The 273,168-nt window shown below is 44.4% G+C and overlaps 4 protein-coding genes and 1 long non-coding RNA gene across 25 annotated transcripts; 3 read left to right on the plus strand and 2 right to left on the minus strand.

Moving 5' to 3' along the window:
* Window positions 1-6,683: 6,683 nt before the first annotated feature.
* Window positions 6,684-133,144, plus strand: TEAD3 (TEA domain transcription factor 3). 5 transcript variants are annotated; one of them, XM_053248759.1, is made up of 14 exons: window positions 6,684-7,083; window positions 77,696-77,950; window positions 105,178-105,242; window positions 110,165-110,227; window positions 110,355-110,417; window positions 117,670-117,681; window positions 118,945-119,082; window positions 119,932-119,975; window positions 120,808-120,869; window positions 124,610-124,743; window positions 125,136-125,309; window positions 127,382-127,522; window positions 127,906-128,058; window positions 129,044-133,144. In XM_053248759.1, the coding sequence occupies exons 2-14, from the start codon at window positions 77,815-77,817 to the stop codon at window positions 129,155-129,157; spliced, it is 1,299 nt and encodes a 432-aa protein (XP_053104734.1). In that variant the 5' UTR covers window positions 6,684-7,083; window positions 77,696-77,814; the 3' UTR covers window positions 129,158-133,144. The 5 variants fall into 5 exon arrangements, with proteins under 5 accessions (XP_053104734.1, XP_053104733.1, XP_053104737.1 ...); XM_053248758.1 differs by having other exon boundaries at window positions 6,684-7,079; XM_053248760.1 differs by lacking the exon at window positions 6,684-7,083 and adding an exon at window positions 50,990-51,081.
* Window positions 133,145-141,879: 8,735 nt separating this feature from the next.
* SMPD2 (sphingomyelin phosphodiesterase 2) lies at window positions 141,880-205,080 on the plus strand. Of its 9 annotated transcripts, XM_053243504.1 has the most exons (15): window positions 141,891-142,773; window positions 146,837-146,947; window positions 147,771-147,995; window positions 149,443-149,494; window positions 154,842-154,938; window positions 156,163-156,239; window positions 159,788-159,881; window positions 160,004-160,093; window positions 161,396-161,478; window positions 161,829-161,961; window positions 162,175-162,279; window positions 162,956-163,112; window positions 163,576-163,877; window positions 201,850-201,928; window positions 204,792-205,067. In XM_053243504.1, the coding sequence occupies exons 3-15, from the start codon at window positions 147,983-147,985 to the stop codon at window positions 204,875-204,877; spliced, it is 1,368 nt and encodes a 455-aa protein (XP_053099479.1). In that variant the 5' UTR covers window positions 141,891-142,773; window positions 146,837-146,947; window positions 147,771-147,982; the 3' UTR covers window positions 204,878-205,067. The 9 variants fall into 9 exon arrangements, with proteins under 9 accessions (XP_053099486.1, XP_053099479.1, XP_053099480.1 ...); XM_053243511.1 differs by lacking the exon at window positions 162,175-162,279 and having other exon boundaries at window positions 141,880-142,773; window positions 204,792-205,080; XM_053243505.1 differs by lacking the exon at window positions 146,837-146,947.
* On the minus strand, window positions 164,843-236,716 carry MICAL1 (microtubule associated monooxygenase, calponin and LIM domain containing 1). Of its 3 annotated transcripts, XM_053243496.1 has the most exons (25): window positions 236,580-236,705; window positions 227,034-227,265; window positions 212,849-213,143; window positions 208,396-208,603; window positions 207,192-207,308; window positions 205,736-205,837; window positions 202,540-202,695; window positions 202,075-202,175; window positions 198,437-198,694; window positions 197,680-197,795; window positions 192,829-192,955; window positions 192,334-192,412; window positions 190,160-190,307; window positions 189,258-189,445; window positions 186,522-186,631; window positions 186,223-186,273; window positions 183,867-184,041; window positions 183,486-183,571; window positions 182,066-182,657; window positions 180,984-181,066; window positions 179,545-179,646; window positions 176,942-177,035; window positions 176,743-176,842; window positions 172,611-172,684; window positions 164,843-169,206 (listed from the first exon to the last, which is right to left on the minus strand). In XM_053243496.1, the coding sequence occupies exons 3-25, from the start codon at window positions 213,110-213,112 to the stop codon at window positions 169,043-169,045; spliced, it is 3,495 nt and encodes a 1,164-aa protein (XP_053099471.1). In that variant the 5' UTR covers window positions 213,113-213,143; window positions 227,034-227,265; window positions 236,580-236,705; the 3' UTR covers window positions 164,843-169,042. The 3 variants fall into 3 exon arrangements, with proteins under 3 accessions (XP_053099471.1, XP_053099470.1, XP_053099472.1); XM_053243495.1 differs by lacking the exon at window positions 227,034-227,265 and having other exon boundaries at window positions 236,580-236,716; XM_053243497.1 differs by lacking the exons at window positions 227,034-227,265; window positions 236,580-236,705 and adding an exon at window positions 235,790-236,039.
* Window positions 236,717-236,994: 278 nt separating this feature from the next.
* LOC128322376 (uncharacterized) lies at window positions 236,995-245,955 on the plus strand. Of its 3 annotated transcripts, none has more exons than XR_008305679.1 (6): window positions 236,995-237,132; window positions 237,259-237,334; window positions 239,430-239,598; window positions 241,702-241,843; window positions 243,144-243,211; window positions 245,283-245,955. It is a non-coding gene; the product is annotated as an uncharacterized LOC128322376 (long non-coding RNA). The 3 variants fall into 3 exon arrangements; XR_008305680.1 differs by having other exon boundaries at window positions 239,430-239,481; window positions 245,283-245,953; XR_008305681.1 differs by lacking the exon at window positions 239,430-239,598 and having other exon boundaries at window positions 245,283-245,952.
* On the minus strand, window positions 241,574-266,618 carry LOC128322373 (inositol 1,4,5-triphosphate receptor associated 2-like). Of its 5 annotated transcripts, XM_053243500.1 has the most exons (16): window positions 266,470-266,618; window positions 260,726-260,834; window positions 260,342-260,421; window positions 258,807-258,883; window positions 258,020-258,116; window positions 256,352-256,427; window positions 255,837-255,864; window positions 255,088-255,228; window positions 254,618-254,749; window positions 252,997-253,144; window positions 249,740-249,789; window positions 248,069-248,119; window positions 245,456-245,538; window positions 245,230-245,367; window positions 243,903-244,025; window positions 241,574-241,822 (listed from the first exon to the last, which is right to left on the minus strand). In XM_053243500.1, exons 2-16 carry the CDS (start codon window positions 260,749-260,751, stop codon window positions 241,663-241,665), a joined length of 1,410 nt encoding a protein of 469 aa, XP_053099475.1. In that variant the 5' UTR covers window positions 260,752-260,834; window positions 266,470-266,618; the 3' UTR covers window positions 241,574-241,662. The 5 variants fall into 5 exon arrangements, with proteins under 5 accessions (XP_053099475.1, XP_053099474.1, XP_053099477.1 ...); XM_053243499.1 differs by lacking the exon at window positions 266,470-266,618 and having other exon boundaries at window positions 260,726-260,966; XM_053243502.1 differs by lacking the exons at window positions 243,903-244,025; window positions 266,470-266,618 and having other exon boundaries at window positions 260,726-260,966.
* Window positions 266,619-273,168: the final 6,550 nt, after the last annotated feature.

Below are 273,168 nucleotides of genomic sequence, written 5' to 3' on the forward strand. Positions count from 1 at the left end.
TTCTAGTTGGTCTTCAAGAACAAACATAGAACAAGATGGCTCAGAAGCCATTTTTAACCAGGTCACCAAAAGCATCTTTGAGCCTTTCTTGCATTATTTAGGTCCACATGGGAATATGGACCTAAGGAAGAGAGCTCTCCTAAGGAAAAGAACTGGTCTTGTGGTAGCAAGCATGACTTGTCCCCTTAGCTAAGCAGGGTCTGCCCTGGTTGTATATGAAAGACAGACTAGAAGTGTGAGCACTGTAAGATAGTCCCCTTAGGAGATGGAGCGCTCTGAGAAGAGCATCTAGGTTCCAAGTTCCTTTCCTGGCATCTCCAAGATTGGGCTGAAAGAAATTCCTGCCTGCAACCTTGGAGAAGCCACTGCCAGTCTGTGTAGACAATACTGAGCAAGATGAACCAATAGTCTGATTCAGTATATGGAAGCTTCCTATGTACTGACCATTGTTTGCAAAGTTCATAGTATGAGATATTACTTTGGAGGAGAGCTGGTCTTGTGGTAGCAAGCATGACTTGTCCCCTTAGCTAAGCATGGTCCTCCCTGGTTGCATTTGAATGTAAGACCACATGTGAGCACTGTAAGATATTCCCCTTTGGGAATGAAGCTGCTCTGGGAAGATCATCTAGGTTCCAAGTTCCCTCCCTGGCATCTCCAAGATAAAGCTAAGAGAGATTCCTGCCTGTAACCTTGGAGAAACTGCTGCCAGTCTTTGTAGACAATACTGAGTTAGATGGACCAATGGTCTGACTCAGTATATGGCATTTTCCTATATTTCTAAGTTCCTAATGTTGTTAAGGCTTTACAGATTTAAGAGAATGACCTTTTTGATTGTGTGTGAAAATGTCTAAAGGAACTTGCATTTCCAGCAGACTGAGTTTGAATCTTGATTAGGGCAAAAATGAGCAGTTGCCTCCAAATACATATTCAGCAATAAGTAAGGCTCCGGGCCTACTAGAGGAAGGTGATTGGCTCTGATCATATCACTCATATTAAAAAGTCCATGTAAACTTCTGTGCTTTGGAAAATAGCTCCCAACAAACTCAAAATGGCGAATTTCAACATTTTTTATTTATATTGATGAGAGAGGGGAGCATTTTTTGCACCTAATCATGAAATTTTGCTCCTGTGAACATGGGTGAATTTTTAGTTTTGAAAATGTTTTTGAAGAAATAATTTTGAACTATTTGGGAGAAAATATTGGTATGGATTTTCAGAACTGCCTAGCCTAGCTATTTTTGCCTAGGCTGGATTATACCAGCCATATTATTATTATTTATGGCTTTATTAAGTGCTGATCTTTTCTATGATAATCTGGAAATAACAACTGCAGAGCCTGCCAGTGCAAGAAAAAAATAGTAGTGGACACAAGTAAATTTTATCTCCTTAAGACAGAATAGTACGAAAGCAACAAGTCTAAACCTGCACCTGAAATGTGCCTTTAAAAAGGGCTGATCCAGCTGATAGAAGGGTATTGAGCAAACACTTTAGAAGAAAATATGGAGCGCACCACTGGATCAGACCAACGGTCGTCTACAGGATCCTATTTCCAACAGTGTCAGTCAGATGCTTCTGGAAGCTCAGAAGCAGGGCCTGAAGACAATAGCAGTCACCCACTGTTTGCCTCCCAAGAACTGGCATTCAGAGGCATACTGCTCCTAAATATAGAAATTCAATCCAGCTGTTGTGGCTGTTAGCTGTTGATTGACCCGTGAATTTGTCTAATCCCATTTTTTAAGCTATCCATAAGCCAAACAACACGTTACACTGAGAACTTGTTTTGAGCTGCTGTGTTTGTTCATTGTTATGTAAGCCTTCAAAGGCCAGTAACACCCCATGGGGCTACACTGCTCTATACCTGTTGAGAAGCCCATAATAGAGTTGAAGCCAAATCTGTTCTAAACTTGAACATTATATCCAGGTGTCATCCATCACTTGCATTCTGCGCAGTTTATTTTTTGTTTGTTTGTTAGATTTATACCCCACTCTTCCCAATAGGCTCAGAGCAGCTTACAGCATTTTAAACTTTTAAATTTTAATGTGTTTTATCTATTTTTTTAAATCTCTTTATGAATTTTAATGTTTTATATTATATTTTGTTTTAATGCCGTACAACACCTTGAGATTTTTATACTAGGTGGTATATAAATAAAATAAAATCAATCAATCAATCAATAATCTAACAGTATTAATAAAATAAAATAAAATTATGGATGTATTTAAAATGCCTCTCCCTCAGATCCTAGCACTCCTAGGCCTGGGTGCTGCTGTTGATGATGATGATTGTCCCTTCTGGCCTTGTGGTTTCTTTCTTCCTGTCTTTCCTGCAGCTACCCTTTGCTAAGGTATTGCATTATTATTAATTATTATTGTATTGTATTATTTTTTTAGACAGCACAACCAATGTACAAAGCACTTTACAGTGTAACATAAACAAAAGGCCAAGCCCCTTGCCCAATGAGGCTGCAATCTAAATTTCCATAGTTGGGGGGAAAGCAGAGCGAGCAGAAGAGGTCAGAGTAACAAGCATCAATGAGAGCAAACACCACTGCATATAAGGCCCATTCACATGTTATATTCAACATCTGTACAAGTGTACAGTGTACACAGGTACAGTTATTCACACATTATGTTGAACACAGGTACAGGAGTACACTTCCTTTCTGTACTATACATTTGAGGAGCCTGTAAACGTAAAGTGTGCTGTCGAGTCGGTGTCGACTCCTGGCGACCACAGAGCCCTATGGTTGTCGTTGGTAGAATACAGGAGGAGTTTACCATTGTCTCTTCCTGCGCAGTATGAGATGATGCCTTTCAGCATCTTCCTATATCGCTGCTGCCCAATATAGGTATTTCCCATAGTCTGGGAAACATACCAGTGAGGATTCGAACCGGCAACCTCTGGCTTGCTAGTTCAAATCTGCCTGCCCAGCAAGGGGACTGGAGGCTTAAGGATGCAGGGGTGGCTGGGCGAAGCAGCAATTCTTGGGAGCCTGGGGGTGGGGAGGTGGACAGGAAGTGATGCCCTGTGTCACTCCCTGTTCTCCCCCCACAAGCTCCTGCAAATTGCTGTGCTGCCAGCCACCCCTGTGCCAGTGGTGGGTGGGCAGTACATGGGCCCCCATCATCAGCACACTATCAAGGGCACTTGCCCTGCAATCTGATGCCTCCTGGTGGTGGTGGGGGGGAAGGGATTTCCAACGTCAGAAATCCCCCTTTACTGACATGTACAGTCCTAATCTGTACACTCATACAGCATAATGTCTGAATCAAGCTATAGTTTATTTATGTCATTTTTATCCCACCCTTCTGTCAAGGGACTCAAGGATGCATAAATGGTTCACCCTTTTAAGAATAAAGTTATCTTCATGACAACCCTGTGAGGGAGGCTGGCCCGAGTGTGACTGACCCAAGGTTACTCAGTAAGTGTTATGGCTGAACAGGGATTCCAACCTAGGTCTCCCAGTTCCTAATCTGACAGCCTACCCTCTACCTCATACTTAGGCTTTGTTTCAGTTGAGGATGAGGACTAAGAGGTTAAACCATGGCAGAATATGCTGGTTCTGATAAGAGTTTTTAAGGAGAAGGAGACACAAAGAGAGGTTCACAAGATGTTACAGTGATAGGGGACAGCAAGGGGAACTGGAGGCTTAAGGGAGCAAGAGCTTTAGGGCAGAGGCAACTCTAGGCCCATTCACTCGTTATATTCAGCACTCATACAATGACTGCACAGTACACAAAGGCACACACACACAGTACACAAAGGCACACACACAGTACACAAATTTGTACACAGGTACAGACATTCACATGTTATGCTGAATGCAGGTACAGAAGTACACTTTCTTTTTGTACCATGCATTTGAAAGGCCTGTATGCAGATTCACTTTTTAAATGAACACAGGTACAGCCATTCACACAAACATGTAAATGAGTGTACAGACATCAGTACACTTACACAGCATAATGTCTGAAATGGACTTCTAACAACTAGTTTGGGGGAGCAGAGGGGTGGCAAATAATGCTACTGGGAGAGCAAGGATTTTGCTATATATTAAACACATATACAAATGGTAATTAATTTTGTTAGATAGCTTACCTTATTCATTAAGCATGCTTGATAGTTTCAAACTTATTCAGATAGATTCCTCTTAGAAAATACTGTCTTTGGGGATTAGGCCAAGACTTAGTCTGCTTTCTAGTTAGTTTCCTCTTCCTGTCCAAGACCATGTGACAGGAAAGACAGATTTGGGGACAGAGGTCAGTAGCAGGCCAGCTGAAAACTGCAGGGGGGATGTCCTTGCACTCTACCCCCCGCCCCCCCAGGACACATGGTGTCACCCAGACCCGTTTCTGACCAGGAAGGAGGCTAGGGGCCTGGGAAAGTGATGTGGTCTCTTGCCTTGTACTGCTTGTTCTGGGAGTCCGAATACTGAGTAAATTAGACTTCTTTAAACAATGGAGGCCTTTTAAAATAATTAATTCAAACTAGAGGGTCACAATATACTATGACAGTATTGTCTGACACTTTGCTGTAAAGTTCCAGTCTGGTGGATGAGGGAGTAGGAAATATTTGTGGGTTAGCAGCACCCACTACCTCTTTGAGCTACCCCTGCTTTAGGGCAGATGAAGGTGATGGTGTGGAGGTAAAAGTGATAGGTAGGGATGTAAGACAAAATAGGAGCAGAACAGTGAGGTAGGGGCATCTGGTTTGGTGTTGCAGCTCTTCTGCAAAATATTCAGCTATTTTGATGGGAATGTAGCACTACCTTCAGGCTCAGGGACATAGGTATAAAGGGGTGGGGGAGGTTCACAAATGTCCGGGGGAGGCACTGGCTGGGCAACAGCCCGTTCTTCACTTTCCCACCTCCCCAAGTCACTGGCATGCTGATGGCACCTGATTGGGAGACTTATCTTAGAAAGTCAGTTTCAAAAAAGCTGAGCCCTCTCAAAGAGTTATATATGGTTATATATGTGGAGTGTGTGTGTATATGTAAATAACACCTTTGGAAGTTGTCCAATATTTGATTTTGAATGCACCAGTGCACCTGTGTGGAAGTGTCTGCATGTTTGAGGAGTGTGTGATACTATTAGCACAGGAATGAGAACAGGCATGCCCAAAATGTTTTGTTTTCCACCATATCCTTACACTTCTTCTGCAGCAAAGGCACAATGGACAGAGTAGGGAAGAGAAGAACGTGGAGCCTATCTTCACTTTTGTCCCAGGGCCCACTCCAACTTTGCTAGGCCGCTTATTATCACTTACCCAAGTGTGCATATTTTCCAGAATCCGGGTTTTGTCTCGTTTTAAACAGGATTAAGCACGTGTGAGAAACTGTTTTTTTTAAAAAAAAGTTCTGTTTCACAATACTGTATGTTGATGGTGAACTGATGCCAAGCCCAAAAAGATCAGACTGGCCGCGTTTTGGCTTGAGGCAGAATTCCCTTCTGCACCATTTGCAAAAGGTCTGACTGTAGTCAGTGTAGGTGGCTGGAGGTGATTTTTTCGCTGTTGTCGAATCAGTTTCCTGCAGCCCGCCCCTTGGCAAAGGCTGGAAGAAAATAAGATTTCAAAAGTCTGACCGACTTCCTCTATTGTTGATTTGTGGCTTGGTTGGTTACAATTAAGTGGTTCTGAAAAGGCTGCGTGCGGCGGCCGGGACCCAGGACCTTTAGGAGGCGCTGTAGCGGGAGGCTTTTCGAGAAGGGGTGGAATGTCCGAGCGGAGCCTACTTGGTAGTCGAGCTGGGACCGAGAGGAGCCGCTCCTTCGGCTGTGACGTCAGTAGAAGAGTGCAGAGACTGTGATTCAGGGCAGGCGCTCCTATGGAGAGCCTAGAATGCGCTTCCTTCAGCTCAGGAGTCAGGACTACTCCCAAGCAGCCTGTTCCCCCCACTAAACACAGCCAAGAGACTCCGCTACCCCCTCCTCCCCTTACACTCCTTGCCTGAAGCTAGAGAGACAAGACAATCGCCAGCCACTACCTGTCCAACCTGTTCCAGGCAGGTTAAGCCTGCCCAGGAGGACCTCCATGTTCAGGCATTCCTCCGAGAGGGGCAACCCCCACAATTTAAGCCCATCCCTTTCGAAACAGCTATTATTATCCAAACGGATTTATCTTACTGATTTTCCCCCAGCCAGGACAAAAAGAAAGCGATCACCACCCCTATACCAGATCCTGTGCGTGCGTGTTTGCTGGGAAGCAAATCCGCCTGAATTCAGTGTCCGTGCAGAGGACGGCAGCAGTAGCCTCAGAGGCAAACCTCCATTACCCATTATGTTGATTACGTTGTAATTCTGCCCTTCAACCAAGGAGCGGGGGCCTTGTGTCCCCACACAACAGCCCTGCGAGGTGGATTAAGTGGCTGGCTACGGGTGGCGCAGTGAACTTTGTGGATGGAGCGATGATTCGGCCGCAGGATGCCCCATTCTAAGTAAAACATTCCATCCGCTACTGCACCCCACATGCTCACTCCTTGCCTCCTCGGGGAAGAAAGAACGATGCGATCTCCGAACCCTTTACAAAACTTGGCCAAGTAGCCCAGTGACCCTCTCCCGCGTACACGCTCGCCCCTCCCTCTAGGAAACCCACCCCCAAGTCCTCTCTCCTTCATTAAAAGGAGCTGGTTGGCCCAGCCTTTTCCAGTAAACGTATCCATTTTCTCCCAGCCCCCCGCTCCTGCCTTTCTTTTAACAGAAAAAACTCCCCCAGCGAGCGAGAGAGGGAGAGACCCGTTTCCCCAGCGGAGGAGGCGGTCTCCTCCCCCGGCGATGGTGGAGGAGGCTGTCCCTGCGCCTGAAGGGCGGGGGCTGGCTCCTGCTCTCCTTCCCTCCCTCCTTTCTCTCTCTTCCCAAGTTTCTGCTCCTCCTTCCTCCGCACAAACTTTCCCGTCGCTCTTGCGCTGCTCCCGGCTCGCTCCGCTCCGCGCGCGGCGGATTCCTGAGCCAGCCGCGCCTCCCTCCCCTCTTCCCCGCCGCCTTCCTGCTGCCCTGTCACCCTCTTCCCCCGAACCGAACCAGAGCTTCAGCTGGTCGTGCCAGCCGGACCACCACTCGCCCTTCCCCGGACGGAGCACGGAGTAAGTAAGCAAGCAAATACTTCCACCCCGGCCCTGGAAACTCTTTTTCTTTGGGAGAGGGAGAAAAAGATCCGTCTCTGCTCCCCCCCCTTTCCAACAGTTGTCCTGGACGGGGGGGGGGGGGCACGACACAATTTCCCCGCCCCGTCCCCTCACATATTTTGCCTCCCCCATACCCAAACCGCAGCGTCTCTCTCCCGCCCATATACTTGGTAATGCTAGACGGAGGAGAGCTGACGGCAAACCCCATTCTCTTTTTACCGACAGCCCCTGTACCCGGGTTTCACCCCTTGGCCATGTCTTGTCGCAATTTTCCTTTGGAGAAGGATACTGTATCCAGTCTGTATCCATTGAGACTGCTGGGGCAGCTCCTTCCTTGGAGACAAGTTTCCTTCTGCTGGGGGTGGGGAGGGGGGGGAGTCCAAGGACGTAAAAAATATTCTATAGTTTCCAGTTGGATCCGATCTAGTGGTGCGTTAGAAAATCTTGGTTTCTGCCCCATCTCATCTTTCTTAGTTTTCTAAGTTTTGAAGTTGTTGGCCTAAAACAGATTTGGATTTGATTTTTTTAAACCTAACACTTCGTGGGTCCCAGTTGCTTGTAACTGTACTCATAGCCTGTACTTCTGCCAAGAAAACTTTAGTGTGTGATCCAGACTGTATATATTGATAACTAGAATAGAGCATATATCTCTGTATAAAAAAATAGGTGTTATCTTTCTTATCTCTCAAGCAACCTTGTGTGTGTTGGCTTAAGTTGAGAGGAAGTCTTTTAAAACAGGATTTGTTTTGAGAGGCACAAAAGAGTTCTGTATGTGCTGTATGTTACAACAACTTATATCTAACCCCTAGGAGTGTAGTGTTGACAACTCAAATTGCACAAACTCATTTCCTCAATTAATTACCTATGTGTGTTATATTTTGTGCAATGCTTTATTTCTCACTATTTGGACACAGGCAGACATGTGCTTTTGTAGATTCATTGTCATGTATAAATGATATTGTACTGAACAGAGTTAGATTTTACATGCCTATTTTGGATGGGGGGTGCAGAAGAGATTCAATGAGAGGAGCATAAACAACCTGCTAACATTCAAAACCCAAGATGGGAATGGATAGACCAAGGTGTAAGATGCACCATATATCAGTCATAAGGTGGGGGTGGGGAGGAACTCCAGTTCTGGTTGGTTGGTTATGGGCAGCTGATCCACAGTGTTAATAGATTGACAAAGAAGCTGGGAAGCCAGCAGACCAGAGGGCAAAGAACTAAAAAGAGAGGTCCCAGGAGGGCTTCCTATTGTCTGTCATAAATAAGAGCAGTGGTACTGGTGGCTGCACCAGAGGCAGGACTGTAGAAGGCTCCTTGGCCCTTCCAAGTGCATTGATTAGTTTTCCAAGTAGACAGTGTACTTTATTTCGGAAGCAGGCATTTGCCTGCTCTGTGTGGAGTTGCATCGGAATAAGCTGGGGAGATCTTAATGAGGAAATGGCAAACTTTTCCCGGGTGCTCTGTCTTATTTACAAGGACAAGGCATCACTGAGGGACTTTGCATTTGAGACATTTAAGGGAAAGTAACTCTGTGCTGGAGGCCACTTTCTCATGGTGAGGCCTTGCAGGCAGGTTGCTGTTTGGTCATGGGTTGGATGTACGGCTGATCATGCAGGCCCAGGCATGCAAGAGCTTGCATTGTTCAGGGGAATAGCTGCCTAGAAAACAGCACCTCAGTTGTACTTTATGCTGAGTTAAGTCCAGCCTAACCAAGGCCTGCTTCTTTGGAGAGATTGCCCCTATATTGTCTTCAGGATCCTTTTGGTGACATAACCAAATGGAAGAACTGTAGGGCATGGTTGAATGTAGAATTGGGCTCTTATGTCCTTCAAGGTAAGTGAGAGCCTTAACTTCCTTGGGATATGAAGCAACTTTGTTTTGGATGAAGCTGTGGGTGATTGGCAAGGTTTCAACATGGTGATGGTGATCCAGCAAGGCATAATGGAGAGGAGACCTGGTCTTGTGGTAGTTAGCATGAATTGTCCACTTTGCTAAGCAAGGTCCCCCCCCCCCCATTTGCATCTGGATGGTACATGTGAAGCCCCATCTCCTAAGATGATGGGGTTGTACCTCAGTGGTAGAGCATCTGCTTGCATGCAGAAAGTCCTCCCAGGTTCAATCCCTGGAATCTCTAGGTAGGGTTAGGAAAGACTCCTGCCTGAAACCATGGAGAACTGCTGCCATTCAGTGTAGACAATACTGAGATATTGAGATCAATGGTCTGACTCAGTATAAGGCAGCTTCCTATGTTCATATGCAAACCAGGAGTTGAGAATTCAACACAAACCAAATTTACAGGACTTGGGAAAGGAACTAGGGTATCTTGATGGAAGCTGGGTTTTTTTGCCTGGGGCAAGGGGAGGAGCTGGTCTTGCACTAGCAAGCATGAATTTCCCCTTAGCTAAGTAGGGTCTGCCCTGATTTGCATTTGGATGGATGACTACATGTAAGTGCTGTCTGCTGTAAGATCTTCCCCTTAGGGGATGGGGCCATAGCTCAGTGGCAGAGCATCTGCTTTGCATTCAGAAGGTCTCAGGTTCAATCCCTGGCATCCCTAGATAGGGCTGGAAAACACTCCTGTCTGAAGTCTTGGAGAGCTGCTGCAAGTCAGTGTAGAAGATAATACTGAGCTAGATGGACCAAGGGCCTGATGGTATAAGGCAGCTTCCTATAAAACAGAACCAAAAATTAAAAGCCAAGTGTAATTGCAGACACTCAACTTTGCTACAAACTAGTGTAAACTTTTACACTAATACTCAAATGAGTGCTAAAATAATCACAACAACAGGTCTAGGGCAGTGTTCCCTCTAACAGGGATTCCCAGATCTTATTGACTACAACTCCCATAATCCCCAGCCAAAGGCCATTGCAGCTGGGGATGCTGGGAGTTGTAGAGGGAATAGTGGTCTAGGGCAGGGATCCTCAACGTTGGGCCCTCGGATGTTCTTGGACTTCTGGTCTAGGGGACCTCCTCCAAATGCTTGAAAACAAAACCCCACAAGAAAACGATGTGTTTTCCTTATAGAGAGCTATAACATTTGTGATTGGTGTTGTGTTGTGTTTAAATGATTATGGTTAAAGAATGGCTTTGTGTCATATGTGTTTGTATTGTACATTAAGAAAATAACTACGTTGTCCAGCAAATTTTGGGCAAGATACCAGTCACCCTAAACCTTTTAACTCAGGAGGAGCAAGGTTGAAGTCCACATTTTATGCCTTTTTATTTTCATGTAATAATTTACATTTAATGCCAAACCATTCCAGTGTACTGTCTCTGCAACACCTCTCTCAAACTTTAGAAGTATCTGTATACAACACATAAGACAAGACTATGATTATTGGGTCATAGCTCTACCAGGCCTCCTGATTTATATAATCAGACTGAAGAGCTAGGAAAGGTAGGTCAGTTGGAGGCTTCATAATGATATGCATGCCTGTGGGTTTCTGCTTCTCTAAAATGGTTCCGTACACAGGGGGTTAATACTAGTGCTGAAACTGGTTATTGTGGGAATTTGAAATTCAGCTAACTTCCCACATTAGCAAACTTCAAATCCTATTTCAGACTTATACAAATGATTTTGAATTTTATGGAATTTGTATGCAAGGTTTCAGAAAGAGAACATGAGTTTTGAAGTTGCAAAATGGTTGGATGTGAAACCTAACTTTCACCACATAACTTTTTTATTGCAGATATAGAACATACAAATTGGCTTTCATTTTCAAGATCTCTATATTTTTATTTTAAATTTTTGCATTAATTTAACATATGGTAAAAAGGATGGCTTAAACAATAAAGGAAGCTCTGAAAACTGCCCAACAAATAGGTTAGGATGGCCAGAATTTGTGTATTTAATTACAAGTGATTCTGATCATCCTTTAATTTTAATTTTTAAAAGTAATCGGGAAATTGTAATCATAGTGAAACCCAGAAGAAAAGTAATGTAACATCAGAGAATCACAAGGGAAGTCATGTAATGTCAGAGAATCTCAGAGGAAAACCAGGAAATCGGCTGCTTTGTTTTTTAAACTGTGAGTTTTTAAATGGGCTAAAACCTTTTTTTTAAAAAAATGAATGCACAGGCAGACAGAGAAGGCAGAAGATAGGGGCATTTCGCCAGCTGCGATTGAGAGAACGAGCAAGCAAGTGCAGACTCCTGCCACCAGTTGGCACTTTGGGAAACTCCGATTTCTCTCAAACGAGGGCTTCCTTAGTTTGGATCAGGAACTTGTTCTCCGACCTCTTCTAAAATGACCCATATCAGGCATGTTAGGATGTTTTGGACCTAACATTGCACTGCTGCCACCTCTATTCCTGATTGGCAGGCTGTGTGCTGAAGCTCAGCAAACCCTCCCCTCAGCCTGACTGAGAGGCTTCAGAAAACTAGCACTGAGTATTCTGATTGAAATTAATAGGACAAGTAAATTTGTCTTATTAATTTTAGAAAGACAGCTTATGCCCAACTTAGTGTGGGTGTGATCCAGTGACTGTAGTAGCCTGGCTCCCTAACTTTAACATTTAATTGTGTGTCTTTATGTATATATGTGTGTGCTCACACACTCGATCTTAAATGTTACAGTTATGAGATGAGCTATTCTAGTCCCTGGCGTACATTAAGTTTTTTAAGATTAATGGGTTTTAATCTGGTTTAAATGTTTTCTGAGTTTAATTGTTTTGTTATATGTGTTTGGTTTTAATGTGAATCTCCCTGAGTTGCTTTAGGAAGGGTGAGAAGGGTGCGTGTGTGTGTGTGTGTGTGTGTGAGAGAGAGAGAGAGAGAGAGAGAGAGAGAGAGAGAGAGAGAGAGAGAGAGAGAGATTACTCATAAGCAGTCTTATTGAGATTAATAAAACAACTTGACTCGTCCTATTGATTTCAGTGGGAATACTCATTAGATTTGTATGTGTGTGTGTATACACACAGTCTCTGTGGAGTATCTGAGCTGAAGGTTTGTGACAGAAGGGGTACACTTGTTTAAAAAGCTGGGGGACCCCTGGTCTAACCTAACTAAGGTGCAATGCTAAACACACTTATCAGGAAGTATACCCCATTGGATATAGTATTTATTTCTGAGTAAACGTGCATAGGATTGCACTGTAATAAGTCTGCATAGTACTTCCTTCACAGTCTTCAAAGTGGAGACTTGGACTCTTTCACTGTGCCACGCCCCCTCTTTTTTTGTTTAACATCCAGCATGAATAAAGGTTCTACAGAATTCAAAAGTTCATTCTCAACACTGTGATATTTGGATTGGTCCTAGGAATAAAGGTACTGCCCTACGATTGTTGCTGGATCTTTTTCTACGGGACTGCATTTTTAAAGTTTATACCCAAATTGTGGGGTGTGTTCAAGTGACAGAATTTAGGTGTTTTAAAATTAAAGTTGCAGACATGGTATTTCAGAAGCAAACAACCCCTGTTAATGTAAAAGGTTTGACTTGACTGTCCCAATAGAAACACGTTGCCTGGAATATCTGAAGTTTTCAATTTATAGTACTGCCACCCCATACAGAAAATGTCAGGGCTTTTCTTCTTTCCTCAAGGCCTCTCCCCAGATAAATCAGGAGTGTGAAAACAGTGTTGCAGAGGCTAAGCTTGCTATTTCACTATAGAGGTCCACTGAATGAAAAACCCTGCATCTTTTGTGAAAGTACTGTGAAGCCTGATTCTGTTTGGTCAGAAATAAGTCTCACTACATATTTCTGCAACAGAGCCCTCAAGCCAGATCACAATATATATATATTTTTAACAAGCAATGATATATATAAAACACAGAATAATAAACAGTGCAGAAGCAAGCCACCCAGGATGCCACACTTCCACTTTAATCCACACTGAAGGCATGATGGAACAAGCAAGTTCTAACCAACTGTCTTAAATGTACAGGCTTGTGGTCTCAGCTCCCCGAGATTTAAGAGGATAATAGTCAATACACAAGCACTTTACACTGCCTGTGAATACAAGAGGGTGGTGATTTCCGTTGTTGTCACATAGCAGCTTGTACTGACTTTAGTCTGAGCTGGAAGTAATGGCAGGTGCCACAATCTGATAGCTTTTGTGAAACTAGTTTGACAGCTCTTGGTCCAGTTTCCTTGTGGGACTGGTGCTTGTCTTGCAGAAACCAGCAGCCCTGTTGTCAGTAACTGGCCCTCCTTGTTTGCAGTTTCAGTAGAGACTAGATGTACTATAGAACTGGAATCACCGCCTCACTACTTGTGAGTATGGGGCATACAGAAACTTCAAGGGATCCTTCCCTTCTTGCCCCTACTCTTTCCAGGCTTGTCCCATCAATAGTTTGGTCTGTTACATGAACAGACTTTGAGTGCGATGCATGATATATTGATTCCACCTGGGTGTAGTTCATAGAGTGCCAGTTATTAGCACAGTTTGTAAAAGTCTATGTGCAGCTTTGGTCCTCCAAGTCCACTTGAAATATCTGGTGTTTTGTTGTGACCCTGGAAGTTGGAAGGTGTGGTAATCAGGGTGGATTTGATTTAAATCGGATTTTTTTGATTTAAATCGGATTTTTTTGATTTTTATCCACCCTGCTAGTGATTTAAATCGTGATTTAAATCGTGATTTAAATCAGTTTGATTTAAATCAAATCCACCCTGGTGGCAATGAAAAGCTTTGCAAAGAGAATTGATGGCAAGCAAGTGCCATCTGAAGAAGAGTGCTTTGTTCTGTAAAGGTGCAGATAGACAGTCTCTTCCATGCTTTTTTTTTTTTTTTTAAGAAGAATCAACCCGTGTGTGTTTCCTGTCACACTTCATATTCTTACAATGAAATCTAAATACAAATTCTGCAGCAGCCAGATATGGTCTCTGGAGTATCCCGGAGAGATCACATTGTGCCTGTTCTTAAACCAGTGCCCTGGTTGCCAATACATTTCCTGGCAAAGTACAAAGTGCTGGTTATTACCTTTAAAGCCCTGAACGGCTTAGCTTCGGGTTACCTGAGAGAGCACTTTTCTCTACAACTGGCAATTGACAGAGGAAGTGTGACTCTGTTGGTCCTTCTGGACCTCTCGTCAGCTTTCGATACTATCAACCATAGTATCCTTCTGGAGCGTCTGAGGGGGTTGGGGGTGGGCGGCACTGCTTTGCAGTGTTTCCGCTCCTACCTCTCGGGCAGGTTCCAGATGATGTCCCTTGGAGACTGTTGTTCTTCAAAATCTGAACTTTTGTATGGTGTCCCTCAGGGCTCCGTATTGTCTCTGATGTTGTTTAACATCTACATGAAACCGCTGGGAGAGATCATCAGGAGATTTGGTGCAGGGTGCTATCAGTATGCTGATGACACCCAAATCTATTTCTCCATGTCAGCATCATCGGGAGAGGGCATAACCTCCCTAAATGCCTGCCTGGAATTGGTGATGGGCTGGACGAGGGATAACAAACTGAGACTGAATCCAGATAAGACGGAGGTACTCATTGTGCGGGGTAGGAACTCGAGAAACGATTTTGATCTGCCTGTTCTGGATAGGGTCACACTTCCCCAGAAGGAATAGGTACGCAGTCTAGGGGTGCTTCTGGATCCAAGTCTCTCCTTGGTGTCCCAGGTTGAGACAGTGGCCAGAAATGCCTTCTATCAGCTTCGGCTGATACGCCAGCTGCATCCATTTCTAACTCATTTCTTGAGTTAGACAACCTCAAAACAGTGGTACATCTGCTGGTAACCTCCAGACTGGATTACTGCAATGCGGTCTATGTGGGGCTGCCCTTGTACGTAGTCCGGAAACTACAGTTGGTCCAGGATGTGGCAGCCAGGCAGGTCTCTGGGTCATCTAGGAGAGACCATATTACTCCCGTATTGAAGGAGTTACACTGCCTGCCGATATGTCCGGGCAAAATACAAGGTGTTGGTCATAACCTATAAAGCCCTAAACAGCTTGGGCCCTGGGTTTTTAAGAGAATGGCTTCTTCATAATGAACCCCGCCACCCATTGAGATCATCAGGAGAGGTCCGTCTGCATTTGCCACTGGCTCGTCTGGTAGCTACTCAGGGATGGGCCTTCTCCGTTGCTGCCCCGAGGCTTTGGAATGCGCTCCCTCGTGAAATAAGAGCCTCCCCATCTCTGACATCCTTTAAAAAGTCCTTAAAGACGCATTTCTTCACCCAGGCTTTTAACTGATATTGTTTTGAATGTTGTTTTTAGAATATTGTTTTAAAATTTAAAATTTGTGTTTTAAATTTCTTGCTTTTAAATTGTTTTTGTTTTTGTTTAATGTTTTACTTTTTAATCTTGTTGTAAACCTCCCAGAGACGTAAGTTTTGCGCGGTGTAAAAATATGATAGATAGATAGATAGAAAGATAGATAGATAGATAGATACAAGATCCCCACTGCTCATTAAGATCATCAGGAGAGATCCATCTTCAGGTACCACCGGTTTGTCTGGTGGCAACCTGGGATCAGGCCTTCTCAGTTGTCACCTCTAGGTTGTTGAATGTGCTCCCCATGGATATGAAAGGATTATCTTCCTTGGAAGCATTCAAGAGAGCCTTAAAGACCCTTCTTTTTAACCTGGCTCTTAATGATGTCTAGTTTTTAATTTTAATCTGGTTAAGTTTTTTATTATGTGATTTAGCTTTTAATGTAAACTGTCCTGAGCCTCTTTATATACCAGGGAGTATATAAATTGAGTTGATGATGATGATGATGATGATGATAATATAAATTAGCATGCGTGCAACTGTGTCAACACTCTAGCCCCTGCAAAGTGGTCTGGAAACTGAATAATTGCACAGTTGAGGGCAGCACCACACTGCAGTGGCTGTGCAAAATGCTGGTGTTTCCCACAGGGGTTGTACATGTGACTCTAAACACCTGTGTATGAGTCTGTGAATCCTGTGGTTCCCAGACTCCTGTTTATGATGGTGTAGAGATGCATGTACACATTAATATGACATTCACACTTTACATGCTTGCTGTAAGAAACACTGGTGTTACTCTGAGAAATCCTAATGTGTAGTACTCATCCTGGTAATTATATTTGAAAAGCAGCACTTCTTTCTGATTATAGCCACAGCAAGCCTTAGTTGTGCAACTTCTTCAGTAAAGTATATTGAGACAGTCATAGTAGAACATGCATTTGAAGGCATTGATGATCCAGTAGCTGGCTAATTTCATTACTGTTTTTGTGAGTGAGAGGAAATCTGCTACTTGGGAAATAGATGAGAGGTTTATTTACTGAGTTGTGGTATATATGTGGTTATCAGTTAGGCTGAATGCACTTAGAGTTGCTGCCCAAATCTAGTTGACCATACTCAACAAGACCAGGCTCTTATCTGAACTAATTGATGGAGATTTGTACAATCAATCATTCCTTGTGAAGTGATCTTCATTTTTCTTCAGTCACTATTGGCCTCATAGGACTGAGTTGTATGAAGGAGTTAACACTTTAGTGAGCCTCTGGAACAACATGAGTTCAGCTGGACATCCATCCTTTCCCATATGCTAAACCAGACTTAAATTTATGTTCCCAGTCTGTGATATATCCTTTATATCCCCGCTAACTTGGCAAAGAGTAACCAAGAGTAATTTTTGTAAACCGCCCAGAGAACTTGCGTTTTGGGCGGTATAGAAATTTATTTATTTATTCATTCATTCATTCATTCATTCATTCATTCATCCATCCATCCATCCATCCATTCATTCATTCCTTTTAACGTGGTGATTCTCTTTATTTAGTAGGGGATGAGTAACTGGCCCTATCCATCCCCAGCACAGTACCTCCAGTGACTGTTCCTGGTGTCTATCTTATATTTCTTTTTAGATTGTGAGCTCTTTGGGAACAGGGAGCCATCTTATTTATTTATTATTTCTCTGTGTAAACTGCCCTGAGCCATTTTTGGAAGGTATAGAAATCGAATGAATGAATGAATAAAATATATATTTCAGATTCGTGTGTATCTTCATCAACTCGCAACACGAGCAATGGTGAATGAATTGACTCTTAATCAGGGCTGCTGAGCAGAGACATGCTGGATCAATGGATGCAGGTGTAGGGTTGTCAATGAAATGCGGCGGGGGGGACACCCGGGATCAGCTCCATACATAGGTGGGGAGGCTTACCTAAAAACTGAGAAGCAGGCTCCCTCCTATCTTCTACGTGGAAACCTGCTTCCTTTCAAGCAGCAGCACTGGCACACTTTAAAACATTGCCTTCTTTGTCTGGCATTGCTCCAGAGCGACTTATATTGAGTCAGGCCATTGCTCCATCTAGCTCAGTATTGTTTACACTGACTGACAATGACTCTCCAAGGTTTCAGGCAGGAGTCTTTCCCGGCCTTACCTGGAGATACCAGGGAGTGAATCTGGAACCTTCTGCATGTAGTGCTCTCAACTGAGCTATGCCCCACCCCCTAAGGAGAATATCTTACATGTTCACATGCAGTAAGCCATCCAAATGCAAAACCCAAGTGAGCAATGTATAGCAAAGAGGACAGTTCATGCTTGCTACTGTAAGACTGGCTCTCCACCCCCAGTCTTCACTCCCCAGTATTCTCTGGGATTGTATTCATTGTTTCAGTTGTTCATAGGATTGGGCCTGCTCCTACAAAATCCTTTAAATGTTCCAGATTATGTGATAACGCTCACATGTGGTGTTTGAAAATATTCTCTACCTAGTGCTCTCGGTGATATGAGCCATATGGAGTTTCCATAGCCAAGGTATTTATTTTGGATTTTGAAGGTGGAGCAACATTCAGGAAGGGCTAACTTTTCATACATTCAAGGTTAAATCAACCATTAACCTAGCTGCCAATGGTGAGCAATGATCATTTTCAGGTGATCACATATACCTTCCACTGTATTGGGGACAGAGCTGTGTAGATACTTACTGAATCTACACAGGGCTGTACTGTATGAGATTATACACACACACTCTCTCTCTCTCCTTTTTCTCCCTGTGTTGAAGAGGGCAGCATTGAAAGCTGCATGTGGACTGCCTCTTTTCCTCTTTCTTAGAGCCAGACAGTCTTAAGGCCAGAAGGGAGAATAAGAGAGCCCTGCTTGCTGCTTCTGTATACTGGAAGTATTATAATACCACATATTGCAGCTTCTGTAATTCTGGAAGTATCCCCTTTTTACAGGGAAAGAAAGAGCAGTCACAAACAAGCACCCTCTAAACCAGAGATAGGCAACCTTAGCTCGCCAGCTGTTGCTGAATTACAACTCCCACTATCTACAGCCACAACTTATTGTGAGTAGAGGTGACTGGAGTTGTATTTCAGCAATAGCAGGAGAGTCCAAGTTGCCTATCCCTTCTCTAAACAATCTATATATATAATTCTCTAAGGCATATCCATGGCTAATCCTGTGTGTGGCAACTCTCATGAGAGTTCGTAAGCAGAAGCACCTGATTGGGCAGTGGGGATTTCATGTTCATATGCCGGGGGGGCGGGCGGGGAGAGCCTGTGGCACCATGGTGATTGGGTAGTAGGGATTCCATATGCAGATAGGGAGGAGGAGCCTGTGATGGTTAAGGTCAGTTGGAATGCAACTGTTACTGGTTGGAAGATGTTCTTGCTTGTAGAGGAGAGGAATCTATCTATGTATATAAAAGGATAGTGGGCAGGGGTCTGCGAAGAGAGGGGTTGTAAGGGAGGAAAGAGCCACTTCAGGAGAAGGAGGCTGCCATTGTGTGAATTAGACAAGGGAACAAGATCTGTTAACTCAGGAAGGACGTGGGGGGGGGAGAGGGAGGGGAAGAAAGTCAGAGGAGAAGAGCGAGTGGAGGAGAGAGAAAAAGAAAGGAGGGGAAGAGAGAAAGAAGGAAGGGAAAGGGACAGGCCCAAGACTGTCAGCGGCCTGAGGAGAACGAGTGGCCATGGCGGCGGCAGCAAGGAAGGGCCCAGACAACCACTGCTGCTGTTTGGGGCTACTGAGGCCATTGGCGGAGGGAGGCAGGCAGGCAAGGGACAGGCCTGGACCTGTCAGCGGCCTGAGAGAATGAGTGGCCATGGCGGTGGCAGCAGTGAGGAAGGCCCTGGTCAAACGTTGCTGCTGTCCCTGTGGGAGGAGCAGGCACAAGGCTTGGATGAAGGTGGTGAGGTCTCTGGGGATAGAGGGCTGCAGCTTGGCCAATAGGCACAGCAACGCTGCAGCCGCAACCAAGAGAGGTAAGGGGGATGGAGTAAAGGGAGGGGGTGAAAGCAACAGGATGGAGCAGGGGTGTGGCACAGGTGAGGGTGGAGAGATCTCTGAGGTGAGGGGGGCTATGGCAGTGCGTAAGGGGAGCAATCAAGTACTAACTCGCAGATGCTCCATGTGGGTTAAGTTAGTTATATTTACAATGCTTTGTTACATTGTGGGACAAGTGTAGTTAATTTCAGGAGCTTCATGCCATCTGAAATGCAAAGGGAAATGTGGGGCATGACTCCTGCACCTAAAAGGTACTCCTGTTTGTAGCCTTGCAAGTCTTTGGAGGTTTGCACTTTTGATGTCGTCGGCAGCCACTTGCCCCCTTATTTCATGACAGGAGTTAAGTGTTTGCATTTCCTTTCAGATAAGATTTATATTAATATTGATACACTGCTTTTTTATTGATACATTGCAGAACCTATTCATTAAAGACTTCAAATACCCTGAGACTCAGATGGCATCTGGGGATCTTACGATTTCAAGTGAAACTTGCTAGATCTTGATGTTTGTCTCTTGTCATCGAAGCTGTTCTAGAAACATAGCAAAAATGGGTGATACTGTTGCAGTTCCTAGGCAGGCTAAGCTTCATAAATGGAATATGGCATCATGGGTTTAGTATTCAATTTCTCCATCCTTTGAGAAGAGACGCACCAAATGTGATGTGCTTGCCTCAGTATAGTTCTTTTTGGTGTCCTATTGGTGGCTGTTGAAGTTTGCACTATGTATTTTCCTTGCCATGCAGTGTCCTGTTCACTTACTTGATCATTGTCATATGTTTAGTTGCCTTATTATTTTAAATACAGTATTTATATACCACTTCTGAGCATGAAGGCCTGGACACACAAATAATTCTGTTTGCAAGAATTTGGGCACTCTGATCTTGTGTGCATATTGTCTGGCATTTCAGTTGAACAGGACACTGCCATGTACTGAACTTCTGTACGGCTGCATTGTTATACTGTGTAGCTGAGTGATGGGTTATTGAGAAAAAGAAAGTATTGCTACCTGGAGATCCCAGGCAATTCTGCTGGAATTTATAGCACATGTCAATAGTTAAGGCAATGTGCAAGAAGGGGATTTTTGATTTCTCTCTTTAAAAAAAATAAAATTCAAAGTGGAATTAGGGCAAGGATCTTTCACAAACACCTGGCAGTAATCTAAATCCACCCCCACACAAATGAGTGGTGAAGCTGAACTAGAACAAGGAGAGGTCAGTGCTGAGACTTTTGGATTTCTCTCCTTTAGACAATATGAAGGCTCTGTCAGGAGTCTGATTTTAATCCAGATCTCCAGAATTCTTTACCAGTGCATTAATGATTGAACTAAAAACATTACTGTTTATGTCAGATGTCATTGCTGATTTTAGTCTTCACTAAAATACTCCAGAAGAGGATTGTAGCAATTACAAATGTTAAGTAATTTGTGTGGAAACAAACCACCATTCAATAAAAATTGCAGCTGTAAAAAAGGGCACTCTCAATTAATTGGGCAGTTAGTTTCCTTTAAAAAATATTTTGAGGGTAAATATACAAAAGTGCAAGTGATAGATGCTATCTTAGATGCATTCGTCTTTTTCTCTCACACAGGAGGGAATTGCTCTTCAGAATTGAAAAACAAAGATGTTTTCTTCAAAAAAACCTATTACATGCAAATTTATGTAGATTTAATAAGTCACCATTGACTAAGAGGTCTTCAGTTGGATGACAACAGTATTTAAAACCAAAAGCATTGTAGGCAGTGTTTGAAAGATCTGCCACTGGGAATGTGTGACGAAAGCCATTTTAGCATCTTTGGTAGAATGATGGAAGATAATGCTTAAGAAATTGGAAGATTTGAAATGCAATGTAGTTCAGCTGAATAATGTCCATATCTAGCACCATTGATACTAGCTAAATACATTTAAAAGATGACAGTGTGATTCATCTCTTATCGATCTCTATCATTTAGCAATTGTAGGAACTCCTTTGAGGATCAAGATATAGTTCTTCAACTCAGGAGTGTGACTCACATGGGCCAAGCTCTTCAACCAGTTGCCATTGCAAACATTTTGAGCCCCAAGTCCAATCAGTTTTGATGTGGAAGAAAGTCAGTTATAAGCCTAGTGATTAAAAAAACCTCGTCTTTCATCCCTACCATGTCACCCTTCCACATCTGACTGTTCTTCACCAGCATCAGCTCCACCCAATCAACACCTTGCCCCCTGAGCATTCACAGATTGCAACTCCCCATTATCTACACCCTCTTCCTATGTGCTACTGCTTGGCCTCCAAAATAGCTGCTCTGCCAGCCTAAATATCCCTATCATCTTAGTCAAGTATTCTTTGCCACTGATCAAACTCCCGCCACTTTAAATTAAATCAAAAAGGGAAGAGACTCATTCTGTGCATGTAGGAACAGATGCTGCTCGGTCAAGATTTATTTCCCCTCCAGAGTCCATTACTTTCCCCTTCTGAGTATCACACTTTGCCTACCATTCAATTCAGCCAGCTAGTGTTGAGAGGTCTTTCATTAACACTTCATAGTCTTCTTTGAATTCTAATATCTTTTAAAAATGAGTATTGTCAGCATATGTCATCGCTTCATTTTTCACCCTCTTTCCCCAAACCATTTATTGAGTATAGAGGGGATATGTTACAGATATAGGGGAAACATTAATGTCTACTCCTTCTATGTTGAGATATCAGAACAATTACTCCTGCTTTTTACCTTTCAACAGTTTTTCAAGTTATGAGGACTTCTGCTCTTTCCAGGATTGCTTTCCTTCAGAGCTTCTACCAAGAGTCTTATTCAAACCCGTGCAAATAATTCCCATAGATCTGGTGGAGTATGACTTCCCATTGTAACTGCTCTTTCCACTCTTATGCAAAGCTAATGTAGAATATTTTATTCATTAATTCAGTTTTTATACTGCCTTTCATTAGACATCCCAAGGTGGTTTACAAAAGTTAAAACACAATAAAACTCCATTAAAAATCACATTTAAAACCTTAAAATCAGTTAAACAATAAAAACCATAACACAAAAAAAGATAAAGAGAAACAGAAAGCTGAGAGTCCCGGCAGCCTCTAAGGGGTAAAAGCCTGAACAAATAAAAAGGTATTTTAGTTGTTTTTTAAAAGCAGCCACAGATGTCAAAGAGTGGGCATTCACTGGGAGAGCATTCCAGAGCCTGGGGGCAACAACAGAGAAAGCCCTGTCCGCTTGCACGACAACTTAGCCTCTCTTAATGTCAACACATGGAGCAAAGGCCCCTCTGACAACCTTGTTGGGTGGGTCCAGCAACATCCCTAAGCTGTGCACTTGCTCTTTCAAAGAGAGTACCACCTCATCCAGAGCTGGTTGAATCGCCCTATCTCCATTGGCTTTTCTACTAACCAGCAGCACCTCCATCTTGTCTGGATTTAACCTCTGTGTGCTAGTCCACATCCAGCCCATCACTGCCTCCAGCCCCTGGTTCAGTACATCCACTGATGTGAGAGAATGGTAGAGCTTAGTGTAATCTGCATATAGATGACACTTCAGTCCAAACCTCCTGATGGCCTCTTGCAGCAGTTTTATGTAGATGTTAAACAACATGGGGAACAATACTGAGCCTTGTGGGACCCCAGAAGCCAAGGAGTCAAGAAGAAGTCCCTTAGCACCACTTTCTAGAACCTCCCCACAAGAAAGTACTAGAACTACTCCAATGCACTATCCCTGATCTCTATACCCAAGAGTCAGTCCAGAAGGATACCATTTTCAATGGTATTGAATGCTGCTGAGAGTTCCAGGAGAACCAACAGGGACACACTCACCCTGTCTAGTTTCCAGTTTGTCCCAAATCCAGGGTGAAAGCCAGACTGCAAAGGGTCTAGATAATCCATATCATCCAAGTCCCTTTGCGGCTGCACAGACACCACATGCTCTATCACCTTGCTTAAAAAGAGAAGATTTGAAACAGGCCACTAGTTATCAAGGTTGGTGGAATCAAGGGAGGACTTTTTAAATAGTGGTATTACTACTGCCTGCTTGAGGCTCGATGGCATCTTACCCTCCCTCAATGAAGCATTAATAATTGGCTCCAGCCACCTACCTGAGAATCCATCACAATAGGTCTAGATGGGTGCTGAGGCACATCTCCTGGAACTGCCAAAATCCTGGCATCCAAATCTGATTGAATGCGAGCGACTATCTGCAAATAGTGAATCTTCATTTCTAACAGTTTGAGAGATTATACATCAGAGAACAGTATTTCAGGGTGCCCCCATGACTATTCCAGTGGGTGGTGTAGTTGAGGCACCTTTTAATGCCTATGCCAAACATTTGGATGCATTGGAAATAGGGATACTATATTATGCGGGAAAGCGTTCATATCAAGCAGCTGGGTTTTTAAATCTCTCTTGAAAATGCACCCTTTGTTTAGTTGAGCGGGGATTAATTCTCAGAATCTGGCACTGTACTTTCTAAGAAGTGACTTGTGTTTTCTTCTTCTGTAACATAGGACATGGGATTAGTGGATGTTTACCACAATGAGATTCATGAGCCCCAGGTGGCTTCTGGAGCTCACATTCTCATAGCAGAAGAGATCGATGAATCCAATTATCTAGGAGAAACAGGCAAAGAGGTGTGAAATGGGCTTGGCTTTCGCTTATAATCCTAATACTTAGGATGTTGTCATCTTCATTTAGACATGGGAAGAACCAGTTCTTAGGTTGGCTTCTTCCACCCCATGTCTAAAGAATCTTAGAACATCTTAAAGATTTCAGTCACTTTTGGTTAAGTGTTCTACGTGCCTCAGAGCCAAAACAGCAAATTGTCCCCACCCCCAACCCTCATGAACCATAGAGATAGTAGAGTACCTACTATTAGTTAGATAGTAATTTCTTGAAGGGGAGGTCCACATTTTACATTATGTGCTTGCAAGTGAATGGAACACAACCTTTGGCATTCAGTTGAATGTTGACTTTGTGGTAGGGGACTGAGGAGATAATGAAGGTAGCAATTTAACTAGATTTAGCTTTGCTTCAAGCTTTCCTGTTTTTCCCCCCTGTGGGAATATGTTTTGCTGTACTACTATTTTTCAACATGATTGGTAATTTAGGAACATAGGCACTGTTATCTTTGTATCTGTGTAATTGTTCTATTATGTATGTCTGCATATCAGGTTGGATTGATTTAAATCACCAAGAGAAAACCTCAAATTAAATCACTGATGTAAGTCAAGTTTTCCACTGATACTACTTCGCATATTTCTTAAACAGTGGTGCAAATCTGATCACTAAAACATGTTAGTTTACAACTCGCTGAACCATTTTTGGAAGGGCAGTATAGAAATTGAATAAATAAATAAATAGAGCACTTACAACATCTAGGAAGGTATATTTTGTGTAGTTTGTAAAGATAATTTGATTTTTACATTTAGGAAATAGTGTATAATACCTGGTTTTTAATGTAATTGATACCTTGATTACCTGTGACAGCCCTGCATTGACCCTGCATTGTCTTGTTGCACTGCTTACACTTGACACAGTCTGCTGTGCCCTGAAGCTGCGACAGTTTTATACTGAATCATGCCTCCCCACCACCATTTTTTTATTCACCTCCTTTCCTATATCATATCTCTGTCTTAACTCCTCTGATTTGGTTCAGCCCCAGAAAACAACCACTCTACTATGCAGCCTGTGTCTTTGCACATGAAAAATAGATTTAGAATTTGAAATTCAAACCGAAAGCCTACAAAATTGCAAAAGCAAGAGCTGGCAGTTACTGGACAGACTGGAGTTTATTGAGATGAAACTGAAATTAATTCCCATATTTGACTGGTACATAGGAAACTGCCATATACTGAGTCAGACCATTGGTCTATCTAGCTCAGTATTGTCTTCACAGACTGGCAGCGGCTTCTCCAAGGTTGCAGGCAGGAATCTCTCTCACCAGCCCTATCTTGGAGAAGCCAGGGAGGGAACTTGAAACCTGGTAGGTAACGCTGTGTGTGTGTGTGTGTGTGTGTGTGTGTGAAGAGAGAGAGAGAGAGAGAGAGAGAGAGTCCTTAATTCATTTTTAGGAAAGTGTGAGTATAGTATGCTTGACAAGATTTAATGTTAACCAGGTTTTTACATGAGATGTAGAAATTTACTATTTTATTTACATTTAAATATATATATCATTAAAAATTTAAAGTCCAATTTAAATTTTTAAAAAATCAAATCCACCCTGATATATCTGTATCTGTGTAACATAATTTGCCAATAGAGAGAGGGAAAGTAGGTGACAGTTCTTGAAGTCATTATTAGAGAGTTGCCAAAAGCCACTATTTACTTCAGCTCCCATCTTGAAATGTGGAGATCATACTACAAGGTAGTTGTAACTCCTGTTACAGACTTCAGTATGGGGATACTAACAGAGGACTGCATTACAGGGTTGTCATAAGCTACCTCAGCCCCAAATGCCATTCAATATGTGCATATAATATCTAGGCATAATAACTTTGGATAGTCTTTCCCATTCCCAGTGAGGCAAGCATTTGCAGGACTTTAAAAAATATCTATTCCACACAAGAAGTTCCGGGTTTTGTAAGTATGTGTGCCTTTTTTAAACTTCCACCTCTGAAGTGTTCAAAACTGTCTCCTATGAATAGTTTCTCTTGCCACTTGAATGAGAATTCTGCATGGTGTGAAAAGTAACAAGGAAATCTGGTCTGTTAAAGGAACGATCAATATAAACTTCCTTATGACATTAACAAGAAAAAGAAAACAGCCTGGTAGCTCTTTGGTCCATCCTTGAGACATGCCTTCAAGTCTTGTAACCTCTGGAGAAACCCTCCAGTGGCTTCAGTGTTGTGTTTTGCCTTTTATGATCAATTCTTCACTAATATATGTTCACAGTAATTTGCTCCCCAGTTGAGTTATTTGCTTATTTTAATTTATAACTTGCCCAATCCCCAGGGTGGGCCGCAACTTTATATAAAATCAGATCAATAAATCAGCATGTGCAGCAGTCTGCTTCATCTCATTTGGTCACAGATTGGCTAAGCTAGTTCTGTGACTATGCAATTTGTAGCCAAGAGCAACAGGCTAAAGTTGAGAACACATCTCTTTGTGTAGATGTATGTGACTATTAAGCCACCTAATAATGCAGCAGGGAAGCAACTTGCCTAGGGAGCAAGAGGCTGTCAATGTGAATTCCCGCTGGTATGTTCCCCAGATTATGGGAAACTATATCAGGCAGCAGTGATATTGGAAGGTGCTGAAAGGCGTCGTCTCATACTGTGCGGGAGAAGGCAATGGTAAACCCCTCCTGTATTCTACTAAGAAAACCACATAGCTCTGTGGTTGCCAGGAGTCGACACCAAATCGATGGCACAATCTTTATGTGCCTGTTATAGTTGCCAACATTCCATTGCCCAAATAAGGGATACAGGGGTGGGGGGTGGGCTGAGAGCAGGATGCAGGAGTAATTGGGAGCCTGAGTAGCAATGTTGTCTGAATTAATACTAATGTGCATTAATCATGGCAGCAGGCTGGCAGCACCTGAATAGCAGGAAGTAGGCAGCTGGTGTGTGTGGCGGGGGAAATAACACTAACCCCATGGTGGTTCCACATGCAGCTTCTTGATCACATTCACAAACCAACTGAACACTTGTAAAAACAAAAAGTGTGCACATGCTCGTGCACACACACGCCCTATAGTTTCACACAGCTTCTTGCTCACAAACTGGAACACAGAGCATTTGTTTAAAAAAGGGGAAAGCAAGCCCCACGGTAGTTCCACACCCTCTGAATCGCAAACCAAGTTGAACATGCTGGTGTAAAAAACATATGCAAGCCCCATAATTTCTTGACCTAGAGACTGGAGAGCAGCAGCAGAAGCAGAACTGTCCCTTGAAGAGGGCAAGGCACCACTGAGACAGCAAGTGCACCACACAGTGATGGCAACAGGCAGGCACAGTCCACAGAGCACTCTGCCTCTTTTGAGCTGTACTAGAAGGGTGGGGAAGAGCAGTCTGGCTGTGCACATGCAGAAATGCTTGTGACAGATAGGAAAGCAAGCGGGCAGTCACAGCAGCACTCCCACACAGCATGCTCTGCTGCAGCCAGCACTACCCACTCACCAAACAGCTGATCATCAGGGAATAGCCTGGCTGCCCCTGCAAGAGACATTCTGATTGGCGGCAGCTGGTGTGAGGAGATAGCTAAGCTGGCAGGGACTGGGAGCCACCAAAAATATGTGTGTGGGGGGGGATTGTGTCTCTTATGAGACCAAAACTTTGCTCTTTGAATACAGGGTGCCCTGGCTCTTTCGAGATGATTGGCAACCCTAGAAGTTGCTGTGCTAGAGGATCCAAATGATGGGCTACCATGCCATAAATATGATCATTGTCTACATTTCTTAAAGTACAGTGTGAAATATTCTGGCAAAATTGTCTATTTTTGTTTAAAACTACACTTTATTAGTTTGTACTTAATTGTGTCTCAGTTCTTGTTTTTTAATTAGATCGCAAGGTCATTTTTATTGGAGTGAGATTGTGTTTAAATAAAACAAAGCTACATTTATAATGTAAAACCAGATTTTTGCTGAATTCAGAAGTTTTTCAGAAAAAAAACATCAATCGTTAAGCGATTGGGAAATTAGATTTAATACATAAAGCTTTGGGGTTGAGACCGCTCACAACCTTTTTAATGTGTGCTTTATGTATTAAATCTTTTTTGTGTGTTCTTTCGTTTTGTGATTGTCATGAATGACTTGAACTTTTAAAGAGCAAGGGCAATAATACAAACTCTGTCAATCAGTCCGCAACTCTGATAAACTGTTGATTCATTTCTATTGTTCTGTTTTCTCTTTAGTAAAAAGAGAATGCTCTATTGTTGTTAGTCCTCAGACAGACATGAAGACAGGAGACTGGGGCCGATACTCTAAAGTTATCCATTGGTAGAATTCTAAATTCGTACTAGCATTACAAAATTTAATTCTGATTAACTGTTGCTTTGGAATGTTCACTAGCATATTTAATCCTGTTTAAGCTCCCATGTAGTCATCCTGCTTTGGATCGAGTGTCTTATTCCAGTTGATCTGATCTGGGAGATTAGGATTAAAAGAAACTGGAATAAAGCATTTTTATATCTCAGAGCACCGAAGTGTCTTAAAACGGATTCTGTAATCCAGATTAAGACTGTGTCAACTCTCTCTTCACTTTAGCCTCCGGAGGGTAAAAGGCTCAGCAATTCTCATTTGGGAAGTGTTGTGTATTCTAGAAGTTTGTGAGGAGCTTTTGAGATATGTTATTGTTTCTTGATGACTGTCTCCTCCCATCTCCTCCTAAATTAGATCCAGCTGTTCACAATAGTCACTAACTTCCAGAGGAGATGCTCAGAGAGTTCACAGGCTTAGAATGGCTTCCAGTTAGTGGAGGATGGGCCTTCATTTGCGTGCCAGCTCATCTAACCACTTCTCCCTGCCTCCCAGAAGCAGGAAACTTAGTTTTGCTCATGTTTCTGCAATTTTCCCTCCCCTCCTCCCCTCCCTTAATTTGAAGGAAGAGTTGAGTCCTTTCTGCCCTCCTGTAGTCCAGACTCCTGGTGGATTAGGGCCACAACAAAGAGCCTTTAACTGTGAATTCTTCCCCCTCCCCCTATAGAGAGTATCTAGAAATCAGTAGTGTAAGTTTCTTTGCCAGCTCACCATTGGCTCTCAGCTCAACTCAAGCTCATTGAACTGTCTCAACATTATTCTGTTCTTATGTTTTCCTTCTGGGTGGCAAACAAATGCTGTTTTACAAATCTTGCAGATGTGTGCATTGTAACCTTGGTCACACAAAGGGATGGTGAAAGGCTGATCAAAAGTAATGAACTGTCAGTTCTACTAAATCAAGGGACAGTGGGGATTATGATCTAATTTAGAACTTCTTAGCTCCAGGTTATATAGATTAACACAGGTATGTGAGGATCCTCCCATAAATATGCATTAATGTGGGGTGGGGGACCAAAGTTTCCAGTGCACTCACGCTCTCTGGTCAGTCCAAAAGAGATGCAAGTATAACTACTGTACATAGTTCTCTGTTGTGTTTCTCTGCCAGGGAAATGCACAACAGCACTATGGCAGCTTCCAATCCCAGCAGTAAACGGAATTGAGTAATCTTGCCTCCAATCAGTGTGTTGGTGATGGGAGTGAATAGCAGACGATTCTGAACAATGGAGTCAGTAGCAGGTTCGTGACAACAGCAGCAGGAGGGAAGAGCAGCAATAGTACCATGCAGAACTAGAACAAGAGGTGAATGATCACTCTCTGAATATTTTTCCCAGGACTGGTCAAACTGAGTACTTTGAAGGGTGCCTAAAAGACAATTCAGAGCCAGTGGAGTGTTAGTATAATGTTCTTATATCACAAAGTAAACTGCTGGTTTGTACTAGCTGATACTTCCGGACAGTCTCTGAGAAGCATTTCATCTAGTCTTGAGTTTGGAGAGGTCTGAAGAAGAGTTGCTAGATCTGAATTACAGCCTTCTTGCCAGATGAAAGTGACATGAAACACTCCTGGGCATCATTGCAACCTGAGCTTCAGTTGCTCAGGAAACTGCAAACCTTCACCACCATCTGAGTCTGCACTCATCAATGAGAGAAGTCCATATTGTCACAATCTTCCCTAGGCCATTCGTCCTCTCTGGATGGATCCCGTTGACTTGCCTGTATCAGGTTTCCTACCATTGCCAGACACTGGGTAATCAGAAGACTGTGGGGCATGGGTCAGATGAAGAGATTGCAAACCAGGGCTATTCACTTGATTGCATCGAACTTGGTGTTTCTTCACAACCTCGCCCAGTGGCCTCATAAACATGTTGGACCGGTTATAGTATTGGTAATCTGTGGACCATCTTTTGTCCCACTAGGTTTATGAATTTAATTCTAAAGAGCATTTTAAAAAATGCTCTGCTTTTGAAAGTTGAAATTGGACACCATGGAAATGAACAGATAGCTATGTCAGTCACCCTAGTTAGTGTCTATGAAATTCATTTCAGACTGTGAGGGGGAAATGTGATTGCTTTTGGAATTCCCTTCCTGCATTAGCTTTTTCCAGGTAGACCTATCAGACTCCATACACATTACCATTTTGTTACGCTGTGATGTGAATTGTGTATGAATGAAGTTTGACATAACTTACGGATTTGCTCAATACATTGATTACCCGCACACAGTTTAATTTTCTGTAGGATTATTGTATGTATAGAATGTGGTATATGAAATGTACTTGCATGCAGGCAGAAATTATAACATGGTTGATATCCTCTTAAAGGGTGGGGGGTCAGGTGATGCTGGTATGGAAAAATATGAGTTTCTGTGAGATAGACCCAATGCTATCTGGGTGGATACATTTCTTTTTGCTCATCTGTAGTGTCTAAGAGAAGGAGACTTTTCATATGGGCATAGTTTGGCCACTGTCTTTTTGGACATTTTCCAGTTTTGTGGCCAGCTTATCTATACTTCATTCAGGGTGGGCTTTGGGAGATTTGTTTGCTTAATGCTCTGGTTGGCTTGGATTCCCCCAGGCCCTGGTCATAAAGCATGGATGGAGCCAGCAAAAACCTGCCTCTGAAACAATTATCTAATAGTTGTTTTGTGTTAAGAAGGGTGGAGGGACTGCAGCTCAGAGTAAAGAGGCCTTTACTTTTGTGGAGAATGTATCTTAAAAAGCAATTCTCAAAGTGACTGTTTAGAATATCGTTATCTGTATTTCTGTAAGGGGCATATAACAAGAAGTTCTACACTTACCTGTCCTTAGGCTGATTTCAAGTTCTATAGTGAATGTACATTATCCTGAGGCTACGAAGCAAAAGCAGGTATGAATTGCACAGCTTTAGAGATTCAACTCCTGCTTCTGTCACCCCTGGGTAATGACAAATTAGACTTTGTATGAAATGAAAGGTGAGAGTTGGAGCACACAGCCTGCTCTCTCTCCTGGCAGTAGGCCGAGTTCTAGCATGAACAGTATATGACTTGTCTTATTAACTCTACTACTGCATACATATGACTACACAATTTGTAACCTGTGGTATTGTACCCAGAATAACTGCCACTGGTTTCATATGTATAATTAAGAATGTAGAGGATGATTCACATTTCACATGAAAGCGTGCACTGTAAAAGTGGAGATGTCCCACCCTTTTACTACTCTTGGTAACTACACTGATTGTGAATACAACAGGACAACTAAAGGGCATTAAGAGAGAACGTAATCCTCATTGTGATCTTGAGCATGAGTCCTAAATGGATTTAAAGGACAAATTCTAAGGTCCTCACAAACTTCTACATGGAATCATGTAGGCTTCTGGCCTACATGATTGTTTGTACTGAGAGTGTAGATGAGATGCAGTCTAAGAACATTTAACACACTTTAAGCACCCTTTTGTTTAGGTGGGATGGTTAATGAATGGTTAAAAACTGGACTTTCCCCCTCTTCCAAAGGGGGGGGGGTGGTGATTCTAATTTATGTTGGGGACTGTGAAGACAGTTTAGGTTAATTTACTTAGTGTGAACGATAACATACAGCAGTTCTGTGAGTGTTCCTGTAAACATTCACAGAATGAGGTTTGGAAGAACAACTTAAAAGGTTGGCATAGCAGTTTTAATCCATATTATTGGACTAAGATCAGAGGCTGATATTCTGAATTAATTTGTATGATTAAACCCCTCTAGACCCCGGAGTAATTTAGGTAGCGTAAGGATGTTTAAAGAAGAAAATAGCTCTTGGGCATAGTGTTGTCACCTCTCCACAAAGGCTCCCTGCCAGCTAGTATACTTGCAAAAATAAATTGAGATTTTAAAACTTCCCTTTGTATAACACTGATTGGGGATGGTACAGAAAAGTTGTCAGGCAGGGTAAAACCTACTCTGTGGCAGCTCTGCCTAGGAATTGGTACATTCCTTTTTATTAGCCTACTTTCCTCAACCTGACAGCATGCGTGTGTGTGTCCGTGTCCCATCAACTTTGCAATGCCTGAAACAATTTGGGTACAGCTGCAGGGACACTTCAGTGGCCTAGTCTGTGATGTCATCCACCACAATTCAAGATGATGGACTTTAGTGTTCCCTCTAACAGGGATTCCCAGATGTTGACTACAACTCCCAGAATCCTCAAGCAAAAGCAAATGCAGCTGGGGGATTCTGGGAGTTGTAGTCAACAACATCTGGGAATCCCTGTTAGAGTGAACACTAGTGGACATGTGAACATTTGAGGTGCAAGTGGGCTAATTTGTGGACTGTCTGATTTTAACGAGATTTGGAACAGTTGCAGTGAGTGACACATGGGGACTCCTCAATGGCATAATTTGTGATGTCACAAAATTTTAATGTGTGTTTTCATCTATAATTATTTTTATCTTTTTATGAATTTTAAATGTTTTATATTATGTTTTAATTCTGTACACCGCCTAGAGATTTCTATACTAGGAGGTATTTAAATTCAATAAATAAATAATGAATGCCATCCACCCCAGGTCAAGATGGCGGACACATGAGGGGCAAATGGGAACAGATTTGGACCAACTTTAGTACAGTAGCAGGGACACTTCAGTGGCCTAGTCTGTGATGTCATCCACCCCAATTCAAGATGGCAGACTTGTGAATGTTTGAGGCACGTGGGCCAGTTTGTGAACTGCCTAACTGATTTGGTCCAAATTTAGTCCAGTTGTAAGGATAGTGAAAGGAAAGTAGGAAGATTAGTTCTAACCAGAACTTCTTGTTATCCATGTGCTCTGCAAGAATGGGATAAATCAAGGCAGATCTTTAGCTCTACCTTGCAGATACATGTGGATCTTTTCACACAAAGTCCCAACAACCACAGTTTTGTGTAACCGACTGTGGTTGGGCATTGGAGACTTGACTTTGGTATACTTGGGTGCAAAAAGGGTTAAAATCTGTGCTTTCTAGGTGACCAGGAAATTATCTCCGAGGTCATTTCTGGCCACCATTTTGCTCAAAGAAACCATTTTGTGGCTATTAGGTTTTTTCAAAACACACACACGTACAATTTTTCATGGAAAATTGATGGAATTTGGAGTTGTGGGGGGCATTGCTAGACAGCTGGACACCTGAAATAACATGGTACTTTATTTCACTTATTTCTGTACTTTATTGCCTTTTTTGTCCTGCAGGAACCTAAATCCCCAATTGCCATTGACGTAAGGTCTCATTATCTGCAGTTTTGTTATCCGTGGGAATTGGTGGAAACTGAACCCCCGCAGATAATGAGGTCCACCTGTATATGTGCATGGCAAACTTCAAGGCCCGATGCTATACAAGTTTGTTTGGAAGCAGGTCCCACTAAAGTAAATGGAATTTATTTTACTATAAGAATTTTTATCCTGCCTTTCTGTTTAAGAATTCAAGATGGCTAACAAAGAAACCACACACAGTATATAAATGGGGCGGGAGGGAAACATTACTCAAAGAGAGAGCAGAAAATAATCTCCTGGAAACTACTTGGTGCTCATCTAAACAATGTGTTTTCAAAAGGCAGCAGAAACACAACACTGTGGATCTTGTGAGTTGTCTTTACCTAGGGAGCTCCACACCCTGGGTGCGTCCGTGGAGAAGGCCCTACCCAATGTCCCCATCAGTTGTACCTCCTGTAAAGGCAGGATACTCAAGAGGGTCTCTCCACATGGCTTCGGCTAGCAGGCAGGCTCATATGTGAGCAATGGCAGCTCCCATTGGCCCTAAGTGTGGCTTCCTGAGTAATTGTTTGTTAGGCCTGTGCAAAGCTTCACTCAACAGCACAGGTGGAGCTCCTTTGCAGGAAACTGAGCCCTCTTGAGCCCCAGTGTCATCTTCGAAGATATGCATGGAGCACTGGGAAGTGTAATGCTTCCCAGTGCTTTCCACCTAGTGCTCTGTGGGGAAAGCATGGGAAAGGACTACACTTCCCAGTGCTCCATGCACACTTTCCAAGATGGTGTTGATGGTTGATGGGGCTATGTTTCTCTTAAAGCCCCACCCCCAGCACTGGGAAACATGCAGCACTCACAGAGGTCAGCACAGTGGGAAATGGCTCTCTATCTCTCTGAATGCCTCCCACCCTGCCGCCACCCTGGAAAAACAGTGAAGATAACTGCTTTAGTGTATTCTACCCCTAAACTGTTTAAGGCATTAAAATGATAGCTAGCACCTTGAATTGAACCTTAAAACACATTGGGCAGGAGTGCAGTTGAAGCAACAAAGGCTTAACTTAGTCAAAAGGACCAACCCCACTTGGTAGCCCAGCTGAAGCTTCCAGGCACTTTTCAAAAGTGACTAAAGCATGTGTCACTGTGGCTAGATCTGTTTTCACAAGGAACACACCAGGCTAAATTGAGCAAAAGCACACTTTGCCACATCTGCTACCTGAATATTCAGTGGCAAGGCTGGATCAAGGCGCACTCCCAGTCTCAAACTGTGAACCTGGTTTTTTGAAGAGGGTGCAGCTCTGTCCAAAATGGGGCTAGAATCCTATTTTGTGACTGACATTTCTACTGTCCCAGTTTACTTTCGGATACGTCCACATAAGGATTAAGCATGTTTAGGAGTGGGGCCATGCTTCTTCAGATTTCCAGTTTAGGGTTTATGTGTGGGTGTGAGGGGTTATAAATTAGTATATAATGGAAGAGCCTGAAAAAGATGGTGTCCTATTTTAGTATTGCTTAAAATGTTGCCTCAAGAACTGACTAGGCTTAAATCCGCAAGCTAAATAACTTATTTTGTGTATAAGTGGGAACAGGATAAAATCCACAAGGGGTTAATGAAGTGGCTATAGGAGATGTGCTGTAATGAACAGCAAATTGACCCTTGTGCGGTACTTCTGAAAGCCAGACTGCATGGTTCCAAGTAGCAATTGATGCACCAGACTAGGTTGGGCCAAAGGCACTCCTTACTGCATCTGCCACCTGAATATCTAGTGGCAAGGCTAGGTCAAACAGCACTCCCAAGTTATTACTGCTTGTGATCTCAACACTATTCCTAAGACTGCATTAGCTTTTTTAGCTGCTACATCACACTACCTGCTCATATTCAACTTATGGTTCACTATGATACCTAGATTCTTCTCACATGTACTGCTGCCATGTGAGTCCTGTTAAATCTGCCTTCCCAGAGAGATTGTTTTTGGTGTGAATACTAATTAGATTAGTAATGGCTACACTGAGGGCTTGGAGCAGACCATATGGTTCTTTCTGAAGGGGCCTGATGTATGACTTTCATTTCAGACCCCACATGCTTTTGTAGAATAGGCCTGTACTTGGGTTCAAAAGTGCGATATAAATAAAACACTTTGCTTAGGAGTGTGATACCCCTCCCACACCCCAGCGAGAAGAATTGTAATATAGGATTTTTGAGAAGACTTTCAAAGGGCTTGAGACAGCTAGACTGCAAAATCCTGTGTTGAGTTATGCATGCTGAGTTCCATTGAAGTCAATGGGCTTAACTACATTTAACTGGGTGCAGGATTGCAATAGTCTCAAATGCCACTCAGGTATATGATGGCATCCTGTCACACTGAAACCTCTTACAACCTTGCCCTCAGTCAGATGCCTATGCTAGAAGTAACTGATACATGCTAGCTAACTTATTGAACTTCAATGCTAAATATGTTTCATTTCAATGGAAGTCTGTACCACTGCCCTGTGAGAACTTCCAATATTTGATAGGAACACTGGGCCAGTCCATTTTTCTAGTTGCTTTGCTGTGTATGCAGACTCTTTCTGTCTTCAAGAACAACTCAAGTAGTGTAGTGGCTATGAGTGTAGGGAGGGTAGTTCTGAGTTCAAATCTCAGGTGCTCGTTAAGTGGCCTTACAGAAGCCGTATTATCTAAGCCTGAGGTTACCCTCAACTCTAGAATATGGATTCAATAATTTTGATCACTTAAAGGGGTGATGTATAGATTATTCAGATAATGTACGTGAAGCATTCTGATCACTAAAAACACACACTAATATTATTATATTATTCACTATAAGCTTAGTTTTATGTAGACCTTGTGGCTTTACATGTTAGCCAGTCGAGTGAGATGAGATTATAAAAATCCACAACTGTCTAATAGAATTGGGCTCTTCCATTCAGTTTGCCTGGCACCAGTCATGTATTCAGTATTGCTTATTGCAGCTTGGTTTGAGACTGGTCTGTGTAAGAGAGTTACCATCCAGCTAAAATTGGGCTGCAGTGAATGTAGAAATAAATAAATAATAATTAATAAACAACTTTGTTAGCCACCCCATAACAACCTGTTCTGGGCGGCTCACAACACAGCATTAAAACATAAAATAACACATCATACAGACATCATAACACAACATAACAGACCAAAGGGGTGGGGGGAGAGAAAATACAATGCAAAGCAATTTTAAAACTTTTAAAGTTGGTTTAAAAATCAAAATGGTAATTAAAAGACCTGGATGAACAAAAAGATCTTTACCAGGCATCTAAAAGAACAAAGTGATGAAGCCAGGTGAACCTCACTGAAGAGGCTATTCCATAAATGGGGTGCAACCACCAAAAAGGCCCTCTCCCTCGTAGCCACCCTACTCACTTCGTTTCATGGGGCAGTCAGAGGAGGGCCTCTAAATAAGATCTTAAGGTCCAGGATGGGACATATGGGGCAAGGGACTCTCTCAGGTAACCCACTCCCAAGCCATTTAGGGCTTTAAAGGTTAAAAACAGCACTTTGAATTGGGCCTGGAAAGGGACGGGGAGCCAGTGCAGCTGATGAAGCACTGGTGTAATATGATCAAAAAGTGCAGTCCCAGTTAATAATCCTGTAGCCCTGTTTAGTACCAGCTGCAGTTTCCAGGCCATTTTCAAAGGCAGCCCCACATACAATGCATTGCAGTAATCTAAGCAAGAGGTTACCAGAGCATGAGTAACTCTGGCCAAGCTATCTCTATCTAGGTAAGGTCATAGGGCATATCGGCCAAAGCTGATAAAAGGCGCTCCAAGCCACAGAGGTCAGAGGCCACTTGAGCCTCTAGTGACAGTGCTGGATTGATGAGCACCCCCAGACTCTGAACCTGGTCCTTCAGAGGGAGTGCAACCCCACCTAGAACAGGCTGGACATCATTCACTTGGACAGTGGAACCACCAACCAACAGTACTTCTGTTGTGTCTGGATTGAGTATCAGCTGTTCACTCTCATCCAGTCCATTACTGCATACAGGCACTGTTTCAGTACCACCACTGCCTCATCTGCATCTGATGAAAAAGAGAGAAACAATCAAGTGTCATCTGCATACTGATGACACCTCAGGTCAAATCTCCAAATGACCTCTCCTAGCGGTTCCATGTAGATGTTAAACAGCACAGGGGAAGCATGGAACCCTGCGGAATCCCAAAACATAATTGTCAAGCAATTGAGCAGTAATCCCCCAGCACCACCTTTTGGAAACAGGCTTTGAGGTAGGAGGGGAACCACCTCCAAGCAGTGCCTCCCACTCCCATAGGAACATAGGAAACAGCCATATACTGAGTCAGACCATTGGTCTATCTAGCTCAGTATTGTCTTCACAGACTGGCAGCGGCTTCTCCAAGGTTGTGGGCAGGAATCTCTCTCAGCCCTATCTTGGAGATGCCAGGGAGGGAACTTGAAACCTTCTGCTCTTCCCAGAGCGGCTTCATCCCCTGAGGGGAATATCTTGCAGTGCTCACACATCAAGTCTCCCATTCATATGCAACCAGGGCAGACCCTGCTTAGCTATGGGGACAAGTCATGCTTGCTGCCACAAGACCAGCTCTCCTCTCCATCTTAGCCAGGCTATCCAAAACAATACCATGATAACAAGCATAGGTAGGGCTGTGACTATGCTGTGCTTAAAATATATAACATCAGAATTCTGCATCAAAAAACACTGAGTCCTGTGCCAGTTACAAATTGTGCAAGTTAGGTATTGCTTGGTGTGTTTGGTACTGCTTCTGCTATTAATGGGGAGAGGCAGGCTAGGCTAAGCACTGGCATTCCTGCCCACCCCTCTCCTTGGACTAATGCAATCTTACTCAGCCACCTCTCAAAGATTGTACCAGGCACTGCCTACAAGCTGTGGGTGGTGGTGGTGAGGGGTGGGCATGGATGAATGACAATGAAGCTGAGTTTATTAGAATGATGAACCCATGCCAACCTTTCTGCTATTGACTGGAGTAGTAACATATACACAACCTTGAGCATGGGCAATACACATGAGCTAACTGCAGGGAGAAACTAAGTGCAACGTTTAAAGTTTGCTCTTTCCTGTCTTGTATAGCACTTCTTAAACATGATTTCCTCAACAGAAAAAACATGTTTAGTGGGGATCTGAGATGGATACATTTGGCTCACTGAGACAGCAGTAGTCCTGTAGTCTGAGGCAAACTTTGTCCCTTTTCTTCTGCTCCAGTTCTTTTCTTAATAGGAGATTCCCCCCACCCACCCCAAAAAACCCTTCTATAAAGCACTTTGCAATATTCACTGGAGTTAAGCCAGAAATTTCTTCTATTCAACCTCTTGCCACCTCTTATTTACTGTGAATATGATCATAGTGCTTGTGTGCATTTCCAGTTTGGTCTTACTAACACACAGCTGGTAGTATAGCAACTGTTCCTAGTAGAGAGAACTATCTTATCTTCTAGGACAGTTTCTCCCAACTGAGTTGTTGCGCTGATTTGCTCAGTCAACTCCAAAGCAGGAGTTTAAATTCCCTGCTTTTGTAGCTGACTTGCTCCTTTGGAGCTGTTTGTACCCAGCAGCAACGTATGCTTCTGGGCTGCAAAAGGAAAAAATAAAGATTGCATGGTGGCTTTGCCACTTCAAAAAAGGTGTGCTTGGGGATGGCGGGGGCAGTGTGCTCCAATTATTATTATTTTAATGTAAGTATGCCTCAAAGCGAAAACTTGGGAAATACCACTGTAGGATGCCCCTGTGCACAGTTCCCACAGACCTTGCAATTGCCCTCTGCTCATCACCAGAGAGGGTTGACGCGGAGTAAAGCCCAACCTCGAGTAGATTGTGTAGAGCTACAACATTCCTGGAAATTTGGAAGCCACGGATTAAACACTTTATCTCATCAAGAACATGAGATGCAGTACAGTATGCATATTTTTAAATTGTGTTTTAAATGGTTTAAAGGTTTAAATTTTAAATTGTAATGTGTTAACTTTTTTGTTTTTATTTTTCTGTTGTAAACTGCCCAGAGATTTTCATTCTGGGCAGTATACAAATGTGTTAAATAAATAATTTAAATAACTTGGCCGCTGGCACATAAAACAGTACAGTATAATGTTTTGTTTTTTTAGAATGAACAAATATACTGTCTTCTGTTAAAAAGTTTTTTTATTCCAACAGTGACTGCAAATATACTCAGTGGTGGAGATTGAAGATGGAGCTGCTGCACCGTAAAGGCTGCTATCCTATGCATGCGTACTCATAAGTCCCACTGTACTCAGTGGGACATACTTTTGAGTAAACATTCATAGGGTTGTGCTGCAAATTACCCAAGAATATTTTTGCCAATCAGCATTTAGGAAAAAATATTAAAGCTGAAAGAAGAAGCCATTGGCATTGTAGTAAACAATAAGGGAGCCTATATTATTTGGGCCTTAGCAATCATATGTAAACCTCATATGGTCTATTAGTGTGTGGAAATGGGGTATGTAGAATTATATTATTAGTGTGTGGAAATGGGGGGACCTCATATTTCTAGAGAGGGTGCTCAGAAATTAGCATTCTTACCAAATTCAGGGGTTCCCAACCAGTGGTACTCCTGATATTGCTGAACTCGCATCTTCTCCAGCCACAATAAATTGTAGCTGGGGATGATCAGGAGTACCTCTGGTTGGGAACCCCTGAACTAGTTAAACTGTATGTAGATATGCTAATTTCTGAACTACAATTCCTTTTACCCCACCAGCCACAATAAAGTCATGGGAGCTGTGGTTTAGCAACAGATGGAGTACCACCAGTTGGAAACCCCTCATAACCTCTGATGCATCTTTTGTTCTGAAGTTTTTTGTTTGTGTTTGTGTTTTGGCCTCAGACTTCCAATTTTTCATATTGGGCTGGGGAGGAGCACATTCAAAATAATTTTTCACTTTTTCCCACAGGCCTTCAAAACTCTAGGATTGTGCTGATGAAATATGCTTTATTGAGTACATCCAACCCCTTCTCCCCACTAAGCCACAAGCAGACATGCCACAGGTCTCCTAGGGAGAGGCAGGAAGAAGCTGCTGTGGGCCCTCTAACTGACTAACTTCAGAGGGGGAATGTGTCCTTCTCCACCCATGTTTCTCCTGAATGACTGCAGTGGGAAGAGCAGGGGCATAACCTTTGATTGCTAAATATGCTCATGTTTGTACTTGCCTGCCCACCCACCCACTACTTGCCATCACTTGGCCAGCTGCTTTGAAAAGGGATGAAAAGAAGCAAGACTTCTGAGACAGGAACTTAAATACAGTGCTGGCTGCTACTGCTCTGTAGTGGTAGAGAAGGATCAGGTGATCAACCCCTACACTTGGGGCAACACCCCTCTTGTTTTTAATGAAGACTTGGCCCAGCTCCAGTCTGGAACAAATAGGTATTCTGAGTACATTAGGAGCTGAGCATTTTATGGTAGAACTATCTCAAGTAAACCAGATGGAAGCACTCTGCCCAAGTGAGCCATTGTTGTTGGTCTGTAGCCGAGGAGCAGTGCTCCTTGGAAGTGTTCCAGCTTTTGGGGGAACAAAGGTTACAACTAGTTGTCAAAGAAGAAGTGGGGAGTGTTTGTGGGTCTTTCCCAGGCTAGGTACCTTTTCTTTGATGCAGCTTCACAGCCCTCCTAAGGTTGCCATCTGGTGCTGTGGTATCCCTTGTGTCTCCCAGCCACGTGGCCTTCTAAAGTTTCTTATTCAGATTGCTTCCTGAGCTTTGCGCCAAGCCGGAAAGGACAGGAAGTGATAGAGGAAAGAGAAATTAATCAGAGTTTCTCACAGGGGAGCAAAGGGTTGAAGAAACTGAAGGATGCTGCAGATTTCACCTTCCTAGGCCTTTCAGAGTCCCCTTCCCTTTCCAGCAGGCTCTCTTCCATCTGATATCTGAATAGGAAGGTGAAAATGCAAGGGAGTTCCAGGGAGCTGCAAGGAAAGAGGTATAACAGCTCTTGACCAACTGCTTATGAATGCCACTAACTTCCCCTTGGAACCTTTCTGGTTTCATTTGTTTAATTCTATTCATTTAATGATTTCCAAATACTCTTGTCATCTGAAGGATCCTCTGCACCCTAACGTGCTACATTTTTTGCTGTGCCCAGCATGAATCTGGCAGCAACTGGGGGGAGAGAGAATAGAAACACAGGAAGCTGCCTTATACAGAATCAGACCATTGGTCCATCTTGCTCAGTATTGTCTACACTGACAGGCAGTGGGACTTTCTGCATGTAAAGCAGACACGCTTCCACTGAGTGATGGCCCCATCCCCAATAATAATGGCAATCTTCTGTAGTGACGTCTGCCGCTTCTCTTTTGAGTGCAAAGATGGTTTTCTCCCCAATCCCTTCAGCACAGGCTTGTTAAATATCCTGCAAAAATACAAGACTCTGATAGGTGGAGTCTAGATGCCAACTAACTTTTTGTGTAGGACAAACTGAGGCTAGGTGAGAAGAAGCTGACAATAGTAGCTATGCCCTGGAAGCTACAAGAGGAATCAAACTGCTTGTTAGCATCATTGCTAGAACCCAAACTACTCCCATACAAGTCAGTAAGCAAGAAATCTAGTTCAGCCTTGTAATCATGGGTAGAAAGTGCTAGCAGGGAACAGATCACCACTCTCAGAAGATAAGCTTGTCTCCTATAGGGCAAGCCCTAATCTGCAAGGAATCAAAAGGTCATGAGGTACCAGTATTTTTAAGAGAATCAATAAAGCATGAAGTGATCAGGCTTATGCACCCCAGCATTCCTGGGAGGATGCTGCGGAGCAACTCTTGGATGCAACTGCTGGAGGTAACACAATACCTTATTCTGGTTCTGACTCCCTGTTGTTTGGTGGAATGGACTTGGTAAATATCAATCCCCTTCCACAGAACAAAAGACAGGCTGAAATTGGCTCTCAGTACTGTGGATGTAAGGCACCCAATGGCTCAGCAGGGAAGTAACTTGCCTAGGGAGCAAAAGGTTGCTGATTCAAATCCCCTCTGGTATGTTTCCCGGGAAACACCTATATCGGGCAGTAGCGATATAGGAAGAGGCTGAAAGGCATCACCTCATATTGCGTAGGAGATGGCAATGGTAAATCCCTCCTGTATTCTACCAAAGACAACCACAGGGCTCTGTGATCTCCAGGAATAAGCACCAACTCAATGACACAACTTTATCTTTACCTTTTTACTGTGGGTGTGGGTTCTCAGCAGATCCTGTCTTGTTGCAAAGTGCTTGTTAGGCAGGAGTTGTGTGCTAAAAACAAATAAGACTCTTTACTGTCTTTTTCGGTGGGAATGTGGAGTGTTCTGTGTGTGCCTGAGAGGTGTGCATGTTGATGAGGGCCACATCCAATTCAAGTCACAGGAAAATTTGCATGAATAATTGCCATAGCAAAAATTAGAACATTGAAACATCTTTTTCCAGTGTCTGCCCATTAGCAGAATATGTGTGTGCTGAAAATCTAGGAGCCACTCATTGAACTTACTCGTTTCCTCCTCATAACTTTTGGCATTCTAGTGACTTGGTGTACAACCCTAATTCAACTACATACAACAAATATTTATACGATGAATATTTATATACTGCTTTTCAACAAAAAGTTCCCAAAGCATTTACATAGATATTAATTAATTTAATTAATTAATTAAAATGGCCCCCTGTCCCCAAAGGAATCACAATCTAAAAAATATACATTATAGACACCAGCAATGGCCACTGGAGGGATGCTGTGCTGGGGATGGATAGGGCCAGTTGCTCTCCCCCTGCTAAACAAAGAGAAATCACCACTTTAAAAAGGTGCCTATTTGCTCAGTTAGCAGGGAACTTCACTGGCCTTCTGTCTGTGTGCTTGTCTTTAGATAGGCATGGATGACTACCAGTCTACGCAGGATGATTGGTCTATAGATGAAAGAACTGTTAGGAATCAAAGGTTTACCTAGCCCCAGTTTGACCCGGAAAATTTGCAAGATGATTCTGTGCATAGAAAGATACTTGTGAAGCAGGTGTGGTAACATGTAGGTGGATGGTTAGTTACAGCTAATGAGGAGGGGGGTTTTTGAGCAAAGATCAGTGGTTCCACATGTGTTGTGAAATATGAAGGTGAAAGAAACTGTGGATCCCTTTCATGGGGAAATTTAATTACTCATTTAAAAAAAAATACTGTGTGTTCTTAAGAAAAGGTAAGGTCCTTGAAGTCTGGGGGGAAAGCACAGGCTTTGTCTTTTAGAATAAAGGGCAGGGGTGGAGAAAGTGGATAGAGAGAAACTCTTCTCCCTCTCACATAATACTAGAACCAGGGGTCATCCCATGAAATTGATTGCCAGGAAATCTAGGACCAACAAACAGAAGTACTTTTTCACATAATGCATAATCAACTTGTGGAATTCTCTGCCTTGAGATGTAGTGACAGCCAACAACCTGGCTTTAAGAGGGGTTTGGATAACTTTATGGAGGAGAGGTCTGTCATCGGCTACTAGTTGGAGGGCTAAAGGCCACCTCCAGCCTCCAAGGCAGGATGTCTCTGAGTACCAGTTGCAGGAGAGTAGCAGCAGGAGAGAGGGTATGCCCTCAACTCCTGCCTGTGGCTTCCAGTGGCATCTGGTGGGCCACTGTGCGAAAGAGGATGCTGGACTAGATGGGCCTTGGGCCTGATCCAGCAGGGCTGTTCTTATGTTCTTAGGAGTGCACTATAGGTTTGACTGTAGAATTAAAGTTATAAGACCCAACTTTTTAAAAAAATAATTGTTGGAATGTCCGAGCGGGAAAGTATTGTGTCAAGCCAAACCTTTTCCCTTCTTTTGACCGAAAAGCTTTTTGTAATTGGTAAGGAGAATGCAGTAGATTTTGGTTTTGGAGTTTTTCTGTGCTGTGTGTCTGCATGCAAAAATGTGCATCTGTTTCTTCTTTCTAGTGTATAATGCATGCTTCTTCCCTTGAGTTCCTGCCTTTGTGGTGGTGAGAGCTATCTCTCTTGACCACTTAAACAACAATATTTGGTCACTTGGTAAATGCAGTCCAATTGTAATTGCTGCTCGGAATGTGATAGTATCTGTCAGAGTCCACTGTTATAATCTGTTGTATGACAGATAACGAGCAACATAGCTCCACTCCACTTCCAATGTACACATCATTTGACATGATACAAGCTTTTACATTTTTAGAAAAACAAATCTGCTCTCCCAGCTGGTACAACTTGTATTGAAATTAACAATGGCTGCATTCACAAAACCAGAGGTGAAGAGACCTCTGATTTTATTTTCAGTACATCTGAATGTGGGCAACTGCAGTTCCGCAAAAAAAAAAAATGGATCCACTCATGGCTTCCCTCCCCAGACAGTGATTTGTACCTTTGGTTTGTAGTGAGACGCACCGCCTGGACCTGTGGTTCCATTGTGCCAGCTTTCTGTCTGAACACTGGCAATGCAGTCCGGTTGCTTTGCAACTGGAATTGAGAGAGGGAGCTCCCCCCTCACTCCAGCTGCTATTGGCTGCTGGGGCTGTTCTTCAGTAAAGAAGGAAGCCAAGGCAGCCAGTTCCCTCTCCTCTCTGCAGTCAGCGAGACTGGAGAGAGGAGCTCTCCTGAATGCCTGACAGGAGAGCGGGTGGTCCGGGGGGGACGGGGGGATGACCGTGGATCCATTAGATCCATGGTTCTGCATTTTGTCCAATGGTGGCCAATATGTCAAGGTAACATTTGAAGAAATCCTGCCCTCTAGTTAGTTTTCCTTTGACAGTTAGTTTAACTGGAGATGCTCATTGTCAAAGATGCACAGAGAGCATAAGGCATTGCAGTTCTGGAATGGTGGGACTATTGTATAAAGGAAAAAATTAATTGGAACAATGTTTTTGCTGATCATGTGAGAAAAGCCCTTCCTGAACACGAGAGGCATAATCTTTTAAGCAAGCAAGACATGGCCTATGTAAAGTGCTGTCATCTACAGTAGGAAAAGCAGTTTTGTTTTGTTTTGTTACACCAAGAACCACTTGCTGACGTGCTGCACAATCTAGTGTTGGTGTTTCTAACCTGTTGCATTTGCTGTGCAAGTGAAAGGCAGCTTGAGCTGTGTTGCAGAGATGGGCAGCTGCAGAGGCACTTGCATTTGCTGTTTCCAACTTCCATTGCTTCCAAAAAGTGTCTGTGCACTGTTTTTGGTCATTGAGCAACTGCCCACCTCTGTGACATCTCCAGGGCTACCTTTTCATGTGCACAGCAGCCCCAGCAGGTTGGAAAAGCTGACATTGGATTGTGCAGCGTGTCATCTGAATACAGTTTGTTATCCTTTAGGTCGCCACCAAATGCTCTGTGTAACAGCCATATCTTTACAATGTGGGTAGAAGTTCGTCAACAGGCCTTTCTTGGGAGTACATGTTGGAATGGTAGCACTGCAACTAAAAGTCCCCTATCCTGTTTACCTGCCCATCATACCTTGAGTGGCAAGGGAACCTAATTAAGGGCCCTATCCTGATCTAAGTGGTTGAGTAGGCACATATGTACTGTAACATGTCCTTGTCCCAGACTGTTTAGAGCCTTTAGAGTTAAAACCAGCACTTTAAGTTGGGCACAGGAACAATGGTTAACTAGTGAAGATGGTGTAGTACTGGTTCTGGATGTTCTCTGCACTTTGCCCTAGACAAAGCTCTGGTGACTGCATTCTGGACTTGACAAATCCTAGGCACCAGGGTGTCACAGCACCTAGAGATTTAACCATGGTGCCTAGACTAGAATATTGAGAGGAAGAGAGAACAACACTGAGGCTGGTGTTTGACACGGAAACATACATTTGTTTTTACTATGCTTTTAGCAACATTTCTAACAATGTTTTTACAAGGTATTGTCATCTGTTTTTACTCAATAAATTTGAAGGTCTTAAAGGAGTACTTGGGAGTCACCTTAAACATGCATATTGCATCACCAGCTTATCAGTTTATAAGAGTTTAGTAGTACTATCTTTATTTGTCCCAGACATCCCTGTTTTTGTTCTGTTACTTGTAAAGAAGATAAAGAGAATCCCATTTACCCTCTCCCTGCACAGTGTCTGTCACTAAGTTGGTAATTTTGTAAAGTGTCCATTGTCTGTCTTCTAACTTTTGGGGCTGGCTCCTAGATCCAAAGAAAATTTGTCATGACCTGGTATATACAAACTGGAGAAGAGGTTAAAGACAAATTGCAATGACATTAATTGTGTAGGTGAAGCAGAATAAGGTGAAAGAAAACTAAATTGGAAGGCTACATGGATTTAAAAGGGTGGTCATAAAAAAGATGGAGCAGAATTGTCGTCCTTTCCACTGTTAGTAGGATGAGACAAAAGATAAAATATAGATTCACGTTAAATGTTTTTTGTTGGGCTAAACAGTATTTAATGATAAGAACACAGCCATTTGCTTAAGGAAGTCCCTGGAGGAATCTTCTTAATTGGAGCTTTCTAGGAAGAAGCTGGCCCTGGAACACCTTGGATATGGTGAATCTTTCATCCAGTAATGCATGGATCTTAGTCACGTCACGGCTGGATTACTGTAACACACTCTACGTGTGGCTGCCTTTGAAGAATATCCGGAAGCTGCAGCTAGTGCAAAATACGGCAGCTAGGGTTTTATCTGGAGCTGCCCGATTGGAGCATATCACACCGATTTTGAAAGAGCTGCACTGGCTACCAGTTTGTTTCCGGGTCCAATTCAAGGTGCTGGTTTTGACCTTTAAAGCCCTTAACGGTTTGGGCCCTGGATATCTGAGGGATCACCTGCTCCCAAGGGTTGCTGCCCGCTTGACAAGGTCATCTGAGGGGGCCCTGCTCCGGGTGCCGACAATGAGGGAGGTGGGACAGGGCCTTTTCTGTTGCTTCCCCCAGACTCTGGAATGCTCTCCCGGTGGCTATTCGCTCCTCAGTCTCCATCACAGCTTTTAGAAAGCATGTTAAATCTTGGCTTATTACCAAGGGTTTTATATGATTGTGTCTGCTGCTGCTCTTAGTATTTTGTATTGTTTTTATACTTGTGTGTTAAATTTTTAAATCAGATTTGTCTTGTATTTTTAGCTTAATATTTTAACTTTAGCTTTTTAATTTTTAGCTTTAATATTTTAAATAATTGTGTTTTAAAATTTTGCTGTAAACTGCCTTGGGATTGTTTTAATGAAAGGTGGTATGTGAATCTAACAATAAAATAAATAAATAAATAAATAAATAAATATCTGGAGCACTTTCCAGCTCTGATGCTTGCAGGATCTATTGTAAGATATTCCCCCTCAGGGGATGGAGCCACTCTGGAAAGAGCAGAAGGTCCCAAATTCCCTCCCTCGCATCTCCAAGATAGGGCTGAGAGAGATTCCTGCCTGCAACCTTGGAGAAGTTGCCACCAGTCTGGGTAGACAATACTGAGCTAGATGGACCTATGGTCTGACTTGGTATATGGCAGCTTCCTATGTTCCTAGTGGTTTTCGCTGACTGAAGCACTTGGAAAAACTTGAAGACCTATAGAACGTGTGTCTGTACTAGGGATCTGTACAGGAGGGAGGTAGAATTTAATGTTACAACTAAAGCATAGATGAAGTGGCCTATGCTGCAGGCCAGTCATTGCAAAAGAAGGTAAACAGGAAGAGTTTATAGAGGCAGTTCTGGTGATGAGCTTGGTGTTGATTCTAGAAAGCGAATCCGGAGATTTCCTTATGGGTGATCTCTTTTTGGTATTTGGAAAACGTGCATATTAACTACAATAGGTATTAGTCATGATGTGATTTCCTAGTACAGTATACTCCAGGCTAGAAGTGTAAACTGCTCTGAACCATTTTTGGAAGGGCATTATATAAATCAAATAAATAATAAAGAGAAGGCTTCCTTTTAATGATGAACAAGCAGGCTTTGGTATGACACTTACTTGGCAGTTGTTTCCAACTTTTCCCAAATCATATTTTGAGGTAGAGTTCAAAACTAAGAATTGGAAGACCTGAGTTCAGAATCTTCTGTCTGAGATAGTTGCCAAGTTGTTTCTCTTGCTTTCCACTCACGCTGCTTGAGTGGTTAAATTGTACTCCTGTAATAAGTTCATTAAAGATTGTGGTTCAAATGCTATATGGAAAGATCTAAATTCACTTGGATCTTGGAAGAGAGAAATGTCTAGTGTTTTTCAAGCAATATTTTTTTTGCCAGTGCTTGAAGCAATGCTTGGTGAAGCAAGATTCACATTGAAGCTTTACATGCTGTTACACGGGGCCTTCCCCAGCTGTATTCTGTATCAGATGATTGGCTGAATTCCCAATAGGGCAGATGTTCTAGCTACAAACAGTATGCTACTGACAAACCTGCTGGACCTCTCAGAGGCATACAATATCATCTATGGTATCCTTCTGGGCTGCCTCTCACACATAGGGATTGGAAGTAGTGCATTGGAGTGGTTCCAGTCCTTTCTTGTGGGGAGATTCCAGAAGGTGGTCCTGGGAGACTTCTGCTCGACTCCTTGGCCTCTGGGGTCCCGCAAGGCTCAGTATTGTCCCCCATGCTGTTTAACATCTACATGAAACCGCTGTGAGAGTTCATCAGGAGGTTTGGACTGAAGTGTCATCAATACCCAGAAGACACTCAGCTCTACCCTTCCTGACATCAGATCCTAGGGAAGCAGTGGATGTACTGAATCTGGGGCTGGAAGTGGCAATAGCAATAGCACTTACATTTATATACCGCTCTATAGCTGGAAGCTCTCTAAGCGGTTTACAATGATTTAGCAGATTTAGCATATTGCCCCCAACATTCTGGGTACTCATTTTACCGACCTCGGAAGGATGGAAGGCTGAGTCAACCTTGAGCCCCTGGTCAGGATCGAACTTGTAACCTTCTGGTTACAGGGCGGCAGTTTTACCACTGCGCCACCAGGGGCAATGGGCTAGATGTGGGCTTGCAAACTCAGGCTGAATCGAGACAAGACGGTGCTGTTGGTCAGTAGGAAAGCCAGTTGAGATGGGGTGATTCAACCAGCTCTGGAGGGGTGGTACTCCCCTTGAAAGAGCAAGTGTGCAATTTGAAGGTGTTGCTGGACCTGGCTCTGCTTTTGGATGCTCAGGTGGAGGCGTTGGCCAGGGGTGCCTTTGCACAACTTCGGCTAGTGCGCCAGCTGCGTCCCTTTCTCAAGAAGGCTGATCTGGTCATGGTTACCCATGCCTTAATCACGTCATGGCTGGATTCCTACAATGTGCTCTTTGTGGGGCTGCCTTTGAATATTTGGAAACTTCAGTTGGTGCATAATGCAGATGCCAGTGTTTTATCTGCAACTGCTCACTCATAGCATATTACATCTATTCTGAAAGAGCTGCACTGATTGCCAGTTTGTTTCCGGATCTGATTCAAGGTGCTGGTTAAAGCCCTTGACGGTTTGGGCCCTGGATACCTGAAGACTACCTGCTTTCAAGGGTTTCTGCCTGCCCAACAAGATCGTCAGTGGGGCTTTTGCTCTGTGTGCCGATGTTGAGAGAGACTAGCTTGCTGTTCACATGGGACTGGGCCTTCTCTGTTGTTGCCCCCAGACTCTAGAATGCTCTCCCAGTGAACACTTGCTTTGTGACAGCTGTGGCTGCCTTTAAAAAACAACTAAAGACCATTTTATTTACTCAAGCTTTTACCTCCTAGAGGCTGCCAGGTTTCTCAGCTTTCTTCCTTCTGTTTTTTGTTTTTTGTTTAAATTATTTCTTGGTGCATTGTGGTTTTAATGTTTAATTGATTTTAAGGATTTTAATTTAACTTCTATGGATTTTTATTGTGGATTAGCTTTGGTAAACTGCCTTGAAATGCATTATGAAAGGTGGTATAAAAATTAAAAAATAAGTAAATAAATAAAATGTATGCTTCTTGAGCCACTGCTTGGTACTATCTGCTGTTTTGATTATGTAGAACCTTGGACACAATAAATCTACTAAATTTCTTGCAACCATGGTCCTCGGAGTAAAAACTGCTGGCTTCTCCCCGCCCCCCCCCCCCCTTGTTTCTGGAAAGAGCCGCCTTGGCCAGTGTCTTCATCTGGGAATAATCTGTCTTTACGTTGGCCTACTGACCAGACTGCTCTTGCTCCTTGTGATTTCTGGAGAATGAAGTGTCCGTAAACCTAAGAGCATGCATGAGCTGTGCTACCTCTGTTCTTTTTGCAGGTGCTTTCTCAACCATTTCCTTTTTACCTTCTGTGCCCCACCCCCCCAACATTTCCTCCACATATGTGGAAGGATAAAACACATTAGCACGCAGACAAAACAAGTATTCAGGAACTGGGAGCAAGGGCGGGTGAGCATAGAGGAGTCATGCTCTGTCGGATGCAGCATCATGGAGAATGCCCCCGGCAAACGCTCTCCTTCCCAAAATTAGAAGCACATTCACCAAGGCCTCTGCGTGCCTGCAAATTGTTTCCTCCTGTTGGAGTCCGCAACCTGTTTTCAGGACTCTGCTTTTTCCTTCCTAACTGAAATGCAGGGTGTGAAGGAGAGCTGCTTTCTGAAAACCCTTATTGCTGTTGTGCCATAGCTTTTCTGGCAGGGGGAAATAGGAAACACTTTATACAAATGCACATCCTCCCCATCCTACAATATTTCTGTGCTTCATTTTATAGAACCCTCTAAGACACTGGATGCTGAGAGGCAGTTGCTCTGTTGGATGTGAAACTTGGTGGTTGATTGGCAAATCAGCCCCTTGCAGAGGGGTAAAAAGAGGTATGAAACTGCTGATTTCATTTTTTTAACTGGGTGTGCCTCATTTGTTCATATTGAAATCAGTAAAGTAGGCTGAAAATTGAATGCCAGTAAAGTGGGTGGGGCATTGGACTAGGAGTTGATGTGCAAATCCCTGCTTCAGTCATGCATCCATTGGGTGGCCTTGGTCATGTTGCTGTTTGTCTTAGTTAACCATATGTAAATAGGAATAACGGTGGCATGCCTCACAGGGTTATTGTGTGACTGAATAAAATAATACTTGCAAAACATTTCATGCATTAAAACTCAAAAATATTTTTGGCACACATGATGTTGACTTAAATGCTTGTAACAAGTCTGTAGGCTTGGGTGGTGCAAAAGTTCAGATTAAATTTTAAAGGGATTTGTCTCATAAAAATCTGAGTGGTGAGAACTGCGGATTCAAGCCCTGTACTATGAAATGTTGATTTTACTTTTAGGACTAGTGGTGGGACATATTCTAAGCTAGGTCTGTTCTTGGTTCGTACTGAGAACATTTTATTGACCTCAGAGTTTTCTAGGCTTGCTGCTCTGATGCTGTTGGACGGCTACTTTTGACTTGGTGTGGTGAGGAGTGCATGGGGAGAACTTTCAATAGCATTTTCAAAAGCTCCTGCGGAAAAGAGTGCTTTATTTCAGCACAGTGTTGATAAATGGGCAGGCAGGCTGGCTGACTTGTCGAGCTCATCTTTCCTTGTGCTATTTTTGAAACTTTGCCATTGGTCTTTACTTGCACGGTAATGCTGGTGCCCAGCTGCTTAAGTCCTGCACAGCTACGTTTGTTGTGACTGCTCATATTCTGTAGAATACTTCCAGCAAATCTGCAGATTCTGTGGTGGTTGAGATGATGAACACCTGGCTGTTCCAAACGTGGAAGCATTCTCCTTGAGTTCATTTGTAGAGCAAAGGATCTTTGAGACCTTTCCGTTCAAATTGATTCATTGTCCTTGAAAAGCAGGAGCATTCTAAACCGCTGATACTACCTTAGCTGTGAATAACTAACTCAACCACAATCCCTCTAACTGTAGCCCATTCAATAATATCTCTTGGGGTCAAGGGAATTCCAGCTAAGGTTGTGTCCTCTACTCCTTTTGACTCCATTCCAGGATGAACCACCTCCTGTCTGTAGATGATTGCTTTCTATCTCCTCTGGGTGATTGTGAGCACTGCCAGGCCTTCAGGTGGCTGCATTTGTTCTAGAGAGCTGGGCTGGCAACAGAATTCCGTCAGTCCCCATGTGCTATAAATACTTGAAATACAGGCTCTCTGAGAATTGGACTGTGTGGTGGTGGGGAGCCAGAGGCATTCTCGGGGTCTCTTTGCTTCTTTTGGAACACAGCAAATGATCTGTAACCTGACATGTAACTTTGTTCATTCTGCATTGATCTAGTAAAGGACAGCCCACATTTTCTTTGATGTTCAGCCACTGTGACCTTTTTGAGCCCTTTGAATGACTTTCATTATCTAGTGCTGGCCTGCTCAACTTTGGGCCTCCCAGCTGTTTTTGGACTACAACTCCCATAATCTTCAGCCACTGTGGCCAGTAGCCAGGGATTATGGGAGTTGTAGGCCAACATCTGCAGGAGGTCCAAAGTTGAGCAGGCCTGATCTAGTGTGATCATGTCAAACTCTCAGTTTAATTATTCTATTTGCCACTGTTTTTGTTTAGTTACAAACTTTTGACAGGTGATTGATTTAGGTTCTGAAGAAGAATTTCTCTCTCTCCGTGTGTGTGTGTGTGTGACTGATACAGTAGTGGCAGTATAGTTAAGATGAGGAGCTTCAATGTTCTGCCATTATAAGCCCTGAACATTTTGTTGCTTATAAAATCAAAAGCATCATCCAATCCCCATGAAATTTTGCACACATTTTATATTGCCAAAAAATTGCGTCTCTGGCCAATTTACAATTAAAATAATTTAAAACATTAAAACATCATTTAAAACAATTAAAATCAAAATAATTTAAAACCTACATTAAAAACTAAAACCATAAATCTAATTAAAAGCCTGGGTGAATAAATGTGTCTTCAGTACCTTTTAAAAAGTTGCCAGAGATGGGGAGGCTCTTATTTCAACAGGAAGCGCATTCCAAAGCCCAGGGGCAGCAATGGAGAAGGCCCGTTCCTGAGTAGCCGCCAAACGAGTTGGTGGCAACTGCAGATGAACTTTTCCAGTTGACCTTGGAGGGGGGGGGGGGCTAAGCTGTTTAGGGCTTTATAGATAATAACCAGCACCTTGAATTTTGCCCGGAAACATATCATCCACCAGTGTAGTTCTTTCAACACAGGAGTAATATGGTCTCTCTTAGATGACCCAGAGACCAATCTGGCTGCCACATTCTGGACCAACTGCAGTGACAGCCCCACATATAGCGCATTGCAGTAGTCCAGCCTCTCTCTCTACATATATAAATATACATACACACACACACACACACACACACACACACACACACACACTGAAGCAGTAAAAGCAAACTAATAAAAGACTTGAATCTTTGTCATGTCCCACTGTACAGTGGTGGTGGTGGGCAAAGTAGTTGGGTTTTGCCCTTTTACTCCATTTCAAATGATGCTTTTTTTGCAATCTTAAGTCATCTTTACACTGTACAAATATGGGAGGCCTGTTGATATATTACACTGCACAGTAGTAGGCATTAATGAAAGTTTTCTAGACTTTCACAAAGGGTTATCTTGTTAGTTCTGTAAATTCTCAGACAGTAAGCTGCAGTAATGACTGTTGAAAGGGGGAAAATTGGAGTAGATTCGAACCTGTGATGCCAGGGAGATGATGGGGAGTTGTCCATCAGTACTCATTAGGTTCAGTATGAACCTGAGTTTCTGGGTTGAAGCAAGATAGAGTATATGTTGGTGTATCCATTGTGTTTCTTTTTAGGTTGCGACCTGCCTTGGAACAGGGAATCACTTGCTAATTTTAGTTCATTTTGCTAAATAAATTGCTTTGAGAACTTTGTTTTAAAATGAAAAGCAGTTGATAAATAATAATATTGGATAGACTGTACAGGCTTGCTTTTCTCTGCCACCTCTAGATTGCTCTTCTGAAAGGGTGGTGAATACCAGAGCTTGAATTATAGCAGGCCTAGTCTGCTCCCCTACTGGAAAAGCTGCAGAGAATGGCTGCATTTCTTGGAAATGCTCAGAAGGTTTAGTTACCACTGTACTGAAACTCTGCAGAACAAGGACCTGCAGTCTTGGTTTTCCCCACCCTCTTTTTCTTTTCTTGTCTGGAAGAATAAATTCTGTGCTGGGGGAGGTCACACCCAAGCTGTAAGCTGAAACTTTTTGGCTTTGCAGGTGAGAGGCAGAGCTTTCTGTTTCAGCTCCAAGGCAGCAGCCTCCTGTTGAGGCTTGTTAATGAACTTTTATCCTTTTTAAAAAAAAACACACACACAACCCAATAAAGACTTAGGGGGCAGTGAGGGGAGAAGAAAGACGAGTTCTTCAGAGTGCTGGGCCTCAGAAGAACTTACCCAGGTCCAGTCAGTCTCATGGACCAGCTGTTGGGGCACTAAAATAGAAATCAAGTCCCTGCATGGTTTCTTCTTGCTGCTGCTCCCAGCAATTTCTATCCTTTCAAAACCTCCCTCAGAGAACCATTTGATCACTGCTGATTTGCCTCTGCTCCTTTCTATAATCTGTGTAATTGTTTTTGATTGACATATTCCATTCTGTGGAGAAAGTGTGGACCAGAAGATGACCCAAACCGCAGCAACTCCATTGGGAGAGCAGCTGATTTGGGGAGAGCTGGTCTTGTGGTAACATGCATGGATGACCCTTTGCTAAGCAGGGTCCACCCTGGTTTGCATTTGAATGGGAGACTATGAGCACTGTAAGATAGTCCCCTTAGGGGATGGGGCTGTTCTGGGAAAAGCAACTGCAGGCTTGCATTCAGAAGGTTCCAAATTCCCTCCCAGGCATCTCCAAGATAGGGCTGAGAGCGACTCCTGCCTGCAACCTTGGAGAAGCCTCTTGCCAGTCTGAGTAGACAATACTGTGCTAGATGGACCAATGGTCTGACTTGGTATAAGGGAGCTTTCTACATTTCTATGTCTGTCGATGAAAAGCTCAGAGGCTATTTCTCAAAGGAGAGGCTTAACTGGAGTGGAGGAATCACCTGAGAGAACTCGTTGAAAATTTTCTCCTTGAAAGGAACCCTGAAATTTGTGGGTAGGTGAATAGTTTCACTTTGAGGGAATCTGAAAACCCTGAAATTCAGAGAGAATTTCTACTTCAGGGATATTTCTCCATATCCTCAATCTCTGGAAGTTGCTGATTTCATGTCGAGTGCAATTGCCTTGTATTACTTCAAAAGTTGTCTTTCATGTTTCTTTTGCAGGCATTGCATTTATTTATCATATTTATACAGTATACCAACTGATATCTATATCTCTAGACAGTGTACACAATCCAAATTACAATATAAAAATAAAACAAAAATCACTTTCACAGAATAAAAACAACTTAAAACAATTTACAGAATAAAAACAATGAAAATAATTTCACAGAATAAAAACAATTGAGCAGCTTTTAATTAGATTTAATTAAAAGTCTGAGAAAATAGGTGTGTAGGGAGTCTCTTATTTTGACGGGGAGTGCATTCCAAAGCACTTCCTGTCAAAGCCTGGGCAGCCACAGAGAAGGCCCGGTCCCAAGTCACCACCAGATGAGCCAGTGGCAACCATAACCAGACCTCCCCAGCTGATCTTAATAGGCGGCAGGGTTCATGACAGAGGAGACACTCTCAAGTACCCTGGACCTAAGCTGTTCAGGGCTTTATAATTAATAACTGGTACTTTGCATTTCGCTCAGAAACATATTGGTAGCCAGTGCAATTCTTTAAAAATCGGTGGTGTTGAGATTTGTGTATGTGTATATACATCTTTGTTTTTGCCTCTGATGTATTGTATGTATATCTGTGTATAGGGTTGTGGTAGAATTTAGAATGTTCATGTCAGTCATCGGTTCTATAGATCTTCAATCTTCATTGGTCAGCTTGTGTTTCTTACTGGATGCTTGAGACTGTTTTTCTGTTAGAATGAACTTTCATTCAGAGTAGAACTGTAAATGCTTGCCTAACAAGCAGAAGGTTGCCGGTTCGAATCCCCGCTGGTACTAATCAGGCAGCAGCAATCTAGGAAGATACTGAAAGGCTTCATCTCATACTGCGCGGGAGGAGGCAATGGTAAACCCCTCCTATAGTCTACCAAAGAAAACCACAGGGCTCTGTGGACGCTAGGAGTCGAAATTGACTTGACGGCACACTTTAATAGTTTATTATTTTTATTTATTATTATTTAGTTAGATTTATATGTCATCCTACTCCCATTGGACTCAGGGCAGCTTACAAGCAATAACATACACAACAACACAATTCTATAAAATACATCTTACATAGCGTCATAACCCCAACCCCATACAGTACTCAATCCACATGACGTAGTAACCACCCTGGCTGCCACATTCTGTATCAATTGTAGTACCAGTAGTAGTACAAAGTTGTAGTACCAACTGTAGTACAGTTGTAGTACCAGTTGTAGTACAAAGGCAGCCCTACATAGAGTGCATTGCAGTAATCAAGACTGGAGGTTACCAGCATATGTACTACTGTTTTAAGGTCATTTACTTCCAGAAATGAGCATAGTTGACCTATTAAATAAAGTTGATAAAAAGCGCTCCTGGCCACTGCCTCAAACTGAAAAACCAGATAGAGTTTGGGATCCAGGAGTACTCCCAAGCTACGTACCAGATCTTTCAGGGGGAGTGTAACCCCATCCAGAACATGCAGATCTAAACCATCTGTTGGGTCTTGAACCTCCTCAATCAGTACATCTGTCTTATTTGGATTCAACTTCAGTTTGTTATCCCTCATCCAGGCAGGCTTTTTTTAATGTTTACCAGACCCTCTCTGATAATCTGATTGTTGGATAAAATAAGCTAAGTTGGGTAAGGGTCAAGGGACCAGGTGATAGGATGCAGCTTGTCCACATCCTCAGGAGTCATGATCTGAAAGTAACCCAGTCTGACCACATAAGAGGAATTGTCTGTCCTAATTGTAGAACCCAGTTTGGCCTGAATATGAGAGATTTTATCTGCAAAAAAATGATTAAAACATCACCGTGGGTAACCAATGGTTCCAAATTTGGATTTAAGGGAGAAGAGCCTCATACTAGCCTGCCCTAGAGAACTCTGTTGGATATGATCTTGTGGATGCAATGAAGGCAGAAAATAATTGATCCTTTGCCATGCGTATTGCTAGAGCATAGATATTCAGATGTGCTCTGTGTTGTAACCTGTCGGATTTGAGTTGAGTCTTTCTCCATTTGTGCTCCAGTTGTTTACCTTGATTCTTCAGCTCCCATAATTCTACCAAATTCCACGAGGCTAATTTTCAAGCACGTTGGAGAGGATGCTTAAGAGCAATTGTGTCTACTGCTCTAGTGAGTTCATTATTCCAAGTTTTCACCAGAGCATCAGCAGAGCCAACTTGAAACCCTTCCAAGGTTTCTTGGAATCTTGTTGAATCCAGTAACTGCAGAGGTGGGTTGTGGTTGAAAGTCCTACCTTAACCAGATGGTGGTCTGTCCATGACAATGGGGAATAACAGGAATCCCCATCCACGGAAAACCACCCTGATCAGAGTAAAAGACCAAATTGAGTGTGTGACCAGCATTATGCATTGGTCCAGAGACCACTTGGGATAGGCACATAGTTGTCATGGTTGCTATGAATGCCTGAGCCATTCCTGACAACCCAGTCCCATAGTGAACATTGACATCCCCCAGCAGCAACCGTCTGAGCAACTCCAATGCCCTGTAACCAGGTCTGTCAGCTTAGTTAGGGACTCGGTTGAACAACAGGATGATCTGTGTATCAACAGTAGTCCCTGTCTATCCTTGGTCCCTAGGCTTAGGTGCAGACACTCGATATGGGCCAATTCACTGACAGGGATCCTGGAAAGGGAGACAGGGTTCTTGTAGACCACAGCCATACCACCTCCCTGCCCACATCGTCTCACCTGTTCCACCATAAGGGTATCTTGCTGGGAGAAGCTGGGACCAGAATGGGCCACTAGCTTCCCTCGACCAGGTTTCCATAATGCATAGCAGGTTCATCCAAAATCAAATCATGGATGATCTCTAGTTCATTTTGGACCAACCTGGCATTACAAAGTAGCAAGGTGAGGCTCTGGGTGTCTGATGCTGCTTACCAAGGTCAAAGAGCTGATGGGCCAGCTGGAAGGGGAAACGGCTATTAAGTTTCTGATTTATCTTCCCCTGTAACAGCCTGCTGACCTACCAGATATACCAGAACAGCCTCCTGATATACCAGAACTTTGTCGAGTTGCAACTGATTAGAAGGGATTAAATGGACAGTTTGGTGTGGGAGTATGTATGAGGAACCTACTACTACTTACACCCGAAAGGGTAACTGATGCTGATGGGGTGTGTGTGCGTGCGTGTGTGTGCGCGCACTTAAAACCAAAAAACCAAGGTTCCTCAAATTGTAGCCTGACAAACAGAACTTAATTATTGTGAAGAGCAAGTCCATCAGCAGTCCTCTGCAGACAGGTGATACAATCCCATTATTAACTTATCACTTAATGGCAAAATGAAGTTGGGACTAAACAGAGTATAAATTGATTCACTTACAGACACAGTATTTCCTCTACACTTGTGGATGCCAAGAAGTCTGGGTTTACTTCCAGCATATGCAGTGATGTCAGCGTAAGGCCTGTTTTTGCCTTCTGCTCTCACCCAGGCCAGAAATTCTTGCATGGCACACAGACATTGTCTTCTAGCTGGTCTGATTACTAGAGAGATGGGATGGATTTGCAATGCAGTCTGATTATCTGCCACCCATATCTTGTGACAGTCCAGAGAAGATTTGGAAAGAGCTCTCTGCCTATGTGGTACTACGTCTGTGTGTCTCAGTGTCCAAGATATGAGACCAGAACCACCATGACTTTTCTACCAAATTTTTGCATAATAACTGCATGCTGCAATTTTCTTAAATACATTTTAGAAATGCATGCCCACTATTGGAATTGCATTTCTGTACTCTCCTTTAGGAAAGCATATGCCTAGATGCTGACCTATGCTTTCAAGGGGCTGCAGGCTAAATTTGCCAGAATAATTTGTCATTGGCAAAACCCTTGACAATAGGGATTATAGTTTGTTAAGAGGTAGGTGTTATCCTGCATTCAAATCTATGTTCAGCCCTGAAACTCAGTGTCTCTGAGCCAGTCACTCCTCTCTCTGCCTAACTTACCTCACAGGGTGGTTGTGAGGATAAACATGATGATTTACGCTGCTCTGTGCTCCTTTGAGGAAGAGTGGAATATAAATGTAAATAAATAAAAATATCACTCACCTATCCGTTTATATGGCTCTTGCCCTCTGGTGGTTTTGCTCTGGGCCTTCCTAAAGCCATGGAGCAAGTTCATTGTATAAAAGATGAAAAAAGAGAACATTATAACATTTTTAGCTGAAAAATTTAACAAGACATTTTTAAATATATAAAAATACATAAGAATACCAACCACCTGTCCCCTCACAACTTCCAACCAGATTATCAATCAACATACAGCAGAGAAGGCGAGGTGAACAAAAAATATTCGGACAAATGTCTGATCAAATAACAATGAACAGCTTACAAGTGATGCAAAGCATATCTTTTAGCATGAATCTTGTCACTTTTTGAATGTTAATGCATCATAGATGGTGTAAAAACTGTTTTGGAATGGAATGGAGATGTCAATGTTGCCTTTTCATTTTAGAGTAGTTTAGGCATCACTTAAGAGAACGGTGTTTATCAGGCATGAGTGTGTATTTTGGACAGAGTTTTCTTAGGCAACAGTTATATGGTAATAGAGCATCGAGAGAATGTTTAGCTACTCTCTTCTGATCCCAATCTCACCATACAAAATTGGGGATGAAGCATATCTTAATATATGTGAGTGAACATGCTTTCCCTCCGCATTTTGCTTTCTTTAAATACATTTTCCCCCCTCATAGAGCATTTTATTTTGGGAAGGACCAATGATATATTAGTTCTTCTAAGAAATGTGATTTGCTGCTGCTGCTGCTGCTAAAAACTCTGTGAGACAGTTTGGATCTTGGCAACACATTTACCATTCTAGAATTGGGTGCTTAAAATGTCTGGGAAAGGGTTTTTTCCTCTTTTGGAAAAATAATCCCCCCCCCCCAGTTTTCCCCAACACCTTCAGACGCAGTTTTCCCCAACACCTTGATTTGTCATGATATTTGCATGGAGGCAAGACAGAATATTTTCCACCCCACTTCACTATACCTGTTGTATGAAATCAGGGTTAATTTTGACATACCTTTTACCTGTTGACACTGAATTTTAGATCAGCCCTTTTACATTTGTCATTTCTTTAATCTACCATCTGCCTTGTTATCAGAGCCCTAATGGGAAATAATGGTTCCCCCATTCTTGGTAACATTTTCTTCAATATGCTGTTTGTTTATGGTGCTCTGTATGCAGAAGACCTAAAGAGGAGAATCATCAGTACTGATCCTTTCCTCCTTCAGCATCTTGGTCTTGGCAAAATGTACCCAAATATCCCATTCCTTTTAACTGATAGCTCTACTTTTTGGCTGTTGTAGATACAGTATTTTTGAAAGCATGAGGTGAGTAAGATAATGTGACTCTAGAGGTTCTTGAGGGGTTGTAAGTGTGTTTTGAGAGCTGAATGATTGAGAATTTCCAAGTGAAAATAATGCAAATTGTTTCTGTGCTTTGGGTTTGTTACATTTATATCCCCTGTGTCCTCCAAGGAACTCAAGCCAGGTTTCCCTTGTATGCTGGGAATACATACTACCTTGTATCTTCATAACACTGTGAGGAAGATTAGAGAGTATGACTGATTCAGGGTTACCCACTGAGTAAGCAGAGATTTGAACCAAGATCCTAGTCCAACACTTTAACCAATACAGCAAGGTGGCTTTGGTGTTATGGGCAGGAACACTTTTAATCCGGCAAGAGCCCTGCTCTTTCCCAGGGCCTAGAGAAGAGCAGGAGCTATTCTGGCCTTGCACTGGGCTTTGGGGGCAGTTGAACAGCAGTGAGGCACCTTGCTGTTTTTCAAGTGTTTTCTAAGCTAATGTGATTGGAATGAGCCCCTGGCCCGCATTCTTAGATCAGAGGTTCACACACCCCACCCCCACTCCCATAGTTGTACTGGTTTTAGAGGTACTCCATGCATCTCCAAAGCTGAATGTGATGCCACCCTAGATTTCTCCCCACCCCCTGGGGGAAGGACAGGGTCTCCGCAAACATAAATTTTGACTGTGAAGCCTTGGTTGGGGGGAAACATAATCTGGAATTTCCTAAGATTTTGACTTTACTTTCTTTATTTACACTTCAATATTACGTTGCTGCCAGTCTGATGATGTGGAGAGTGCTTCTTAGTCTTGATGCTGAGTCTTGTCTAATCCCTGAAGATTAACTTGAAGGCCTTTTTAAAATATTGTGCTGTTGTTCAGTGGCATTAATTCTTCTCTTCAAAATGGTCATTTTGATGTGGTTTCAGAAATGCCTGAAGTAAAGTCATGGTATGGGCTTTTGCACAATACACTTTAGTTTGTGATTTAGTTTCTGCATTGTGGTCTAAGCATTTATCCAAAGGGTTTACATTAAAAAAATAAATAATCAGTGGCTTCTTTCAGCTGAATGTGAATAACCCCGTAAGGCTGTAGCCATGAACTGTGACAAACACAACATGTAAACACTTGCACTTTTCTCTGTTGTTCATATGGGCAACGGGAAAAGATATATCTGCCCTTACAATGCATTTTTTCTTTCCAGGGCCAAACTGCCAAATGGCATATTCCAAAACCTCTTTTACATTCTACAGGCTGACCCGTAGCTGGGAGGGTGGGGGACGATGACTAGGGTTCTCCCCCCACCCCATTTTCCTCTGGCTTCCTAAAGCCATTGCAAACATTTTTTCCAGGGCCTTAATTGCAACCCTACCAAGTGCTAGTCTGTGGTGTATTTGGCAGTTGATCCTAAAAGGCAGAACAGGGATGTGCAGAACTGGTCCGACGGTTCATTCATGGGTTCGTGATCAAACTGAAACACACACACCCTGGTTCCATCTGCACCGGAACCGGACCGCTAGGTCCAGTCCGGCAGGTCCACAAACTTTTTTAAAAACAAAATTAAAAATGTTAAAAGGAACTACCTGTAGCCCCTTTGGGGGGCTTGCTGTAGCCGTGGGTGTGTGTGTGTCCACGCGGGTTCCCTCTCCCCCCGCCAGCCTCCCTCATCACCGCCGTGGACGGGAAAATGTAGTCTTTTTGGCCTTTTCGGGCCTCCGTAAAAGCGATCGACCACCATTTTGGCCACCGCTGCACATGCACAAATACCCTCTGTGAGGCCTGGCATGCGAGGCCAAAAGGGCCAAAAAGACTACATTTACCCAGCCGTGGCGGTGATGAGGGAGGCTGGCGAGGGGAGAGGGAATCTGCGCGGACCCCTCCGCGGCTACAGCAAGCCCCCTGAAGGGGCTACAGGTAGTTCCTTTTTGCATTTTTAAAATTAAAAATAAAAAGTTCACGGACCGGTCCCAGACCAGACCAGACCGGGGGGGGGGGTTGATGGTGGCCAGACTGTTCTGGCCCGGTTCCATTCGAGACTGGTCCAGCCTTGAACTGAACCGGGCCAGACGGTTCTGTGCACACCCCTAAGACAGAAGCTATCCACCACTTCAGTGTCTTCATTATCAATTCTGAGGCTGCTTGCTGTACCCATTGTCATTAGTTTCTTCATCTTTACATTTAGTTGTAGTCCCATTTTTTTCACTGTGCTCCTTGACTTTCATTACTAGAGCTTGCAGGTCATCCGCATTCTCAGCTATCAGAGTGGTGTCATCAGCGTAGCACAGGTTATTGATGTTTCTTCCTCCAGCTTTAAAACCACACTCATCTTCTTCCAAGCCAGCTTCTCTCAGTATATGTTCAGCACATAAATTGAATAAAGAAGAACATATACAGCCTTGTCTTACTCCTTTGCTGATCTGGAACCAGTCTGTTTCACCATGTTGCATCTGGACTGTGGCTTCCTGTTGTGTGTATAGATTTCTCATGAGAACAATGAGGTATTCTGGGATGCCCATTTTCCTAAGGATATTCCACAACTTGACATGGTCGACACAATTGAAGGCTTTTCTATAGTCCATGAAGCACATATTGACTTCTTTCTGGTATTCTTTGGCTTTCTCATTTATCCAGCGTGCATTCAGCAATGATGTCTCTTGTTCCTTGGCCTTTTCTGAAACCAGCTTGAACATCCGGCATTTCGCTTTCCACATAGGGCTCCAATCTGCGTTGGATGAACCTCAGCATTATTTTGCTAGCATGTGAAATTAAGGATATTGTGTGATGGTTTGTGCAATCTTTCTTTGGTATGGGTATGTAGACTGACCTCTTCCAATCTGTTGGCCACTGTGTCGTTCTCCAAATTTACTGGCATAGTTTGGTTAGAGCCTTGACTGATTCTTCCTCTGTTGCCTGCCATATTTCTGTAGCTATTCCATCAATTCCTATAGCCCTCTGACTTGGTAATTACCGGAGTGCTGATCTAACTTCATATTCCCATACTAGAGGTTCTTGCAAGTAGGGAATATCTTCTAGAGTATCTTGGATGTTGATGTCCCTTCTGTACAGATTCTCAGTATACTTCTTCCATCTCTGTTTGATCTTCTCTGAATCAGTAACTATCTGTCCTTTGGTATCCCTTAACTTACCAATTCGAGGTTGGAACCTCCCTCTGAGTTCAGAGATCTTTTGGAAAACTTGTATTGTTTTTCCATGTCTATTTCCATCCTCAAGGTCTTTACAGATGTCGTCATTGTAGTACTGCTCCTTGTCTCTTCTAATAACATTCTGAAATTCCCTATTAAGTTCCTTTCTGAATAAATTAGTGAAAGTAAAATTGAGATGTCTGAATGGGTATCTATGCACACAAACCACTTACATGCCTCTACACATGCATGTACCCTCCCAAATGCAAAGGAAAATGCTGCAAAGGAAATAATGCAAAGGAAAATATTGCATTAACAAGGGAAAGACTAAATGCTGTTTGGGGAGTAAAACATTGTGAGACACCTATCCAGCTTAATCACAGGAAGCTTTATACCTTTAAAAAAGTGGGGGGAGGGGGCGGAATAAAGAAACCAAACAGGAAATTGAAGTTGTGTAACATGGCAATGGATGGCAGATTGTATGAATATATTTATATTTATATTTATATTTATATTTATATTTATATTTATATTTATATTTATATTTATATTTATATTTATATTTATATTTATATTTATATTTATATTTATTTATTTTTTTCAAGAGTATTTTAAATTGTTACTCTGGTCAAACTTGTGGCCGCATTTTTTGTGTTCTCCTTCCTTTCAAGAGAAAACTGCTGATGAGTCTAAAGTACAATCAGCAGAAAAAATATTTAGACACATGATCTTCTCTGTTCTAACTTAGAGAGCCTGTCTTCAACCACATGGATGTGTTGTCCATATCTCCTAGAACTAAGTTTTTCCCACCCTGTACTATACATGTTGTAAGAACCTCAGAGAGACCCAGTATAAAAGACAAGGAGATATCTAATTTAGAGAGAGTGTATGTGTGTGTTTGCTTCCATTTTACTTAGAAGGTTTCATCAGAGATCACAGGTGGCTGCCGGTGACCAGTTTTATGGTTCTCAGTAAGCTTAGACTGGAGAGTTTGGTGTCTTAGTGCTAGGATTTCAAGTCAATTTTTTAAAATTGCTATTTGTATCCATATACAGTACTGCGGAAAATAGGAGTAATTTGGAAGATTTGTGGGGAAATCCCTTAATTCATTTAAAAATGCAGTTACTACTACTTTACTGGATGCAAAGAGGTGGTAATAACCCTACTGGTACATGTGGTTTCTTTGATCTTGTCAACCTCGGGAAAGGTCTGTCTCAGGAAGTGGGCAGACCAGCGTTGACAATTTCATGATGCCTTAATCAGAGGGAGTTTATTGGATGGATAGAAAGGAACATTCTTCCAGCTTCAGGATGTCACAGTTAACTCACTTAAGTATTGCAGACAGAATTCACTCTACTATCTGATAACTCCATGAAGGTTTGAAAGAATGGTATGCTAATACAGACGAGACTGTGTTGGTAGCATGAAGCAAGAGCAGTCGGATACAATAGATGTAGGTAATGGGAACTTCAAAAAAACCAACAACGCTTTTTGAGGTTTTATTTTTACACATATATGCTGCTCTTCCTCCAAGAAGCCCAAAGTGCATAGTGATGTTTATCCTCACAACAACCCTATGAGGTAGGTTAGACTGAGAGAGAAGTGACTGGCCCAGAGTCACCCAGAGAGTTTCATGGCTGAACGTAGATTTGAACTCAAGGCTCCCTGATCCTAGTCCAACACTATAACCACACTGGCTTTGTCTCTTAAGTCTTTTAACTGCACAGGTGTGCCTCGCAGTTGGAAAGCGACTCCAGGCCAAATAGCAGACACGAGTGTTGTTCTGAATTCTGTCGCCATGTGCCGCCGCCATGGGGGAGGGGAGGGAAGGACACCCACACCCCCGCAGCCATCTCCGCGGCCGCACGGTGGCTGGAATGGGGGGGGCGTTAAGCAGCAGAGGGAGGGAGGGGAAATAGCCTCGCGGGTATCTCCTCGGCTGCGTGGTGACTGGAAATGGGGGGCGGGGCGGCGATGAGGTAGGAGGCGGCGGTGGACAGTGGCCCCACAAGGGAGTCCAGTGGCAGGGGCGGGCAAAAATGGCAGGGACGGAGGGAGCCCAGCAGGGAGAGAAAGCGTTGCCAAGGGATGGGGAGGGAAAGCTGTTAGTGGCGGGAGGAGAACGGGGACCTCCGGAACAGCGGGGGATGGACTCTTTCTCACCAAGATTGCTCCATTCATATTCACACACACACACACACACACACACCCAAGACTGCTCCATTCTCTTCCTCTCTCTCTCTCGCCAAGACTGCGCCATTCTCTCTCTCTCGCCAAGACTGCTCCATTCTCTCTCTCTCTCTCTCTCTCTCTCTCTCTCTCTCTCTCTCTCTCTCCAAGACTGCTCCATTCTCTCTCTCTCTCTCTCTCTTTCTCTCTCTCTCTTAAGTGTTACTCTGATAATCAGCACCCTAAGAATTGACCTCGGCCCCCATGAACCAAGTCACGGTTGGTTTCGGCCCGCCACGTCTTTTGAGTTGTGCAGGCCTGCTCTACATTCTGCATTGATAAAAACATTTGAAAAATGCCTGCCCAACATCATTAGTTCCTGTCTTCCGTTTTGTAAGGTTTGGGTGGAGCTTTGGATTAATCTCTATTAGACTTTACGTCAGATTCCTGACTTGCCTGCTTGCTAGCACCTTCCCTCCAGGAAATAGAAAATTTTGGACTTAGAAAGGGCTGGGCCGTACAATAACTGCAACTTGCATTGTTGCTATCTGTTGTGAACTGCTATAAGTAGATAAAGACCATGCATCTGCTTAGTTCCAAACTTCTTGTAACCATTATTTACTTGCCACTTAGTTGTGGGTGGGAAGGAGTCCTAGTGCTTGGTGGTGGTGGTGGTGAGCACATGCTTTGCGTGCAGAAGGTCCCAGGATGAATCCCTGGCATCTCCATTTAAAAGGCCTCAGGTAGCAGGTCGGGGAAAGAAAGGCCTTTGCCTGAGACTTTAGAGAGTGTCTCCAACTAGTAGAGACTATACTGAGCTAGGTAGCAATCTTCTCTGGTTTTTCTTTCATCCTTCTTGCACTCTTCCTTCATCTTTTTAGTTTTGAGGGCTTTTCACCTGTTTGGATGTTAGATCATACAGTGATGTAGTGATGTAAATGGTAACCTGATACTGATTAGCCTTAGGGATGTGCCAACCAGGCCAGCCAGTTCCATGCACACCCCTAATTAGCCTGTAATTTTTTAGCTTAAACTTCAGAACTTGGGTGGGGGGAAGGGTAGTTCTAGAGGGCAGGCAAGGGTGAGCAAGTGCCCCCCCAGAAACATCTCCCCCATTTCTCTTTCAGAAATTATAACATGTGGGACACAGCTTGCCCACCCAGAAATGCATTTTGCCCCTTCTGTGCCTCCCTCAGCACCTCCTCCCCCCGGTGCCACCACTGAGAGCGGGTGGGGGGCAGGCCCCAAACCTATGTACTAGTATATATAGCATTTGGCATAATGGAATCCTTGACAAATGATGGTGTAGTAGAATAATTATGTTATACTATGTTGTGTTGTGTGCATAATATTCCTCCCTCTACCCATATGACCCATTCATGATACATTTTATGTGTGTATGGGAAGGAATTCCAGGCTGGTTTATACTAAGTATTTAGAAGGTATTCTCCAGAACTGCTGCTGCTCTGGCTCCTTTCAGTCTACTTCACCAACAGCCTTTCCCAACTAACTGTTCACAAGCCGTGTTTATGTGGCTGATTTAAATGTTCAGATTCCATCAATCAGTGCAGAGCTTTTGAGAGAGCTTTTACCTCACTTGAGACAAATCACTTCCCAGGATTACCTTTCCAATGTTCTGCTACTTTTTATGCCTCTCTTTATAAAAAGTATGTGTTTCCTTTTTTTTTTTACTCATCTAGTATGATTGAGAAATGGAAGGTTGGGCTATGCAAATCAAAGCTTTTATTGCCTCAGTTGTGGTCTTATTATGTTGCTTTTGTAACTGATTAAGAGAAATGGGGTTCTTACATTATAAATAATGAAATAAGTAGAACTATGAAGATAGGAGTGGACTTGGGTATCCCAAAATATCAGGATATCCCAAATAAGTTAAATAACTGCAATCTAGAAAACGGATGAAAGGGACAATATTTGCTTCCCACCAGGAATTGCCAGAAGCAGAAGATCAGGTCAGCCCCTGTATTTCCGAGTACACCTTTCTACTTTTCTCCCTTATAAGTGAATGGATGGTGTTTCACTCACTTATGGCATTCAGTGCTGGTTGTTCAGTGCTGTTAGAATAAATAAGCACTGCACCTGGACACCATTATAATGAGGGCAGAACTTGCCCACCCCTTTCAGTGCATGTCCTGGATTGGCCTCTTCTGAGAGGAATGTTGGTGGGGGCTTCAAAGTGTACTGCAAGGGGTGCCTGTCCACAAAGTGCATAGGACTGCATTGTTATCCTCCTCCAAAGGACCTTGCAACATTCAGGCCCTCTCTCCACTCTCCTCATGAGGACAGGCATTTTGCTAGTTAGTATATACATTCACTAGTATTGCCTGGCCGTGGTTGTGCTGTGCTTCTAGTGTAATGTGTTCTTGTTTTTTCTGAAGGGAGCATGCAAGCATCAAAAGTCCATTGTAACAAGAATTCTGTGTGGAGGAGGTAGGCAATGGGGGACTCTGTATTGCACCTTGCTCTTCTAAGGGAAAAAGTAAAGCTACTGAGTTAGGGAAAAATCAGGCCTCTGACACTGTGACAACCCCAAATTTGGGTCTGAAACAAGGTTTACTCCAGTATATCTATGATCTGAGGGAGGAATGAGCTGCAGAGCTCGCTCTGTGCTACTTGGCTATTATTTTCTAAGAACTGAGTCTGGGATTCTTGATGAACATGGTCCTTAGACCACTATTTGTCTGTGTCATTTTCTCCACTTTCAGTTTACCACACTCCTCCACAGGAATTACAAGTGAAAATTAATAAAAACGTCATAGGTGAAGGGAAGGCAATTGAGCTCTGAGGGACAGTGATGTAGCTGCAAATTCAGAAGCACAGGTGCTCTCCATGACAGTTCCCATGGCCATGCCCCCGCCCCCCAACAGCCAGAGAGGATGAGAGATACCAGCTCTCCATCCCTGCATGTCCCTCCTCCACTACACCCCTGCTAAGGAAGTCTGTCCTCTGAGGCCAGTTTCTACTCCATCCATCAGATTTATTTTATTTTTATTTTTTTAGAGCTGTGAGTTGAAGTGTCTCACTCAGCTTAAAATATTTGGGGAGGGGCATGGAATTGGGCACCATTTACCCCACTCCAAGGATAGGAGGTCTTTGCCTTCAATAGGAACCCTGTATATTTTTGCCTGCCCTCCGCTCTGGCTTCAAGTACTTTGCTAAGCTCAAGATCTATTATACTGTTCTGAGCAGGACCTAAACCAAGCTGGTGTAATTACTGGAGAATTCATTTTTGGGAAATGTGCCTAACCTATTATTGTTGTCTGTCAGATTCTTTTTTAAAATCCTTGCAGATCAAAAGATGGCAGGTGTTTATCATATGATAGAGGAGCTGTGGCTTTTTAGATGTTGTTGAAGGGGTGTGTGTGTGTGTGTGTGTGTGTGTGTGTGTGTGTGTGTTGGAAATAACTGGCAAGACCATGTGTATTTGGGGCAGGTGGCAACAAGGTGCTGGTGGAGATCGGTTAGGAGTAAAGGGCAATTGAGACGTAAAGAGCCGTCGGTTTTGGGTGGTATAGAAATGTGTTAAATAAATAAAAATTGTTATAGCAGCTTTGCAAATACTCTCTGTATTCTAGGCCTGTTCACATTACATTATACATGCATTTGTACACATGTATATGTGTTTATGTGAATGACTCTAAATGCATAAAAAGTAAACCTGAGTACAGGGGCTCTCAAATGCGGGGTGCATATAGGAGGTATACTGTTGTATGTACATTTAACATAATGTGTGAATGACTGTACATGCATACAGATTGGTACGTGAGTGTACTGCTGCACAGATTGTAAGTGCACTGAACATAATTGTGAACAGAACTGCCATTGAACACATTCCTAATTATCTTTGACTTTTGGTGACTTGCTGAGATTTCTAAAATTCGGGAAAACAAAGGCACCTGTTGGGAACTGCTTCATACATCAATATCAATATGAATATTATTTGTTGTACTTTTTTAACCACAACAGATCAGTGGTACAGAGATCCGTTTCAACACCTGTACTTGCTCTGGGAAGCTATTAAAATAGGAACAAATGCACATTTTCCTGAGAGGGAGGTTAATCTCAATAGCGGAGAAATGTGTGAAATGTTCTTTGGATGTGAGTCCTTCAAGTCCTTTCTGTTCAGCAGTTCACGTTCTATGTGCTTGAGAGGAATCTTGTGGGAGCTGTTGCCAGGGCTGCTGCCAGGGGCTGGCATTGTTGGGCACCTGCCACAAAGCCCACCCTGCTGCTGCTCTTCAGTGTTGCTTGCCCATTCAGCTTGTCTTCTCCCTTTCAAGAGAAACAAACAAAAGAGCAGCAATAGAAATGGAAGCCCCAGCAGGTACTGCTGCCAGTTTGCTCTCCACTCCCTGTCCCTGTCCCTCTCTTTGCAACGGTGAGGATTGTGCCCAATAGGGAGTGGACGAGCAGGCAGTGGTCGTGAGGATGGGGTGGGCACCGCAGGGATTCTGCCTGGGGGGCCAGTCGTGTGCTTTTAGTTTCTCTTATGTAGAACAGGATGGTTGAGTCTTGGATGTACTTGTGTCCAGAGGGTGTGTGAGAGAGAACAAATGTGTCTGTCTCTTTGGCTGATCTTCAGCAAAAACAACTGTGCTACCAGAGCTTGAGTCTCGGATAACTTGAGCCACCCTTACTTGATGTATTCACAGGGTTTTCTTGAATAATCTGTGTATACATGCCTGCCTGTTCTTGAACTTTCTGGCAGATCTTGTGCTTCCTGTATGTTCCCTAGAAGCTTAATCCCTGGACAGCGGGGTGTGTGTGTGTGTGTTGGGGGAGGTGGGGAAGAGGGAGACGCACGCACGCGCACACACAGAGCCTATGAATAAGAGTGTGCTGGGAGCCATGTGCGGACAGCAGTCTCCCCTTCATCCCTCCCCTTCTCTTTGGCTAGTTGCTCTAGTTCTGATCTCCTTATTTGGCTACACTGTTCCCAAAGAAGGGGTGGGGTGGTGGGGAGGGAGAGCGAGAAAGAGACTGGATGACATCACAGAGCTCAAAGACCAGCAGAAAAGAACTTGCTTTTTAAAAAAAAATTGCAAAGCACTTGAGCCGGCTGGGTAACGGCAGTTTCTTTAAAAGGAGATGTCTTTTACTGGAGACCTTTGTTGTGCTCTGTCCACGAAGCTTCTCACTGAAGGAGACACCTCTCTGTTCCCAGCTCCTCATGAGCAGCTGGTGGTGCCACTGCTGAACATGTTATTGCAAAACACTCAGCTGCTCTGGGGGAGCGAGGGGGAGAGGGAGGTGAAGCAGCAGGCACTATTTCAAGGCCCACTGACACAACTTATCTAGGGACGGGAGTCTGTGTCTTTGCTTTGCAAAGATTCTCTAGGGATGTACAGGGAAGGCAAGGGGCCAACCAGAAGATCTCCGGTTAATAAGTCATGAATTAAGAGAGGGGTATTTGTTCCTTTCTCTTTCTGTCCCTGTCAGGTTATTGATTTTAAATCACCCAGAAAAAGAACAATTTAAATCACGTTTCAGTTTTGAAATCTATGTTTTCTGCATTCTAACTGACAAGGCATTCAGTTTAGTTTGCAACTAAACAGAGCCTTTATGCATCCTAGGCACATAATCCAAAAGCTTATACCTACTTAGATATCCAAGACAGATTTCCCTGTGGCTCTCTTGGTACACATGCATGGATTCTGAGCAATATCATTCACTTGAAGACTGAGGCTGCAATCTTTTGCATACTTATTTGGAAGCAAGAACCACTGAATGAAGTTGGACTTACTTTTGAGTAAGCATGACATAGTGTTCAGAACTTTTCAGAAAAAAGCAGTGGCCATAAACTGGGTGATGTAGTGTTTCCTCATGACATGAAAGTAAATGTCTATGCTGTTAGATGAGCCACACACATTTATAATTTGGGAGCCGCAGATCTGATGTTGTTGGATGTTATAAAACAAGATCACCCATGTAGGCTATTTGAACTATTCTGTATGCCAGATGGCATCTCCTGGATCCTAGCATCTATGATCCTTTGCTAGTTCGTGGTCCAGTACGAAGCCCATAATAATAAATACAATATGACTATCATTTATACTGTTTAATAATGCTTAGTAATCATGATTCAGATTTTGTCCCCTGTGGGTCTTTTTTAACAGAGAAAAGAAGCCTTTCGCTAAATGTGTCTGACAGATGCTCATGATTAAGTTATAAGATAATCTAAGTGTAGGCTTTAACATGTTTATATTACATTAAAATATAACTCTAATCCAGGGTTTTTAGAGACATTTTTTTAAAAAATCAATCTGATTTAACTTAAAAGAATTTTTTTAACGATTTATTTGTATCCACCCTTTTGTCTCTTGAATGGATGTAACTGTTGAATTTCTCCCTTCAGTGAAGGAAATTGGACATCCACATTTTACTGCAGACCTCAGCTGGAGACTTAAACGGCTGCTACCATCTGCTGACTTGCAGCCCAGATTTTCTTCTGTTGAACTGTAGAGAGCTTTGTGTCAGTCTTTGGTGGGTGTGGGGCTGAATAGGGTGTTCCACCTTCCTGTCCTATGCGCGATACTTGGTGATCAAAATAACAATATCTGCTTAGCCTACTTTGGGATGACAGACAACTCACAGCCTGTACCATCAGTTAGGTCCACAGTAGGAATTGCATCAGCAAGTGGCAGATAACACCATTGACTCCATGTGTCAGTTCATGTGCTTCATTTGGATTTCACATTTATTTGATTATTAAACACTGATTAATGTGTGAATTAACTGCAATGAACATCATTATTTGAGATGATGCAAAGTGTGGTGTGGTTGATCTGGGATAACACGTGTGAACTAGGGGTGTGCATGGAACCGTCCACAGTGATTCGGTTCAAATTCTGAACTGAACTGCCGGTCCGCAAACTGGTTCGTTAGAACCAGCACAGTTTGGTTCATGCTGTCGAACCGGGTCGAACTTGTTCTGCCCAGTTCAAGTGCCTTGCTTGCAAAAGGGAATCCCCTTTACAAGCAAAGGGGATTCCCTAAGTAAAAAGGAGTCCGAGCAGCGGGTGGTGGGGGCAGGAGAGAAAGTGTTTTACTGGCAGTGGTGGCCCTGCCCACACACCCCACCCCAAGTGGCAAGCGGCCCATGGTGTGGGGAGCAGGACTGAAGGAGGGCCCTTTCTCCCACCCCCACCTGCCACTTGAACCCTTTTTTATTTAGGGAATCCCTCTTTCTTGTAAAGGGGAACCCATATCAGATTCCCCTATGTAAGCACAGCCTAATCGGGCCTTGTTTGGCTCAAGCTTGGACCGGCACCCTTTTTGGGGGGTGGGGCAATTCTGGTTTGAGCTCGAACCGGTTTGATTTGACCAGGTTCTTCACACCCCAGTGTGAATTAGTCCCTTTTCTCTGGGCCTGTTTATTTGAATCTGTAAAGTTTCATCCTTCTATAAAGGCATTGTAAAAATGAAAAAATGATATTGCCGGACACTTGCAACTTATGGTGATATTACAGGACAATATTAGTTCCTGTGACTAACTTAAATAATTTCTCAATCTAAAAGGTATTGTAAAAAACTATTTCTTATTACTGGGTTTTTATACGATAGGTAAAACACTACCAACACTTTAGGAGATTTACCTCAGTAGTTACATTCATAACAGAGGATTCAACTGTGATCAATGTGTGGAATGTTTCCTGCTGTTGAAACCAGTTTAAAATCTTTAATATGTTGGAGGTTTCTTAATTTGTTGCCTACGTGAAATGAATTACATTGTTAGTTTAATTATTGTAACAATTATAATTTAGTAATCTCATCATTGGAATGGTAAAGTTAAATTTAGGATATTATTTACACTACAACCTCAAGCCTGTTCAAATGTCCTACTTTCTCCAAAGAAACCCTGATACTGTGGCAGGAGGAGACCAGGTTTAGTAATAGGAATAAAAATTCTGAAGCAGTTAAATTTGTGGCAGCAAATTCTGAGATTGTTCAACAGTTCTGCACCTTGATCGATTCAGTGTCCAGAGTAAAGGTGACTTTGTACCCAAATAATCATGGGATCTCCCTGTTTGGACCTTACCTTCTATGTTGATGAGGGGATGGTAGGAGAAGCAGCATATATCCTAGTGATCACAGGTTAATTTTTTCTACTTGTAGAGATTGTATGGCAGGTTGAGAGTGTCTAAATGAGCCTGAAGCGATAGGGCTTTATGGAAAGCGGACCTATACTTTCACTATAATGCTCCTTGATTATTGGAAACCCCTTCCCAGACATCCCCTTCCTAAGAATTAAATTGCTTGAATATTTCAGGCTTTTCTTCATAGAAAATGGGTTCATAGAAAATGGGGGTAGAAAATGAGTTGATTTGTCTTTAAAATTATGTCTACATTCTCAAGGTTACTTTTTACTATGAGAGTTTATATTAGAGTCTTATTTCATGCTTTATTATATACTTGCAGTTATGGGGGTTTCTGAATCTCAGCTGCTAAATGAGGTTATCAGTTAATGCCTTTGCCCAGCTTCAACTGGTTCACCAGTTAGGGCATTTTCTCAACCAGCAGGCTCTGGCAACAGTAACTCATGCCTTTTGTTACCTCTCGTTTGGATTACTGTAATGCACTCTACCTAGGGTTGTCTTTGAAAATAATTCAGAAGCTTCAACTTGTCCAGAATGCAGCAACCCGCCTCCTTATGGGTGGCCCTCTTTTACGGTTGCTGCACTGGTTGCCTGTTCACTTCCGGGTCCAATTCAAAGTGCTGGTTCTCACCTACAAAATCCTTATGGGCTTAGCACCCGTATATCTCTGGGATCGCCTCTCTCGGCCTGTGAGGTCTTCTCCCTCTTAGTGTCCCAGGCCCCGGTTCTCCAGTAGAGCGTGGTGCCTGGGCCCATAGGAGGGCCTTCTCTGTGGCCGCCCCTCTTCTTTGGAACACCCCCCCCCATTTATTCAGCCCCCTCCCTGGCTGCTTTTAAGGCCCTTCTTAAGACCCACCTGTTTCGCCAGGCGTTTACCCTTATATTGTTATTAGTATTAGTATTGGTATTGTTGTTCACCACCAAGAGTCTTTGGAGGAAGTGGTATATAAGAAAAGTTTAACTAATCAATCAATCAATCAATCAATCAATCAATTAAATTTCCTGTACTGCCCAAATAACTTTTTGATTCAGGTGAGATGATGTTCTTTTGTGTCCTCTGAGTCAGATGTTCAGGGAGTTGTAAGAGCATCATAATCTGGCTGTGATCATGCTAATCAGTGAGCCAGATTACTTAAATTGTATTCCACAGCTGCAAGAATGCTTTCAAACTACCATAGTTATATAAAATGTGCCAGGATGTCTTAATATAAATGGCAAATGCTACACATTCCAGCTTTGGCCTAGCTGATTTCCAGCCAATAAACACGATTCTGTTTTTCAAAAGGATGTTGTCATGCTTCTGAAAGATATTCTAACTTTTATCTATCTAGCTATTTTTATCTATCTATCTATTTCATTTCTAGGCTGCCCCATCCAAAGGCTCTGGGTAGAGCACAAGTTTAAAATATCAAAACAAACACCATTTAAAACACACTGCTTAAAACAATATAAAAACAATTTTAAAACAATTTAGAACCATTAAAAACCAATTAAAATACTTAAAAACAATTTAAAAACCTCAGAAGGCCAGACCAAACAAGTAAGTCTTTAGGGCACTCTGTGAGCCTAAATTACAGATATCTGCCAGGAGTGCATTCCATAAGCCAGGAGCAGCTACAGAAAGGCCCGACTCCAAGTTGCCACTAGATGTGCCGGTGGTAACTGGAGATGGACCTCTCCAGATGACCGCAACATGCGATGGGGATCATACAGAAGAAGGCACTCTCTAAGGTAGCCCAGTCCCAAGCCATTCAGGGCCTTAAAGGTAATAACCAGTCCTTCATATTTTGCCTGGAAACATATGAGCAGCCAGTGCAACTGTTTTAAAACAGGAATTATATGATCTCTCCAGATTACCCTAGAGACCAGTCTGGCTGCTGCATTTTGAACTAACTGAAGTTTCCAAACTACGTACAAAGGCAGCCTCATGTAGAGTGCATTGCAACAGTCAAGCCTGGAGGTTACCAGCTGATGCATCACTGTTTTGAGATCATTCTTTATCAAGAAATGGATGCAGCTGTCAAATCAGCCAAAGTTGATGAAAAGTGCTCCTGGCCATAGCCTCCACCTGAAATACCAGGGTGAGGCCTGGATCCAAGAGCCAGGATATGTTTCTCGGCAAAATACAAAGTGCTGGCTATAATCTATACAGCCCTAAACAGCTTATACCCAGACTGTTTAAGAGAATGCCTTCTCCATTATGAATCTTGCTGCCTATCGAGATCATCCGGGGAGGTCCGTCTGAAGTTGTCACTAACTCACCTGGTGGCTACCCAGGGACCAGCCTTCTTGGTTACTGCCCAGAGGCTTTGGAATGCACTCCCTGCAGAAATAAGAACCTCCCCATCTCTGACAGCTTTTAAAATGGCTGTTAATACACATTTATTCATAACATTAAAAAAGCCCTGCTGGATTAAGCCCAAAGCCTATACAGTCCAGCATCCTGTTTCACACAGTGGCCCACCTGATGCCCCTGAGAAGCCCATAGGCAAGAGGTGAAGGCATGCTTTCTCTCTTGCTGTTGCTCCCCTACAACTAGTATTTAGAGGCAACTTGCCTCCATGGCTGGAGGTGGCCTATAGCCACCAGACTAGTACCATTAATAGACCTGTCCTCCGTGAATGTGTCAAAGCCCCTTTTAAAGCCATCCAAGCTAGTGGCCATCACCACATTCTGTGGCAGATGATTCTATAAATTGATTACGCGTTGTGTGGAAAAAGTACTTCCTTTTGTTGGTCCTAAATTTCCCAGCCTTCATTTTCATAGGATGACTCCTGGTTCTAGTGTTGTGAGAGAGGCAGAAACATTTCTCTCTGTCCATTCTCTCTACTCCAGGCATAATTTTGTACACCTCCATCATGTCTCCCCATAGTTGCCTTGTTTCCAAACTAAAAAGCCCCAGATGCTGTAGCCTTGCCTCATAAGGAAGGTGCTCCAAGCCTCTGATCATCTTGGCTTTTTATTAATTTTATAGACTCTGTAATTGTGTTAAATTGTTTCAATGTTTAATGTTTTACTGGTTTAATTCTTATTTTAATTTGTTATATATAAATATACTAAATAAATAAATTGCCTTTCTACAGACCTTGTCTAAATTTTATAAGAGATTGTACAATCAAGAAGGTGTTCTTGGTTGACCTGAAAGAAATCATGAATAGGGTATAGAAGAATAAGGTGCTCTCTTAGCTATAGTTATGATTATGAAACTGCCTCTATGGAAAGAGTCTCTCTGTATCTGATGCATTTGTGCTAAAATTACATGAGAATGCTAGATGCTAGCCTTCAGCAGAACTTTTCTGCATCTCCAACTTAGCCTTTTTAACCTTTTCTGTACAAAAATTCATGTTGCATTATACAGTCTAGAACTTCAGTTCTGCTTCTTTCATTCAACCTTCTCTTCATGATTCTCTGTTTATGTTTGACTTGAAGATGTTAGGGAGCATAGTCCTAGAATTATAATATGGGTATGGGTGTTAGGAGACCAGTGTGATTAATCAGTAACTTTTGTTTTCCCTTTCTCAGGTTGACGAGTTGCCATTTGGGGCTCGGGGTCGGAGCCCAGAGCAGCCATCACAATAGCGTCCAACAGCTGGAACGCCAGCGGCAGCCCCGGGGAGGGGCGAGAAGATGGACAGGAGGGGATGGACAAGAGTCTGGACAATGATGCCGAAGGAGTGTGGAGTCCAGACATTGAACAGAGCTTCCAGGAAGCACTGGCAATATACCCGCCCTGTGGCCGGCGGAAGATTATCCTCTCGGATGAGGGCAAGATGTATGGTGAGTGAAACCAGGTCATGCTGTTATGTTCATGTGGGTTAAACCAGATTCCAGACAAAACCCAATGATAACATAGCATGTTCATCTTTCTCTCTTTTCTTTTAATGTATTTAGGTTTGAGTAGGAACAGAAGGGAGGTTGTTGGACCTGTCAAGGTCTGGAATAATTGAACAATGTGGACTGGTACAGTTGAATGAAACAGTGTCTAGTATGGTGGCTCACCTAAGGTGGGGATAAATATTTATTGGTACAAATGAAGAACAAGCTTAGTAGTGAAGTTCAGTTGGGTGGCTTTCTTGCAAAATTATTGTGAGGATGAATAGATGATGATATTCATCCTGTATCTGAGGACTTGAGCCAGGATATGTTTTAAAATAGCTTTTTTCATCTTTCCTTAAGCACTAAAGTGATCTGACTCAATAGCATCCTATTAACATGTTTTGTGTGTCGAAACATACCGAATCCCTCCAACCACTGGCTAATGAGATCGAGGTGGGGGAGTAGGAATTTGCTTCACATAAACATCCTGAAGTTAGAAATATGTACCTCTGACACACAGATCTCAGAGACTAAATACAAATTTTGCTCCTGGCATCTCAGTCCCTTGCTTTCTGATCTGTGTTATTGACTTGGCCTTTCTGTATTTTATATGCTTGCTTAGGCTAGTAATGATGGAGATAGTCTATCCAAACTCCATACTGAGGGATGATAAATTGTTTGTGGGGGTGGCCATCTTGAAGTGAGTAAAGAACTCTAGGGTAATGTTGAACTCTCCTTCCCTAGGTTGATGACTCATATTTCCTTTGTGCTTTCTTGAGTCTATATATCCCTCCCACTCCCTTATGCCTCACCTCTCCTCTCCCTCCCACTCTTTTCTCTGCCTTGCTTGACTGACTGGTTTGGTAAGTTCATTCCTGTCAGAGAGATTGATTTTTGTCTGCTTGAGGATCCCACGTGCCTGCCTTTGGGCGTGAAAGGTGGTGTATCTGGCCTCTCATGCAGGTCACAAACAAAACACTTTGTTCTCTTTCAAGCTTTGCTTATTACTACCTTCCTTGTATTTGGGTTTTATTTAGAACATGGCTGGTATCAGTGATATTCTTGCTATGATTTGAAAGAGGTTAAGTATATGTTCCCAGTAAGATAGCCAGTCCCTCACCCCAGTTTTGAATCCACTTCTTTGCATATATGGCTTAATACACCTTAATCAAGCCACTAACATCACAAATTGTTTCTTCTGCTTCTAGAACAGGACATTCCCAATATTTCTTTATTTATCATATTTTTACACCGCCCAAAACTTATATATAATGAGAGAGCTCAGTAACTAACAACAACTCACTTTAGGATATTCACTGAGATTCCTCTTCTTTTCTGTCTTTTGCGTCTGAACACATTCTGTTGTGGTCTTGACATTAATCTTCTCTATGGTGGTCAGTTCCAATAATTCATCTTGACACACACACACTCCACCCAACAACAACATGCTGCTATGCTCTATTTGTGTGAGTAGTGTAACACTGAAGCTACAGTCTTGTGCAAGATCGCAGCTCCAACATTAGACTGCTCAGGTGAGCAGACCCGTGTTCTCCCTAATTTTTTTCATCTCTGTGTGGAATGAGTTTTATTCTGGGCAGCAGTATCAAGGTAGTGTGTGCGCACTTGCATTCAGAGTGGGGCCTTCCTGTTTCAACCTGAGCGAGATCTAAAATTGACTGAGTGGACATCAAAAAACTTGTGAGCGTGCACACGCCTTAGAGGGAACACTGAAGCAGACCCCCTTGATGCTTATCCAAGTCAGTCCAACATATCCTTGTAATCAGCACTTTCAGTGTAGGCTGGTTCAGCTTTGGTTGCAGGAATGGTATGGAGAGGAATGCAATGTTTTGTTGGTTGCTGCTGTTGTAAAATGGTGGAATTAGGTGGTCTTCTAACCTGAAGGCTACCAACAAAAAACCCTGTAACTTCTACACAATATGGAAATGATGAAAGGAATGGACTGTAGATTCTCAACTGTCCTTGATACAGTTGCTCAAGCTGAGGAGGTAAAAAAGAGAGGGCAGTTTTAGCTTGCAACTTTTATTGCCACTGGGACTGCCATTTTTTATCAACCCATCATATCTAGCATACCATCAGAAATCTTACAGAAAAACATGGATGAAAGTCCCCCAACCCCAGTTTGGCTTGGATGGAAACAATTCAGGATGCCACTGCAAATGGTTTATCTGAGCAATTCTGAATGAACTAGTCTGTCTTTGTGCCAGTGCCCCAGGTTTTGCTATCTATTATGGGGTTTGGGCCCAAGCTCATCTAAACTATTTCCTGTTGCTGCAGAGTGAAATGTGTAAACAAACATGGTTTTACTGCTTCCTACTAATCTGCTCCAGCCGAGTTCCTTTGTGATGTCATAATGCTGTGTTTGTGATCTCAGAGAACCATCTCCATGGGAATGAACTGTCATGATAACAAACATGAGATTAATGACCATGCCAAATGAGTCAGGGATGGAGAGGGAGCGTTGCCTATTAGTTTAAGTGCAAAATTGTTTGTGGACATTTTTTTAAAAAAGCTTATGATAAGTACGCCTCCTTAAATGGACGCCTCCTCCAGAAGCTCAACAGTGCTCTTTGCTAAGCTAGTGACACCTAGCCTGCCCTCAGTATGTTGGAGGCAGGGAGAAGATGGGGAGTGACTGTGGCTCCCTTTAGCTGTTCACAGCTGTATACAAACAATTATCCATAAGTTATCCATATTTATTAAATAAATAAGCAAGCAAGCAAGCATGCATGTTCCCCATGTCTGGGAGAAGGTTTCAATAAGTGTCCATGTGGTCTATGCAAAGGGAGGGTTTAAAAAACAACAACCACCCACCAAAAAACAAACTCCAGGCAATCATTTTAAGCATTCACGGACAGTGCTCTATACCTAGGTTACAAGGCACCCTTCCCCAGTCATGAAGTCATTTAATGTGTGCAGAGCAATCATCCCACCAGCTGCATGTATGTGTGTTTCTCATGATGTTTACACACTCCGGTTAGGTGCTGGTTCTGTGGGAAAGACACACACTGTCAGGCCCTGTTCATTCATTTGGCATCATTTAAATCTTCTTCTGGTTGGCCTGGCAGCTGCTGTCGCACAACTAGGGGAACGTCTAAGGTCACCTTGCACACACCTGTACATATTGTGCATTTTCTATGGACGCTGCAAATAACTGGTTAGGTGTTTTTTCAACATCATCACTTTATATGGATCATGTTGTTTTTGTAGGCATGAGCACTTCCAATGGTTTTATTCCTAAAAAGAAAGCTGCTGAAGCAATTCATATTATTATTATTATTTATTTATTTTTACAGTTTTATCCTGCTCTTCCTCCAAGGCGCCCAGAACAGTGTACTACATACTTAGGTTTCTCCTCACAACAACCCTGTGAAGTAGGTTAGGCTGAGAGAGAAGTGACTGGCCCAGAGTCACCCAGCAAGTATCATGGCTGAATGGGGATTTGACCTCGGGTCTCCCTAGTCCAGCACTCTAGCCACTACACCACGCTGGCTCTCTGCCTTGGAAAGCCTGCCTCTAATCCTGCAAGTACTGTATGTAAATGGATCATGGCTATTTAATTAATTCATTAATGTAGAAAATTGACACCCAGTCTTTTATTTAAATGATCCTCAAAACAGTTTACATTAGATTGCAATAGTACAATAATTTTAAAAAGCCACACCGTTTTTTAAAAGCCACATAGCACAATCCTTTAACTTAAGCAGATGCCAGAGGGTGCTGACTTCTAGGTCTGAAATCCTCTGGCAATGGGCAGTTGGAGCAGAGCAGATTCTGTCTGGCAGGGAAGGGGCGGAGAAATGAGTTCCTTGCAGCTTCTCCTCTGGCTGGTGGTTTTTGTCTGGGCTGGTCTTCCCCTTGCCAACATATCCTTTTTGGGAAGCAGGGGATGCATCCTTGGGTGTCCTCAGTCCTCTGGCCAGTGACAGAAGCCAGAGAGTTCTTGCCATCAGCAGTTTCCCATAGTGAGGACTCTGCTCATGCTCAGAAGTCCTTTTGTTCTAAGGCTGAGTTTTGACACTGAAATCGGATCCTGGAGCACATTAAGCTGTGAGCTGTCTTATTAACCATTTCTCTTCCATTTCTGATCTAACCATGTGTTTTTCCCAACATTCTCTAATGCAAAACTGCTCCCCATTCTGCTTCCTGAGAGCAAAAGCGACCCAAAGGGAAGCTGGCACCTTGCATCTCACCTTCCCTTCCGCATCCTTAGATGTAAGCAACTTTGTAGGGGTCCCCGTGGCCCGGGGTCTCTGTGACAGAGGCAGGGGTGGAAGGTTTCCAGAGAGACACATTTTTTAGATTTCTCCAGGAATAGCTGGCGTGCCGCTGGGGAGTTTGGCCTTTGTTCATCAAACTCAAGTGTACAAACTGGTTTTTCCAGACACTTGGAGACATCTGGCAATTGCTTAAAGAAACAGCGGCTCTGTTTTGCTTCTGCCTTCAATTTGGATACTTTACAGTTTAGAAACTCCTTTTTACCTTGTTCTAAACTCTGCCCCACCTCCTGCTTTTCTTCACTCTGCAGTAATATTTTCTAGACTGTATCTGCAGTGAGAATGGAGCTGTTTTCTAGTTTTAGGACCAGGCTCCAAAATTACCTAGGTGCACCTCTGCTTGGATATAGGACTTCTCTTGTGCACAGCAGAACTTTCAGTACTATTTGTGGCTAATTTTTGCAGGCTGTAAAATAGCAGTAAGGAGAAAACTGTGACCACAACATGGAAGAGGGGGCTTTAACTCTTTGTCCTGCCATGGTTATGATCTGTCCCCCATGACTGTTAATTGCCTTGGGGAATAAAGTTCCCATTGGCAGCTGCTTGGGGAAATAGCCATGTGGGGAGCAATCCAGATTAGGTCTGCAATGGGGGAGAAGGGGTTACAACCCCCACACCATGATCCCAGTCTGGATTGAGTCCCTTCCCCCACCCCCAACAACCCGCTCTTATTTTTAAAAAATGCAAAGGCCAAATTATGTGTTCAATATGACATGTAGTTTGACCCTGAATTCCATTCCCTCATGGCTTTGTTCTTAGTTATGTTTTATGTGCGTGACAGTTTGTGCCCATAACAATCTCTTAGCCGGAGCTCATTCTTTGGTGCCTGGAAAGCATAAACCCTACCACGTTCAGACATCTCTTGGGACGCTGGAGTTGTATACTTTCTCTACTCGTCGTCATCTTTTGGTCCTTTCTGATTTAATGATTTATTAGATGACTGAGTTAAAAACATGCTGGATTTTAAAGGAGAAAATGCCATTTTATTGTAGAATGCTTGTTCCTCATCTGTGGTGTTGCTGAAACCTTGTAGCCAATGGACCCTTCACATACTGGTCTCTCACTATTTGTATTTTGAGAACCCGTGTAGGGCAGCAGCTGTTAAAAGGCAAAAGATGTGCAGCTTTGTGGCAACAAGCAAAATATATACATTCAGCGTTGAGGCAGTTTACCAGGTGGGGGTGTATTGGAGGGGGACGCACAGGGACAGAGCTCCCATACTTCTCGCCTTCTCTGGCTGTTGGGGTGATCATAGCCTTGGGGGCGGTCATGGAGAGCACTTCTGAATTTGCAACTACATCACTGATATGCCCCTCTTGAGCCATTGGCTATAGACATGCACATTCTTGGCCATTCTTTATCTTTTCTGTATGCATGTTTTCGATATGCAAGTAAAGGTAACAAGATAGGAAGTTACTCTCAATACTTGGGTTATTAAATCTGCTGGTAACTTTCTGGGGCTTCAGTTCTTCCAAATAGCTGCTTCAGATCCACAGTACACTGTAACTCCTGTTCCGTTTGTACACAAGAACCTCTTTGGACAAATCATGTTCCCTCTGCCCCAGCCTTTCCTGGGCATGCATTCACATGAAGAAATCACCTATACTGGACTTCACAGATATGGAAAAACTGTTACCGTAATAATGGGAATTGCTGCCATATCATAGATCATCCGGTTCACATATAACATTTCTCTGTGTAAATATAAGCCCATTACAAGTTAATACTGATCACATGTGGAAAAAACATATTGTGTAAATGGGTCCCGAAAGCAGAGTTAACATGAACATAAAACAAGAATCTGGACTCTGCTTGTTTGTTTTTACATTTATATCCCGCTCTTCCTCCAGAGCCCAGCACAATGTAGGTGGTTATATCTATCCTCACAACAACCCTGTGAGGTAGGTTAGAGACTGCTACACCTGTGTATTTTCATGAACAATTATGTGAGACCCCGTCCACCCCTTCCCAAGGTACCTCTGTATATATGCACACCACAGAAAAGTGTTTTTCTGTGCTTATGAATATAGTACCAACTGAGAAATGGAGGGGAGGAGAATTCTGGAATATTATTCTGTGACTTCATTGAGCAAACTCTTCTCTATATGGAATGTATGCTGGTACACAAAGGGTGTGTAAACATCCCAGATACAGGATGCTCTATCCAAAATAATTTCTAAAAGGAGTACCAAATGCTCTTTGTACCAAATGCAGCCTAGTCCTGCTGAGTGTTTTGGTTGCTAGCCCCACCCCACCCCCCAAAAAAGTATACATCATCCAGCAATGACCCTGTTGCTTTTAGAATTTTGGAGTATACTGTCCTGTGTACCAGAATCCCAGCAATTGGCTGCTAAACGATTCTTTTTTGGTTGTCTGATATGATGAGCATTCTTCAGCTGTGGGTGTTTCTTACTGGAATTGAACTTGGTGAGGCATTCCTTCCGTAGCTTCCCTACCTTGGGTGGGTGGGTGAGTAGGAGTGGGGGGCTTCTAGAAGGTCAAAGATAGCTTCATTTTTCCAGGCAGGTGCTAGCAGTAGGATGCCTCAGGAATCCCAGAACACTGACTAGGCGAGCTGAACGCCTACAATAAATGGGTCATACTTGGCTAACACTGAGCCAGTTACTGACACAGGGACTGATCTCCCAGCTGCTGTGTGAGAGTGGCCGAGGGGATGAAAGAGGGGAGAGCTGTGACCTGTGGTAACCTATAGCACTGGAACGGTGACCAGCGTGCAAGAGTGGGGAGGCAGCAGAGGGTCTGGTCCGTGTATGGCAAGGGGCATTTCTTCCTCTGGTGGGTTAGGGATCTTAGCCAGGCACATGGGAGGCTGCGCACTTGCCCCAGACAGCAGGTGTAACTTGAGTTGCACTCCACCAAGGCTGGTATGCTGCTAAGTGCTGATTGGCTGGCAGCTTGCCCCACTAGGTTATTTTTAACAGAGCCGTCCAACTGGTTCACGTGGTAGTGTCAGGGAAGAGGAATTTGGGGAATGTAGTAATTTGGAGGAGGACGTGCCCTCCAAGAGGGAATGGCACAGCCTCTGGTGAATCATGGGACCCGGGACAGCTGAGCGGAGGCAGGTCTGCAGTGCCTGCCAGTACCAGAGAGAAACAATTAGCCATGGCAGGTGCCCTGGAGGGGGAAGAGGCCATGTACAGAGCTGCTCAGTTGGTACTACATTAATGGGCACAGACAGAAATGCAGACTCCACAAAGAGAGACAGGATTTGCAAAAGGGTTTCCTTCTGGCTGTGCACATTGTTGATAAGGTTTTTTTTTTTTAAATCATATACATATATCGGTTCTAATTTGCAAAAAGCTTTGCAATTTTTAGTGTGTTCACTTTGCAATAACCCTGTGATGTAGATTACTATTCGATTTTAGAGGCAAACTAGTTGGGTAGAAAACACATGTAACAGTTTCCAGAGTTTTTCCTTTGCTGGTTGTTGTTGTGGTTGTTGTTTTAAATGAAAGGCAGCCATGGAGATACTACCAGTTTGAAAGTGGGGGGGGGGGAGGAACAGTTGCTTAATCCTTCCCCCTCCACTCTCTTTTCACTTCAAATTACTCCACAGGTGCTTTTCTGTCTATAGGGGCAAAGGATACAAGCAGTGTTCCCTCTAAGGTGTGTGCATGTGGGTGCACACACGTTTTTTGATGTCTGCTTAGTTAATTTTCGATCCCGCTCAGATTGGATCAGGAAGGCCTCACTCTGAATAAACGTGTGCACAAACTGCCTTGACACTGCCACCCAGAACAAAACTCATTCTGCACACAGATGAAAAAAAATTGGAAGGTACACTGCATACAAGTATTCCATAACTTTAAACACCCCCTGCTCCCAATTGCAGCCTCATAAGAACATATAAACAGCCCTGCTGGATCAGGCCCAAGGTCTATCTAATCTGGCTTTCTGTTTCCCACAGTGGCCCACCAGATGCCTCTGAGAAGCCAACAGGCAAGAGGTGAGGGCACACCCTCTTTCTTGCTGTTGTTCCCCTGCAACTGATATTGAGAGGCATATTGCCTCTGAGGCTGGAAGTGGCTAATAGCCAGCAGACTAGTAACTAATGATAGACCTGTCCTCCGTGATATTGTCTAATCGCCCTTTTAAAGCCATCCAAGCTAGTGGCCATCACTGTGGCAGAGAATTCCATAGATTAATTATGTGCTGTGTGAAAAAAATGCCTTCTTTTGTTGCTCCCAAATGTCCTGGCCTTCAGTTTCATGGGATGACCCCTCATTCTAGTGTTGTGAGAGAGGGAGAAAGATTTTTCTCTGCCCACTCTCTCTCCTGTATGCATAATTTTCTATATCTCTATAATATCTTCCCATAGTCACCATTTCCCCAAACTAAAAAGCCCCCGATGCTGTAGGCTTGCCTTATAAGGATGATGTTCCAGGCCTGTGATCATCCTGGTTTCTCTCTTCTGCATCTTTTTCAGTTCTACAATGTCCTCCTTAAGATATGGTGACCAGAACTGTACACGGTACTCCAAATGTGGCCACACCATAAATTTGCATAACGGCATTATAATATTAGCATTTTTATTTTCAGTCCCCTTTCTAATTATCCATAGTGTGGCATTTGCTATTTTCACAGCTGCCATGTTCTGAGTTGACACTTTCAATGAGCTGTCCACCATGGCCCCAAGATTAGCAAGATCTCTCTCTCTCTCCCTCCCCGCCTCCTGGTCAGTCGCTAACAGGTCAGACTCCATCAGTGCATATGAAGTTGAGATTTTTTGCCCCAATATGCATATCACTTTACAATTGTTTACTATGAACTGCAATTGCCATTTTGTTACCCACTCTGCCAGTTTGGAGATATCCCTTTGGAGCTCCTCATGATCTGTCGTGGGTTTAACTACCCTAAATAGTTTTGTGTCATCTGCTTACCCCAACTTCTAGATCATTTATGAAGAAGTAAGGGAAGTTATGTAAACAAGCTTATTTTTTAAAAAAAATGCATAATGCCAATTAGTACAACTTATTCACAGCCAATGTGAATTTCATTATCTGGAAGTTTGCACTATACTACTTGCTCTGCTAAACCACAGAGGTAGTATTTGGGCTTGATTAGCTGAACAGTGAACTCGGCTGTTCTAAATCTATTGAAACTTGATCTATACATTTCCTAGTGCTCTATGCACATCTTCCAAGATCATGCAGTGCGTCAAAAGGGCTCCATTTCCCTTAAAGGAAATCTATTGAAACTGGATCTATACACATCCTGGTGCTCTGTGCACATCTTCCAAGATCATGCAGCACCTCGAAAGGGCTCCATTTCCTCTCAAGGAGCCCCATCAGTGCTGGACAAAGCTCACCACTGCATGGTGAGTATGTTTGTCTCCGCATGGTGCCAGCGTGACTGTGCTGAGTATTCAGCTTTGGCCGAAGCTTCACACAAACAAAAACTGAAAGTTACCTAATTGCCAGACTAGGTCAAAACAAAGTTCCATCTTGGATGGGTCACTGCTACTGTTACTGGCATTGCTGACTGCTCCTGAAAGCTAAATAAGAAACCAAAGAGCTGTGGTGGTCTGAAGTTTAGGGATACCTGGAACAGGAATGAGTGCTCTCTGCTGGCGCCAGTGGTCTTGTAATGGATCACCCAAACCTTTGTCTCAAATCAAGCCCACGTGAAGGGAAGGAAGATGCTGAATCATCCCCTCCATGCTTTCCAGAACAAAGGCTTCTCCCCAAAACTTTCCTGTACATCCGGAAGTTTATTCACTACCACCACACCCAAATATTAAGAGTTTAAACAAACACACCCTGGGCTTGGGTGAAATTCCAGGGAAGCTCTCCTTCTCTTACTATTGGAGAAGTACAAGAAAACCCAAAAAAAGCCCACTTCCACATGCAAACTTACACGTGGTGAGAAAACTTGGTAGCTGATGAACGATCAAATTGAGATGTGTTTTGCACCAGAGTAAAATCCCCCTTTCTCCTGAGCCAAAAATCCACTCAGAGGCTTGTTAAAATTGCAAAGAGCAAAACAAAGGGGGGGGGGGATTCAAAATACTATAGACAGCTTCCGTCTGAGACTCTCTCAGCTTTTAGTTACAGATAAAAGAAACACTCAGTAGTTGCAATAATACTTCAAAAAGCATCCCAGCTGATATTTGGGGCAGCACACTTTAAAAATCGTGGTTACACTATTGCAAAGACCTAGGATGTAGGAAAACACAAAAGTACCTTTAAAAGCTTATAGAGTCTTTTACTATGCCCTGGATGGATGGGCACGGGCTAGGGTTTTCTTAGCCTAGTTGCATTACAATGTCAGGGATATCCTAGAACAGTGTCAGGGATATGCAGAACACACAAAAGAAATGTAAATTTCTGATGCAAAATCTGACTAACAAACTGTTCCCTAGGCTGAATCCCCATTTTCCTTGAAAACTCACCCCTCACCTGATGAGAATCAAGCTTCCTGCAATCCTGTCTCTCAAGGATCTGCAGTTGTTTTTGCAGCCAAACTCCATGGTCACATTTCCTGTTGCAACCCCAGCCTAGCTTCAACTGCTTCTCTCTCACAAAGGAATCCTTCTCTTCCTCCTCATGGTCCCCTAGGTCCCACCCACCTGGTGTGCTGATTGGCTGAGCTCTGGAGGTCAACAGCCTGTCAGTCAGGACAGGGTTCACTTCTGGTTCACTCTTTAGGGGAGAGGAGGGGTTAATCGTTACAGGTCTTATACTTCATCAGTTTGTCTGCATGGTAAAATCACAAGCACCAACACTCCTGAAATAACTGGCTCCTGCACATCATAAGTTTATTGTAATGAAGACACTGGACCAATCCTATTGCCCTTCAACCTTTTTAGATTTTAGAATGAAGATGATTCCTACATAATCATTTTGCCTGGTTATAACAGAAACAAGGTATTGAACTCTTACCAGGCAACAGCAATCTCAAACCGAGGGCTCTAGCAGCAGGACTCTGGCATGTTAGCATCTGCAACACCATGTTAGTTTATCGGCTTCCACCTGTGAATTGTAACAATCCCAGGTACTGGTTGGCTAGGCATCAAATAAGTAACTCTTGGACTGCCCATGTTCAGTTGCCTGTTTGAGCAATCGCTCATGTTTGCCTCCAGACTACATGACCTCATATCCTCTTGAAGCAAGTCCCCTCTCGGTGACAATTTACAGTGATTACAAAACAGCAAGACAGCTTTGGAATTCAAGGCATCCTGGGAATATGTGTTCAATTTGGGGTATCTGCAAGCCCCAAAACTGGGATTGAAGCAAGGCAGTGAGGTGTGTGACAGCTAAGAACAGCAATATCAGATCAGGTCCCTGAGAGCATTTCCTAATTAAAACACATGTCAAAAGAGATTATGATGCAATCCATGCTGGACAGGTTGCAAAATGAAATACAGTTGCTGTTCTAGGCCAGCATCTCTAACTAGGTGAGGGGCTTCCTCAACGACCAGACTGTGTTAACTACAAACACCACACTTCTCCTTCTCATTGATATGACAGAAAATAAAGTGGCTCTTGTAGAAATAGCTGGACCTCCATGTTCTAATGTGGTACAATAAGTACTAAGCAAACACCAGTGCGTGATCACAAGCATGGCCCCGTGAAATCTTCCTGGAGAGAAGGACAGGGCAAAGAGGAAGAGATCTTCTTCCCTCATCTACCTCCAACCACTGTCTTCTGGCTCAATGGGCAGCAGCTGCCACCACCCCTCTACACAAGATAGGGAGTCCACTGCTATAGCAGAGGGGCTGTTTGTGGGGGGCACATGTATTTATATTTATATGCAGCCCTTCATCCTAACCCCCAGGGGGGTTAATGACACAATAAAAATAATTCAATAAAAACATAAAACATGTCCTGCCAAGTACAGTTTCCTCTCCCAACCCTACCCCAGATCCTTTTACCTGAGAATGTATTCCCTCTTGTTGGTGAAAGGATCCAAATTGGGGTGGGGGGTGAGAAAATTGGACTTGGGGGATACACACTATCTTAAATTCCAAGGAGCAGATCCTTCCCCACATGAGAGGATCATTTGAGTTGGAAGAACTGTTTTGCCCTCTTGGACACTTAAAAGAGTATCTAACACTTTGTTTGTTTTCTTTCCTTCATCTTCAAATGCCTTATTTCCAATTTTATTTCAGCAGCACCCACAGTTCTATTTTGCACCCAGGATCTGAAATATTTCTGTCTCCTTAAGGTTTTACCATATCGGGAAACTTGTTCAAACTAATCATTTCTTTGGAATTATTTTGAAAGAGTTACTACTTTCCCTGCCTAAAGCCTTAGTTATTCCCCGAAAGAAACCAAAACTAAAAATAAGAGTAACTTGCATTGACGTGTCTTTTTCTTCCTTTGTAAAGTCAGTTTGTTTCAAATTAGCTGGTATAGTGGCAATGAGATATGCATGATGACACTTGAAGCAAATCTCCTTTGTAGACCTTTCTTCTTCAACGTGGTCTCTGTGTTTTACACCAATGGGCTTTGCGCCTGTGCAGAGTCCACGTCAGAATCTAACAAGCTCAATTCTCCTGCTTTGGGCGGGAACCCCGCCCCCAGCCGCTATTTGCGGTTGCACCACTCCTCATCCCCTCAGTCTTTCGTTGTCCGCGCTTCAGTCAACATCGTGTAGTCTGCAGTTCGGCAACAAGTGGAGTTTGCTTCCCTTGCTGTTTTTCCTGCCTTTTCCTTCTTTCTTACTTGGCTTAATTTCTTCGTGTAGCTGGGATGAGGCGTGAAGGTCTGTTGGCCGCTCGGCGTGTATGCCCAGCACAAAAAACTTTAAGCAATGTGTCCTCTGCGGTTCCAAAATTATCTCCACGGACAGTGAATGCCTCCTGTGCTTGGGGGAGTCCCATGTTGTTGAGGCCTGCCTTCATTGCCAAAAATTCACAAAGCAGGCTCGACGGAATTGGGCTTCTCATTTGCATGCAGCCCTGTGGGATCTAGCTCTCGGTTCATCAGAGATCTTATCAAAAAAAGGAGGTGTAAAAATGGTCACCTCAATACCGGCTGCGTGACCTGAATCGGCACCTGCTGCAGTGGACACCTCAGTACTGGCACTGGCGTTGATGTCCTCTATGGCAGAACCGCTGTCTAAGCTGCATGCAGTGGCCACACCCAAACAGGGCCTGGAGAGCCTTCCCAGGCAGTTATCGGACCTTGTGCAAAATCTGCTCCGCTGAGGCCGAAAAAGAAGAAGAGGTCCAAGTCTCAACTTGAACTTCCTGCTGGGCAGTACTTGCCCCCGGTCTCAAAAAGGAAGAAGACGGAGCCGGGGACCGGTGTGGAACTCCTGGCCACGAAAAAGCCTAAAAAGGCCACTTTGCACCTGGTGTCCTCTACCCCTATTCTGGCACAGGATGCCTCTGAGACATGGGAACTCTCGATATTGTCAGACGAGCCGGAAGGTGCCTCGTCAGTAGAAGCAGTGTATTCACTAGGGATGTGCCCGAACCGGTTCGGAGGCCATGCTGGAGGCCTCTGAACCTGTCCGGTTCCGAGCCGGTCCAGCGGTTTGGCACGGAGGGGGTCTGTAGCTTTAAGGGCGGGGGGTGGTAATTACCCCCCCGCGCCGCCGCTCTTCCCCCTCTGGCGCTGTGTTATTATCCAAAGTTTCTGGGGCGGCAGCATTCCTCCCTGCCGCCCCTGCCCCCGTCGTTAGCCCGCAAGTGCCAAAGTTAGTAGCACGCATGCGCCGGGTGCATGCGTGCTACTAACTTCAGCACTTGCGGGCTAACGATGGGGGCAGGGGCGGCAGGGAGGAACGCTGCCGCCCCAGAAACTTTGGATAATAACACAGCACCGGAGGGGGAAGAGCGGCGGGGAGGGGGTAAGTACCACCACCCCCGCCCTTAAAGCTACAGCCCCTCCGTGCCAGATCGGACCAGTTCGGGGGGTTGCACATCCCTAGTATTCACCCTATCATCCTCCAGCCGATGCAGTGTGGCTACCGTGCCGCCACTCTCCGGTTTGCGGTGACTGTAGTCAGTTTGCTTTGAGAGATTGCAGACACCTTTGGGACTTGGACGATCGTTTGTCTGTCTACCATGCAGGTGGGGACTGGGATTGTCAAGTCGTCCCCTCTACGGACTGTTACCGCTCTTTCGAGCACCATCTGCCCCTTCAGGACCTTGCACGTACTTATGGTCTGGATTGCAGGGATTCCTATGATTGATACCAAGGGGACATTCGGTGTGCGTACCCTGACTGTGGCCGAGGTTCCTGAGATGCTTGATGCCATGATGATCGGGCTTTTTATACACATCGGTCGGCCTGGGACTCACGTGCCCCTCCCTTGCACACATTGGGGAGGCCACGCTATTGTTCCCCCTGTGATCACGCTCAATGCCGTGACTCATCTCAGGCACATGTGACCCCGCAGTCTGCAGAACCGGTGACCCAGGCTTCTGCAGTACTGGGCTCAGTACCGGAGGTCCAGCCTAATAAACTGGGCTCCTCATCAGACCCGATGGGAACCAAACACGAACTGGGGCCCGTGGAGTAATCAGACTGAGAAAGTGGCTTGAGTTCGGAGGACTCAGAGCCCCCATCTCCCAGGACTCCAAGCCGGCTTCGCTCTCAGAGGACCTTAAGGTCTATTTTGTGTTTGTGGGCCATATTATCTCTGTGTTGGGGGTCAATGTTGGGGCCCAAAGCCAGGAGGAACTGGATCCTCTCTTTGCCCTGACTGACGCTGCTTCAAAGGTGCCAGCGGCTTTGCCTTTGAACTCAGCGCTGCTTGCGATAATGAAAGAGCACTGGAAGAAACCCTCTACGTTGTCACAACCAAATCACTGCTTACAGAGTTTCTGCAGGGTGTGCCCCCAGGAAGAAACAGCCTTCTTAAAGCACCACCTGGCGCTGAACTCTGTCGTGGTAGAGGCCTCCCTACAGTGATCGAGGGGCCATGGCCAATCGACCCCCTCCAATAGAGAAGGGGGAAAGTTGGACTCATAAGAACATAAGAACAGCCCTGCTGGATCAGGCCCAAGGCCCATCTAGTCCAGCATCCTGTTTCTCACAGTGGCCCACCAGATGCTGCTGGAAGCCTCAGGCAGGAGTTGAGGGCGTGCCCTCTCTCCTGCCATTTCTCCCCTGCAACTGGTTCTCAGAGCCATCCTGCCTTTTGAGACTGGAGGTGGCCCACAGCCCTCCGACTAGTAGCCATTGATGGACCTCTCCTCCATGAAGTTATCCAAACCCCTCTTAAAGCCATCCAGGTTGTTGGCTGTCACTACGTCCTGTGGCAGAGAGTTCCACAAGTGGATCACGCGTTGTGTGAAAAAGTACTTCCATTTGTTGGTCCTAGACCTGCTGGCAATCAATTTCATGGAGTGACCCCTGGTTCTAGTGTTGTGTGAGAGGGAAAATAATTTCTCTCTCCACTTTCTACACACCATGCATGATTTTATCGACCTCGATCAGGTCTCCCCGCAGTCATCTTTTTTCTAAGCTAAAAAGCCTCAGGTGTTGTAGTCTCGCCTCATAAGAAAGGTACTCTAGGCCCCTGATCATCTTGGTTGCCCTCTTCTGCACCTTTTCCAGTTCTACAATGTCCTTTTTAAGATGTGGTGACCAGAATTGTACGCAGTACTCCAAGTGTGGTTGCACCATAGTTTTGTATAAGGGCATTATAATATTATCTGTTTTATTTTCAATCCCCTTTCTAATGATCCCTAGCATGGAATTTGCCTTTTTCACAGCTGCCGCACATTGAGTTGACACTTTCAACAAGCTGTCCACCACGACCCCAAGATCCCTCTCCTGGTCAGTCACCGACAGCTTGGATCCCATCGGCATATACTTGAAGTTGGGGGTTTTCGTCCCAATGTACATCACTTTACACTTGCCAACACTGAACCGCATTTGCCATTTTGTCGCCCACTCCCCCAGTTTGGAAAGATCCTTTTGGAGCTGCTCACAATCCATTTTGGATTTCACTACCCGGAAGAGTTTGGTATCATCTGCGAATTTGGCCACCTCGCTACTTACCCCTGCTTCTAGATCATTTATGAATAAATTAAAAAGCACCGGTCCCAGTACAGATCCCTGGGGGACCCCACCACTTACTTCCCTCCACTGTGAAAACTCTCCATTGATACCTACCCTCTGTTTCCTGTCTTTCAGCCAGTTAGCAATCCACACATGTACCTGTCCCCTTATCCCATGACTGCTAAGTTTCCTCAGGAGTCTTTGATGAGGAACTTTGTCAAAAGCTTTTTGGAAGTCCAGGTATACTACAGTATGTCAACTGGATCACCTTGATCCACACACTCGTTGACACCCTTAAAGAAGTCCAAAAGGTTGGTGAGACAAGATTTACCTTTGCGGAAGCCATGCTGGCTCACTCCCAGCAGGGCCTGTTCTTCTAGGTGCTTTACAATTTTATCCTTGAGGATGCTTTCCATCAATTTGCCTGGAACGGACATTAGGCTAACCAGCCTGTAATTTCCTGGATCACCCCTGGATTCCTTTTTGAAAATCGGTGTTACATTTGCTACTCTCCAGTCCTCTGGTACAGAGCCCGATTTCAGGGATAAGTTAAATATTTTAGCAAGGAGGTAAGCAATTTCACGTTTGAGTTCTTTGAGGACTCTTGGATGAATGCCAACCGGCCCTGGTGATTTGTTAGCTTTCAGTTTTTCCAGACAGTTTAGTACATCATCTCTTGTCACTACTATCTGACTCAGCTCTCTAGCCTCCATCCCTAAAAAGCCTGTTTCAGAAACAGGTATATGCTCAGTATCCTCTGCCGTGAAGACAGATGCAAATAACTCATTCAGCTTCTCTGCAACCTCCATATCCTCCTTAATAATCCCTTTCACTCCCTCATTGTCTAATGGCCCAACCGCCTCCCTGGCAGATTTCCTGCTTCTGATGTACTTAAAGAAGTTTTTGTTATTCCCTTTGATACTTTTGGCTAAATGTTCCTCAAACTCTCTTTTTGCCTCCCTTATTGTCACCTTGCATTTCTTTTGCCAGAGTTTGTGTTCCTTTCTGTTCTCTTCATTTGGACAGGCCTTCCAATTTCGGAAGGAAGTCTTCTTCCCTTTTATGGCTCCTTTGACAGTACCCGTGAGCCATGCTGGCATCCTCCTTGACTTAGTGATATCTTTCCTCCTTTTGGGTATACAATCTAACTGGGCTTCTAGTATTTTGATTTTGAGTAAACTCCATGCACTCTGGAGCGAAGTGACTCTCCTGGATTTCCCTTTCAGCTTTCTTTTCACCGTACTCCTCATTTTGGAGAAGTTTCCTCTTCTGAAATTCAAAATGTCCGTGTTAGACATCCTTGGTGATTCTCTCCCTGCATGCATGCTGAATTTGATGGCACTGTGGTCACTGTTTCCTAAAGGGTCGATGACACTGACATCGCGCACCAGGTCCTGGGTGTCACTCAGAATTAGGTCCAAGGTTGCCTTCTCTCTGGTCGGTTCCATGACCAACTGTTCTAGGGCACAGTTATTTAGTGTATCTAGAAATTTGACCTCTTTGTCCTGACCTGACTGTGAATTTCCCCAGTCTATGTATGGGTAATTGAAGTCATTCATAATTACAGCCCTGCCTCTCCTTGACGCCTCCCTGATTTCTTCCTGCCAGTCACTGTCGGCATTTTGATCCGGAGGGCGATAGCACATCCCCAGTAGCACGTTCCCTTTACGGCCTTGTATAGTCACCCACACGGTTTCTGTGGAGGACTCCAGTCCCCACCTAGGTTTTCAAGCTTGTTAGATTCTATCCCTTCTTTAACATACAGTGCTACTCCACCTCCAAGGCGCCCCTCCCTGTCCTTTCTGTAGAATTTATACCCAGGGATGACTGTGTCCCACTGGTTCTCACTGTTCTACCATGTTTCTCTTATGCCCACTATATCTATTTCTGCATTAGCAACCAAGCACTCCAGCTCACCCATCTTGGCTTGGAGGCTTCTGGCATTGACATATAAGCACCTATACTCTGAATCTCTCCCCTGAAGTATGCTATTCTTATGACTCTTTGACCTGCTGGCACAGCCTTCTGTCTGCTCTTTATGGGGTTCTGCACTGTCCCCTTATCTGAATTGATTGCACCCTCGCACTTTAAGGGATGGCTTTTGCCAAACGGGATACTGCCCAGCTCCCATCGGCTGTTCCCCAGGTGTCATTTTAAAAGCTGCTCTGCAGCCTTTTTGATTTTAAGCGCCAGCAGTCTGGTTCCATCTTGGTTCAAGTGCAGCCCGTACCTTTTGTACAGGCCTTGCTTGCCCCAAAATGTGTTCCAGTGCCTAACAAATCTAAACCCCTCCTCCCGGCACCAACATCTCATCCACGCATTGAAACCCCCTCAGCTCTGCCTGTCTCACTGTACTTGTGCGTGGAACAGGTAGCATTTCTGAAAATTCTACCTTGGGGGTCCTGGACTTCAATACACTGCCTATCAGCCTAAATTTGGTTTCCAGGACCTCCTGACTACATTTCCCCACATTGTTGGTGCCAATGTGCACCACAACAGCTGTCTTCTCCCCAGCACTGCCTAGGAGCCTGTCTAGACGCTGCGTGATGTCGGCAACCTTCACACCAGGCAGGCAAGTCACCGTGCGGTCAACACGTGGGTCACAAACCCATCTCTCTATACCTCTAATGATTGAATCACTCACTACAAGGAGGCCCCCAGAGGAGTATTCCCTGTGCAAGATCCCTCCCTCAGGGGATGAAGCCGCTCTGGGAAGAGCAGAAGGTTTCAAGTTCCCTCCCTGGCTTCTCCAAGATAGGGCTGAGAGAGATTCCTGCCTGCAACCTTGCAACCTTGGAGAAGCCGCTGCCAGTCTGTGAAGACAATACTGAGCTAGATAGACCAATGGTCTGACTAAGTCTATGGCAGTTTCCTATGTTCCTATGAGAGGATATGGGCTCATCATCCACGGAAGGGGTCCCTTCTAAAGGAGCATTTCCCTCTTCCTCAGACTGATGTCCTCCTTGCCCAAGACCTTCATTCTCCCTGACAGCAGAGTTGCTACCAGCCCTGGAGTGGGATGCCTCTATCACATCCCTGAAGGTCTCGTCCACATGCCTCTCTGTCTCTCTGAGCTTCTCCAGATCTGCCACCTTGGTCTCAAGGGAATGGATTTGTTCCCTGGGGGCCAGGAGCTCCTTGCACTGAGCACACACCCATGACTTCTGCCCATGGGGCAAATAGTCATACTTGTGGCACTCTGTGCAATACACTGAGAAGTGCCCCTTCCCCTGATGACTTTCTATCTTCATACTGTCTTGTTGGCTGTTTACAGTATTTAGAGATAGTTTATTGTAAGCAGTTTATTATCTGTTTATTAGAAGGATAGGTCTCAGCTGTAACGGTCAGCTATTTAACTGTCCAAACAGCCTTTCCCAAGAATATGAGGGATACGAGGGAGGAATATGTACTTACGTTCTCTTCTCCACCAGGCTGCTTGTGATCCAAACTCCCCCGCACACTTCCCGCTAAACTCCTGCAAAACTCAGATGTCCTGTTTGCTATCCTTGTTCGCTATGCTCTCCTCCTTCGGAAGGAGACTTTATTCTGCCTCGGCGCTCCACTTGCGCATGGCAAATTACCAGGCATATAATGCCACATACAAGCAGTTCCCTTTGGAAAAGGTGGGCCCTTTTCTCGAGCTGCTGCCTTTGGATAAGAAGGAACCAGCATAGACTTTTCTCCGGGAGGTGGTCCAGATAGCCAAGCAGGAGCTTTTCTCCACCCGTCACTTGGCGGAATGTGCAGCCAAAGTCATGGCCACCTCTGTGGCGCTGCACCACCATGCCTGGCTGCAGTCTTCTGGCCTCCACTATGAAGCCCGGTTCAGGGTCGAAGACCTTCCTTTCGAGGGCATGTCCCTGTTTGCAGAGCAAACCGATGAGATGCTCCAAAAAATGCAAAAGCTCTGGAACACAGTGAAGTCTATGTCGTTTTCCATATCTTCTGTTTGATCACAAAAGGCCTCTCAGTGGGTTCCATACCAGCAACAGCCTGCTTTTCAACAGCCATCCCCATCGGAACATTCCTTTTGGGTTTGAAACAGCAGCATCGTTACAAACCCGGTACCCAGATGGGCAAGCCCGCGTTCTCTAAACAGTGGCTCAGTACCTTTCCCAAGAAGCAATGACTAGGGGCCTTCTCGGACTCGCTTGGTACCCTTCACGGGTCGCTGGGCAGAAGTGACATCGGACCATTGGGTGCTGTCAGTGGTCAACCTGGACTATGCCCTAGAGTTCCGGTTTCTTCCGGCCACCCCTTCCACCCACTCTCTTCAAGCAGAAGTGACGGCTCTGCTCTCCAAGGATGTGATAGAGCCGGTCACCAATTCCAAGAGCCGAGGCTTTTATTCCTAATACTTCGTGGTACCAAAGCCCAACGGGGGCCAATACTAGACTTGTGGGCGCTGAACCACTACCTGATCTACCAACATTTCTGGATGTTGTCGGTACTGAACATCCTAAATGCTTTAGAGAGGGACATGTGGTTAGCGTCCATTGACCTCAAAGACGCCTATTATCATGTGTTGATCAGGCCACAGCACCAGCGTTTCCTGAGGTTCCAGGTAGGAGGGGCTCCCCTACCAGTTCAAGGCGCTGCCCTTTGGGCAGACAACGGCCCCTCGTGTCTTTACAAAGTGCCTGGCCCCTGTAGTAGATTATATACAGGAACAAGGGGTGCAAGTGCTCCTCTTTTTTGGATGATTGGATGGTCCTGGTGTGCTCAAAGCGGTCTGCCTGTGCACCCTCGATACCATGATCGAGACCCTGCAGTCCTTGAAATCAGTGTTGGGAAGTCCAACCTGATTCCCGCCTGTAGGCTCCAGTTTATCAGATTTGGCTTCGATACGGGATCAGAGAAAGTGTTCCTAATGGAGCAGAGAGTCCGCGCCCTCCAGCGGAGAGCAGTGTTGTTCTCCTTGGGGGGACCGCAAGCCCTTCACTCGGTGCAGTGTCTTTGGGGGCATATGACAGCCACTACCTATGTCCTGCCCCAGGCACGTTTCCAGATGCATCTTGCCCAGAGGTGGTTTCTGGACGCTTTCGACCCCCTTCGGGATCCTCTGAGCCTATGGCAAATGCCTCCAGCCTCGGTGTGTTTTTTCCCCATCTGTGGACGTAGAGCTGATGTGACTTGCCAAAAAGCTCCAGTTTTGTTTCATCTGTCCAAAGGACATTCTCCCAGAAGCATTGTGGCTTGTCAATATGCATTTTAGCAAATTCCAGTCTGGCTTTTTTAATGACAAAACTGGAGCTTTTTGGCAAGTCACATCAGCCCTATGTCCACAGATGAAAAAATGAAGGTTTCAAAGAAAAGAACACCATACCTACTGTGAAACATAGAGGAGGCTCGGTTATATTTTGGGGCTGCTTTTCTGCATCTGGCATGGGGTGCCTTGAGTCTGTGCAGGGAACCATGGAATCTCAAGACTATCAAGACATTCTGAAGTGAAACGTACTGCCCAGTGTCAGAAAGCTCTGTCCCAGTCACAGGTCATGGATCCTCCAACAGGATAATGGCACAAAACACACAGCTAAAAGCACCCAAGAATGGCTAAGGACAAAACATTGGACTATTCTGAAGTGGCCTTCTATGAGCCCTGATTTGAATCCTATCGAACATCTATGGAAAGAACTGAAACATGCAGTCTGGAGAAGGCACCCTTAAAACCTGACACAGCTGGAGCAGTTTGCTCAGGAAGAGTGGGCCAAACTACCTCTTGAGAGGTGCAGAAGTCTCATTGAGAGCTGCAGGAATCGCTTGTTTGCCGCGATTGCCTCTAAAGTTGTGCAACAAAATATTAGGTTAAGGGTCCCATCATTTTTGTCCATGCCATTTTCATTTGTGTTATTATTTGAAATATTCTGTTGATTCAAAACTCTAAAGCAAAATCTGATTTTTGTTAAATGTGGAATAAACAATGATGGGTGCCAATTATGTTTGTCAGTTACAAGTTATTTCAGAGACAATTATGGGTTCTTCTTTTTCCGTGGAGGGGTACCAACACGTGTGTATACACACACACACACACACACACACACACCCCGTAATATGTGCGGCTAGTGATGTATTGGATATGACTCAATGCTGATCATCTATGCTTGCTGTGATTCAGGAGGTGGAAATGTTAATAAAGTACTGTTCATTTCGCTGTTGCCTTGCCTCTCCCTCCTGCTTGGGAGTTTGCTTGTTATGTGCCCATTGGTGTAAAACACAGAGACCACATCGAAGAATGACAGGTTACTCACCTGTAACTTTGGTTCTTCTAGTGGCCATCTGTAGTTTTACAAGCCCTCCCATGCTCCCCGCTGGTTTCCTGAAGGGCGGACTCTGTGACTGAGAGGATGAGGAGTGACGCAGCCGCATATAGCGGCTGAGGGCGGGTTTCCTGCCCAAAGCAGGACAAATCAAGCTTGTTAGATTCCTACGTGTACTCTGCGCAGGTGCAAAGTCCCCTGGTGTAAAACTACAGATGACCACTAGAAGAACCAACGTTACAGGTGAGTAACCTGTCGTTTTTATAGCATATAAAAGGGAAATTGATCCAACAAAACTCTATAAAAAGCAAACGTTTTGACATAAAGACATCATGGTTGTTTCAAACATTTCATTATTTGTTTTGTCCTTCAGGATCCTACTTCTAGAATTTCCTTATGCTTATCAAAGCTGGTCCCTTGCTGATAATGATCTACTTCCACCCATAATTATAATTATCCCTGGCATCAAACTTCCACTGTGCATCAGAACTAGACTTTTTTATTTACTTATTTATTTATTTGCTTGCTTGCTTGCTTGCTTGCTTGATTTCTATACAGCCCTTCCAAAAATGGCTCAGGGCAGTTTACACAGAGAAATAATAAATAAGATTCACACCCATTGCTTACACCTGAACTGTTCTTGTCATGGCTACATAACTTTAAGGCCATATGCCTGCCAAAAACTGACTAAAGATGGCTTCAGTCAGATGTAGTCTGCTGTAGTCCATAAGGGTCCCTTCATTTCTCTCTTCTGCGCTCTGTGATAGAGCATTACTACTAGAAATTGATCTTGTTACTCTTATAAGCTAACTATTCCACCTACCTCCAATTAGAGCAAGGAATTTAATGAGAGTTCTTTTATTGACTCTTGCTACTGTTCACAATTGCCATAAAACTACCCTTATTGTTAGAGCTTTGGGGGCCTGCTGGTGTGCATTTCCAGGGGCTTGACTCCCAGCCCCCTACCAACGGATCAAAATTAACATTAATAGCACAATCCTATGTATATTTGTTCAGAAGTATGTCTGGCTGTGTTCATTGGGGCTTACTCCCAGGTAAATTACATTGAATAGGAGCTTAAATATATTGTTCTGGGTGGCTTTGTTTCTAAGTTGTTGGGGTCTAAGTTTCCTCCATTCAGGGGCCATGTCAGATTACATGTTTGCTTTGAAAACAGGAGCTGTGCTTACTGTTATTACAATTTAGTGTCCTCTGTTACCACTTTGCCACTCCTGCTTTGGTAAGCTAGGCAGCCATGGGAATAATAGTGGCAGGAGCTTAGAGCCTCAGCAGTGGGGTGGCAAACAGAGCAGGATGGTAGTTAGGGATTTCTCTCACCTTCCCTGTAGTTGCATTGCCCTGTGTCCATTGTGGGAAGCACCAGATTGATACATCAGCAGAATGGAAAGCAGAGGATTGTAATTGCTAGATAAAGGTATCCTCTCTTCTTTCCATCCCATCCTTCAGTAGCATAGCATCCAAACAGATGTCACACCTACACGAATGCAATAAATAGTTAATTATGTTCGTCAGTGTTACAATCCACCCAACCAGTGAAATCATCCGTTAATACATTTAAGAGATGAGGATTCAGAGCAGTCAAGACAATTATTTCAGTTACTACCATAAGTACATAATATCATAGAGCAATAAGCATAGCAATCAATTAGTTGAAAAGTCAATTGCTACTAGTAAACTAAACTTCAGAAAACTGTCGATGCAGAATTAAATGCTTCTAAATCTATCAGTTTGCTAATCCAGGAAGCCAATTAAATCAGCAGAGAAGTACAGCCTTCAATTTGCTCATCTGCCAAATTCCCAATCTCAGTGTCACTGATGGCCTGGTTTCCCGCCTACATGGGAGGGCTACATACCAAGGGCCAACTCCCTTGTGCTGCCATACACATGGCAGCATGTGTAGACATTGCTGCTACCAGCAGCTGAAACAGTTAAATAAATCCTGAGCCAGGAAGTCCAGCACACAACAGACCTGGATGAGTGCTGCAGACAGGAAAACTGCCTCCTTTTCACTCCTACCAAAGGGGAATGAATAGTCCTGTGATACAGCAAATAAGGTCTGTGGGGAAAGCAAGCAAACAGTCTGACCATCAAAGGGCCAAGGCAAACTCAGCTTGTGTAACCTTCCACATTTTCCTCACTTAACTGAAGTGGCTTTCCAGCCATGCTCTTTCCCTCTGTGTTATATTAAAAGTAAGATTTATTTAGGGAAAACAGGATAATAATTCAGAAACTCAGCACCAGGTCAAAAGAATCAGAAATGGAATTTTATCTATACTGTGGTTTGACTTCTTAAGATGCTAAATGCCATAAGCCAGGAAGCAAAATTTCCATAAGCAAAATATTTGAGTTGCAAAAGTCCATAAAATGTTTGGGAAAGCATCTTTTAAAAGCTAACTCCACTTCTCCTAAGTGGTGGACATGCAGTTTGCATCCATGGAAACAATGATTCAGTCAGCACAGGAACTGAACATTCTGAGTCAATTAAAACACTTCCTCTAGAAAAAGAAATGTTGCTTGTAACTAGCGTGATGTCAGATGCCACATGGTAGAGAGCCAGTCACAAGCTAAAGTTTTCTGGTTAAGGATTGGCTGATGAACAAGCATATAAAATACAAGGAGTTAAGCAGAGAGAAGAGTGACTAGTTACATGCTGATTAGCAAAAGTAACTGCATCTCCAGGCTCTTTGCATAGCTATTAGTCAGGATGGTCTAGGGCAGGGCTGCACAACTTCAGCCCTCTTGCAGATGTTGAAGTACATCTCCCATCATACCTGACTATTAGCCACGGTGGCTGGGCTTAATGGGAGCTGTAGTCCAGAAACAGCTGGAAGACCAAAGTTGTGCACCCCTGACTTTGCGTCATGGCTGGCCAAGCTCAAGCAACAAGGCTTCATACTAGTACCCCTTGTCAGGAGCAGGAGGGTCTGTGGACCTGGCTGAGATGCAGAGGCGTGCTTGCACTCCTACCTGTCCCTCTCTCGCTCTCTGGCATGCTGCTGGACTTCAGGGGTAGTTCTTCAAGCTGATTAGTGCTGTGCCTCACTTTCCCAGCTGTGGAGCGGAGTGGGTGAGTGAGAGAATACTGAATACTTGTGAGTTGTAAAGAATGCTACAGTAGCTGAATGGCTACATAGGGACAAGTTCTTGCAGTTCCGGGGAGCCTATTTTGCTTTTTTTCCCCCTTCCAGGCCATGTTCTGTGGGGTCAAACAGCAGCATGCTTATTCTATTATGCTTATTCTATTATGCTTATTGGGGGGACTGTTCTGGCCTCCCAATAAGAGGTCCTTTGAGCCAAGTCCTTTGAGACTTCTTGTTTTCACCCCGTGTCAAGGGACATATAACACACATGTCAAGGGACATGTCGTGAGCCAGCTGGCTTTTATGGTGAGGGCATTGTTACTCCAGTATATGGCATCCTCCTTCTCTTTCCCTCTCACATGGTGCTGTTTGACCCTGTGGAGCACCTGGTCTTGTCTGTTGCCGAGTGGGATTGTGACGGGGGCGGGGGAAGCACGAGCAGGGCCTGTGGTGCGTTTTCGTTTACAGTGGGAAGCCTGTTCTCAGAACTCTCATCCAGAGGCTGCCTTGAAAGGAATACACGGCATTGGCACTGCCAGCACAACCACAGTTGCTTCAGCTTTCTAAGTGTATTTTTTTTTTTTAAAGATATGCTAAGTTAGCTGCAAGGGCATTTCAGCTAGCTTCAGCCACCACCATCTGGTCCATTAAAATAAATCTGGTGTGCTTCCCTACCCCATTCTCCCCCCCCTCACCCCCATGTTCAGAGGGGAGGGGATGAGGGAAAAGAAAGCTCCCAGCTGCTCTGACGTTTGAATTTAGATTGGCCACAGCTGGCCTGTAAAATGTGGAGCAAAAGCTCTTCTGCTTCAAATTAGGACAAGGAGGATGGGGAGTGCTGTTTTAAAAGGCCAGTGCCACTTAAAATATTCCATGGAGAGCATGGGTGTCACAGAATCAACCACTGAACTCTGAGGGTGGGCCTCTTGAATTTGCCTTAGCGCTCTTGGACCCTCGGATGTGTTCCATCTTCTTAGGGTCACATGGGGGAAGATGAACAGAAGCCTTGTAGCGGTTCTGGAACAAAGTACCCATTCTGGACATGAGGTAGCTTCATAGAGTGTGGTGGAACTGGGCAAGAAGCTTTACAGGTTTCCAGAACAATCCTCAGGAATGCCTTCTTTATCCTTGGGCCTCTCCCAGCGTAGTGGGAGGAAATTCTGTAATCGGCCCCATGGGAACAGTGGCTTTCCTGCTAGGTTTCTGGGTGTCCTTACTTTGAATGTACCATGCACATTGGTTTCATATTCTTTTGCCATCTTTGTGGAGTGGTCATGGGGTCTTGTTCACTATTTAAAGAGCCAGAGCCTCAGGCATATCCTTGTCCATTTCGACAAGTGTTGTGTTAGCGCCATCTTCTGGTAAAATGTCACAGGACTAGGAACCTTGCTTTGGCTGTTTTCCAGAGGGAGAATGCAGAGAAGCTTGGTGGAGGGAGTGGGGTGGGGGAAGTGACAGCAGTAGGCTTTTATAAACTAGGCAATGTGGATGTCTGGAGAAGGACCTGGGGGAAAGGCTCAAGCTTGCATCATGTTTATATTTTCTTTGCTTTAGGTCGCAATGAATTGATAGCAAGGTACATCAAGCTACGGACAGGGAAAACACGGACAAGAAAACAGGTAAAAATGTGCTTGGTGCTTATTATCATTTCCTTTTTAAAAACCATTTGCAGTAGTAAATGTGATTATATCAGGAAATGGCACCCTTTGAGGGCTTGTTGAAATTATGTGTGGGGTTTTTTTTTGCATACATGTGTGTTCCATTGCAATAATTTGGTATACCTTTATGCCTTTGCTGAAAGTCAGAGAACCTGTAATGACAAGTGTAACGCCAAATCCCCTACTGCACTACAAGCCCGCAAAATATGCACAGCCTTTCAAAAGTTATCTTTCTAGAACCTGACAGAACTGGAATGGTCCAAAGAGTTTGCATTGCCTCTGATGCAATTTTCTGCTTCCTTAAAAAAAAAAGAAGAAGAAGAAGATAAAGAAAAATCAAATCCATGAGTTCTCCTCCAGAATCACTTGTGGCATTGGCTGTAGCCACTCCAGATAGCATTTTGACTCCTCCACTAGACTAGGAAGAGTCCTGAAGCAGAAGTGTACATAGAGGCTAGCTGCTGAGTAGTCATGGAAGTGCTGGGTGACCAAAATGAAGAGGTTTTGTGGCATAGTTATGAAGCAGATATTTTGCCACAGGTACACATTTAAAAAGAGAGATGTGCACTGGACAAAGTTATTCAGAAGCTGTTGTTGCTTCTGTCTTGGCTCTCAGCTATAAATGCGACTTGGGTCTTTAAAGGCTGAGGTTGTATATCTTGCATCAGCCTTCTTGTCAAAACTAATTTGGTTTAACTTTTGTCCTTCGCAGTCCTGAAACTAATTTTTGCACTCTGCCCATACTAGACACAGGCTTTCTCTTCCTGGAATGCCAGATTTGGATTTTTTTTCTTAATAAACACTACATTTGAACAGCTTCACCCATATTCATCAAATTTAACACTCATGTATGTAGTGTGTTCAAAAACGAGAAGACTTTAAAATGGAACTGTAACCAACCAGATTCTGGAATTGTGAAGCAGCCAGGTTCTTTATTCCTGTTAGCAGATGAAGTTAGCCTGATGTCTAGGTACTCAAGGTACTAGGTATGGACTCAAATTCACATGCACAAATAAAAGACAGAGGCTCTGAGTGAAAGTGGGCCAATGTGAGATTTTTGTTTTAATGAAGTTTTATTTGAGAGAACCAGAAGTGGGAGTGTAAACACTTACATATCTTGGAATGTTGTGAGGACTACACTGTCTCCTTGTGTGAATAATAGCAAATTACACTAAAAAATGGTAAGCCTGAAGGCAACCTCTGGCTCTTTGTCTTTTTTTGTATTTTCACCATCTTTGCATAGGAATTTGCCATGGTTCTGGTTCAATGCTTCAGTGCAACATTTCTCAACCAGTGCGCCACACTGGCACCCTCCCTGCTGCAATGCAGAGGGAAGATGTTCCATTCCCTAAAAGAGCGAGTCAGCTGCAAGTGTGGGGAATTTAAATTCCTGTGTTTGCAACTGAGTTATTAGTAAAGGAGTGGTTCCTCTCCAAACGCAGGGGTTTAAATTCACGTTTGCAGCAGCGTTACTTCTTTACCAGTGTATAAAGGAGCGATTCAGCCACAAATGCAGTGGTTTAAAATTCCCCATATTTGAAGCTGATTCGCGTCTAAAGCTGAATTGCTCCTTTATGCACCCAGAAGGGGGCGCCTCCTTCTCAGCACATAAAGGAGCAAGTTTGTGACAAATGTGAAAGGTTTACACTTCCCATGTTTTGATCAGAGGCTGCCCCTTCCTGTAAAGTAGTGAGTCAGCTGCAAAAGCCCAGAGTTTAAAATCTAAGCTTTTGCAGCTCAACCACTGCAAATAAGCAAACAATCTTGCCAGCAGCAAAGATTCACAATTTATTTGATCTAGGTGTGCCTCAGGCACAAAAAGGTTGTGAAATGTTGGAAAAGGAATCAGCGGGAAGGTACTGTGTACTATCCCCGTGTGATTCTCTTGCTCCAGGGAATTCAGGCTCTATCCCCTGGAGCCTACCTATGGTTGCCAACATTTCATTGCCAGAATGAGGGACAAAGGTTTGTGGGCTGGCTGGGGGCGGTGGCAGGTGTATGCAGTGGTAATCAAGAGCCTGAGTATCATTGATGTATATGTAATTGAATTATATGCTATTGAATAGTGCCAGCATTGTTGTTGTTTAGAACATATTCAAGTTATACCACTTTTCAACCAAAAACTTCTCAAAATAAGAAGCTGCTCGCCCCATCACCAAAATGAGGGACAGATGCTGCCCCCATAGGGACCAGCATTTCATCCTTGAAATGAGGGACGTCCTGCATAATGAGGGACAGTTGGCAACCCTAACCCTACCAGAAGATCAGTCCAGGATGAGCAGAGATGTTGTGGGGATTGGGTCCACGGAATGAGTGCATCTGAGATCTTGACCAAATCCTCAGGCAGGCCTTTAGGAAGCAATGGTGTGTGCCCCTCTTGTTTGTAAGTGTAGAGCAGGAGTATTTTGACTATTTACAAATTCAGTAGAGTAGGATAATGTCATAAATATCTAAAATGCTTAACCATTGTACCTGGAACTGGGGGAATGGTGTGAGAGAGAGCTTCTTTTCATCGGTGCTTTCCAAAGACATGCAAGAGAAACGTCAGATGTTTAGGTTTCAGTGCTCACATGAGCTACATCAGTGCGGGAGGGAGAGAAACATTCTAAAAAATTATGTGCAAAGATCACAGCTGCTCCCCCTTCTTTGATTCTTGGTGCTTGCCTTGTCTGTACAATGAAGTTGGAAATGCCAGATCTATATCTATAACTGTATCTATAATGCTTTCTCCAGGCATTAGTGTCTTGCTGGCTTGAACAAAAGTGGAACCCCAAAGTTCAGGCTGAAAGTTGTCAACCCAAAGCTTTAGGAAGGAAGTTTTGCATTGCATTAATTCTACAGCTATTCTGCCCCACTCCTAGATTTGTTGCTGTCATGCCATTCTGGTAAATCTTTAGGTAGTAAGTGACGAACTGACTTACTGTACAATCCTTCATTGGACTGCAAGCTTTAGCAGGATCCCTTATCTCTGGCAAAGCAGGAGATACCTTTGTTGTGAAAGACTTTGTTGAGACCTTTGTTGTGAAAGAGATCAACAACAGCAACAAATATTTATATACCGCTTTTCAACAAATGTCTCCAAAGTGGTTTACATAGGAAATAAAAACAAATAAGATGGATCCCTGTCCCTAAGGGGCTCATAATCTAAAAAGGAAACATAAGATAGACACCAGCAACAGTCACTAGAGGTACTGTGCTGGGGATGGATAGGGCCAGTTACTCTCCCTCTGCTAAATAAAGAGAATCACCAGAGAGAGAGATGCTCTGTCTGGTGTAGTACTAAGTCCATACAAAGGTAGAAAGAATGATTAAGAGTAGACAACCATACAGTCTCCATTGGCTCTTTCTAACATAGACTTATAGTGTAGTCTGTGGTCTTTTTTGCTTGTATTTTTACATTTGTAAGGTCCCCACATCACCTTTCTGTGGAGTGTGTGAAATATTCTGATTATATTTTAATAGTGGAGAACTATGCATTGTAAGTTCCTGTGAAGATTCTTTCTGGAGACAAGTATAACCTGGGCTTCCTATCTAAATTAATCCTCTACCCTTCAGAGCCATAATCCCATAGCTAATAGACCTGGGTCAAGCAATAGGTGGTTCTGAAGTAGCTCTCCAGGCATTTGGTCTTGCTTCTCCCTCCCTTCCCTTCCAGCCAATACTGCAAATCTGATTGGCTGGCTAGGTGAGGGCATGGCTGCACTATTTTAATCTCTGTCTGAGTGGTCAGGGTTGCTTTTACTTCATCTCCATGTTTTTCTCCCACAAATTTTCCTGGAATTCAGGGAATTTGATGCCAAAATCATTTATTCCATTGATGTACATTTTTGTTCAGGTTACCATTTTGCAACTGGCTTTTCCTCCCCAAGCTGCTGTTTCCAGGTCATAGCTCCCAAGGGTCTGTCACACACACACACACACACACACACACACACACACACACACACACACGGGTGGGGAGGCAGAAACTCTCGGTCTGCCCACCCCTGTGAAACAGTGTTCTATAGCACTGTTGCAGTGGCTTGGGCTTTGGACATATTAGTGGTCAGTGCTTGAAGGAGGCTCTAGAGTAGTGCTGGTGCCTTGTTCTGTAGGGGTCACAGTAAGTAGACAGGGTTCTGCTTTTAACAACTTAGTGGCAGAAGCAAATATGCTATCCTCCTGTGAAAAGTTGATGGGAGATCAACCCAGCCCTGTAATTCCTCTTCCTTCCTCTTTAAACACAATATGCAAATACTGGAAGATAATTCATTTCCCAGATATTAGCTTCAATATTTTCCAAGATGGGGGATTGTTCATAAAGATGTCTGAAACCCTGATAGAAACAGCTCTTAACATTAGCTTCTTCCTGGTTTATATGGAAGGAATTAATTCAATCACCTAATTAGGACAAAGAGACAAGTACATCTGGCGTTGCATAGCTGTGGAAAGTGGTATTATGGTAGAGGCCTGAAGCAGCAAAATGTTATGTTGGAAGTAGCCCAGGGTTTGAAGGATGAATGGTTCTTGGAGCCAAGATTATCAGTAGTGTGTAGAAGAGATAATAAACTAGTGGATAATACTTGCTGTTAGAGCAAAAAGCTGCATTCTGAAATGCTGTTTCTCAGCAGTGGTATCCCCAGTTATTGAACATCAAGCAGAAGTATATTGCAGATAGTGGGGCTGTGCCACTTTCATCCAGTTGAGGACTTGGCCATATCCTTGCAATCAGTGTTAACTGCCATTCAACCTGAGTGCTGCTACTTCTCTCAAGAGCCTCAGCTGGCTTAAGAGGCCTGTGTGTCTCCTGGGGTGCTTGAAGCACTGTTGTCACGCAGAGCAATGTGGGATCATGTCTTCATTCTGTTTGTGTTTTCCTTTTTGAATGGCTTGGCGGGGCCTAGGTGTCCAGCCATATACAGGTTCTAGCTCGGAAGAAGGTGCGAGAGTACCAGGTTGGCATTAAGGTACGTTGGAGACCCTGCCCATGCGTCCGTGGTGTGTGAGCATGGGCAGTCCCCTCTCCTTCCTCTCCTTTCCTCTGGTTGACGGCTCTGCTGTTTTTCCCCTCTCCTTCTGCTTTTCTCTCTGCAGGTTTCTAGCCACTTGCAGGTTCTAGCCAGACGGAAATCTCGCGAGATTCAGTCCAAGCTGAAGGTACGCGCTTCCCCGGCTTTCCCACCTTTGAGCCATGGCCATGCTGGCAACTAACATGCTGCGCTCTGTGGTTGCCACTCTTTTCCTCTATATATCTTTGCTCCCTCCCTTTGTTCCTGGGACCAGGCATTGTCAAAACCATGTTGAGGGAAAAGAGAGCTGGAAGGAAAATGGAACACATCCACTTGACAGAGTCTGGATGGTCTACTCAAAACAGTCCAGTGCATCTTCTCCAAAAGAGTGAAGCTACTCCTGTCTAAGATCACTGAAGAGGGTAGGGATGTGCATGGGTCCGGACCGGTCCCGACCGGCACAGGGGTGGGGGTCTACCTTTAAGGGCGGGGGGGTAGAACTTCCCCCTCCCGCCACTCTTCCCCCTCCCGCCGGTCTTCCCCCTCCGGTGCTGCGTTTAAAATTGAAGTTTTCGGGGCAGCAGCGTTCCTCCCTGCCCCCGTCATTGCCCGGAAGAAGCTGTAATAGAAGCACGCATGCGTGCAGTGTGGCGCGCACGCGCCTGTCACCGCCATGTGCGCACGTGCCGCATACGTCACACGCACGCTGCTTGTGACGTATGCGGAGCGCGCGCACATGCGTGCTTCTATTACAGCTTCTTCCGGGCAACGACGGGGGCAGGGAGGAACGCTGCCGCCCTGAAAACTTCAATTTTAAACGCAGCACCGGAGGGCGAAGAGCGGCGGGAGGGGTAAGTTCTACACCCCCCCGCCCTTAAAGGTAGACCCCCCCCTCGGTGCCGGACTGCCGGACCGGTCCGTTTCTGAACAGGTTCGGAGGCCTCCAACATGGCCTCTGAACTGGTTCGTGCACATCCCTAGAAGAGGGTGGGAGAGGTGCCAACTGGAATCCTCAGGTGGTGGTAGGGCAGCCGTTCTAGAGTTCTCCATAGGTATCTACCACTACTCTCTAATCCCAGCTGTGCCATACTTTGGATATCCCTGATGCAGGTGTTCCATTGCAGCCAAAGGTTTTGGCACCTTGCTTGAATAAGTGGAGACCATATAAGATTAGCAGCTGCAGGTGAGGTGGCACAGAAAAAGCACTTCTGGTGAGTGGCAATGGAAAGGGAAAGGACCTTGTGCCCTGTCAGCTGGTATCCTCTCTCTTGCTCATCCCTTAGCAGCAGTGTAAGTTTACTGCTGCTGAAATATTTCTCTGGCCACTGCTGTCTAGGGTTAAGATTTTCATGATAGTATTGGGCTATGTCAGGATTGGAGATCAAATCAGGGTAGACCTGCAGTGGCTGTTGAAGCAACAGATCAAAACAGCAGGAGAACATAAAAGCATATTTTAAAGCAAACAAATAAAAAACAATTCTTTTGGAAGTCCTTTTATATGGGAAAGCTGTTGATCATACATGTACATATTTTCATCACTATCCTGTGCAATAAGCAAGACTTTAATATACAGGAGGACCTTGTTTAAAGAGTTTAAGGTTACAGGGGGTCCTTAAACTCCAGCACTCGCAGAGTGTATCCACAGTCAGGTAATTAGCACCCGACCTCGGTATATGCAAAAAAAGAAATATAAGGGTTAAACCCACATATCCGCAGATTGGTGATGGCCGGAAATGATCTTCGAGATCATTTCTGGCCACCATTTTGTTTTTGGGAGCCATGTTATGGCTCATTTACTTAAAAGGGGGCAAAAACAGCTTATTTCCAGCCAATTTTCGGAGTAGTGGACTACTCAGGAGCATGGTAGGGCACTTTGGGAGGTCATTTAGGCAGTCCAGGAACCTAACCTCCTGATTCCCATAGCCCTAATGTTCCATCATGTGCAGATTCACTACCCTCCCCCCGACCCATGGAACAGAATCCCTGCGAATAATGGGGTTTTCCTGTATATATGTTTTTTTAAAGACTGCCAGCATATACAGTTGAAGCTCAGGGTTTGACTTCATCATAGCAGGTATAGGAACAGAGGAGACTAGAGTCCTGATGTGTCAAGAAAAATGACTGCTTTGGTAGGAATAGAAGGGCAAAGAAGCCCATGTAATGGGATGAGCTGATTAGGGTAGGAAGGCATAGATGTGCATCTTCCATTTTGGACCTGCTCTTGCTGATCCAGGATGCTTGGAGCAAAACTGGGACCAGGAGCCAAGGAAGTTGAGCAGGGATAAAACTGGAGAGCTTTTATCCTGTGATTGGCTTTCCTTTTCTTCTGTGGTTGGCTTCCCTTTTCTTCTTCCTTTCTTTAACTGGAGATTGGCTAACCTTTCCTATAACCCTTTCCTCTGTGTGTTCTGTGTATTGTGATTTTGCAGAGTAATGTGTTTGTTTGTAGAGGTGGGCTTAAGGGAGAGTGAAGGATATTTTGAACTGATAATGGTTTTGTCCATTGTTTGGTTTATGAATTGGGAAGCAGAGATTCCTCCCCTGTCACTAGAGCAAACTGTTTAAGCCAAAATAGCCTCCCTCCACTTTCTACAGTGTAGCAGCTGCAACAGGTTGGGAAAGATCACTGATAGTCTATATGTCTCTGTCTTTCTCCCTACTCCAAATATATTGATTGGTTCACAAACAGATTACTTGCCTACACAGTTTTGCCCAGGCCCAAAGTTCAGTCCATATTAATTGCAGAACAGCATCAAATGGCAAAAAAGCGCTTTTAAAAAGGATCTAGTGTTGTAGTTGCAAATTTTATAGGATTGGATGCAACTGTAGAACATTTTAAAATTGGTCTTTGTTGCACTCTGTAGCACATCTTTCATGGTAGGGAGCGATGATTTGCTTCAGAGTTCAAAGTCAGTCTTGTTGAGTCTGCTTCCTTGCAAGAAGGCTACTAAAGTGTGAATACTGAAGCCTGAGCATGTAGCAGTTATACTTGCTTAATGTAATGGCATCTGGTAAGCCATTTAGTTCTGCATGTGTATCTACATGCCCGTAGCTGGAGCTTTGGGTATTCTCATGGTGAAATAGTAGCTCTGCTATGACACCCATGTCAATTCCGTTGCATTGCTAGAAAATATAGTCCATATATTAATATACAAGTGAATTTTGGCCCGTTGAATAACGGCCGCTAGTAATGGCGCTCCTGGCCCCCCGCCGCCATTCCCCCTCCCTCCGCCGTACGCCCCCCCCACCTTTAAGGGCCAAATCGGCCCAGGCACTTGCCCCCGCCAGGCCGGGGAGACGGAGGCCGGGACCGGGGGCGGAGCGGAGGCCATGTAACTTTAGAAAAAAAATTGCTCCCGCGGCCGACGCCGCCGACCGCCCACCCTCCCTCCCAGCTGCCGAGTCCCCCTTACCCTGGCCGACTGCTGTCGGCCGAAGACTGCCCTCAGTTTAAGAGGCAGAGAGGAGCTCGCAAGCAGAGCTCCTCTCTGTGCAAAGCCTCTTGCCGAACTGCCGCTTTGGACGCAAGCGCCCAAAGCGGCAGTTCGGCAAGAGGCTTTGCACAGAGAGGAGCTCTGCTTGCGAGCTCCTCTCTGCCTCTTAAATTGAGGGCAGTCTTCGGCCGACAGCAGTCGGCCAGGGTAAGGGGGACTCGGCAGCTGGGAGGGAGGGTGGGCGGTCGGCGGCGTCGGCCGCGGGAGCAATTTTTTTTCTAAAGTTACATGGCCTCCGCTCCGCCCCCGGCCTCCATCTATTTTGGCTGAGGCGGCGGCTCTGCCGCCGCCTCGGTCACTTTCCCCTGCCGCCGCCTCTCCGGCTTCTTCGGGGCGGCCACTTCTGGCCACCCAAGATGGCTGCCGGTGCCGGCGAGCGTGTCTCCCTTGCCCTGTTCTGGGCCTGTGCTTCGCGCAGGCGCAGAACAAGGCAGGGAGGCACGGACACACGCTTGGTGTCCGTCCACGGACGGATACCAAGTGTTTTATTAGAGAGGATTAAACAATAAAACCAGCACCTAAAACCATTGGCCCCTGTACAAAAGTTTAGAAATAGATTCTTCTAGCGGGCTTACAATCTAATAAGACAAACTCCTTTGAGAGGAAAGGGAAGGAAGTTCAATTGAGAGAGGTTAGAGTGAAATATATACTAGGGATGTGTACAAATCTATTGTTTTGTGTCCAAATCCATCCACCCTCCCATCACCCCAGATTCAATTTGTATTTGATTCAGATTCAGACCACTTAACAAGGTCTTAGGGGCACCAAATTTGGATGATGGGTAGTTGCCCATGGGTGCCACCTACCACCCAAATTTCAAGCCAGTGGGACACTTGGTTGACTTTTGATGAACATTTTTAGTTTTTACTTATTTTGAACATTTCTGCCATAAGAAACAATGGGGATTCAAAGTTGCCATATCCTAACCCTAACATGGCTCCCCAGCTTTCATTAAAAAAAAAAAAAAGCTAAGCTCTAGCCCTTGTAGAAGTGGAGTTATGGAGCAAAATGTACAGTCATTATTTTTCAAGAGTTGTTGTTGTTGTTGTTACATGTATATCCCGCACTTCCTCCAAGGAGCCCAGAGTGGTGTACTACATACTTAAGTTTCTCCTCACATCAACTCTGTGAAGTAGGCTAGGCTGAGAGAGAAGTGATTGGCCCAGAGTCACCCAGCTAGTATCATGCCTGAATGGGGATTTGAACTCGAGTCTCCCCGGTCCTAGTCCAGCACTCTAACCACTACACCATGCTGGTTTGGATTCTTTGGTGTTTAATAACTTTTCCTCATAATGAATCCCTATGAGGATTCATTATACGCCTTCATTTCTTCTGTTCATTTTGACTATCATTGGACAGTGCCAACTGTCAACTGCCATGTAGTGATGTGCACAGACCAGTCCAGAGGCCATTCTACAGGCCTCCAGACCGGTCCTAACATGGGCGGTTCGGGGTTCGGCCAGACAGGGGTGGGGGTTCCTTTAAGGGCAGGGGGAGGATGTACTTACCCCTCCCGCCACTTTTTCCCCTCCGGCGCGCCTTTTTTAGTTAGCAATTGGGGCAGCAGGATACCTCCCTGCCACCCCTTCCCCTGCTCGGCTGCAAAAGGCTTCAGGAAGCCTTTTGCGCATGCGCATGTCGTTGCGCGCGTCACGTCTCCGCGACGTGCGCACGCATGGCCACATGCGCGCACGTCACGGAGACGTAACACACATGATATGTGCATGCGCAAAAGGCTTCCTGAAGCCTTTTGCAGCTGAGCAGGGGAAGGGGCGGCAGGGAGGTATCCTGCCGCCCCAATTGCTAACTAAAAAAGGCATGGCAGGAGGGGTAAGTACATCCTCCCCCCGCCCTTAAAGGAACCCCCACCCCAGTGCCGGACCGCAGCTCCGCGGTTCCGTGCATATCACTACTGCCATGTGTCAACTTTGACCCCACTGCTTAGCAGGTGGGTGTGTGGAAGTAGTGGCATCCCATGTTGCAACTACCCCGCAACTCACAAGCCACTGGGTACTCAGTTTATATTTTAGGAATTTTTGAGGTGTTTATACTCTTTGGTGTGTAATAAATCCTCATAGGGATTCATTGAGGGAAAGTTATTATACACCAAAGAATACAAACACGAAGAATAGTGACCACACATTTTGCTCCATAACTCCATTTCTACAAGGGCCTACAAGGGCTAGAGCTTAGCGCTTTTTAAAAAAATGAAAGCTAGGAATCGGGGGGGGGGATTATTAGGAGGGAATCCAAATCTTAAATCAATTCGAATCGAATCAGGCGCAGTTCGATTTGGACCCGAATCTAGCCAATGGAGCACAGGGGTGATTTGTTTTGTCTACAAATCACCTAAATCAGCTAGATTTGGGTACAAATCAATTTGCACCTGAATCAATTTGCACATCCCTAATATATACATATTAGCCATTTTCAGCCCATTAGATTAACGGGCGCTAGAAGACCACCCCCGCCCCCCCGAGTGCGGCCGCGAGCGGGCCCAGTCCTTCCCAGTCCGCCCCGCCACCTTCGCGCCCCCCCTTTTCTGGCTTCCCCCACCGCCTCGCCCGTACCTATAGCTCCGCCGCCGCCGCGCCCGTACTCCCTTGGCTGTGGCCGCCTCCATCGGTACCAGTCGCCCCCTGCGGCCACCGCCGCCTCACCCGTATTCTCGCCGTGGCGGCCGCTGCCGCCGTCGGGGCCAGTCGCCCCACCGCGGCCACCGCCATCTCTGGCCAAGGCCGCTGCTCTGCCGCCGCCTCCTCGCCAGCACTCTTCTCCCGTTGGCGGCGGCCGCTTCTCCTAGGCCGCCGCTTCTCCTGCTCCAACATGGCCACCAGTGTCTGGGCGGCCGTATCTTTTTCAGCAGTTCTAAGCATGCCAAAAAAGACACGGGCGCACGGGATCACACACAGGGCTTTTATTATAGAGGATTCTGCTTTCTATGACTGCAGTTGCCCCACTTCTATGTCAGTCAAACTGGTTTTTAACAAGCCCCGGAAATATTTAGCTCAGTCAAGCACAGCTGTTAATAAGTTGATACATTGTTTGGGGGGGGTGCTCATTAAACGGGCTCCCCCAGCTCCCCTTGTTGCACCAGGGCAGACCTTTCTGAACGTACATACAGTATATATGTTCTGCATTGTCCTTTACACCACCCCAGTCCAGTCATGCACAACAATCTGCTCAGTCTTGTACCAATATTGTTTCATACTTTGTAAAGTCCTCAAGCAGAGGACCCAGAGAATAACTGATGTCCATTTTGTCAGTTTAGTCTTTAAAGGAAAATCAAAAGTAAACTCAACACAAATACAAAAGATCTGTTGGTCCAAGCAGTTACCTACAGACTTAGGTACTGTGCAGATTTTTTTATGCCACCTGATATAGAAATCTCTAGGCTGTCCCAATATGACATGCACTTATGTTCTTTAAACATGCATAGGAGAGAGTGCACTGACCAGGCCTGGTGGCTGTTTGTGTTTGTTTTAGTATCTATACAATCTGTGAAAGAATTTTGTTATCTGCATCCAGGCCTGGAACAGACTTTTAGAAATGCAGAACAGGGTAGACCATTCCAATCAGTTGCTGGCTTCATGTGCACTTTCCTTGTTTTGTAAATGTGAAGAAGTTAACTGTTCAAAAAAGTATCATGCCATTTACTCTCTTTCTCACTCCCCTGGAGCTATGGGCCCCACATCATCATGTGGATTCAGCAAAAGAGGTTCCAATAGAAATCAGCCTGTCCCATGTAGTTTGTTTACAAGTGAAGCTTGACTTCTTTTGATGCATTAAGCTCCATTATGTTGATAGGAATTATGCAGATTCCCCATTCCTCAAAAACAAAAACAAAACCCACACTCAATATGACTGCAGAAGTACTAACTTCTTTTTCCCCTTTCATTCACACAGGCTATGAACTTGGTAAGTGCAATTTAGTTTTGTCTCTTTCCCATTATTTCCCCATGGATAGGGTATTGCCAAGGAAAAGATCTAGAGGGTACAAACCTTTGTTCCCTGGAAACTGAAAAGAGGGGCATATACTGGAAATGTAGAATTAATGGAATTAATTTTTGATAGAAATGTAGAATTAATAGTTGTCAAATTGAGACCTTTTTTGGAAAGTTGGAGCCTTAACATGACTAAACACGACCATGGATGCTTGTGCTCTGCTTGTCGAAAAGTACAAGCCTGTTGGACTGTTCTAAATAGTTGATTCTCCATGTGACTGGCTAGATCAGTGTTCTTCATTGTAAGGCCCAGGAGGGAGTGGCGGCCCCCATCAACCCTAAGTGAAGCTCCCTGATGAACCGTTTATTGGGCCTGGGTGAAGCTTCAGCTGCAGCTGAGTCTGCACAGTCCCCTGGTACCATGCAGAGATGACCATCGCTGCCATGCAGTGGTATGATTTGCCCAGCTCCTGAGGGAGGGGCTCATTTGTGGGAAACGGAGCCCCCTTGCGCCCTTCTTCCATCTGGGAAGGTGTGCACAGAGTGCTGGGAAATGTAGCCCTTTCCAGCACTTTTCACACAGAGCTCTTAAGAGAGGGCTCCATCTCTCATAAAGGGCCCTCCCAGCATTGAGCGCAGTGCAGCACTGTGCAAAGGGGAAATGGCTCTCATGTTGAAGGCTTTTGCCAAAGTGGCCCCTACTTATTATTATTAGTAGTAGTAGTAGTAGTAGTAGTAGTCATTCATTCATTCATTCAATTTCTATACCGTCCTTCCAGAGAAATAATCAATAAATAAGGATGGCTCCCTGTCCTCCAAGGGCTCACAATCTAAAAAGAAAGATAAGATAGACACCAGCAACAGTCACTGGAGGTACTGTGCTAGGGGTAGATAGGGCCACTTACTCGCCCCCTGCTTAAATAAAGAGAAACACTACGTTAAAAAGGTGCCTCTTTGCCAAGTTAGCTTGCAAAATAGTAAAAATCACTGAGCCTAGTTCCTTGGAAGTGAACTTTCGCTATGATCGTGGCAAAACACTGGTCTTTATTAATGAGGAACTGTTTGCATGGTTCACTATTCGTATGCTTTGAGGCCAAGTTGAAAACAAGCAGGCTTAACATGATCAACAAGTGTTGTGTAGATTGATTCTAAGTTCCAGCTGACAACTGCTTTTGTGGGCTCTCAATGTCTGGTTTGGTAACTCCTCTTTTTGCTTCTCTTCTGTCCTCTTTTGAAGGATCAGGTCTCGAAGGACAAGGCTCTGCAGAGTATGGCTTCCATGTCATCTGCACAGATAGTATCTGCCAGTGTCCTGCAGAACAAGCTCAGCCCCCCTCCTTCACTCTCTCAGGCTGTCTTCTCTCCTCCTCCCAGGGTAAGAGATGCTCTAGTGTGCCCCTGCGTTTTTTTAGAAGGGGGCAGGGATGGTCACCCTGGGCCCTGCAAAGTGCTGTGGTTCTGGCAGGGCCAGAACATATTGATTCATCATAGGGGGCCCTGCAAACTGTTCTTACCTTTGGGCCCTCATACAGACAGCCCTGGGGTTGAGCTCAGATGAATGACCTGGGAACATATGTTACTACAAGGCCAGTCACTTCTGTTATAGAAAATAGTGGTGGATGCAGCACAAGCAGCGGTGTCCCTAAGAGGCAGTCTGCTTGATTTATTTGACTGTGGAATCCACCCTAACTAATAGGCTTAACCCCTCACCTTCTTTTTGTATGTACTATACCCAACACACACTGCTATTCCAACCTTCCCTGACACTCCTTTAACCCAGCTATACTTCTTTCCCAAACCTAACACATGTTCTTACTCCCAACACCTGCTGCTTTTGCTCCACATACAGGAGAGCTTTCCATCCCTCCTGTCCAACATCTTCATCGAATGCTTCTCATTTCCACATGTGCGCACACAGATCACCCATCTGTGGCAAATCTGCTCCAGCCTTTCCCTTCCTTTCCCCTTTTTTCCTTTCCTTTCAAGCATTCACTGGAGAGTGCGGAGGTGCTCTGGCTTTATGTGAAACTCCCAGCTGCTCTATTCCATTTTTTTTCTCAGCTGTGTAGATGCAGCATCAAGCTATCCTACAAAAATTGTGTTCCATATACGATGGTTTCTTTTAGAAAATGAAACTTCTTAAGCTGCTGTGACTATCTAAGCAACAGAAGCTCAGATAATAAATATTCCTGACCTCACCCCCATGTTTTGTTCATTCCCTCAGTTTTGGAGTGGGCCTATGCCAGGACAGTCTGGACCTTCTCAGGAGTAAGTAAAGAACTTGGTTAATCTTGAACATGACTTTCGAGGAATATGGAGCTTGAAACATGGAGTTAGATGGCATAGCAGTTAGAACAAGACACTGATGTCAGGTTCCTGAATTTGACCCATCCAAGTTGAAACCAGTTTGCTATTTGTCTCTGAGCAAATGTCTCATTTATTCCTTTGTTTCTAAGCTGCTGCATACAAATTCTTCCAAAGACAACTGATTTCAGGCAGGTGTAATTGTGTTTTACCCAATCTCCTCTGCACTAGAGAGGCATTGTATGAATTCCTCTCTGAGAGATTTCCTTGCATGGGGAGGAAGAGAAGTCAGTCACATCCCTTGCTTATATGTGGAGGAATTGTAATTTTTGGAATGGTATATTTGGCTATATCAGCACCTCTGATATGAATGTGCCAGGTTTTGTGTGACAGTGATAAATGCACTAGAAACTAAAGTACAAAGAAAACTCATTCTGTAGTTACTTGTTTCTGATGCAGTTACTTGCTTCTAGCAACCCCTGAATATCATAGATACACCAAGAGAGGAAAGGTTTGTCACACAGATGGCCAGATTCCCATGAGTTAGTTGCATCTAGAATATTAATTCCTCCTGTCCTGAAGTAAATTGGATAATTTCTGCTCCTCAAATCGTAGGGAAGGAAAATGATGCAGGGTGAGGTGGAGAAATACTCTGAGAATTGATGACTCTAGGGCTATGAAGAAGCTACCATAAATTTATCTTGGTGATCTGTTGGAAAAGTCCACCTTTGCATTATTTGGGGATGTGAGCAGATAAGATTCTCACTAACCTGTTTAAAACTGTTTTGTTTTTCAGCATTAAACCTTTTGCACAACCAGCCTACCCCATCCAGCCACCCATGCCTCCATCATTAGCCAGTAAGTGGTTTGGCTTCAACTAACTGATGTTTTTCACCAGAAAGAGATGACTTTTTGTTGTCTCTCCCATCGCCAAAATACTTCATGCCACTTATTCATACACGCAGCTATAGTTGGGTTTTTTTGTCAGCACTTAGGGTCTCTCTGAGATGGAACTTTTATTCTCAGTCCAGGATAATGGAATTCTCCTTCTTCCTTCAGAAGTACAGGATACACGCCTGCAGTGGTAGCATCCCTGTTTCTGAAATGTGGGTGCTTATTCATGGGTGTGGTGGATTTTTTAGCCAGTCTCTCCTTCCCCTGGATGCTCTCTGACCCTCAGTGACACAATTGTGCACTGCTCATAGCACTTCCAGAGTTTGGTGAAAATCCCCCACACCATTTCTGCATGAGCATCTGACTTCAGAAGCAGGGATATTACTGCTGTTGGCATACATCCTTTGGCTCAACTCATGCAGTTTTAGTCAGGCTGTCGGCCACTGAACATCTTATTATTCCATGCCAGAGGGTAAACTCTTTCTTCTCTGCCCCAGTGATGGTGTTATCTGTATGTTTCCCCCCATGGAGCAAATGTCAGCTTCTGGGCCACAATTTAGATTGAGGGAAATGGTTTTAGAGAAAGGGTTCACTTCCTCCAGTACTACAACACTGATCTGATTAAGGGAAACATAGGAAGCTGCCATATACTGAGTCAGACCATAAGTCCATCTACTCACTATTGTCTCCACAGATTGGCAGCGGCTTCTCCAAGGTTGCCGGCAGGAATCTCTATCAGCCCTATCTTGGAGATGCCAGAGAGGGAACTTGGAACCTTCTGTTCTTCCCAGAAACGCTCCATCCCCTAAGGGGAATATCTTACAGTGCTCACATACCAAGTCATTCATTCATGTGCAACCACGGTGGACTCTGCTTAGCTAAGGGGGCAAGTCATGCTTGCTACCAGAAGACTAGCTTCCTACCACAAGACCATGGACCCCCCATGGGTATCCATGGATGCTTTTTTAAAAAGATAGATCAGACCATGAGTTGCTTATCATCTTGTCTAGTTTAAACTAAAGAGTAGTTAGCACTTTCATGGTACTTGGGATATGTGCATGGAATTTTTCAGGGTTTCAGATGCACAGTATCCAGTTCTTATAAGCTATATGCTTCCTGTGCTGACATTGTTCTTAATTTATCTTCAGAGCAAGCAGAAATAGACTAGCTCCATTTTACCTTCACAAAGAAGGCTGTATCCTTGCAGAGATCAGGGACATGGGTAGACTTGAGTATTAAAACCAAGTACAGGAGGACCTCGCTAATCGCGGGTCCAGTGCTCATGGTTTCGTATATCTGCGGTCAGGTAATTTGCACCCAACTTCAGTATAGGCGACGTTAAACCGGTGGGGGGGAGAGATGGGTTAAATCTGGGTGTCTGCGGATCGGAAGAGGCCAGAAATACCACGGAGGTAATTTCCAGCTGCCATTTTGTACAATGCAAACATTTTCTGGCTCATTTTTGTTTGTTTTTTTAAATTTTTTTAAAAAGTGATTTGGTGTGTGGGTGTGGATTGTGACGCTTTGGGGGGACATTGCTGGAGGCCCATGGATCACAGTAGGGCACTTTTATTTTGCATCCCTCCCACCCATTTTTACTGTGGTTTCCCAGCCTCCAGGAACCTAACCGCATGATTACATTGCCTGCAATGATCTGGTATTCACAGATCCCTTATCCACGGCAATGTTGGGGAACAGAGCCCCTAGGAATACCTCTGTATTCCTGTATGGCAAAATAAACGTGTTTGGGAAGATGGAGACATTTCTGTGCAAATGTGCTCCTTTTTTCACCAAAGTAATTGAAAGACAGGTTTCTGCCTCAAGGTGCTTAAAATCTAAATATTGGCACAAGGGAGACAATGGAGGAAGGGAAATAGAGGCAGGAGTAGACAGAAAGAATATGCAGTTGTTTCAGTTACATACTTAGAGAAGTTCATCGGGACTAAAGCCTTGTGCCAAAGGTTTCATTAAAAGGTGGGTCTTAAGAAGGGATTTGAAGGGAGAAAGTGTTGCATAGTTGTTCTGGGAGGCAGTTCCAAGGATAAGGGGCAGCAAAGGAGAAAAGATCATCTGAGGGAGCAGAAGACCATTGGATGGTTGTGAGAGGTGGAGCTGGAGGAGCGAAGTTCACAAACAGAAGTGTAATGAAAGCCAAGGTGATGGAGGGGTTTGAAGTTAAGGACAAGGAACTTACACTGGGTCCAGGAGTGGACAGAAAGCTGGTAGAGCATTTTAAGAAGAGGCCTGATATAGTGTGTATTATGAGAGAGGTGAGTTGTTGTGGTAGCGGAGTTCTGAATGAAGATGAGGGAACCAAGGTGAACCACTGGAAGACAAGAGGAGAAGGTTGCAATTAGAGATGTGCACGAACCTGTTCAGAGGCCCTTTTATGGGCCTCCGAACAGGTTCGAACACTGGGAGGTTTGCATGTCATGTAGGCTCACAAGCACATGTGCGCCAGGTACTTCTGGCCACTTCCAGCCGAAGAGGGGATGGGGTGGCAGGGAGGTACGCTGCCACCCAAAAGGACTTTACAAAAACTGAGCGCCAGCAGGGGGAAAGCAGAGGGAAGGGGAAGGGCACCCTCTACCGCCCTTGAAGTCTGACCCCTGCCCCACCTTCAAACCACCCTCACCAGGTTCTGTGCACATCCCTAGTCTCAATTGACAAGGCAATACAGGCACTCCCCAACTTACAAACACATGACTTAAAAACGACCCGTACTTATAATCAAAGCTCCATAATATACTAAGTTAATGAAATCTCCAACTTACAAATGCCAACCCACACATACAAATAAGTCACCCCTCTTAGGAACTATATGTGTTCTGAGTTATGAACATGTATATTATAAGGGCATGAGCTAGAGTTTTTGCTGAGGGGACAGGAAGGAAGGGCCGTATTCTTGCAAAGGGAGAAGCAACATGATTTGGTAACAGACTGAATATAGGGAATAAAGGAGAAAACAGGACTTGAAGATAAAGCCAGGGATTTGCACATATTCAGTAGGATGGGTGATGGATGGGTCAATGGATAAAGAGAGAAGAAAGATAAGTTTGATCATGCACACACTGGGCTTGAGATGACAAAGCATCCAAACTGAAATGTGATACAATTAGAAATGTGGCCTTTATCTCTCAGCTATTCATCTGTGATATGGGGTATGTGCCATATCCCCTTGTCGGTCATAGAAAATGATGCAATTCACCAGGAAACTTACCTGTCTTGTCTACTCATTTACTCAATCCTTTTTGGCAAAACCTACCTTGTTAGGAATAGGTGATCTTTAAAAATTTGCTGTAATATCTGGGAACATAAAATCGCAGCCAACCTTCAAAGCCACTAAGGCCTTACACTCTTCCCAGTCTGTGTCATATGGCCCATAATTTCATCTGGCATTTAGGAAACTAATAGTCAACTCCATCTTTTTGTTCACAACTAACCTTGATTTTGAGTACAGGGGGAATCTGGTCCATTTCACTTCTGCTTTCTTCTAAATGCATGGTATGTCCAGAGCTTTTCACAAAAACCAAATATATAAATTTGAATTTTGGACTCTTATAGTTTAAGAAGCCTGGTTCATAGAAACTGCCATCTAGGCAATAACGGTAGCAGTCCTAATGGGTCCCTCGACCTTACGGGAGCCTAGCAGGCTTCTCTTCACCTATAGTGCTCAGGAATGTTGCACTGCTTTCTTTTTCTAGGCTACGAGCCCCTGGCGCCTCTCCCACCTGCTGCCTCGGCTGTGCCAGTCTGGCAGGACCGCACTATCGCCTCCACCAAGCTGCGGCTCCTTGAGTATTCAGCATTCATGGAAGTGCAGCGTGACCCTGAAACGGTAACTCTTTGGGGAAGACGTTTGGAACTGCTATCTGCTAGAGGTGGGGGTGGATAGTAAAAAGCAGAGCCTTCCTGCAAATGATTTGCCTGTCTATATGCCTGCATAAAGCCTGGGCTCCACTTATCAGCTGTGTAAGAAATGGAGCCTAAGAATAAACACTGGCCGCCCTGACTGCTTTGTGCCGCATAGGCATTACTGCAGCCCCTTTGGAGTGCTTTTGTCCAGATGGCAGTGATTGGCAATAAGGGAGCAGAGCTGTGAATTCCCCATGCAGCATCAGCAGGAATATCTGTTTCCCATCTGTCCTGGTTGAATCTTTGTAGTGGAGACTGCTCCCATCTGCTCCCACATGTTTGTACTTCACATTTCTCTCCCCCCCCCCACTACAGTATAGCAAGCACCTCTTTGTGCATATTGGACAAACGAATCCCTCGTACAGCGACCCCGTGCTGGAGGCAGTTGACATCCGCCAAATCTATGACAAGTTCCCTGAGAAGAAAGGTGGCCTGAAGGAGCTCTATGAGAGGGGACCCCAGAACTCCTTTTTCCTAGTCAAGTTCTGGGTAAGAACCGTGTAGGCTTATGCCAAACAGTGCCTCTGAAAAGCTGTGCTTGGGCTTTTTTTTTTTTCCCACTGAATGATGGGGCAGGAGATGAGACAAAGGGGTCTTCTTGTTTATCATCCTGATTCTCTAATCTGAATTTGGAGAGGAGGAAATGCATAAGCCAGTCAGTGCAGCATCAGGCAATCTTGTATTGAATGTGGTCTCATTTGTTTTTATGTGCTAAGCAAATTTAGGCCAGATCACCGGATGGGAGACATTAAAGAAGTTACACTTATTCCGAAAACCAAGGTGCCTTTCCTTCAGAATAAGTGCTACATTCAATAACCTACTTCCAGACTTCAGCAATACCACAGTTCTTGCCGGGTCACTTGCAGACATTCAGGTTCCCACAGCACACACTACAAGAATCATTGGCCTTTCCTTTTCTCCACCTTCCTGCATTTTAAGAACCACTCTGTGACAGATGGCCCAGCTTGAACCTGTTGCATATTGTTACTGAAGGCGGTCAAGTAGTTGCCATTTTTCTGCTATAAGAAGCAGTTATATTTCAATGTGAAATTTACCTTCAGTTCATCTTCTCAGCCCTTAGCTAAAGAATATATGAGCCAGTGTAGTCCAGTGAATAGTGCTGGACCATTTGTGAGACTTTGCTTCAAGTTACAGCTCAGCCATGAAGATATGAGTCTCATACTCTGAACTGCACGTTCTCTCTCTCTCTCTCTTTCAGCAAAATGAGCATCATAATGACTTGCCTCAAAGGGTGGTGTTCAGGGTATCAAACTGAACTTGAACCTGAATCCAAAAACCAGATCAGTATGGTTTTCTCAGTTAATTGAATCTGAACTGAGCTTGCATGATTGCCTTGAGCTTGAACCAGAACCAACCCCTGAGCACAAAAAGTAGAAAACAGTTCAAAAATCAGACAATCAGGAAATTCTTTTGAGTGGCAATGAGGGCTCCCTTCTACTCCAGCTGTATCTGGAGAAATTCTGTTTCTCAGGAAACCATCTTAAAAGAGGAGGAGATGGTGCAGGAGTGATTGGTGGTTCGTTTGGTGATTCTTCTGGTGCTTAAGTATAGGTTTGCCCATCTATAGGCTGATGTCTAACAACAAGCCTCAATATGGAGGATTCTTTAACTGAGGCTGAAAGCTTCGTGTGTTTCCTTGGCAATGCAGTTCCATTTTGTTACCATTCTATCATTCATCCTAAACAGGATATTTTCCTGGGTTTTGTCCCATTATATTTTGTTTACAAAAGCCTTTTTAAAAATTAAAGAATACAGTTTTATAAATTTTTCAAGTGAAATTAATTTTATATTAAGGTAGATTAATATAGTTCCTCTTAGTATATTTAGAGGAATTAAATTAATATATTTAATATATTTAGAGGAAAACTTAATATAGTTCCTCTAAATATAGCTGAAGCAGAGAGGGAGCCTTCATTATCCTTCAAAGGAATCTCCTGAGGGCCTGATTATTGAGCCACTTATGTTTTTATTTGTTTTGTTTATTACATTTCTATACGGCCTCATACCAATGTCTCATGGCGATTTACAAGAGAAATGTTGAGCTAGTTATCACTTTTTAGAGGTTTAGTTCAAGTTCAAGGCAAGCAAGAGGGTTTAGATTAGAGTTCAGTTCCTGTTCACTGAAAAAATCTCTTTGAACTGGTTTTTGGGCTTGGGTTCAGATTCAGTTTGACTTTCTAACTTTACAGATGTTAAATGCTTATACTAATTATTAGTAATTACCCCCAGATGCACCATTCATGTCCACATCTTTGCCACTCAGTATATGCATTTCAAAAGCTCACCTCTAGCAAAAACTAATAATTCATTATATTTCACGTTATTTACATGCTGCCCATGGACATGGCACTTTACAATGAATGAGAGGACAAGTCACTGCCTCTAGAGGCTTACAGTCTAAAAACTGACACATGAGAGAAGGGGAAGGAAGTGGAATCCGGGATAAACTGGGGAAGGATGTGCGATTCTATTATTTACATGTATGTAAGCTTTATTACTGTGCTTGGTTTGATTTATAACACCTCCTGCCCTTGCTCTAGGCGGATCTTAACAGCACTATTCAGGATGGTCCTGGTGCTTTTTATGGCGTGAGCAGTCAGTATAGCAGTGCAGAAAACATGACGATCACTGTCTCTACTAAAGTATGCTCCTTTGGGAAGCAAGTAGTTGAGAAGGTGGAGGTGAGTCCTGTGCTTCTCCTGTGAGGTGGGGATCAGCAGGAGGGAGACGTCATGGAGAGGGTGAACAGCATAGTGGTTAATGTGGGGTTGAAAGCTGAGGTAGTTCTTCAGCTCTGATAGATTTTTACAGCCCAAAAGGGAAAGTGCTTTGAGACAAGATTACTAGAAGTGAGTGTTCCTGTTGTTCCCAGCCCCCTGAGAATTAATTAGTCCCTCCTTGGAGTGTTTCATCTCCTGTTCTCTTAGGCCAAACTCAAAAGCCATCTTAAACATAAATAGATATATCTGTCTTCTGTTACTGCATCCTCTGTGCTCCGCAGAACCCAATGACACCTTTATATCGGCCCCTTTGTAAGACTTGCTTTGGTTTTGGTTTTCTGTAGACTGAATATGCCCGGATGGAGAATGGGCGGTTTGTGTACCGAATCCATCGGTCTCCCATGTGCGAGTATATGATCAACTTTATCCATAAACTGAAACACCTCCCAGAAAAATACATGATGAACAGCGTCCTGGAGAATTTCACCATCCTGCAGGTAAATCAGTTTCTTCTGCCCTGTGTAACTACCACACCTTCATGTCTTATTTACACTGAATTTTATATATGATTGGTAGTAGCTGTTTCAACAAATTACATTGTACTAGCTGGGCCGGATGCAGAGCATCTGCGCCTCTGGCATCCCGCTCCCCCCCCCCCCACGCTGGCATGCCCGGCTTTCTGGCCAACCAACCGCTTCCCCACTGCCCGCTTCTGCCCCGCACCCCCTGGCTTTCCAGCCGCCACTTATTTCCGGTAGCGGCCGCTGCCTCCTGTTCCCACTGCCGCCGCCTCCTCCCGGCGCCACCACCTCATGTTCCTGCTGGTCAGGCTGGCCCACCGCCTCCTCCAGCCAACCAGCTGCCACTGCCATTGTCTTCCCAGCCTGTCGCTATCCCCCGGGTAGCTGCTCTTGCGAGAGTTGTCACGCATGGGATTAGCAACGGGTACGTTTAGGAGAATTATATAGAGAGATTATATATAGATAGATGTTAGAGTTGGGAAGAAGGTCTAACTAAGATGATCATAGGTAGTATGAGAAAAAGAGTGCTTCATTTTCATGTGCTTTAAAAGGGGAAGTGATGATTTATTCCTGTGTGTAACCTTCACAACTGATATAAGTATGTATGTGTATTGTACTCAGTTCTGCAGCCAAGTACAAAGTGCAGCATGAATAGTCACTGGGAACCAGGTTCTTTATGCCTTGGCAGATTCCTTTTTCATTTACAGTCTTTAATTTGAGGGAAGAGTGCTTTCTATGTCTTGATCCAAAACAGATGATGTAGTAGTAACTAGGTAAACGCCTGTGGTTATGTAAAAGAGTAGGCCAAATTATTGTACGTGTGCCTGTTTTAACAGGGGAAGGTGGGATATAAATCATTAAAATAAATACTGTTTATTTTGTCTCAGAATCATGGTTTTTCTGCTGTCTTCCCTGCTCTCACTGTGTGTGTGTTTTTCTTCTTTTTTAATCCTTGCCTCAGGTTGTTACAAACAGAGATACCCAGGAAACCTTGCTCTGTATAGCCTTCGTTTTTGAGGTATCCACCAGTGAGCACGGCGCTCAGCATCATGTGTACAAGTTGGTCAAAGACTAGAGGCCCCTCTGGGGTGACTGGGCAATTTGCATGAGGAGGAGGAGAGAAGTCTTGTCAGAGAAGCCACCCGTATAGGATGCCTTGACGCAAGTCTTTTGAAAACAACAAAAAAAGCGATGCCAAAAAACAAACAAAAAACCTAACTGTTTCACAATCACAGATGTTTTCTACTTAGGAACAATTTTTTTAAAAACAAAGAGAAGAATTACAGGAAACCATAAAGTGGAAGGAGAGTTGTATCTGGAAGCAGCAGGAGAGGACTGTCCCTGGGGGCTCGGTCATCAGTATTTAAGGAGACGTCAGTGCCAAGGCCTGGCACCTCTTGATGCCTTTCCCAGCACACAGTACTAGAAGCAGCTGATGAAATGAGTTTGCCAACATCTGCTTAATACTTGTCTATATTTCCTTGCTGAGATCTGGGTTCTATCCTCAAATCCAGCTTTGCCTGATGGCTTTCATCTGCAGAGATAAGTTACATGCGGGCTTCCGAGGCTGCCTGTTCTGAGACGGAATGGGAAATCGGATGTTGCCTTGTTTATGTAACTGGTCTCGCTCTGCTCTGGACACCAACAAAGAAGATGAAGGTTCTTCAGTTTCTTGCTACAGGCTGTGTGCAAAGTTGGCACAAGGAAGTGGCAGGTCGCGTCTTGGTGTGGCACATACCCATTGGTTAATTACAAGGAAGTTATTTTGTTCCCACAGTCTACTGGGCATTTTCTCTTGTAGGATCTACTGCATCCCTCAAGTTATGGTGCTGCTGAGAGGGGCACCAAGAGTTAATTATGGCAGGAATCTGGCAGTTTTACACCCTTGTCCCAGACATTTGGGTAATAGATGTGAGTGTGGCTGCAGGATTGGGTGGTATGTGTGTCAACCTCAATGAGAAAAGGAGGCTCTTAAAGGTATCTGTTTGTGGGATGTTAAAAGGTTAGAGTATGTATTATGAGGAAAGAAGTGGGGCTCAGCTCGAGGAAAGCAGTTCAGGGAGTCATAGATTATGCAAGCTGCAGATAAGAAGACGACCTCTAGGTGGGCTGTAAGATGAAATAACTGTTTGGAGAAATATTTGGGCTGGCAAAGGTTGAGTAACTTGGGGAAAATTCTAAACTTCTGTGGATTTTTAACCAGTTCTTGATGGAGCATTTTTACATTTGTCATGTCAAGAACAATTGTGGGAAAAGCTTAGACCAAAGTTCTTGTTGCCTGGGCATTGTTTTGGTAAGGTATTCATTTCCCTTTTGCTTCTCTGTTCATCTATGTAGTCACCCAAGGAAGGACAGAACCTAAATGTGAGGATAGAAGTCTTTCTTTTATACTTCCGACCTAGCTCATATATCCTTGTGGAGGAGGCTAGAACCAAAATTACAGCTGAGTAATCTGGCAGCCAAAACCCAAGGCTGTACTGAAAGACTGAGTGAAGTGCCACTTGGTATATAGAATCCCTTGTAATTTGAAAGCTGTACTGTTTGCTGTTCAAAATACTGAGGAAAGTTTCTACATAAGGTTTAAGTGTAAATGTGAGCCCCTATACCTTAAGCCTGAATTCTAACACAATGGGCTCATAATTTAGATTGGTGCTTTTAGGAATCCTGTTACATGAATAGTGCCAGGTTCTCAGTATTCTCACTGTACATGGCACCTCCAGGGCTCAGGCCCATAGGTTTCCAGCTATACTTTGTCTGTCTAAATGCTAGCTTGTAGCTTTAAATAATAATAGAACTAACATAATGTATGGTTTGTGCCTTTTTCTACCATTGAACTTTTCCTATCTTCCCCTTTTTCATTGGCTACATGGTTTTTGTGTTGTTGTTTTTTAGTTGAATGGGTTTTTTCTTCCTTACTCCATCCTTTCTTTAGCCTGATACACTTTTAATCAACCTGTTCATACTACTCTTTGCTCTATGCTCTGACAGACCCAGTGGGATTCCTATGGAGGAGCCTCAAAATATGCCCTTGAAAAGGTGCAGTACAATGCAAGAAAGCCAGTGCCAGGGGAGGCAACAAGAGAATGAGTTTGGTAGTCACCTCTAGAAGAAATTGGAATGCACAGGCCTAAGTCTGCTGATACAAATGCTATACAAATCTTATTATGACTGTGAAGAGGCCAAGAGATTGGTGCTTGTCAATGGAACATAAGGTTCAGGTTAAAATCTAGAGATCCTCCCTTCACATTTTCTGTTTCTCACTTGCTCTTCAGGCTTTCTTGTCTTTGCCTTTTTTCTGCCATTATCTGTCTTGGAAGATAGGGAGTGATTTCATGGGGACTGTTCATAAAGTCTTGGTGCCCTGCTTTTCCTAAGTGACTTGGGCCTCACCTTCAAGTTGGGCCTGTATCATCACCACATCTTCGATTAGAACCCATGTTTCAGCCACTTTTTCCTGACATAAAAGCACCGGCTGACTCAGATCAGACAAATACTGTTCCTTAAAGCCTTTGGACTGTTTGAATGCAACATGCAGCCTGTTTGTGCTATTAGGCAACACCATGAGAATGACTGACAGAGTAGTTTCCCAACTTTTTTGAAGGAAGATTTTAATTAATGTAAGATTTTCCCTGTGAAGTGTTTTTAATTTATGCCACCCAAGGACTTCTAGAAAACTCCACTAGGGCAGTGAAAAGTACACTCCTTTGTGTGTTATGTGACATCCCTAAGATAGTAACCATGACAGGAATGGTATGGGGGGGACTGGTTTGATAGAGCAGCAAGTCACAAATAGCTCAGGAACAGTGCCTTATTTGCAACGAGTGTTGCACTGCTGGGGATGAGCAGCTGGTGGCTGGAAGATCCAAAAAGCAATGTTAAGCCGTATTCACAGGCATCTCCTCTGTTCCTTGCCTTCAGTATGTTAATCCTCCTGGACTGTGCACATAGCTGATGTCCTGTGCAGGGCTTCTCTCTTGTGCATTACTCTTGGGAAGAACTGGCTAGCCGTTTATAGCCAGCTCAAAGTTCAGGTACGTTCTGAGGCCCCTTAGGCACTGGGAGAGAGGTACAACATCCTTAGATGCAAATAGCAGTTGCAGGGACCAGAGTGAGAGGAGGTATAGTTTGAAGAGCAGGCAGGAAGTTGAATTCCTTTTGATTACAGCCAGAATCTCTGTATCTGTACATTTGTAAGGAGAGGAGAGCTGGCTAGTTTATATGTAGCATGTTTATTTCCATTCCTAGATCAAAAACTCTGGGAATTCAGGTTAAAACTTGCCCTATTTTCCTTAGTCCATATTCCCTACAATATCCCTTTTCTGCTAAATGTGCCTCTTAAGAGAGGGCATATATACACCCTTGGGGCAGACTTAAGTATACACATAGGGGAGAGTGGAGCGGGCCTTAGCCTCGTCTAACCCCCAACTCTTTTATATAAAACCTTTCTTGTATTTTATCCACAATCTTCAACCCAGCTGCAGCCTTTGGAATAAACCTCCTCTTAAACTGGACTGTGTTACATTTCTTATCTTTTCCTTTTCAGTCTTTTTATGCCAAACTATCTTTAGTTTCTGTACAAAATGTAGTTAGATCCCATCCCCAACCTTCCTGTTACAGAACCCCTTGAGCCTCTAATTTGCGGGCACAAATATACACACAGACCACTGCCCGTCTGCTGTCTCTTGGAGAATGGCAGCAAGGCTAAGGAAATGCCAGCTTTATGGAGCTCTCTTAGCTGGATATAATACAGGTACCCAAAAACTCTTAACCAAGTCCCCCCACATCCCATGTATTTATGAATTTCACATGAAGTACTGTTTTATTTTTTTAAAGACTTTGTAAAGCTTACCAGGGTTATGGTCACCTTTTTTAGAGCTCTGTCAGTCCACAGTGTAAAACCATTTTTTATGTATTATATTTTGTGTATTTTTTTTTAATCCAGCTGTGATGGGTTGTATCATATATTGTTGTGTTTACTGTAAGTCCATCTTCAAGGAGATGAGACAATGGAGCTTCTAGAAAGCTATGGTCTGCTGAAAACCATTAAACTTATTTGTTCATGGGTTGGCTCAAACACTTTTGGTATTTATACTTCTGTTCTCATTCGTTTTTGAGCATTGCATCAGCAGCAAGAAGCTATGATTGGATTCCAAGTTCATAAGCCCATGTTGTACCAGATAGAACATTTTACACAGTTCTGTGTGCATTTCACATGTCCACAATCTCACTGTGTAAGTGCAGAATTTTGTATTGTATTCAGAATTCAGTTCTTGTGACACTCTTCACCTTAGTGAGAGAGAGAGAGATACATACATACACACACACTCTCTCTCTCTCTCGTGGCTGTAAAGATAAATGTGCAATGACTGCTAAGAATTTCAGGTGTGGCTTTTGTACTCAATGAAGAAAAAGGAAACATTTTTGGAAGAGTAAACCTAGTTTTGGGAGCAACTTGCCATATTCGATCCAAACACTTCTTTCCTTTCCTAATTCCACTTCTGACAAAACCAGTTCTCCAAGTTTTACAGCAGAATCCAGAGTGCTGAGGCTCCAGCCTCCCAAGACACAATCCCTAAAGAAATTTGCATTTAACAAACACACTTAAAAATTAATGTGAAAATTAAGACACACGCACACACACCCCTACCTGTGACATGGGGGGAAGGGTCATTACAGCCAAACCAGCAACATTTGATTAGTGGCATGAATGGCAAAGCTAGACTCCGAGTGGATCCCTCAGCCATTGGGCAAATTTGTCTTCTCATATAACATCAGCCTTCAAGCTAGTATAGTTCCTTCTCTCCACCCACCCACCCACCTATCTAGTCCAGGCCTATCTAGTCCAGCATCCTGTTTCACACAGTGGCCCACCAGATGCCTCTGAGAAGCCTACAGGCAAGAGATGAAGGCATGCCCTCTCTCTTGCTGTTGCTCCCCTACATCTAGTATTTAGAGGCATCTTGCCTCTGAGGCTGGAGGTAGCCCATAGCCACCAGACTAGTAACTATTGATAGGCCATCCAAGCTGGTGGCCATCACCCGTGGCAGAGAACTCCATATGATGTGCTATGTGTGAAAAAGTACTTCCTTTTGTTGGTCCCAAATGTCCTGGCCTTCAGTTTCATGGGATGACCCCTGGTTCTAGTGTTGTGAGAGAGGGAGAAAGATTTTTCTCTGCCCACTCTCTCTACTGCATGCATAATTTTCTATATCTCTATAATATCTTCCAATAGTTTCCATTTTCCCAAACTAAAAAGCCCGAGATGCGGTAGGCTTGCCTTATAAGGAAGATGTTCCAGGTCCCTGATCATCCTGGTTGCTCTCTTCTGCATCTTTTCCAGTTCTACAATGTCCTCTTTAAGATATGGTGACCAGAACTGTACACGGTACTCCAAATGTGGCCACACCATAGATTTGCTTAAGGGCGTTATATTTATTTATTTATTTATTCGATTTCAATACTGCCCTTCCAAAAATGGCTCAGGGCAGTTTACACAGAGAAATAATAAATGAATAAGATGGATCCCTGTCCCCAAAGGGCTCACAAACTAAAAGAAACATAGGATAGACACCAGCAACAGTCACTGGAGGTCCTGTGCTGGGGATGGATACGGCCAATTACTCTCCCCCTGCTAAATAAAGAGAATCACCTTGTTAAAAGGTGCCTCTTTGCCAAGTTCACTTCTCTCTCCGCCTAACCTATTTCACGGGATTGTTGTGAGGAGGAAACCTAACACTGCTCTGGGCTCCTTGGAGAAAGAGTGGGATATAAAATGTAATTTTTTTTAAGTTAGCAAGGGTTTTTAATTAATATTAGCATTTTTATTTTCAACACTTTCAATAAACTGTCCACCATGACCCCAAGATCCCCGCCACTCTCTCTCTCAGTCGCTAACAGTTCAGACCCCATCAGTGCATATGAAGTTGAGATTTTTTGCCCCAACATGCATATCATTTTGCACTTGCTTACATTGAACTGCAATTGCCATTTTGTCACCCAGTTTGGAGATATCCCTTTGGAGCTCCTCATGATCTGTTGTGGGTTTAACTACCCTAAATAGTTTTGTGTCATCTGCAAATTTGGCCAAGTCTCTGATTACCCCAACTTCTAGATCATATATGAAGAAGTAGGGGAAGTTATGTAAACAAGCTTATTTTTTTAATGCATAATGCCAATTAGTACAACTTAATCACAGCCAATGTGTGTCTGAATTTCATTATCTAGAAATCTGCACTCTACCACTTGCTCTGCTGAACCACGGAGGTAGTATTTGGGCTTGATTAGCTGAACAGTGAACTCGGCTGTTCTAAATCTATTGAAACTTGATCTATATACTTCCTAGTGCTCTCTGTGTACATCTTCCAAGATCATGCAGTGCCCTTTTCCCTTAAAGGAACCCCATCAGTGCTGGACAAAGCGCAGCACTGCATGGTGAGAATGTTTGTCTCCACATGGTGCCAGGTGGACTGTGCTGAGTATTCAGCTTTGGGTGAAGCTTCACACAAGCCCAATAAACAATTAGGGATCCGGCATGGGGTTTATGGGGGCCACCATTGTCTCCGGGCCTTATGATGAAGAACACTGTCCTAGTCATTCATGTGAATTTTGATTAAAAATTACATGCTAATGAACAATTTACAAAGAAAATACATTTTTCTTAGATTATGTATCCATGTTTTGCAGCTAGCATAGACTTAGGAGCCATTTCATCTTATGTGAGCAAGAAGGCAAATGCCTCTTCTAGGGTGATGCCCATTCCATTGCCCATGTGGGAAAAATAATTACAACCGTGCTTTAAAATCTGCTAATTTTAAAAGTGAGAGGCACTTTTCAAATTTTAAACAAATGATTTAATATAGCTGATTATTTAAGTAAACACTGCATCCCTAGACAGAAGACCCAAACATCGGTCACCACACCAAAATTCACCATGAGGGTTCTCCATCTTAGCTATTTGTGTAACTCTACCCTGCACCCAAGGCCCGTAATAGGATTCAGGCATTAAATAACCTAAGTTGGCAGAAGTAAGTCATGGCAGGGTTTTAGTGTTCAGGGGCAAGTTTAATGCAAACAGTTTGTGACACCTGGGGAAATGGTGCGCTTGAACATGCTCCCCTTGTTCTTCAGCAGACTGGGTGACAGGCCCACTGACGAGCATGAACACAATTATTGAGGACTGTTGATGTCTCCAATAATTCTTAACTATTTAACTTGAGCAGGATTGACTGCTCAAGTACAAGCACTTTATAACCAAAGCCTGTACATTTGCTGTGCCATATATGCAGACTAAACTAGCCATCTGTTCAGTGAGAAGCACTGATGGGGCTACTATAAGGCAGGGGTTCCCAACTTTTTAAAATAAGTTATGCATTCAGCTCAGCAACCCCATAGAGAGAGAGAGAGAGAGTGTGTGTGTGTGTGTGCGTGCGCGCGCGCGCGCGCGCGCACACACACACACACACACACACACACACGCTTAAACTGTTGGGGACAGGCTACTGCACTTACTGGTTCACATCCACATTCAGTTTCTTATAAGCATAAGAACAGCCCTGCTGGATCAGGCACGAGGCCCATCTAGTCCAGCATCCTGTTTCACACAGTGGCCCACCAAATGCCTCTGGGGAGCCCACAGGCAAGAGCTGAGGGCAAGCCCTCTCTCCTGCTGTTGCTCCCCTACAACTGGTATTGAGAGGCATCGTGCCTCTGAGGCTGGAGATGGTCCACAGCCACCAGAGTAGTAGCCATAGTAGCCAAGCAGTCTTAGTGAAATTACATGTCCTATTAATTTCACTTAATTGCTAACTTTTTGGAAATCCTGGCAGTCAGGTTGAGGGGCAAGGTACACTGAGCCATCGGTACATAACCAGCCAATCAGGAACAGACAAAAAGGGTCTTCTCCCTCCCCTTCTGCAGTGGACACATCTCTGAAGATGCATCAGCTTCAAGCCAGCTATCCTCAGATGGAGAACAAACATTACGGCTACAGCATTTGGAGGCTTGAGGGCTCTAAGTACCCCCTAGGAGCCCTTGGGAACCCCTGCTTTAAAGGAACTGGAGCCCTCCTGAGCCCTTGCTGGGAAGTGTAGTCCTTCCCCGTGCTTTCCTCCTAGAGCTCTTAACAAAGGACTTCATCTCTCTTAAATGGCAATCCTAGCACTGAGAAAAGCGCAATACTGTACTATGGAAAGGTCATCAGTGTGCAGTGTAGTGGGAAATGGCTCCCACAATGAAGTGTTGTTGTTTTTTTGCTAAAGGGCTCCTGCTTGGAAAAGAATGAAGATCACTGCTATACCATATACTGGTGGCTGCAGGTGGTGTTTACTTACTCCCCTCTCCCCCTTTACAGATACTGCTGCTGATAAAAATGGTGTAAACAGCACAGGGAACATATATCTAGATCTTTCTCCCTCAAAGAAGGGGATCCTCCATCCTTTCCAGAAATGAGTGTTTCAGTGAAGTTCAGAGAGAGAGAGAGCACAAAAACTGATGGAACTTTCCGGCAGGTATAAATATGGCAGGGCTCAAGTGTAAAAGTACTGTATTTACCTGAATCAAAGTCTAGGTTTTTTCCAAGTTTTTTGATACTGGAAATTGGGAGATCATCTTAAATTCAGAGTCCTGTTCTTTTTGAGTAAATGCAGGTATAACCTGTATTTAACCTCACCTTTTAAAGGGGATTGTCTTAAATTCAGAGTCATTTTTGATTTGGGTAAATACAGTAGCACCTTAGAAGGCACCACTTCTGTAGTCCCAGGCGATCACTCTCAGATCGCTCACAGAGGAAACTACCCAGATCTACTAGTTAGGCAACTGTTCAGAAATCTTCCCATCTATTCATCAGCCAAGTTTGCCTGATTTTTCACAACCCTTTCCCACAGCTGACCTGCTAATGAGGGGTGGTGAGGTAGCTGCTGCAGGTAATGGATTAATGGAAATGGCGGATTAGTGGCCTCCACCACTTCTGCCACCTGCCTCACCAGCCCCATTGGCAAATGGGTGGTTGTCCTATGCTCGCACTGCCATTCTTGCAACCTCCCATCCTGCTCTCCCTGCCTTTCAAAAAGCAGGGTAGGACATGGGGCAGAGGGAAGCATGGGGTCCTCCATATCCCTTGGAGGAAGAAGGATGGCTGCTGCTGCTGCTTCCACCACCACCATATAAGAAGATGGGTAGCTAGGGGCTGGTGATGGCGGAATGGGCTATGGGGAGGGTTGGATAGGGGAAATGGGCTGCTGGGGGAAAGGTCACATCAAAGTGGATGGGGCAAATTGGCTAGTGAGGGGAGGGTTGGATCAGGCTGGCAGTGGAAAATCAGAGCAGGCAAGCTTGGTTGCTGAACAGATGAGGGGTTGGGTAAACAATGTGCGGTGATGGAGGGCAGTATCTCACCATGTTGTCTCGGACACCAGGCAGGCTTGGGCCAGTTCTGACTCCTCTTCACACATCTACCGGTAGAGTTCTGTTTTGAAGGCTTTTTACATAGATGACAAAAATATGCCTGATTTTGACAGTTGGACAAGGACAAAGTGCTAAGGAGGACAAGGTACCACTTCAGTCAGTAGGAATGATCTCTCTCCAAAGATGGTTACCAAAGAAACAGAACCAGTCCAGTGAATTGTCAAATAGAGCAGCCATCCACATTTGGCTTACCATTGTTGTAAACCAGTGTAACGTACAAGCACTCTTTAACCTCACAACAAACAGGCTTGCTATAAGCACAGTATGTGAATTAGCTGAGTTGTTTAGTGGTGTATTCCTGATGAAGGCAGTTCACTGGGAAGCTGACATACAGTGCAACACATATTTGGGAAGCTGTGTCTGCAGCAATTAGCAGGAGCCAGTAGATGGAAATCATCAGGTCATTCATCTTTTTGTCCTCTTTACAAAAATGTTTTATTTTTCAGTTTAAATGAAATAAATGAATGAATGAATAAATGATGAATAAATAAATAAATAAATAAGAATATTACAAAATAATATGTAAGTTACTAATAAAATTAATGTAAATGTATTAATAGAATTACATATGGTTTGTGATAATAGCATCAAATGGTGGGGTTTCCCCCCCCCCCCCACATTAGTGTTGACAGTTGCAACTGTAAATTTTGCTGCTAACTAGAAGCAACAGCAGCTGCCACCAAGAATAAGAAATTGGTTTCAAAACGTTTGAGAAATTTTGCACCAAGATAAATAATAATCGCAAATCTCTTTTGTTTCTTTTAGAGCGGAAGCTGTTTTAAACTGACTTAACTTTTTGCTGTTCTATGAGATCATGTTACATTGATCTTTGCTTTTATTTTTATGAGTTTAATTATGTTGTAAGCCACTTCAAAAGGCAGGGTATACTGTTTTAAATAAATACTCTGACTGGTTATTCAGCAGGTGATTCAGCCAACAGCATGATGCTCAACATTTCCATATACAAAAGCTGAGTCAGTGTTGCAAAAACATTCTGCTCTTTCCTTCTAGAGACCCATTCTAGAGCACCCATTCTAGAGCACCAACTAGGCATTTGACACCAGAGGCAAATTCTGTAATGTACAGTTGTGTTCCTGGGGCTGCCAAGCAGTTTTCCATGCACACTTGGCCCTGATAGTTATTTGGAATCAGTGGGATGTGCTTCATCCCCGTGTTCCCAGAGATTACCAGTGAGCAACTCCATGGTATATTCACAGGGACATGCTTTCTATCCACCTGTGAGCTCCTGTTCTCTAGGCCCTCCCATGCTCCTATTACTTACCACTCAAAAACACATTCATCATGCCTTGCCTTTCCCTTGACCTAACCAGCTTCCATTTTGTTCATACCCACAAACATTTCACCAATGAAAATAGGGACATGCCTATGAATGTGTAGGGGCATGGCCAACTGAACTTCACCCAAAGAAATTACAACTTATAAGAACAGCCTTGCGGGACCCAAGGCCTACCTAGTCTAGCATCCTGTTTCACACAGTGGCACAACCAGATGCTGTTGGGAAGCCTGCAGGTAAGAGCTGAGGGCATGCCCTCTCTCTTGCTATTTATCACCTGCAACTGATATTAAGAGGCATCTTGCCACTGAGGCTGGAGGTGCCCTATAGCCCTCAAGAGTAGTAGCCATTGATAGACCTGTCCTCCATGAATTTATCTAAACCCCTCTTAAAGCCATCCAAGCTGTTGACTATCACCACATCTTGTGGCAGGGGATTCCATAGGTTTATTATGTGTTGTGTGAAAAAGTTTTTCCTTTTGTCAGTCCTAAATTTCTTGGCAATCGGTTTCGTGGGATGACCCCTGGTTCTAGTGTTAAGCAATAAGTAGGGGAAAAAATCTCTCAGTCAACAAAATCACCATGACTGTAGATTTGTATGTTATAATATTAGCACTTTTATTTTCAATCCCCTTCCTAATGATCCCTAGCATGGAATTGGCCTTTTTCACAGCTGCTGCGCACTGTGTTGACACTTTCAGTGAGCTGTCCACCATGACCCCAAGATCTCTCTCCTGGTCAGTCACTGACAGCTCAGACCCCATCAGTGTATATGTGAAGTTGGTGGGGTTTTTTTGGTCCCAATATGCATCACTTTACATCTGCTAACACTGAACCACATTTTCCATTCCCCCAGTTTGGAGAGCTCCTTTTGGAGCTCCTTGCAATCACTACCCTAAATATCTTCGTGTCATCTGCAGATTTGGCCACCTTGCTGCTTACCCCAACTTCTAGATCATTTATGGTTAAAGAGCACTGGTCCCTGGGGGATCTTCTTACTTCTCTTCATTCCCTACCCTCTGTTTCTTGTCCTTCAACCAATTATCAATCCACATGTGAACCTGTCTTCTTATCCCATGACTGCTAGGTTTTCTCAAGTGTCTTTGATGAGAGACTTTGTCGAAAGCATTCTGAAAGTACGGGTATACTATGTCAACTGGATCACCGTTTTCCACACACCTGTTGACACTCTCAAGGAACTCCAAGAGACTGGTGAGGCATGAGCTTTGCAGAAGCCATGCTCGTACTCCTTCAGCAGAACCTGTTCCATATACTTAACAATTTTATTCTTGAGAATGCTCTCCATCAATTTGCCTGAACAGACATTAAGCTAACTGGCCTGTAATTTCCTGGATCCCTCTGGATCTCTTTTTAGCCTGCTTTCCAGTAGGCTTATGAGATCACTCGGTAGTGTGTATGTCCGTCCCCGTTTGTCCCCCCCATATCAACTTTGCAACACCTAGACCAGTGATTCTCAAACTTGGGTCCTCAGGTGTTATTGGACTTCAACTCCCATAATCCCCAACCAAAGGCCACTGAGGCTGGGGATTATGGGAGCTGAAGTCCAATAACACCTGAGGACTCAAGTTTAAGAATCCCTGACCTAGACCAATATGAACCAAATCAGGTACAGTTGTGGGGACACCTCAATTACGTAGTTTGTGATTATGTCATCCACCCCAATCCAAGATGGCGGACGTGCAAACTTTTGAGGCGCAAGTGGGCTAACTTGTGAACCGCCTAACCGATTTGAACCAAATTTACTACAGCTGTAGAGACACAGGGATGCCCTAATGGTGCATGGTGATGTCATCTACTCCAATTCAAGATGTCAGCCGCATGACCATCTGAGGTGCAAGCAGGCTAATTCGTGGACTGTCTATCCAATTTGAACCAAATTAGGTACAGTTGTAGTGAGTGACACACAGGGATATGTTAACGGCATAGTTTGTGATGATGTCATCCACCCTGATTCAAGATGGCGGACACGTAAACTTTTGAGGTGCAAGTGGCCTAACTTATGAACTGCTTAACTGATTTGAACCAAATTTTCTACAGCTGTAGGAGCACATGGGGAAACCTCAATGCTGTAGTTTGTGACAGATGTCAATCAGCCCTATCCAAGATGGCAGACGTGTGAATTTTTGAGGTGCAAATGTACTAACTTGAGGACTAACTGATTTGGACCAAATTTGGTACAGTTGTAGTGAGTGACACACAGGGAGACCTCAGTGGTGTAGTTTGTAACGATGTCATCCACCCCAATCCAAGATGGCAGATGTGTGAACATTTGAGGTGCAAGAGAGCTTCACCAAGCCCAGATTCCCCCACCCCCACTTTCTTACCACCCAGCCTGATAAGTTCTGAAGAACTCGAAAGCTAGTTAACTAGTTAATATTTTGTGACATTTGGGTTTGTCCTCCTAATAATACCAGATTGTGGCTTTTTCTTGAGGACCAACAGGGCTGCCTACTGTTAAAAACTGTGGTTGCACGATTGTAATACTTCGTCTGCCAACTGTTTGCAAATCGGTCCTGAAGTATAATTTTGTTTCAATAACAACAACAAAACCCAAAACGATAACGACTGTAAAGGTTTAAGTACGACTACCGGTCGCAAAGCATTTCGGTCATTGTAGTTTACTCTAAATTCTCCACTCTCCTCTTTCTGGGCTTTGACGTTTCACATTTTTTGAGCCGACAGCGCCACCTCATGGAACTTGTAGTTCCACAAGGAAGGAGTCCCGGGCGTAAACTCGGGTTACTATGTGCGTGAAGAACTACAAGCCCCGGAACGCAACGCGCTCGCAGGCGCCGCCTGCTGGCTCTATTGCAGGAATGCTCTTACCGGCGAAGCGGTCTCCGAGCAAGTAATGCAGGGAAGAGAGTGAATACTTGGAGCAGGGTTGGCTGGCGTGTGTATAAAAACTCCTATCAGGTATGCAACGGCTCTCAAGATCTCTCCTGTGTATTGAAAAATCAGCTGCTTCCCTCTTTCCTAGCCACACTGAATACTTTTATTTAATCGGCTGGCATACTCCGCCTTGTTCCTGCCCCCCTCCTCATCACTTCTAAGTAATCAATGATTTGAAATCGTGGGTCGATACAGTGACTTCTTGCATGTTAAATGCAATGCTTGGCGTAGTGGAGTCGACTGGGATCGAAGCCCGGAAGACGTTTAATTATAGCCCCATGGGACAGAATGAGCACATTCAACGCTATTGGTTTTTAAAAATCCGACTAAGGAAATGCAGTGCGGGACGGGAGTTTTAAGGGGAAATGATTTGAAGCTGCCACGGCTTATTAATATTATGCAAGTAGCTATTCATTATAAATATTTAGACTTTTTTTGTTACTGTAATCCCCCCCCCACGCCCCGGTTTGGAGTATTTGGACAATTGACAGCTGTGTGATTTATTCATAGTAGCTGTATTAGGAGGTGGCACTGGCTTCCCATCACACCCCACATTGGTTCCAGCCTTGCTAAAATTGGTTATCATGAAATCCTCTGTATGCTTACTTGGAAGTAAATCTTCACAAAACTGTGCTGCAAGTCCTTCGGAAACCAATGGAACTGCTGTAGCAGCTTCAAAGGCCCATAGCAGCTTGGAGGACCATTTTCATAGGAAAATGGCATGAAGGAATAGGTCCCTCTACCTCCTTGCAGGCCACCTAATGGTGCGGTGGGGGATCAAGAAGTTGCTGGTTTGAATATCTGCTGGCATGTTTCCCAGACTATGGGAAACACCTATATCGGGCAGCAACGATATAGGAAGATGCTGAAAGACATCATCTCCTACTGTGTGGGAGATGGCAGTGGTAAACCCCTCCTGTATGCTGCCAAAGAAAACCACAGGGCTCTGTGGGCGCCAGGAGTCGACACTGACTCGATGGCACAACTTTACCTTTACCTCCTTGCAGTGATCTAAGTCTGGGTAGGATCCCTGTGTGGCAATAATACAACAACAACAATAATAATTAATATTAAAAAGACCTGTTTTAATATCACATGTGGTTTGGCCCTCAGAAGTTAATTTCTGGCTGTTTTTTAAAAGACCCTAAAACACACCTGTTTTCTCAGGCTTTTAATTAAGCAATTTTAAATGTGTTCTATCATAAATCTGCTTTAATCATTTTATCCTGTTTTATATTTGTTATATTTTAACTTGAGTACACTGCCTAGCGACGCATATGCCAGGCAGAAGATAGATAGATAGATAGATAGATAGAGAGATAGATAGATAGATAGACAGCTAAAGCACCAGATCCCTAATCTTCAGGATTGTGAAAACCATTTACAATTATTATGAGGTATCAAAAGATCCTGCTAATGAGAACTAAGTTCCTTAAATTCAGACAGACAGATTAAAAAACAGTTCTCCAGCATAGATGAAAGCAGATCTTTGCAGGAAATTCAAGTGCTCAGACTGGAGTGTCAAGAGACCTCTGTGAAGGGAAGTTTTTTGCGAGATTTTTGAGAGAGTGGAAATAGGTCCTGTCTTGCTGCTTTTGTATAAAATGTATTTCCTTATGTGACTGTGTAGAACACTGGTTTTTAGCATTAGCACAACCAGTAAGTAAAGTTCCTTGTTTCCAAATATCTTTCGATATCGAACATGTGAAGTTGTTCAATAGTTGTTCAGTCTCCCATAACTGGGCCTATGCTGAGTCCATTCTGCCCCAAATAATTATCTGGAACTCCATTCAATAGTTTAAGGCAGTAGTTCATGGGCGTAGCAAGGTTGGAGTGGGCCCAGAGACAAGATTTTAAAATGGGCCCCCCGTCACTGAAGTAAAATTTATAACCTATGTGCCACAATAGAACATCATCCTAAATTATTTTTTTTAATGTTCTGTAAATTGTGGATGATGCAAGTCATTAATGGTACTAGAGAAAGACATGCTGTTCTGGTAGCTCCAGGTCTTAACACTCACATCAGTTTTGGAGGATGAATACAACTAAAGGAAGTCCAGGCGGGTGCGTGGCTGGGGGAATCTTGCCTCTGAGGGGCCCCCCAAGGCAGTGGGACCCCAGACAACTGTCTCCCCTTGGCCTATTATAGTTACACCCCTGCAGTAGTTCTCTAAACATTTACTTGGAAGGGACTCTTGCTGAGCTCAGTCTAAAATTACAAAGCCACATATGTACACAAGTGGGCCTTTCATTGGATGAAAGGCTTTAGAAACCATTATCCTGCACAGTCATATAGAAAGACATGTCACCGAAATTGGGAGGAGACCTGAAAGAAGGGATGGCCCTTTTTATATCTAATATCTCTTATTTGTGATGACCACTCCCTCTCCCACCACCATACTTATCTTCCTCTGTCTAATATGTACTCTCTCAATAGTGACCCCTGACCCAAAGCCAACCACTGTCCATTGGAAACACATCCCAGCCTTCACTGCTCTCTGCCGATCAGACAATCACCCCAAACTATTGGAGGGGAGAAAACACAGTAGCAAGGGAGTTCTACTAAACAAATACAGCAGCTTCCTCTAGAGCCCTCCAAAACATTTCTTTCTGAATTCTATATCCTACTTTACCAGGGTTCCAAAATAGCTTACAAAGTAAAAAAGATTTTTTAAAAAACCCAGTAAAATCAACCAATTACCATAAAATGCCAGACAAAACAGAGCTAAAGCAAATTAAGAACAATTTCTCAGCAGTGCTGGAAAAAGCCTGATGGAAAAGATTCATTTTCAAGAGGCAGCAGCAAAATACCAGTAAGGAGGGATCCATCTGGATCTCCCAGGGGAGGGAATTCCATAGGGAGGGGGCTACCACAAAGAAGGATGTAAACCATGTGGCAGCCAGATAGATCACAGATAAAGGTGTTGCATGCTGCAACATATCCTCCACCTCTAATGTACACTAAATGACAACATTGTTTAGGAACAGTCCCAGTATATGCATAATGAAGTTGGGTATATTTGCTAGAAGCCACATAATGGTGCAGCGGGGAAATGACATGATTAGCAAGCCAGAGATTGCTGGTTCAAATCCCACCGGTATGTTTCCCAGACAATGGGAACGAAACACCTCTACCGGGTAGCAGCGATATAGGAAGATGCTGAAAGGCATAATCTCATACTGCGTGGGAGATGGCAATAGTAAACCCCTCCTGAATTCTACCAAAGACAACCACAGGGCTCTGTAGTTGCTAGGAGTTGACACCGACTTGACAGCACACTTTACTTTCACTTTATATTTGCTAGCCTCTTGGGACCTGCTTAAAGGAAACTTTCAAATTGTGGCCTTCTCATTTTAAACAAAATAGTGTTTAGCTTTGAATATGTACAGGATTCTGTGTTCCCTTTAATTAAATAGCTTGTGCTTTACTTTTGGAGTGTTGAGATAAGTAAGTGATCCATCAAAAACAGAACTGAATGCTAGCAACAGAACACATAGTCAGAAGCATTGTCACTCACATTGGCATCTGTGCATATTTGCAATACACAAATATTTTCTGAGAAAATCGGGTTAGGTGGCTGGTGATTCACTACCTAGAAACAAGACAATGCAAGTCTTTTGTCCAAAACACAGTGGAGGCACATTGCAGAAAGGTTACCATCTCTAAAGTACTAATTTTCACATGAAGCCAGGAAACTGAGGGTTAATCCAAGACATTATCAGTGACAGGAGTGGATAAAGTTCAGGGCTCTGTCACCAGTCATAAGAACAGCCTTGCTGGATCAGGCCCAAGGCCCATCTAGTCCAGCACCCTGTTTCGCACAGTGGCCCACCAGCTGCTACTGGAAGCCACAGGCAGGAGTTGAGGGCATACCCTCTCTCCTGCTGTTACTCCCCTGCAACCAGTACTCAGAGGCATCCTGCCTTGGAGGCTGGAGGCGACCTATAGCCCTCCAACTAGTAGCTGATGATAGACCTCCATGAAGTTATCAAAACCCCTCTTAAAGCCATCCAGGTTGTTGTGGCAGAGAATTCTACAAGTTGATTATGTGTTGTGTAAAAAAGTATTTCCGTTTGTTTGTCCTAGATTTCCTGGCAATCAGTTTAATGGGAAAACAGTCACCACTGTTTGAGTGACGGCTCATGTTAAAACGAGTTTCTCCGCAAGTTCACCATATTGTTGTCATTTCTCACTGAGGTCTGTGTATTGCTTCAAAATCCATAATGTTTACATATGACAAAAGTGGTAATTCTTGCAGTAATCAGCAGCAATTTACTTCGTTATTACTGATTCTACTTGATGGGGAATGTGTTTTAAAACTCAGTCATACAAATGGGAGGGAATTATTTGCGAGGAAAGCCCTAGGGGGGAAATTTGGTGCACGTCCCAATAATCCCCTGCATGTGTGGCGCCAGCATGCACATGGCATCTGCACATGCAGGGGGTTATTGAGACATGCACTGCCCCAGCAGGAAACAGAATGGGGGAGTGGAGGGCAGATAAGGACCTGCTCTCCTTTTTTCTTAAGGTTCTCTGTCCCCTTTCCCTAAAAGGTGCTTGAACCCCAGTTCAGGCACATTCCTAATCCAGTTGCCATGAGCGTCTAAAGGTGGAACTGCAGCAAATGGAACCTTTAAGGTAGTCATAGCAACTGGGAAAGGCAATTTTTGGTGTGAAAACGCCACACAAAGGGAAAGGGTTAAGCAATCCCTGTTTCCTCAGTTCAGTCCCAATTCAGATCAGGGTCCTGTGTGGCTTGTTATTTTAAGTATAACAAGCCAGACAAGTTTGTTTGATGTTAAGTCAACCATCCATCTCAACTAGACAATGATGTGCTTAACATCAGATTTAGGTTGGCCCTTAGTGTGACTTGCCCAAGAATTCAGGAGTGTGTCAGAGCAAGAAACTGCTTCAAATTTTTCCCTCCCATCTGTATGACTGAGTTTTCAAACACATTCCCCATCAGGTAAGTATCTGCTCTCCTTTTCCCCCTAAAGCTCTCTGTCTCCTTTCTCTAAAGGTGCTCGAATGATGGTTCAGGCACATCCCTAAACTGGGGAAGGTAATTTTTGGAGGGCAAGCAGTATGAAAGAAAAGTATTCAACACTCCCGACCTGCACACTGAGGTCCTGGTTCTCCTGCCCGCCCGCCCACAGCTGCTATTTTACAGTTTTAAAAAACTAAACTAGTTATTTGTGTTTATCAAGTATAGTTTTGCACTGAGGGGTACAGATGAGGAAGGAAAGTAAGTTCCTTTTATTCAGTCACTAATATAAAACTCTTTGTTTTATAGCTGCTTACCTCATGAAGTAATATTGTGCAGATTTAAGATTTGTCTTGAGTTAATTCAGAAACAACTCTATTTTCTCCTTCTCCTTTCCCTCCTTTTCCCCTTTCTGATTCCATCCCCCACACTCTCTGCAGGATCCCCAACTGGACAAACATCCAAACAACTAAATACAAAAGATTACTAGATTGAACACACCACTCTTCAGCATAGCTGAAAACAGATCCTTGCAGGCAGTCCAAACCCTCAGACTTGGCTTTCCAGACTGAGAGGTCATTCACACAATCAAAAACTGTGTTCTACCTGGGTTTGGGAGCTGTGTCTTCTCCCAATTTTTGGTTGTGTGGAAGCAAGGTAAGAGGAAAACCTCAGTAGACGTGATTATGTGGAAGCAAGGTAGGAGGAAAACCTGGATAGCTTTTCTTCCTACCTTGCTTCCACACAACCACTTCTACCCAGGTTTTTCTCTTACTTTGCTACCACGCAACCAAAAATTGGGAGCACACACTGCTCCCAAACCTGGGTAGAGCACAGTTTTTGATTGTATGAATTACCTCTGAGTGTGTCAAACCATCTACCTGCAAGAATTTGTTGCTTCTTTTTTGAATGGGAAGGAAGAGGTTGCTGCCAGGAACGTTCCTGTCCTGTGAGCCAAAGACAGCATTAATGGTGTGTCCTCTGTGATTTGGAATGGCTGGGTCTAAAAAACTGCTCTAGCTTCTACCTGGGAAATGAAATGTGTGTTTTGTTTTGTTTTTTAAAATGTGTTTTCCATTGGAACCACTCTAAATCTAGGGCCTTTTTTTAAGGGCCCTTTGGTGATTACAACACCCTTGGTCTTAACATGAAGTCATATTAAAGATATTCATGCAGTTATGCTTATTGTTGATTGAAGAGAGATGGTAGTGTTCGGGGTGGCAGTGACCGCTTGATTACTGACAAGTAATCCATGTTGGTAATGTACAATTTTAGTGGTGTGGATACCAAAGATGGGCCTAGTTTGACCTGCGAATGTCCCTTTAATGCTGTACTGTATAACCTTTCTAAGCTGCAGGACTTAGCTTTGCACCTCTCCCTCCTACTGAGGACTCCCATATGCAGCTGCCTGAGGGGGTTTAGCAGAGAGACATCTCCTGGCCTTGTACACAAGAGCACATGCTCTTGGTTGAACCAGTGCCACCAACTGCCCCCACCTTCCTCCTTTGCTTGCTTGCTTACAATTGCCAGCCACAGGTCTTAATGACAACATTGCTGTCATAATCCCTTTCTCCTCGGAGAGGGGGAAAGACTAATGTGACACCTTCTTACTTGTTGGAGAGAGAGCTAAAGCAGAACCTGTCAGTATCTGAGAGCCGCAAAGCCCCATTCTAATCTCACCCACCTCAACCTTGTCTTTTCCCCACAGGGATGGAAGGGGAGCTTCTGCTGCAGCTCCGTGTCTTTGACCTCAATTGCTGGTGAGTTTATCCTTTTGCTTTTGTTTGAGGCAGGTCAGGATTAGCTTTGACTTGGATGACCGCATGGTGTGCGGGGCGGGGTGGGGCCTCTCAGCAGTCCTGCCTAATTGCAGAGATCGTGTTGAGACTTCTGGATTCTGCTCCTGCTTAGATCTTAGGCAAGCAGTTCCTTCCTGTTCTGGTTTTGCAAAAGAGAAATAATGAGACTGTTAATTTACAAGCAGGGCAGTGTTGTTGTAATTGCTTAGTACTTTGGGATTCTAACAAAGGCTACTGCTATTCTTACTGTATTACACAGAACATTCTCACTTTCAATCCCTGCTCCTGCCCTTTCCCCAGAGCTTTCTGCAAGGTCTGGACCAACGACAGATTTGGCTGAATGTGCACCTTTATGAGCGGCAGCATGTTTTAACACTATGTCATATGTGCCTGTGAAGGCATCTCTTTAAACACAGTTTTCTGATCTTTCAGAGGGGAAATATTGCTCATTTAGTGATAATTCAGATTTAATTTGGAATGCTATGTAAAATCTTGTCTAGAAAGACCTGAGAGCTGATTGAGTCATTTCGCTCTCTGAGTTCCACTGAGCCTTCCTCTCCATGTTTAGATTTAGATCATCTTGCAAATTGCCCCCACCCAACCACCGCCAACTATCCCCTATTTGCAGCATACCTTATGTAGGCCAAAATCATTCCTGTACAATAATATGCCATGGTAAATCTGTGTTGTGGAGGTGAATATTGCAGATTAAGGCGGTGGGGAGCGCGACTGGTCAGCTGATGCATGATGTAGGTGCACTTTATTTAAAAGATGAATACTCTGCCTTCCTGGTTAAAAACTTCTAGGACAGCTAATAACAGTAATTAGAACACAAAAACAACAATAAAATGACAGGAAAACAACCATTTCACAATAAAGCAGCAGCAATTTAAAAAGCATCTGGTGAACCTCCTCTGATGGAGAGTTCCAGGGGTGTGGTGCCACGACAGAAAAAGCTCTGTCGCTGATTCTCACAGACTTCTGTTAGTGGTGGGCAGTGGGCTAAAGAGCAGTGCTTGTTACAAGTGCTTGTTGCAAGACTAATCGTAAGCTCAGGCAGGTTCAAATGAGCATAGGCAAGCCCAGATCGTGTAGGGTTTCCCCGCCTCTGATTCCCATTTACTTTCCTGCTATAAGCCCCAGATGTGATTCAGGGCATGGACAAAAGTACCTTCAAAGCAGGAGTTGGTATATTGTTTTCTCCTGTAGTCAGTCTGTCCTGCAAATCTCAGAGCATACTTACTTCTAGTTCTAATGCTAGCTTAGTCTCCAGTTCCCAGAGTGAATTAATGTAGATCAAAGGCAATTTAAATAATTTATTTAAATTGCCAAGATAAAACCCTGATTTAAGTGGTTTATTTAAATCAAGTTTCCCACTGATATGTCTTCATACATTTCTTTGGAAATGGTGCAAATCTGATCACTAAAACATGTTAATTTACAACTCAGTAGACCATTTGCAGCATCTAAGAGTCACATTAAGTGGCACAGCGTGGAAATGCTTGACTAACAAGCAGCTGGTTACTGGTTCAAATCCCCGCTGGTACTATATCGGGCAGCAGCAATATAGGAAGCTACAGAAAGGCATCATCTCATACTGCGTGGGAGGAGGCAATGGTAAACCCCTCCTGTATTCTACCAAAGACAACCACAGGGCTCTGTGGTCGCCGGGAGTCAGCATCGACTTGACGGCACACTTTACCTTTAAAGAGGTGTACTTTGTGTAATTTTTAGACAGTTTGATTTTTACTAATTTCAGAAATAGTACATAGTATCTGGTTATTTATATAATGAATACCTTTTCTCATTATCTTTGTCAAGCTGTGGATGCAACAGCAGTACATTAGAAATGGTAAGAAGTAAATAACATATAGGTGAACCCCGGTACCTGCAGGGGTTACATTCTCTGCTACAACCATGGATAACAGAATCGCAGACACCAAGTCTGGGGGTGGGGGGCGTGTTCCTCAAGGCTCTGAAACAAATGAACCACAAAATGGCTTCTCTTCTCAAAATAGTGGCTGAAAATGACCTTGGAAGTCATTTCCAACCACCCTGAACCCGTGGATATGCAAAATTAACACTTTGTGGGGGGGAAACCCTAATCTTTTCCCTGCTGTATGCCGAGGTCAGGTGCCAATTACCCGACTGCGGATATGCGAAACCACGGATGTCAGATCCGCAAATGGTGAGGTTCACCTGTACATAAACAAAATAGTATTTATGTTTTATTAAACTAAGTAAAATCAAATATTACATAAATGTTTCACATTTGCCACTGCAGCAATTTTTTTTGAGTTGCCTGGGCTGTAGTTAAAACTCTTAATTCTTGCAACCAGACCCTGAATCTCCTTCTTGCATTGCTTATACTTGACACGTCTCTCTTCTTTACCCAGGGAATAAATTTCTTCAAATTATTCCTGATAGATTATTTTTTATGCCTAGAAGCTGTGTCTGTTTTTCTATGGCAAAAACTATATCACAAAACCCATGAACAAGGACAAAGGCAATGATAACAGAGGCACAACGCAGGTAGTGACCAAATTAAACATGTAATAACAAATCCCCACAGGCACCCATATTATGACAATAAATGAATACAGTGATAAGGGCTAAACAAGCCCCACACGATAAAGAATGTTGAACTGGCAACAGTCACTGGAATGCTGGTCATAAACGATGATATATATGGTGCTGCTGTGCCGAAAGACAGTCCTCAAAAATGCGAAGTGCTGCACTCTGAACAAAAACCTTCGCCTGAAAGGCTAGGCACAGAATTCTTGAAAGTAGACCTGGAATCTTGACAGACTTCCTAGGTTGGAAGACTGTTTTAACTAACTACTGTGTCTTGGCCCATACAATAATTCCTCTATCAAGCTTGTGGCTTTGCACATGTGCACTTTAGGGGTGTGCAATTCGGGTTTTCGGTGATTCGGTTTGGGACCCGAACCGAATCACCCCCGATCTGTTCTGTGCCCGAATCTGGGCCACCCGAATCACCCCTTATTCAGTTCGGATTCGGATTAAATCCGAATCCGAATCGATTTGGGAAGGAAAAATGGGTCCCAGGGGCAAAATAGTGGGGTGGGGTGGTAGTGCCCAATGGTTGGAGGCTACCACCCAAATTTCAGGGGAATTGGGCAATGGGCTTATTTTTGGGGAATTTTTGAAGTTTTAGTGTCTTTGGGGCAGTTTGGGGGCATAGAGTGGGATATGGGCAAAAAGAGTGGGGTGGGGTGGTAGTGCCTAATGGGTGAAGGCTACCACCCCAATTTCAGAGTGATTGGGCACAGGGCTTATTTTTGGGGAATTGTTGAAGTTTACGCGTCTTTAAGGTTTTCCCCCATAGAGAAGCATTGAGGTGTCAGCAAATGGATAGCTTCACGCGGGGGGCAAAGGGGTGGCCTAGAGCAGTGTGGTGTTGGTGATAGTGCCAGGTAGGGTCAAGGAAGCTACCTGAATTTTTTCAAAGGATTTGGGCAGAGGGCTGATTTTTGGGGAATTGTTTAAGTTTACGTGTCTTTAAGGTTTTCCCCCATAGAGAAGCATTGAGGTGTCAGCAGCCCAATAAGTGCACTTGGGGGGTGCTGGGGTGGCCCAGAGCGAGTGGTAGTGTACTACCAGAGCGAGTGGTAGTGGTTTTCTCTATGGGGAAAAACCTTAAAGACGCGTAAACTTTAACAATTCCCCCAAAATCAGCCCTCTGCCCAAATCCTTTGAAAAAATTCAGGTAGCTTCCTTGACCCTACCTGGCACTATCACCAACCCCACACTGCTCTAGGCCACCCCTTTGCCCCCCGCGTGAAGCTATCCATTTGCTGACACCTCAATGCTTCTCTATGGGGGAAAACCTTAAAGACACGTAAACTTCAACAATTCCCCCAAAATAAGCCCTTTGCCCAATTCCCCTGAAATTTGGGTGGTAGCCTCCAACCATTGGGCACTACCACACCACACCACTATTTTGCCCCTGGGACCCAAAATTTGGGCTGACATCACTTCAGACCTTTTTGCATTCAAATCAATGGATGCAAAAAGACGGGAAATTCAAAGAGATGTCATCCTGAATCACCCAAATTATTCGGGCCCGAAATTCGCGTGATTCGGCTCGGCCCCGAAAAATATCGGGGGACATCGAGGGTGATTCGGTTCGGACCCGAATCACCCGAAATTGCTCATTTCGGGCACAGATCGTTCTGTGCCCGAAATTTTTTGCACATCCCTAGTGCACTTAGTCTAAGCAACAGATGCTAAAAACTCAGAAATTTCAAGGAGCAATTGCTGAAAATTACTGGATAGCACTGGGCAGACCACACCTACTTTCATGAGATAAAAATGAAATGAATGCCCGTTTTTTATTACTAGGTAATTCGATGTTTGTGAGAGAGACATTCACTTATTTTAAGACAGTGTAAGTGTAGCATGTCTGTGATGAGATGTAACTTTAACCATGTTATTTTTAAAATGAGAAATATGGTATTTTATATACATTTAAAAAAAAAACCATTAAAAATCAATTTTTAAAGATCATTGATTTTAATCCACTCTGCCAGTTCTTTAAATACTTGAAGAATTGCTTCTAAATTTATAAGTTTAAGAGTTCATTCAGTGTGTTATTTTTAGGGGGTGGGAAACTTAGTGTGTTTGACACTGGAAAACTACAGTGTCAGGGGACAGGTTTCTTAGTGACATCATGGATGCAAGCCAGTCAGCACTGACAGAACTGATTTCTCCTGAACTTGGCCATGTCTGACCAAAACAGTAGTGCACATTCCAGGTCTACCCCACTCATGCTTTCTGTTCCATCTGTACATAAATCCCTTGGTCTGGGATCATCCCGAACAGGCAACAAATAGGAAAGGAAACTTGTTATGAAATACAAAAATAGTATCATCTCTATAGGCTCCCTCTGATGCAATGTTCAGATTTGGGGGACTTCAGGTTATTTATTTATTTGACATATTTTTATACCGCCCAAAACGTACGTCTCTGGGAGGTTTACAACAAAGCAAACAAAGAACAGAAAAAGTTAAAAGAACTTTAGATGCTCAGTTTTCTGTTCCGCACTAAAGAGTCTATCTGTTTTTTCTGTAGTGGGCCAAATATTTTTGCCATTCATAATACTAACCTTGATGGTTTCATCCAGCTCTTTGAAATGAGTCTAACCTTATTTTCTGTGCTCTCAGAGTGCCTCCAGCCACTGATGTGTCTCAGAAGGATGCTTCTTTCTTTACTGCCAGAAAAGAATAAAAGCCTGGAGTTATCCTTTCTGGAAGCTGCATCTTCACTCTGCTCCTTTCCTTCCTAGGGCAATTCGCTACCTGAGCAAATTACGGCAGGAGCGCATTGACTTGATTGGCGATGTTCTTAACAAAGAGGGATTTGATGTGGCGCTCTTTCAGGAGGTGAGGTCTTAACAGGAACAAGTCTGCTATAGGAGAGATCGTTAGGCTTGAACCGGGGGTGGGGGCGGGGGTTCAAATGCAGTGTGGTGCAGCTGCTAAAGAAGCTAATGCAGTTTTAGACTACATTAACAGAAAAGTAGTGTCCAGCAGGCATGTCATTAGGGGGTGGCCCATGGGGCACAGGCCCCCAATGAATTGTTCAGAGCCCCGGATTTCATCAACCACCTCCCTCCTCCATGACCTCTTCCAGAAAGGAAGTGCAGAAGTGAGGTGCCTGCACAGAGCATGAGGAAAGAGCTGCTAGCCTCACCTCACTCTCTGCTGCTTCCACCTTCATAGGTGCTGAACTGTAATATTAGAGACTTTAAAAAACATATGCGGTTATTCCTAGGGGGGCGGTATAATTGTGTTTAATTATCAAAAGCGGGGCTGTGGGGCTGGGCCCCAGATCTTTTACGTACTTAGCAACAGTGTTCTCTCTAACAGGGATTCCCAGATGTTGTTGACTACAACTCCCATAACCCTCAAGCAAAGGCTGTTGCAGCTGGGGATGTTGGGAACTGTAGTCAACAACATCTGGGAATCCCTGTTAGAGGGAACACTGCTTAGCAATGCCTCTGGTGTCCAGTTCATGAGAAGTAGTAGTTCCATTCTATTCTGCACTGGTCAGACCTCACTTGAAATACTGTGTCTAGTTCTGGGCATCCCATTTTAAGAATGACATTAATAAACTGGAATGGATTCCGAGGAACATACAAAAATGGGGATGGATCTGGAAACCAAGTCCCATGAAGAATGAATAAAGAAGCTATTTGTGTTTAGTTTGTAGAAGAGAAAACTAAAGGGAGATATGATAGCTGTCTTCAAATAGCTGAAGGGCTGTTGCACAGGAGGAGAATCAGATTGTTTCTCTGTGACTCTTGAGGGCGGCACTAGAATTAACATTTTAAAATTACAAGGATCAGATTCAGGTCAGACATTGGGAGGAATTTGCTAACTGTAAAGCTGTTTGACAGTGTAAGCCTCATGTGTGATAGGTTCTATTCCCTGAAGGTTTTCAAACAGAGGTTGAATGGCCCTCTTTTAGGGATACTATAGATTCTTGTAGTAAGCTGGAGGGGGTGGTGGACTAGATGACCTCCAAGGTACCTCACACCTCTAAAATTCTATGATTTTGTGCTGCTTTTATTCTTTGATTCATAATCTGGCCTCTTGCCGTTCCAGGTGTGGAGTGAGAGAGATTATTGGGCACTGAAAAATAAGCTGTCTGCCCGCTACCCTTCTTCCCACTACTTCAAAAGGTAAAAAGGAACATATATCGTCTCTTGACTACAGTTACTCATATGGCTGTCATTTGATTTCTCCTCATAGCTATGGATGAGAGTTCTGATAAGCCTGGCTTCACAGGTCTGTAATTCACATTGCTTTATAAGGACAGGGAAGATCCCCTCAAGTACATGGTAAGAAACTACTGTAATTCTTTTGTTTCTTGAGAACGTGTAAGCGGGCCAATAGGTTAGGACAAAGGATGCCTTGGCCTTGGAAGGTGCTAAGTGTGTTGCTGATCAGAAGACGTTTTCTTAAAAGCATGTGGGGCAGCGCTTCAAGTACCAAGATGTGTCTCCAGTGCCAGTCTGCGCCTGGAGACAGGCCTCATCAAGCTGAAGGCTAGGGTGTGGATGGCCATCCTCTGCTACTGGATGAGACTATCCTTTTGCCCAGTTGGTCTTACCCACCCCACCAACCCTACATGATGATTACCAATCTAGCTGGATTCGGACAATCAAGAAAAAAGTAGCTAGCCTGGGTCTTTCCCCCTTGACCTTGTTTAGTATGGGTTATGACTAGGCAGAAGCCACCATCAAGCAGCGCATTATAAACATTGAGTGCCAAACCGATCTCAGCAGAGTCCTGAACTTTCATATCAGTATTGGGCTTAGATATTCTGCCTCTCCAGCAGCATACCTCCCCCAACTGGAGGTTCCAAAGTACAGAAGGGCTCGCTTCTTCACTCTGGCTCGCTGTCATGGCCTCCCTTCAGCAGTGCTTGAAGGCCATTATAGAAGGACTCCATTTGCAGAGCGACTGTGCCCCTGTAACTCAGGGCAGATCGAAACTACTGAGCATGTCCTCCTCCACTGTTTGTTCTATAGAGACATTTGCACCTCCCTCATCCTTCCATTGCTATGCAGTATCCGGGATGTTCGATCCACTTCTATAGCTGCTTGCTGCTTTCTGACTTTAAGCCTGCCATCACATATAGTGTTGCCAGGTTCTGTGTGGCAATGACCAGCATTTGTCAGCTGATGGTAGGCAGTGAGTCTTATCAGCCTTAATCTGACCCTCGGTGACGCAGGGTGGGCTCTACACTTTGCTCACTTAATACTGATTCAACAGAAAGGCTCCTCCCTTTTTAACTGCTGCTTACAGCCTTATAGTCTGGCCATTATCCAGTTTTATTACTTAGGCTTTTATGTACTTCTGTCTTCTCATATCTTGTAATCTTTTTACATCAATTTTTATGCCCCCCTTTTTATGCACTTTTATGACTTTTCAGGCTTGTGTGCTCTCATGCTTCTGGTGGACTTTCTACTATTTTTAGTATTATTATGTGCCTTAAGCACCATTCCATATGTAATCACTTTTATCTGCTCTCACTTTTAACATGTAATCACCCTTATACTTTATGCTGGTCAATGACTGTAATAAAGACTGATTGACTGATAAAAGCATGTGCCTTTTTTGCACTGAAACCTTGCCAGTTGTGGTTGTGCGGAAGCCTTGCCTTTGTGGCAGATAATTGTCCTTTGCTCTTTAATTATCTTTGTACCCTTAGTAACACTTGCCTTCTAGTAGAAATGTGCACGGAACCATGGCAGGGTGGTTCAATTCCATCAGGGGTGCCACTTTACGGGCGGGGGAGGGTGCACTTATCCCTCCCACCGTTCCCCCCCTCCCCCACACACACACTGGCGCTCATTGGTGGTAAAAACCCCGAGCGGCAGCATACCTCCCTGCCACCCCTTCCTCCTCCTCAGCCAGAAGTACCGGGTGTGCGTGCGCATGTCGTGGCAGGGAGGTATGCTGCTGCCCCAAAGGTTTTTATCGGCAACGAGCACTGGTGGGGCGAAAGCGGCGGGAGGGGTAAGTGTACCCTCCCCCACCCTTAAAGCGGCACCCCCCAACCTGGTGTCGAACTTTGAACCCTACCCCCCCCCCGGTCTTCGAGCTTGTTCAGAGGCCCATAAAAGGGCCTCCGAACAGGTTCGTGCACATCCCTACCTTCTAGGTGTGGCTGGTTGACAGAACATCTTGCAGATCTGTTTACAAAGGGTGTGTTACTCTCCCTGCACACTTCTACTGGAGCCTTTTGTGTTCATTGACCCCAAGAGTATGGCAAATGGACTTAGACATTCAACTAGTTGCTGAGGGTGTAAGTATCGCTTACGAGCAAAGGTAGAAGAATCCATCAGGATGCTAAGACACACTCAGTCAGACAGAGAGATGACAGCTGAGTTTCTGTTTTTACTTTTAGCCCTACTCTCACTTCATTAACTGGTTCCTCAGCTCTAGAGATGTGCACGAGCTGGTTGGGCACCTCCTCTCGGAAGTGCTGAACTGGCTTGAGCACTGGCATTTGAGCTGGCTCGGCGGGGCGGGGAGTGGTTCCCTTAAGGAACTGGTAAGGAGCTCCCTACCAGCTTGTCCGTGCCCTGCTGCATTTCCAGGCATGGTGCCCAATCCCCAACTGGAAGCGTGGGGTTGTGACTCTGTTCCCTGCAGTCTCCGTGCGGTGTCATCATGCACATGGCCGGCGCATTCACACGCCAGCCATTTGTGTGGCCAGTGTTGTTGACCACACAAATGGCCGGCGTGCATGTGCACCAGCCATGTACAGGGAACAGTGCTGCAGCCCCGCATGGCCAGATGGGAACTGGGCACCACACCTGGAAAAGCAGCGGGGACAAGCAGGTAAAGAGCTCCTTACCAGCTCCCTGCTGCACCTGCCCATGCACAAACCGTTCATGCACATCTTCACTCAGTTTGATACTCATAAGCAGGCAATAGAAGGAACACTCAACAAACATCTTGTATCTCTTAAATGAGGGATAATATGGCATGGAACAATTTGGTACTAGCACCACTTCTGTCAGCATGCAGACTGGCATATTGACTGCATTAGTAATCCTGCTGGTCTGTGCAATAGATTCCACAGTTCTATTGCACATAGGATTAACTTATGTACAATTGGTATGCAACAGAGTTCAGAATGCACAGATTAGGCACGTCAACACACACTTGCCTGCAGACTAGCATCTGTGGCAACAGAGCTTGGGACACAGGGTTTCTCAATAACATTTTGTGAGGCCACTGAGCTGGCTGAGTCTTCTGGTTCCATACCCCTCTGTCTTAAGATTTATATTGAAAGCCAATATGAAATTATCATAGGCCACTGGATTTTAGATGGTTACCCAACATTATGGTTCACATCCTTGATGTTCTTACAGCATCACTTTCTAGCTGTTCCTAAACTTGCATTTTGGTGCATATCTATTACTTGAGCGCATATGCTATTTCACAGGGTGTGCTGAGGTCATTCCAGTGCTGAATCTCTAGTGAAGTTACTGGACCTCTTTCTTCTTAGTCAGGAATTAATTTCAAAAGATCCTGGGTGCCAATCATTTCCTGTCAACACTTGCCTGCAAGCCATCCTCATCAGGGTTTACTCAAAAGAACCAGCTATTGGCTTCAAATGGTGGGTGGGAGCTGGGTGGCGACTCAGCAAAAGGTGATGCTGGGAGTGTCCACTGACTTAAAATGGTGACTGAAGTGTCTGTCTGTTTCTTAGTGGGGTGATTGGCAGTGGGCTCTGCATCTTCTCTAAACACCAGATCCTGGACACCTTCCTGTACCAATACTCTGTGAATGGCTACCCCTACATGGTGAGTGGGCAGTGCCTTGCTTTAGGGGAAAGTTGCAAGGAGCACCTTCTTGCAATGATGTTTTCACCGTGCTTAGCCTTTCCTGTGTCTCTCATTCAATCTCCTATCTCTCTTCTTCACAGCTCCAACACGGAGACTGGTTTGGTGGCAAATCTGTGGGCCTTGTGGTGCTGAAGATCCAGGGAGTTGTCTTCAACATCTATGCGACACATGTGAGCAGTTTTGTTTTCTGTCTGTTTAAAATTGTGAGCGACTTTTCCAAAAGTAGCAACATCCCCCGCCCCAAAGTAGGCAATCAGAGCCACATACAAAGATAACAAATGGAGGGGGTGTTGGGATTCTAGATGTGAGGAGTGTTGCATCAGAAATATAGAGGATTGTTATGATGAATCCAGTGGTTGCTGGATGTTAGTGTTTTCCTGTTGCACTGCATAGGGCCACTTGCCAGGGATGTTGGCTGGCCTCATAACTGGCCATCTCTTGTGTTACCACATTTGCTAGCAGAGGGTGCACACAAAAAGCTAAGATTTCTGTCCTAGGTACAGTACCACTTTTAAAAGTTTTTAGGCGGCACCTTCTCAAGAAAAAAACCTGTTTTTAAATGAAATATTTTTATGTACAATTGTTTCTCTTTTAAAAATATGTGCATTATCTAGAAGCTGCTGTTCGTTCTCATGCCCACTAATATGGGTGTATCTGTCCTAGCTGGGTTACAGTAAATGCAGATCAGATTGGATAGCTGAATACAAGTTGCGGCCAAGCAGTGACTGCTCAGGCCTAGGGTCTCAAGTGGCAGTCTCCAGAGGCTATAAATCCATCCCTAATGGTTCATAAACTTGTTTCTGTTTGTGGGTGTATCAAGCACTTGTAACTGCTAGCTTTGAAGAGGAATGGGGAGCCAGCAAAGCGAAAGGGATGAGGGAAACTGATACACTAGATATCCTTAATGATAACCAGTTTAAGTTTCATAGACTTGGTAATAAGAAAGAAGTTTGGCTGTGCTGGTCTACCTGAGCCCCAAAGCTGCCTGTGAATATATTTATTTTAGTGTCCAGTTACATGACCAAAAAAATAGATACTACCCTAGAGAATGACCCTTGCCTCAGTGAACAAGCAATTCCAGGGTGTTTCAGTCTCTCTCGCGCAAACGAGCTCTCTCTCTCTCTCTCTCTCTCCTGACTCTCTGGGGTCATCAAAGTGTGTGTGTGTGTGTGTGTGTGTGTGTCTCTCTCTCTCTCTCTCTCTCTCTCTCTCTCTCTCTCTCTCTCTCTCTCTCTCTCTCTCCCTGGAACTGTGAACTCCCCACCCCCCACCAAAGCCATTTTGTATTGTTTCTGTCTTTATGTCAAAATGCATAAAGAAAGCTAGTCAAGAGTCCTTGGCTTTTTCTGCTATGATCTCCTCCTAGCTTTGAAATCAAGAAGGCCCCCAGATCAGTTTAAAAAGCCTCACAATTTCATGTGTATCAAATACCTGTGAGATTTTCATGTGTGTGTCTTCTCTTCCCTTCCAAGCTCCATGCAGAGTACTGTCGGGAGAAGGATGCTTATCTGCCTCATCGAGTAGTTCAAGCGTGGGAACTTGGCCAGTTTATACAGTGAGTTACGGGAGAGAGATCTCCTCCCCCTGCTCCCTCCCAAATTGAGATGATGTTTGTGCTGCAGTTTACAGTAGCTGCGTCCCTTTTTTCCTGCCCCCACATCCCTCCCCCAGGTAGTTCCCTTCTTAGCAGTGATACAGAGCTCTGGTGTGGAAGAGGCTCCGCTTATTCTGGCTTCTCCAGGACGGAGTGGATTTGGAGGGGGAATGAACACAGTTGCAGCCACAGATGTCTGGCAGGACTCCAGTCTCACACAGTCTACATCCCTCCTAGCAGCAGAAAGCCCCCTAGGAAGGGAAAGAGTTGTTTGTTTCCTGCCAGTTTGTGAGAGTGTCCAATCTTCCCAGGCACACTTCCAAAGGGGCTGATGTGATGCTGCTAGGTGGAGATCTGAATATGCATCCAGAAGATGTTGGCATTAGGCTGCTGCAAGCTTGGGCAGGGCTCCAGGACTCCTTCGTTGCTGCAGAGAAAGTTGAGGTGCGTCTCTGGGTATTTTCCTATGAAGTAAGTTGTCCAGAAAGCAGGAGTGTGGGCTGGCTTAGCATGACCTGCTGCATCTGCATTACTGAATCCCTCTGCCTTCCGAAATGCACTAAGCCCCTACAGGCTGCCGACTCTTCTTGCAGGCCAGCCTCTTGCTCCACTTTTTATTAAAACAGAAGAGAATTCAGACTCTGGCCTTGCTTTCAGGGCTGTGAGGACGGCTGTACTCTGGTGCCAGCCAACTGTTTCACAAACAAGAAGGAACTGCAGTGTTATCCCCAGGGAATTCGTATTGACTACATTTTTTATAAGGTATGTGCACACTTGGGGCAAGTCGAAAATGGAGTGAGCTAGGGGTGGTGCAGAGTTCATGGAGCAGCTGGACATATAAGAACATAAGAACAGCCCTGCTGGATCAGGCCCAAGGCCCATCTAGTCCAGCATCCTGTTTCACATAGTGGCCCACCAATAAAGGGAAATCTGGGTTGGATATGTTCTCAACAGCTGCTCTCTGCTCTCAAGGGAACAGCATCTCAAGGTATGAGAATCAGGTTTAAGGCTTTGGTTCTAATGTGTACATAATAACAAGCACTATTGTACAAGAACTTGCTGCATCTTTGTATTATCTAGAACAGATCTATGTATAGTTTTCCTTAATGTGGAGGATTAGTATTGCTTAACCTTCAGGACCCTTTCAGTGTCTTCTGTATTGGAGGCTCTGGTAAGCAAGTATTTCTTCTTGCCTCTTTGTCTGTGGTTTGCAACCTGACTGAATAATTTTGTTTGCAACCTGACCCTTGGGATAACTTTATGAAAGGTGGTATATAAATCCAACAACAAATAAATAAATAAACAATTTCTGGGAGCATTTTACTTATTTATTTTTTATAAAGTATGTTACTGGTGTGTGGGTGGGTGGGAGGGCATATAAATACATGTATTTATGCACAGACCATAAATAATGTGCAACGGATTTCCCTTTTTGTAGAGTTTGCCGCAGTACAAAGTAAGATGCAACAGTCATGTGACTACCACTGGAACAGCTCCCGGCAAGGACATTCCTTACTCTGACCATGAGGCTGTGACAGCCATTCTGTCTTTGTATAAAAGAGAATCAGATAAAGTTCTAAACCATCCCACAGTTGGTGAGTACCCAAGTTTCATTGTTTTGGCACAAGAAGAGTGGGGAGGTCTGTGCTGGCATGTCTCTGGGGGCTGAGGGATTGCTGCAAGCTTGAGCCCAGGGACTTCTTCAAGGCCAGGGGTGTAGCTATAATTGAGCGGATGGGTTCAAAGAACCCAGGCCCTCCAGGCTCCTCCCTATTTTCTTCCTTACCTCCCTCACGCCGAGGGGCCGCCAGCGAGAGGGGCAAACATGGTCCCCTTCTCCCCTAGCTACGTCCCTGTTCAAGGCCTATTTTCCAGTCTGTTAGCTTCCTCAGCAAAAGGAGGAAAAGGTACATGGCTCCTCCCTGCTACCATTGTCAAGGAGGCCTTGGATGAAACGGCAGCAGTCCCCGAGTGGACTGAACCTAAGTATGTATGATCTGCAGCCTGGCTAGCACCAGTGCACAATGTGGTTGAGGTCCATCTTCTCTCTCTTTTTAGAGCCAGGGCTGGTGGACATCTTGAACGAAGCCCGGATAGAGGTGAGGGTGGGACTGCATTCAGCTGAGCGCCAACGATACTCCTGTGGCCGCATGGCTGTCCTGGCTCTGCTTCTGCTGCTCATGCAAGGAGCCATGGGCCTGAGTTCCATGTTCGGCGGAGCCCTACAGCAGCCCTTCCCCAAGTTCTCCTTCAGCTTGCTTGGCCTCCTGGCTATAGTGGTGTTGCTCTTCTCAGCTGTACTCTACCTCTTCCACACCATTGAAGTGAAGATGCTGCAAGGGACGGAGGAGCAAATGCGGGTAGGGCTACAGACACTCCAGGACAAACTAAGCTCTGAATGAGACTCTTGTTGCTGGAGCCTTGATAGGGACCAAGAGCCCTTTGGTGAAGGTGGCAACAACAGCCATCTGTGCTGCCCAGGTTTTCATGCTTAGTCATGTTGAAGTGCATGGCAGTAATTAGCATTTGATGCTGTACAGGTTTTACAGCTGTGTGTAGAGCAATACAACTTTCTATGAGTGGTTCTATGTTGAAGAAATTGTGGGATAGGAGATATTGTACTGTAGCCATTAGCTCTCCAGAAGGGAATTTTGAAAGAGAAACAGTTGAACTAGATGGAGCTCAGCTATAACTGTTTAGAAACCAGCATTTATCTGATTAAGCTGCCGTGTACAACATAGGCCAAGGCTGCACAACTTCGGCCCTCCAGCTTTTTAGACTACAACTCCCATTGCCCGTGACTATTGGCCACTGTGGTTGGGGATTATGGGAGTTGGAGGTTATGGGAGTTGCAGCTAGAGAACTGCAGTTGCGTACCCCTGACATAAACTGATTTGGACAGTTAAATTAATGCAAAAGCTGGCATAAAGCAGAGGAGTTAAAATATACATTGTTATTAGTTGTAAACAGCTACTTGCTGAATTCAGTACATTCATACTGAGTTCAGTACAGTCAGATTAGTGAAGGTTTGAATACCAGCCTCTGACCTTGCATTTTTTCCACAGATAAAATCTTGTTTTTGTCTCAGTCATTCTCTTAACAGTAAACTTGCTGCTCTTGGTATAACTGGAATTGCTAGGAATCCTTTTAATTTTTTTAAGAAGATTGTCCTCCTTTGACACAGGATTGTAAAATATGATGAATACTGTATGTCATTTCAAAAATCACAGCTTGCGACCCTTATTTCTGAAATTCAGTACTGCAGCCCTAGATATAATTAAGCAGAAAGTCATAATTGTCGATGAAATCTTGCTCTTGACATTCATTATCATTTATGTGGTATTTTAATGTACAGTGTACTTTATAATCTTTGTTGTACTTCACAAGTGCTGCAAGGATATCATTGTTGGTTTGTTCATATCTCAGTTTTAAAATACAATTTTACAAAGCAGCATACATTTAAAAGTGGGAATAACCCACAAAAATATTAAAGTACAAAATAAAAAAATAGCATCAAAGCAATAGCACAAAATCAATTATTAAAAGCCTTATGCACTGTGAATTTTGTTAAAGGTCCACTTTAACAGCAGAGTGCATGGGGATTTGGCAGGTCTTCCCAAGAGGGAAATTCACAGTTGTGGAGCCACCACAAGAAAGCCCTGTCTTTGGTACCCAACAATCGTGGCAGGCCAAATTTCAGGACAGTGATCCCTCTAATTTTTTTTCATCTCTGTGCAGAATTAGTTTTGTTCTGGGCAGCAGTATCAAGGCACTGTGTGCGCACATGTATTCAGAGTGGGGCCTTACTAATTCAACCGGAGCGGGATCTAAAATTAACTGAGTGGACATCAGAAAACTTGTGAGCGTGCGCATGTGTGCACGCCTTAGAGGGAACAGTGTTTCAGGATCTGTAGAACCAAACTTGGAGGTCAAGTAGGCCGATATGGGCAAAGGTGGTCCTTAAGGTAGTGGTGGTTTCCATTTCGTGGAGGATGAACTGAGGTTGAAGGATGGATTTATAATTGAGATGGCATTTGGCACCACGAATATATGAAGATGCCTTATACAAATTTCAGCATATTCTGAACATCAGACCATTTCACATAACTTTAACTCAAGCAAGCAAACATCTAGCAAAGGTTTAACTGATTTTATTGTCTTCCAACATGCAAATAATTTGCACATTAAAGGTATGGCTTTATGAAGTTTTTAGTAAAGTTTGTGGAATTGGAGAGGAGTTCTTTCAGGTAGATAAAAGTAAAAAGACGATGAATCCAGGCTTTGAACCCAGATGAAACCAAAATCTCTTTCTTGGAGAGACCCTTTTTTGCCAGTTCTGTCCATTAGCAGGGAGGAGGGGAAATACAAAAGGCAAAGGAAGCACCAGTATAAGATAGGCCGGCTGGCTGAGGCAGACCTGTTTAAATGACCTTCTACAAACTGATTGCTAGTTAGACTCAACTAATTGATCTCTCCTTACATCATCAGGTGCTGCTGGAGTTACATAGAAAGACTAGCACAATGATGACATTACTTACTACTTTACATGCATACTAAACCCATGGTGCCTTCTTGGCAGCATATAGAGCATTAGTCCATTTAGCCCAGTACGGTCTGTTGGTGGCAGCTCTCCAAGGTCTCAGGAAGGGAATTTTCTTAGCCCTGTTACCTGCTGAGATTCTTTAACTGGAGAGGCCAGAGACTGAACATGAGATCTTATGCATGCAAACTAGGTACTTTGCCCCTAAAGTATACTTGAGCCTCCACAAAGCTAGGCATTACTAATACTTGCTGTATGGATTCAGTGTATGCTACATGTCTGATCACCAGGGAACAGATCTTATTAGCCTGGTATGCACCTGTGAATCTTTTCCTATCCCTCACTGGGTCACAGTGGCTCTCTCTAGTTGGAGTTGGCAGCCTGTGGGCTAAATATGGCCCCCCTAATTTCTTGGAAGGAAAGTATGAAATGGAGAGCTGTGTGTGTGGGAAGTGAAATCCTACTCTTGTTGACATATATCAGTCTTTTAATATAGGAAGCTGCCTTATATCCAGCCAGACCATTGGTCCATCTAGCTCAGTATTGTCTATTGAGACTGGCAGCAGCTTCTCTAAGGTTGCAGGCAGGAGTCCATCTCAGCCCTGTCTGGAGATGCCAGGGAGGGAACTTGGAACCTTCTGCATGCAAGCATGCAGGTGCTCTTTCCCCTAAGGGGAATATCTTATAGTGTTCACAGGTAGTCTCCCATTCAGATGTAAACTAGGGCAGACCCTGCTTAGCAAATTGGACAATTCATGCTTGCTACCACAAGCAGGGCTTTCTATAACAGGATTCCCAGATGTTGGTGGCTACAACACCCATGATCCCCAGCCAAAGGCCATTGCAGCAGAGGATGCTGGTAGTTGTAGTCTACAACATCTGGGAATTCTTATTACAGGGAACACTGACCACAAGACCAACTCTCCTCTTTTCTTTTGTTTCCTGCTTTCTCACAGGGCATGGGGGAGGCCAGAGCATGTCAGAAAGACAAATCTTCCTCTCTCCTCATTTCTCCCCACCCCCCGCCCCCTCCCACAGACAAAAGTAATTGCCAGCCAGCATTAGAAATGCAGTGTGGTAAAGTTCAGACACCTGCACTAGCTTCTAACTAGCTGGTAAGTCTAGTTCCATTGAGAGAAACATCTGCATGTAAATAATCTCTAGCCTACACATCAGTCTCTGAAAACATTTGACAATCATGCTTTGCCTCGAACAGCATTTTTCTTGCATGCCAAGAGACATATTTTGAGTTACTAAGCTTATGCTCTCCTCTTCTCCAGAAGTGCTCAGAGAAGCTTCCATATGATACCAAGCAGTCTAGAAGAACTGCTTCAAGGCTATTCTCCTTTCGTTTTGGGAAGATCGGTAGACATGGTCTGTTCCTTCTTGCAACTTTGTCAGAGGCCAAGAGAGGCCCATAAAAGATATATGGGATTTTTCTTCTGTTGTAAAATTTAACTTTGTTAAGAAAAGACAAACTAGACCTCACAGTTCATACCATGCATATTTATTGAAGCTGCAGAAAAGCCTGTAGAAAAACAGTGGTTTGTACTAATTAGACTTAGCAATGCCCTAACTTGTTATGTTGCACACGAACAGCAATTCTAAGGCTCTTCTGCAGAATCAGCTTACTGTGTAGTAAATGCACTTATGTTATGCACAGTTCACAAATCTCTCAAGGCTGTGCTTCTGTTACAGGGATTGTGCCTTCAAATCATACCAGGGTGGTTTTACTGCTGAGAATTACAGCATCAATTGCACCTTGTGAGTACAGTGTAAAATATGTGGGAGTAGCACAGACTAACTTGATATTTACTGTGATGGGATCCTAATTCTTCCTTTATCCTAATTTGTGGGAGGCTACGTACTGTACACCCCGGCTCTACAACTCCAGCATGGAGTGCTTATCTAGCTGGTTTTACATTGTCCCCAGCAATTATCCTGAATTATTTAATAATACTGTTGTTATTTTTATATATTACATTATTTAGCATCTCTATATTTCCCCCATCTCTGCTACAATATACATCTAGGTAAGCTTGGGCTACCTAGCTTACCAGGGTGGAGGGGCAGGCAACCTTGCATAGCAAAGTTCTCCCTCTCCCAGATCAACAACTGGCAGAAAAAATATTGCTCTGTTGCCGCTGAAAAGGGACTGGCACAAAGACAACTATGCATTTGGGAGATGCACTGCCCACTTGCACAAAAGAGCCTTGCTATCTTTCCCAAAAGGTGTATACTCAAATGTCTTAGTAATACATGGGAGGAGCAATCATTGCAACCCCTGCAATGGCATGAAAGAGCAGGGCCCTGTACCACAGCAGGGTTTGCAGATAGCTATCGGACCTCTTTCCCACAAGTAACTTCTGTACATTGTTTTGTACTTCAAACGCTTCATTACAATGGTTATGATCTTAAGATGAAACACTTCTTATTGGTCATAAGAAGAATTTACCACAAGTCCTTCCTTACTGCTTCTTAACTGCTGGAGTCATGTCAAGGTCAGGCTCATTCCAACTTCTGAGAGCAGTTGTCAAGTGATAACTTACAGGGAGGCAGAAAGAGAATACCCTGCCAAAAAAACCAAAACCCAGCTCTTGTGCATAGGCCCTACCTCAAGCAGAGCCAGCCCTCTCAAGGTGATCTGGGCTGGTTATCAATCATAAATAAATTGGCAGAAATACCTGCTGCTCTATGCTGCTGAGAGGTGTTGCATCAACTTGGGCTTCAGTGTCATTTTGAGCAGTATCTGTGTGATCCTGCCATCTCTCTGGCTGGGAATGTATTGCTGAGTTTAGAGAGTTTTTTGCTCAAAAGTCATCAGCCTCTCTTAAGAACGTAAGAAGAGCCCTGCTAGATTAGGCCCAAGGCCTACCTAGTCCAGCATCCTGTTTCACACAGTGGCCCGCTAGATGCCTGTACTAAAATGGAACTTCTGAGCACAATGAATGCTCCCGTCTCAGCAGGCTTCAGTCCAGCTAACCCTCAAGCTTTCCACAGGTTCCCCACTGGTGGAGCATGCTCACAGAGCTCACTGAGACGCTTATTCTCCTGCATTTCAATCAGGGCGCTGCGCTGGTTCACAACGTCCAGCAGCTGGGACAGGATCTTCTTCTCTGCCTGTCGGTCCTCAGGAGTTTTCAAGAAGTCTGTTTAAAAACACATAAACACAAAGAGCTCAGAGTGAGTTCTGGAGTCACTGTCACGGCATAAACCAAGAAGTTTGTTTGAAGTCAGTGGCTTGCATACAGCACAGCGTGCCGCCCATGGAAGAGCAGGGTGTGTGCACTGACGGAGTGTAGAGAGTCTGTGTGTGCTGCTACCAAATGCAGGAGCCTCTGTGACTCTCTAACAGTTGCATCACCACTGTAGATGTGCTGTCCCTGTTAGGAATAATGGGAGCAGCATCATTACAGCCGTGACCCAATCCTTAGGAGTCACTGAGGCTCTGTGCATTTGCTAGCAGCATATGTGGGCTTTCCATACTCATGGATTCAGTGCTCTTTCATGGGTGGTGCGCTGTGCTGTATTAGGTTACACAGAGTTGAATATGTACTGGCACTTAGGATCTAGTGAGAGAAAGCAAGGATAACTTGTCTCTTGAGGATACAGTCCCCACTTGCACACTTAATCCAAACTACCCAGCACAAACTCAGCCTCAGCTTCTCAGTCATCAATGTGTATTCAGAAACAGCAGTCTATGCATAGATGGACAAATGAGAAAATCTACTCAATTCACTCATCACCAGAAGAAGTAGTGAGATGGTCAGAAGTTTCAGAGTAATGTATGTTCAATTAGGTGGGCTAAGGAAAGCCATGTGTACTGCTTTCTTCACTGTTCTCACTGCTTACCTGGAATCGAATTTTTCATAGGCTTGCCAGTTGAAGCAGGTATGTATAATGCACTAGTTATCAATTGTTGATTTACAGTTCATTTGCAAGTGTAAGAGGCATTAGCTAGAGCACAGTGAACATGAGCAAGGACATATAAATTCACTGGTTGACATTCTGTGCAGTGCCCTGCCAATCCAAGAGTAGGGTGCACATGCTGGTTCAATCAATCAATTATATCAAACTAAGGTGAAATTAATTAAAATGAATTTAATCAAAATTTAACTGGTTCACTGTGGCCCTACAGGCCATCCTTGCTATTAGCAAAGGCAGGGAGGCTCTGTGGCTACTAAGGACTGCATTCTGACTATAACAATACATCTCGCTTAATTCCCATTCTGAAGAAGCATTGCTACAGCAAGGACACAATCCTTCATAGCCACAGAACCTCTGCCTTTGCTAGCAATAATAATGGGCTATTGAGTGATATGGAAGAATCAGCGCATGTCCTCTGCTCATAGCTCAGTAGGGTGCTGCCCAGAATGTAAGCCAATGTTCCACCTCCAACTTGCTTTATGAGAGTGACTTTGGTTCCCCTTGGTCCTTCATTATTTGAAAGGAGAAATCAGGTTTAGGCCCTGGAATAGTGGGCGACAAGCTTGTTCTGCTTCATGTACATCAACCCATCTTGAGGATACTGGACTGCAAATGTCCTCATCATGAAATTTGCAACGTCATTGAAACTTTATTTGTTAGAATAAATAAGCTACACTGGGAAATGAATAAGAAACAGGCTCCAGTAGGCAAGGCATGAGTTTCAACTTCTAGATCTTATTGATACAGCAGAAATGCCTAATTTCTGAATGTAAATGGGTAAGCAAGACTGTCATCAGGATTTCCCAGGAGCATAACAGCTAGGAAACATTTAGTCAGTTACATAAAATTTAAAAAGCACTTGCTTAACCAAAAATATGTCCCAAATTAATGGGGCAGCAGATTTTTGTTTTTAAATACAATAACTCAAGCAAACCCTGTGGATGGCAGGGTTTGTTTAAGTTAAGTTACCTGTGGATGGCAAGTCTTAGTAGAGACATTTCCCTCTCACCTTCTTCATCTCTCATGTGCACACAGGAATGTCTCTGTTAAGATGCATGCACATATTGCAGGAGCAGATACTATAGCTGAAAATGGATCACATTTTTCCTTCAGAAGTATTGCTTTTATTCATATGCAAAGTTTACAAATTTAATTTGAGTTTTAGTTGACTGATAGATTAAATCTGTGTATAAATTATTTAATTTTTATTTATCTTTTAACCTGCTGATAGCCCTAATAACGCTCCTGATTTTGGAGCCAGCAAGGGGAGGTTTGAGCCCCCAGTGGCCTAATATCCACATCTCAGACAACAAGTTAGAAGCTTGCTTTAAATCAGGCGTGCACAACTCAAATGACCTGGTGGGCTGAAACCGACCGTGACTTGGCTCATGGGGGCCGAGGTCAATTTTTAGGGTGCTGATTATTAAAGTAACACTTAATAGCAATCAATAAATTATATCAAATTAAAGTGAAATTAATTAAAATGAATTTAATCAAAATTTAACTACTGAAGTTCTGGCAGGCCAAGATTAAATTAATATAAAATAAAATTGAATTAAAATTCATTCTAATAAAATAAATACAATGCAATCTGTACAAAATACATAATAAAATGCATTGTTCTTCCTTTCCACTTCTGCCAAATCATCACACTTAACATGGAGCACTTGTAAGGAAAAAAGTTAGAAGTTTTTCTCATAATTTTGGATAAGAAGATTACACTTTGATCAGAAGGGATTGGGGAAAGAAAGAAGGAAAGGATGGGACAGGAGGCTTGGCTTGAGAGAGAAAGAGAAGGGAGAGGGGAAAGAAAGGGAAACGATGGGGCAGGAGGCTTGGCTTGAGAGAGAGAATGGAGAGGGGCAAAAAAAAGAGGGAAAAGATAGGGCAGGAGGCTTGGCTGGGGGGGGAGGGAAGAGGGGGTGCAGGCTTTATGAGAGGAGCCACCCCGTCCTGCCAAACCTCTGTGCTTTGTCTTTTAAATTTCTGCCGCTGTGCAGCAGAGGACTGGCTGCCGGGGGTGTGTGTGAGCCAGGAGTAGTCGTCCTCTCCCCCGCTCATGGCGGTGGCAGCGGCAGCTCCCAGAGTGATGCAGGGCCTCCGTTTGGCCCTGCGTGTCTTCTCAACTGTGAAGCGCACCTGCACAGTGGAGAGATCGTCGCAAGCCCGTGACGTCATGGGCTTGCGACGATCTTTCCACTGCGCAGGCGCACCTCACAGTTGGGAGCCGCCACCACCGAGCAGGCGGGGAAGAAAGACGACTCCTGTCTCACCCCTCAGCAGCCATCCCTCAGCCACATGGCAGCAGAAATTTAAGAAAATTTAGAAAATTAATACATGGAGGCTCAGGTCAGGAGGGAGGTGGGTGGGGCAAGCAGAATGGCTCTGCGGGCTAAGAAAAAAGGCCTCACGGGCCGCATGTTGTGCAGGCCTGCTTTAAATAGTGTTTGACTATTCCTCATGCTAGTGATCTCAGACGATGCCTTTAGTTTCTACACAACCATGTCCTAGTTCATATGTAGGGGTAGGCAAGGCATACCATGAGATACTCATCTCCCAACATACAGGATTTGTGTATCACTATATTACTAATATGGACCTGGAGGCCCATGATCATCCTTCTTACCATCCATGTTATAGTATTGCCGCAGCGCTTGATCCAGCTGGTACTGCTGCTCCTCTAGCTTCAGCTCTTGTACACTAAGGGATAATAAAAATGGAGACAGCTTTTTTTCCTGATTTTTAAACTTTATTTATAACAAATTCTGAAAGCAAAAATACAGGAATTGAGAAATTTTGTTGCTCATAATTGAGAAGAGCATGCTAATACGCAGAAATGTTCTCCCCTCAAGAAATCTGTCCATTCATTTGCTTTTTTGTGGCTCGCTCTTGACAGTAGCCCTTACATTGTCAGCAAACCTATCCATGTTATATGAGAAAGGGCTAGTGGACATGAGTGACAGTGGTAATGAGTTAAACATTTCTACCTTGTCCAGCAGTAGCTCCCAAAGGGAACTGCATATATTTCCTGTAATATGGATACTTATGCAATTTACCAAGGCTTTACTGACTACAGGTAGACCTCGATATTCACAGGTGTTCCGTTCCATGGCTGTATCATGGATATGGAAACCGTGAATATCGAATCATTAATCCCTATGGGTGGGATTGTGGAGGTTAGGATCCCAGTCGGCCATTTTCGGCCGAAAACTGGCTGATTTTCGCTGGGGTGGGGAGGCTGCATATCTTGCTTTGCTGCTCCCTGCAGATTGTGCTATGCTTCCAAGCTGTCTGAAAATTGGCCAAAATTGGCAGGAAATGGCCCAAAACAGAGGATTTTTGCAAGGGTGAGCTCCTTACCAGTCTCTGCTACTCCTCCCAAATCCCACTGTGCCCCTAAACTGGCCAAAAATTGGCCGACGTTTGGGGGGGGGAGCTTCTTACCTTGCTCTGCTCCCCCCCCCGAGTCATGCTGTGCCCCCCAAACAGCCGAATATAGGCCACAAATCGTGTACAAATCATGTGAGCCAGCTTGGTGTAGTGGTTGGAGTGCTGGACTAGGACCAGGGAGACCCAAGTTCAAATCCCCATTCAGCCATGATACTAGCTGGGTGGCTCTGGGCCAGTCACTTTTCTCTCAGCCTAACCTACTTCTCAGGGTTGCTGTAAAAGAGAAACTCAAGTATGTAGTACACTGCTCTGGGCTCCTTGGAGGAAGAGCGGGATATAAATGTAAAATAATAATAATAATAATAATAATGATGATGATGAGTGTGTGTGTGTGTGTGTATTATTTATTTACTTACTTACTTATTTATTTAACAGGAGCCATTTTGTGGTTCTAATTCCTAGAATGGCAGCCAGGAATCACCTCCACAGTCATTTCTGGCAACCCTCGACCTGCAGATACACAAGGTCGATGTGTTTTGTGTTTTTTGTCCCATCCCGTCCCCCCATATGCCAAGGTTGGGTGTCATTTTTCCGTCCGCATATATGCGAAACCATGGATAATGGATCTGCGAATATGGAGGTCCACCTAGCATGTTACTACTGAAGTATTTTTTCTACATTGATATTATAAATCTTCATCATATGATTTTCCCAGTGTCAAGTATGCCTCCAGACTCTGCCATGGATGGATGTATTCTCAAGAGTTTCAGTTTTTAGTACTCCTTTTCTAAAGTTAATGGCTGACATACTGTGCTAAATTAAGTGTGCATTGCAACTTAATGTTCATGCAGTTTTGTAAGAGCGCTATTTCACTATATGCAAGAATTGCACAGACACAGTTGCACAATGGGCAGTCCTTATTTCCAATGGTAAATTGTGCAATGGTGTTTGCACAATTCTTACGTTCAGTGCAACTGCGTTCTTGCGCAACTTCATGAACGTTACGTTGCAACACACATGTTGTGCAGGATGTTAGCCAATGCATGCTAGCAGAAGAATATGACATTGACTACCAATAAATGATAGTAAATCATCTTTGCTTTAAATAAGGATTGTTTTTGTTTTATTTTTAAACTTTATACTTCACCTTTTTCTGCAATGGATCAAAAGCAGCATAAAGCTGAACAAGAAAAAGATGAACTTTTGAGATTGGTTGGGGGATACCAACACAAATGTTCCTTCTCTGCTTGGCAGCCTGGCTCTGTTCATGCTCAGTGTCCAGCTAATTACCTTATTTGAAAGTAGAAAAGAATCTTCTTGTGCTATGAATCCATAACCTAAAGGAGTTCAAAGGCTGGGTTCCTGCATTACTGTAGTGATGTGGGGGTCACATCACCAGCACCACTCCTTCCAGCACCACTGGAGTGATATGAGAAGTCCAGCATTGCACAGAAGGCCATACTTATTTCCCCGTCTCAACATCAGTTCAGTTTCCTGAAGTTTGGTGCTGATATGGAACACAAGAACAGCCCTGCTGGATCAGGCGCAAGGCCTATCTAGACCAGCTTCCTGTCTCACACAGAAGCCCACCAGATACCTCTGGGAAGCCTACAAGCAAGAGGTGAGGGCATGCCTTCTCTCCTGCTGTTGCTCCCCTGCAACTAATATTTAGGGGAATCTTGCCTCTAAGGCTGGAGGTGGCCTATAGCCACCGGACTAGTACCATTGATAGACCTGTCCTCCATGAATTTGTCTAAGCCCCTTTTAAAGCCATCCAAGCTAGTGGCCATCACCAAATCCTGTGGCACAGAATTCCATAGATTAAATATGTGCTGTGTGAAAAAGTACTTCCTTTTATCAGTCCTAAATTTCCTGACCTTCGGTTTAATGGGATGACCCCTGGTTCTAGTGTTGTGAGAGAGGGAGAAAAAATTTTCCCTGTCCACTTTCTCTATTCCATGCATAATTTTATATACCTTGATCATGTCTCCCCGTAGTCACCTCTTTTTCAAACTAAAGAGCCCCAGATGCTGTAGCTTTGCCTCATAAAGTAGGTGCTCTAATATCCTCCTTAAGATATGGTGACCAGAACTGTACACAATACTCCAAAAGTATCTGCACCACAGATTTGTATAAGGGTATTATAATACTAGCATTTTTATTTTCAACCCCCTTCCTAATGATCCATAGAATGGAATTTGCCTTTTTCACAGCTGCCGTGCACTGAGTTGATATTTTCAATGAACTGTCAACCACAACCCCATAACAAACTGGGTCAATAAAAATGTAAACATGGCCCTCAGAGGTCAGAGCTATTTGAGTTGTGTATCCATGCTCTCCTGGTCAGTCACTGACAGCTCAGATCCCCTCAGCGTATATATGAAATTGGTTTTTTTTGCCCCAATACACATTACTTTACACTTGCTTACATTGAACAGCATTTGCCATTTTGTCACCCACTCCTCCAGTTTGGAGAGATCCGTTTGGAGCGCCTCACAATCTGTTTTGGATTTCACTACCGTAAATAGTTTAATGCAGGGATTCTCAGTGTTGGGTCCCCAGATGTTATTGGACTTCAACTTCCATTAATCCCCAACCAAAGGCCACTGGGGCTGGGTATTATGAGAGTTGAAGTCCAATAACATCTGGACACCCAGTGTTGAGAATCCCTGGTTTAATGTAATCTGTAAGTTTGGCCACATAGCTGATTACCCCAACTTCTAGATCATTTATGAACAAGTTAAAGCTACAGTGTGGCCTATTCCTATATGATCTGCAGCTTCTCATATTACCTTGGTCACGTGGGATGGAGCAATGCTGCACCTGCTTCCATGTTATCAGACAAACATGAATACAGGCGGACCCCATTATCTGCGGGGAATCCATTCCCGCAGATTTCAGTGGGCAATGAAACCACAGATAATGGGACATTAAGGCGATGTGAATTGGGTGGGGAGCAGTTTGGGTTAGGTTCCTGGAGGCTGGAAAGATCACCCAAAAAAACCCCACAAATGGTGGGGGGATAAAGTTCCCTACCATCTCCGCGGGTCTTTAGCTGTCCAGGAATGCCCCCCCATCCCAAATCCCCCATTTTTCCACAAAATATCACAGGGGGAAATGTTTTGGGTTTTTTTATGAGCCACTAAATGGCTGCTTTTCCCAAAATGGTGACCAGAAATTACCACAGAGGTCATTTCTGGCCACCCCAACTCCATGGATAGGTGGAACTGAACCCTTTGTTTTCCACATATGCTGAGGATGGGTGTCAATTACTCAACCTCAGATACGCAGAGCTGTGGATGTCGGGTCTTCAAATGACAAGGTTTGCCTGTACCAGGTCTAAACTGCTATAACATGCAGGGTCTTACGCAATCATGAGGTCGGATTCCTCACACATCAGGCTGTTCTTCCTTTGGACCAGGTAGAGCAACTGGTTTAGCCATTGTTTCTTAAATTCAGATTCTGTTCCTGGAAGATAACAGAGATTATGTCAGCTGTGCTGTCAAGATGACACCCTCCATATGATGGTCTCAGCCCTCTCCCTTTGGTGTAAACTCAAATTCTTACCTCCCTCTTCCCGCAAGGATCGCTCCAGCTTTATGCCCTGTTTTTCCAGCTCTCGGAAAGTCACTTCAATTTCTTCTAGGCGCCTCTGGATTGACTAGAATGCCCAACGGATAAGAGAAATTAGGCAGAGATGAACTTAAAAACAGGAGCAGATTATGTCAGTCAGCAGGTATTGGGGACATTTATCATGGTGATTTATTACATCAGAAGTGAAAATTGCTGTTTTTAAAAGTAAATGTGAAAAATCTCATTATTACCAAGGCTGAATTACTATGACTGACTGCCACATGTTATTATTATAATTATTTCTTGTTTACACAGTCACACAGGTGTTATTGACTGGTTTGTTTTATCCAGACATCGAGTCCTTCCCAAGGACCTGGGATGGCTGAATTTTATTGTCAGTTGTTATAGATATCGTCGCAGAATATAGGCTGTTCCCAGTAAAGCTGCTTTTTTTAATTGGCTGATGGTGATTTCTGTGGCCCCTATGGTGTTGAGGTGCTCTTCGAGGTCTTTTGGAACTGCACCCAGGGCGCCAATGACCACTGGGATTATTTTGGTCTTTTTCTGCCACAGCCTTTCAGTTTCAATTTGTAGATCTTTGTATTTGGTGATTTTTTCTATTTCTTTTTCTTCTATTCTGCTATCCCCTGGTATTGCTATGTCGATTATTTTCACTTGTTTTTCTTTCTTCTCCACTACAGTTATATCTGGTGTATTGTGTGGCAGATGTTTGTCTGTTTGTAGTCGGAAGTCCCATAATATTTTTACATCTTCATTTTCTTCAACTTTTTCAATTTGATGGTCCCACCAATGTTTGGCTACAGGTAGCTTGTATTTTTTTGCAGATGTTCCAGTGTATCATCGCTGCTACTTTGTCATGCCTTTGTTTGTAGTCAGTCTGTGCGATCTTTTTACAACAGCTGATTAGGTGGTCCACTGTTTCATCTGCTTCTTTACAAAGGCGACACTTGTTGTTTGTTGTTGACTTTTCTACTTTTGCTCTTATTGCATTTGTTCTTAGTGCCTGTTCTTGCACAGCCAGTATTAAACCCTCTGTTTCTTTCTTCAAGTTGCCATTCTTAAGCCATTGCCAGGTCTTGGTGATGTCTGATTTTCCACTTATATTACGCAAATATTGACCATGCAAGGGCTTATTTTTCCATTTTTCTGCTCAGTTCTTGACTTGTTCTTTCTTGTAGGCCTGCTTTGTTTCATTGGTGTTGAATAGTTTCGCGTTATTGACCATTTGAAGTGCATCTTCTTCACTGTCCTTTATATATTCTTCAAGGCCTCTTTTCTCCTCCTCTACTGTTTGATGGACTTGCAGCATTCCTCTTCCACCTGAGCTGCGAGGGAGGTATAGCCTATCGACATCACTGTGGGGTGCAGAGCATGATTGATGGTCATGATTTTCCTGGTCTTACGATCCAGCGTCTCTAGCTCAGCCTGGGTCCAGTCTATTATTCCTGCAGTGTATCTGATAACAGGTATAGCCCAGGTGTTTATGGCTTGTATGGTGTTCCTGCCATTGAGTTTGGACTTGAGGATTTTTCTAACTCTCCTGATGTATTCACTTCCAATTTTTCTTTTAACTTCAGTGTGTGCGATGTTATCAGCCTGGAGAATGCCCAAGTATTTGTAATGTTCTTTCTCTTCCAGGTTCTTGATCTTGCTTCCATTGGGCAGTTCTATTCCTTCTGTTTTTCTTATTTTCCCTCTGTTCATTATTAATGCAGCACACTTTTCTAGTCCTTGTTGGCATTTTTCGTATATTTTTTTCGGTTAAGCGACGTTTCTTCCAGTAACTTTGCTGTCTTCAGCCCTGGTTGCTCAACTGAAGATTCTGAGTCCTGTTGCCCACTTGCCACCAGATGTCCAGGGACTATAGCACCTGGCGCGGTCCTTGTTGACCCGGGCGATGACCGATCCAGTATAGATTTATTAAAGTTACGTCTCACCATATTGTTGATGGGAGAGGCACTCTTTGTCTGGCTCCTCTGGTGAGACCTGTCCAGTATGGTTGGACCTCTGGCATAGCTCTCAGAGCACACAAGCCCCACAACCACTCCAAGGTAGTGCCTCACTGGGGGTTGTTGTTGTTATTATTATTATTATTCAATTTCTATACTGCCCTTCCAAAAATGGCTCAGGGCAGTTTAGAAACAGAAACAACAAACAAATAAGATGGAACCCTGTCCCAAAAGGCTCACAATCTAAAAAGAAACATAAGATAGATACTAGCAAGAGTCACTGGAGGTACTGTGCTGGGGGTGGATAGGGCCGGACGTCTTTAAGTAAGGTACAGGGCAGCTCCACGCTTATACAACAAACACATTTGCTATGTGTTCACAGGATTATACCAGTGTTTCCCACAGCAAACATGTAAAGTGTGGATAACACATATGCATTAACGTTCAAACACCTCTGACTGCAGGGGATACAACTACAACGGATCTAATATATTTAATAGTCTCAACATGAAACACTAGACGGCAAGGTGTCTGAATCTCAACCCTTAGTTCTCACATCCCATTCCTCATTAGGATTATTACTATAGCAGTAACCGCACTTTTCCAGTTGTGGGGCACAAGTATTACCTGAGCTTTGCAAAATCTTTTCATTTGTGCCTCTTTGGCTCGGCGCATCAATGTCTTTTTCCAAGTCGGACATTTCTCATCTTCAATCAAACTCAGGAAATGCTGGAACCACAACACATGAACAAGAATCAAAATACAGAATTTAAGAAAAATTGCCACAACCCACCATCTTGAGTTCAGACACACCAGCAGGCTTAGGGACTGGTTCAATCCAGAGCACTGCTATTGACCTTTTAGCTATAAAAAACAGCAGACCAGTCCCTTTACAGCAGATAATCCAAGAGCCAAATGTCTGGCACCAGATAACTTCAGGGCATTAGGAAAAGATGAGGAAGTGATTGATCATCACAGAATGACGTGACTAAGGGTAGAGGCCTAGATCTTGGCCCAGGCTATGCAGCTGCAAAAAGGTCTCAAGGGACTGACTCACCATCTAGTCAGAATTTGTGGTGTAGACAGATGCATTTCAAATGAAGAGGGTTGTCTGTAGTCTTGTTAAACATGTCTCAGCACACAGATGCCAACAGTGTTCCTCTGTGCATGTAGGCAATTGGAGCCCTCACCCTGCCTATCTACATCCTTCTGAGGGGAATTAGTCATTGGTTGTGGTCCTTTTCTACTTGTGGGGACATGCACATCTGAGGCCTACCTAACCCTATCTGAAGTAGGGATGGGGGAAAGGAGAACTCTTGCACCACTATGTCCACTTTGCTGCTGGTCCTCTCCTTTTCCAGCCTGTCACAGCCAGACACACGCACTGCATGGGCCACCTGTCTGTGAGACAGCTTCACTGATGTCAATTGCTGGAAGAATGAAAACTTTGTGTGCTGTTGCTGCTGAATTCAGTAAGGAGCAGAGAGAGCAAGCCAAAGGGTGGGGAGGAAGAGACACACAAAGACCAAAAGAAAAAAAGATGCTGGGGGGCGGGGGCGGCAGTGGAGAACAGAGATGTGGTACAGAGAGACCTATGTGGTAAGGAAAGAGAATAATACAGGTGAATAAAGAAATACAGATAAACCTGTGGTGGTTCACATAGAAAAGAACACGAACATGGGTGCAGAGAGGGGGAAAACAGCATGGTGGGTAACAGATGAGTTTGTGTGGATCTGTGGGTGGAAAAAAAGAGGGGTGGTTCAGAGAGGGGGGGCATAAAGAGAAGAATGTTTGAGATGGAGAGAGAAAGGTAGGCAGGATTAGCAGTGAGGTTCAGAAACTCCTGCAGTAGTGCAGAGAGAGAGAAGAGAGAGCAAGCTATGGCGTACTTAAAAGAGACTATTTGAAAGACTACACTAAAGAAAAACAAAGTAAAGACACTTTCCCATGGTACATGTAGCAATATGGCCCGGCTGAGTCAGTAAAAATGTAAACATGGCCCTCACAGCTATCTGAGTTGTGTATCCCTGCTCTGAAAGAATACATGTTTAGGCCTCAACACTTACAATATCTACTGGAAGGTCTTGGCTCTCTGCTTCTTCTTCATCCTCCTCCTCCTCTTCACTGTCACTGTAAATTTCCAGAGAATCTGTACACAGAAGAAAACATATCTTAAGCTTTTAGGAAAGAATTGTCTTATTCTGTTTTGGGTTTTTTTTTATTTGTATGATTCAAAACTCAGGCCTAATACTGCTGTCAGGGGAGGCCCTTGCCACAGATTAGTACTGTAATATGTGAAATGTGAGCATCTCTGTGTTGGTCTGAGGCACAACAAAACGGCTTCCCCCAGGTACTATTACTCCTATGGAACATTTATGAAGGATAAACAGCATGCAAGTTGTACAGACCACACAGTTCCCATTTAGAAGGCTTAAAGTCTAAGAAAGATAGGACAATGTAAGAGAGAGGATGGAGCTCAATACAAGAAATGAAAGCAAAATGAAACATGGTAGAGTTAACTGGTGTCAGAAAGTGCAGAGAAAGGGGAATTCAAGCACTAGTGAGCGACCGGAGTTGACTTGAGCAGGTAACCTGGAGATCTCATGCTCCCCCATTACTTGTAATTTTCAGGAGCAAGAATTCATTAGAGGATACCACCATGGAAGAGAATGAGAGAGCAAGCAGCTTCTCTCTTTGGGCCATGACGGGCAAATCTGATTTGCAAAAAAGGAGTTCAGAGTTCTAGGCAATTCTGTTTATCCATCAACAGAGAAAGGCTAATGTTCAGCAGCGCAAAGAATAATGCATGACAGAATTTTGGATTACATCAAGGAGAAATCCCACATGAGCTGAGCCAGTCGGCAAAGAAGGGGAATGTGATGCCTCACATTCCCCATCCCAACTGCAAGGTTCAAGCATTCCTACTTCACCACCCCCACATACAAGGATCTGAATATGTAGCCGTGAGATAAAGAGCACATGTCAACTATCAGGTCTGACCTGATAGGGTTGTGTCAGAGTTCTGTCAGATAATGGGTACGGTACTTTCAAGTAATCTGATGAGGTTTTTTCCTCTTTTGCTAGAATTTCCCCCTTTTTATTATCTGCCCTGAGCCTTTGGGGATAGGGCAGAAATCAATAAAATAACCTTCTGACTCCTTGCTGAAGCTGGATTCTTCTGCATGAGCCTCCCACATATCTGGAAAACGAAATGAGACTGAAGTAGGACTCAGCCTGGACAGTTCAAGCTTTTCCAGGCTTGACAGGCAAATCTTCTTCTTCTGTAGGTTTTCACTTCCCCCCTGCTCTAGCTTGGGATTTGGGGTGGTTGGCAGCCTTCGAGGAGCTACAGAACCTACACCAGCTCCTTGCAGCTCCAGCTTCCCAGGTGTCTCTTCCTGAGACCGGCTGTCAGTCCACTTTCTTAGGCCAGAACTAGTCTTCTTAGGATGGGCCCTGCTCCCATTTGATCTTTCTTCATCTCCCACAACAGAGGGATGGTGATATGGATGCTGCGATGAGTTTACAAAGCGGGAGTCTCCATTTTCTCCAGATGGGAATAGCATGGAGCCTTCCCCAGCTAATTTCTGAAGTTCTGCAGGTTGCCCTGCTGGCGGCTGAACTGTGAAGGAAGTTGGGTCCTCATCCAGCCTCTCTTTGTATGAATCTGTTTCCATCCTGTCCACATCAGCCAAATCTCGAGTGCCTTTTTCCAAAGGAATGTGTTGCTGGGAGGAATCCTAAGGCAACCAAACATAAAACCATTAGTTTTCCAAGTACCCAGGTAGCAAGCGCTAGGGCTCTGCAAAGTCTGAGGCGCCTCTTCAGGACTGGCTTGTTTTGGCCCCTTTTGGCCTGAAATGAAGAGTCAAGGTGGAGTCAAAGTGAAACAAACTGGGCTGAATGCTTCATCCCTTTGAAGCTTAGCCCAACCCTCCACCCCATCTCTTAAATGACTTCCCAGGACCAACAGGACCCAGGAGAAAACAGGGCCCAGGAGACAACCAGGGCCAGGAGCCTCTGTTCTTCCTCTTCACTCCCCACTGCAAGGAGGCAAGAGGACATATTTTTACCTTTTCCCATGGAGTCCAGGGAATGGTGTGGGTGCTCCTGGGGTTTGTAGTGTTTTCTGAGGTTGCAGCAGTGGCCTTTCAAAAGCCAAGCTGCAGAAGGTAGCTGCTTGCTCCCTGGTGGCAGGGAACGAAGAGGAAGAATAGAGGCTTCTCTCCTGGCCCTGGTGATTAGTTTGAGGAGGGCATGGGGAGGTGGAGCTGAAGCAAAGTTTTGGGAGACAAAGAGTTCAGCTCAAAGCAAAGCGGGTCCCCTCCAAGCAGGACTGAAGGAATCCAAGGTGGTCCCTAAAGCAAAGCAGGACTACTTTGCCCAGGCCTAAGGAGCACATCTTCCTTTCAGTGTGAGAGAGCAGGGTGATGGAATAGCTGGAAAAATACCATGGAACAAACCTTTCGACAGATACCTACTGGGTTAGCTCTAGTCACCATGCAGGAATAACCTTGACAATCAGCACCTAGTGTCTCCAATTCCAAAAGGGCAATGTTCCCACTCACCTTTTGTTCTGCTTTGATACGGGTTCTGCTGCTGGGTGCAGTCATGTCTGTGGCAGCTGAACAGTGCAGCATGCAATAGAAATGTCCTAAGGGGCAAACAAGATGGATGTAATCAGGTCGAATGCGACACTACTTGCATTCTTCTAGCCCACCATAATGCCATCACCAGGGCAGGTTCCACAGCAATCATCTTAGGCTACTCAAGAGGAATGAAGAGGGAAGGGGGAGAACAGGACCAAATCTAGGACTATGCTTGCAGCAAGCAGAAACCTGTTCAAATAAAGGCAGCCAGTCGGATTCAGAAAACCAATGCACCGCTCACTCTACAAGGATGCCGTGCTTACTGCATGTTCTCAGCTACAGCCACCTGTCTCCACTCACCATCCTCTTCATTGAAGGCGTAATCCCCCAGCCGCAGTGTTGTCTTACAGCGATGACACTTGAAACAGCCTCGATGGAAGAAATGCCCCTCAGCACTAACGCGCTCAAGGATATACACACGCTCGCCACAGAAATAGCAGGCATCGCTGCTCCTCACAGGGCTGATGGGGGAACCCTGTCAAAAGACCAATGGTTTTTCTTAGGCTCCCATGATCCAGAGAAATCTTACACTTCCAGGGGGCTACCAGACCAAATTGTATCTGTTGGTTTGTGTTTGTCCAAGTTCCATTAAGTCAATCAGGTCAGAGACTCACAAAGGGCTGAAGGCCTGGTAGCACAATGAGTAGAGGTGACAACAGAAGGCAAGTGCATGCAAGGAGGAAAGAGAGGGTGTTCCTATAATTGGTAGCAAATCAGAAAGCTCTCAAGCTCTCTCTCCTCTCACATTCCTGTTCTGCTCGCTGTTCACACAACCTCAAGTGTCCTAACCAGGTTTGGGAGCTGTGTGTGCTTCCAATTTTCAGTTGTGTGGGAGCAAACAACTAGGTAGGAGGAGCAGGGGAGTATCTAGGGTGGGGCAGGCAGGGCACGTGCCCCGGGCGCCACGCCACTTGAAGGGGGGCGCCATTTCTTTAAAAAAAAATTTTTTTTTAAAGGCTGCCGAAAACAAAATGGCCACCACGCATGCTCAAATGGTCTCTGTGAGGCCCTAGGCCATACCAGGCCTCACAGAGGCCATTTGAGCATTCGTGGTGGCCATTTTGTTTTCAGCTGCAATTTTTTGAAAAAAAAAAATTTTTAAATGGCCACTGCACATGCTTAAATGGTCCCTGTGAGTTCCTAGAGGCCAGCAGGGGGGAGGGGGAACCTTTGCAGACCCCCCCGCAGCCTTTAGGAAGCCCCCCAAAGGGGCTAAAGGTAATTTTTTAAAATATATATATATATATAATATAAGTCACTGTACACATATTCAGATATGTGACTTGTAAGTGACCTTCAGACTTGTATTTTTCCACTGATATTATGGTAAAGTTATCTGAAAGATGGGTGTCAGATGTCTGGACAGGGGGCGCAATTTCAATGCTTGCCCTAGGCGCTATTTTCCCTAGATACGCCTCTGAGGAGGAGCGAGACATGATTGTGTGGGAGACAGGAGCTGAGTAAGTCAGCTTTCCCTCCTACCTCCTTGGTCAAATGCTGGGTATGGAAGTTGGGACGGCACTGTCCTACTCAGCTCCTGTGTCCCATACAATCACATCTCCCTTCTCTTACCTAGTTGTGCCTAGAGCACACACAGCTCCCAAACCTGGGTAGGCCACCTGTCCTACCCAGTTTTCAGCTCTGTCACTGAACTACCATCTCTTCGCTTTGTCTTTTATACATTCATCAACGAACAGCAGTGCGTGTTTTGAAGGTTTAAAAGGAATGGTCTACTAGCCTTCCTGTCCCTGATACCTAGCCTTGGACTCCATCATCTTAATCCAGAAAAGCATACTGGGCAGCATCGTACATTAAATTCCATTAACTTCTCCCTCCCAAACAGGGCAGCAAAACTCGCAGAAAGAATGACTCCAGCCATTGTTGCATTTGGCCAGAAAAGACGAAGGGAGTGTTCATGTCTCGAGTGAAGGGAGCTAGGCTCCCTGCCAGTATGTAACTGAACCAGATGACTGCAATAAAATCCTCATTCACTGTCCAGCTACAACCAGCTTCTCCCCCAAAGACCTGGCCTAACAGCTGTTTCAGCTGGGCTCATAAGCAGGAGAGCCAGCAGCCCTGCCTCCTGGGCTCAGGAGGAATGACAGCAATCCCAGTCTGTGCACACAACTGATTGGCCTTCCGTGACATAATCCAGTCTTTTTACAACTGTTCTCCACACACACGCAAGCACGTTTGCCTGCTTCAGTCTCCAGTGCTTCTCTCTGACCAGAATTCTGGTGCAAAGGTTTTGTAGAGGTAAGGAAATTAAGTGGGCCTCCATTGATTTTCGCATTTAAAATGAAGCTTCATATTTGGTGTGCAAAGTTCAGCTTTGAGGTGGGAAAGTGGAATATCCCAACTGAGATTTGAATACCAGTTTAACAGATGAAATTTGACTCAAGATCAGTATCTGAATTGTGCTAATTCCTACAAGGCAGGTTGCCTTCCATGTGGGTACTTGGTCACATATGAAATGGCTTTAAGTCAGTTGAAAGGGATGCTGATGAGACCAGGTGTGTTCTTCCTCTCCTCCATCTCGTGATTCAGTCTGCCACATCTCTAGAACTTCAAAGCCCAACCAAAAAGGAGGATTAATGTTGTCTGAATCCTGGTGTAATACAAGACAAAAGCCAGGCTCAATGACAGGAGAACTTACCCCAGCTGCTTGCTTTGTCCTCTTGGTTTCGGAATCCTCTGTGGTGCTCTCCTACAATAAAAACATAGCATATTTGGACCAGCAATAAAGACAAGGAAAAAGCCATTAGTTCCCAGAACAAACTGAACCACACATACTCCTCATGAGCTGGGGACACTGATGGAGGGGCTAGTACAATCTGGGAAAATATCACATCAGATGTCAGGGGGACCACAAGCCATTATAGAAAATCCAGCCAAAGGCATCATTAAGAATGTCTGATCATGGATTGGTAATGGTTGCTGTGCAGAGAAACTCACCAGGGTCCGTTTACGTGAGAGAGACAGACTTTTCTGAAGCTTGCTGAGAAAGAGGATAGCTCCCTTAGTGCCACGCGATGATAGCAGTTTTTCAGTTTTCTCCTCTGGTTCTGCAAGACAGAAAAGAGCATTTCCTGGGTCTGAGCCTAACCTGAGGAATATATTAAACCAGCATTTCCCAACCAGTATGCTACAGCAGGCCACCTAATGCCACAGCACGGAAGTGACTTGCCTAGGGAACAAGAGGTTGCCGGTTCAAATCTCCGCTGGTCGGGCAGCAGCAATATAGGAAGATGCTGAAAGGCATCATCTCATACTGCATAGGAGATGGCAATGGTAATCCCCTCCTGTATTCTACCAAAGAAAACCACACGGCTCTGTGGTCGCCAGGAGTCGGCACTGATTGATTGGTACAACTTTACCTTTACGCTACAGCAGACTAGTACAGCAAAATAGGAGGGACAAGTCCTTCCTGGAGCATTGTGTGGCAAGTCAGCTCCAAAAGCAGAGTTTAAAATCCCAGCTTTTAGAGCCGACTCAGAGCTCCAAAATTTATTTTATGTTGCATGTAAACTTTAAAAAGGGATGTTCAGAAGGTTTCGCAGTTGAAATGTTCTGACTCGAAATTGACCGTTTCAAGTGCTCTCAGCTCGGAACAGAACGCTCTTCGAATGGAGGGCCTGTTCTGAGTTCATAACAGAACAACCCCATCCTGAGTCGGAATGTTCCGAGCACCATTTTGGAATCCAAAATGGCACTCTTCTGGCCTCCATGTATGTTTGGTGGCCATTTGCAGTCAGCACCACCATTTGCATGGTCAGCACCACCACACAAATGGCTGCCATGTGTACGCAGCGGCCAGAAGTGTGCCATTTTGGATTCCAAAACAATGCTTGGAATGTTTCAAGTGTTGTGAAATCATTCTGTCAGAACAACCAGCTTGGCCAGATGTTCCGACGGGATGTTCTGCACATTTTGCATTCCATTCTGAGCTCAGAACAGAACACAAAATGCATTTCGTGCACATCCCTAGAAAATAAATAAATAAAATTCATTCGCAGCTTTGCCACAGCAAAACAAAAGGCACGTCTGGTTTTTTGAGGTGGGTGGGGACGAAGCAGTGTGCTTCTTAATGGCAGTTCCTCCATTTCTACCACAATTGTGAGAACATAAGAAAAGTGATGAGGTCTCCACAAAAATCGAGATGTGAATACCTGATCTCCCCCACCTTATCCCATGTTGACTGCACATTTGCAATTCTTAGTGGTTTTGATTGTTAGTTACTTTGGACACTTTTGGTGAACAGACGTACCGTATTTACCTGAACAGAAGATGATCCTGTATTTAAGAAGACCCGCTTTAAAAATATGGGTTAAAATATAGGTTATACTATTTGCCCAAAAGCAAGAGGACCTTGAATTTAAAGACAACTTCCAAATTTCTAACATCAAAGAACTTGGGAAAAACCTAGTCTTGGATTCCAGTAAATACGGTAAATATTTTGTCTCCTTCCTCAACCCCAGTCTAGTCTCTCTAGTGACAATGTAAATCCTTTGAAGGTGGAGACACTCATTTCTGTATAGAATCTACCAGACTCCTAAATAAGTGTTCCACTGCATTTGGAGTTGACTTGGCTTTTAAAAACAGGCGGTCTGCCCTCTGCTTGCTGTGCGTTTGCGGGGTTGGGTGGGGGGAAATTACTGATCCTGGAACTCTCACTTGATGAAATGAGAAACAATGTCCATATTACGTTCACCAAGGGAAAACTGCCAAAACATGCTGTGGATGCTGCATCTATTCTATGCAGTCTCCCCATGCCACCAGCACCCATCAGGAAAGTATAGTGGGATGTGTGAAGATTTACCCTGCAATTGTGGCCACCCATGTGGTAAACCACAGGAACATAGGAAACTGCCATATACTGAGTCAGACCAATGGTCTATCTAGCTCAGTATTGTCTTCACAGACTGGCAGCGGCTTCTCCAAGGTTGCAGGCAGGAATCTCTCTCAGCCCTATCTTGGAGATGCCAGGGAGCGAACTTGGAACCTCCAGATGCTCTTCCCAGAGCGGCTCCATCCCCTAAGGGGAATGTCCTACGGTGCTCACACTTCTAGTCTCCCATTCATATGCAACCAGGGCAGACCCAGCCTAGCTAAGGGGACAAGTCATGCTTGCTACCACAAAGCCATTTTAAACATTACAGCCACAGCTTGGGCGAGGGTTTTCTTTCCCCCACCTCATCTATGTCCACAAATGCAGGGTAACTCTTAGCTTCTTGCATCTCTTCAGGAACCAAACATGCATCAGAAACCAGACAGGAGCAAGGGGCACATTGACATATATACATTCCCCCCACCTCGCCCAACATGCATGGAATAATAGCTCAAAGCTGTCTCCTACTGTGATCCCCAGGGAAGAATTAGCCAAATCTATCCTAGAATGGGTAATACAGCTCAAACATTTCCAATGCTAAGTTAGTATGATGCCCATAAAACTGAAGTTCAGGGCATGGTCTAAACCAGGGCTGCACAACTTGGGCCCTCCAGCTGAAGTTGGACTACACCTCCCATTAAACCAGCCACAGTGACCAACAGTCAGCGTTCTAGTCCAATAACAGCTGGCCAGCCACCCAGACCCTCTATTTCCAACTACAGCTAGATGAAAAGAAGAACAAGGCTTAGTGCTGTTTCGGTAATACAGAAGTGCCCAGAACTGGGTCCCTTGGGAGTCCCTACCTGGAGAGGTCTTGAAGGCATCATAAAACTGACTCAGGTACGTGATGAGGCCAAGCCGATCTGGCTCAGACACTGAAGCCATTTCAGTGCTGGAGAGGACAGGAGGGATTCCGAGCTCCTGCTCAGCCACATCCAAGGCCAACTGGTGGTTCCTAATAGGGTCATTCTGGTTCAGTGAGTCCAAGTCCCTAGAGATGGAAGTTACACATCAGGAAGACTAACAAGAGTGACATCTTAGCTCAGGTATACAGAAACACCCCCCCCCCCTTTTTTTTTAAAGATCAAGAGTCACATTTAAGCACAAAACTTTACCAGTGAGCCAAATGGTGAAGGATGTAAGGGTTGCTTTAAAAGTGACTGCAGAGCAGGGGTGGGCAAACCTGGCCCTCCAGCTGTTGTTGAACTACAACTCTCATCCATTGCTGACCATGCAAATGGCCACTGCAGCAAAGCAGCCATGCACGGCCTTTTGGGAAGGACAGCACCACAACTGGAACAGTGGAGGAGGAGCAGCAGATAAGGACCTGCGTGTCTCATTCTTGAAGCTACCGCTCCCCTCCCCCAAAGTTTCAATGCAGCCACCCGAATTGTTTCGGTGCCTCTCTAATGAGGCACAGAAATGATACGGGCACATTCCTACCAACAATTTAAAAGCAAAAACATCAGACCAAGGTATGAGGACTAAAAGTATCTACCATGACTAGCCAAAATGTTTGTGATGCTCAAGTGACAAAACGGCAACATCCTAATTTGACTTGAATTTCTGGCTGTTTCAAACAGGGCATGGAATATTACACAGCTGTCCTGTGTGCTTTGCCAGTTTTCATCTAGTGCATGCACAACCTTTCCCTGTGTGAGTATGCCCACCTACCCACTTCAGCTTTCCCACAAAGGAGACTCACAGAAGATCTGGTCGGAAGTGATGTATGAGGGCGCACAGGGCCAGACCACTTTTCCAGGAATTTGTGAAGTCTACTACCTTGATGCCGTCATAACTTGCTGTGCTTGCCTGACACCAGCTAAGGAGCTCCTCATAGGCTCTGTTGGAGTCTGGAGCAAGATGGAGGGATCAAAAAGAGAAGAAAGAACACACAGAGCATCGTGAGCAATAGTGAATCGTTGGGTTGAATTCCCAGAATGTTTCAGTATCTCTGCATTACATTTTACATTGACAGGTTACATTTTAGCATATCAGGATTTTCACATCTGATCAGCTGCTTTCTTCTTAAAGTAGGTCTCAGAAGGGGGCAGGGAAGCACAATACCAACAGAGACAAGACAGTGATTATGCAGTTTTACTAAAACACTGTTGCACTCCAGCTTAGTCATGGATTTCAGCCAGCTTGCCTGTTGATGACATATGCATGCTTCCACAAGTACTAGGACTGCATTGCTCAAAACCAGAACTCTGATACAGTAGGAAGACCACTTTGTACTTCTTAAATAAAGAGCAGTGCAATGCAGGGCTATTCTGGCACCAGCCCTGCCTTAACAGCATACAGGAACCAGCATAGCAATTGCATCGCTTATCATAGCAATTTGCAATGCAGATCCCATGGCTCAGCTTCATATTAGCTTATAGTTGACACACATACAATTGATCTGCACCATGAAGGCACAACCTAAAGGAAGTAACCCAGCTAAGTCTCCCTAAGTTAAAATGTGCCGTCAAGTTGATTTTGACTCCTGGCGCCCATGGTTTTCTTTGGTAGAATACAGGAGGGGTTTACCATTGCCTCCTCCCATGCAGTATGAGATGATGCCTTTCAGCATCTTCCGATATCGCTGCTGCCTGATATAGTACCAGTGGGGATTCAAACCAGCAACCTTCTGCTTGTTAGTCAAGCATTTCTCCACTGCACCACTTAAGGTGACTAAGTCTCCCTAGCAGGGAGCAATCTCCAGATTTCTTTTCTACCCAGGAGAGCTGGTCTTGTGGTAGTGAGCATGAATTGTTCCCTTTGCTAAGCAGGGTTCACCCTGGTGGCATATGAATGGGAGCAATGTGAGGGAACAGGGAACATTGCTCAATGTGTGAGCAATGTAAGATATCCTGATGGAGCCACTCTGGGTAGAGCATCTGGAGGTTCCAAGTTCCCTCCCTGGCGGCATCTCCAAGATAGGGCTGAGGGAGATTCCTGCCTGCAACCTTGGAGAAGCCTCTGCCAGTCTTGTGTATGGAGCAGTGGTCTGACTAGATATATGGCAGCTTCCTATGTTCCTAAGAAGCAGTCACATTCTTGATCTCTTTTTCTCACACACACAAACACACACACACACACACACACACACCTCTCCTAACTACCACAGGGCCTGCAAAGCATTCTATCAGCAAGACAAGGTCAGTCAGAAGAGCGCTGAAGGGGACAGGCTAGGAAGTGGAAACAATGACAGTGTGGCGTGAAAGATGAGAAAGCACAGAAGAGAAACAAGAGAGAGAGAGTTGTAATTTAAAGAGGCAAGGGAAAGTTAAGGAGATGGAGACACAATATTTGTATATGCACAAAAATGTGTGTGTATTCAAGACGGTGGGAAAACAGTTAAAGAGACAGATCTGTAGCATTTTTTGTGTATTTCATAGAAAGCTGGATAGCAAAATGCTACAGTAGAAACAAAATATGTATGTGTGTGTGCTCATTCACATATGCACACACCCGGTACAGTGATGGATGGATGGGTTTATTAAACCTAGTACAGTGATGGATGGATTTAATTTTAGCACAACCTTGTCTATGGGAAGGGAGCAGACACAGTGTGTAAGAGTGACTTCTTGGGCTCACAAAGCTGTCTCCACTCTTTTCCACACCCAGGCTTGAAAGGCAGCAGCATCCACTCAGGTCAAGTCAAACATGTCTTGTTCAGGTGTAAAGCAGGGCCCTAGCGAAGGAATAGCAGGAGAGATTGCAGTAGGAGTAGAAAGAGCAGGAGGATCAAAGAGCAGGAGAAGCAAAGAGTCTGTGTCGGTGCAGAAAACTCCACAAGCCACTGCATCCAAGGGGAGGAGAGAACAGTGAGCACGAGCAGGCAGGATGCTCATTTCAAGTGAATCCATCTGTACAAAAGCCATCTGGACTTGCCTGTGCAAACTGGTTCTGGGCTGGCCCGGCTTTTCTTCTGGTCCATTTCAATGGCTCCCATCACATACAGGTTGCGAACCTGAAAGCAGATGCACTCGGTTATGGCTATCACTGACCACAGCTCGGATCCAGAACAGAACCCAGCCGGTTCTCCCAGGCATGCAGCTCCACAGTCCTTTCTTGTGACCTTCATCTATTCAACTTGGAAGATGCACCACACCACACCCCATTCCATGGCTGAGAACAGCATCAGTGCCAGAACAGCACAAGAGGACATCTTGCTGGGCAACCCTTTCTTCAGATCCTATCGCAGTGAAGTGGTGTCCTTACAGATATCTGTTACTTGCTGGAACATGGCTCAGACAATGTAAGACAATGGCACGATGCAAACTTTAAAAGGATGCAAATGCAAAAGCCAAGACTCAAAACTCTCAAGGAACAAGAGCTGCTCCATCTCCTCCCACACACCAACTCCCAGCAGCATCAGCAAGTTACCTGAGAAGCCTTGATGGCTTGAAGGTTGATGTTTGGGTATCGTGTGGTGGGGTCAATGCTGTACTGATTGATGTTCTTGTTGGTGTTGTCAGGTGAAGTCTGAGACAGCTGCTGGTATATGCTCTCTCTGGGAGGAGATTAAGCAGAGATGCTCTCCCTTAGTTCCTCAACAGCAAGACATATTGTACACTTGGGATTCACATAGTCAGCTTTCAGCATTTAGATGCTTTCATGCAAAATAGGAAAATCACACCACGCCCTTTTCTTTGAAAGCTTCATTTTTTCGTCTGTGGACATAGAGCTGATGTGGCTTGCCAAAAAGCCCCAGTTTTGTCTCATCTGTCCAAAGGACATTCTCCCAGATGCATTGTGGCTTGTCAATATGCATTTTAGCATATTGCATTGCTAAAATATGCATTTTAGCAAATTCCAGTCTGGCTTTTTAATGACAAAACTGGAGCTTTTTATGACAAAAATGAAGCGTTCAAAGAAAAGAACACCATACCTACTGTGAAACATGGAGGAGGCTTGGTTGTTTTGGGGCTGCTTTTTTGCATCTGGCATGGGGTGCCTTGAGTCTGTGCAGGGAACAATGAAATCCCAAGACTATCAAGACATTCTGGAGTGAAACATACTGCCCAGTGTCAGAAAGCTCTGTCTCAGTTGCAGGTCACAGATCCTCCAACAGGATAATGGCCCAAAACACACAGCTAAAAGCACCCAAGAATGGCTAAGGACAAAACACTGGACTATTCTGAAGTGGCCTTCTATCAGCTCCGATTGGAATCCTATCAAACATCTATGGAAAGAACTTAAACATGCCATCTGGAGAAGGCACCCTTTAACTAGAGATGTGCATAAAACCGGTTCTCCCGGTTCGGTTCGGATCCGAACCGGGTCCGAACCGGACCAGGGTGGTTCGGTTTTGGTTTTGCCGAACCACCCCCCCGGTTTGGTTCGGATCCGAACCGAACCGGTTCGGATCTCAAAAATAGCTGGTTTGAAAGGGGACCTTGTGTTCTACCTGCCACCCAAATTTCAAGTCGATTGGACCTTCCTCTGATATTTTACAATTTTTAAAAAAAATTTCAATTTTTGCCCATAACTCCCTATGTGGAGCACTTAGGGGCAAAAAGCTGGGGTGGGTGGTAGCCACCAATGGGTGTCCTCCACCCCAACAATCCCAAGGCAATTGGTTGCTCCTAGTATTATTGGTGAATTTTTGGGGGAAAATTTTTTCCCATTGACTAGAATGGGGGTTTTGGGCTGCCCCAGACCTGGCTCTGTGGGGCAGCATCACCACCAAAGTGGGTCCGGGGCCATGGCAAAAATGGCCTCAGTCCTTCCCAGCAATCCCCGGAGAGATAGGAGTGATGGTTTTTTTAATTAAGATTTTCTAAGGCATTAAATAATATCTAATTGGAAAGAATAGAATGTGTGTCACTGGGTGAAAGGTGATAAAAAGCCACATAGAGAGACAGTTATTCATTTAATGCCTTAGGAAATCCTAATAAAAAAACCATCACTCCTATCTCTCCGGGGATTGCCGGGAGGGACTGAGGCCATTTTTGCCATGGCCCCAGACCCACTTTGGGGGTGCTGCCACCCCACAGAGATGGGTCCGGGGCTGCCCCCCAAAAAACCCCAATCTAGCCAATGGGATTTTTTCTCTTCTTTTCAAGAAATCCACCAACAATGCTAGGGGCACCCATCAATTGCCACCCCAGACTTTTTGCCCCTCTCTCTGGGCGCCCTAACACTTAACACCTAGTACCTACCACCTACCCAAGCAAGATGACACTCAGAGAGACAACACACCAACTCTCTGATCTAACAAAAAGGCCACTGCTGCTGCTGCCTGCCAGCAGTGGAGCAGCACACTAAGCACACACACAGAGAAGAAGCAGGAGGCGGAGTGTGGATTCTATGATAGCATATTGGAGTGGATTGATGGTGTCTCATTGAAAATCTCATTTGCTATCATAGAATCCACACTCAATACCTCAGAAACAAGAGAACCCTGTACCCATGGGGGTGCCCCTACCAGAGATCCCTGTACCCCATGGGTTAGAAACCCATGGGGGTGGTTGGCACCCTATGTGCACTACACCACCACTTGCTCTGGGCCACCCCAGCACCCCCATGTGCACTTATAGGGCTGCTGAAAGCTCCATTATAACTTATTATGAGGAAAAACCTTAAAGACGCGTAAACTTCAAAAATCACTTAAAAATCACCTCTTTGCCCAATTCCTTTCAAATAATTCTGATAGCTTCCTTGCCCACCCTAGGAACTACCACCCACCACACTGCACTCTACGACACCCCTTTCCCCCCGACGTGAAGCTATACATTTGCTGCAATCCTAATTATTCTCTATGAGGAATTCAAAAACACTTAACAATTCACCAATAATCAGAGGAGTGTCCAATTGCCTTGAGATTTTTTGGGTGGTAGGCACCCATGCCTGTCTACCACCCACCCTGCTTTTGTGCTCCTAGGTCCTCCACAACAGAGGATATGGACTGGTTCGGGTCCCATTATACTCAATGAGAAAAATAATTAAAAATATTTCAAATATTCATAAAAAATCATAGGGGTGTCTGATTGCTTCAGGGTTTGCATGGTTGTTGGCACCCATGAGTGCTCCACAATAAGAAATAATGGCCTGGTTCGGGTCCCATTATATCCTATGAGAGAAAATAAAAATATTTTTCAAAAATTCATTAAAAAATCATACGAGTGTCCGATTGCTTTGGGGTTTGGGTGACAGGTACCCCTGGGTGCCAGCTACCATCTGACCAATTTTCAGCTTTCCGAACCGATCCAAACCGGTCCGAACCAGTTCGAAACAAACCACCCCCAGTTCAGTTCGGATTCGAACCAAACCGGGGGTGGTTCGGTTCGATCCGAACCTCCGAACTGGAACCGGTTCGGACCCGAACCGGTTCGGATCTGAACCGGTTCGCACATCCCTACCTTTAACCTGACTCAGCTGAAGCAGTTTGCTTAGGAAGAGAGGGCCAAACCACCTGTTGAGAGGTGCAGAAGTCTCATTGAGAGCTACAGGAATCACTTGTTTGCAGTGATTGCTTCTAAAGGCTGTGCAACAAAATATTAGGTTGAGGGTTGCATCATTTTTGTCCATGCCATTTTCATTTGTGTTATTATTTGAAATATTCTGTTGCATCAAAACTCTAAAGCAAAGTCTGATTTTTGTTCAGTGCGGAATAAATAATGATGGGTGCCAATTATGTTTGTCAGTGGCCTGGGTCATGACCCGGCCATGTAGGGCCCATTGCGCACACGTGGTGGCCTCCAAAATTGCCACCGCGATGGGGTAAAGGCCTGGAAAGGGCCGAAGAATATCCAAACTGGGCAATCTTTGGCATTAGGAAGGCTGGCGGGGGAGGACGAACCTCCACTGACACACACAACCCAGCGGCCTTGGAGAAGCCCTCCGGAGGAGATAAGTACAATTTTTTTAAGAAAACACAAACAAACCGCGAAGGGGCGGGTTCGGTCCAATGTTGAGCTGAAAAGTTCGGCTCGACATTGAGCCATTAAACCAAATCAGTTTGACTTTAAACAGGTTGTTATTCAAACCTGTTCACACATCCCACCAGGACAACCTGGATTCGAATCCTCACTCAGTTATGAAGATCACTGCATGGAGATAGTCACTGTCTCTCAGCATGAACTTCCATGCAAGGCTCTTGTGAGGCTACAATGTACATCACCCTAAGCTTGTTTGAGGAAAGGATACAAATGTGAAAAACAAATGATGAACAATAACAGATTAAGTGGGCAGAATCAATAAAGGCCAACTGTGGTGCCCAAGGATGAGAAGGTTTGAAGCAGAACCCTTCCACTTGGGTTGTCCACCCCACAGCAGGGATCCATGAATCTGCTCATAACTTAAGATCTTCTACTGACGCTCTGGCCCTCCACCATGTTCCTCCACCTTTGGAGGCAAGATGGGAGGCCATGGAGACAAGGGCCTGCTTTGGGTGACACTCAGACCTCAGAATGCCCTCCCAGTTCCATCCATCAGCTGCCTTCATGATTAAGTTTTAGGCATCAATTTAAAACTTTCCTATTTGGCTTTTCGGAGCATCTAGTCGCTTGTTTGCTTTGTCTGTTTTCTAGTGGTTTGGTTTCTGGTCTTATATAGTTGTGTAGTGGCTTCGATACTGCACAGTGAGCTGCACACCCAAAAGGGATGTGAGCTCACTGCTTGTGGGGCACTTACCAGCCTGTCACTGCTCCTAGCAGAGGCAGGAGAGCTCCATGCTAATGATGCGGTGTGCCCAACTAATGCTGAGAGTTGAGTGCAGCTGTTCGGATGCACAAACTTGTTGCATGGAGCCTCCCCCACCTGCACTAGGAGCAACGATGCACTGGTTAAGTGCTGCGCAAGCAGCAAGCCCACATCCCTCTTGGGTGCACAGTTCACTAAGCAAAATCTAAGCTATTGTTTTAAAATTGTTTGATAATGGATTGTGTTTTTAATTGCATTAACCTTTTCCTTGGATGCCTCTTAAGATAGCAGAGTGGGGCACAAACATTTTATTTTATTTTATTGTTTTATTTAATACTTTGATGGGAGAGCACATGCTTTGCATTTCTAAGGATTAAACTCCTGGTTACCTCCAGTGAAAAGGATTTCAGTCCTCCCTGAAAAGCCATTGCCAGTGAAGACAGACAATACTGGCTGGATAGAACAGCACGAGGCAGCTCTTTAGACTTGTTTCCCTTTTCCCTACACAGAACAAATTAGCATCAGTCTACTAACAACACCTTCCCTTTGCCATCACTGTGGACAGAGAATATCCCTTCTTAGAATGCTCACCTCTCAGCCAGCACATCCAGAGCGGGCGTCCCTGAGCCCCATCTCTTGACCATCCAGGCAGCATCAAAAGCTGCTAGGAATCCTCTGCCCACACCAGTGCCCAAGGGCCAGAATGGCTGGAGGAGAGAGAGAGAGAAATGAGGGAAACGTTGTGGCCTTTTAGCAAAAACGAGTCCATAGGATACAGCAGACATCAGCCTGCAGTTGAGCTACATTGAAATTGGACAAATGCAGCAGGAAATGGGAATTATCGGATTAATCCAGCAGTCACAGTTATTTTGCAGCAATCCCTTGATGCACTGCATGTGTTTGGGAAACTCTTGCTTCAAATGAGGCCACCTCCACCCCCGAACCCACCCATTCCAGGTGTCAGCTGGCAACAAGCTGAGCTCCACCAGACAAGAGGACAGCCTAGTACAGTGTGTGAATGCAAAGGATTAAACAAATGCCAGATTGGACACAATAGGTTTTCCAGCTGTTGGGAAAGTCTCCAGGCTAGGCAAACAAAAGTGCAGAATTGAAGAACACTGCAAAACAGTTTCCAGTGAAGGGATGCCCTTAGGCCTCACCAAATCCATAAGCAGAGCTGCCTTCATGCCTAGTGAGTCAAGCAACATGGCTCTCTACTATGTCCTGGGGAAGGAAGATCTGCCTAAGATCCATGCAAACACACGTCTCTCGTGGAAACTACCCATAGAAGTCTATGTCCATGTCCCTGCCCAGATGCTGGTTCTAGTCTCATTAAAAGGACACTTACCTCCACCAGGCAGTCCCCCACCAGCCCTATGAGCAGTTTGAAGCCATTGCAGTCACGCACCAGGGCTGCATTGTCTGAGCGGCTCATGCAGGTGAAGTCAAACATGTCGACATCTGGGAGGTCGTGATGGTTGAGAGCAAACTGCAAATTGGGCAGCTTGTAGTTGGTGGAGAAGTTGGCAGCTTCCTTGGCATAGGTGAGAAGAGCTTCCTGGTTGACATTCTCTGGAGACAGCAGGCTCTCTATGTCCAACTTGTCCTAGGGATGAATGGACATGTCTTCCATTGTAACAATATTTTAATCTTGTTGCGATGCTGGAAGCTTATATGTGTAAAGTTTCTATTTGTAGTCTTGTAGTCTATTTGTAGTCTATTTCTTGTAGTCTATTTCTCCTTGAGTCTTTTGGGATATGGACAACCCAAAGTCTTAATACAATGGATTATAAAAACCTGTTAGGAAGAAGTCATCAGAACCCCCACTGCAGGGCAGGTTCTGCATGTCAAGCCACCCAGACAACCACAAGCAGCTACCCTAACCTTTAGCCAGGACCATTATAGAGAAGTGGTACTTCTCACCACTGCACCTCTACATCCTCTCTCCCCTCAAACAGTTTCCCATTCCAAGCACTGTCCACAGACTGATTCTTTTTTACCTTGCAAGTTTCAACAGGAAGGCAGCACAGGGCCATGACTAATCTTGTACAGTAACTATTAAACATTGTGTCTTCATCACAACCAGGTCTTGGGGGAATTTTAGCTGTTACACCAACTTACAGTAGAGTGTAAATGCATTTGTCAGGGCCAAGTTTATATAGTCAGCAGAACTGAGTAACAAAGTGTTTCCTAGGAAATAGTTAGATATGCTATCAATGGGGCCCTAACTGATTCTATCCCCTCTACTCGAGGGGTTAGACATGGCTGCGTCTTGGCCCCGACACTGTTCAATCTCTTATCAATGATTTGGCTCCATTTCTGGAGAGTGTGGACTCCCATGCCCCAAAGCTGGCTAACAAACGAGTGCCCATTTTACTCTATGCCGATGACGCAGCCGTGCTATCCCAGTCCAGATTAGGTTTACAAAGACTGTTGCGTGCTTTTGCTGGCTACTGCAATGAACAGTTAACTACAAAAAAACAAAGGTCCTGGTTTTCTCTAAATCCAGGAAACTATATAAATGGGTAATAAATCAGAACCACATTGGGCAGGTTTACAACTATAAATATTTAGGCATATCATTTCAATATAATCTAAATTGGAAAACTCAAAGGCTGTCTTCAATTCACAAAGCCCGCAATACCCTCAGTGCCTTTTTGCGATTTTACTACTCTAAAGGGGGCCAGTTTGTTCCCATGGCACTCCAGGTATTTCGTGCTAAGATCGTGGCCCAACTACTTTTTGGAGTTTCGCTATGTATCCAGGGTGTAACAGCTGAACTGGAGAGAGTACAGTCTATTTTTCTGAGAGCAATTTTTGCAGTGCCTAGATGTGTGCCTTATTCTGCTCTATGTTTGCAATCTGGGTCTTTCTCTATTGTCTGTAAAGCCTGGGAGCTTACTTTTGCTAGATGGAGTAAACTCTGTTCTAAGATTCAGGAATTTTCTTTTTTCCAACATCTATGGGTGGATTCTTATCCTAACCCTTGGCTAACATTTGTAAATAATAAAATTATTCAACTGGGCCTTTCTCCTTCAGAACTCCTCACTTGGGAATATAATAAGGTGAAGGAAATATTATTTCTCCGGTTGCACGATATTGAACGGCAGGAACTTAGGTCTTCGGCCAATAGGACTTGCTCCCCTTTACATTTTGGGATTTTGCCACCCTGGGGAGATAGAGGTGCTAGTTATTTGACAACGCTACATTTTTCCAAATTTTGGGCTGCATTTGCCCGGGCCCGGTTCAATGTGTTGCCCTCTTCTCTTTTGGATCAGAGGTTTGCAAAAGAAAATCCTGTTGCGGTTTTCTGCACTTGTGGCGTTGGCCTTCTGGAAACTGTCACCCATGTGTTGTTGTACTGCTCGTTGTATCGGGACGCTAGAGAAGAGCTCATTTCCCCTTTGTTACTTAAATTTCCCGGAAGGTGTGATCTCTTTTATACTTATTACTGCCTCGCGGATTCAAGCCCTGAGACTACAGCAGTTGTGGCTAAATTTTTCTATATTGCCATTAGGTTGAGGTGCCTAACTGCGAGAGCTGTCTGTTGTTTTTAAATAATTTATTATTATTGATTGTAATCTGTCATATTGTGTTTTAGTATTGTTTTATTGACGTATTGTGTATATTTGTTACTACCATTTTTGCTGGCCAATGGCCGTAATAAAACTGATGATGATGATGATGATGAGTAACAAAGTGTTTCCTAGGAAATAGTTTCCTGCCTGTAGCAGGAAATAGTGCTACATGCTTGATCTCTCGATCTCTCTCTCTCTCCCTCTCTCTCTCTCTCTTATAATCTGCACAGTAGGAACTTCTTCTGGACATGCTATTTTTCTGAGTGATGAATGTGTGCTGGGGACGTCCATAGCGGAGCATCTAAACATGCAATCCACACACATAAACTAAAGCGGTCCAGTTCAGGAAAAAGTTTATTTTTTCACCCTTTCCAGGCATTACCCTGTACACATGTACAGTTGTCTATCCATGTGTCCATATTTTTGTACAGTTGTCTATCCATGTGTCCATATTTTTGTGTGAATGACTGTACATGCATTCTTTTAAAACATGAACCTAAATATGGCCCTCTCAGATGCAAGAAAGAGACAGGAAGTATACTACTGTGTGTGCACTGAACATACTGAGACTGTTCTCACACACAGCCTAACCCAGGCTAGGGAAGGGAAGCCTGGGTTAGGCTGCGCATGAGGGGCAACACTTGCTAGCCCAGCTTTTTACCCCAGCTTTTATGCAGGGTTAAGGGCGCGAGTGCACCCTTAACCCCAGCTCTGGGACTGTGTGTTCACTCGGGCTGCATTCAGCCTAAGCGGACACAGAGAAGGGCGCCTAGAGCGCCCATCTCCCGGGGGATCCTGTCAATGTACCACACTCATAACGGGGTGTATTGTTGGATATCCGGAGGCAGGGACGGGTGGCACATTATGGATCATCTGGGAGCATGGTCCACACTCCCTGCAACATTTCTGCTATCATCACGGAGGAAGGTGAGTTGGACCAGCCTTCCACCCTGTGTTCCCACTCGGTCATGTAAATGGCTCCATTATGTGAATGGGGCTTATGATTCTGTTGATTGTATAAACTAGCCACTTGGCGGCAATTCACACAACCATTTTTGTTGTATAAATTGTCCAGCTTTCAAATTCATGCAGATGTTTTCCCTGCATGAAGTGAGATACACTTTGCAGTTCATGTCAACCAAACAAATCACTGGTGTGCTTGCATGTGCATTTTCTCTAACAGCTGCAGAGACCGACTCAAATCCCCAAAGTGGTTGGGCTGACTGGATCTAAGTTAGCAGGATCTTTCACCTCAAAAGCAGGTAAATTTGGAAGATTTGTTTATTTAGTAATTATTATTAAAATAATTAATATTCCTCCCAATCCACAGACTCAGGGTGGTGATGTCTTTGAATCTCAACCCCTACCCTCCACATGGTTCTTGTTGGAGCCCATGGCCCCTACATACATTTAAGATAACTCCCTTCTTTAGCAGGCTCTGCTTCTTGGCTGTCATGACGAAGTAGTGAGTGTCGTCTTTATAGTAGACAATGTTTTCCAAGTCAATACCTAGCACAGTTGAAACATAAGGAAGTAGTTAAAGACAAGGTTGTGTATAGCTGGCACTTTTTTAAAAATCATTTCCCGCAAAGCAACCCAAATTCCATGCCATGAAATCCTGTCCTGTGTAAAATACCCAAAATAAGCAAACTTGCATATACATTGCACAATATATTCTGCTTATGTTAGAAGTAATCAAAAATTACAAGATGTTATGGAGACCGGACCAAAAAAAACCCATACATGTGACAAGTTGGGCCTTTCTGTTTGGGCCTCCCAGTTTTCTCTTCTTAACATGGCATGGAATTACGCAGGCCTGAAAGCAGGAGGAAGGGCCATTACTAATTGTAGGTGGGAAGCATCAGGCCCAGACCTGTTTTATTATAGAGGTTTTGGAAGAATTTCTGGTTGTAGATGCGAGCTACTCCACTGATCTCGGCCACTTCTACCTCAGCCCTGCTGTGGTGATTAACGAAGTTAGTGGTGATGCCAATGGCCAGTTTCCCACGGGTCTCCTTCCGCTTAAAACCTAGGGATAAACACACAGAGGCCTTATCATGAGTCCTGCAGGAAAACAGAGACTGTGTAGTTCAGGAAAGAGCCAGGGTAGCAATGGGAGAAGAGAAATATGAACCATGTAGACAGAATTACAAGCAGGATATGTTTCCCCTTTCAATTGCCCATTTGGGAACATGCACTACAGTAACTTCCAGAAGCATCCAAACAAACTTCTCAGTTTTCTATATCTTCAGCAGTGGAGGAACCAACCCCAAATTCCAGTTTACAGCTCTTCTGAATAGGTGCCAGTTATCAGGTCTTGACCAAAGATGGCATGGGGATGATACAATTATGATGGAGCACTGAGGAAAAGCTCAGCACCGTGTTAAGAAGAAACCATGCCTGTTTTCCTATCATTTGTAGTTGACAGAATGGGAATGCGTTGCAGAGCAGCTGAACAGTGTCTGCTTTGTGGGGAGCAATGGCATTGTAGCCAGGACTGAAAAATACTGCAACAGTCCTACCAGGCTGCAGGAAAACAAAATCAAAGATGAAGGATAGGGAACTGTCACAGTCAGGGGCAAGCTCTGAAAATGTCCTTGGCAGGCAGTACATGATGCAACCAGTCAGCTCACTGGTGCCAAAGAGTCTGTAGACAACCTTCCCCCACCCCTTGCCTTTCATCTCCTCTCCTGGCTAATGGCAAGATGCTTTTCTGAGTTTTTATGACCCAAACTATTCAGATCAATGCCTGGTGTTGCAGGAACAGGATAGAACAAAACCCAAACTGGGCAGCTGCTCTTGCCCTCATGCCTCAAGGCGCTTAGGAATTCTTTGGACTGCCATAATTTGATGTTGGGAGTAACTGGGAGAGACTGGGTTGCTCTCAAGAAGAGAGAGTTGCTCTCCCAGGGCCACATAGTCCTCATGGACAGCTTCCTAGACATGAAGAGGGCTTTTGTGGAGAGGAGAGAGAAGCAAAAAAATCACTTCCTCTTCCTCCCTTGCCGCAGCTACGCAGCAGGCCTCATGTGCTGAGAGTTAGATTCTTGCAAGGATGGAGCTCTTCTTCTGTCCTCCTACGGCTGAACTGCATGTGAGCCACTGAAAAGAAAACCATAAGTTCCCCTGTGTCAAAATCATGTCTAGCCCCTAAATTTAAATAATCCTATACCATAAAAGCCTTCGGCGTGCGGCCGTGCTGCCCGTGTCTTTTTGGCCCATTCTGGGCATGCGCGGAGCGGAGCGCATGCCCAGATCGGGCCAAAAAGATATGGCCGCCCAGAGACGGGCGGCCATGTTGGCTCTAAGCAGGGAAAGGCGGCGGTGGCAGGAAGGACTGGCCCCGCTGCCGGAGAAGCCTGGCCCTGCTCACGGCAGTGGCGGCCGCCGAGAAGACTGGCCTTGCTGGCGGTGGTGGCGGCCGCCGAGAAAACTGGCCCCACTGGCGGCGGTGGTGGCCGCCGAGAAAAATGGCCCTGCTGGCGGTGGCCGCCGAGAAAAATGGCCCCTGGCTGGCGGCCGAGAGGAGGAAGAAGGGGGGGCCTGATCCAGCGCCCCGGACCGACCGGGCGCTCTACAAACGGGCGGGCGGCACAGCAGCGGGATGTACGCCCGCCCCCTTCCCTGCCATGTCTCTGCTCTGCAAAAGCGTTTTGGAAGGAAGCCTTCTGCGCGTGCGCGCGCAGAAGGCTTCCTTCCAAAACACTTTTGCAGAGCAGAGACACGGCAGGGAAGGGGGCGGGTGGGAGTACATCCTGCTGCCGCGCTGCCCACCCGTTTGTAGAGCGCCCGTTCAGTCCGGCCCGAGACTTAAGGGGGCGGCAGCTGCAGGGGGCTTCAAGCGCGGGAGGGGTAAGTAAAGCCCCCCCGCCCTAAATAGAACCCACCACCCCCATGCCGAAACAAAACCACCCCAAGTCCGGGGGACTGGGCCCGCTGGCAGCCCAAGGTGAGGCTGAGAGCAGCACCCCCCCCCCCACTAGAGCCCGTTATTGAAACGGGCTTAAAAATACTAGTCATCATAATAATGTATGAGTTGCTTCTGCTTTCACAAAGCTATTGACAATTAAACAAAGCTAATGGAGCCTACTTTCCGCTTCTTTTAACATGCCAACTCTTACTTAGGATCTCCTCCCATGTGCTGTGAATTTGGTTTGTATCCAACCGTCAACACAGGAATTACCAAGGGGTGTTGCCTATACTTGGACTAGCCGTCATCTTGAAACAACATGGTGGATTGGCAAAACAAAGAACCATCACGGTCTTGTAGGACCCTCTCCCATTTGCTGTGAATTTGGTTTGTATCCAACTATCAGCACAAGACATGATTTACAAAGAGGAGGGGGAGTTGTGGATACTTTGAGTGGCCCACTATCTTGAAACAACATGGCAGACTTGCAACCCCTACCCCCACCTGCGTGCTGTGAATTTGTTTTATATTTATAATAGCAAATGCTATTAGAAGGGACACACACAGAAATATGGTCATCTCATAAGCCTTCTTCCCTTCAGAAACTAGGCAACAGAAACATCTTAAAACACACAGCAATTTCAGTTTACTATCTCCAGCTTTTAGATCCCAGTGCTGATATAAACACCCACACCGCCAAGAACCAAGAGAAGTAGAGACCATCAGCAGCCACTGTAGAAATACTGTGTTAGGTTGCTCTCTCCCTGCAATATATAAGAGAGTCATCATTTTAAAAGATGCCTCTTTTAGCAGGGATTTTAGGAAAGTTGGATAATTCAAGGTTACCGTAGTCAGTTTGTCCATCACTACCAATCTTGGTTTGTTTTTAATCTTAGTTGGAAGTAAAAACCTTCCAAGGCTTGTGCAGGCAGGAGAGGGGTAAGGGCATATTCCCAAGGCTTGGAACATTTCACGGAACCAAGTTAGAACCGTGGTTCTGTGTGACATCTGAACCAGCTCCGTTAAGTAAACAAATTAATGTTTCTAAGGCTTTTCCCTATCTCATTTCACTGTTTTAACGGGGGGGAATGTTTCCCACAATTCTTAACCAGCATGGAAGGGGAGGGGACCTTTACTCCAGCCTTAAATGACTGCTTACCTTCTGGCACAAATCTGCCACCTCCTGCAGAGATGAGGACATCAAATTCATACTGGTTCAAGGGAGAGGAGCCAGGTTGCAGCACAGCCCTCCAACCACTGACTACAATTTTAAAAAAAAAAAAAAAGTGGGGAGGGAGGAATCAAGATTCTTGTTGTGAAAACTGTCACCATGCATCTTTATAAATAAAATTTGAGTGGCTAGAAATTTCTGTCTGAAAGGCAAGCATCGACCCAACCCTGTCTTGGCACTGCTTCGGACACCTTAGTGCGCTAACCTGAAATCAAAGAATTACCCAAGAATCTGTTCATTTGCCAATACAACTTTGGAGATGGGATTTTGCTTGTTGGGAGTGGAGGTGGGGGACACACACAGCTTTTAAAATCAAAGCATGCAGTTCATACAGATATAACAAGTCTAAAAAACTCAGAGCCCTGAGCCATGATGTGAGGGACCAGGAACTTTCAAGAGAGAAAGAAATATATCCTTGTTTCTCTTTGGTTTTGTTTATCTGGCATAGTAAAGACTGATTTAACATTTGGGAGGGAAGGGAAAATAAAAATCTTCCATGATATACCTTTTCACCATGAAGCCCCGAACAATCTGCCTAAGGACACTTTCATTCATTCAGTTTCTATACCGCCCTTCCAAAAATGGCGCGGGGCGGTTTACACAGAGAAATAATAAATAAATAAGACTTTTGCAACACAATTTCCATTTTGCCCTTTTATGATAACATTAGAGCAGGTCTGATTTCATGGATTGCTTGATAGCAGCTAGTCCAAAGATCTCTCTAGCGATAAGTCTATTAGTTCTCTGCACTAGATTCAATCAGCAGCAAAATACATTGCCTCCATTTACTTAGAGAGAAAAGAGTTCTTAGCATGGGTAACGGAATCCCTATGCCCTACACAGCAGTGACCATTCACAGTTGGACTCACAGGTGGCAAAGGAGGGGCTTAGATAAGACACAATAAGGCTCTCCAAATAAGCAGTATGGAGAGCCTAAGAGAGTTCTCCAAGGAGAGTGGGCTTGACCTGCTTTCCCTGCAGATGAGAGGGGGGCTTTCTGGCCGCCCACACAATTACCGGCTCCATTATGGAGCTGGTTGGGGCGGTGGGGATCGGGGTCCGCACAGAGCCAGTTGGGGTGGGGTGGGGATTCACATGCAAGTGCGCGAGGCATTCTTGGGAGCCCCCCCCGACACCAGGGGTCTCCTCGTGAGTCACTGTGGCGTGGTGACACATGATCCGCGAAATAGGGTTAGTGGAGTGCTTGCTCTGCTAACCTTGTCTAAGCAGTTAAAATTAAGCAGGCTTGCCGCCAGGAGCTACACAGCTCCTGTTAATTCACACACACTTTGGAAACGGGGCTGGGCTCCCTTAGAGCCCAGTTCATGAGAATAGCCTCAATGCCTTTAAAGACCCAGGGGACCTGGTCTCTTCGCATTCTCACCCTGTCCATCTGACTGTGCTTCCGGTGGAACAAGTCCCTTAAACTGCACATTGATGTGAATCTGGACGCCCAAGATTAAAGCGACTTTCAGCAGAATCAGCTGCAGCTGACGGATACCTAAAGAGTGAGAAAGAGAAGAAAAACCAGAGATAGTCCAGTAAAGATGCCACCTGTGCCGATTTCAAAGCCTGTTTATTTATTACATTTATATTCTGCTCTTCCTCCAAGGATCCCAGAGCGGTGAACACAGTTACGTTTCTCCTCACAACAACCCTGTGAAGCAGGTTAGGCTGAGAGAGAAGTGACTGGCCCAGAGTCACCCAGCAAGTATCACGGCTGAATGGCGATTTGAACTTGGGTCTCCCCAGTCCTAGTCCAGCACTCTAGCCACTACACCACCTCAGGCAATGGTTGCCTTGAACCTCCACTCTACTCTCCCGCCAGATCCTTCCCTATCTCAGAAAGAAGACTGTTAAAGTCATGGTGTTGGAGTCCACAGGCTCCCCCAACTTTAACTAGGAGGCTATTGAGCCCCTCAAAGTTACTGGATATAGCACTATGTAGTGGTGCCTGATAAGGAAACCCATAAGATTAGAAGCAGCAATGAGTCACCGACTAATCCCTAAGAAGTGTGCCAGAGCAACACTGCTCTCAACACTAAGTGGTAGGAATGTATGTTGACAGGCAGCTAGTTCCTCTGGCCACATCTTCCTCGGTATGCTGCTAATATTATTTACTTATTTATAACATTTATCAATTGCCATTCCACCTGAAAAAAAGAGCTCAAGAGTGCTATAATTTTGGCACCCACGTTGGTGCCCTAGACACTGCCTATCCTTTTGTATAGCATACACACATTCAGAGAACTCCCTTTGGAGAGCAATAATACCGCATCTTGCAGCGAATCCTTGATTAAGAGTCATGGATCCTCAAAATGCCCTGCTGACCAAAATGCCCTGCTGACCTCAAAATTTCTTGCTGACCTTTCAACAGACATTTTAACAGAAAAGCCCTGCTGGATCAGGCCCAAGGCTTACGGAGTCCAGCATCTTCTGCACTTAGTCAAATGTTCTTCTGCCATCCTGTCCCCACCACCACTAGCTCCCTTGAGCTGGTCTTGCTAGTTCCCTGCTGACAGCATCTCCATGATATTATGGACACTATCTCCACCTTGCTCATCCCCCCCCCGCCACTATATACTTACTGATGTGATCCAAAGAGCCCGTGCAGAAATGGCCATAAAATTTCTTGGCTCCCAGCGCCCGCAAGTCCTGGATGGTAAAAGGCCAAAGGTGCAGCACATTGTTCCGGGAAAAGGCGTCTCTCTTCTCCACCACCACCACATGGGCTCCAAGGAAGGCCAGCTCAATGGCTGAGCGGAGACCACAGGGGCCTGCCCCAATTATCAGGCACTGAAAGAAATGGTGATGGGGCAGTCACTTTGTAAACAGTGCCCTAAAGCAAGCAGTGCCTCCGCTTGGGAGCCATTACAACAGCAGCCCTGGATGCAGGCATACATTTCACAAAGATAGCCAACTGTGACCTTTGGCAGCATACAGAGGCTCACATCAAAACAGCCAATATGGCATTTTAGGGATACAGGAAAGCCCTGATGCCTCTCTGTGGCTGAGCACTGATTCTCTTTGCCAGCCATACACTCACGATAACAACAGGCCTCTCCAGATAATTTGTATGACTAAATAGTGGCACAGTTATTCCTGTAGGGATCCAGACACCTTTCCTCAAAGTTATACTGTATGTGTAAATCAGCCTTCACATGATTGTGTGTGTATAATAGACAAATTATTTTTCCTATAACAAAATATTGCAGTTAGACTGCTGGGAAAATGAGATTTCTTCATAACAGAATTCTGTCATGAGGAAAGGTGTCTGGATCCCTACAGCAATGACTGTTCAACTATTTACAGATACAAAATAGTTGCACAGTCATTGCTGTAGGGATCCAGACACCTTTCCTCATAACAGAATTCTGTTATGAAGAAATCTCATTTTCCCAGCAGTCTAACTGCAATATTTTGTTACAAGAAAAATGTAACTCCTTTGCCTACTGAGACTGTGAACACCCTGTTAAATGTGGTCACGTGAATGCCACAAGTCCCTACATAACAGGGTCTGTGACATCACCAGAGATGAGAAATACATTTCTCTCTTTCACCCCTCTGCCATTTTGCATGCATTCACATTTAACAATATTGCCTCCCACTCTTTTTCCACACATCGTGTTTTGAAGCCTGTGGCCTTGCCCTCTCCACCACAGCACATCTTTTCTGACTGGTGTTGGTTTGTTTCAAATCAAGGAACACAAGCATGGCTATCCCACACAGAAACGTGAAAGGACTTGCCTGCCTCAGCATTCTCTTTCTGCAAAGCAGCCATTTATTCATACAAGTAGACAGCTGAGAGATTGAATAATACATTGTTCAAATCCTACCACACAGAAAGCTCTTCAGTAAACACCCACACAATTTTTTTTGCATCATAGACGTTGACCTTCCTAATCACCAGGAAGTCACTGACTGCTGCCCATCCTTACATTACATCCAGCAAGTCACTGCAGATCCAAATGTTATTTTTACAGTGCATTCTAAGATTGTTACATACTTCTGAGTTCTGCATTTAAGACTTATCTTCAATCAGTTCAAAATGCAGTCATGCTACATTCTAGCCTAGAGATGTCCATATCAGGTGGTATACAAATATGATAAATATACAAAATAAACAATTCAGTGTTTGAATTACATGGGGGCCTCAGTGGGCCCAGATCCCTATGTTTTGTGCTGCCCCCAATTAGCTGTTTTTCGGAGGCTACAAGGAGGCTCAGAATTGACAAAAATTGGGAGCAGTCAGGGAGTAGAGCCTGTAGATTTCATTTAGGACCTCGTACCCTCCCCCTGCCCCACCACACACACATTTTGAACACTGGCAATGCTAATCCTAATTCAAAGACACTAGTGTCATATCCAGTTGACACATAGTGGGTGCTTAGAAGAAAGAAGCCCTTGCTATATGGGTTTTAGCTTTCCTGTGGAGAAGATAACTCGACAGTATAACCCTCCTTTCCCTTCCCCCTAGGGGTGTGCAATTCAGGTTTTTGGTGATTCGGTTTGGGACCCAAACCGAATCACCCCCGATCTGTTCTGTGCCCGAATCTGGGCCACCCGAATCACCCCTGATTCGGTTCGGATTAAATCTGAATCCAAATCGATTCGGGAAGGAAAAATGGGTCCCATGGGCAAAATAGTGGGGTGGGGTGGTAGTGCCCAATGGTTGGAGGCTACCACCCAAATTTCAGGGGAATTGGGCAATGGGCTTATTTTGGGGGAATTTTTGAAGTTTTAGTGTCTTTGGGGCAGTTCGGGGGCATAGAGTGGGATATGGGCAAAAAGAGTGGGGTGGGGTGGTAGTGCCTAATGGGTGAAGGCTACCACCCCAATTTCAGAGTGATTGGGCAGAGGGCTGATTTTTGGGGAATTGTTGAAGTTTACGCGTCTTTAAGGTTTTCCCCCATAGAGAAGCATTGAGGTGTCAGCAAATGGATAGCTTCACGCGGGGGGCAAAGGGGTGGCCTAGAGCAGTGTGGGGTTGGTGATAGTGCCAGGTAGGGTCAAGGAAGCTACCTGAATTTTTTCAAAGGATTTGGGCAGAGGGCTGATTTTTGGGGAATTGTTTAAGTTTACGCATCTTTAAGGTTTTCCCCCACAGAGAAGCATTGAGGTGTCAGCAGCCCAATAAGTGCACTTGGGGGGTGCTGGGGTGGCCCAGAGTGAGTGGTAGTGTACTACCAGAGCGAGTGGTAGTGTACTACCACTCGCTCTGGGCCACCCCAGCACCCCCCAAGTGCACTTATGGGGCTGCTGACACCTCAATGCTTCTCTATGGGGGAAAACCTTAAAGACGCGTAAACTTTAACAATTCCCCCAAAATCAGCCCTCTGCCCAAATCCTTTGAAAAAATTCAGGTAGCTTCCTTGACCCTACCTAGCACTATCACCAACCCCACACTGCTCTAGGCCACCCCTTTGCCCCCTGCGTGAAGCTATCCATTTGCTGACACCTCAATGCTTCTCTATGGGGGGAAACCTTAAAGACGCGTAAACTTCAACAATTCCCCAAAAATAAGCCCTTTGCCCAATTCCCCTGAAATTTGGGTGGTAGCCTCCAACCATTGGGCACTACCACTCCACCCCACTATTTTGCCCCTGGGACCCAAAATTTGGGCTGACATCACTTCAGACTTTTTTGCATTCAAATCAATGGATGCAAAAAGACGGGAAATTCAAAGAGATGTCATCCAGAATCACCCGAATTTTTCGGGCCCGAAATTCGGGTGATTTGGCTCGGCCCCGAAAAATATTGGGGGTGATTCGGTTCGGACCCGAATCACCCGAAATTGCTCGTTTCGGGCACAGATTGTTCTGTGCCCGAAATTTTTTGCATATCCCTACTTCCCCCACTATCTTGTTGAAAGTGTTGACTCAGTGTGCAGCAGCTGTGAAAAAGGCCAATTCCATGGCAGGGATCATTAGGAAGGGGATTGAAAATAAAACTGTTAATATTATAATGCCCTTCTACAAAACTATGGTGCAGCCACACCTGGAGTACTGTGTACAATTCTAGTCGCCACATCTAAAAAAAGACACTGTAGAACTGGAAAAAGTGCAGAAGAGGGCAACCAAGGTGATCAGGGGCCTGGAGCACCTTTCTTATGATTATGAACCAAGGCTACAACACCTGGGGCTATTTAGTTTAGAAAAAAGACAACTGCGGGGAGATATGATAGAGGTCTATAAAATCATGCATGGTGTGGATAAAGTGGATAGAGAGAAATTCTTCTCCCTCTCACATAACACTAGAACCAGGGGTCATCCCATGAAATAGATTGCCAGGAAATTTAGGACCAGCAAACAGAGGTACTTTTTCACACAATGCATAATCAACTTGTGGAATTCTCTGCCACAAGATGTGGTGACAGCCAACAATCTGGATGGCTTTAAGAGGAGCTTGGATAACTTCATGGAGGAGAGATCTATCAATGGCTACTAGTCACAGGGCTATAGGTCACCTCCAGCCCCAGGGGCAGGATGCCTCTGAGTACCAGTTGCATGGGAGTAACAGCAGGAGAGAGGGCATTCTCTCAACTCCTGCCTGTAGGCTTCCAGGAGCATCTGGTGGGCCGCTGTGTGAAACAGGATACTGGACTAGATGAGCCTTGGGCCTGATCCAGCAGGGTTGTTCTTATGTCTTTCCCTACAACACATGCACAAAGGCCAGGTTCATACATAACATGAAACCAGACCTTGGCAAAGCCGCAGTCTCAGTTTGCAACTCCAAACTGCGCCGCAGACGTTCATCAAACTGTGGCCTGCCAAACTCCAGCTCCAGGAGAGGAGAGCCCCTCACTGCTACTCAGCCGCCGAGCTAGATCCCAGCAAGCTCCATGGCTAAACTGTGCACAAAGCGTCACCATGCCAACGGGGTGGCCGCTATTTGCCACGATCTCAAAGGGAGCATGCCGAGCATGATCATGCATTTTTGGAACAATAACAACAAATAAAATAATTCTCAGCATCTTATGTGGTGACCCATCAAGCAGGGAGTTATTTGGTTTAGTAAAGCGCCCATGCTTCATCTCCTTACCTTGGTGTTGGCACATGCAGTCCCCTGATCATAGTCTCTGTGACCGGCCTTCTTGTCCAGCTTAGTCCACAGAGCCTTGGCACTCCAGTAGTTGAGGCAAGACTTGAGTTGGTGGTAGAACTGGAGCTGGCCAGTATGCTCCAGGCCCAGATGTTTGCATAGCGCCTCAAAACTGTACAGCACTTCTTTGCACTTTTTGGCATGGAGAAAGGTGTCAAAGAGGGAATGAGCCAGATTGCCCTGCTCCCCATCCTGCTGACTCATTCTCCTGGAAACTCAAGGGGCAGGAAAAAACCTGGAAAAGAAATAAAGGAGTTATCAGCCACTCCTGTGCCTTGGGGAGATCAGGAATGTGGAACTCCAGCTAGATGTAGCCCCATTATTCCAACTGTGGCTAACACTGGGAGAGGGATGTGACCTCCCCATCTCTTCTTGTTACATGCCTATTTGTACCCTTATACAAAGCTCCTGTTCAGGTCAACAGCTGCACTGATGTGTCAGACATGGACTCCATCTTGTAACCCACTTAATCTAGGGTGGTTTCACTAGCTTTAATAAGGCTATACAGGATGTATATGGGCTGTGGATTATACACCAATCCTATAATTGGTCTTGGGGTAGTGAACATGAATTGTCCCCTTTGCTAAGCTGGGTTCACTTGGTTTGCATTTGGATGGGTGGTGACTACATGCAAGCACTGTCTGCTGTAAGATATTCGCCTTAGGGGATGGAGCCATAGCTCAATGGAAGAGCATCTGCTTGCATGCAAGAGATCTTAGGTTCAATCCCTTGCATCTCCAGGTACAAAAGACTCCTGCCTGCAACCTGGAAGAACCGCTGGCCGTCAGGATAGATAATACTGAACTGAATGGATCAACGGTCTGATTCAGCATAAGGCAGCTTCCTATATACTTAAACTCAAGACCTACACTGGCTTAGGCAGAAGAGTGGTTTTTAAAATAAAAAGTAGCACACCTTGGGATACCTGGAAAGTTACCAAGTAATCTAAGCTTTCCCCTGATTTCCCTGATTTCCCCTGATTCATGGGGAATGCATTCAAACTCTGAGCAAATTTAAAAAGATAAACAAGTCGAGAAGGGTCTTCCCTGATGTGCTTGTTTTCCACATGCAAGGAACATAAGAACAGCCCTGCTGAATCAGGCCTAAGGCCCATCTAGTCCAGCATCTTGTTTAACACAGTGGCCCACAAGATGCCGCTGGAAGCCACAGGCAGGAGCTGAGGTCATGCCCTCTCTCCTGCTGTTACTCCCCTGCACCTGGTACTCAAAGGCATCCTGCCTCTGAGGCTGGAGGTGGCCTATAGCCCTCCGACTAGTAGCTGATGATAGACCTCTCCTCCATGAAGTTATCCAAATCCCTCTTAAAGCCATCCAGGTTGTTGGCTGTCACCACATCTTGTGGCAGAGAATACCACAAGTCTCCTTCCACAAGGAGATGCTGCTGCTGGTGGTGGTGGTGGTTTTTGTTTGTTTTGTTTTAAATAGTCATAATCCTAAGAGAAGTATTGAAAACAGTCTCCAATTGCATTCTGAATTGATGTGGTCCCCAAGAGGGCTATACAACATGGTCTTCCGGAAAGTATGGATTGGCTCTGCATAGTACCAAGTGTAGATTGGCACATCTTGATAGGGCCAATAGGCAAAATGTTAAAATGCACTCTTCAGTAATATACAGCATGCTCCATCCATGTCAACTGTCAGCACTAGAAGCAACTGAATGGCTGTTTCACTCATGCTTTTTTTACCTAAGTATCATTGCTCCTCAAGAATTTTAAAATGGGCCATCTGCCTATGGGGCCACAGTGGGCTGCTACGGATGATACAGTCCTTAGTCACAGCAGCCCACTGTGGCCCTATAGGCAGACAGTCCATTCTAAAATTCTTGACAAGCAATGTGGTGTGTGTGTGTGTGTGTGTGTGTGTGTGTGTGTGAGTGTGTGTGAGAGAGAGAGAGAGAGAGAGAGAGACCATTTGCATTAACAACTTCCTCCACATGATAAAGGGACGTGCTGAGAGCACATCGAGACCTGCGGAAGATGTTGCAATGGGTGTACTCTCTCGGCACGTCCCCTTTTCATTTGCATGGGCAGAAAATGTATCGGCTGTTCTGACACTATGTGAATGACTAAGTTACTACACATGCATTCATATGCATTCATTTAAAAAGTGAACCTGGGTACAGGCCCCCTCAAATGCACAGTACAGCAAGGAAATGAATACTACTGTACATTAATTGGACATAATGTGTGAATCATTGGACATGTGTACAGATTTGTATAGCGATTGTACAGGAGGACCTCGGTAATCGTGGGTCCAGCACTCACGGTTTTGTGTATCTGCGGTTGGGTAATTGGCACCTGACCTCAGTATACTGGGGGAAGGGAGAGAATGGGAGGAAAGGGTTAAACCCACATATCCGTGGGTCGGGGTGGCCATAAATTTCCTCGGAAGTAGGGTTGCCAACATTTCATTGCCAGAATGAGGGACACAAGATTGGGGTGGGTGGCTGGCATCTTTTGGGGGGGGGGGCTGGGAGGTGTATGTAGTGGTAATCAAGAGCCTGAGTATCATCAACGTATATGTAATTGTATATGCTATTGAATTATTCCAGCATTGCTATTATTTAGAACATATTCAAGTTATACCACTTTTCAACCAAAAACTTCTCAAAATAAGAAGCTGCACGCCCCACCACCAAAATGAGGGACAAATGCTGTCCGTATAGGGACCAACATTTCATCCCTGAAATGAGGGACATTCTGCGTATTGAGGGACAGTTGACAACCCTACTCAGGGGTCATTTCCAGCTGCCATTTTGTGTTTGGGAGCCATTTTATCACTCATTTAGTTGAAAAAAATGAGGCAAAATGGCTATTTTCAGTTAATTTTGGTTGCTTTTTGGCCCCCTGGACCACTCTGCAGCATGGTAAGGCACTTTGGGGGGTGATTTGGGGATGGGATTGGGGGCAAAACCCATGATTTTTGGCCTATTTTCAGCCATTATGAGCAGTCTAGAACCCTAACCCCCAATTCCCATGTATCTAATGCCCTGTTACTTGTGGATTCGCTATCCCCACAATTCACGGATTATTCGTGGATTTCACTTTCGTGGAATCCATTCGTGGATTCACTTATTCATGGATTTGTTATCCCTGCAAATAACAGGGTTCTCCTGTATGTGCACTGAACATAATGGGGACATTCACACCACCAACCAGGCGGACAGGTCACGGGGAAGCCTGTGCAAATCTTCTCTCCCCCACAGATGATTGACCTCCCCTCCTCCCCCCACCAGATGATCGACCACTCTGCTGCCTTTGAGCTTGGTGGGAGTGAAGAGTACAGAGCAGGGTGGATTGCTCTGAGGCTGGGACTCGATACCATGGCATCCAAGCATCCCACAGTGCACCACACACCGAGCACAGTGCACTGGGGGATTCCCTCAGGGAAAGGATGCTCTAGGCGCTCATCTCTGTGTCAGCACGAGCTAACTGCAACCAGCTAACTGCACTAAGCAGCTCATGCTGACACACGATCCTGGGAGCAGGAAGGGCGTGTTTGTGCCCTGAACCTCAGCTACAAGCTGGGCGTCGGCACTGGGTTTGACCCTGCAGCGCCACCAGGGTCCACGTGGATCCCAGCGGATCTCACAGACAGCCGCCTAAGTTTGGGCTTGGCTGCTGGTGAGAAAAGCCTCAGTGTGTGACTAGGGCTTGAGAGAGGGCTACTGTGACCATGTGTCAGCCGCCTTGGGGTGAAGCGATCCACCAGACAGATGTTTGTGCTTGATCTTAGCCACAAGAGGCTGAGGAGCAATCTATGATCATTTTAGATCTGTATCATCATTGTATACAGCCACTAGGGGGAAACAGTGGCCTACAGTCTCCTAGCATGGGGTGCCTCTCATCATGCAGTGAAGCAGGCAAAAGCTCCCCCCCCCCGCCCAGAACAGAACTTGAGAACTCATTATACTGAGCTTAGTGTGTGCACTGACAAAAAGAGGTCATGCGCTTCATTTTGCCGGGGCTCCTGCAATGCTTTGGCCAGCACTGGAAGCTCAGTGAGGAATGATTCCCCCACACACACACCGCTGCCCACTTCACATGCTGTACATTTCTATTCCTGCCATTAAACTTACATCTGATTCTGTTCAGAAATGACTGGGTGCCAAAGCAGAGGGGAAAGATCAGCCTCTCCATCAATTCAGACCCAAAACAATACCAACAGGAAAGCTTCAGTAGGCACAACTTCTATCCCTACCTGAAAACAACGTGCAACCATACTTAGCATTTTTGCAGAGCTTTAGAATGTTCAAGGCATTTCCTATACATTGTCTCGGTAGCTGATACAACAGCCATGTAGGGTAGGCCAGTATTATCCACTATTGTGTGGGGTGGGGGCGGAGACTCCAGTTGAGAGAGAATGGCTTGCCTAAGGTCAACAGGTTCATAATAAACGTAAAATCTGAACTGGGAACCTCCTGCTTTTCAGGTCAGTTGTTCAGCTGCTATGTTGTGCTGCTGAGCCCTAACAAAAGTACCACAAAGTCACTGGGAGCTATAGAGGACGATGCATTAAAAAAAAAAAAAAACAGTTAGCAAAATGAGGAATTAGCCACCTTGATTAAGCACTGCGCCTAAGAGCCAAACTATACATTATGCTACGAGATCCATTACTGATCTCCCACTTTTTAACATTTTTTTACTCAAACGCAGCAGGAGAGTTGTTGATTTCATCAGGCGTGCATTGAGGGAGTAGAGGTGTTCAAGCCTTTCTCCCTGCACCATTTCCCCACATTTAAACCACACCCCAACTGGTATTTGGTCCACAGGGGGGAGGGGAGTGGGCAGGGTGGGGAAATCCAGGCATGATAAGAGTTCCCTTATTTCCTCCTTGCCACACATAACAAATAGCAGCTTGAGGGGCAATTTAGATCACGAAAACAGTGCAGGGGAAGAGGTTCAACACCTCCAGTCTCCACAGCACTTCTCTGATAATGTTAGCAGGTTCCTGCTGACGGTTGCATTTCATAAAATGAAAGAAAGAAATCTGTAGTACAGTGTGGAGTTTGGTCCCAAGAGCTGTGGGGAAGAAAGGAGGACTGGTATCAGTGAAGAACAGGACGGTAGCTCAGTGTCAGAGCATCAAATTTGTATGCAGAAGGTTCCAAATTCAATCTCTATGGCATCTCCGGGAAGCTACCTGCAAGTTTGTCACACCTGACTTTTAGTTCGCATCTCCTCCAGAATTGAAGTGTGCGTTCACGTATTGGCCCGATTTACCCCGAAGTCCCTGCGAGCTATCAGGGAGCACTTCACAAACTATTTGGGTTTTTCATTGGGCATTAGAGTGTAGCTCGATTTATATCCAGGGTTTAAAAATCCACTTTTTGCATTGCTTTTTTTGGGCAACTTCAGACTTGCAGTAAAGCCTCACAGAACCCACAGTAAAGCCTGATGTCTGGGAAAGCTCCTGGAATCTTGGAGAACTGCTGCCAGTCAGTGTAGACAATACTGAACTAGATGGACCAATGGTCTGACTCAGTATAAAGCAGCTTCCTAAGTTACAACTTCCTCCATGCAGTGCATGTTTAAAAACATGCAAAGAACACCACAGGAATACTTTCCAAAAATTACAACAAAATTACAACTAGGCCATTCTTTCATCATTCTCCCCACATGTGGAAAGTAGGAAGTTTTCTCTGCAACAGAATAAGCCCTTTGCCACATCTTTCCAAAGTCTGAGCTGGAAATAACTACAGCACAGAGATTAGTAAAAGATTAAGAAGGATATATATAAGAAATGAGAAGTGTGTGCACATACTCGTTTCTGCAAAGATATTCTAGAAAACAAGAGAGTGCAACCACTAGATGCTAAAAGAAACACCCAACACCCGTCAGTCTTCTTTAGAGACCAGTATGTGGGTGGGCGGGCAGGAGGCCTCTTAACCAAAAAGCAAGAAAAATTTAGTACAGAGAGCAGAAGTAGTCACTAAGGCTATTCACATTAGCTGCCTAACCAGGGTTCCCTCTAATAGGGATTCCCAGATGCTGTCTACAACTCCCATAACCCTCAAGCAAAAGCCATTGCAGCTGGGGATTCTGGGAGTTGTACTCAACAACATCTGGGGATCCCTGTTAGGGGAAATACTGAGCCTAACCCTGGCTGGGGCAGCCCAGACTGGGTTAGGCTACTCGTGTGCAGTGCCAGAATCACTCCCAATCCCGGCGCTCCCGCTCAGCCTGACCCGACTTTCAACCCCGACCTTGAGCCAGGGTTAAGGACCTGAGTGTGCCCTTAACCCTGGTGCCGAGGTCACGTTTTGCTCCTTTCAAAACTATTTGGGATTCCTGTAACTCTTCAGAGCGAGTTGCATGAGCTGTCCTCACATCAGATGCACAGGCATCTCACTACCAAAGGGATGCATGAGCTCCCCTTCCCATGGTATCTTGGCAATACATACAAAGAAAGTATATTTTACTTCTACTTCTCTTTCAGTATTGCCAGGTAACATGGAAGTACTGCAGTGGCTTGCACAGTTTGTGCAACTGGTTACTTCTCACCGAAACTGCTCTTACAAGTCACAAGGTTATTCCCTCAAGCAAAGAGATAGGATTGTTTAGTCCTGCCTTTCCTCCCACTTACTGTGCTCTGTGCGCCCTGAACTTAAACAGGCACGAAATACAAAACATGAAAACCATGCAGGGAATCGGGAACCCCCAGAGCCCCTCCATTTGTTTACTTTTGGCAAGCTTTTAATTATTTGTTCTTGGGGGCGGGGGGGGCATGTTTTCTAAAACACTGAAAAGTGTTTTAGAGTTGAAACCCAGCAGCAAACTGACAAGATTTAGGTTGCAATAACATAAAATGCTAATCATGAAATGCTAATCATGAAGTTTCAAATGTCTTGGATAAGCCAGCATCAACCACAGCAAGAAGCTTTTCTTCCTGCAGCGAATACATCAGGAAAACATATATGATTAAGTTCTACTCATTCTCAGTATCTTTATCGCAGGAGTCTTGTAGAGCAGGAAGCAGTCTGGACTAGGTGCATTTGATTTGTAAATCACAGACATGGGATGGAAGGAAAACAATAGGACAAGCAAAGATTAGCAAACAGGATTCAAGTCAGGTTCACAGTGGTCCGGTTTGCGATCAAACCGGTTCTGCACATCCCTAGTGTATGGAGATCTCGATCCTCCACGCACGTTCAGTCACCGTGAAGATGTTGCGAGAACAGGTGCAAAGACTCTGCCCTAAAGTTTCAAGTCTGAAAAATATTTCACCCACACAAATACTGTTCATAGAAAAACACATATTTGGTGAAAAATTTTTAGGACCTTTGACAGCATAAAGCAGGCTGCATATGTCTGGCTGGAATAAGCGAATGAAGCAATATCAAGCCCAGGAAATCATATGGTGAACTTCTGAGGTCCAAACTATAGCCCAGACATGAACGCACACTAACCGTGCCCATTCTCACTCCAGATTCAGTGCTTACCTGCAGAGGCAAGTGCTGAACTCGGTGAGAGTTTCTCCCTATGATACGGAACACAGCATTCCAAGGCATGGGGCGAGACATCCCCAGGTCCAGCACTTGCTGACAAGCACTGAACCAGGGCTGTCCTTAGGGCATGGCAAGCAGGGTGACCGCCCCAGGCCCCGCTCTTTTAACCCCCGTTAGAATTAACTGGAAGGGGGGCCCACACTGGCTGATTTGCCCCAGGCCCCGTACCCCGCCAGGGCACTCTAAGGACAGCCCTGCTCTGAACCTGGGGAGAAGAGGGGCATGGCTACAGAGCACAGTAGCATCAGGGAGTGTGGCAAATCGTCACACCCTGTCACACACACACACACACACCCCATACACTGTACCCAGTTTTTGAATGCTGAAAATGGTTCATATGTGATGAGAAACAGGTGGCTGCTACTCCTCATCCCTGCAATAGTCAGTCAGGGACTGACCAATCCCCACCGCCCCTACCGGCTCCGTGATGGAGTCGGTAGTTGTGTGGGCGGCCAATCCGGCTGCCCAGGGACAGCTCCCTGCTCCTCTGCGGGGACAGCAGGCTAAGCCCGCTCTCCCCGCAGAGCCCGGTAAGGCTCTCCACACTGCTCATGGGGAGAGCCTCTTTGTGTCAGCGGCAGGCAACTTGCAGCTCTCCAGATGTTGCTGAACTACAACTCCCATCATCCTCAGCTGCAATAGGTTGTGGCTGGGGGTGATGGGAGTTGTAGTTCATCAACATCTGGAGAGCCCCACGTTGTCTGCCCCTGAGCTAGACTGTAAGTGTCAACCTACATTTCAGACTCTTGGTTTTCATTCTGCGTTTCATATTGACAGTGCTGTGGGTACTTTAGATGCTTAAGAAACAATATCCTTACATGCTTAAATGTTACTGAGGTGATGTGCACTGACTGCAGCAATGTGTTGACCGTAGTGTGCAGTTTGGGCCCAAGGCAAAACATTCTGGATGTGCTAAGCAAATCTCAAAATCCATTTCTCTCCCCCCCCCCCCCCAGTAAAATGATACAGAGAAGCCAGTTTTCAGAGAGAAAAGCCGGCATCAGGAGAGACACTCAAGAACGTTAACCAATTCCACCCTGGAATTATTTATGTAATATCCTAAGCAACCAGCCACTTTAACCAATGAAATGCTTCTGCTGTTAGACCAAGGCTTGGCACAGCTTGTTAAAGGCTCTGCAGCACTGCACCAAATGAGTGCAGGAAGGTGGGTGTGGAGATACACTCTCTCTCTATCATATTCTGTCTATTCACCATATTCTTTAGAGACTTATTTAGAGCAAGGCACAGAAGGAGCAGCTGGGGGAAGGAATTTAATTTGCCAATACTGCATAGATCAGTAGGGAACAGAATGCTGCAGTCATTTGCCTTCTTCTGTCAATCAATATTAAGTAAAAGAGGGATCAGACATTACCAACACATCACACCCACATTGTATCAGCTGCATTAGTAGCCAGTTTGTTTTCTGGGTACAATTCAAGGTGCTGGTGATTCACTTTAAAGCCCAAGATACATTAAGGATCACCTTCTCCCAATTATATCTACAGAAGCCCTCTTACAGATCCCACCACTTGCTGAGACTTGACTGGTGGCAACACAATGAGCAGGCCTTCTCAGTAGTGGCCCCCAGATTGTAGAACTCCCTACTTTTGGAAATTCAAAACTGGCACTCTCCCTGCTCACTTGCAGATGCAATTTGAAAACCATGTGTGATCATGTTCTCAGTGTCTTTAGTTGTTTTTATTGGGTCTGTTCATTTATGCCATTTTTATGCTGCTTTGTATTAATGCAAGTTTTACTGAAGTTATTTTTAATTACTATTTTTAATTATTTATTATTATTAATTATTATTATTTCCTTGTGAGAAAGGTGGGGTGTCCCCCTACCATAAATAAACAATTGCCTGAACCCCCAGGCTTAGGAACATAAGAAGCTGCCATATACTGAGTCAGACCATTGGTCTATCTAGCTCAATATTGTCTTCACAGACTGGCAGCAGCTTCTCCAAGGTTGTAGGCAGGAATCTCTCTCAGCTGTATCTTGGAGATGCCAGGGAGGGAACTTGGGACCTTCTGCTCAGGGGCGTAACTACTATTAGGCAAGGGGAGGCGGCTGCCTGGGGCCCCCCACGCCTCAAGGGGCCCCCCAGAGGCAAGTCACATGACTATATATTGTGAAGTGTGTGTGTGTGTGTGTGTGTGTGTCAGCGAGGGGCCCATTTTAAATTTTTGTTTCTGGGCCCACTCCAGCCTTGTTACGCCCCTGCTTCTGCTCTTCCCAGAGTGGCTCCATCCTGTGTGTGGCTTGACTTCCAGAGGTGCCATACACCTGTTTATTTCTGAATCAGGAGTGCTCAACCACTGTGAAAGTAACACCCTTCCTGGACGTGACAAATGTTTAGAAACTTCACAGCACTCCTGCACTACATACACAAGATCACACCTTTTTACTCAACATTAATCATGCTTGAAGAAGTGCCAACCCAGGCTGAATACTTATACCTGCAATTTAGAATTCCATCTTCACTCATCAGTATGCATTGCACAAATAGGGGAGGGGACATCATGCTATTATTCTCCCTGACCTCCCTGGTTATGATAGGAGTACAATGAGCTGGTTACATGCGTAAATAATACACATAAAGTTAACTTAAGCATGTGCTCCTAGACAGAAAGAATTAGAGGACTGAACTGATGAACCTCCCAAAATCCAGCCCAGGGCCTTGACCAAAGAACAAATCTGCCTTTTCAAAAGCATGAGATCTCATTTAACACAGAGCTGCAAAACTTCAGCCTGCAGCTGATGTTGGGCTACGAAGCAGTCTTCTACTGAGTCAGACCATTGGTCCATCTAGCTCAATATTGTCTCCACAGATTGGCTGTGGCTTCCCCTAACTTACAGGCAGGAATCTCTCTCAGCCCTATCTGCCAGGGTGGGAACTTGAAGCCTTCTGCGTGCAAGCATGCAGGTGCTCTTCTGAGATCAGCCCCATCCCCTAAGGGGAATATCTTAGAGTGCTCACATATAGTCTCCCATTGAAATGCAAATCAGGGTGGTTCCTGCTTACCAAAGGGGACAATTCATGCTTGCTACCACAAGACCAACTCTCCTCCCCTAGACTACAGTTCTCATCCCTCTCCCATAGACTACAGTTCCCATCATCCTATGGTCAGGGGTGATGGGCATTGCAGCCCGACAATAGTTGAACTGCAATCTTGATTTAACAGAAGATTTAACAATCTTAGTCCCTGCAGTCTTGATTTAACAGAAGAACCTCTTGCCTTCAGGAAGCTTACAATAAAAAGAGGCAGGCAGTGCATCTCTCAATTGTCAGAGCAGCTTTTCAGATAATCTGCACATCACAAAGCCAAAGGCAACAAGATTACATAGCCAGCACACACACCTAATTGCTCTGACTCACATTTCCTTCAGGAGGTCTTTTTGCTCTTCTCAAATTCAGTTTACAAGAGACACAACAAAAAATGATGTGTCACTCAGAAGCCATTTCCATGCAAGCCACCATACAAAAAGCTAACTTCAGTCCAGTTCAAATTCATTTCCTCTTCAACCAAATCCAACTTAGTTTCCTTAGTTGCAGTTAGTGTAGGATACTGTCGGGGAGGGATAAGTGCGTAAGGACTCTCTGCGGCTACATCTACTCTGGACTATCAGCTCCTTTCAACCAGGAACTCAGTTCCAGGAAGCTGCTAATTCTATGTTTGTCGATGCCATGGAGGTGAACAGATCTATGGGAAACTGGTACAATGATGTCAAAGCCTGTTTACACTGGGGTGGATATTAAACTTATCTATAGCTAAAGACATTTTGACTTTGCTTTGGATAGTCATGGAAGTGGACAAATGAAACAAATTATGTGTAACATATGGCTCAATCTAGGGCTAACAGTGCAACTGCGCTGCAGTGCTGGTATAGATCAACTACATCAGCATGGTCCACCAGTACAAGGGGATTTAGGAACAATCCTGTCCTGAAAAGTGGGCATAATTTAAGGATAGAATTGTGCTGCAATTTATCTAGAATGATGATACAGATGGCATTAGAAATCCAGTATACTCAAGCTAAATGACAATCATTTGATTGTACCCCACCATGCCTGGAAAGGCCAATCTATGAGTTACCTTATTTATTATTATTATTTTTAAAGGTTTCCATACCAATTTTCTCTTGTAGGGCCCAAGGCAGCTCACAACAAAAATATTTATTTAAAATATTTATACCCCGCCCCTCCAGTACACTACTGCTTGGTGTGGCTCACAACATTAATAAAACAGATACAATGTAAAACATGAGTCTAATAAAATAAAACCAGATAAGTTAAACAATTGAAAAGACCAGGTTAAAACAACAATTAAATTACATTTTTTTTAAAGTATCATATAAAAAACTATTTTAAAAGCTAAAAACTGAGAACTATAAAAACTAAAGAACCTACCAGATATGAGCAGCAGATAAAACATTTAAAAGCCTCTTTAAATATATATATATATTTTAGTTGTTTCTTAAAAACACTGAGGGAGAGAACATGGCGGAGCTCTTCGGGGAGGGTTTCAGCAACAATCACTAGAGAGATGCTATGCTGGGCTGAAAAGGAACAGTTGCTCTCCTCCTGCTGAATACAAGAGAACTGCCACTTTCCAGTCAGAACACTCCTGTTCCTCCTCCCTGTGGGCAAAATGTACCCAGCTGGAGGACACCTGAATAGAGTTATAGTGTTAACTGAATTTCCACCCATCCTTTCAACTTCTCAAAAAGACAAAGATCTCTCTTCCTCAACAGTTACAGAAACAGAATATTAAAAGACCTTCCCAAATACAATAGCTACAATACTATATCTTACCAAAAGATCCATCTTTATTTATATCTATGTAAGCCACTTTAAGCCACCTTATGGCGTAGTGGGGAAATGACCTGCCTAGCAAGCAAGATGTTGTTGGTTCAAATCCCCGCTAGTCTGTTTCCCACCTATATTGGTCAGCAGCGATATCGGAAGATGCTGAAAGGTATCATCTCATACTGCATGGAAGATGGCAATGGTAAAACCCTCCTGTATTCTACCAAAGACAACCACAGGACTCTGTGAGCACCAGGAGCTGACACTGACTCGAGGGCACAACTTTACCTTTTACCTTTAAGCCGCTTTGAAAAGCAGTATATAAATATTCATCATAATCATATTGCACAGACCAAAATAATCCCAGTCTTCCTGGCCGAAACTGATGATATACATCCCTTTCAGCCAGGTTTTTGGCCCAGTTTTGTGGCTGAAACTGCCCCAATTGCCCTAGTAAATGGCTGCTGCTGGGAACTGGACAAGGGAATGTGGCCCTGCTTCTTCGACACGTCTTAGTGGCTTTCAACAACTTTGATCACACTATCCTTCTTGACCACCTTAAGGGGATGGCAGTGAATCAGGAGCGTAACATCCAGTGTGCAAACAGGTTCGAGGAACCTGGGCCTCCATGTGTCAGGGGCTACGCCTGTTGCCCCAGCCACTCCCCGGTGTCGGATGTCAGCAGCTCTATTTTTTAGAGGTTTCAGCCAGCGTTGAGTTCCCAGCCTGGCCGAGAACGCCTCTCCCTGCCTTTGAAAGCAGGGAGAAGCCATCCCAGACATGCTGGGAGCCCAGAGTTCAGCAAATTTTATTTCAAACGGGGGTGTGGCCCATTTGCTATCACTGCCATGCCCCCTGCATCTGATGACAGATGCAGGGGGAGTGCTGGGGGTTACTACCAGCAGCCTGGACAAAAGCCACCGGCATCCTCGGTATGCCACTGCAGTAAAGGACATCATTTTTCAGGGCTCTGCCCATTCATGGAGGGCAGGTTGCAAATGGTGATGATGGAGAGCAACTGTTTCATGCCTTGGCATTTGGCATGTCACTAAGTTCCACTCATCTCTTTGACGGTTGACTATAACCTTGATATATTTATTCACACAAGCATGTACACCTAAGACAGGACAGACTGCATATCTTCATATTACACCTAGAGACACATATGGACAGAACAGCTAAAGGCCTCTGCGAACGTCAAACAAAGAGTCAGTAACAGAGCAATGAATGGAACCCAGGTTCTTCCATGTCTTGCTACCATTTCTCCACAAAACCTCTTATCTAGACCTTGGTTTTTAAATCTGCAAAACAGAGAGCAAAATCCTCCTCCCTAGTCTCAATTAGAATTTAGAAACTCACTATCCAAACTCGTTTACCAGGCTGCCCAAGTTTCATTCATTGGGAGCCTCATCTCCACATTAAAAACTTGTTCTGGGGCTTGTATTGCAAAACATTGAATTTTTGTTTGTTTTGAAATAGTTTGGATCTTGGGCATTAAACATCAGTTTCTCCACTCCTATGAAAACCAGGCATGGCTCGAGGAGAGGAACGTTTCTCTTTTTCCACTTCCTTTCCCCATTCCTTATTGTTATGATTTGCAAAAGAAAAAGCAACTAAGGTTCTGCAGTGCTTATCTATATTCTGAATTGATATCGGGCCATATACATGTGGTAGGTAGGGGTTGCACAACCCTAACCCTGAACACACACACACAGTTTGGGGGGGGACACACATTTTTTAAAAAAAACATTATTATTATTATTATTATTATTTTGAAAAATAACTCACCGCTGCTGCTCCGTGGGGCTTTTCCGAGGCTGAAGAGGGGTCTCCAGAGGTTCCCCCTCTACCCCACTGGCCTCCATTACTATCCAAATCACCTGGTTCAGGAGGTCTTCAGCCCGTTAGGGTCCTGCCCTCCGTGGTAGCGGCCATTTTGGAGGCTCCTGTGCATGCCCAATGGGCCTCTTGGAATTTGACCAAACATGGGTTAGAACCCATTTTCAAGATTACTCCATGGCTGTGGGGACGGCAAAGAAATGTTTTTTTCTCCACCTTCATTGCATCTACTCAGTGTGGGCCAGCAGAACATTTTCGTGTAGCAGTTATTGCTTCACACATCCGCCTGTGAAATGGGGGAGGAACCATCTATAGCCTGCTGTGACCAGTTTGCGTGCCAATTTGCAGATAAAGTCATTCATATCTGTACCAATTTAGATACCAGGATTTTGGCAATTCCAGCAGATGTGCCTCACGTACCATCTGGCCCTACTGTGTTGGATTATTTTCAGTTGGTGCAGCCGGAGGATGTGGACAAGATCTGGGGCAGCGTGTAGGCAACGTCATACACTCTAGACCCTTGCCCTTCATGGCTAATAAAATCCCAGGGAGGGTATGGACAGATGGTTGGAGGCTATGATCAATGCTTCATTAAGGGAGGGCAGGATGCCATCGTGCCTCAAGGAGGCGGTGGTGAGACCACTATTTTAAAAAGCCCTCCCTTGACCCCTCCAACCTGAACAATTACAGACCTGTTTCTAACTTTCCCTTTTTGGCAAGAGGATAGAGCGTATGGTGGCATCTCAGCTGCAGGGGGTCTTGATGATACATACGGATTTTCTAGATCCTTTTCAATCTGGCTTGCATCCTGGATATGGGACTGAAACTGCCTTGGTCACCCTACCTACACTGGGAGCTTGACAGGGAGAGTGCAACCATGTTGGTTCTGCTGGACCTCTTAGCAGCATTTGATAGCTCCAGTTTTGTCATTAAAAAGCCAGACTGCAATTTGCTAAAATGCATATTGACAAGCTTCTTGGAGAATGTCCTTTGGACAGATGAGACAAAACTGGAGCTTTTTGGCAAGTCACATCAGCCCTATGTCCACAGATGAAAAAATGAAGGTTTCAAAGAAAAGAACACCATACCTACTGTGAAACATGGAGGAGGCTCGGTTATGTTTTGGGGCTGCTTTTCTGCGTCTGGCACGGGGTGCCTTGAGTCTGTGTAGGGAACAATGGAATCTCAAGACTATCAAGACATTCGGGAGCGAAACGAACTGCCCAGTGTCAGAAAGCTCTGTCTCAGTCGCAGATCATGGATTCTCCAACAGGATAATGGCCCAAAACACACAGCTAAAAGCACCCAAGAATGGCTAAGGACAAAACATTGGACTATTCTGAAGTGGCCTTCTATGAGCCCTGATTTGAATGCTATCGAACATCTATGGAAAGAACTGAAACATGCAGTCTGGAGAAGGCACCCTTTAACCTGACTCAGCTGAAGCAGTTTGCTTAGGAAGAGAGGGCCAAACTACCTGTTGAGAGGTGCAGAAGTCTCATTGAGAACTACAGGAATCGCTTGTTTGCAGTGATTGCCTCTAAAGGTTGTGCAACAAAATATTAAGTTAAGGGTCCCATCATTTTTGTCCATGCCATTTTCATTTGTGTTATTATTTGAAATATTCTGTTACATCAAAACTCTAGAGCAAATTTTTTGTTCAATGCAGAATAAACAATGATTTTTGTTCAATGCGGAATAAACAATGTGCCAATTACGTTTGTCAGTTTCAAGTTATTTCAGAGACAATTGTGGGTTCTTCTTTTTTCGTGCAGGGGTACCAACACATTTGTCCATGTGTGTATAAAGGTTTTAAAACTTTTTAAAAGGGATATATTATTTTTGTATTTATATATATCTGTACTTCTTGTATTTTAGTTATATTGTAAACCGCTTTGGGATTATTTTGATGAAAAGGGGTATAGAAATTGAACAATAAATCAATAAATAAAATAAACTATTATGCTTTCCTTGGTTGATTTCTGTAACAAACACAGGCAATAGGTTTCTATGGTGAACAACAGGGGAGAGTGGCAAAGACTTACCACTGGCCCTAAACTGACAACTTCACTGTGAATCACTCCTATCCTCAAGGCTTTCATGAGAAAAGCTTGCCAAATCTGATTTTCTTAAGCGATGTCAAAACATCCGTGCCACATTGGAGTAAAAAATAATTTTGTAGATTGCTTCCTTATTGGAACAAGCCTTTAGGCACTAAAAGTAATTTAAATGAAAAGTAGCCTTCTGGACTGACCCCAAAAGATATTTAAAAGTGTTAAAAGGCATAGTTAATTATTAATCCACAGACAACAGCAGCAAGACATAAGTGGTAAAGCAAGGAGCTGTTCTTTAGGGACTTTGTATATGATCCATTTGTTGCACATTTCTATTTCACAGCAAATGTACAATAAACCAAATCTATTTCTCATTGTCTATGGACATTCTGCAGTCAAGACTGCATTTCTGATAAGGAGATATCCTATTTCCCCAGTTCATAATTAGCAATATTTGAAATGTATATCTAGGAATATGCCATTCTTTCCCAAATGGGAGTCACTATATCAATGAACACATAACATGGAGTAAGAATGTGGCTGCATGTATTGTGGGTGCCCACTAGACATCGTTGTGCCTTAACTAGGGACTAGCAACACAGCTGTTCCTCACATGCCTGCACCATGCTGTGAACGTTAAGAAAACAATAATTAACACAAATTGGTGAACATAAACATCCCCGCACCCTTCTTTCTCCTGCAGCAATGCCCTGTCATCTTGAAACTTTGGGAAACTTCTTCTGAGGCTTGGTTTCCTTCTGGCTGAAAGGAACACCACATGGAGAACTGCAGTATGATGGCAGTGATCCCTTCAGCCTAGGGGTGAAGAGATGTTGGCTCAGTTTATCAGCCAGACAAAATATTCCCCTCGGCAAGCTGTGTTGACACATGGGTCATCAGGACTTTTTTCACACATCAGGCATCATTTTTCACTCATCACAGACTAGTGGGTTTCTGCAGCCCTGCCTATGGTTGGTTCAGCATAATGTGTAATTTTTATAATCTTGTTTTAATTTTTTCTATGTGAACCGCCTTGTGATTGTTTTTATGAAAGGTGGTATATAAATTTATCAATAAATAAATAAATAAATAAATGTATGTTCTGCCAAAAGCTGTGAACCAGCTCTCATAATGAATGTTGGAGGAAGTGGGGAGGGGGAGAAAGCACAGACTTGCAAAAGCTGCTGATTAGAAGCAGAAGATAACAGGAAGATGTGTGGGGGAGGATACCACACCTCTGCAGTACTCAAACCACAAAGAGGAGTGCTTTCTCAAGCTCAGAGGAGGCAGAAATCCCCTGGTTACTGCACTGGGGCCTCTTAAGGCAGCAGGTGAACAGTAAAGAGTTCCACACACTTTCCACCAAACCCCTACCACCAAACCGAATATAGGAATCTAGATTAGATTATTTATTATCATCATCATCATCCATTCATTCATTCATTCATTCGATTTCTTTCCTCTCCTTCAAAAATGGCTCAGGGTGGTTTACACAGAGAAATAACAAACAAATAAGATCCCTGTCCCCAAAGAGCTCACAGTCTAAAAAGAAACATAAGACAGACACCAGCAACAGCCACTGGAGGTACTGTGCTGGGGGTGAAAAGGGCCAGTTACTCTCCGCCTGCTAAATAAAGAGAATCACCAAGTTAAAAGGGGCCTCTTTGCCAAGTTAGCAGGGGTTTGGCCTTTCCTCCAGATGAGTGTTCCTCGTAAGGCCTGGGGGGCAGTGGCAGCCCCCATCAACTCTAAGTACAGCCCCCTGACTTATTGTTTATTAGTCTGTGTGAGGCTCCAGCCAAAGCTGAATACTCTGCACAGCCAGCCTCCCTAGCAGCAGGTGCAGATGGCCATTCTCACTGTGCAGTCCTGTGCTTTGCCCTGCGCTCCTTCAACGGAAATGGAGCCCTCTTGAGCTCCTACATCAGGGGTTCCCACCCTGTGGGGCTCCAGTTGTTGCTGAACTACATCACCTCCAGCTACAATTTATTGTGGCTGGGGATGATGGGAGTTGTAGTTCAACAACATCTGGAGTAACACAGGGTGGGAACCCCTGCCCTACATCACTTTGGAAGGCATGCACAGTGCTGAAAAGCATAGCCCTTCCCACTGCTTATAAGAAGGGCCTCGTAATGCAAATGGAGCAAAACAATACTTTTTAAAGTGGTAAGGTAAGGTAAAATGTGCCATCAAGTCGACTCCTGGCACCCACAGAGCCCTGTGGGGTTTTTTTGGTAGAATACAGGAGGGATTTACCATTGCCTCCTCCTGTGCAGTATGAGATGATGCCTTTCAGCATCTTCCTATAGTATATAGTACCAGCTATATACCATATATATAGTATGTATATATATATGGTACTATATAGTACTAACAGGGATTTGATCTGGCAACCTTCTGCTTGTTAGTCAAGAATTTCCCCGCTGTGCCATTTAAGGTTATTTTAAATTGGTGGTCCCCTTACATTTAGCAAGGGGAGAACAATTGCCACACCCAACCCCAGCACACCCTCCAGTGGCTGTTGCTGGTATCTACCTTGTGTTTCTTTTTAGATTGTGAGTCCTTTTGGGACAGGGGACTATCTTATTTATGTATTTATTTTTCTGTGTAAACCACTTTGAGAACTTTGGTTGAAGAGCAGTATATAAATATTTGTAGTAGTACTTCATTTCTCTCAAGGAGGTCAACACAATGGGAAATGGCTTTCACATTGAAGGATTTTTTGTCAATGTGGCCCCTGTTTGAAAAATAGTGAAGATCACTGCTCTAGATTCAGCTGGTGCAGTCAAGAAGACTCCTTTGTTGGGTAAGTTTGGGTCTCTCCATATCACTGTCCACACTTCCATAGAAAACCAGGGAGAGAAAACAATGCCTTTGCTTTCACTCAAAGGAATGCTACAGACCCATTGTCTTATGAAGATGGATGGTTGGCAATACCAACAGGGGCGGAGCCACCATTGGGCGAACGGGTTCAAAGAACCCGGACTGCCGTCAACCAGGGGCCACACCTCGCAGCCCAAACACCCCACCCCTGCGTCTGAAGTCAGACGCAGGGAGTGCTGGTTTAGCTCTGGAGCGGGGCTGCATGCTGCCTGAAATGAGTTGACAGATGAATTTGCTAGGGCTCTCGGTAGCCCGGGCAGGAGGGGGAAATTCACTCTGGGCGCCTCTGGAGCCAGAGCCATGCCTCCGTGCGCGTGATGTCACGCACACAGGCGTATGTGGAGGGGGCTGCCAAGCAGGGCCAGGCCCAGGCCGCCATTCAGCTGGCTCAGCACCTGAATACCAACAACTAGCATGACAATAATGCTCAAATGAAGTAACACCACCAATGCTCTTCCCTCAGTTCCACCAAGGTTATGCAATCACGTATATGAATGCCGACGTGTAGATCATTCTCAAGAATCAAATGACATAAGCAGACCATAGTCTAGCAAGGCTTAATTATTAATTTTTTCCCCTTGCAATCAATGAAAATATTCCACCAGCTGAATTCAGCCTTAATATGAAAAAGCCTTTCAGGGCTTTTAACATCACATTTCCTCCCCATTTAATGGAAGTGTGTATATGCAGAAGAAAAATATCCCAGGAGAATGTGTCGATGCAGAGGATAACAGAGATAGGTCACAAAACAAATGCTTCCACACACTTGTTGCAAAGCAGTAACTGAGGTGTGGCAGTTGAGGAAATGGCAGGGTTGTACTGCAAGGAAAAAGAGGTAAATAATACAGGCCTTGACAAATTTTCTTTGGATCTAGGCGCCAGCCCAAATATGGAGGAGCCAGACAATGGACACTTGACAAAATTACTTGACTTCATGATAGGCACTTGGAGGGGGAGAGTAAAAGGGCTTCTCATTATTCCCTTTACAAGTAACCTACTTAGATCAGAAACAAGGCTGCCTGGGACAAATACAGATTTTATTAAATAACTATCTCTGAATATCCTAGTCTAGGTTAAATTTCTAGTCTCATGGTTAAATTTCTAGGTGCCACAGCTCCTTAGCATTTGGAATTTATCAAGGCCTAAAGTAATATATATAGCTAATGTGATGAGCTACTTAAGTAATATACAGAGATAACATGAAGAGCTCCAGGAAAAGGCTAGATGCATACTCCATGCTGGATTGTACAGTACAGAACCACACAGTGTTCAGACACAGTAATCACAATGTGGCAGGTAAGGGAGTTGTATGTCACAATTACTGGCTGACACACTGAGGAAAATGACTCAAAACAGTCCCATTGAAATTAAAAGGACAAGTTAAGCAATGCTTAATTTGTCTTTTAAATTTCAATGGAACTATTTTGAGTTATTTCCCTCAGTATGTCAGCAACAGAGGTCCAAGAGTGCTTGCAACAGTACTGAGATCATTTGCTGAAGAAAATTTACTGAAATTATCCTTCCTCGTCAGTAACTGACTGAAGCTTTAGTTGGATTCCCTTCCAATCCCCAGTCTGAAGGAACCAGTTGTCTTGCAACTGAACAGTCTCTCTCTCTCTCTCTCTCTCTCTCTCTCTCTCTCACACACACACACACACACACCTCCCGCGTGCACACACAAACCCTGCCCATTGCCTTTCCATGTATTGTAAGACATGATGGGGCCATATTTAGAGTTAGCAGCATCCACCACCCAAAGGTCCTAGCGCTGCTTAGGAAAGGTTTAGAGGCAAAGCTCAGTTTGATAAACCAAAATACTGTATTTTGGTTTATGAAACTGAACTTTGCCTCTAAACCTTTCCTAAGCAGAGCTAGGACACAAAAGAACTCTCAAGGAGTTTAGATCTAGAGCCAAACATTTTTCATTGAGACTAAGAGAGAGGAGTGTATACTTCCTCACAGCAGGAGTGAATGGCATGTGGGAGGGAAGTGGGGATCAAGGCCAAGGGTGCAAGAGAATTCAGGCAAACTTTGTCTATACTTAGCTCTAATAAAAATGCTAGAACCATGAGAGTCTTGTGTATTTTGGGTTTCCATGGAGCTAGGCTGCAGGCTTTTAATCCACATGCAACTGACAACATCAAGGAGGAGACACACTCCATTCCCCCAGAGAAGCAGGAACTTGCTTTTAATTGTTTTGTTGCTAGAGTACCACACTTCCAGGAAAGTCAAATATCAATTAGGAGGTAGTGGTGACAGAACCCAGCTTAAACAGAACCCTACAGCTGTGTCTTTTGAGCTTGGCTATATACTTGTTGTATCAAAAGGTATGCCATCTGGGCTGGCCACTAAGCAGATAGGGATCCATCTGTATTATCAAGCAGTAGTCTAAAGCATCCCCAGTGTGTAGAATGCATTAATGATTCACAACTACAATACAGGCCCCTCCAGGAGGTTGTTCCCTGTGCTTACTCTAGGAGAGGGCTTAAAAGAATCCCTTTCACATCAATCTCCCCTTAATGTGTTCCCCACTCAGGTAGGAACATGTAAACAACTGAGAAGCTACTCCACAGCCCATCTCCCAGTGGAAACTCTATTCCTGACCAGCTACAGTTCTTTACTGGCTCACACATCTGCCCCACCTTCTACTGTATAGGTCAAGATATGAACCAATATTTCCTGTTTGCCTTGTCTCCCAGGGTTTTTTCAAAGCAGGATAAGAAGCAGCAGCAGCAGCAGATGGGCTTTACTGCACTTGGACCATTAAACTGCCTGAGCTCAGGAGGAAGCATACACAAGAATCTGTCAATATCAGCTCCTTTAACCCAGGTGCAATGTTATCAGAGCTGCAAAGCCAAGCCCAGTTTAAGGCATCTGCTGTTAAAGGGTACCGATGACATCACTTCTTCACCTGCACACATTCAGATGTGCCCTGATGAACTTAAGGAGAAGAGGATGCTTGCCATGGTGTTTGCTACAACAGACAAGGAGGGGGGTTAGAAAATATGGTAGGATCAGTGAAGAAATAAGGTGGAAGGATACAGCTGCTATATCCTTTCTCAGTGTTGGGGCATTCTAAAAGTACTATATAGGCACCATCTATGGACTGAGACCAAGCAAACCAACCATGGAACTGTCAATAGGAGCATAATAGGCATCCCTCCAGGGGCTGCTGGTGGTGTCTATATTATGTTTATTTTTAAGATTGTGAGCCCTTTGGGGCAAGGGAGCCATTTCATTTGTTTGTTTATATCTATGTAAACCGCTTAGGGTACTTTTGTTGAAAAGCAGTATTAAAATATTCATAGTAGGCAGAAGTTCAGCTGCTGCAGCTTTTCTTGACATGGAAATGCAGTGATAGGGAGGCATTACCATCAATTTCTGCCTGCCATACAACTGTTAAAGGTACAGGAGCCCTGCAAAAAGGGGCTGCGGGATGCTGCCATTCATGTTTGACTTTTAAAATGAAGAAGTGACAAGACTAAAATCCACCTGAAAGACTTGCCTCTAAATACTAGATGGGCAGTACAGCAGTAAGAAAAGGGACTTTGCACATGCTCAGAGGCACTTGCTCCTCTTATTACTTAGTGGGATACAGGAATAGAAAAACTAGGGTCCAAGTTCTTCCTACTCATCCGATTCTAAGAGGACAGAGATACAGAGAAATCATTTAACAGATTTACAGATATCACTTTAAAGCCAGCTCAGCAGCATAAGAAAGAACCCCTCTCAGCACTGGGGCACGTGGGCCAGAAAGCTGATCCTTACAATCTGACCAACAGCGTCGTCCCAATCCGGTGGCACTACACTGCTGGATCCATCCAAGAGGATCCCTTGGAAGGTCGTGAAGGAGGTTGGCATTCCTCGGGCTCTCGGATCACACACACTTTATTTGGTGCTTCCAGCTACGATGCTCTGCCTATTCCTCTTCGCTTTTCAAGTGTCCTCTATATACTCCTGAGTCTAGAGCTTCGAATCTCACATCCTTTAACCGAAGGGGGTCGGGCGGGTGAACAACCGTCTTGCCAAACTCCACCCCGCCCCGGGCCCCGCCTTGAAGAACGATTGCTCATTCTGGCCAGCCGCCAACCCACAGGGGAGGGGGGCGGCCTCTGCGGGAAGTTGTAACTGCAACTCTTCCAGCGCCGCTGTAAGGCGTCGCGGCGGAGGCGTCTTTCTCTATGGCTTCATCTCCTAAGAATAAGAGGATCAACTTCTCCAGGCTCTTTGTTGACCAACCTCTTGCCTAGCCGGGTGGTTAAGCTGCCTGCTCCCTCCCTTCTCCAGGTCGGACCCAACTTTTACACCCTCATCGACTTGGAGGAGAGGACTGGAAACGCCACCCATCCCGGGAATGGAAACAAACCTTCTTCCTCTAGTCTCTGCCTTGGAACAGTTCCCGTGAAACATTTCGGCTATGGCTGTAATTGGGGATGGAAAGAATGAACTCTGCACATGCCTAGCGGTACCCTCTGCCTTATTATTGGCACTTGGCTTGCATAGTTCAAGGCTGAGCTCTGGCCACTTGCCAGTCAGTCAATACAACACGATCACTTACCTTCAGAGCTGTCCGTCCTGGCTCGCAGCCGGCGGCGCACGGGGTCTCTCCACTTTCTTCTTGCCTTACCTCCTGGCAGAACCAAGCGGGGAGCAAGAGGTAAAGGCGCCACTGACAGTGTCCGGCCCTGGGGCTCCCGAACACACCCCGGCAGTGAAGTAAGCGATCAAAGCACCCCTATTCAGCTGGTTTGCTTCCGTTCCTTTGCGCTCTGCTTTTTCCACCGCCAGGGCTTCTCTCTCTCTCTCTGATGGGAGTGGCTCCTGCTCAGGGAGCACCCCCAGCGGAGCCCCGTCTGCACTTCTGGGCTGGAAAGCGCGGCTGTTCCATAGTCTTACCCTCGGGCTCAGCGGGGCGGAGGAGAAGAGGGGGACAGGCACATCGCGGACTCTGATTAGGTCCTGGCGATTGCAAAGCTCATCGCTGCCAGGGGGCGGAGCTTCCTCGCCGGGCGTTTTAAAAACTCGAGCTGAGTAATGTGCCTGGAGAATACTGCAGGCAGCAATCTAGTCCTCGAGGAGGAAGAGGAACCTTATCTTTTTACGTGTGAGAGGTGAGATCCGTTTATAATGTCATCGTAAAAGCTACGTGGGCTAAGACGCAGAGCTCGTATTCAGGCGTGTTGCTCCATTAGAGGGAGGGACCCAAAAGCCACGATCTGTGTTTGTACCTTCATTAGGACCAATCAAAATGAGACACAGTGGTGAGCGGCGGCAAAACGTTTGAGTTCTTCAGACTCTTCATTGAGCTGGATGGTAAGAAAACAAAGCATAAATAAATAAAATAAACAAACTGGCAGCCATGGGAGGGCAGTTGGATAGGGTTGTCAGAGGCCATGTGATGATTTAGGGGAGCAAGCAACTTTTTTGCATGGTGTCCAAAGTTCTGGAGAGCAGCTGGAACATTTTATTTATTTATAAATAAATAAATAAAATGGAACACTTTGTTTGCTCAGAACACTTTGCTCCCATGAGCAGCTGCTCTTCCCTCCTTTGTTGTCTCCTTCCCCTGCCAGCATCCTACTTCCCCATCCAATGGGGAAGCCGGAGTGGAGTTTCTGCTTCAGTGAGAGTTCACAGAGCCACAAGATGCAGAGGCAGGGATACCCTGTTTCCCTGAAAGTAAGAATACCCCGAAAATAAGACCTAGCAGTAATTTCTGATGTACCGCTAATTGCCCTAGTGCATTTTTTGGGGCTAAAATTAATATAAGACACTGTCTTATTTTCGGGGAAACACAGTAGGTGGGCCCGGCAGGTGCAACTTGCTCCCTTCATGTGGTGGCGGTGCCAGTGAGTGAGGTTAGCAGATAGCTAACTAACTTTACTCAATTAGCAGTTACCCTGGCTAAATGAGTAAAAAGCCACCTTTTTAAAGTGGTGAATCTCTTCTATTTATCGTGGGGAGAGCAACTGGCCCCATGCAACCCCAGCACCACATCCCTTCAGTGGCTGGTGCTGGTGTTACCTTGCATTTATTTTAAATTGTGAGCCCTTTGGGGACAGGGGAGCACTCTATGTTTCTTTGAAAATCACTGTGAAACCTTCTGTTGAAAAGCAGTATATAAAAGTTTGTCGGAACAACAAGAGAGTGGGAGATCGTGCACACACTGTTGTGCCAGCATGCAAAGAGGCCCGCTCAGTAGCTAGCTGGCTATGCTGCCTCGAGTCAATAAGTGAAGTTGCTGGCCTGGCTGGGAAGAGCAGGCCGTGTGACCCATGGGGGAGGAGGACAGAGGACTGTGTGTGTGTGGTAAACCTAACCAGGAAATGAATTTACGGTTAAGAAGCAGGAGCCTTGAACTCTGCACCTAGACAACAGATTGAGCAGACATACAGCTCACCTGGTCATTGGCTTCCCAGTGGTGAACTGTATTTATTCTCAAATTGTCCAATTTTTATTAAAATATGCATATATTATACCAATAAACCTATGCAAATTTTATGCAAAGTGGGGAGTTTTTTTTATATACTGTGTTGGTGAAAAGCATCCTCTTATTTCCACTTTTTGGTGATGGATATCAACTTTTTTCACCATTTGGACCTGGCAACCCTGATAGTGGTTTCAGCTCAATAGCAATTCTGGATCCCGCAATCCAGCACTCCAGCTTAAGGCGCAGCAGCCCAGTGATTCAGCTTGGTGGGGGCGGGGTGGTGCTCAGCCAGGTAGACTCTGGGGGTAGCAGCAGCTTGTGCCATCAGCCTCCCATGACAACAGCATCAAAGATGCTTCCCAGGAACCTGAAATACATTTGTCCTGTCCAGGGGACATGACCTTTAATAAGGTTCTGTACTCTGCAAAATCCCAAAGGTGGGAAAACTTTAGGTACAAAGATAGTCCAGGAGAATGGACTTGAGTAGGACATGGCAATGGCTGTTCAGAGGAAACACAGAACAAAAGGACTCTGCTATACAAACGCTGCATAACTGACTTGTGACCTGATTTTGATTGTGTTTGTTATTTATTTATTTATTATTTATGTATTTAACATTTATATCCCACACCACCTCCAGGGAGCCCAGAACAGTGTATGTGGCTATGTTTATCCTCATAAGAACCCTGTGAGGTTCTCTTGTTGTGCAAGTCACTCTGTCTAAATTAAGAATGCACAAGATTCAGAAGTGGGGGGGGGGGGGCAGGATGTGTCACCTTTTGATGAATGGCCTTTGTACCAGTTCAGCCTATGCATGATGCTACTGCTTAATCCAAGCAGAGGCCAATTTCCCCTTTGGAACTAAGTCCCTGTCTATGATCTGGTTCCATTGCTTTCTGTAGAAAGCTCAAATTTCCTAAAGTGCAGGGAGAAGGGGCGAGGCTGCCTGCTAACAATATATTTGTTTATTTTCCACAGTTTGTTCTGCTTCTGATGGTGAAAAAGAGAGCCTGGAGCCCTTCTGCTGCAGGTTCAGTCCCAACCTCTGGTTTCTTAGATCTCATCAGGCACTGCCAATACACTTCAAGCCTGTACTCATCATTTTTAGGGATAGAAACATGCTTTTTTATTTTTTTTTAAATTCAAGGTGATATTCTCAGGATGCTGAACTGGGTGCTCTAACCAAGTTCTGTGCTGTGTTTTCTGTGATTACACAGAATATACTCACCCCGGGGGAGGGGGGGGGATTGAAATTACTGTTGGCTTGGGGGAGGGGGCAGAATAGGAACATGCCTGGTAGGCCTGTGCTTCAGCCTTGCCAGATCTAAATAATGTGCACCTTTGTGCCAGTGCCAGGCGGAAGCAGCCCTCCCGGCACAGTTGTCTCTAGGCAGTATTACACACTTCTAGTATTGGGGTACGTGGGTGCTGTATCACTGTTGGCAACAGCTGGGAAATGTGAATTTGCATGGCAGCTTCCCTCACAGCTGATTTAGTAACATGGTGTGAAAGCAGAAGTAGTGGGAAATACCACAAGGAAGGAAGAGCTACCAACTGGCTCGAAAGCTAAATGTATCAGTTCCTATTTTGTTTATCAAGTCATCACCTACACCTTTAGCAAAATAATTGGCACCATTTCTGTACCATTCATCTGGTGTGCTGAATGGAGCATGCCACACACCCAGAAACCCTCCATCTGGAAGCACACAAAGACTAGCTACTCTAGCTCTTTTCTACTTGACAGTCATAGTCACTGCTCCCACAGAAAGATTTTGCATCTGTTGACTTTGCTTTCTAAACAGGATCATGGCCTTTGATGAACTAGGGCACTAGACTGTTCAGGGTGGAGTGATATTGCTCCCTCTGCGTGCAAAACATGGTTAATACTAAACAAAAAATGGTGGGGAGCAAGTTGTATAATACACTTTATAATACAGAACAACCTCACAGAGTTGTATCCTCCCTCTTACATAAACCCTGAACTTAATTCATAAATACTACCCCCATTTTGACTTTCAATCATTTGGAGGACTGTTCCTCACAAAAGGTGAGCATTAAATGAACTAAATGCTTTGTTATCCAACACTATTGGGTGATGGAGCTTTTTCTTGTTGGGTCTTTTCTGGCAGGGAGGAAGTTCTCTTTCCCTTCTTACAGCCCAGTCCTATGCATGTTTACTCATGTTAGTCCTTTTGACATCAAGTGAGTGTTGATTAGAATTGTAGCCTTAATAGTGGTGTTTCCTCTTGGCAGCAGTACCCTTTGGAATCCTCTGTATGAGCATCAGCACCACCTACTGATATTAAGGAACATTGCACATAGTCCCATCTGCAATATGGCTGAGTTATTGATGTTCTTGATCCCTTAAAAGTGTTTTTAGAGAGCAATGTGCATAATTATAGATTTCTACCATACTGTTAAAGTACGAATAAAACATTGATGAATCATGGAGACTGCCTTTTGACACAGGACAGAACAAACAATACCCCATACATATGGAATTAATTTCTAAATTGTGCCGCAGTTAAAAGGAACAAATGACTAAGTAGAAAGGAAGTATGAATTCTACAGCCCAAAACTGCATTGCTATAATGCTGAAGTGTGACAACCTCTTAAAAATGCAATTTCACTGCCAAACCTTATAGTATAAGGTTTTTTAAAGTATAAAAGCTCCCATTTTATTATAAGAACTTTGGAGAAATATCTTGATTCCAGCTTTGCAGATGTTTAAACATGATACTTAGATGCATAGGATGCTGCTTTATACTGGTCAGACCATTGGTCCATTTAGTTCAGAACTGTTTACACTGACTGGCAACAGCTCTCCTGGATTTCAGACAGGGTTCTTTCCCAGCTCTTTCTGGAGATGCCAGGAATTGAACCGGGGACCTCCTGTATGCAAAGCAGATGTTCTACCACCGAGCTACAACCTCATTCTATACTCCTAATTAGGTACATCAACACAGGTACATCCTGGATTTATACCAAGACTATGAATATTTCATAGTATCAGTATATTCAGAACATCTCCTGTTCAGATTATGACCTTGACTGTTATGCAGATTTCTCCAGTTCCTTCCATACCAGTCACCCTGTTACCACATGCACGCACACACAGAATGTCTTTTTCCTATTTTTATTTTTCATAAGTAAAGCGTCTGTGACTCTGATGATTCAAAGGTCTAGCACAGGTATGCTGCTCTTTCTGTGCCTAAGAATCAGAGATTGGAAATGGATATTGTTTTTGCAGTTCCAGGATCCGGATCAGAACAAGGCATGCAATTCCTAGAAAAAACAGCCACAACAAAACCCAGTAATATGTAGGCATAGAGAACCAAGCCCTGCAGAGTTCCATTTTAGATCCTTTGGACCTGCCAAGAAAAGAAAAAATGGTAATTCAACATAAATCAGTTATCAATCTAATATTGTAGTGATCAGCCCCCCCTCCCAAGAGTTAACAGGGAGTGAACCCTTGTCTTGACTGCCAGGCTAGTGAACTCCAGGGCAGCCAATCAATACACCAGGTGGGTGGGAACTAGAGAGTGGTTGCTGGGAATTCTGGGAACAAGAAGGGCAGTCTTTGTTGGAGAGAAGTGCTTGCAGAAAGGCTTAATGAGGGGCATGGAGTTTTTGTTCCCTCATAGTCAAAGCCAGCATGGAGGTTTCTCTCATGGAACAACTGCAGATCCTTGAGAGACAGGATTGCAGGAATCTTGATTTTCATCAGGTGTCATGTGAGTTTTCAAGGAAAAGGGGATTCAACATATGGAACCTTGTTAGTCAGATTTTCCATTAGAAACGGTGTGCGTGAGCTTTGCATATCCCTAATACTGTTCTATTATTGTTTACCTGCAATGTAATTAAAATCAGATGCACTATCCTACACTCGACCCACCTAAGGCATTGCAAAAGACTCTGTAAACCTTTACGCATGCCTAAATGCAGACTGAAACTGAAGCCTAAGACAACCCATTTTTGTAACCTAAGTATTTTTTAGTGTATTTAAGACCTAAAAGCCTCAGATGGAAGCAGTCTGTATTAATTGAATAAAACTGTTTATTTAGTTCTTTTCTTTCTACAAGCCTCTCAGAGTTGGTTTTTAAATCAGGAAAGAGGAGGATGGAAGTGGGGTTTCTCTGGTGCAAAAGCATCCCCTAGTGCTCAGCAACTATCAGTTTTCTCATCACGTGTAAGTCTACACGTGGAAGGTTTTTGTATTTATCCAACAGCAAAATAAAGAGCGTTTCCCATGAGATTCTACCCTGAGCCCAAAGAGGTTCAAGCTCTGTTGATAAGAGGGGTAGTAGTGGCAGCATTTTAATTCGACCAGAAATATAGATTAATTTTAGGAGAAGCCTAGCCAGGCAGCTCGCCAGGGATGATTCAGCATTCCCCGCCCTCTCATGTGAGCTGTTCTTAGACAAAGGCTTTAAATCCCTACAAATGTCCTATGTCAAGATGGGAGGTCAGATCTCCTCAGCCAAGCCTGATGGTGCATTCAACATCTATTTCCCAGTATTTATGAGCTCTAGTATCATTCATGTTTTCAGAGTATTTAGCTTTCATAAGTCTGTGTATACTCTGCACTGATGCCAAAACAAGATTTTGTGACAAGGTAACCCAAATGTTGTACCTCTCCCACAGTAACTGAATCTGTAAGCTATTATTGATATATTGCATTCTTCCTTCCAGTATACTGTGATAATCCTGGAGGTGGAAGTGATTCAGTAGCCAAAGCACTTTCAGACTTTAGGCTGGAGGTAAGATCTTTTATGCAGTTCTGTGTTCTCACAAGTCTGCCCTCAGCAGTAAGGGGGTGGTGGCTCCTCCCTACAACTTTATGTCCCAAGGCTTCCTATTCCCTTTCCCAAGTGCTCCCCCCTCTGGATCCTAAGTTTCTCCACATCTTTCTGTTAACTTGTGCTACATTTAAAGTCTACAAGTGTTTGTTATAGAAATAGGAAGGTGCTATATAGGACACTGAAGCTTTACCTCCTGAACTCATGGAAATCCTGCTTAGGCTCCCCTCAGGCTTCTGCAATTCACCAGACATGTCTGCTTTCAAACCCATCTCCACAGACAAAAGGACTACAAACGAGCTTTTTTAAAAGAAAAAGCAATTGAAAGCTGAGGTTTTCAGAATGCTGAATTCTGCACCCAGTGCCAGATCTTTGCAAATAATTGTGAATTACAGAAAGCCCTGTTCATAACTGTGAAGGAAGGCTAAAACCATCCAGTCTTCCCTTCATGAGTCTGCAGTCTTGGCGACCATGGTTTCTACTATTCTTCATATGCAAATGAGAACAAGAGCTTATGTTCATAATTTACTTTTAATATCCTGAGACTGAATATGTTAGGTTAGATTGTTTTCTCCACTGTGTCTCACTGTTTTTCTCACTGGGGTGGTGGCTCTGTGGATGGCATGACTAGGAGATGTTATCATTCACTCACAGGAGCGCCCTCTCCTCCAGTTCCTCACTCTCTTCATTCAGCCCCTCACTGCCAGATTCTTCATCAGGCTCTTCCTCTAGAGTCTTGCTGATGCTACTCCTGCTCCGAAGTTCGGATTCCCTCCTGAGAGGAAAGACAGGAATTTTTCATTGCTTTGCAAAACCCCAGAGAAAGAGGCTTCTGGTATAGACAGGGATGGAATCATTTGATGCCTGAGAGAGGAACCAAAAGGAACCTCTCCTCCCAAGCAGCTTTTTTGGGCCTCTGTCTCCAGAACAGCAAGTTGCCTCTGTCTAAAATTTATTTGTCCTTGCAGTGAGCTGACTCAAGTGTAGGCCCCATTCGTGTAGGCCCCTGTAGGAGATGGACCTGAGACAGAGAGCCCGTTCTCACAACCAGCACTACTTGGGTAGGACAGGGCTAGCCCAGATAGGGCTGGTTGTTTGGGGCCCCAGGATCACTCTTGATCCTGCCATTCCTCCCCTGGGTAGCCCTGATCAGCTACCTAGGTTTAAAGTGGGATAGAACAAGCACGTGCCTCCTACCTCACACTGGTCATCTGGGACTCCACATTGCCAGCAGCCATCTTTAAAGAAGTGGCCAGGCAGCGCAGAGCTTTCACAACGCACTGTGCTGCTCATGTAGTGCACTGTGGGATGCCCAATGGCCCCGGCTTGCTCCCCACCCCCCAGAATACCCCCACTGCTTCATCACTTGCGTGGGCACATGACAGCAGAGCCCTGATTGGGCTCTGGCAGGTAGGATCCTGCCTTCCCCATAGCCCACCCCCTTGTGGCTGTATGAAGGACATCAGAGAGGTACTAACTGACTTGTCCCATGTGGCATCAAAAGGCCACTTCACACTGTAGATGGCAGTGGTGTTTGTCACCGCTCAGCAGTATGTGGATGACTTTAAACCAAGGCTGCTCAACTTTAGCCCTCCTGCAGATGTTGACCTTCAACTCACATAATCTCTGGCTAGTGGCCACTGTGGCTGGGGATTATAGGAGTTGGAGGGCCAAAGTTGAGCAGGCCTGCATTTAAACACATGTGCTGCAGAGCCTGAGCCCAATCAGAATTCCTAGATGCACATAATGCATACGTTATGTGTCCACTGCAGGAAATGCTAATGTGCCTGTGGCAGATGCAATTGCAGAAAAAAAAAAGCAAAGCAAAGAAGCAGAGCTGGGAAGCAAGCCTATCAAACCACAGTCTAATGCCCACAATGCTTGGAAATCCCCTTTTACATAAGGTGGTGACCCCTTCAGAAGGTGGAGAGGTCATTCATGCTTTCCCCAAGCATGAATCTAGTATGAAGATTGCTTACCTTTCTGGGTAGTGATGTCTGTCTCGGTCACACTCCATGCTGTTTGGCCCCAGCAGGCTCTGGTGTGAGGAGCTGGAAGATCCTGCATGTAGAGCGAAGTAGCTATCAACAGAGTCTTCCTGGAGGCAGCGGGATTGTCTGCAGGAGGGAGGCAAAGGTGACCAGTTCTGCCAGAGACCAAGGAAGATGAGTGAAGCTCTGTCTCCTTGCCTCAGTTTATCCCTACCTTTCCAGGCTCTCCTCCTCCATGGCTGTTGGCTTAACTGCTTCCCCCTCAGAGCCTGTACCATTTTCAGGACTGTTAAACTGCTGCAAAAAGAACCAGGGGAGATTGTGATAAGAAAAGGAAGTGGGGTCAAGAAACTTATGACTTTGTGGCCACATCTTCTGTCAGTGCAAAAGGGAGTCTAGGTGTATAGATGTGCATGAGAATGCACATAAACATGCATGTGAAACTGGAATGGTGGATAAATATAATGGTAGATAAATAACACTAACAGGCTGTAATTGTAGCATTTCCCATTATGTTAGATGCTTATGAGGGATGATGCAATCTTGAGGACCACAGCTTTTGTTTGATAACAGTTTCTAGTCCTTCTGGAATAAAGCTTGAAATTTTGAACAACTAAAAGACCTTATTCATGAAAATGCATTTATTTAACACATTTCTGTACTGCCCAAAACACAAGTTCTCTGGGTGGTTTACAACTTGAACAACTAAAGCATGGTCTGAAAATACAACATTCAAATATCAGGATGTAGGGAGATGTGTGGAGATTATAACCTCGGTGTCTGGCACAAAATATTTTTGCCAGGAATTTTTAACTTTAATTAAAAGCTACACAAAGCGAAGAGTCAGATGAATGTGGGTCACACTGGAAAAACTTTGCAATGAAAGCTGACTGAAAATTTTCTGCATTTTAAGTTTTCTGCTTAAACTAGAGTCACTCTTGTCAAAATTGGGGCTTTGTGTATCACAATTTTTTTTCATCCTGAAGAAGTAGCAGCAGCCGCAATGGTCTCCCAGTTCAGTTCCGCAGGCAGCAGGTGAGGAAATTTATTTATTTATTTATTTATTTTAACATTTTATATCCCACTCTTCCTCCAAGGAGCCCAGAGCGGTGTACAACATACTTAAGTTTCTCCTCACAAAAACCCTGTGAAGTAGGTTAGGCTGAGAGAGAAGTGACTGGCCCAGAGTCACCCAGCAAGTGACTGGGTGACTCTGAATGGAGTCACCCCCATTCTGAATGGGGATTTGAACTCATGTCTTCCCGGTCCTAGTCCAGCACTCTAACCATTACACCACGCTGGCTCAAATAGGAAATAGGTAGGTCCAGTAACCCTCCCTGTCAAAATAAGTTTCTCCATCTCTGTCTGCTTTTAAAAGGACCCTCAAAATGCATCTGTTTCCCCAGGCTTTCAGTCAAAATTTTAAAATGTTTGTTTTTATTCTGTAAAATTGTTTTTGTTCTATTTTTACATGTGTTGTATTTAAATTATGTACATCGCCCAGAGACACACATATCAGGTGATAATAAAATATGAACAACAAACAAACAGGATAGGAGACAACATTCCTAAGCAGTATCTTGCTGCTCCCCCAAACAACATGCACTGCATTCAGGACAGCCAGCAGGAACATTAACTAGAGCTGACCTTAATGGGGGAAGGGACAGTCCAACAGAAAATAAATACCTAGAGAGTAAATAATTATATCAGCAATGGCCAACCTGAGGTTCTCTAACTGTTTTTGGATGACAGCTCCCATCATCTTCAGTTGCAAAAAATTGTGACGGGGGTGATGGATATTGTAGTCCAGCAACAACTGGAACTCAGGTTGACCACCACTGAATTACAGAATCAACAAACACAAAGCTTCAGAGCCTAAATAGTCTCATATCATCCTCAGGCCAAAAGGTGCTCAAATCCCCATTCAGCCATGAAACTCACTGGGTGACTCTGGGCCAATCACGTCTCTCTCAGCCTAACCTACCTCACAGAGTTGCTGTGAGGAGAAACATAGCCATGTACACCACTCCAGACTCCTTACAGGAAGAGCGGGATATAAATGTAAAAATATAAAAGGTGTCCTGAGGATGATGAAAGCTACAGCCCACTGGAAATTAAGCAATACAGACTCATACCTGCAAACATGTCCCTATTTTCCCATACAGGTGCATGGTAAAATAGGGACATGTTGACAGATATGCAAACTGGAGATGGTTGAAGATTTACAAACTCATTTCCAATTCTACCTTGCAATATGTACACAGTGGTTTTATAGTATTGCAGTAGCTTTGTTCTTTTCCAAGAGGAAAACATCAAGCTCCCCCCATTTTAATTTAAAATATCCTCCTGACAAGAGACACAAAAAGATCTCATAAGTTCCTTACTTCTAATGGAAACAGTACAACCCTGTAAGCAACCAACTTATCTAACATCCTCCAACAGCCAATTACTAATACTGAAATTGTCAAAATGCCCATCTAAAAACCTTAAGATATAAGAAAGAAACCGTTCCCTGGGTAAACTATACAAAGGGCACTGCAATAGCAATTTGGAATAACCCAGCCAACAATACTGATAAGCAAATGATTTTTCATCAAAATGCTTGATTTTTCTAGCTTCAAGGATGCAAAAATGTTTTCACCTTACATTTGAACCAACATGTAAATGAATTAAAAACTCTGTCTTGTGTGAGAAGCATGTGAGAGATACATGAAGGCCAGCTAGCATGAGGAATGTCACTGTGATTTGGTGTAATACAAACAAGTAAGTAACAAAACCAGGTGGCTTTCTTCTTGGAAAAAGCACGTTGTAGGCAGGGATTGCTTACCATCAGCTGCCTGGGAATAACTGCAATGCTGACTCTACGACGAGCTGATCCCTGTGATGTAGAAAAGAATACTGGGATTAGCATGGCTGTGGCCATGGGTGGGGAGGTGGGGGTATGCTCCCCTCAGAGATATTCCCCCTTTCCCTAATTTTTTGGGGTATTTCTTTAAAGGAGTCCTTTGCTCTTTGCTCATGCAGATATAAGGGAAAGTGTGCCCCCAGTTGCTTGGGAAGAAGGAACAGGGCCAACGGCTAATGGCATGCAGTGAGGTAGCTAACTCAAGTGGTGGGTTGGGGAGATTGCCAGCCTGGCCTGAACCACCTCTTCCAGCTGTCGCACCACTCCAATAGCCAGCCAGTCGACCGGCACCTACCTTAACTGGTTGTGCCATCCTCTGCTCATCTCACTCCCCGACTTCTCAAACGGTTGGGGAATGGAACAGAAGGAAGTGTGAAGATGCACAGCAGTGGAGGCTGGGGAATGGAGCAGAAAGGCAGGGAGGAGGAACAGCAGTGGCCAGGAAAGCAGAGATGGGAAGATTGGGTGCGAGAGGATATTGCTGTGCAACATACTCTGCGTCACAGGTGGGGAGAAGGTTCAAGATGGAAGAGCCAGCATGGTGTAGCACTCAGAGTGTTGGACTAGGACCACGGAGACCGGAGTTCAAATCCCCATTCAGCCATGAAACATTCGGCCACAACCAGAGATAAGTGGTCAGTCACTTATCTCTCCGCCTAACCTACCTCACAGGGTTGTTGTGAGGATAAACACATAACCATGAACAACAACCAGAGCTCTGGGCTCCTTGAAGGAAGAGCGGAATATAAATGTAAAAATAATCAAGCATAAAATTGGCATGTGCACTGCAGATGAGAAGGGGAGACTGGCATGCAACAGTCTTTGGCACCACAGGGTTGAAGGAGCTCACCATACTGCCTGAGCTACCAGTAGGGCACTACTACTATTTTTGTAGCAGTAATAGGGTAAGGGCTTAGACAGCACCTGAGAAAGAAACCCATTTTCCAGCTTTTAATCAAGGAGTGGAAAGGCACTGGGATAATTGATAAGCACTAGGTGCATTTAAACATGTTTTGCATTTTTATGCTATTAATTAAATAACTAATCTTCAGCTACTGTACTAAGTTCTGATTGCTGCACACTGCTTTCCCCCTCTCCATTCTGTTGTATGGTGTAGGCCTCCTTCCCACACAGTTTCTTTCCATTTAGGGTTTTGTCCATTTACATACCCAACCTCTGCACCTATTCCTTTCTTTCTTTCTTTCTTTCTTTCTTTCTTTTTAATGAGGCCATGCTTTGAATTGAGGAAGGATTGTGACGGGCCAGCAATATTGGCTCTGCCCATTGACTCACTCTCAGACAAGTCCAGCCATGGGATCTTTGTCAGCCACATTGGAACATTTATTTGAAGGGCAGGATATACCTTGGTTAAATAAATGTAACCCATCCCTGCCCAGTGTAAAACCTTGGGAAAGCCTTTTTTGCTTATTAAGCACCTCAGCAACTTATTCTACGGTTGGTTTTAAATGGTGCTGGGCATGTGGAAAATAAAACTTTCTTTGTGTGGGGTTCCATGTAACTGGTGCCTATGTGTATAGTTCTAGCAATATCTGTGGCCTGGGTATATGCCTTGCTGCTGCCTTGTGCCCTTACCTGCTGGAACATTCGCAATGGAGGATGCTTCAGTCTCTGCTCACCATCATCTATGTAGACAAAGAAAGATCTGGCTAGGCTGCTTTATGCCATGGTTCTAAGGGATGCAGCCTGCCCCCCCCCACACCACTGGTTGATGGGGCTCCCCAAACCCCAATTCACATTGTTCTAAAGGGCTATCATCTTTTGAATACCACCAACTGTACTGAAAGCATAGGCAACTTGTACTCCTGACTAACTGGCATAAACTAAGGACTAAATAATACTTGGCTCTCAATTCTTAAATTTCGAGAGCATGAAAAAAATTAATTCAGTCAGCAAGTAGCAGAAGCATGTGCAGAGGAATCCTGCACATGTTTACAGAGAGGTAAGTCCCAATGAGTCCAGTGGGACTTGCTCCCAAGTAAGTGTGCACAGGGTTGCAGCCTTAGTCTTTCTTTAATCTTCTTGGCTGGCAAAATGAGGCAAATTATTCAAAGTAGTACCATTGAAATTAAAAGGACAAGTCAGGCAATGCCTAGCATGTCTTTTATTTCAGTGGGACTACTCTGAGTAATTTTCCTCATGCCAACCTTTAGTCTTTACCTTTGAAACCAAGTGTTTTTGCATAGGTTTCCACCTTTTTGTCACTAAAGTTAATGAATCTCATTTTATATTAATTGTTTGTGTGTACTTAGAATAGCCCAAAGTTGTCTGTGAAGTAAAAATGTGGTTAAGTAACCATGTTTAATTTTGTATTAAGACACACATTAAATACATTTCAGGTCCGCCTTTAATAATTTGTTAGCTCCTCTCACACTTCTCTGAAGATATGCTGTGCAGCACATGCTGTTACTAAAAGCCAAGTCACATTTTATGTGGCTGCCAAGTTTGCTGTGTATATGCCGAAAGTAAGAAGGGATGAAGTATATCATCAAAACACGCAGTGGACACGTGCCAGATTGCAACAGCCAACTGCAACCCCTAGAGCATCCTTACCATATGGTTTGTGAGATGTGTTTTCATGCACACCCTTCATGCTTTGTGTGTCTCGATGGCAAAATGTCGTCTTAGGTCACACACACATACATTGATTAAAGCATGAATTGGCCCCAACTCAGCAATGATGTAAAACTGGGTTGTAGGAAACATGCTGCCTCCCAGCTTCATGGGAGGAACCAGGGGTTCATGAAACTGAAGGCTGGGAAATTTACGACCGACAAAAGGAAGTACTTTTTCACACAACATGTAGTTAATCTATGGGATTCTCTGCCTCAAGATGTGGTGACAGCCACAAGCTTGGGTGGCTTTAAAAGGGACTTAGACAAATTCATGGAGGACAGGTCTATCAGTGGCTACTAGTCTGGTATCTATGGGTCACCTCCAGCCTCAGAGGCACAATGCCTCTGAATACCAGTTGCAGGGGAGCAACAGCAAGAGAGAAGGCATGCCCTCACCTCTTGCCCGTGGGCTTCCCAGAGGCATTTGGTGTGCCACTGTGTGAAACATGATGCTGGACTAGATAGGGCCTGACCATTAATAGAGTAGGAGAGGCCCCTGTTTGCTGATTGTCGGTGAATTAGAAACAAGGCTGGAGATGCCAGCAGTAATGGTGTGCTAAGCCACAGCTGGGTTGGAGGGTTTCCTCTTACCCAGCAGCTATACCTAGGTCTTTAACAAGGTAGGACAAAAACGCCCTCAAATCCAGCTGCTGCTTAACACACAGGCACTGCCAATGCATCCAACCTTGCTTTTAACTTACACACAAGTAGGGAGGAGAGCTGGTCTTGTGGTAACAAGCATGAATTGTCCTCTTTGCTAAGCAGAGTCCACCCTGGTTTGCATTTGAATAGGAGACTACATCTGTGAGCACTCTAAGATATTCCCCTTAGGGAATGGGGCCACTCTGGGAAGAGCACCTGCATGCTTGTATGCAGAAAGTTCCAAGTTGCCTCCCTGGCAGCATATCCAAGATAGGACTGGGAGAGACTCCTGCCTGCAACCTTGGAGAAGTCACTGCCAATCTGGGTAAACAATACTGAGCTAGATGGACCAATGGTCTGACTCAATATAAGGCAGCTTCCTATGTTGAAAACAGAAGCACACACAGTTCCCACACTTCCTACCCTAATTCAGTTTTCGAACCAGCCTACTGTGTGTGATCTTCACTAGTGTGGATAAACAAACTGGCAGGTTATGTTGTTATTCTATCAACGTTCATTATTGGGCCTTAAATGCTGATCAGAAACCTCTCTTTATCCGCATTGCCTGCCAACTAACTCCAATGAAATTATTTGAAAAATTAAGGGATGAAATTTTACAAACATCTATTTATTGTGACGAGGGAAATGGTTTTTAGAGTTTGGGAAACCAGCCCGTCACACGTTTCTTGTCTTTTCACCCGCCACAGTGAAAGAGAACAATGACAAAGCAATTCTAACCAAAATGCAGATCTGTGATCTGCAGCAGGCTGGATAAACTGGCAGGTCATCTTGTCATCCTTTCACAGTTTATTCCTGGGCCTTAAGCCCTAGTCATCCTGGACTGATGAGCTTTTAAGTGCTAGCTATATGGTTGCTGATTGCTGTAAGATATTAAGGGCGCACTTTAATAGCCCTTCAATAACCCTGAAGTGTGTGCTTGTTTCACAGCCCCATTTCAGTTTATACAGGGAGGAGAGGCATGAGCTAAGAAGAGAATTTTCTATGATCATTTTCTCTTAAAGGAGACAGTAATGCTGAATGAAGCTGGTAGGAGTAATGCAAGTGCTGTCAAGGGCACTGAGGGAAGAGTAGGGAAGAGGTGCTTTTGTGCTACTTGAAATATAAAAAAAATACTTACCTCTTCTATATTTGCAATGCAGCTGAACTGATGAACTGGAAATGCTTGCTCCGCAGTAGTATGCAACCCAGAGATGCATCACCAAAAAATAGGTGCTTGGATCTGTGCAATGCAGAGCACCAGGCACACAAAAAGAAGACCCACCCATATTGGCCCTGGGAATTAACCCCAGTGGCAGATGTCTTCTTACTCCCAAGGGGCTCTCCGCCTGCACATTAACTCAGCTTTGAGGAGCCATAACTCTGTGGCAGAGCACATGCTTTGTATGCAGATAGTCTTAGGTTCAAGCCTTGCAACTCTAGGCAGTGATGGGGAAGACTCCTCCCTGCCAGTCAGTATAGACAGTACGACCTCAGATGGACTAATGGTCCGATCTAATATAAGGCAACTTCATATGTTCATAAAAGCCCTTCACACAAAGGCTGAGCCCACCTCACCCCTGTTTTCTGCCAGCTGTCGGTTGCGGGAGTTCTGTTGGATCAGCCTCTTCATCTCCTCCAGCTCTGTGTGCTCCCTCAAGTGGTGCCTTTTCAGGTTCTCCACATGCTGCACCATTACCTCTGTGGCCCGGCTCATGCGTGCCTCCTGTGAGAATGAGGGGTGGGGATGGTTAAAGCCAAGCAGCTGGGCAAGGAAAGCCAGATATAAAAAGGCAGCACAACCCACTTGCAGGAGACCCAAATACAGGTTCTTACACTTTCCTCCTCACTGTAGCAATAATGCAGGACTTCTTCTGGTTACTCCAACAACATCTGGGGACTCAAGGTTGGGAACCCCTGGCCTAAGGGGTACAGTATTGTATAGACAAGGTCACAATACAGCTAAACAAGCCCAGGGATTTACAGCTTGCTCCTCAATGACCATGTAGCAAGAGTTGCTGGAATCCCAGTCAAGAAGGGCCTCCTCACTATGCTCTTCCCTACAATTCAGAATTAGATTTACAGGAGTATTAAGCACAGGGAGAGTGGATAGGTATGGATTGGAATACCTGTGAAATCTTTCACCCATGTTGACTGCTGAACCTATAGTACTGGATGGAACACTATGGGAGCTTCAGCCACTTTAGTCACACAGGGCATATTGAGGGTGGGGCAGGGCACATGCCCTAGGTGCCATTGCGGGGGGGGGGCAAAGTGCCTACCATGCCCCGCCCCCCACCCCAACTGCGGTCCGGAGAAGTGCCCCCCACCAGCAAGCACTTGCCATTTATTTCAGGCGGCGTTTGCTGCCTGAAAGCGTCTATCCAGAGAGGGAGAGAAAGGAAGAATAGATGCTTTCAGGCAGCAAGTGCTGCCTGAAATGACGTGCAAGAGCTTGCTCAGGTTCTTCGGAACTCGAGGCCACGCCCCTTTTGCATGTGATGTCAAAGGGGGTGTGGCCTCAAGCTCTGAAGGGCCTGAGCAAGCTCCTCGGCGTCATTTCAGGCAACAAACACTGCCTGAAATAAATGGCAAGGGCTCGCTGGGGGTGGGAGGCAGGGCAGATGTGGATTGGGCAATCAGGTGCTAGTGCAAGCACCTGATGTGTTGGTTTTTCCCATTTATAACCTGCTTTTTCTCCAAGAAGCTCAGAGGACTGCATGGTTATGTTTATCCTTGCAACAACCCCATGAGAGTGTCAGATGTTTAGATGGGGGGGTACAATTTCAGTGCTTGCCCTAGGCGTTGTTTTCCCTAGATATGCCCCTGCTTACACACACACACACACACACACACACACACACACACCATATCAGACTCCATTTTGTTCCAGCGGTGGCTACAGAAAGATCAGTCCTTGTGACATGATCTCTATTATTCATCTTAGGGAAGCAGCTGCACACAATTTTCCCTCAATTGCCTAGGACATTTTCATGCATGAGGCTCAAATCAACTTTTCTTTAGATCAATCTATAATATGACTGTAACATCTACACTGGCAAGAATATACATTTGATTTATTTTCTTGCATTCTGCCCTACAACAACAGTATTTCTGCATGGCATAAATAGCATGGATGGAGTTCCACATAGTTTTTTAGTGTCTATATATGCCCATGAACCCTAGGCTAGAAATGCACCTGATGGACAGCTCCTAGTTTCTCTGCTGCAACTGTTGCCCGTTCCATGGCTCCTGCCAGCACTGTTAGACTGCTCTGCAATTGTTCTATCAATTCCTTGCGCCTGGAGTCCATACAGGCTTGATCCAGCATCTGTAGAGATAAAGCCAAAGTTAGCAATTCTTAGGTTAACTGGACATTGGCTAAACTCCTACTTCGGGTTCTTCACCAGTACTGGTTCTATGCATTACTCACTCTTTCCAGCCACAACATTCCAGCCACAACATTCCAATTGATTGGAAAAATATTTAAAACCCCACTTGACTTGGTCAATGCCTTTGTAGACCACCTTTGCTTCTTGCACCCCTCCCCCCCCCTTTAGTTCTTTGTAGGAATGACATGCCAGTGATGAGTCCAGATTTCCAACCCTCAGAAGCACAAGTAATAGTGATCATTATTGTCAAGAGAGCCCAGGAAATGGTTTCACACACCTGCAACACTGTCTGGCATTCTGCCAACTCCTTCTGAATATTCCCTTCAGCCGTGTTCCTTGCCCGCTCCTCTACCTGCACCCGCCGCCTCAGTGTGAACATGTCGCAGCGGAAGGCCAGAGCCAACTGTGCAAAGGCTGCCTACCAAGAAAAGGGGTAGGTCACACAAATGATAATACCTTTGCTCAATCAGTATTCTAATACTTGTGAAAAAACATTCCAGATAGCTCTCAAAATCACAGTGGTCCTGATAACTGCATTTCCCCAGCAACAATATATTGTGGCAACGACTGGGAAAATGTGATATTCCGCTAAGAAGAAGTGCGTACTTGCAGGAAGACATTTGGATCTCACACAACAAATAAGCAAACTACTGTGCATTTCTCCCCTTTCTATACTATCTAAAAAGGCCTTTGAAGTGCAGAGGGAATGGAATAATTATTATTCAAGCACCTTAGTCTGCAGGGGTTCACCATTTGTACAGGTGCAAGACTTAGTCAACCTAATGCTACCCCAACTGTATAGACAACTCTGCCTGAGAAGCAATCAGACAGCAGAGCCCAGAGGTGCAGTCAGAACATCATGAAATCCTGAATGACTGACTAATGACCAGCTGGAACACAAGGCTGCCATCAACTATGAGACTGAAGCCAATTATTATCAACAGCTGCTGACCTAATGGTGCTCTTTGTGGAATAGCTCCAATCTATGCATAGGACATCCAACTACCTGGGGGCAGCAGCACTAACCTCCACGTCCTGTTCAGTCAAAGCCATCCTGCAAAGAAAGACCATAGAGAGCTATGAGGCGCAACACACTAAAGTTTCTGTAGAGATTTAGGAAAGCATAGGCAGCAGAGCAGAGAGAAGGATCTGTAGATTCCAACCTAGAAAATCTCACCCAAGGAACTGCACTTAAGCTGGAGGCCTATCCCATAATTCCTGACTATTGGTGTGGCTGGGGATGATGGAAGTTGTTGTCCAAAAACAGCTGGAGGGGTGAAGTTTTACAGCTCTGGGTTAGAAGGAGATGACTACCAGGATCAACTCAAGACATACAAGAGAACCACTTTAGCAAAAGTACAGAAATATTGCCCTTGGCTTTACAATACTATTTTGCCCTTTCTTGTCTGGGTTGGGATAACCCAAAATGCAACAGTTTGCTTTTACCCAAATTAAAGATCATTGTCACTTTCTTGGAGTAGGTACTATGGCTTATACAATCCTTCCTGCACATGACAGACAAGCACATGGAAGGTTCCTACCTATGCAGGCCCAACCTGTCCAGCACAGATAGCTCCATCAGTGAGGTAGTCAGTGGGTCTTCAGCAGGATCTGCATCTAGATAAGGAAAGGTAAACATTTGTTTGGACACAGAACATGAACTGGAACCAAACAAAGAAAATCTATGAGATGATCCTACTTCTGGCTGGAAAATGCCAAGGCATGGCAGGCTAGTAGCTGGAGATGCGTCATTAACTAGGACTCATCCTTAGTAAGCAAGCAACACTTAGAAGAAGATGCTAACAGCCTGCAAATCAAGTGTATGAAAGACCAGTAAGGATTTCTGGCCATCACCAGACCTCTATAGCCTAGCTCATGGATCATGTGGAGAAAGACGTAACTAGCTCTAATCAAACCTTTTGCCACCTAGAAAAGAGGTTGTGGTGCCATTGTGAATCCACTAAAAACATCAGTTTATTGTGCTTTAGTCACAAAGCTAACAAATAGATTTAAGGAGCCAAACTCACACAGAAAATATTTAATTCAGATGTTGCTCTCCTTCCCATGACTCCACGCTGAGTCTCAATGGGGTTTCTGAATATGATAGAAAGCAGAATGCCCACCATTGGAAGTAGAATAAGAGAAAGTGAGCAAATGGGCAGTAGGGATGTGCACAAACCACAGTTCGACCTGCAGTTTGAGCACCGTTTGGGATTGCAGTTTGGGAGCTTGAAGAAAGAGGAGAGTAGGTCCTCACCTGCTCTCTGCTGCCCCATGCAGCTCCCTGCTGGGGCAGCACACATCCCAAAAAGCCCTGTGAGGCACCAGCATGCATATGGCACCTGCACATGCATGGACAGCGTGTGTGTGCTGTGCCATGTGGGGCTTTTTGGGACGCATGCCACCCTAGCAGAAAGCGGCATGGGGTGCCAGAGAGCAGGTAAAGACCTGCTCTCCTCTTTCTTCAAGCTCCCAAATTGCAGTCCCAAACTGTGCTCGAACTGTGGGTTGAACTGTGGTTCATGCACATCCCTAATGGGCAGTTCATGCTGATGAGGAATGACAGTTCAAGGCAGAGGAAAGTAAATGAGATCAAGATCTTTTAGAAATCACTTGTGTTTTGTGTGTTCCTTCAGTTAGAAAAATTTAAATTCTGCATCCAAATTCTATGCCAACAAAAGCTTGATTCTGGCTTTTGAAATTTTAGTGTGTGTACACTGTCAATTAGGGATGTGCACAAACCTCTTTCTTCTCTAGAGTCCATTATCACAAACCAAGGTTTGTGCACTGGTTCGGCGTCAAACCGGTTTCATGATGCAGGGAGGGGAGCAGCGAGCGGGGGAGCAGGAAAGTGGATCAACATGTTAGCAGGAAAGTGGATAAACACACAAAGGAGTGCTCCTGGTGACCTCCATTGGCGGGAATCATCATCATATTAAGCTCCTTGGAGATGAAAAGGCACATGCTGATTCCTTGGGGATGGAGAGAATGAGGAATAGGAAGGAAGAGAGTCAAGAAAGAAAGCAGAAGAGAAATATGCAAAATGTAAGAGAATGGACTCTAGAGAAGAAAGAGGATGGGAGAGACTAGAAGATGTAAGGGACATTAAAACAAGAAAGGAAAGGTAAAGACAGAAAACAGAGGAGGGGATCACTGCAAGTGGGGGAAGAGCAGATGACAGAAGCAATGGCAAAGACTCACTCACCAACCTGCATCGCTCTCACCACTCTCTTCAAAGTGCACAAGTAGTTCTCTGCTCCCAGTGCTACCCCGCTTTACTTGCTCTTGAGTTCTCATGCCACAGGACTGCAAAGACAGAACAGCCATTTTAGGTAATACAAATGTTGCTCTCTCCTCCATCTCAGGTGAGAGTGTGGATTGGAGTCTCACAAGAAAAGGGAGTGACTGGTGGAAACCACAGGGGTATTATGGCTCTCAACTTTAGTTTTCTTGTTTATTGGGCAGAGGCACCTTTTAAAGTAGTGGTTTCCTTTTATTTAGCAGGAAGAGAGCAACTGTTCCTATCCAGCCCAGCATGGTGTCTATTCAGTGGCTATTGCTGGTGTCTCCTTTATTTTGTTTTGGATTGTGAGTCTTAGGGGATGGGGAATTATTTTTTCACACCTTTTGCTATGTAAATACTATTTTTTTGTTGTTGAAAAGTGGTATATAAATATATTTTAATAACAATATTGCAGAGTGGAGAGGGCTGTAGCAAGCACTATAGGCATGGCAGGTTGAAAGTATATCCTTCCATGCTGAGTGTGTTGTGATATCTGTTTGAAGACCACATCTTGGTAGGGTGGACCAAGGTTCTGGTCTTGGAGATGATGAAAGGAAGGGAGAGCCCAGGGAATATTCTGAATGCCCTTCATGTAGTTCTGTATTTGAAGCTAAGCAAGTCGGGGCCTGGTCAATACCTAAGCTGGAAGTGACTTGGGAACCCCGCTGTTTAGAACAAATCAGTAAAGGTAGAAGAGTCTCAGCCCTACTCACCTTGTTTGTGCTGTCGGAGCTCCTCCTTCTCTCATCCACCATCCGTTCAGAGACTCCTTCTGAACTGGCCATTGTTCCTGAAGAATTAAATGCAGGGGGGAAAGGCTTATGGCAACCAATTCTAATCATTCCAGCTTCTGATGTGTTACATCTGTGAAGTCAGCATTGAGCATTTCCAGCTCAGCTCAAATTCATGAACCAGCACTATCAGTGTACTCCTGTCACCCTCTAGGAATGATTTAAGAAACGAACAGTTCTTGACTTCCCTTTCTGCTGAGTGGGCCTCTTCCAGTAATTCCATAGGGCAACATATAAGTTACAAGAAGAAGAGCGAAACTGAAATGGTGGTAGTGGATGAGCTACAGTACAATTGTAAAGAAAGCCAATAGGAGTGCTTCCACTACTGATAAGTCCATGGGTTGACTACAGTCATCTAGAAGGGCTTGGATGAATGTGGGTGAATTAGGATCTCACTAATGAGCAAGGAGTTAATCCTACCATGGGCTCTGCCTAGACCTGTAGGGCAACGAGAAGGCCTGGCACTCAAGCCTTGGTTATAGCAGACTGATCAGGCAATGTAAGCATAGAGAAGCTCAATCCACATGTTATAACAGAGGCCCCTTGAAAGGTAATGTAGTTCCACTGTCAATTTTCCACCCACCAAAAGAGTTTCCAAGACACAATTAACCAGGAGCAGGAAAGAACCATGATGCTGTGAAAACTCTCCACACAAGTTAGAAAAATAACATAGAGAGCAGCACTGGATGTTATGGCAACAGTGGGAGGAAGTCACTATGCACAGGGTGTTTCGAGCAGCCTCTCCGTAATCAACACAAGCGACTGTGTCCATTGTAGCACACATTGTAGCTAGCGTAATGGTGGGCCCTGAGAAAAACTTGAGAGAACAGAAGGGGGCCAGAAAAGTAATCATGAGTTTGTGTCATGTTCTGCCCTGGGCAACAGGGTTCCAAAAAAGGAATAAAACTCTGGACCAATCACTGACCCATCACTGAGCTGTTCATAGTCAGTAAGCAAACTATTTCAGAAGAAAGCATCCTATTTGGAGTAACAGGCACAATAACATTGCAACATAGAAAGTTGCCCAATACAAAGTCAGACCATTGGTCTATCTCACTCAGTATTGTCTATGCTGAATGGCAGCGGCTCTCCATGGTTTAGGCAGGAATTTTTCCCAGACCTACCTGGAGATGCTGCCAAGGTTTGAATCTGGAACCTTCTGTATGCAAAGCAGATGCTCTACCACTGAGTTATGGCCCCATAAATGGAAGGAACACAGCAGCCAACTGACACTATTCTGTCAGGTTAAGCATGTGAACCCCTGAGAATACTGGGCAGCTGCAGTATACACGAGTCAGACCCTAGGACTAGCCATCAGCCAAACTGGGCTTTTAGTAATGTTAACAAAAGTACATCAGGCTAGTACACTGTGAAAATATGAGCCAAACCTTGTGTTACCGCACCCACTGTAGCACAGGTCACAGCTTCTGCCTCCCAGCCCCAGGTTGCTCTGTTACCTGCATCCAAAGATAGTGTGAGTCCTGTGCAGCTCTGTGCAGTGTGCAGCTCTGTCTGATGCTGTGTCAGTGGCTCTTTGCTGAAAAGATAAACAGGCTAGGTTAATTAGCAGAAAGCTCCACTCAGACCCTACCGGAACAGGCAAATACGCTCCTCTCCAGACACCACAGAAGTTAAAGCCCCACGGGATTGTCCTCTCCAGCAGAAAAAGCCACATGCTGGCAGATGTTCCAAGGATAGGAAGAAGTTGCTACCTGCTGGACCTCCCTATCTGCAGCATCATCTGGTTCCAAGGGCCGCTGCAAGCATTGCTTCACAATCCACCCCCTCCCAGGCAGCACCTACTCCACAGATGCTGGCTGGCATGGAGTCAGCAACCTTACCTCTGCCGCACTGTTCCATCTTCCATGCCGGACCAGGCGGCCGGCGGCCAATGCTGCGGAGTCCTTGTTGTGACCTTTCCCTCTCTGGGAAACTGGACAGAGAAGCTCCCTGTAAAGGCATTTCCAAAAAAGCTATGAGTCAGAGACCCATGGCAATGTTTGCGTTGATCACAATTCCAACTACATAGACAGATGGGCCTTGCAGTCTCCAAGCTGCTGCTGCTGTTAAGTAAGTGCCTTCTGATCTAGGAGGTATGACAATGAGTTAAAGATAGAGAAAGGAAGCCATCTGCTGGGAAGGTTTAGTATTTCAGCCTCCTGGGCCTCCAAACACTGGAACTGGGATGTAAAGAGCTTGGCATGCATGACTGACAGCAGTGGGTGTAATTTGGAAGCTCCCCCCTCTCCCCCAGCAATGGTGAAATCTATTAATAAGACTAAAGGGTCCCACTTTAGCACACTCATTGTTCAATATACCTTCCTGTTGTTCAACAAGGTACTTGTCTAGAACTCTGAGGCACTTGGGTCTGTTCCTGGTTCTGCCACTTATCTGCCTAAGAAGTCTCTTCATTACTGTATCAGAGGACTCCTGCCCTCATTTTTAACTCTTCTGTCTGTCACACAGACACTTAGAAACTGCATCGTCAGCCAAGCCTGCATACCTCATTGGTTGTTTAATGGGATGTTGGATACTCATCTGCTTGGTTTCAGTTACAAAGGAAGAAGAAAAATGTGATGTTTATTGTAAACTGAGAGAACAAGAAGGCAAAAGGTTTATTTTTGTACAGTTTGTATGTTCACGTCTTAGCCAGCAGCACCCCCTCCCTTGTCACCCCTATTCTGTTTAACTTATCTCTTATTGCAACTCTTAGGATTTGTCCATTTCACACGTGTCAAAATAGACATTGATCTTCATCATCTAGGATTATACACATATGGGATATATGCAGCTTCCCAAGCAGAAGTGATGATAGAAATGTAAGAAATGTGTCAGGTGGCCTTATACATCCTCATCCCAGCTATTCTATCTGTTCTGCCACTTGAACTTGTGGAAGGGGACCTACTGGATATCCCAGAGCCCACAGTGCACCAAACAGACTTTGTCAGTATAATTGTTCACCCTCATGCCTACTGGCAGTGATTTTGTCAGTCTGCTATCTCACAAACATGTGTGTGTGTGCGTGCATGCGTGCTATCATCTCACCTGCTATCTCACAAACTGGGGTGTGTGTGTGTGTGTGTAGTTTATATATCTATCTATCTATCTTATTTATTTGTTTAGCACATTTTTATACCACCCTATACGTAAGTCTCTGGGTGGTTTACAGTCTCCAAATAGCAATTAAAACATTAATACAATTAAAACAATTTAAAATACAGATAACAACTCTAAAAACTTAAAACTTTAAAACTAAATGTCTGACTAAACAGGTATGTTTTCAGATCCTTCTTAAAAACATCGAGAGAAGGAAAGGCTCTAATTTTGTTAGGAAACACATTCCACAGTCCCAGGCCATCCCTAGAAAAGGCTAGGTTTTGAGTTGCCACCAATTGAGCTGGTGGCAAATGCAACCAGACCTCCGCAGATGATCTTAATAGGCAGTGGGGTTCATGCAAAAAAGAAGGCATTCTCTTAACTACCTCGGATTCAGGCCGTGCCCGGAAACTTATTGGCAGTCAGGATAGTCCTTTTAAATTGGGTGTAATATGATCTCTTCAGATAACCCCAGAGACCAACCTGGCTGCTTCATTCTGTACCAACTGTAGTTTCCAGACTATTTACAAAGGCAGCCCAATGTAGAGTGCACTGCAGTAGTCAAGTCTAGATGTTACCAGCATGTGCACTACTGTTTTAAGGTCATTTATATCCAGAAATGGATGCAGCTGGAGTATCAGGCAAAGCTGATAGAAAGCCCTCCTGGCCACTGCCTTAACCTGAGAAATTAGGAAGAGGTTTGGGTCCAGAAGTACTCCCAGACTACGTACCTGCTCCTTCTGGGGGAGTGTAACCCCATCCAGAACTGACAAATCTAAGCCACTTCCTAAATTCCAACCTCCCACAATGAATCCATCTTGCTTGGATTCAGCCTCAGTTTGTTCTCCCTTATCCATCCCATATAACAAATGTGTGAACAGTAGTGCAACTCCTGACTAATAATAATAATAATAATAATGGGACGATCCAATATATTATAATAGATCCAATAGATTATACAATCCAATAGATTATATTGGATTATATTGGATTATAGACAATCCAATAGATTATAATAAAAAAGCAGGCTGGATGAAAGAGGTCAAAAAATGTAACCAACAAATGCAAGATCTAATAATAACACCAGAATTAATAAGTGAAAGAGCAAAGAAAATTAAAAATTGGACTGCGCCAGGCGACGATGAACTGCATGGCTTCTGGCTTAAACACCTAAAAAGCCTTCATAAACAACTATCAAAACAGTTCAATCACATTATGAAAGGCGGTGATATTGAACAATGGCTAACAACTGGGAAAACTCATCTCATTATGAAAGACCCAGCAAAAGGTGCAGTTCCAAGTAATTATAGACCGATAACCTGCCTGCCAACCATGTTCAAATTATTAACTGGAATAATAGCAGATGAAGTGATGCAACACTTATTAACTAAGAAACAGCTTCCAGTTGAACAGAAAGGAAATTGCCCGAACACCAGAGGCACAAAAGACCAGCTGCTGATTGACAAAATGATTTTAGAAAACTGCAAGAGAAGAAAAACAAATCTAAGTGTTGCATGGATTGACTACAAGAAAGCCTTCGATTCATTGCCTCACACATGGATACTAAAATGTTTAGAAACAACTGGTGTCAGCAAAAACATTCAGATATTTATTAAAAAAGCAATGAGCATGTGGAGTACACAGTTAACAATCAATGGCGAGGCACTTGGACAGGTTAGCTTAGAAGAGGCATTTTCCAAGGGGACTCACTATCCCCTCTATTGTTTGTAATTGCCATGACCCCACTTTCACAAATACTAAACAAAACAAGCCTCAGATACCAAACATCTAAAACATCCAGTAAAATCAACCATCTGCTGTACATGGACGATCTGAAGTTGTATGGAAAGTCCCAGTCAGAAATCGAATCACTGCTAAACACTGTCCGTATATTCAGTAGCGTTATAGCAATGGAGTTTGGACTAGACAAGTGTGCTGCATTAATAATGAACAGAGGGAAAGTAAGAAAAACAGAAGGAATAGAACTGCCCAATGGAAGCAACATCAAGAACCTGGAAGAGAAAGAACCTTACAAATACTTGGGCATTCTCCAGGCTGACAACATCGCACACACTGAAGTTAAAAGAAAAAGTGGAAGTGAATACATCAGGAGAGTTAGAAAAATCCTCAAGTCCAAACTCAATGGCGGGAACATCATACAAGCCATAAACACCTGGGCTATACCTGTTATTAGATACACTGCAGGAATAATAGACTGGACCCAGGCTGAGCTAGAGACGCTAGATCGTAAGACCAGGAAAATCATGACCATCAATCATGCTCTGCACCGCCACAGTGATGTAGATAGGCTCTACCTCCCTCACAGCTCAGGTGGAAGAGGAATGCTGCAAGTCCATCAAACAGTAGAGGAGGAGAAAAGAGGCCTTGAAGACTATATAAGGGACAGTGAAGAAGATGCACTTCAAATGGTCAAGAACGCGAAACTATTCAAAACCAATGAAACAAAACAGGCCTACAAGAAAGAACAAGTCAAGAAACAAGAAGAAAAATGGAAAAATAAGCCCCTGCATGGTCAATATTTACACAATATAAGTGGAAAATCAGAAATCACCAAGACCTGGCAATGGCTTAAGAATGGCAACTTGAAGAAAGAAACAGAGGGTTTAATACTGGCTGCACAAGAACAGGCACTAAGAACAAATGCAATAAGAGCAAAAGCCGAAAAATCCACAACAAACAGCAAGTGCTGCCTTTGTAAAGAAGCAGATGAAACAGTGGACCACCTGATCAGCTGTTGTAAGAAGATCGCACAGACTTACTACAAACAAAGGCATGACAAGGTAGCAGGGATGATACACTGGAACATCTGCAAAAAATACAAGCTACCTGTAGCCAGGAATTGGTGGGACCATCAAATTGAAAAAGTTGAAGAAAATGAAGATGTAAAAATATTATGGGACTTCCGACTACAAACAGACAAACATCTGCCACACAATACACCAGATATCACTGTAGTTGAGAAGAAAGAAAAACAAGTCAAAATAATCGACATAGCAATACCAGAGGATAGCAGAATAGAAGAAAAAGAAATAGAAAAAAATCACAAAATACAAAGATCTACAAATTGAAATTGAAAGGCTGTGGCAGAAAAAGACGAAAATAATCCCAGTGGTCACTGGCGCCCTGGGTGCAGTTCCAAAAGACCTTGAAGAGCACCTCAACACCATAGGGGCCACAGAAATCACCATCAGCCAATTACAAAAAGCAGCTTTACTGGGAACAGCCTATATTCTGCGACGATATCTATAACCATTGACAATAAAATTCTGGCATCCCAGGTCCTTGGGAAGGACTCAATGTCTGTTTAAAACAAACCAGTCAATAACACCTGTCTGACTGTGTAAACAAGAAATAATAATAATAATAAGATGATCCTGTGAAGAATGTGGGGAAAATATGCTCAGTATTAGATATACAGCCATGTTTTGCACTACAGAGAAAAGCGCACAAAAGCACCAGGAGGAAAAATAAGGAAGTATGCAGAGTGGTCCATAGCTCAGCATGCTTTGCATGGAGAAGTTCTCAGGTTGAATATTTTGCATTTTCAGGAAGGGCTAGGAAGACCCTGTGAAACCCTGGAGCTATTGTCAGTCAGTGTAGACAATGGTCTGACTAAATACAAAGCATAGGTTCACAAAGCCTGGTCATAATGGCAAAATTCAGGGATAATTTGCTATTTAACCCTAGCACATATTTGAACTGACCAATCAGGACTTCCAGTAGCACCAACACTGGTGGAGGTATAGACACTAATGTCTAGGTGCATATCAGATTAAGTTCAGCAGTGACTCACAAAGTATATACAAGCTTTTAGGGCATGTGCACACAGAACTGCCATTACATGCACGGTGCTTTAAATTACAAATGGCAGCTGCCCCATGCAAATCAGACCATTTTCTCTATGACATTGCAAAACACACACACACACACACACACACGAGAATACCACTCTCATACATACACTGTTATTCTCATTAATAACATTCCACTGTACCCATATGCTGTATAGTTTAATAGTTCACAAAACACAAAGAAGAATAGAAGCAAATCACATCTTAATTCTTTCCCTATCCCCTGACACACAAAAGAAGTGGATATACAACCAGATCTGAACACATAAGAATACATACTTCCCCCAGGATATATATCTTAATATGTCATGAAAACCTGCAAGGTCCAATGGCAGAGTGGTGAAGTTGAAGCTGGGTTAAACAAAATCCCTTCTCAGCCATGTAGTCACTAGGCAGCCATATAAGAGCAATTACACCCTGCAAATAATCCATCTTATAAACACTGCAGCAGGATACATACCTCAGTGTTTCATGATACATTCTCACTTGTTTGGTTAAAAGAGTCTCCAGGATCACTGCAAATACATTTTATGTTTTATGAGACTCTGTCATGATGCTACAGACAAATGAAGAGAGGAGGGCACAAACCACTATGAGGGGCACCTGCCTCATCTCACCTTCAGACAATTCTTCCTTTCAGAGGTCCAACATGGCTTGAGAGAAGTAGCTGTCAAAGAAGGCAAAAGGGAAGCTATGGAGGAGATTTCACAGTGGCCGCACCACCATGAACGGTGGGACATTCTTCTCTTCTGAGAGAGCACCTGTTTTATGACTGATTTTTTCTCAGAGCTTGTTCATTATCGCTGTAGCACACAGAAGCCATTGGGAGCTCCCTGTCCTAAGCCCATCCCACAGAAAGGCCATCCAGGCCAAGGGCATAGAGCGGAGACAGAGGAAGCAAACAGGAAGGGATTGTTTGATTCAGTAACTCTTTGAGCTCTTGCCATCCAGAGACTCCATGCCAAATCAGGTAGGGCCTCAGATGTTAAAGTTCACAATCCATGACAGATGACAGAAGGAGAATTCATATATTTGCTGTCTCCACCCTAGACTATTCTTATCAGTTGCCCTCATAGCAGATATACTTATGTACCCAAGAAAACATGTCCAACATGTATTGCAAGAGCTGACTTTTTTCAGATGACTGAACATAGACTGCATGAATATCTTCATTTTCTGTCAAAAAAAAAAAAAAAAAAAGCTGGGCTTGGCTACATGAATCCACTCATACAAGGTCTCATGTTGAGACATCAGGAGAGCTAGGAAAGGAAGCTTATTATTTAAAATATTTATATTCCACCTTTCAGTTGGTCCCCAAGGTGGCTTATAACTCACCATTTAAAATAGTATTGGCATTAGAACCAAAAAACCCCAAAATTATAAATAACTTTAGACAGAGTACAGAAAAAGCCGGAGGAAAATAAAAGCCTAAGAACAGAATAAATTATACGTCTGACTGTGATATCTGGCCCCTTGCTTTAAGCAAAACTTGCCCTTGGACATTTTCTCCTCTCATCCCAAAACTCTGTCCAGATTTGATATGCATCATACATCTTGGAAAATTTATTTGGTTGCTTCCCCCTCCGAATCTAACATTAGAGTGCACTGAAACATATAGACTAGTATTAAATAGAAGGATTCAGGGGGCTAGCAGATTGAGAGAGAACAATCCTGCAAAAAAACCAGCAGCACTCCCTGTATTTTTTTTTTAAAACTTTTCTATCCTGCTCTTCCTCCAAGGAGCCCAGAGCAGTGTGCATGGTTATGTTTATCCTCACAACAACCTTGTGAGGTAGGTTAGGCTGAGAGATACATGACTGGCCCAGAGCCACCTAGTGAGTTTCATGGCTGAATTGAGATTTTAACTCTGGTCTCCCTGGTCCTAGTCCAACACTCTAAACACTACACCACACTGGCACTTCTTCCTTTCTGCTTCACTTTCCCCACCTATACATCAAATATAAGGAACATGACCTACCTTTATAGGGATGTGAGATTGTCAGTTGCTAGGACACGGAAGCCTAAGCAAGAGTGCAAACTGAAATCCCTTCCAGGAAACTTGACTTTTCTGTGGTGATGAAAGCAGCTATAAGTCCAAACTGGACAGAGATGGGCACAGTTTTATGCTCTGCCCCTAAATAGAATCACCAGCTCATGGAGATGAGGCTGGTGCTGGTCCTGCTGTCCCCTTTCAAGCAGGCTGGTTCTCTCCTGCCAAGCTTGCTGTCTTTGGAATGCACTTTTGCTACTGCCGGAGAAGCCCCTTGTTTATAAGCCGGATGGCTGCTGTCTTGTAAACACTGCGCGCTTGTCATGGTTTCAGCTCTTTCTAGCCATGTGTTAGTGAAGCTTAAAGAACACAAGGAGACTTTTTCAGTTCCATCAGCATAGGAAGAGAATGCCATACTGTAGCTAGGAGGAGAATGTTTTGCAAAGGCTGGGATCCTGGCCTAACAAAGAAGCCCAGAAGGAAACCTGCTGCTGTCTCCAGAAAACAGGTTGCTTCATAGACCATATCAGCATAATTTTCAAGATGTTTAAACTGTCTTTATGGTAACCACAAGCAGAGCATCCAGCAGCTGTATGAGATGCCATTACTCAACCTAGGGAACTTAGGATGTTGTGTGGCTGGGTTGGGGGCAGGGCGGGGAAGGAGATGGAGGAGGAGGAGAGAGAGAAAGAGAGACTCAGAACAATGCTGAGTAGGGCTACAACATTTTATAAATCATATAGTCAAAACTGTTTTTTGACAAAATTGTCATCAAAAGACAAAACACCCATATTGATATGTAAATATATGCACATTTGACACCCATTGATTGGTCAGCTTAATTAACATTTCTTTAATCAGTTGACCTAGAATCATCCCCTTTCTGAGTACCTATAGCCAGTCCCACACAAATTGTGTTGCTTTCATGCTGAGCCCTGGCATTTTTCTGACTGCACTTCTCCCAGCTTTGCAATACCATTCTCAATAGCCAAACCATGCTGGAACGTAATTTCCTTTTCTTCATGAACCTGGTGTAACCCCAACTTCTCCCAGGCTAACAGAGGTACCCTAACCATGAAACAAGCTGAGGCAGCCATTTCAGGAGTTGGCTGTTGGGTGCCACTAAAGGCAGCAGATGTCATGTAGCAGGAGGCAAAAGAGAGGCCCATGGGGAAGGGGAGGAACAGCTTAACATTTTTGCCTCAGACAGAAACAAGTCAAGGGGCAGCCCCACTTCCTGACCTATTTTTCTCATCACAAAACTACACTGACAAATACAGCGACTATTTCTAACACCACTTCCCAAATGCAATCTTTCCTCAAAGCAGCTTTGTTCCTTTTGATCAGACTTAAGCTGCAATGATGTCTGTCAATGCACAAAAATAAACAGTTGTGGCCAGCCAGAAAAGAGCTCCATTGGCTCCTTGATGTCACATGTTCAAGACAATCTGAGATCAGATGCAAAGGTACTGCTTTTCAAAGCTACTCACTTGACCCGGTGAACGGGGCACCCAGTGCGAAGCTGGCGGAACTAGTCTTCCTCAGCACATGGGGCTGTTGGGTTGCCTTAAATTGCAACTATCCTGCTATTTCCCCATTGCATCCACTTTTATGCCAGCAAAGCTGAAATATGGAAAGTTTGGCATTGAGCATGAATGTTCCAAAATTTCATCCCTGGATTCAGCATCATGCTTTGAATGCTTGCCAAATGTATTTGAGTGCAGATCTGGCAGTAAATATAATTAAAATGTATTTGTCCAGTCATAACCCATAACACAACCGACATTTAAAAAACAACCACTCAAGATTAAATGGGACAAGAGAAAATCGAGCCAAATCATAATCACACCACCTAAATATTATTTATATAAATATAATTATTATTGTTATTAAAATATGTTTGTGCACTTTTCAAACAACAACAAAAATGCTCAAAATGGTTTACACAACCAAAGGTATGAAAAAAGAAAATAGTTCGCCATCCCAAGAAGACTCACAATAAACAAAGGGGAGACCAGCAAGAGCCACTGGAGAGATGAACAGGGACAGTTACTCTCACCTTGCTATTTATAAGATATAAAGGTGAAGGTAAAGTGTGCCTTAGAGTTTATTTCAACTCCTGGCACCCACAGAGCCCTGTGGTTTTCTTTGCCTCCTCCCACACAGTATGATGTGATGCCTTTCAGCATCTTCCTATATCGCTGCTGCCCTATATAGTACCAGCGGGGATTTGAACTGGCAACCTTCTGCTTGTTAGTCAAGCATTTCCCCGCTGCACCCCTTAAGGTGACATTTTCTATAAGATATAGGATAAAGATATAAGAGAGCAACCATTTTAAAAGGTGCCTTTTTAACTAGTGCTGGGCAACCGTAAAGTTTTGTTTTTATTTTCTCAAAACAATACCAAAGTTGCCACTTCCGGACCTAGATAACTGCTTTGTTATCGTTTGAAAACATAAAATCAGCTTTCTGCAAATTAAGCCAAAACTCCCACTCCTTCAACAGTTTGTGGAGAAATCTAATCCTCAAACTCTCTGTTATAGAACTACAAAACAATGTTGCAAATTCTAAATTTCCTATATTACAGAAAAACAATGCAACAATTCTAAGAAATGCCTCAAGAATGCATAAGCTTTCTTCAACGGCAAGTTGTTTAATTTTCCAGTCCGTACTGAAGTTTGACTCATGTTGTTCCAGGCAGCAATCCTCACTGAAGCCACAGATGATCAATTGCACCAAATACAGACTTCCTTCAACCTGTTTTTGAAACCTAATTTGGCAACAGACTTCTGGACTCCACAGAAATAATTTATTGAGAGGCCATATGAATGATTCAGCGGAATTGTTCTCCAATGTCAAGTATCAGATTTTCCCATATTAGATTGCATTTGCTCAGATAGATAGAGTTTGGGTAATTTCCTTTCTAGCAGAGATGAGTTTGAGCCAGAAACTAAAAAGTGCTCTCATTTCCATCAGTAGACTACTTGTTTCAATTCCAAGAAAATTTGAAAGGGTATATTTAGGAGTACCTAATACTTGTCACAATATTTTATACTGGAATCCATTAATACTGGGTTATATTGCCCCCTACATCTACATCTTTATAGCAACTGATTATCTTATTTTCACTAAATCATTTCTTGAATTGGAAGGACATGGAGTTCCACATCCAGGGCCAGTCCTAGGGTTTTTGCACTCCAGGCAAACTTTGACTTTGCCCTTCCCCAAAGCTGAGAAGTGTGGAGCCTAGCTTTAATTTGAGTTGCAGAGGCTGCTCATTTGCCTAGTGGAATGCCCAGCCCACACAGATGACGAGTGGAGGACTAGCCTGTGCTGGTTCGGGGATACAGTGGGATCGGGGAAAGAGCTGAGGAGCTTGGAGCCCACCCAACACCCATCCTTCCTCTATAATCACGGCCTCCCTCCCCTCAGCAGTGATCTGAGATCCTCAGGGTGAACCAAACTCTTCGTCTCCCTGAGAGGCAGCTTTTAACAGCAAGGTGAGGAGCTTCCTTCTGTGACCAACCAGGGCCAACTGCAGCCAAGCCAACCATGGTGCACACCACTCACTTCCTGTTTTGGGTCTGGGCTCTTGAGAAACCTGGATGATGGTTCCCACCTGAGCAGTCACAGCAGTAACAGAGCAGAGTGAGGCAGGGAGGCGGTGGGGACAGAGCGCGCTGGGAGGAGAGGAGGAAAGCAAGCTGCAGACCAGTTAGGAGGCAGGCTCTGCCTATTTTACTAAGATTTCTGCCCAGGGAGCTGAGGTGACCCGCAAGAACATGTGCCCTACACAATCGCCTAAATCTGCTTAGTGGATGGGCTGGCCCTACATACAATCTCTAGAATTTCAGAACACCTGCTGGGGTGTGTTAACAAGCATGAATGGTCCCATTTGCTAAGCAGAGCCTGCCTTGGTTTGCATTTGAATGGGAGACTATATGGGAGCACTGTAAGATATTCCCCTTAAGGGATGGGGCCACTCTATTCTTCAATGCAGAAGGTTCCAAGTTCCCTCCCCGAAATCTCCAAGATAGGGCTGAGAGAGACTACTGTCTGCAATCTTGAAGAAGCCGCTACCAGTCTGTGTAACATAGGAAGCTGCCTTATACCGAGTCAGACCATTGGTCCATCTAGCGCAGGACTGTCTACAGACTGGCAGCAGCTTCTAGTATGAATATTTATACACAGCTCTTCAACCAAAGTTCGCAAAGGCCATCACGCACATGCATGGCAGACGGACATGCGCGCACGCAATGGGCATATGCATGGTCGCTACTTCCAGCCGATCAGGGAAATGGGGCGGCAGGGAGGAACGCTGCCGCCCCGAGGGGTTTTAAAATGACAGAGCACCGGCGGGGGAAATGCGGCGGGAGGGGTGAGTACACCCTCCCCCGCCCTTAAAGTACCACCTCTGCGGGCACCGAATAACATTCAGACACATCCCTAACCTCTTTCCTCAGCATGTTCTCCAAGGTTCCAGCCAGGAGTCTCTCTCAGCCCTATGCAACTAGGGCGGACCCTGTTTAGTGAAGGGACAAGTCATTCTTGCTGCCACAAGACCAGTTCTCCTCCACCATTTCAGCTCTCAGATCAGTATGTGATTGGCACACATGGAGCTGGCATATATGTTGCTCCATGCAAGTGCTTTCCTTGTAGTTCTCAGATCTTAAGCAAGTCTGAGAAACTGCAACAAGTGTCAGTATACATACATGTTTTTGATTTAGCCAAACAGTGGAGCACAACTAGATGCTTATGCTGGAAATCTTTGCCCAACTCTGGGCACTGAGAAGCAACTGCCTTTGGCACAATGGAATTGGCAAAATTTATTGTGCAGGGCACAGCTCCCTAGTGAAAACTGGCCCTCAAAATGTAAAAGGGTAACTTTATTCCACTGAACAAAGCTTGGCACTGGAGTGGGGACAGGACCCCCCCACCCGCATGTCTTCAATACGATCATTACCATCACCCCCTGGTACATAACCTGAAGTTGCAAGGAATATATAGAAGATGCAGCCAGGCAGCCCTTTGGAAGCACATTCTAAATATACTCCTGCTCATTTGCCTGCATTCCTGCCTTTTGTGCATGGATGCCTATTACACACATCCTTCCAAGGTGAATTGCTTTAATGGTGCAGTGTGCCAAAGATGTTGCTAGCCATTTTATTTCACCCTCTTCCATCACAGAATGCAGGGTGGTTTATATAGGGCTCCAAGATACCCATCCAGGCACCATCTTCGCTTCAGCAAGGTGGCTATATGTGCCCTCAGAGCAGAAGGCTGCTGTGAACCAGAACAAAATCTTTAACCTCCATGCCTAGATAGT

This window comes from Hemicordylus capensis, chromosome 4, assembly GCF_027244095.1.
Source record: "Hemicordylus capensis ecotype Gifberg chromosome 4, rHemCap1.1.pri, whole genome shotgun sequence".
NCBI lineage: Eukaryota > Metazoa > Chordata > Lepidosauria > Squamata > Cordylidae > Hemicordylus > Hemicordylus capensis.

Bases quoted from the DNA above. Each gene is read 5' to 3' on its own strand.
- LOC128322373 (XM_053243500.1), bottom strand. From the start codon at position 260,751: ATGGAAGATGGAACAGTGCGGCAGAG. The intron at 258,884-260,341 runs GTAACAGAGCAA...TTAATTCTTCAG, and splicing joins CACACTATCTTTGGATGCAG to GAACAATGGCCAGTTCAGAA. The intron at 255,865-256,351 runs GTAGGAACCTTC...CTTTCTTTGCAG, and splicing joins GACAGGTTGGGCCTGCATAG to GATGGCTTTGACTGAACAGG.
- MICAL1 (XM_053243495.1), bottom strand. From the start codon at position 213,112: ATGAGTCAGCAGGATGGGGAGCAGGGCAATCTGGCTCATTCCCTCTTT. The intron at 192,413-192,828 runs GTAACTTGCTGA...ATCTGCTTTCAG, and splicing joins AAGCCATCAAGGCTTCTCAG to GTTCGCAACCTGTATGTGAT. The intron at 189,446-190,159 runs GTGAGTCTCCTT...TTCCATCTCTAG, and splicing joins CACTTCCGACCAGATCTTCT to GGACTTGGACTCACTGAACC.
- SMPD2 (XM_053243504.1), top strand. The intron at 156,240-159,787 runs GTAAAAAGGAAC...TCTGTTTCTTAG, and splicing joins TCTTCCCACTACTTCAAAAG to TGGGGTGATTGGCAGTGGGC. The intron at 163,878-201,849 runs GTAGGGCTACAG...TTTCTCTAACAG, and splicing joins GGACGGAGGAGCAAATGCGG to CTGCAGAGACCGACTCAAAT.
- TEAD3 (XM_053248759.1), top strand. From the start codon at position 77,815: ATGGACAAGAGTCTGGACAATGATGCCGAAGGAGTGTGGAGTCCAGAC. The intron at 77,951-105,177 runs GTGAGTGAAACC...TCTTTGCTTTAG, and splicing joins GGATGAGGGCAAGATGTATG to GTCGCAATGAATTGATAGCA. The intron at 128,059-129,043 runs GTAAATCAGTTT...TCCTTGCCTCAG, and splicing joins AGAATTTCACCATCCTGCAG to GTTGTTACAAACAGAGATAC.